Consider the following 288,358-nt stretch of genomic DNA (forward strand, 5'->3'; position numbering starts at 1 on the left):
TAAATCAGTATATTAGAATGATTTCTGAAGGATCATGTGAACCTGGAATAATGGCTAATAAAAATCAAGCTTTGCATCACAAAAAACAAGTGATATTTTAAAGTATATTAAAATAGAAAACCATTATTTTAAATTTTAAAAATATTTCACAATATTACAGTTTTTTTCTGTATTTTTGATCAAACAAATTACTTCTTTCAAAAACATGAAAAATAGTAATGTTTCCAAACTTTTGACCGGTACTATATATAAATGCTGTGCGGTAATCAGAAGAAGAAAAAATATGCATAGAAGTATCCAAAATATACAAATAACAACTGTGTGACTTTATTTTGATACTGTTAATAACTGTCATAACTTCACTCTTATTACTGAATGTCAGATACTTTTTTGAAGAATGGGGGGAAAAAATATGTCTATCAGTGTACAAAGTTGTTTTTTACATTAACATTTACACATCCAATCCTTTATAATATGAAACTAATGAGGAATTACATGTAATCTGCAATCTCAGTTTCCATTTCGTTGTCACTCCCATCAGAAGGCTTGTAATCTTCATCATCATCCTCATCATCCTCATCGTCATCTTCCTCTTCTCCGCTGTCAGCAGTTTTGGGTCTAGTTCGTTTAGGCTTTTGGGTGGATGATGCTACAGCAATAAAATATCCCAATATTAAAAATAAAGCCATTTCTATTAAATAAATATTATTTTGCTATTATTATATTTAATAATTAACAATGCATTGATTTTTGTTGTTGTTGTGTGTTTTACCTGGGCGGTTAACTTGGACGTGTTGCTGGATCATTCCAGAAATTATATTCCTGAGATCGTCGGCCGTATGGGGCACACACCAGCCATCTCTCTCATCACAAACTTCCTCTTTTCCATCATTCTTCTGGATGATATTCCTTATTCTTAAAAGGAAAAAAGTGCTGTAAAGGTCAGGAAGAGTGGAATGGTTGAATGATTGAAAAGAAAGACATCAAAATTCCAACCTAATTTAGGGTGACCAGCACTTATAAAAGTAATCCACATGGCTCCGGGGGGTTAATAAAGGCCTTCTTAAGTGAATCGTCATATTGGTAAATATAGAAAAGTTGCTCTGGCTACTTTGATGTGTGTATGGTGTGGGAGTAGCAGGTTAGTTGTTACAACGAGCGAAATGTTGACATGGTTGACATCTCCAACCTTCGGGGAATCATGCGTTTTAAAAAACGCTTAAAGGAAAACTCCACTTTTTTTGAAAATAGGCAAATTTTCCAACTCCCCTAGAGTTAAACAGCTGAGTTTTACCGTTTTCAAATCCATTCAGCCGATCTCCCGGTCTGGCAGTAGCACTTTTAGCATAGCTTAGCATAGATCATTGAATCGGATTAGACCGTTAGCATCTCGCTCAAAAATGACCAAAGAGTTTTGATATTTTTCCTATTTAAAGCTGGACTCTTCTGTAGTTACATCATGTATTAAGACAGACGGAAAATGAAAAGTTGTGATTTTCTAGACCGATATGGGTAGGAACTATATACTCTCATTCCTGCGTAATAATCAAGGAACTTTGCTGCCGTACCATGGGTGCAGCAGGCGCAATGATATTACGCGGCGCCTGAAAATAGACTAACTTCCGTCAACATAACCAACGTGACAACCTGCTTGCACAGGGAGCGTGCTGCCGTTCAGGTGCTGCGTAATATCACTGCGCCTGCTGCACCCATAAGTCATGACCAAATAAGTCTTTGGTCATTTTTGAGCGAGATGCTAACGGTCTAATCAGATTCAATGATCTATGCTAAGCTATGCTAAAAGTGCTACTGCCAGACCGGGAGATCGGCTGAATGGATTCGAAAACGGTAAAACTCAACTGTTTAACTCTAGGGGAGTTGGAAAATGAGCCTATTTCCCCCAAAAAAGTGGAGTGTTCCTTCAACAAAGGAGAGTCTGCTGGCAAAAAGAGAACGCGACAAGAGCTCGTAATAAAACGAGAATCAACATTGGCATGGCTTTTCAGAGATGGCGAGAACCAAGGGATTTGCAGAGACTGTGTTTTTATTACTCAGCAGGTGAGTAAGGTTTTTTATTGAACAGACAAATTGCTATATGTAGCTCTCTAACAGAGTTCATTGTAAAGCATTATCTATTGTGAAGAGTCATATTTATTTGCGTCATGCAGAGCCAAAGCACAACCAAAAAATACATGGTGTACCTTTTAATATATATTTTTTTAAATGTCCATATATATAGTTTTTATAATTATTTCAGTTTTAGTTATTTTAGTACATCAACTTAAACTAAATGACAATGCGAATGTTGGCAACTAGCTGAAATAAAATAAGTTTAAGGTAGTTAATAAGTTTACATTTAAATTTTTCAGTTAAAATGATTTTATTTCAAGTGACAAAGGTTTTAGTTTTAGTAAACTATAATAACCCTTTTTTATATTAATTCATATGATGCGAAGAGTACAAAAATGTAGATTATTAGAAAAAAGTAAGCATGAAGGTCCCTAAACATACCCATCCCTGGGGCGTTAGCAGATCGTACGAAAAGATATTTCCAAATGAGATTGTAAGAATTAATACGAATTAGCCACAAATTTGACAAAACATAAAATACTTAAAGGGTTACTTCACCGATTAGCATTAAGCTTTGCATCAGAAACCAGGTAGTATATTTGAATGACCGTGCTTCCCTCCCTCATGTCCCCCTGAGACGAGAGATTTCTTTATTTTTTGTCTGTAAAAAAACCTCAGATGACGCAAAAATCGTCATTTAGCGTCATCGGAGGCTATTTTGACCAGAGGCTAGAGACTACAGCCAGTAGAAGGAGCTTGATGCCATAGGGGGTGGGATCTCACTCACAGACTGTAAAATGAGCATGGCCGCCGCTCGGGCATTCATAACGGAGCGGTGCGGAGCAAAGCAAGTGTTTTCAATGAATTCCTTTAAAGTTAAGCTTCCATAGGCATGAACTGAAAACGCGCCAGACTGGACACACACCGTGAATGACTGTGCAGCCGTGAATGAATGACAATGTGGCCATGCTCATTTTAGTTGCTCAATTAGTGCCCATTCGGGGGCGGGTTGCTTGAATTGTGGGTTCATTAGCCTATTATTCTTAATGAAAAACACAACAAAACAGTACAGTGACAAACTCACTTAAATAGGCGCATTTCGCTTTGAAATGCTTCTTGTCTGTCAGCTTTTTGCTCTCATAATGAATGAAATCTGACTCCTGCTGCGTTTGTGCTGCGACTCTAGCTCGGCTCATGCTGTATTAGTCAGACACATTCAGTTTTTCATTGTAGTGTCTGTTCTCTAAATTATTTTATTACTATAAAAATGAAAACGACGGTGGGGCGGTGCTGCGGTGGGCAAATGATAGGTGTGGCTTGGGAGTGGCCTGGTAGGGCAGCGAAGCAAGTGCATTCTGGGAGTTGTTGTCTTTCATCCACATGAGCCAAAAATAAATTTTCTGGCTTTTCTCGGTCTAGAAGGCACCAACTTCTAAAATAATTTCACATTTCTACTACATAAATGCCCAGTTTAAATACACATTCATCTTCCCAGCGCTGAAGTGCCCCTTTAAGAATTGCAATGAGATTGTGTTTAAAGTTCTTACTTTTCTACATCCAGATCACACAGCTGGTAGAACATCTGCCGGTATGGAGGAAGCATTCCGTCCCGGAAGATGTAGATAGAGTCCTTGAGAGAAAATTCCACAAAACTGTTTTAAAGTGCTTCCTCGACATTAACTGCTGATCAAAGCGAAATCCACTGTGATATAACACTTAAATTAAAAATGAAATAACTGAAAATACCTTTAGTATGTACTTCGCAGTTGCAGGTTTGGGTCCTGAAGATGAAGGACTCTCCTGGGTAATGTCAGTCACGCTTGCAGCTTGAGGAACTAAAGAAGTGAACGAAACAAACAACCATACACGACCATGAAAAGCTTTGATCATTTACAGTCCAAAAGTTTACTACACTATACCATTCAAAGGTTTTGGGGTCAGTACATGCTTTTAAAAAAATAGAAATTAATACTTGTATTCAGCAAGGATACATTCAACTGATCAAATGTGACAGTAAAGATATTTATAATACAAAAGATTTCTATTTTAAATAAATGCTGTTCTGTTGAACTTTCTATTAATCAAATCATCCTGAAAAATGTCAAACTTTCCACAAAAATATTTAGACTGTTTTCAACATTGATAATAATAAGAAATGTTTCTTGAGCAGCAAATCAGCATATTAGAATGATTTCTGAAGGATCGTGTGACACTGAAGACTGGAGTAATGATGCTGAAAATTCAGCTTTGAATCACAGGAATAAATTATATTTTAAAACATTTTTAAACAGAAAACAGTTATTTTAAATTTCACAATATTTTCATCATTTTTTACTGTATTTTTGATCAAATAAATGCAGCCTTGGTGAGCTTAAGAGACTTCTTTACAAAACATAAAAAAATTACAGACCCCAAACTTTTGAATGAACATGAATCGCTTTAAGTTTTAGAACCAAAACCTATTGGATTCTAAAGGTCAGAGAGGGGGTAAAAAAATAGTTGTGAAAAACTAAATAATTATGTAATGAACACATTAAAGGAACATTGTGTACCTGCCCTGTTGATAGTGGTTGGGCGGCTGTAATGGTAAGCGCTTCTCTTGGATTTCACTGGCATGTCATTGACACCAAATCCTACAAAGACAGAAAATCACAGGATTTATGTGTGTATTGTTATTTATACTCACATCTGGTGTCAAAAAAGTTTCTGCACTCTTATGCACAGTTTTGTATAGCAGTCTGGGCATGTTTATGTCGAGCAATAAATCATGTTTGGGATTGTTATGAATGTGTTTTAGGTTGATCGCTCACCATGTTTCATTCCGTAGCGGATCCTGAAGTCTAGTACCTGGTAGATTTTTGCTTCAGGTGTTTTTCGAGGATCGTATCCAAACCTTACCCACAAACTCCTCCACGGCCCTGTTAACTACACATAAACAGTTTCATGTGAGGTTGTGAGATATATGGTGGGGCCCACATTGAAAATTTGGGAATCAAATGTAATTTAAGCCTAGAAATAAACGTTTTATGATTTTGACAAACTATTTTTCAAATAAGGGCTCATTATGTTTTGCACAAACTTAAGGATTTTATGCCAAACATGGAATTAATGTTTACTTTTGAATGGCTGTCAATGGAGTTGGAGTACTTTTTGGCAACATAAAGGTAGTTACAACATCTACCAAACCTTGAACTTTAGCTCAGATATTTCCGCCCCCAATCTCACACCATTGGTTGAACCAATGTTGCTATAACAGGACACACTAACAAACAGAAACGTTGATAGTGTCACTTAACAAGTGTTTGTGCACCACTAATTGCTTTCTGTGCAATAAGCTGGGTTTGGAGACCAACATTATATTTAAGTTTATTAAACATAGTTTTCTCTGTTAATCTACTCACCATGTAGTACGCCACATACGGGAGGAGGTGCTTCATTTTCTCAGGGTGAACGTTGACGTTGGCCTTGACGGCATTGCGAGACCATATGGGCCTTTTCTCGAAAAGCTGCGGAGGCGAATCAAATTAATCAGCATTTCCAAATTAAACAGCATTGGAGCACAGGTGGGATTATGATAAGATAAGGACTTTTTCCCATAATATTAAACCACAATTGTAGTCCAATAGTTGCTCACAGCTTTTTTTAAACAAAATGTATATTTTTACCCTTTCAGCTGGTTGTCAATCATCCACTCCTATGAAGCATTGAGAATTATGTAAACGAGTCTCCCTGCACTCTCAAACTACATATATACACCCCCGTTCAAAAGTTTGAGGTCAAAAAGACTTTTGAAAGTTAAGGCTGCGTTTATTTAATCATAAATACATTAAAAACAGATATTATTACAATTTAAGCTGTTTTTGTTTCAAATCAAATGCTGTGATTATCTTGATTTATTTAACGCATTGAAAACATGTAGAACCATTTTACCAACCTGTTTGAGTTGCTGCTCTACCTTTACATCACTAGGATGGACGCAGACCTTTTTCCAGCTGGCCACTGCAGCTTCTAGAGGTTCTGATGGAATGGTCTTGTCATCAAAGTTGACAAAAATGGCATTGTTTGGCCGGCGAGCCCGATTCGGGGCAATAAGATGATCTTTTAGGAGAACAGACTGCATTGCAGTCTCCCTGCTGTTTATTGGGAAGCCAAACGATGTAATCAACAAATCAAATCACCAAAAACAAGCATATATCTGAACTCAGCTGCAACCAGTCACTTCATTTGGGAACTAAGGCCTACTCCAGCTTACCTGTGCAATACATCCGGACGATAGTAATAATCCACCGCTGTGTCCAGGCGAGAGAAAATGGGAGGAGGAAGGAAAAGAGGCACAGGACTGTCGTAGAATTCCTTCTTCTCGGGTTTGCGCAAAATGACTTTGTCGTACAAAGACACCTGGTTGCCATCGGGTTCGTTGTGAGTCGCCAGGTACTGGAAGTCAGCCATTCCTGAAGAATTAAAGATAAGAATTTCTGGGTATTAAAGAGATAATCCAACCAAAAATTAAAACTTTGCCATCATTTACCCTGACACCCTCAGTAGTTTTGTTGTTTGTTCATAAAGTGTTGTTTGGACCACAACGTTTTTCGAAATAGCTTTTGTGTTCCTTTAGGGTGAGCAGTGTTGGGAAAAGTTACTTTTAAAAGGAATGCATTACAATTTTGCATTAATCCCTAAAAAAGTAACTAATTGCATTACTTAGTTACTTTTATGTAAAGTAATGCATTGTTACTTTTGTGTTAATTGTTACATTTATATAGCGCTTTTCTAGGCACTCAAAGCGCTTTACATAGAAGGGGAAATCTCCTCATCCACCACCAATGTGCAGCATCCACCAGGATGATGCGACGGCAGCCATATTGCACCAGAACGCCCACCACACACCAGCTGATTGGTGGAGAGGAGACAGAGTGATGAAGCCAATCGTATGTATATATATATATATATATATATATATATATATATATATATATATATATATATATATATATATATATATATATATATATATATATATATATATATGGGGATGATTAGGAGGCCATGATGGACAGGGGCCAATGGGCAAATTTGGCCAGGATGCCGGGGTTACACCCCTACTCTTTATCGAAGGACATCCTGGGATTTTTAATGACCACAGAGAGTCAGGACCTCAGTTTAACGTCTCATCCGAAGTACGGAAAGAAAGAACTAATACTGAATGTTTTTGTGCAAGTGAGATGAGTAAATGCATGCTCACATTTAGTGTAGAACTACAATCATCATGTTTACATGGCACACACAACGCCTCTGCACTTACTCATGATTTCTCTCAACATGAGGACAGGAGAGCTGTTAGTCAATAAATGGGAAAACAAATGTAACTTGCGTTACTTATTTGAAAAAGTAACTCAGACATTTTGTTGTCAATTTAAAAGTAATCGTTACTTTACTAGTTGAAAAAAGTAATCTTAATTATGTAACTCGCAATAATTGTAATGCGTTACTACCCTCAACACTGAGACGAGTGAGGACATGATAACAGAATTGTAATTTTTGGGTGAAGTTGGAATTGCAGCTGTTAAAAACTATATTCATGTAGCATATAATTTAAAATAAAAAAGATCAAGAATAATAATATATGTTTAAGTTGTGGTTAAAAATATTAACAAAATTATTAAAAAAATATTATTAGGTGAATGTAGACTTTTATACCTTGAAATTTATATGTGGTTCCTATAAGTCCCACTATCTCCATGCTGATTTGGGTCTCTGAACTGTTTCCTTTGCGGGTTCTGCGGCGCACTCTGAGCAGGAGGTTGGTGGAGGAGTAGCGATTCCCATAAGCAGGATGGCAGAAAGGATCTTTCGGCCGAAAGCGGAGTTCAAGTCTTTTAGAAGAATCTGCATATGTCTGTCCAAAAAAATCCCCAGATTAAAATACAATCTACTATTACACTCAGCATAAACACATAATACTAAAATAAAAATACACACATCATTTTAAGTTATCACCACTTTTCTTTGTTTATACATTACATTTTTACATGACATGGTGAAACAAGTAGGGAAAGAATTGGTAATTGACTAGTATAAATTGTTAAATTGTCATATAATACACAATAGTTTACTATGTTCAGAAGGACATATTGCTCTTAAAATCATGTAAAGGTACCACAGTTTGGGTAAGGAAGCACTCTGAGGTAAACTTGTCCCAGATGTCGCCATCTGACTTTTACTTAATGTATAAAATACATCTGCCTTTTTTTAATCATTATTTTATGTAGGGAAAAAAGTCTTTAAATTAAATCAAATATGGTTTAAAATCAGACGGAATAAAATACAATGACATATAAAAACAGTCAAAGAAATACATCTAAACGTATTCCTTAAATTACGTATTTTAAAACAAGGAAGGGACATCACAATTATTGTACTATATAATAACAAATAAAACTTAGGCAGGCAAAGCATTGCTGTCAGAGTCTTTTCTCCTCCGCTGTCTTTTTTTCAGCAGCCATTTAAGTCATGTAAAAGATGAATGTAAGTCACAAGGACTGATCTAGAAATCACATCTCTCTGCAGTAGAGCAGCAACAACTCAGATCCAGCCTAAATGAATATACCTAGTCTAAAAGCATGTGTCTTTCTCATTTTCACCTTGGAGACTCCCTCTTCGCCGCCAATGCTCTCCAGCATTCTGCCCACATTTTTGACGACTCCGGGGTATTCAACACACACTAGATTAGTGTCTGACAGGACAAGTGTTGCTGTATTTCCTGACACAACAGCTGTATCTTTGCTTTCTCCTTCTGTGCGTGGGGAAGCCGGACTGCTTGTAATCGTGGAATCCATTTTCACACGATTTTTGTTCGACGCTTATGCATAACTAAAACCCATATTTTAATGGTGAATGTACAACAGCATGTACATGAACGTGTCCGCTTGTAAAAACAGTCCGGGTGGAACTGCAGGTCTGAGGTCAGGAGAAGGAACGTTCGTTCCGGGTCTCAATGCGCATGCCCAGTAACAAACAGCAAGCATGGAGGACGTGAGCCGCTAAAGATTTTTTACAATAAAATCACCCTGGACCACCTTTAAAGTAAGATTTTGAAATTGTCACATATTTAAACTTATAGTGATGTTGTAAAACGCAATGTTGCTTTACTAAACCGACCAGCGTCTGGTAATGGACATTGTTGGACAGGACCCTCTCAGTAGCCAGTCAGGGGGAAATCAAAAAGATAAAGAAATTGTATAAAACCAAAGAGCCATTTGTTTCGAGTAGCTGGAAATCAATTTTTTTAATATGAAATGATAGTTGAAAATAAAGTAGTACGTAAAAGTTTTGGAAAGAATTACACTGATGCAATGCGAATAGAAATGTTGTAAACATCACTGTAAGTAACGTTAGTTGTCACATATAAGTTTATTGCTGTTTTTAATTATTATTCAATGAGACGTATAGGAGTGTATTATATTTAATTAGTACTCCATGACTACCCTCAACTGTCAAACTGGATGTAAGACCCTCAGAAAGGTTTTAGCTTACATGATAGTACTTCATTAATGTGTTATTGTAAATCATAACATAATAATATCAAATTGTATATTTTAAATTATCATAGAGAGAAAGATGATGCACAGATTGAGAATTAGCATACCATTATGTATGAATGCAAGTCCTGTCAAATTGATTAATCACGATAATCGGATCCAGGGTAGATTCTAGGATTTTCATTTTGGGGTGTATATATATATATACCTAGGGAGGGTATATAAAAAAAAATGGTAACACTTTAGTTTAGGGTCCAATCTCACTATTAACTAGTAGCTCAATCAAACCGTCTCCATTGACTTTGTATTGCATGAAGTGGCCTCCTTGTCATTTTTGACTTTTATCAAAAAACAGAACAATGTATAAAAGCTGATATGTGACAAAGTGTACAGCAAACAAGCTAAACAACCCAGAACGAAAAACCCAGAAGTTTTTATAAGCTGTTGACACAAAAAACGAGCGTTTAAGGACAAAAAAGTGGATACAGGCCATTGAGACAGAGCGCGACATGTTATATTACACTGAGAACTACACCCACTGGAGGGTAACGTAATCAGCGACAGGAAATATGATATATAAAACTGACATTTGGATATTTTACTTAACAGTGACATGTTTACTGCACACATGGGCATACTTAGGGCACACTGAGTGTCAGGATCCCAAAATTGACCTATTCTTCCTGCCGATGCTTCACGTTTTATTGCCTGTATCCACTTTTGTCTCCTTAAATTCTTGTTTTTTGGGGGGTCGACAGTTTATAAAAACTTATTTCTGTGTTATTTAGCTTGTTTGCTGTACACCTTGTCACACAGCAGCTTTTAGACATTGTTCTGTTTTTGTTATAAGTCAAAAATGACAAGGCTTCACGCAATACAAAGTCAATGGAGAGCGTTGGATTGTTTTCCCTCCCGGTGTGGGCGTGGCCTAAATATGCTCTGTCTCTATTCTGCATGACCATATTACATCCCTTAATCATACAATGTAGGCAGGTTTATAATCACTGAGATCCCAAATGTGAGGTTAGGGGGGTTTGGGGGGCAGAACATTTTGAACATTTTGATTTCTATGATCTACATATGTGCATTTTAAGATGTTCTGAACGCCAAAAAATTTGATAACAACAGCTTGAAAAGTTGAAAACCATGTCAGTGGGCTGATATGACTGATAAAGTTTTTCCATTTTTGTCAGTGAAGAAAGTAAACATATGTTTAACTGATATTTATATATTTTATTTGAGTCATTTTTATAGACATGTTAATTTACTCAAGGCTAACAGGAAAGCTAGGTAACTAAATTTATTTAATTAATTCACAATATGCACACATTCATTACTTATCTTATGCCCAATACAGGCTAAAAAAAGTTGAGCTTTTTTATTTACTGAGAGCTATACATGGAATTATTAATTTACAATATGCACACATTCATTACTATTAATCTTTTTCCTAATCTGAAGAACACGGCTTTGTTAATATTTCTATAATATATTTCTATAATATTATAAATGACATTACATAAGCCAATTTCAAATCAAAATGGCGAAATAAATAAAAAGTGTATTAAATTGTGTGAATATTTTTGTCATTTGTTTAACATTTTTGACTTAAAGAATCAGCTGTCAAATATGAAACGTTTAGTTTAGCTACATATCTTGACGTCGAGTCGCGCTGCTAAAATTCACGCTCAGCCTCAGCAGCTTCTGTGAGCATGATTGGTTTTCTCAAATATTTTGACATTGACGTCATTGGCTGAGGCCCCCCTAAAAAGGGCCTAGTGACGCCCATGATCGGATCTAACAAAAGTTTTAATATATATATTAGTGTGTGATGTATATGTTATTATATATATATATATATATATATAAAACATTTGCTCTCTTTCCTCTAAACAGAAAAAGATGATGCGCAGATCGAGAATTAGCGTCCGCCCCAATGTGAAGCCCACAGGCCGAGCTCTGACAGCTTCTCGAGATAATGTTCAGCCTCCACAGGGTCCTGCTGACTCTGCTCCATCTGAGGGGTCAGAGGTCATGACTGAGAAGTTGATGACTGACCCACCAATAGCATTGGAGCGGACTAATAAGGAAGCCTCTCAGAGCAGCAGCCCTAGTAACCAGTTGGAGGTCACTAGCCATGGAGAGTGAGTCTGAACCTTCAGTCTTATAAATATCTGATTACGTTTATTGAACAGTTTTTTCCACCAATTTTAATCACCTTTTTCCTTTTAAATTGTCTTTCAGTGTGGGAAATAATTTTTTTTAAGTTAAAATATTCCATCATGTTGTCAATTAATATTAGGTCATAAAAACTGCATGTTTTTTATGCATGTCTAATTAGAGATGAAAAATGTTAGTTGTAGTAATTATCATAGAACATTGCTAAAGCGGCTTTAAGAATTTAGATTTTCCTCAGAATTTTCTTCATGTTAGGTTACTACCATAGACTGTAAAAAAAAAATGGCCACCCGTCACCCGTAGGTTTCCGAAGAGCATTTTTGATGCCAAAAAGCCAGCCGTTGCCATCTTGGCAGCGCGTCACCGCGCATCACTACCAGATGACTGAAAATGGGCAAAGAGGCGGGACGTGGATGGAGCTGAGGTGCCTGGTTGCTGAAACCACGCCCCGCCTAGCTTGACCATAGTGGCAATCCACCTGTCACTCAAGTGGCCACACCCTTAATTATGCAGAACTTTAACGCTTAATATAATTTAAGTTATAAAAAAATTCACCTGTCATGAAGGGCAAAATTAGCTATATAGACCAAAACCACTTTTTGTACCAGGCTGTAAACATGTTTTTTTCTGCTGTAATTTGGGCATTTTTAATATGGCGGAGATACAGATTTGACTCCCTTTTGGAGCCTGTCTCTTGCGGCCAGTCAATGAATTGCAGTTTAAGTCACTTTCGTGTTAGCTTCAAGAGATTACTACTACTGTACACTGTAAAAAAAATTCAGGTCTCCAATTGAAAATTTTCTAGTGACGATCACATAAAAAATGTTCAGTTGGCCAAATTGAATTTCTGTGAATTGATGCAATTTAATTCAATTAAAATTCAAGAAATTCAATTTGGCCAACTAAAAAATTTAGATGTGATCGGTCACTAGAAAATTTTCAATTGGAGACCTGATTTTTTTTTACAGTGTAGGTTTTGTTAGGCTATTACTTTATGCAAGAGACATTGCCTGTTTTTCACTGATTCTTTGCCTCACAACAGGGATAAAGCATCTAAAAGTTCTGATGCCCATGATTCAACAAGCACCTCTGTGACTTCTGGCCCTCAGAGGAGGAAACGCTTCACAGCTCTGCCCAACTTAGCCAAACCTCGAGCTTCCCCAGCCTCCTCTAGGACTCCTAAATCTCCGTCCAAGTCTCCTGTAAAACCAGTAACTCCCACTGAGCCTGAAACATTAACCCCCACTGCAGAGACTTCCCATCAGATACCTGAGCCTGTCCACAACTCCAGGTCTCCTGGAAGACGGAGACCTTCTGGAGGGGGCAGGCAGGCCAAAGTACAGCCCATCCCTGCAGACCCACTGCAGAATGACCGAGATACAGCGACTCAAGAGGATGGAGGGTTGGAAGGCACTGCTGTACCGTTGACCATCCAGCAAGGGGAGTCCCATCATCCCCTTAGAACTTCCAAACCTGATACTGTTTTGGTTCCTCCTGCTGTGGAAGACATGGTCGTACAACAGGACGGTGTTTCTGAGCCACCTCCGGGGCAAAGCCAAACTGATGTGTTAAGAGAAAGGCTTAAAAAACTTCAGTCTCACTCTCCATTGAAAATTCTCAAATCGTTGAAAACTCTGAACGACCCGGCAGACATGGTCAAGTTAGCTCAGGCTCGAAGACTTCGGGAGCTTCTTAAAAAAGAAATGAGCAAAAACAAGGTTTGTATGTACTTTACGTTAATTTGTTTTGCTATTTTCTGCCTTTTGACGTCTTTAAATATATATAATATATAAGAGATTTGTTAATGTTTGTAAAAGAAGTCTCCAAGGCTGCATTTATTTAAACAAAAATACAGGAAAAATAGTAACATTGTGAAATATTATTACAATTGAAATGTTATTACAATTTTACAATATCAGTGCTTTCTATTTTAATATATTTTAAGATGTAATTTATTCCTGTGAATTTTCAGCATCATTACTCCAGTCTTCACTGTCACATGATCCCTCAGAAATCATTCTAATATACTAATTTGCTGCTCAACAAACATGTATTATTATCAGTTAAAAATGTATATACATTTTATATATATATTATGTTTTGTCCCAGGCTAAATAGGATTTTTATTGAATCACAATTTAATCAATACTGTAATCCTGGCACATGTTGGGACTGTCACTTTATGTGGAATTCCTCATGTAATTATTTCAATGCTTTTAATGTGCTACTCTGACCTCCCCATTGAAACTTGAATCTAGGAAGACAAGAAGAAACCCAAGATGGGAATCAATAAACGCAAGGCACCTAAAGATCACACCAAAATGACCATGAGGGAGCTGATCTATTACCTGCCTGTTTCCAACCCGATGAAGTACGTGCCATTCTTAATTCCTGTGTGTGTTTTGGAAATCCATGTGAATGGTAGTGTTGATATTAGATTTGCGATGCATGTTTTTTAGTTTTCAATGTCTTGGTTTTCTGTACAGGTCTTTCACAGAAGAAGAGCAGAAAGCATCAGAGACAGAATTAGATGACTCTCCTACACCAACGTAAGCCTAATCACCCTATCAATCTCCCAATAGCGCGCATATTCCAGGAAGATGTCTATTCAATGCGGGTGGTGTATTGCAGATGCAACATTTTAAAAATGCTTATAATTTAGATTGTTGTATTTTTTGCCCTTAAAAGCTTTGAATAGAGTGCCCATATTATGCTATTTTAAAGATTCCTAATTTTGTTTTGGAGGTCTCCTACAATAGATCCAAGGTCAAAAACACTTTAATTTTCCGAAGCTCCGGGGGCTTCCTCAGCACTTGGTAAACAGTGATACGAACAGTAACTATGGCGTCTGTTTTAATATATCAATTCAAGCCTGAATCCTCATCCTTTGGAAGTGCAATCAAAGTGGATGTGCTTTTGTTGACAGCATCTATCGACATGTCAACAACACAAACCAAACTCTTCCAGGCCTCAGCTACAACTACAGTGTTTAAGAGCGGGTCAAAGTATACGTTGTTCGCGAGCAGCCAATGAAGAACATAGGCTGGAATTATGCAAATTTGTTACAATCCTACGTAGGTTCCTTCAGGAAGTAAGACTGAAATTACTGACAACTCATTTCAGGCAGTCTCATTTTGGGAGACAATAACTCCATTCATTGTGCACTTTGATCTTTGAAACTTTGCAGACCTTTTACGTTCACAAACAGATATATTACACACTACATAAATGGTCAAATTCGGAAAGGCATAGTAGGGGCACTGTATTAATATTATTGTATTAAGTTTAAACCCCCATCAGAACTTCTTGTTTCTCTTTAGTTCTTCTAAGACTCCAGCTACTCCAGCTGCTCCATCAGTTCAGGAGACGGTGGCAGAAGATGCTGGTCATGAGGAAGACGAGGAGAGAGGGGAAGAAACTCAGCCAGAGGAGGAAGAACCTATGCTAGTGCCCAGGGTAAAGGTGGCGGAGGATGGCTCTCTGATTATAGACGAGGAGAGGTCAGTGACGTTCCTTTTTATCCTGAGCTGCTGCTCATAGAGAAGTGTAGTCCAGGAATTATTTTAGTAGAAGTGTGTAATATTCCCAGTGTTAAAATGCTTTTTTATTCTGTTGTGTGGGTGTGTGTAGTTTAACAGTCCAGGTGTTAAGGGCAAAAGGACCCAATCCAGCAGATGACAGAGATCCCATATTTGAACGTGGCTCTACCACCACTTACTCCAGCTTTAGGAAGGGCACCTACACCAAACCCTGGTCTAGTGGAGGTCAGAAGTCAATCATAGTGCACCTCTTAATTTAAAGTGTGCCGTACATTTCATTCATATAGGATTTTTTTTAATGACTTTTCCAGAGACTGAAATGTTTTACTTGGCCATCAGCATGGTGGGGACGGACTTCTCCATGATTGGTCAGCTGTTTCCACACAGAGGTCGATTGGAAATTAAGGTTATCTTTGTTTGATCTTTTTTATGCATATCACTAAAAAGTTGTATGCTTGATATAGTTGTTGATTTCATACTATCGTCCACAGGTTTGTGGTTCAGCTCATGAAGGCTGTATTTATTTGATCAATAATACAGCAAAAACATTAAGATTGTGAAATATTATTACAATTTAAAATAACTGTTTTCTATTTTACTATATATTTTTTTTTCATGAATTTTCAGCATCATTACTCCAGTCTTCAGTGTCACACGATCGTTCAGAAATCATTCTGATATACTGAATTGGTGCTAAAGAAACATTTCTTATTATCAATGTTGTGCTGCTTAATATTTTTGTGGAAGCTGTGATATGTTTTTTCAGGACTCTTTAATTAATAGGAGGCTTAAAAAAAACAGCATTTATTTAAAATAGAAATCTTTTGCAACATTATAAATGTATTTACTGTCTTTTGATTAATTTCTTTTGACCCAAAAAATGACCCCAAACTTTTCAATGGTAGTCTCTGTCACCTCAAGTGAACATGAATTACTTGTCGATTTTGGACAAAATGGATGTGTGCCATAATAATGCAAGCTCATCTTCAAGAGCCTCAATCACCATCTTCTTTGGTGTTCTCTTATTCCCGCAGAACAAGTTCAAGAAAGAGGAGAGAAATAACTCCTGGAGAATAGATAAAGCATTCAGTAAGTGACCATGAGCAGTTAACCTACCATATACCATATGTATATGACATTCTTCTTTCAGATGAATACAATCAGAGTTATATAAAAAAATGTCCTGGCTCTTCCAAGCATTATAATGGCAGTGATTGGAAGCCCAAAATAAATCCATTTTAAAAGTAATCCACACGGCTCCGTTTTTGTAAGAAAAATATCCATATTTGACACGTTATAAAGTAAAATATTTAGCTTCCAGCGGACCGCTTTCTATATTAAACTTACGAAAAAAAGCGTAACTGGTGAGACGATAATGTTGTGCTTAGCGTAAGTGCTTTTGAACTGCGAGAGGCGCTACACTTTGTTCGTAAGCTGAATACAGAAGGTGGTCCACCGGAAACTAGATATTTTACTTTATAAAGTTTTAAATATGGATATTTTTCTTACATAAACCCATACACCAACCCATAAACCCACCGGAGCCGTGTGGATTACTTTTATAATGGATGAATGCACTTTTTTGGGCTTCAATTTTTGGGCTGCCATTTACTGCCATTATAATGCTTGGAAGAGTCAGGACATTTTTTAATATAACTCTGTATATTCGTCTGAAAGAAAAATGTCATATACACCTAGAATGTCTTGAGGGTGAGTAAATTATGGGATAATTAAATTTTTTGGGTTTGTCGAGTCAAGTAAACTGAATTATATTTTCAGAGGAGAAGCGACGTCTGGATCTAGATTTCTTCAAAACATTAATGGAGCAGATCCTAAAAGACGAGGAAAAGAAGAAAAACAAAAACAAAGAGCTCACCAAGTTGGCTAAGGCACAGAATAGAGTCCAAAGGAAAGTGAGAGGTCAGTTGAGTTTAACTTTCAATCTGCCTCTCTAAGATTCACAGTTTATTCCAAATTCTAATGCGCACATACACTATTTTCTGATGCAGTGGCTAAAAGAAAAGAAATGGACACTTCAGAGGATTCGGACAGCGATGTGGTTGCAGGAGAAAAGGAGAATGAGGATCTCTCAAATGATGGAGGAAGTGAAACCACTTCAAAGAGACGCAGGGGAAGAGGGGCGAATACTCCACAGAGGAGAATCAAGAAGACAAATGGAGAGGGTATGGGAACAATATTTTTGTTCTTTAATAGTCCAGGGCCTGGTTTCACAGACAGGGCTTAGATTAAGCCAGGATTAGACTTTAGTTCAATTAGAACATTTAAGTAGCTTTTATAAATGTGCCTTAGAAAAAAAAGTGCATCTTGAGACAAAACAATGACACTGACATATTTTAAGATATCTCAGTGCAAGTTGCTTTCAGCTAAAACAGCTCAAACGTGCATTTTAGTCTGGGACTAGTTTAAGCCTTGTCTATGAAACCGGGGGCAGATGTCTCAAATTTCTGAAGAATATGTTAAATTGAAATCACTGCCTATGCATAGTGAAACCTACTGTCTGTTTTTTGTAAATAGTTTTTCATATTATTAGAATTTCATATTATTGATTAGTGATTTTTTTGTGTGTAAACATTTGATATATTTCATTGATGGTTTGTAGCTGCAATAGATGAACCTGAGGACTGTGAAAATGCCACTTCTGATGGACAGACACAAGATGACAGGTAAGAATTAACTAAAATATGTGATTGAATCCTTACAGATATCTCACATTATTACATTTAAAGATGCGTTTAGTCTTTTTTTTTTCAATTAAAGGTGTCGTGTACACTATCATGCAAATGTTTAGGGTGATTCTAATATTTTGATTTTGTGCACAAGAAACATTTGTCCATTTTGAAAACGTGAAAAGTTCTGTTGCTTAATATTTTTTGGAAACTGATCATAGAAATGTCAAAAGTACAGCATCTTCTGTAACATTAATAATGTATTTACTGTCACTGTGGATACGTTTAATGGATGCTTTCTTATTGACCCGTATTGATTTTTGAACAGTAGTGTAATTTGTAGTTTGCTCTAATAGTGCAGTTGTAATGTATTGTTATGAGACCATTTGGGGCTGAAAATGATTCTCTTTCTAGCAGGTTAAGGGAATCTGATTCATCAGAGAACATAAACAAGAGTCCTACTACTATTAAACCGGCTCAGCTCAAGGGTCGACCCCAGAGACCGGTCCCGAACCTCAGCCGCAGATGGGGGAACAGGCGCCCTGAGCCCAAAAGCAATATACGAGAGGGCGGGACCTCAGTCGGGGAGGACAGTAATACGGACAGGTCCACCAAGGTAGCATTTTTAACTGTTTTATGCGAGATCTTACACATGTATTACAAAGTAATAGAATGTAGTACAAAGGCATTTTTTTGTGACAGTCTTTTTTGTCTGACATAATTGTATAATTCACTCTTTTTTTAGGTGCCTTCAGATTTGATACAAGAGGAGAAGAAGAAGCAGTCTACAGTTCTCCTTGAATTGGAAGATTTAGAGGAAGAACCTGAGCTGAGTGCTGTACATGAACAGATATTCAATAAACCAACCAGGTAAGCCTGAGAATATTTAGAATATTTCAATAATAACACGGTTAGAGCTCTCATTGGAATTTTTTTTTTTAGGAATATTTATATACTAATATAGAATTTATTTCTATTTTGAATGAGCTTTTATTTTAATTTTATTTTAAAACAGCAGTCTTTTCAACATCACAATATCATTATTTCTGTGTTAGAATAATTCTAACTATCACAGAAGTACTGGGATAAAAGTTTATAGTTCTGATATAAACACTGATTTCTATGGTAGTGATCAAAATACAGTAAATCACCATTTGAAACAAACCTGATGCATCAAAGAAAAAAAGATTGTATCAATTACATGGCTACACCAGTAGATGGCGGCACGTGACTGTTGAAAAATGTATTTGTCATTGAATCATTCAGGAGATCCATTCAAAAACTGAGGAATGTCTTTATGAGCGAATCGTTAAGTAATTAATTCAAACTGATTAAAAAAGATGAATTATTACAATTAATGAAATATTTTTAAATAAACTAGTAAATTACATGTTGTTTTGTTGTCTATTTAGAATCGTAGGAGAATCTCTATTCTCTATTTTAAACAAAAAATCGTGATCCTCAATTTATCCAGAATCATGCAGCTCTAGATGGATTTATGCGTCAATTTATCATTAAAGATCATTCTTTTTTTTAGGCATTATTCTGTTGTCTTGTTTTCAGTTTTGCTAGTCACACTAATGATTATTTCTCTTTTATTTAGGTCAGGAAGGATCCCTAAGCTCTCTCAGTATGTGATGCAGGCAGCAGCAGAGGAAGAAGAAGATGAGGAAGAGCTCTTTGAACCTCCTGTGTCTTCCAAAATTTGTAATCAGGGCGTCAAGGCACCCGGCCGGAGGACTAAATTAAAACCAGGTCCCACATTGAAACAGGGCATGCACAGGAGGGGGAAATCTAGACTGGTGACCTTACTTGCCTCTGGAAATGAAGATGATGAGGAGGAGGACGACGACGAGAACGTAGAAGATTGTGTCCTGAGCCAGGTGGACTTTCCTTCATACCCTGAAGAGGAAAACCAGGCATTTGTGCCAATGAGTCTACGCCCTCTACTGCCCGTTAATTCAGAGGTGGTAGAAACCATGGAAGAGGTGTGTTTATGTATTTTCATACCATAAAGGACCTTAGTGGAACCCCCTTCATCACACATCATTGTGGCTTGCTCTGTTCATAAACTCTCCTGCTTGAGTCTGATGTTTTTCTTTTTTGCATAAGTTATGCTATGGTTAGTTTTCAAAGAATAAGGTCAGAAACATATTTTACGCCAGGGGTGTCTGGTGACCCCCAAGTATCCTTGGAAAAACGTAACATGTACAGAATTTTATATTACTAAAATTGGTATTTTGCTATCTAAACACTAACCCTAATTATTTTATTCCATTAACAGTTTGTGACAATGAAAACAAATCTGAATACGGTTTTGTTTTTTCTTGCTTAAAATATGTTTCTGAACTAAGTGATGTTCAGTTTTGTTTAACCATTGTGTTCATTTTCATTTCTGAATGTCATTTAAAAAAACTCACAACCTTCCTCCCTTTCATTGTCATTCCCTTTTTTTTGTCACTCATTCACATTGACTCCCAGCTCGACATTTCTGTGAATATGCCTGATATCCTGGGCTCATCCCAGAATGCTTTGTGCCCTGAGATGTCATGTGAGCAGGCGGCGTTGCCCGCTGGCCCTGTCTCTTATGAACACCAGTTGGACCTACTTGCTGTAAGTCTCCCCAGCATCCTCTATGTCCCTTGTCACATCTGTCAACTGTTGTGGTGTCCATCATAAACACCTTCATTTGTTGTCAGCTGAATTCTTTACTTTGAAATCGGAGTGATTTTGAATGATTTGATGACTTGGTACTAATTTGTGTCTGATTTGTTTTTAAGGATGTCATTGAGTTTCTTGACCCAGACCACATGGAAGGTAAGGTGAAACTCTTTCAAGCTTTCGTACCACCAGCAAAAATTGAGAAACAAATAATCTAACTGAATGAACTACCCCAGGAGTTGTTATGATCTATATTAACCATGCATTTACATCTAGTAATCATATGTAGTCAAAAAGGTCTCCAGTGTGCAATAAAATGTTATATTTCAGCATAAAATTATTTGGCCAATAGATGCACATATACAATAGTTTTAGATTTAAAAAAATGTGTTTAATTATGGTTATGGTTATGGTTATGCTTTGCATCGGGTAGTTCTTCGCCTATATGTTGTGCATTAAAATCCTTTAATGCATGGCTAGCCGTGTATTATCCCTTACTTATTTTTTCCAGTAGTTTTTTAATTGCTTATCCGTAACAATGTGTATATTGTGTCATCAACCAAACTTTTAAGAATATTGTATGATAAAAGTTGTACTTCATGCAATCTAAGCCTTTTACCCAAAATCTTTAATATTCTGATATTCATCATTTATACATCTTTCTTTCAGTATGTAAGGAGATCAACAATGAAGCTGCCCAGACTCTTCTGACCATCGGGAACTCAGCTCAGATGACCCAGATATCCGAAATAGCCTGTACTGGTAAGAATAGCTTCATAATGCAACCCTCTTATTTGAAATTTGAAATATTAATTAGAAGATTGATTGAATGTAATCTTTTTCAGATGAAAATTATATTGTTGGACAGTCAAGCATTGTACATGAAGAGGTGGTCCATGAAGAAGTTATCACAGAAACAGCCGTCATGTCCGGTCCTTCTGGAAGTTGCGAGTCAGAGTTGAACGCTTATGTTGAACTTTACAGCTGTGAAACTCATATTCCAGAACTTTCTGCTGAAGAAACCCCTACCACAATCGAGGAGCCAATCAAATCACAGACAACCGATGCTCATCCTGGTCCCATTCAACATGAGACACAGGATTTGGCTTGTTCCAACAGTGTTCCACCACCAAAAAGAGGCCGCTTCTCCAAACACAAACCCAATATCGGTCAAGGTCTGAGAACCAGACGAGCTCCACAGCAGCAAATCTGTCCGGAACTTGTTACCGATTCTGTGGAGATCTCTACGGGTCCGTCTGTCACAGAAAAGGATAAAAATGCAACGCAACCCATGCAAGAAGATTCAGTTCCTGTGGATCACCTGTCAGTCTCCTCTACTTACCCTGAGGTATTACAGCCAGAAAAATCATCTGAAAGAAGAGAAGACAGTCCCAATGTTGTTCCTGAAAGAGTGACTGAAGAAGATAATGGATCAATTTCATCTCTGAAGAGAAAGATTGATGATATAACCACAGAGGAAAAAGTAAAAGAACAAGAAGAGGCGAGAGAACCACAACTGACTCATAGGTATTAAAAGTGCATGTATATGGCCCATTTATTTATTTTATTCATTTATTTTCACTGATACTGTTAGTCAGTGATCTATTTTTTTGTGATTCAACATTTCACATTCATTTTTAATTATTTTTGTAAATAGCAGTAAAATGGTTCCTTGAATAGCTAATGCTTTATAACTAATGGCTAATCCCAAAATATGAAACTGATATTCATGTGTCTAAAAAATGTGTAGTCTCTAATATTGTCTATGTTATGTGTTTCAGTGTGAGTGAGTCTCAGAGCACAGCAGATGAGCCTGCTAAATCTGTCAGGAGGTCCCGCGGACCCAAACCTAAACCGAACCTGACTCAGACATCCAGACGCACACAAACACAACACAAAACGGGTATGACAATTCATACATATTTTGCATAGTTAAAAATATATGTATTTTAATAAAAACAAGCAGAGATTAAATATAAGTATTATATATTTTATTAAATAAGTATAATATATAAATGATTTGTTTAGTAAAATTGTATACCTGGGTGTCACCACTGTTGCAGCCTTTTAACATATTACCATCGTGTATAAATTGTTTTAACGTTTCAATAATATATAATTTTTCTTATTACAGCAGACTTTTTTTTTTTCTCATTAGTTTATTTTTTAAATGTACTTTATTAATGTAAAAATAATGACTGGTTCAGTTTTATTATGCAACAAATAAGTTAATAGTTTACTTATAAACTTATTTTTATGTATTTATATATTTTTTGTTTTGATTTTGCCGTGAACTATCACATTTATGCTCTTGAAAGGTTTCATGAGATTCACCTAAACAGAACAATTACAACAACAACAAAAAAAACATTTAAAAATAAAAGCACATATGAATTTTTGTTTGTATTTGTTTCCTTCTAGTAATAAATGAGAAGCTGCCTGCTGCCAATTCTTCCACGAGCACTTTCACTAAAAGTCCTGAAGAGAGTGCTGTAGTAACTACAGAATCTGAGGGTTCCCAAAGTGAAGTACAACAAGAGGTTGAGAGCATTGAATCAGCACAGGTAAAATATCCGTTAAATAGGATTTTTAGGTAGAATCATTACAGTAAGGACATCGACAGTAAGGTTACGTTTCTTTAATTCAGGTGGTCAAAGATGCCACACCACCAGTTGTTTCTGAAGACGAGTCCAGGCAGAAAACTGTGGTCATGTTGGATGAGAACAATAGAACCAGTCCAGGGAAAGTTTTTGAAGACAGCACTGTTAAACCTTCTGGATGTGAATCAGAAGAGGCATCTGCTGAACCCACTCCTGAGGAACCTGTGTTTATACTGTCTCTCACTGAAATCCCACCCACTTTAGATGAGGGGGTGGGCTTTAGGACAGAGCCCCTCCCACTGACAGCAGTGTCTGAGTCGCATTCTCATGGTCAAAGGTACAGTTAGCTTTCATCTGTTATCTAATGCTGTAAAACACACTGAGATCAATGCACCACCTCATAAATAAATGTTGTGGGATGTTGTGTCCGGGTTTTTCCTAGCTGACAATTTGTTAACCAAATTAATGCAGTGCATGCTTAAGGTTTTTTTTTCTGAGACTGGCTCTCGGTGTTCTCAAATGTCAGTGTCTAGATTTCATTTACATATTTGCAAATTGTACCATGTCCTTTTTCTTGTACTTATTACTTTTTCCCCACATTCTGCTTCATTTCAGTGCTAATGAAAGCAGGGAGGTATCTCACCTTCTGATCACAGATGCTTTAGTTCCTGTGTCAGAGAATGAGGAAAAGAAAAGTGGAGGGGGGGACGTGGACAAATCGAGGAAAGGCGAATTGAAACACAAGACACCAGCCTCAACATCTCAGGTGGTAAAACGTGCATCTTGACTTTCAGCACTATTGATGCTTGATAAATAGTCTAAAAAGTGACTAATAGAGAGGTTATTTCCTTCCTAGAGTACCGAAGGTGAGAGTCAGGCAGAACATCATGGTGAGAACATTTTCAGCAAATCTTTATAATTAAAAAATAAATACAAGGCCTCGTTCATCTTTTTAAGTGGGACAACTTACACTATTGGTGGCAGACTAAATACTTTTTGCCCCACGGTATATATGGTACCGATTGTCATCTGTCAGCATGTTGTAACATCTGTTCATGCATTGCACATTTTCTTTATGTCTTAGTAGTGGAATTATTGGAAAGGCCTGTGGAAGAAGGGACTAAAGATGAGGAGGAACATCTAGAGAAGAAGAGAAAACTACCTGAGAGAACCCGGAGAGGTAAGGGAGCAGAAGAGAAACAGTTGTGCTGCTTAAATATGTGGGAACCGTGATACACTTTTTTCAGTATTCTTTGATTAATAGAAATTCAGAAGAAAAGCAATTAGAAATAGAAATATTTTGGAACACTATAAATCTCTTTAATTTAAAGGTGCACTATGTAACATTTTTTCAGTAAAATACCCAAAAACCACAAGGCCAGTGTTATATATTTTGTTCAGTTGAGTACTTACAATATCCCAAATGTTTCCAACTATTTGTAAATCGTGAGAAACCAAGGAACTGTCAATTGTGTCATATCTGCGTTACCCCCGGTTTCTTGTTTTATTTTGCAGAAACGCTTTACTCTTACTGCAGTGTGCAACAAGTGTCATAGCAGCCGCCGAGCGAACGCACAGAGTAACGTCATAACATCATTATCAACACACTCAGATGTATCTAATATGATAAACAGAGCTGCGTTACCTCATACTCATGACCGGAAAAGCGGAAGTGGCTCCGGCGACTGTGGTATAATAAAAGTCCCGCCGGCGACTATGCCATAATAACAGTCCCGCTGCTCGCGAGGTGTGTGTTCCTCTCTTTTTATTAACAATCGCTCCAGCGGCCTTGATCAGCTCCACAACACTTGGTCCTGCTCTGCTTCATACTACAGAAATGTTAATAATTGCATGCATGAACACGATTTCTGCCCGAGTCCTATCCCGATTCTTTTCCAGCGGCTGTAAGGTGAAGACCACATGTCCAAAAAGTATGTGCTCAAACGTGGCGTCATCAAACTACGCCTTTGTTTTGAATAGGCGACCTCTAGGTAGGCGAGTTACATAGTGCAGCTTTAATGCATTGTTGCTTTAAAAAATCTTACCGACCCAAACTTTTAAATGTTAGTGTATAATAATTATTTGAAAAATAAATAAGAAAAATACAATAAGTTACTTAACATAAAAAAGTTACTATTACCAAATCTATTAGGATTGGTTATTGTTTAAAAAAACTTGCATGAAGGATTTGTTCACATTCATCGTATGAGACTACATTATGTTAAGATTACAACACATAAAACAATTGTTTTACCAATGGACTCTTTCTTCTGTGTTTAGCAAAGCTGCAGGTCAAACCCATCCCCATTTCAAAGAGAAATGCTCGAGGTGTTCATGCGAAAGAGGACACAGCAGCGCTCTCTTTAAAAGAAACTACCTCATTATCCATTTCAACAGACGAGACGAGATCAGTGCCCGAGCAAACTGTGCCTGCTGCCATTTCAACAACGGAAAACTCGACATCAACCACCATCTCAGACAGAGAAGCAAACACAGACCTTTCTGCGACCAGAGATAACTCTCGTTCACCTCAGCAAGAAAACGATGCTAAAGAATCTTTCCAGAAGGGTCCCTCCCAAGGCATCATAGGACAGGTGGACCTCCCAGGCAAAGAGGCAGTTGAGTTAGCTAGTGGATCAGACTCGCAAAGTGTCAGTCAGATCACGCCTGTTGCCACAAGTGGGCCACTTGCAAGGTGGGTGGCCATTTTACAAAGTTTTGATTTTGTTTTGGGGTCTACTAGAAAAGGTTTTCATGCTTAAATGTTTAAAAACACATTATTTTTCACATAGTTTACATGATTACCATAATAGACTACCATAATAGAGAATAACTTCCTTTGTGTGTGTCCAAGTGTCCTTTGTGTCCAAGTGTCTTTTATTATGTAAAATAGGCCTCTTTAAAAAATGTTTTGATATTTAATCCATTTGTTTTAATTTTGTTCTTCTATAGACCTGGCAGAAGACCCAAGGGGTTCCTGTCCTTCATTTCTTCTAAGAGTACACAAGGACCACCAGCAGCTCATCGAGGGGCCAAACCAGGCCCCCAAAAACTAGCAGTCAACACCGCACGTCCTGAGAGAAAACGAATAGCGGCTGGCCCTGTTACTATTGCAACAAACCCTGAAGTAAAGCGACCGTCACCAACCTCTGCTTTCACCACTGCATCTGTCATTGAGGTATCATACAGTCCGATATTCCAGTACCTTTTATCGCCACTTTTTATATTTGTATTAATAGAACTGTTCTCTCTCTGTTCTGCAGAACTCAGAAGAAGAACCCACCAGTGTCTCCAAGTACTTTTTCAGTGACATCTTTACTGAAGTCGAGGAACTAGAAGACGTGGATTGAGGTTGGAATAACGAGCCAGGAACAACCAACTAACCAGTGTATAGATGTGAATATGTGAAGCTTTTACCAGGACACTTTTACCAAAAAGAACCACAACTGAAGATATGCAGTGAAAATGTATCTGTTGAAATATTACCAATGTCTTTCATTTTATTATATTTTTTTGAGGATAAATAAGTACTAATTCACAAATATGTTTTTGTTACACTTTCAGTCTTTGTTATGTAAAGTTGAATTACGACTCATGCCTAACTGTGAATTCTCTAACATCATTTGGTAATATTTGTATTTTTTCTTTCTTTAGAAAATACTTGTTTTGGAAGTGACTTTTCTTTCTTTATAATTTATATATATATTTTTAAATAGCAGTTACGAAACAAACCTCCATTTTAAAAAAGCACTGTCCTTTTTTCAACTCCATGCTGTTTGTGTGTGTTTTAGCATTTTTCAACATGTTTTGTAGCATTTTTTTAATCTTCAGCTTTTAGTCACAAAGCCTAACCTCTGTTCAGTTTTATGCTGTTCATATTTGTATTCAAATGTTCTCAAGCAAATGTTTTACATTTAAATATTTGTAAATATGTTAATAAAAATGTACAATTTGTTGTAAAGTTTGAAAACTCAAGTATTTCAAGTCTGCTTATATGTACATTTTTAAACGTATAGAGTAATATATTTTATATTGTTTATGTAGTTGAATAGCAATGAAATTAAACTCAAATGAGCAGTTTTTCCTTCTTTGTCAGATAGAAAACGTCATTAGCACGTGGTACCTGTTGCTTTTCTCAGCGCAGGTCAGGATGGACCAATCACAGTCTGTATTTACTACGTGATCCTTTTTGTTTAAAAATGATTTTATGGAGATTGTTTGTGGGGATTTCGATTTGTAGATGTCAGCTATTAATACTCCGAATTAATACATTCAAATGATTATTCGTTTTAGCGTGCAGATGTTTCCAATTAACTAAAATATCATGAAATTCGAATGCGTCTTAAAGGAGAATTCATTTTTTGGAGCTGTTAAACGCCCCCTGGCGGCCATTGGATACCTTTTAGCCTCCCAATCACGACAATGGTGGCGCTGTTTCAGTAAACTAAGCGCCACCCATACCACGAACTAAAGAAAAACACACCCACTTATCCATAGTTGTCTCAACATGATGTCCAGCAGGATTTTAGACCAAATATACGAATGTCGCCTTTAAGATACATTTGGGACGGGATTTATCTTTATTTTAATACAGCAGTTTCACTTCGGTTGTTTGATTGAGTTGGATTTTCAACATAGAGCAATAATGTTCTGCAGAAACCAAACTTCCAGAGCCACTGTGGCCCGCGGATCCGCTATGGAGATGGAGGTGAAGAGAGGCCGATTCCGCCTGAGCGTGCTCGAGGATTCCGCACAGGTGAGCGAGCGCAGAGGAACCCCACCCGCGCAGGCGCAGATCGACTACAAATTCATTACAACACTACCGATAAAAAGTTGTATTGCTTAGATGTTGCTCATTCATTTCCCTGGAGCCTCAGGAGTTCGTTCTTGGGTATAGTTTGTATATACATTGGAATTCAATTTAGTTTCATTGGTAGGATCTGTTTCCAGTAGGCCTATGCATGATTTTGCTGTTGAATTGTGCTCTCAAGTTGGGATTTATTATCGTATTTTGTAATAATTGTATTACGTGAAGTCCCCTTGGAATCAGATGCATTACGTCATATTGTTTCAAAGGGACTGTTCACCCCAACATTTTAATTCTGTATTTCAAACCTGTATGAAGTTTTGTTGAACACGAGAAGATATTTTGAAGAATACAAAACAAATACAATGGAAGTCAATGGGGTCCATCAACCGTTTGTTTACCGACCTTTGTCAAAATATCTTCTTTTGTGTTCAGCATAAGCAAGAGATTCATACAGGTTTGGAACAACTTGAGGGCGAGTAAATAATGAAAATTTTTATTTTTGGGGTGAGTTATCCCTTAAATCATGTATTCACTGACATTGAAGCATTTTGCTATAATCTACTTCCATTTACAAAGCATATTGTTGTTTTTTTTTGTAAGATCAGCGTTTTTTTCTTGACTGATTTATATGGCATTACAATTATATATTTTATTTTATAGCTTTGTATGTTCAAGTCATGAACTTAATAGTTCCCCTCCTTGGCAGTAATCTCACACGTGTCTCTATTTTCAGAAAAGTAACATTTCAATATGCAACATTTCTCAGAGATCAAATTTATCTGAGCAATGCTAATCCACACTCATTTTATAGCAACACTCGTCTCTGTTTTTATTTCTCCAAACTAACTGTTGGCAAAAAGAAAAATGATACAATAACTGAGCACTCGGCGCAATAAAACTCTTCTGGCTTTGTATTCCACACTTTACATCTAATATGCTTACACAGACAGTTTAATTACTTCAGTTTTCCTGAGCAGGATGTTGGAGTTATAAAATTAGCCAATTTGCTGTCTTGATGTGGAAACAGACAAAAGCCTGTTTGAAAACGTTCTCAGACATAGATATGACCCTGAGGGAATTTCATGTCACAATACTTGGTTGTCAACAGACGGCCAGGCACTGAACAAGTGGCGGCAAGATTTAACATACTATTAGTTAGGGACAAACCGTTTAAGGGCGAATACACACGTCCTATTCTTTGGAAGTGTGCCAAATGCCAAGATCAATCTTCAGTAAGTGCTTTTGTGTAATTGAACACTTAAAGAGCTATTCATTTACTCGCCCTCATGTCACTCTAAACGTGTATGGCTTTCTTTCTTTCTTTCTTTCTTTCTTTCTTTCTTTCTTTCTTTCTTTCTTTCTTTCTTTCTTTCTTTCTTTCTTTCTTTCGAACACAAAAGGATCATTTCTAAATAATATTTTGAGCACTTTTGTCAGTATTATATTGAAAATCAATGAGGAGTGTGATGTGAAGGTCCAAATAAAAGCACCATAACAGTCATTTAGTAAATTATGCAAGACATTTCAACTTGAACTTGAAGCCAATAGCATGCAGTAGATGTGTAATATTTTCAATGCATGCATCACTTGCTTAAATGCATCAAATTATGACAATTTTCATCTATAAATGATGAACTATTCCTTTAACTGCAGAGTTAAAGCTACACTGTGTGATATTTTCCCCCATCTAGTGGTGAAAAGGTATATGACCATCCAGTGAATTTTAGTTTCTGTTCCTCTCAATTCCGATTTCGTGTCAACTCCTACGGTGGCCGATTTAGTCCAAGATTAACATGGCTTCCAGTTCGACCTCGTCCACATTCGACACGGTGCCTGTGGGATATTCTGTTCGCAATGGGATGGTTGGAACTCAACTGGCCTAATTATTCGGCTAGAAAGAACTGCAGCTAATCCAGAGTGAACTTTGATGATAGTAATGTTTATTCAGTCATCCAATTAATTGCAAGGCATAAACAGGTTTGCGTGGATATGTACATAAATGTGGTTTCTGTGAGAGAACAAATAAGGATGGTAAATATACATAAACAGTTAAGAACTGTATAACTATACTTATAAGTTACATTTGTATAATGTAACCGTAAACCAGAGCTTATTGTACCATATATAGGCGCTAAATGCAGCTGCATTAAAAGGAGCGGAGCTGCTGCTGCTAACAAGCGGTGTCCGGTTACAAAAGTGTGTGCGCCGCTTTAACGTTAGCACTGCAGTCAGTGCGCTCTGTATAACAATTGTTAATATGCCGATCAGACCTAATACATATTTCCATCAACATACATTACAAGCAAATCTTTTCTAAAAACGAATAAACATTGTTGATAACAAAATAACTGAATGATTATTCAAATAGGTGAGCATTACATCAACTGAATTACGCGATGACACACTCTGAAACACATCTACAATGACAATAACTATTATTACTTACGGAGTTATTAACGCACAGAAATACCACACAAGGAAAAACAGACTTTTGAGGAATAAACAAGCCAGGAAAACTCCGTATAACTGTTACTGGACGCTGCTGAGATGAAAACTCTCTGCACATGCACCAGACAAGTCTGAACAAGTTGACGCGCACGTGCGCGAGGCAGAGAATTTTGTACAGTGCCATCGAGTATCAAAACCGGTTAAAACGCGAAAGGCGAAGCTTGAATTTACGGGTATGTCCCTCTTTGGCTAATGTACTTTCAAGATGGATGGGCAACATGGCGACCACCGTTAGATCCCATTACCTCATGTATTTTCAATGGCATATTATAAACTTACGAGAATACTTTATTACTTGAAAGAAGTAAATATACATTAATGAGCACATATATTTTTGAAAGAACTAAGTGTTTTTAGCTAAGAATAGACTAAAAAAGTTACACAGTGTAGCTTTAAGAACTGGCTGATGTTCTGTCAAATGAGTGTCATTAAAATAATGCATCATAAATCACACTGACATTATCTTATAGTCCAGTAATTTCATATTCAAACATAAAAAATCCACTATACTCAGACTGCATGAAGTTTCCAGCTGTCTGAAATCATTCTCAGTCATCACACAACAAGAAACACAAACATTATTAGTTTACAGCCCATATAAAACCTTAAACTGTCCACATTATCTATTCTTTTTTTTTAGATCCTTTGACACATATTCAGTTGTGGTTTGAAGTCAGTGTAAATTGATAATTACATTGGTAAATTCCTTTCATTCGTTTGTTTTTTATGCGTAATTCATTTTATCTGATGGATAAACCCTCAGATTTCTTATTTATATTAACATCCATATATGCAGTTATTTGTGATAAAAGCACACACTTATATCACTCCCTTTCAGCTCTTACGTAACTGTGGCTTGTTACGTCACATTTGAGAGGATGTGAACAGATTAAAGAGGTATTTTACTGGCTCACTATATGCAGACCATAAACTCAGAATGAGTACAGAAATAGAAAACAGAGTGTTTTGTTTTAGCGCTGTTTAGCTCTTTGTGTCCAACTTTCTGTTTTTTTGCTGGCTCTTGATTGTGTTGTTATGAGGCTGTGTGGTTTTTCTGGCACATTAGGATGAATATCAAATGAAAAAAAAGAAAGAATTAGGACTATTAAGCAGTGTGTTTTTATATTTTCATTTTGGATATATATTTTTTTATATAAATGTCATTTTTAATAGGTTTTGTTGTTTTTACATATTTCTATTTAATTGAGCTCTTAATTTATGTTTTTTGCAGTTTTAGTAATTTTAGTACTTCAACTTCTTTTATTTCAATTAGTTGCCAAGGCAACATTTCTTATTTTGTTAACTTTTAAAGTTTAAAGGAACACTCCACTTTTTTTTAAAATAGGCTGATTTTCCAACTCCTCCAGAGTTAAACAGTGGAATTTTACAGTTTTCGAATCCATTTAGCCGATCTCCGGGTCTGGCGGTAGCACTTTTAGCATAGATCATTGAATCTGAGTAGACCGTTAGCATTTTGCTCAAAAAATGACCAAAGAATATCGCTATTTTTCCTATTTAAAACTTGACTCTTCTGTAGTTACATTGTGTAATAAGACCGACGGAAAATGAAAAGTTGAGATTTTCTAGGCCTATATGGCTAGGAACTATACTCTCATTACTGCGTAATAATCATAAGTATAGGTCTCTGCAGGCTAGTAATAGGAGTTAGCAGATCAGTGGCCGTGGCCATAAACAGAGGGCCGTTTTCCACTGTGTTACCTGATTTGCCCACGTCACAGTGTGGGTAGGGTTTAGGGGTTGGCGTCGGGTGAAGGGGATCATTTTCAGTTTGGAAACACCCACAAAATTTAGAAATGCCCACTTTTGTTCCGCAGAGAACTTTGCTGCCGTATCGTGGGTGCAGCAGGCGCAATGATATTTTACGCAGCACCTGAAAATAGTCCCCAGCAAGCAGATTTTCACGTTGGTTATGTTGACGGAAGTTAGCCTATTTTCATATATTAAGTTCAGATATATATATATCTATCAGGGTAAGTATCATTATCTAAAACTATTAAAAACTCAACTGTTAATTGAAGTAAAGCCGAAATAAAATATAAAAAGTAGTTGTAAAGCTTAAAATAGACGAAAATGTAAAATGTTGCCTTGCTGTTGTGGCGATTTGTCCTTAACTTAAGTCAAACGGCCACTGAGGCACCTAAAGATCGTATCTTACGCAGGACACACTAAATCCAATGTCCAGGCAATCATATCGTTCATGCGGTTTATTTCCATTTGAGCAAGCATACAAAAAAAAGGGTGTCTGCAGCCTTTCTTTCCCTGGTAAAAAACCAACAACCTTTCCCAGTGCCTGCTCGTCCTAAGTGTAATCACCAATATATACACACAAACAGGTGCTCAGTACTATCAAAATAAAAGTCCCCACAAAAATGGCTCAAATTAATGAAAATAATAACATTAACGTTCTGTATCTACATCAATAAAATAATCATGCAAATGAGTTAAAGTAAAACAAAAATAAAGTAATTTAATTATTAACTTAATTACAAAACAAAAAAATAGCTCCAACACTTGCCAATAAACTGAAATAAGTTTAAGTTGAAGCACTGAAATGATTGAAACCCTGAAAGGTATCAGCCAACTTCTGGTTTGTTTTAATTTGCACGGTCAGTGAATGGTTTCTGGGTGTACTGTCTAAGGTAATAACTACTCTTTCTCCATCAATCTGCAGGACTGTGAGGTTCAGAGACGGATCGAGAGGGAGGTGAGGATCAGAGAAGGGACCTGTAAGCTTTTAGCTGCATGTTCTCAGAGAGATCAGGCTCTGGAGGCCTCCAAGACTCTCCTCGCATCCAACAGCCGCATACTGGCCCTCATGACCCAGCTGCAGCGCATGAAGGAAGCCCAGGCTATGCAGAAAGCAGGACGAAGGTAAATCACTGGTCACTGGGCTGGGGTATTGATATAATGAGTTGGAGTGAATAGACAGACAGACTGACAGACAGATGATAGACAGACACACACATTCATCAATTCATACATAGATAGACAGACTGAATGAATGAATGAGTGTGTCTGTCTATCATCTGTCTGCCAGTCTGTCTGTCTTTCTATCTATCTATCTATCTATCTATCTATCTATCTATCTATCTATCTATCTATCTATCTATCTATCTATCTATCTATCTATCTATCTATCTATCTATCTATCTATCTATCTATCTATCTATCTATCTGTCTGTCTGTCTGTCTGTCTGTCTGTCTGTCTGTCTGTCTGTCTGTCTGTCTGTCTGTCTGTCTGTCTGTCTGTCTGTCTGTCTGTCTGTCTGTCTGTCTATATATGTATGTATGAATGTGTGTGTGTGTGTCTGTCTATCTATCTATCTATCTATCTATCTATCTATCTATCTATCTATCTATCTATCTATCTATCTATCTATCTATCTATCTATCTATCTATCTATCTATCTATCTATCTGTCTGTCTGTCTGTCTGTCTGTCTGTCTGTCTGTCTGTCTGTCTGTCTGTCTGTCTGTCTGTCTATGTATGAATGAATGTGTGTGTCTGTCTATCATCTGTCTGTCTGTCTGCTGTCTATCTATCTATCTATCTATGTATGTATGAATGAATGTGTGTGTCTGTCTATCTATCTATCTATCTATCTATCTATCTATCTATCTATATCTATCTATCTATCTATCTATCTATCTATCTATCTATCTATCTATCTATCTATCTATCTATCTATCTATCTATCTATCTATCTATCTATCTATCTATCTATCTATCTATCTATCTATCTATCTATCTATCTATCTATCTATCTATCTATCTGTCTGTCTGTCTGTCTGTCTGTCTGTCTGTCTGCCTGTCTGTGTATGAATGAATGTGTGTGTCTGTCTATCATCTGTCTGTCTGTCTGTCTGCTATCTATCTATCTATCTATCTATCTATCTATCTATCTATCTATCTATCTATCTATCTATCTATCTATCTATCTATCTATCTATCTATCTATCTATCTATCTATCTATCTATCTATCTATCTATCTATCTATCTATCTATCTATCTATCTATCTATCTATCTATCTATCTATCTATCTATCTATCTATCTATCTATCTATCTATCTATCTATCTATGTATGTATGAATGAATGTGTGTGTCTATCTATCTATCTATCTATCTATCTATCTATCTATCTATCTATCTATCTATCTATCTAATCTATCTATCTATCTATCTATCTATCTATCTGTCTGTCTGTCTGTCTGTCTGTCTGTCTGTCTGTCTGTCTGTCTGTCTGTCTGTCTGTCTGTCTGTCTGTCTGTCTGTCTGTCTGTCTGTCTGTCTGTCTGTCTGTCTGTCTGTCTGTCTGTCTGTCTGTCTGTCTGTCTGTCTGTCTGTCTGTCTGTCTGTGTATGAATGAATGTGTGTGTCTGTCTATCATCTGTCTGTCTGTCTGTCTATCGTCTGTCTATCTGTCTATCTATGTATGAATGAATGTGTGTGTCTGTCTATCATTTGTCTATCTATCTATCTATCTATCTATCTATCTATCTATCTATCTATCTATCTATCTATCTATCTATCTATCTATCTATCTATCTATCTATCTATCTATCTATCTATCTATCTATCTATCTATCTATCTATCTGGATGGATATCTATTCATGGATGGATGGATGGATAGATAAATAGATAGACTGACAGACAGATGATAGACAGACACACACATTCATTCATAGATAGATAGATAGACAGACAGATGATAGATAGATAGATATATAGATAGATAGATAGATAGATAGATAGATAGATAGATAGATAGATAGATAGATAGATAGATAGATAGATAGATAGATAGATAGATAGATAGATAGATAGATAGATAGATAGATAGATAGATAGACAGACAGACAGACAGACAGACACACACATACATAAATACATAGATAGATAGATAGATAGATAGATAGATAGATAGATAGATAGACAGACAGACAGACAGACAGACAGACAGACAGACAGACAGACAGACAGACAGACAGACAGACAGACAGACAGACACATTCATTCATTCATACATAGATAGACAGATACATAGACAGACAGACAGACGATAGACAGACAGACACACATTCATGGATGGATGGATGGATGGATGGATGGATAGAGAGACAGACAGACAGACAGACAGAGTGCATTTAAATGTTGCCTGTTTAAGCAGCTCACTATATCTGGGCACTATGTCTGGAACAGAGCCGTTGATCTGTTGATTGAATGTTGCAGGTCATCTGAAGGTGGGTCTGAGCGATTGCCTTGTACTGGAAAAGTAGCCATTTCAGGTGGGGTTACACACAGAGAAAAACGGAACAACTATATATATTTATATTTATTTACTTTGATTTGTCATAGTTTCTTTTTTCATTTAACTTTGCTTATCCTCAGATATTCGTATTCCTCTCATGTGGAAAGACTCAGAGTATTTCAAAAACAAAGGAGGTGAGTTTAACAAATATAAAAGTCCACAAAGTCATTTTTGTTGTTAATTTTTCACTCATTTTCTCTCTTTCCGTCCCTCTTTTCTCTATTCAGAGCTGCACCAGTGTGCCGTGTTCTGCCTGCTGCAGGTGGGCACAGAGATTCACGAGACGGATCTCGTAATAGTGGACCGGACGCTCACAGACATCTGTTTCAATGAACCAGTGATATTGTGAGATACTTTTCCTTTTACTTCCTATTATTTCTCAAATTAATGGATCACTTGTTGATTTTTTTTTTGCACTGATTTTGTCAAAAATGTCCTTTGAATTGTCTATATCATGTTATATTTATTAGTGATTCTTGATTAGTGTAGTCTTTAAATTCAGTTGTTTCTGGCCAAAATTAAAAAAAAAATTAAAAGTATTAAAAAATAATCTTATATATATTTAAAATAAAATAATAAAGATCTTTAAAGTCAAATATCCTCTCACAGTCATCATATATTGTGTTCATAGCACTGACGTGCCTCCAGGCTTTGACCTGCGGGTGGAGCTCTACAGCTGCTGCGTGGAGGAGGAAGTCAGTGCGGGCTTTTCCACTCGGAGACTGAGCCGGCTGGGAAGTGCCTCCAGTAAGAAGTTCATGGCATCTTTGGAGACAGCAGCTTCCCATAGTTCCCACATCAGTAGAACCATTTCAGTTGGAGGGAGTTCACCCGGAGGAGAATCACCGGTTCTGCTGCCTGCTCTGTCTGTACGGTGAGGGGGGCAGTATACATGTCATAACCAACAGAAATATATCATATACCGTATCTGTGCACATACAGATATATGACACTGGGAAAATGTTAAATGTTTAAATAGTCTCACACACGGGCTGCATCTGCCAAAAACAGTTTATAAACATAAACAGATGCATCCGTAATAACTGACAGTACAGACAGACACACCTTGACTCTTTATTTTCACAATATTTAGTCTGTCTGAGACGAGGGCCAAAAAAGCAAAGTGGAGAAAAAGAAAGAGATGGATGGTGAGAGATGTTGAAAGCAGAAAATATTTTTAGGGTGAATCTCGTTAAGCCTGTCAAGAACATGTCTGGGTCATTTTTCATATTACAAAACATCTTTTGTATTTCAAGATTTTTTTCGCCCACTGTTTTTAATGGATAAATTAAAGAATAAAGCCCCACTTAAAATAATTAATCTCTTTTTATTCTTATTATTTCATTATTTTAATTGTATTTATACATCATTATATTTATATTTATTTTACTGTCTTTTTTATTACTTTACAGAATCCTCATTGACCCTAATTAAAATTACAAGCAAATTAAAAAATTAAATATCTGGGGCCTTTAAGAATTTAGGTGGACAGCTGTGTTTAATTGTCATGAAAATATATATATATATATTTTTTTTTAATCTTAATGGCACAAAAATATAATAATATTTCTTTGTAAAATATATGCAAAATATATTATCTTTTATTTTTTCTTTGAATATATGACCTGGACATGTTTTCTCGAAATGCCCCCTATAAGGTTTCATTAAAAATACATCAGTGTTGTTGGATTCTTTTCAAATTAAGTTAATCTTTTCTGATTGTTATGTACGTCAACTCAAAAACTGTATTATTGTCAGTGTTTTCTGAATTTAGTTTAATCAGAACTGAATCTTTTGTTTGTCAAAACACTCTTTGGACATTGTAATTGTGCTCCCAGACCCTTAATACCTCCTCTTGTCCTCAGGGGCCCTAAATATCACCTCCTGGCCCATACATCTCTGACCCTGTGCCACGTACAGAACTCTTTCCGAACCCATGACCTGACTATATCAGGCACAGGTAAGAAAACCCTTGATTTTAATGTTCACAGAACCCATTGAATATGTGTTTTACATATAATGGGGTCCAAACGTCTGAGGGTGAATCCAAAATCGCCCCCTATACCCATTATTTGAGGGGACAGCCATTGTGTCCGAGACCATAGTGGACGTTATTGAGTATCCCACATTGCACCGCAATAACAATATATAGATGTATACCCAAAGGCTGTCCAAATTCGCTTTTCATTCACTCCTCCAAGGGAACTGTATAAGTGATTGTACAGTAGGGAATAGTGATTGAGGGTTTAGGGGGTGATTTCGGATTCAGCCTGAGAATACAATAAAAATAAGGGATCTGTTCTCGCTTTATTTAGTTTCATCGTTGAAATGGATAAAAATATATCTCCAACCAACCATCCATCCATACATACATACATACATACATACATGCATGCACCCATCTATCTATCTGTCTGTCCGTCCGTCCGTCCATCTGTTATTTTTAATCTGTTCTCATTTTATTTGTTTTCATCTGTATTTCAGAAGACTCTTCATTCTGGTTGCCGCTCTATGGTAATGTGTGCTGTCGGCTCGTGGCTCAGCCTCTCTGTATGACTCAAGATGTCATGTGTGGAAAAATCAGAATTCGGGTTTGTAAAAAAAAAAAAAATGTAATTACAAATAAATCAGCATTACTTTGCAATTTCCTATTCATTCAGCTTTCTTGTATTTCTGTACCCAAGTCCGACACCAATAATGAGGACTGGAGAGACGTCTACGGTGTCCTGAATGGATCTGATTTAAAGTGTTACCAGCAGCAAGACGATACAGAGATGCCAGCGTTCACGATTCCCATTAATAAGGTGAGAATGATCAATGCATCAATTGTAGTTGTATCTTTTAGTCAACAGAGGGCGGTGTTTATGTCCAAGTTGTCTTTGACTATATTTGTGTTATGTGAGTTTTTCCAGTAAGAGGCTGCGAAACATAAAGAAAATATCTTTAAATCCAGTGTTACTACAATGTAGTAAACAAAGTTGTTTACTACATTGACCCCATATGCTACTAATTATCAAATGCAGAATTTCTTGATATTTTGTATACTTGCTTTAGGAAACTCGTGTGCGTGCAACAGAGAGAGATCCGACTCTACATACTCAAAGTATCACCATAACCAACCAGTGTGGCGATAAGACCACATATACAATTCTCACGCACGCATCTGAAGACACACATAGCTGGATGGAAGCCTTCTGGCAGCATTTCTATGACATGAGTAAGTACCAGAGATTCCCAGAATGCACAAGATATTAAAGCAAATCTATCGGTCTGTCTGTCCCTCTGTCTAGCTCTAGCTATTATTCTGAAACGAATGAATATATATATATATATTATATATTCATTCGTTTCAGAATATATATTTATATTTATTTATTTTTTTGTTATTTGTTGTATGATTAATTGAAAGCTCTTTGATATTTAATGATGCGGAAAAACTTAAACAACATTCTTTTTCTGCCGTGCAACCGCCGGTATGTCCATAAGGAAATCCTGAAAAAAAAAATCACTTCGCAGATTTCCTTATTGTAGGGGCCAAGGAACAAAATTCCTCTTATGTCACATGTTATGCAAACAACACTGTCTCTGATGTACAGTGTTTGTTTGCTGCAAGCACAGATAATCTTACTCTTAAAGATGTAGGTCCAGTCTTTACAGGCCTAACTGTAAAACATGGATGGGATCCCAGGCTTGTTCTGTTCCCTTCCCAAAATGAGACCAGTTTGCTGATCTGCAACTTTCATGTTGCTTTAAATACAAATTCCTTACCATAATAAAATGAGTGAAAGACATTATGCCCTTTTGTTTCATTAGTCCTTTGAGTAAACACTTTATATCAGGGTTCCTCAAACTCGGTCCTGGAGGGCCGCTGTCCCGCAGAGTTTAGCTCCAACCCTGATCAAACTCACCTGAGCAAACTAATTAAGGTATTCAGGATCACTAGAAAATCACATGAAGGTGTGTTTGATCAGGGTTGGAGCTAAACTCTGTAGGACAGCGACCCTCCAGGACCGAGTTTGAGGAACCCTGCTTTATATATTGTCTTATGTGTTTGCATTGTTATCAGAGGTGTCAAAAGTATTCGCATTCATTACTCAGGTAGAAGTATAGATACTGGGGTTTAAAAAGACTTCTGTAGAAGTTGAAGTATCAACTCAAGCTTTTTACTCAAGTAAAAGTGTAAAAGTAACTGGTTTCAAAACTACTTAAAGTATAAAAGTAAAAGTAATGTAAGGGGAAAAAATGCCATTAAAGGGATACTTCACCCAAAAATGAAAATTCTGTCATAATTTACTCAAATTTTTCCAAACCTGTATGAGTTTCTTTGTTCTGAAGATTGAAGAATTTTTGTAACCAAGCAGATTATATGCAACCATTGACTGCCATAGCATTTTCCCCCTACTATGGCAGTCAATGGTTGCTATATCTGCTTGGTTACAAACATTCTTCAAAATATCTTCAGAACAAAAACTCATACAGGTTTGGAACAACTTGAGGGTGAGTAAATGATGACAGAATTTTCATTTTTGGGTGAAGTATCCCTTTAAGGACAAAAGATTAGGCCACGCCACAGTGCATACCCCACCTCCTCAAAAAACATTTTTCTGAAGGCCATAATGACTATAATGTTATATTAAAAAGTTAATGTTGAACATTTTTAGATGCACTTGGCTACGCGTTTCAGCCGCATATATTCCCATTGAAATGAACGCATTTTAGGACAATGCAAATACATTAAAGAACCATATTGTGTGCTACTGAGCATTAACGTGTTTCATGGAGTGGAAGATTTGATGACTAGTTGCCTATAAATATTGTAAAGGTGCAAAAAGTCAAAATTCAGAGGCATGTTATCAATAACCATTTTTTGAATGTGTGATCAGTGTGGCCAGATTGGGTCAACAATTTCCAGCCCAAAAACCTCACCAAATGTACATTTATATTTTTAATAGAAAATGGTTATTGATAACATGCCTGGTTATTGATTTTTATATTTTGATATTGATTATTGAATTTTGCACCTCTTACAATACTTATAGGCAACTAGTCACTCCAAGAAAAAAAACCCAAAACTTTAACTGCCAAAATAATTTGATATTATTTTATTGACATACCAATCAATGTTGATAAGTAAGTTACCATTTTATCTCCTTAAAGCATAACATTGATGATTAAAAAAAAAAAATCCCAGTAAAACGGTTCAAATATGACTATATGTCAGGTAGAAACTGTCAAAACAGCAATCCCTTAGAAAAACACAAGATTTTCAATGTCAACAGTAAGAAGCCAATTTACGTGCAAAAAGTGCCCAATATAGAGATTGGAAAAAGCTATGTAATTAACAGGCATTTCACACGTTAATGCACACCAATGTCAAAATGCGTAATTCATTTATACTGTACAATAATCCGTCAACAAATAAATAACAACAATGCGCTTACCTTTGTGTTGCACTTTGCTTTGACAAAACTACAGTATGTCTTTCGTGAAGTACATGGCACATGCACTTAGCAGTCAAAACATATTAATCGTTGATTTAAACCTCTTTCAGCAGCTATCGGGGTTGCTAGTTGCAGATGTTCTAAGTGTGTATATGATGATGGACAGGAGTCACGGTTATATTTAAAGAGTCTTCGTGTCACAGGTGTAATTCACGTTTGAGAGTTGAGTCACTCTCCCACTCTTTACTGTAGATACAACTTACTGTGTATTTATGCCACTGGCATAGCGATCACTGGAATATACAGCTACGAGTCATCGCGTTAAAAACCCGGCTAAAGTCATGAATGAGGCTGAGCACGTCTGCCTGCTGATTGCTGATTGGCTGAAAGTGCGTGCTCGTCGGCGAGAACCCGCCCTATCTGGCCAGATGGTGTGTGATTTGTGCAGGTGCAGGCGTGATTGATCGCGTACAACCCAATAGGGTGTCGGAATGGTTTATGTTTATCCTTCTCATCCAACCACAATCAAATTCACTCTGTCCGGATGGCGCGATTTATCTGGATAGTTTTTTTTTTTTTTATGACAAGCCGGAATGAAAACATGCCGAAATGGAATAGAAGTAACGAGGCTATTTTTAAAATGTAAGGAGTAGAAAGTACAGATAATTGCTTGAAAATGTAAGGAGTAGAAGTAAAAAGTAGGCTGAAAAATAATTACTCCAGTAAAGTATAGATACTCAAAATTTCTACTTAAGTAAGATAACGAAGTATTTGTACTTCGTTACTTGACACCTCTGATTGTTATGTTTTGGTAAGTTCGTTCAAAAATCAATTTGGAATGTTCAAATATAAAGTTTATAGTTTTTTTTTTTTTTAAGTTTAGCACATTAATCAAAAAATGTATCTTGTCCTTGTTTCCAGCACTATGCATTGATCTGGTTTATTTTGCTGGAAGGGCCACAGTATTTGACCAAAGAAACACAAATGAGAGGAAGTCTCATTCATTGATTGTATAAAAATCAGTGAAAGTTTAAAGGTATTGCACGTGCAATAAAATATTGCACGCGACCTTGAACTTTGCAAGGAATTCAGTCTTGTTGTTTTATAGTCTTCTTGAGCGACGCTTTGACGGCGTGTTTTTGAGACCAGTTAGGCCTGACTTTTCTATTGTGAAATCTGCATTTATTTCTGGGCAGGTGAAGACCAGAAAGACGGGACTTCTTTCTGCATAACCGCTTTTTTAAGTTTTAACTCAACACACCATTATTATTATACAGTAACTGTGAAATATGGTGTGGTTTCTTTTGCGAGATGTTTTTAGTTTTTAACAATTTGGCCTGAGAAAGTGATAATGAAATAAAGGTAGAACAGGGAAGGTTTTGATCATCTGTTTTATGGATTGCATAAATGTAAACGTGCATATTTGCACGAGTTTGCTTTCATATTTGCATGTGCATGGCCACTTCTTTTGGGGTATGAGGAACTGATGCACTTGAAGGACAAGTGTTATCATCACTGGCATAAAAAAAAAACCTACCGAACTGGATTTTTCTCTAATCATTCTTAAAGGCTGATGAACTGATGGAGGAGGACGTGAGATTTAAAGCACAGCAAACAAGTAGGGTCAACGAGTTCTGTCATGCACTCAAAAAAGTGCATTGACCTAATTAAACTGAGGAAACCAAATTAAAAATAAATTAAAAAGTTGAAGATACGCCATTATTTACTCACTCTGGGGGTTTTTTCCGAGCTTACATGACTTTTGTCTGTTACTTTTGATATTTTTAAGAATCTTCTTCAGTCTTATCCATGCAGCTAGTTCAGGATGTTTGGAGCTGCGATTACTGGAATAGCCGCGGTTACTTTGAACTGCCATTGTATGAAAAAGCGTCTTCTAAATTTGTCCTTGTTTTTCACAGAAAAAATAACAGACTTGAGGTATTATGAGGTAAATAATACCCAAATTTATTTTTGGCTGAACTATCCCTTCAATCATGTGTTTGAATTGATTTGTTCTAGTTTTGCTTTGCAAATGTTTGTGATGCCTACTTGATGCAATGCTAGTTGTTACAAAAGTTGTTTTTTTCGTGTGTGACATATACACTGTTAAAATCCTTTTGTTGGATGTCTGTTGTTAAGCCTCAGATTAAATTCAAGATATTTTCCCTTTGTCAAAGTAGTGTGAGGGTTGACATGGAATGTTACTGAACGTTGTAAATTTAAGTGTCCCAGTAGCTACTAAAATCAGGTGTCACTCAACTACAGGTATGTGGACATTGACAATCACCCAATTTCTTTTTCACATATTGTCTTCAAAGAATTTCAGCAATTCCTGATTTAAGAGCAGTATTGTCCCTGAAGGTGACTTCAGCCTGACAGAATGTTCCAGCTCATAGTTTAATTTTATGGGGTTTATCTCTCTTTCCCCCCTTCTCTTTGCTGTTTTCCCCAATAGTTTTAGTTGTGCATTTAAGTTGGTAACACTTTTTTTGATGGTCCACTTTAGACATTCTACTAATTTTAAGTAACTTTGCAACTACAGTGGGGCAAAAGAGTATTTAGTCAGCCACCAATTGTGCAAGTTCTCCCACTTAAAAAGATGAGAGAGGCCTGTAATTTTCATCATCACTTCAACTATGAGAGACAGAATGAGAAAAAAAATCCAGAAAATCACATTGTCTGATTTTTAAAGAATTTACTTGCAAATGAATGTGGAAAATAAGTATTAAATACTAGACTAAATACTTTTGCCCCACTGTACATTTCAAATAACTCTCATTAGAGTATTAGTTGACTGTCTGCTTAATATCTGTTTACACTTTTATTTTCAATGGTCCACTTTCTACTGACTATAAGTAAACATGCAACTACCTGTCAACTTATTGTTCTAACCCAAACCCTAACACCTAACCATAACCTACCAGTCAACTAATACTCTAATGAGAGTTGACATGTAGTTGCAAAGTAACTAAAGCCCCTTCCACACAGAAGCTGTGTCCCAATTCAAGGGCTGCATCCTTTGAAGGCCGTGTCCTTTGAAGTGCGCGGCCGACGCAGCCTTCAAAGGACGCTCCGAGACTCGTTTACAGTGGAAGGTATAGCGGATTACGTCACCGCGGCGCGACGAAGGCTGTCCCAATTCGTAGGTCCTTCGAAGGCTCCTTCAAAATACGGCCTGCAAATGCGTCCTTCTTTTCCCATGAAATGAAGGATACTCGGATGGATGCTTCGCAGCCTTGCCTACCCCAGAATTCCTTGCGCGCCGCGACGTCAGATTTTTGAAGAGAAATTGCCAGATTACACTTTTAAATGCAAGTATTGGGTTTCAATTTACTCCAGTAATCTAATGTATCTACTGATAAAAATAAAATGTTGACTAATATGTTACCAACATACGATTTTATATAGTTTATATTCTTTATTATGCACATAAATGGGCCGAGGTAAACATCTTTAGTTGTTTTGTTTTTAGGCAGTTGAATATAACTTTAAAGTCCAGTATAAATGTTCATTTCAGTTCTCTTCAATGGCAGCTGTCAACAGTTGCTAAATAGTACATATAATGTAACGAAATACATTTACTCTGTATTTGAGTATAATTGTGAAGTACCTCAGATTTTTATTCAACTTCATCTCAGAGGCAAATATTGTGGTTTTATGAAAAACTGACTTTTAACACATGGATATTACATTTTGATATTAGTTATCGTTTAAAAAAGAATCTAAAAATAAAATACACTAGAAATATGTCTTATAGAAAAGGGATAGGCACCGTTGGTCTTGGAGGACCACTGTCCTGCAGAGTTCAGCTCATAGAACAGTTATGCATCTTAAAATATTTTGTTGTGTGCTTTGAGGATGTGAGTTAATTTAATTTATTCTTCCCTCTTTCTGAAAACATCTTAGCGACATGGTAGCCGTCGAATAAGTCAGCACTGCAAACCTGTTGGTAGACAGTGGAAAATGCACTGATCCCAGATGATGTCCCGCTGACCCAGAAAGGCTTCACCAGGGTCAATAAAGCCCAGCTCAAAAGTCTACATAAAAACATTTTCTTCCATCTGTTTTATGTACTGTTAATTTTAAAATGTATTTAGTTTTTCTAATCTTAAACGTAACTTATGTAAATAGTTGTAAAAAGTACTGTAAATAAAAATGTATAGAACAATTTATTTTTTTATTTACAAATTAATTGACATGACAAAAATAAATGTACAGAATTATTTATTTTATTTACAAATTATTACTTGCATAACAAAAATAATGTGTAGAACAGTAATATTTCATTTACACATTTTAATTTACAAAACCAAAATTTTAGTTCTCAACAATCTCTCAAGAAGAGAAAACAATCAGTCCATTCTCTCCCTGCTCTCCTCTGTCTCTCGCTGAAACTTCCTGTCCTCCCTCAGTATCTCCATCAGCTCATCCTCTTGTCTCGTCTCCTCTTGGCTGGAGTTGCTCCTCATCTTGGTCATCCACTGCTGAACTTGGCCCTGGTGTGTCCTCAAGGATGGAGTGGGGTTGTCCCAACACCTCAATCATGAAGACAAACCATGGCCAAGTTCCCCACTCCCTCACCTGTCCCAGGACACTTTCAATCCTAAGGCAGAGAAAATAAACATGTCTGTCAACAACAAACACAACAGCACAATACATTTCAGTAAAGATGTGTCTATTAACTTGAATATTTTTTTATTTATTTTTTTAAGTTGTAATACGTTTTTTTTTTTTACCTGCAAGACAGGGGTGCAATCTTAAGAAAATTAAAAAATATGAAGCATCAGTAGCCTACAAACATACAAAATACTCCAGAAATCATCTTTATAGATACTCAAATTCTATATTCTCGATTTTTCCGGCCTGGTAAATAAATACTCATTTGCTGCCCTCATTTTAATAAAGCTGCTAAAAGTAACTTGATCCATAAAACAAAACGAAATATTAAATCAGATCACCTAACGAATAAAGCTGTGCCGTGGTAACACAGAAATAAAGACCACCGGCTTTTAAAACGTTTCGTTGGTTATTTTAGTAAATTAAAACACAATAGGCTACTTACATGTATAAGTGTTCCTCAGCCGCGGGATGGGCAGAGGAATACACTGCGAAGAATCCACTTGTTCTGGTTGGTTCTATCCTTCGCGGCCGGGGAGACGGACGGGTTGGGTTGCCAGGTCTCTGCAACAAAAGTAGTCCAAAACTCCCAATGCGATTTTCTCCATCGAGCGGCCGAATTCTCCACTGCAGTTGTACGTTTAGGGGTGTTGGAGCGGCGAAATCGTACTTATGGGGTAGAATCAAACCCGCGGAAATATTTTTCACCCGCGGCAACAACTTAAAAGTAGCCTAATTCGGCTGAAAAAACGGGGACTTGGCAACACGGACGGCAGGCTGCATTTGAAGGCCCCTTCGAATTGAGACAGCCTTCGTCGCGCTGCGGTGACGCAATCGCAAATGCGGCCTTTGAAGGATGCAGCCCCCGAATTGGGACACAGCTCGAGATTCTGGAAAATACACTGATAATGTGTCTAGGGATCGTTTGATTTTGGTATGAGACTCGTGGCATCAGGATGTGATGCGTGATATCATCACACCCAAACCCACATGACTAAAACAACCTATGAGAACATAGGTGTGTTCGGCATCGGCTGCGGCTGGATGCAACCGATCGGCGAGAGTAGCCGCGTGCAGGCGGGGAGGAGTGTGTTTGCATACTTTATCACAGCTGAAGTGAAACAATATTTGGCAATACACGGATGTGTCAGGGACATTATTGTCATGTAATACTTTATGCACTGCTTAATACAGCTTGTGTTTGTAGAATAAAGTTGAACATATAAGCCTACACTATCAATGAAGTGGAGTCTACGTTTTTTATCAGTTTTATTTTGATAAACATGACAATATAACATTGCGACTACATGAAAGGAGGTTTTACTCTTATAAAAAACGGATTTGTTTGCATTAGTGGAACTAAAGGTTCTAGAATAAACACGAAACACACGTGATCACTGTCATGCGGAGAATCTGGCCAATCGTGGAACAGCTGTGTCAGCATCAGAGTCTGTGCAGCCGCTCTCGAGAAACTGCACCGGCTGTATTAGCCGGCTGCTCTCGAATCGCTCTTGCGGTGGTACTTTGATGACATACGTCACTGTCACGTGGCGTCGGCGCTGTCTCAAGTCAGACAAAATGTCTGCTTCAAGTCAGCCGCCGATCGGTCTGCGCATCGCTGGGTGAAGACGAACAAGCCTCATAACACATGAGGACAAGGGAATCACATGTCAATGGAGCACATTGCAGGATCACATGACAAACAGGAACACATGACAAAACCCTGAACAGGAAAAGAAGCATAAATACAAAGACATGAACGCAAACAGAACCCAAAACCGTTACACCCCCCCAAACCAGTTGACCAGAAATTCCGCCCTGCAGCAAATTTCATTGGTTAAGGTTTACACTGAAAGGTAGGTTTAGGAATTAGTGTTTTGTGATTGTAAATAAAATTTGTAAGAAACGGCTGCAGGGCGGAGTTTCTGCTGAACATAAAGCATATGTGACATGTAATGTCCCCGCAGCGTCTTAGGCCGGCCACACACTTGTAGATTTTAAGCCAGATTTTGAGCCCGATTTGCACTCCTAAACCGAAACTTGGCAGCCACAAACTGAACACACAAATTTTTTTTTTTTAAAGTATTAAGAAAGAAGATCACCCATATTTTTTTTCCTCCATTGTTTAACAAAAATCACCAGGAATGCCATGTGTTTTTTTTTTCTCAAGTTACATTTGATCTTGCGAGTCTCTGTGAGATGCCACCTCGCTGTGGAAATCTTCGGCGAATCTTCTAGTGTGTGCATTCGAGGGATTCTAATGCTAAAAATCGGTTGAAACTGCCCTTATGTCTGTGGTCTCGCACAGTTTTAAAATTGGTTAAGATTTGAAAATCGTCTAGTGTGTCCAAGGCCTTTTCTTATGATCTGCGATTTTCTCTTTCAAGAAACCACACCAGACTTACAGCATTGATCCTGCCTTTTGTTCACACAGGGGCGTGTTCTGCGACTGATCCCAGCAATGTCACTAGGTCCCCATCCCGGGTGCAATCCCAGGACGTGTTTGCGTTTACACAGAATGCACTCTAGAAATTTTATGGCAATTTTCTGGGATCAACGCTCTGTTTGAAAGGGGCTTTATAGTTAGTAGATCGCCTAAAGTGGACCATGAAAAAAAAAAAGTGTAACCAAAACGTTTGGTCACTTTTTACCTCATGATCATGGACGGTAGTTCAGTAGTTCCTGTATAACTCTGCTTGTCCCCCTTCATATATTCATGCATGAAACTAATCATGTATTAGATTCATGCATTAGTTAGCAAGGCTTGGTTTTCGAATGTCAAGAATTGGCGACGAAGCATTAATCCATCCCATAATTTTGAACAGAATTAACTCTTTGGGTTCAATTTAATCAATTTATTCATTATTCGTTGGTAGTCAATTTGATTTATAGCGATTTTTGTGAATTTGATTCAGTAACTTTTTAAACTGCATTCATAAAAAATCTTCCCCAAAACTAGGCAAGACAAAGAACAATGACTTACTTGTTTAAGCACAGCACTGCCTACATTCCTGAACATATATGCCACTTGAGATACAACAAAGAGTGCAATACAAACAACAATGAGTGATCAAGAATTGGGAGTGTTACTTTCACAGTATATCACAAAAGTATTATGCGTATTATAATATAAGTGTTGTTAATCAATCAAACCAGGTCATAGCAATCCATTTTGCAATTAAGCCTGTCCATTATTTTCAAATATTGTCCATCACAATTATTTAATGTAATTTTTTATATAAAACTCTTTATTTTAAGATTGTTGCTGTTGTATCGGAAGTGAATCTCACACCCTTAGAGATTCACTTTTGAATTTTCCTTTTGATTCCAAATACCATTTCCCACAGTGATTTCAGTAATGCTGCACTTAGAAAGATACAAGCTATTGCCAGTTGGCCAACAATGTACAAACTATTGTTCACTCAACAGATTTGTCATCTTGTAAACCAAGTTACATTCTTGAACAAAAGAGAAAAACTGAAAGATGTGGGTGGACGTGTTAAAATGGGTGATCTACGGAGACAATTTATTATTAGATGTTGTAAAACAGGTTTTCATGGAACACCACTGGAATAACAAAATTGTACAAGGAAGTTTTGTGAAGGAAACAGTTTTCCCCCTTAAAAAAAGTGTTGGAATGAACCTTAAATTAAATATAACATTATGGCAAAACAATCAGCAGATCTGACTGTTTTTAAATGTTTTTAAGTTCCTTACTTTTCGAAATGCATCAATGTTATGCTTGGAGCCCGACGGCATCGCCCACGACGTCACACGGCACCTCCGATAAATATCTATATTATTTCATGAAACTTTTATCGATTTTCTTACCGTTTTTTCCAGCAGAAAGCTAACGAGCTAGCCATCACGGGGGTGTCTTTGTAGCCTTTACAGAAGGTTTTCTATTCAGCCTGGAACATGTGCATCTTTTTGGAGTTGTTCAGCAATAAATCAAAACGCTTACATCCAAGATATATCCACTTGATGTCCATAATTTATACATTTTCCGTCATTTTTGCCGCTAGCGCGATGCTAGCTGCCATTTTGGATGAGGGTTTGACCAATGACAGGCTGATCCGTCATCCACGTTGGTGTGCGTCATTACGCATGAACCACAGCTCTTTTATTGTGAAGAGAGAGAGACGCACGGCTAGTGTTGAGGAGAGAGAGAGACGCGCTGCAGTTTTTAGTAGTTTTGTGGAGAAAGTTTGAGGAAAAAGTTTGAGGAGAAGTTCCTGATAGGAACTGTTTTGAGGCTTGGCACCAGTAAATATCCAAAATCCAAAGAGGCCAAAAGCGCCTGGACTTTTTTTGGAAAAAATGTAAATAGTTTTGGTTCTGTATAAGTTATAATGTTTATTCCTGAGTTCCAGGACTCTAAAGACTTGAACAAACTGTTTTCCAGAGGAAATATGCTTAGCTTTTATTTATTTGTGTGTGTTTTCAATAAATATTTGAGTGATTCAATTTCCGTTTTGTGTTTTCATTTGTCTTTATGGTCCCATAACTTATTTTACATTCAGGTGACATCAATGCAACACAAATATACTGACAGAGCAACTTGTCTTGAAAAAAAAGAGGTGTGTCAATTGTCTGTGCACAACAGGGTTGATGTTTTACAAGCTTTTTTAGTAAATAACACCAGGCGGAAAATTAATTGTAAAAATACCCTTAGGTCTTAAAGGGTTAACAGTATGCTCGCACGTATGCTCACGTATGCACGTATGCTCGCACAGTACAAAATTCCTGTTAAAATTTCATTAAAGAAACTGCTAGCTGTGGTTGCTATGGATGTAAAAGGGTAATTGCGACTTTTTAAATCAGACTTTTTTTGCCCGCAGTTGCGAGTTTGTCATAATTATGAATTTATTTCTCACAATTGTGAGTTTATAACTCACAATTCTGAAAAAAAATTCTGAATTGAGAGTAAAAAAATTCAGAAATGAGATTTATTATTATTTTGTGGCGGAAACAAAAGTGTCTTTTAGCCCTAAAGGGGGTAGTTTGCTATTTTACATCCTTTTAATATTTTTCACTGTACATTATAAGATGACTTAATGCACTTAAAGCTACACTGTGTAACTTTTTTAGTCTATTCTTAGCTAAAAACACTTAGTTCTTTCAAAAATATATGTGCTCATTAATGTATATTTACTTCTTTCAAGTAATAAAGTATTCTCGTAAGTTTATAATATGCCATTGAAAATACATAAGGTAATGGGATCTAACGGTGGTCGCCATGTTGCCCCTCCATCTTGAAAGTACATTAGCCAAAGAGGGACATATCCGTAAATTCAAGCTTCGCCTTTCGCGTTGCGTCAACTTGTTCAGACTTGTCTGGTGCATGCGCAGAGAGTTTTCATCTCAGCAGCTCCAGTAACAGAATTATACGGAGTTTTCCTGGCTTGTTTATTCCTCAAAAGTCTGTTTTTCCTTGTGTGGTATTTCTGTGCGTTAATAATAATAACTCCGTAAGTAATAATAGTTATTGTCATTGTGGATGTGTTTCAGAGTGTGTCATCGCGTAATTCAGTTGATGTCACCTCAGAAGTATTTTTGTGTCATACAATAGCGTAATGCTCACCTATTTGAATAATCATTCAGTTATTAACAATGTTTATTCGTTTATAGAAAATATTTGCTTGTAATGTATATTGATGGAAATATGTATCAGGTCTGATCGGCATATTAACACTTGTTATACAGAGCTAAACCTGCGCACACACTTTTGTAATCCGACACCGCTTGTTAGCAGCGGCAGCTCCGCTCCTTTTAATGCAGCTGCATTTAGCGCCTATATGTGGTACAATAAGCTCTGGTTTACGGTTACATTATACAAATGTAACTTATAAGTATAGTTATACAGTTCTTAACTGTGTATATTCTGTCATGTCATTATCATGTATATTTACCATCCTAATTTGTTCTCTCACAGAAACCACATTTATGTACATATATCCATGCAAACCTGTTTATGTCTTGCAATTGGATGACTGAATAAACATTACTATCATCAAAGTTCACTCTGGATTAGCTGCAGTTCTTTCTAGCCGAATAATTAGGCCAGTTGAGTTCCAACCATCCCACTGCGCACAGAATATCCCACAGGCACCGTGTCGAATGTGGACGAGGTCGAACAGGAAGCCATATTAATCTTGGACTAAATCGGCCACCGTAGGAGTTAAAACGAAATCGGAATTGAGAGGAACAGAAACTAAAATTCACTGGATGGTCATATACATGTTCACCACTAGATGGGGGAAAATATCACACAGTGTAGCTTTAATGTGCCCGATACTGCGCTTGTGTACTCGTACTACTCATATCAGAGAAGGATGTCTATGAAGTAAATGTATCGAATAAATAGAATGTTAAACAAAATAAATATTCACGTTATAGCTGTTGTGTGCAAGCTGATAAGCGAGAGGATTGAGCGCGCATCCCTTTTTCACAGACATGGCTGGAAAGTTAGTTCGGTCGAATATGGCAATAGCAAAAAAAAAAATTCTTTGCCATAACTTTGTCGCCAAGGATTTTCCATAGATTTTCAATTGGGTTTAGATCAGGACTCTGGTCTATAGCCATTTAATTATTTCAATGTTCTCAGCTTTACCCGTTTTGCAGTGTGATGGGGCATTGTCTTGCATGAATTGCGGGCTGATTGTGAGATGTTTGCAGGGAAAGAACCGCATTTTGCCGAAAGAGGCTCTGATAAACGTTTGCATTAAGCCTGCCATGTAGCTGTATATTAGGCCCAACTCCAGCTGCAGAAAACATCATCCAAGCCATGCCGCTTCCTCTTCCACCTTTCACTGACTTCTTTACGCACTTTGGGTTAAATCTTTCCCCAGTTTGACGCCGAACATAGTGTTTCCCATCAGACCCAAGTAAATTAAACTTCCTTTCATCACTAGTGAACTTTGGACCTCCTCTGCCCACACAAAATGAGAGGTTTGGTCACTGCAGAGTGGGCTTTCAGTCCGAATTATCTTAAAGGCCGAGACAGATCCTTACCGTGTTCAGCTCTGAACTGGCAAGAAATTCCAGCTGCAGTGTTGAACCGAATCTCCAGTTGAAAGTCTCTGCATGGTCCTGTCCTCTCGTGCATTGGTCTTACGTGGCCTTTTTGGGGGACTTGAAGGAAGTATTGTCTTTGTAAACCTTCAATATTCTAGAAATTACAGATTTGGAACGACCAACTTCTCTTGCAATAGCTAAAAGGGTCATCTCTTTTGCCTTCATCTGGAACAACGTGGTGTCGTAGGGTTTCAGTCACCTTAGAGCGGCTTGCCATCTTGCAAAGTCAGTGAAAATTTGAACGTTTAATAGACTTAATAATGCCAGATAATTAAGGAAATTAGCACCAGGTGGCAGATTAACACCAGTTATTTTTCAATTGACTTGTTTAAGTTTTATATCAGAATCAGAAAGAGCTTTATTGCCAAGTGTAGTATAGTGTAGTTCAGAATATATTTAACTTATGAAATATGCTAAAAAAAAAACTGCCCTTCTGCTCCTGTTAACTTCAAATAGGACTAAGCAGTGACCTTGGAATTTAGGAAATTGTATGTTGTTCTCTATTCTAATTTTGATCTTTACTGTATGTTTACTGTATATGGTAAGGTTAAACAATTACCTTTTTTTTACTGTAGCATTTTTTTGCATTCATTTTGCATAATTTTTTTATTTTTTACTATTTGTTGTATATTATCTCAACTGCCATCACCTCAGTTTGGCCTGTATTTGAAAACTCAATCGATAAATAGATTTATCACCGAATCAGGTCACAGAGAACAACACTTTCTTTGTTCTGGTTTGACAGCAGTTGATAGAAAAGGGTGGGTTTGTTAACATACTTCAGTTCCATTAAACAACAGAAATGAAGATGAAAAGAATGGCCCATATGCCCACATTATAGATCTTCTAAATCTAAAGTATGATTAATTTTAAAAACATGGTGTTATTTGTATATATATATATATATATATATATATATATATATATAAAAGAGAGAGAAAGAGAGTCTAAAGTCACATCGCCTTACCTGTAGCACAAGCAGAAAAAAAGTTTTGCTCGTTAATTGTATTTTACAGACTATGTAACATTTGTAAATTTATTTGACGTGCACACCTAGTGAATAATAACTGCCTTTTCAATGTAAATCGTAAAATCCTGTGCTATTCATATTCAAAAGACTTGGATTCCTCTGCACTGAATCAAAACATTTGAATACAACTATGGTTTGTTTAATAAACTGGAAAGGGTACATTGCATGTTCTGCATAATACCTTTATCTCTGATTGAAAAATAGATGTTACGTAATTGCCATGTTTTGAGAAGATAAGGACATGTACGTTGAAGTGGTTAATCAGTCTGGTTTCTGTACAGTCGGCTTTGGTTTCTCCGTAATGATGTCAGGAGATTATTATTGTTTGTCAAAAGGAGTATTTACAGCATTCTTTTTTGCCCAGATTAATATCCTTGTCTAATGGCTTATGTGTCATCAGTTGGAAAGCATGCTGTCTGTTTGGTGTGAAGTCAGGAAATGAAACTGAGATGGGGTGTTTTCTTAGACGTTTAGCATGCAGTGTTTCTGAAGTTTTGAAATTCAATACATACTATATCTTACACAAATATGTAGACACAAGCACGCCGACTCTCTCAAAAATCATCCTTGCTAACTGCAGCATTTTTGCTTTTCGTGCAGGGTATTTATTATGTGGCGTGCAAGAATGATGTTTTATGGCCCATACATACTCTAAAAATTAACAACTAAGAACCTGTGCTTTTCAATGTAGGTCAGTGGAAACAGTGCTGTGATGCGCTCATGAAGATTGAGGAACCGTCTGCAAAGAAAACTGTGGCAGTGACATTAAAACAAGGATCCCTGTATCATGAAATGGGTAAGATCATTGTGGGAATGTGGGAAGTCAATAAGTGAGACACATTTGGGCACGTTTGTTTTTTAATTGTCTCTTATTTTAAGACATTGTTCATCCTATAGCCTACATTTTGAAAATAACCCTTTTTATAAAGTGCTTGAATACACTGATTTATATAAACAAACATAAAAAGTTAAGTAGTGTTAAAATTGGTATATAGTAGGTATATATATATATATATATGGCAGCCCAAAATTTGAAGCCCAAAAAAGTGCATCCATCCATTATAAGATATTTTTCTTTATAACATGTATATGGATTCTTACAAAAACTTTTATAATGGATGGATGCACTTTTTTGGGCTGCCATTCACTGCTTGGATAAGCCAGGACATTTTTTACTCTGATTGTATTCGTCTGAAAGAAGAATGTCATATACACCTAGGATGGCTTGAGGGTGAGTAAATCATGGGCTAATTTTCATTTTGGGTGAACTATCCCTTTAAGGTACTCTTTTAACTTGTATAGATGGTGTTTTTCTGAGGTGAAGTGCAAGAAATTTTAATGTACTAATAGTGTTTTGTTTTAAGGTGAGGTAGCAGTTTGTATTTAGTAACTTTATCCATCGATTAAACCGATTAAACAGTTGATCTAATAATAATATTTAATTCATTTTTAAGGTGCAGTGTGTGAATTTTAGCGGCATCTAGTGGTGAGACTGCACTCTAAAAAAAAAGGTTCTATATGGCATCAAAAATGGTTATTGGCTCGTAATCATAGGGGAACCTTTTTTAGTGCTATATAGCACCAATTTTGGTGCTTTAGTGGTTCTTCAGCGGTTCTTCAGAGGTGCTATATAGCACCTTAGTCAAAGAACCGGTGAAGAACCTCTGAAGAACCACTGAAGCACCAAAATTGGTGCTATATAGCACTAAAAAAGGTTCCCCTATTTTTGGTGCCATATAGAACCTTTTTTTTTTAGAGTGTGTGAATTGTATCACCCACCGCTCACCCCTCCCTTTCGGAGCACATAGAGAAGCTACAGGGGACACAGGACAAAAATATCGTCGTCGGAGAAATCTCTGTTGAGAAGTTTGTCCATTTAGGGCTACTGTAGATGCACGATAGCGCAAAATGGCGATTTCACTGTAAGGGGACCCACTGTGTATGTAGATAGAAATGGCTCATTGTAAAGTAATAAAAACATAACCGTATTGTAATACAGTTCTTTGTTCAGGGAAGAAGAAGGCAGGAACTGGCGAACATTCAAAAAGACTTTAATAAATAAATAAACTGAAAGTAAAAACAGCAGCATCCTCACGGACGACTGCCGCACACATAATAAAACATTAAAGACTATGTAACATAAAATCCAGGCCTGGTCCTCTCTCATCCTTCACAATCTTAGCTCCTCCTTTTATGTTTCCGTCGGTCCTCAGTGAGAGATCCGAGACTCATCATCAAATCACGCATCGGCCTCGCACCACTATCTCCCGGCTCTCGCTCGCCCTGTTTGTCACACGTACATTAAGTAAGGTCTTTATACTCCACTGAAAACATAGTTATGTATATCATATTGCATTTCTGTCAATAGATCCTCATAAATACTACGCACTGAACCTTTAAAGTCACCATGAAATCAAAATGGACAATTCTTATTTTTCATGGAATATTGGAATATTTCATGGAGAAAATCGATCCCTGCCCTACATGTTTTCTTGTCCAAGAAGCCGTTTCACAATAGGGAAGAAAAGACTTTCGCAAACTTCCGTTTCATGTGGACTTCAAATGAATATAAAATGAATAATCTCATATTTTTTGGTATTTAACACATTCTGAATGCATATATATGTGTTTGCTGACATAAGGTCTGTTTTGAAGAGAGTACTTTAAATAAAATTATTTGTAGCAGCATAGTTTTTTCAGTGTAATATAATTTTACATAGTTTGCAGACTAGATCCAATCAACTAGATACGAAAACAGTTTGAGTAAAAATTTGAGAAAAACCTCAACCAAACAGTAACCAAAATTAATTTAATGGTAAAAGCGCATCTTCAATTTTGCATTTATATTGTTAATATGCACAATCAAATGGATCATAATTTACATAATACAAACAAACTGTATACCAAAAATATGTATGACCATGCTAGCTAATAGCACATAGAATAGCATGTATTATTATTAATGTAAATGATTACCTTTGCAAAATAACAATGCAGTTGAACTGCCCATTGCAAAAATGTGTATTGTATACAGTTTGATATTGTTTTAATAAAGCCTTCATATATATATCTATATATAATATATTCTGAATGCTTAATGCTATAAATGCTTCATATAATTATTTTTTGTCACTGCTTAATTCCCTTTCTTCCATCAATGTAATTTATAAATAATTATACATAATTTTGAAGCTATTATTCACTCTAAAATGTTAATCCAAACTGCTACCTGATGTATGAATTATTATCGCTCCTCCTTTTATGCTTCCGTCGCTCCTCTGTGAGAGATCCGAGACCGGTGTGACAAGATGCCGCTGCATATTTTGATTGAATCTTCTGTTATACATTGCACACATCCTAAAAATACATATACTACCTTTGAATTTATCAGCCATATTATGCTGGTAATATAATAATGCATAGTGCACATTTGCCACAATGACCCCACCCTGTAGGGTGGAGATCCTTTTCAGAGGTGTAAGTTGACCGACAGCTGAACCAAGCGACAAAAGCCAGACGTGCCGTCAGGCTGTTCATTTCTTAATGCTTGTGAGACTTATACAGCCAGTGAAGCGAGATGCAATACATTGTATTTGTGCTGCATCTTAAGACTGCATTTCTGTGAAGATCATACCAGAACAGAAAGAGCAAAGAGAGACAAAGTAGAAAATAGGAGTGTGGATCAGGATGTGTTGACTGATTTAAAAAAGCCCAAATGCAGAAAAACTATAAAGAAAAAAGTGTGTTCACTATGTTAGGGCCCATATGACACCCATATGGCTTTATTTCTTCTGCAAAAAAACAAGATATTTTAAAAAAAATAGTTTTTGTCAAAATGGCTTTTTGACCCCATTGACATTCACTGTATGGGCAATTTTTTAAATGTTTTTTTCCACAAAAGTTGGCTTGGAACAACGTCAAGCGAGTACATGATGACAAAAAATGTTTGAGTGTACTATCCCTTTAATACAGTATGTTAAATATGCACACAATAAGTGTACAATACATTTGAAGGTATTTAAAGTCGGCATTAAATGGAAGTTGCGATCATCTCTTCTGCCCTATATTGTGACATACTATATCCGAGTCAAACGGCTCCTCGAACAAGATAAAATGTTGGATGGAATTTGATTTTGTCCAGTGGGAATCGATTGGATGGTTGGATAGTTGTGGTTTGCTGTTGATCGATCTCATGTGAGCAGTAAACACGTTGTCAGAGAAGAGAAGAGATTTGTTGTTTTGATTTAAATATGTGCAAAATTAAATTAAATGTGCATGGATAAATAATTTATAATAGACACTGCAATTTTCCAAAAATTGGCAATTAGGGCATAGTAAACCTAGTAATACTTAATGCCATTAGTTTTCTCCCCTTTTTTTTATATTTATTTTTTATTTTATTTTATTTTATGTATTGTAATTTATGTATTTTTAAAATAAATTTTTAAATGTTTTAATGTAAAAATATATATTATTTGCTTATTTATGTATTTATTTTTTTTAATAAATATTTAGCAAAAGTAAAATTTGTACATTATTATTTTTATGAACAATTTTCATAATATCTCTCCAGTTAACAGAATTTTAAATGTCTATTAAAACTGTGATGAAAAAAAAAAAAAAACCTTAGTGACATATTTGCAAAGTTTCTAGCTGCGTGGTTTCTTAAAAGTGTTCTTTGTCTACTTTTTTAAAAACAGTTACGCCATCATCCACCCAGACCAGAAACCATCTGCTACCTCCGAACAGACCGGTTTCTTCTGAGATCCAAAGCCTGCTGTCTACCTATTATAATGACAGGTGATACAGATTCAGACAACTGGCACTTAAACACGTAAATACACACACACACACACACACACACACACACACACACACACACACACACACCACACACACACACACACAGAAAAAATGCATGTCTAATGCCCTCTTGCACTCTGTTGGCATGTGTGTTGTAGAACAACAACATCATCATACTAGAACATGTACTAATACCCTTAAATCAGATGAAGCATTCTTGTGATGGTACACAATGTACCCGTGACACCTGAATAAGTTCCTGGCATCCATGTTAATTTTAATGCCCTGGAGGGAGTGGCTTCCCTAGCTGGGAAATCATCTGATATGGTTCACCTTTTCATTTAAAAACTTTTTCATTATCATTTTATTGAAAGCGATGTATCAATCTTGTTCACACATGCTATAATAGTGTAGGTGTGGTGTCACTGTCACACATGCCAAACTGTGGCACACAACTCTGATTCTTTTTTTATAGACATAGTGATGAGAGATGTTTTATGGGTCTAAATATCCTCATACTTGATGGGACAGCTGAGAACAAACAAGTCTGTCTTAGACTACATACATGACATATTAACAAGTGAACTTTGTTGGTATGTGTGTTGTACTAAAGCACATATATGCTGGGAATATTAAGGCAGGGCCAGCGCGCCGACATGTAGCGCAGTTGCGCTTCGAGCATTCCGAGTCCCGGCTTGTGGACCTTTCCCAATCCTGTCCCTCTCTCTCTCTCTCTCTCTTTCTCTCTCTTTCCAACTTTGCTTCCTGTCAACTAACTGTCCTGTCATAATAAAGGCAAAAACGGCAAAAATATATATAAAATAAATATAATTATTTTATTAGTTTTTGTTACTGGAGAATGCAAGCATAAAATGAATAAGTATATCATAGATATTTTTGGAAACATTTATTTTATTTTAAAGCCTTTTTGTATAATATGGGTGTGGTGGATTGTTAAATGTAGGCCTTTTTCAAATTACATTATTAACCGAAGCAGAAACAAGTATTTAATAAATACAATACAATATGAAATCCTTCGCCCAGTGTTCTACACCCAGATTACTTCGTGGGAAATAATTTATGATTCATTCATGTTCTTATGTGACATTAGATTTAAACAGGCAATTAAATTATATATATATATATATATATATATTATATACATATATATATTATATTGCTGGTCATATAATTAGAATATCATCAAAAAGTTTTTTTCACTAATTCCATTCAAAAAGTGAAACTTGTATATTATATTAATTCATTACACACAGACTGATATATTTCAAATGTTTCTTCCTTTTAATTTTGATGATTATCACTCACAACTAAGGAAAATCCCAAATTCAGTATCTCAGAAAATTTGAATATTACTTAAGACCAATACAAAGAAAGGATTTTTAGAAATCTTGGCCAACTGAAAAGTATGAACATGAAAAGTATGAGCATGTACAGCAATACTTAGTTGGGGCTCCTTTTGCCTGAATTACTGCAGTAATGCGGCGTGGCATGGAGTCGATCAGTCTGTGGCACTGCTCAGGTGTTATGAGAGCCCAGGTTGCTCTGATAGTGGCCTTCAGCTATTCTGCATTGTTGGGTCTGGCATATCGCATCTTCCTCTTCACAATACCCCATAGATTTTCAATGGGGTTAAAGGGTTAGTTCACCCAAAAATGAAAATTCTGTCATTAATTACTCACCCTCATGTCGTTCGACACCCGTCAGACCTCCGTTCATATTCGGAACACAAATTAAGATATTTTTGTTGAAAGCTGACGGCTGAGAAAGGCTTCAGATAGGCCTCCATTGGCATTCAGTACATTTACACTCCCAAGACCCATAAAAGGCACTTAAAACGTCGTTACAAAGTCCATCTCACCACAGTGACTCTACAATAATTTAACGATGCGACGACAATAGTTTTTGTGCGCAAAAAAAAATCAAAATAACACCTTTATCCAACTTGTTCTTGTCTTCCGTGTGTGCCTCCACGACGCATGCGCGAGAATATGACGCAGATCCGGCGTTTGGACACATGACCCAGAAGCGATTTGTTTACAAGCAGAGGAAGACGCGCGTATCTAAGCTGTTGAATTCTACATTGATCGTGCTTTAGGTCTCGGCATAGTGCTCAAAATGGGGTTCAAGTGTGCATTTCATGGATTCCCGAACCCCGGCGCTACGTCATATTCTCGCGCATGCATCGTGGAGGCACACACGGAAGACAAGAACAAGTTGGATAAAGGTGTTATTTAGATTTTTTTTTTGCGCACAAAAACTATTGTCGTCGCATCGTAAAATTATTGTAGAGTCACTGTGGTGAGATGGACTTTGTAACGACGTTTTAAGTAGGGGTGCTCAGATCGATCGGCAACCGATCTCGATCGGTCGATAATCGCTTTGGGATGATTGATCGGCGGTCTCCAAAAAGGCCGATCTCATGAACCGATCGCATGCTGACGACACATAAAACACACATGCCTTGAGAGCTAGGGCATGATATGCAGCGACACCGTCTCATTCTCTTTCCAGCGCGCGTAAAATAATTATAATGCTGAAGGTGAGGTACAATTCATATTTCTATATTAAATAACTTACGCAGTCATTTGAAAACGTTCTGTGGGACGTAAGTTCACAAATAGCGCGCGTGAATCACCACGTGCGCGCGCTCTCTCTCTCCCTTTCAAAATGCTCAAATGGCTTCACATCAGCGCATCGCATCTGCACTAAAATCGAGCTGCACAGTTGACACAGGATTTGCCACTTTGCACAATCGAGACAGTGTCGCATCATCACTAAAGTTTATCATTTGCATTTATTTTTAAGTCTTGCCAGTGTTCAAACCGCACTCGCGCGCACGGTCTGGAGAGACACACACACACACACACACACACACAGGCCATCTCACAAAAAGCTTGCGAGTACAAATTGCGCTGAAATGGTCAGATACACACAAATGTACACTCACCTAAAGGATTATTAGGAACACCATACTAATACTGTGTTTGACCCCCTTTCGCCTTCAGAACTGCCTTAATTCTACGTGGCATTGATTCAACAAAGTGCTGAAAGCATTCTTTAGAAATTTTGGCCCATATTGATAGGATAGCATCTTGCAGTTGATGGAGATTTGTGGGATGCACATCCAGGGCACGAAGCTCCCGTTCCACCACATCCCAAAGATGCTCTATTGGGTTGAGATCTGGTGACTGTGGGGGTCATTTTAGTACAGTGAACTAATTGTCATGTTCAAGAAACCATTTTGAAATGATTTGAGCTTTGTGACATGGTGCATTATCCTGCTGGAAGTAGCCATCAGAGGATGGGTACATGGTGGTCATAAAGGGATGGACATGGTCAGAAACAATGCTCAGGTAGGCCGTGGCATTTATACGATGCCTAATTGGCACTAAGGGGCCTAAAGTGTGCCAAGAAAACATCCCCCACACCATTACACCACCACCACCAGCCTGCACAGTGGTAACAAGGCATGATGGATCCATGTTCTCATTCTGTTTACGGCAAATTCTGACTCTACCATCTGAATGTCTCAACAGAAATCGAGACTCATCAGACCAGGCAACATTTTTCCAGTCTTCAACTGTCCAATTTTGGTGAGCTCGTGCAAATTGTAGCCTGTTTTTCCTATTTGTAGTGGAGATGAGTGGTACCCGGTGGGGTCTTCTGCTGCTGTAGCCCATCCGCCTCAAGGTTGTGCGTGTTGTGGCTTCACAAATGCTTTGCTGCATACCTCGGTTGTAACGAGTGGTTATTTCAGTCAAAGTTGCTCTTCTATCAGCTTGAATCAGTCGGCCCATTCTCCTCTGACCTCTAGCATCAACAAGGCATTTTCGCCCACAGGACTGCCGCATACTGGATGTTTTTCCCTTTTCACACCATTCTTTGTAAACCCTAGAAATGGTTGTGTGTGAAAATCCAAGTAACTGAGCAGATTGTGAAATACTCAGACCGGCCCGTCTGGCACCAACAACCATGCCACGCTCAAAATTGCTTAAATCCCCTTTCTTTCCCATTCTGACATTCAGTTTGGAGTTCAGGAGATTGTCTTGACCAGGACCACGCCCATAAATGCATTGAAGCAACTGCCATGTGATTGGTTGATTAGATAATTGCATTAATGAGAAATTGAACAGGTGTTCCTAATAATCCTTTAGATGAGTGTATGTACTAAATGACCGTCTTGACGAGTATGCACGTAAACCCCGTTGTGACTCGCGAGTGAAGGTTTGTGCAACTGCATGTAACCGTATCCGTGTTCGCTCTTAAAGTGACAGCTGTCGAATAAACTGCTGCTGTCTCTGAGTTTCTCTTTGTCTTGTGTTGTTTGATGAACCTTTATGACACTCACTGCTCTTGAATGACTAACTTTTGCAACCTTAAGTGTAAGGATTAATCTAATTGAATTTATTCAGGGAAGACCAATATTAATTTACATTTGATTTCTTATTAAATGTCTTTAGTATTTCTTACCTCAATACTAATGTTAGACCTACCTGAAAATTTGTTTTTAAAAACAAAAATGCACTGCATGATCAAATATTTAGGTGAGATAATTATATACATTTATTATATACATTTATTTGGGAAAGATGGCCTACAGTAGCCTTAAGTTATCTCATTTTCTAAAATAAACACTTGGTGGTTCTTCAAGATCTTGACTCAGTTAATTTAGAGTTAGTTTCATTTCTACAAATGGTGCAAACTCTGCAAGATTATGGATAAAAGATTGCCATTCCCCTGCCATTCTGTGATCGGCAGTGATCGGCAATCGGCAGATCATAATCTTGGTGATCGGCCCCAAAAATGCTGATCGGAGCATCTCTAGTTTTAAGTGCCTTTTATGGGTCTTGGGAGTGAGTGTAAATGTACTGAATGCCAATGGAGGCCTATCTGAAGCCTTTCTCAGCCATCAGCTTTCAACAAAAATGTCTTCATTTGTGTTCCGAATATGAACGGAGGTCTTACGGGTGTCGAACGACATGAGGGTGAGTAATTAATGACAGAATTTTCATTTTTGGGTGAACTAACCCTTTAAGGTCAGGCGAGTTTGCTGGCCAATTAAGAACAGGGATACCATGGTCCTTAAACCAGGTACTGGTTGCTTTGGCACTGTGTGCAGGTTCCAAGTCCTGTTGGAAAATGAAATCTAAATCTCCATAAAGTTGGTCAGCAGCAGGAAGCATGAAGTGCTCTAAAACTTCCTGGTATACGACTGCATTGACCTTGGACCTCAGAAAACACAGTGGACCAACACCAGCAGATGACATGGCACCCCAAACCATCACTGACTGTGGAAATTTTACACTGGACCTCAAGCAACGCCTCTCCTCTCTTCCTCCAGACTCTGGGACCCAAAATTTACTTTCATCAGAGAACATAACTTTGGACCACTCAGCAGCAGTCCCATGATTGTGTAGCCTACAGAACTAGACTGAGAGACCATATAAAGGCCTTTGCAGGTGTTTTGAGTTAATTAGCTGATTAGAGTGAGTGTGGCACCAGGTGTCTTCAATATTGAACCTTACACAATATTCAAATTTTCTGAGATACTGAATCTGGGATTTTCCTCAGTTGGCAGTTATAATCATAACAATTAAAAGAAATAAACATTTGAAATATATCAGTCTGTGTGTGATGAATGAATATAATATACAAGTTTCACTTTTTGAATGGAATTGTGAAATAAATCAACGTTTTGATTGTAATTATATGACCAGCACCTGTATATATATTATTATTATTATTTTTTAATAGTAATTTTATAAATATGTTTATTTATTTTGAGAAAAGTTGTTTGACAATGTTTTCTTTTCTTTTTCATAGTAGTTTGAAGCAGTTATTTATTTATTTTTAAATAGTTTTATTAATATTATGAATTAGCTTTTATTTTTATATTTCCATGTTAATTGTTGTTTAATGTTTAGTAATTATTTTTATTCTTTTTATTTATTTAGTTGGTTTTAGTTTTTATTAGGGCTGTCAAGTGATTTAAATTAATCCAAAACTTAACGGAAATCAAATTTGGCTGAGAAATTACCCCCAAAAGAACATTTAAAGTCATTATTGTGTTGAATGAGAAAAGCATCAAAAAAGTAGCTTTAGAAAGAAAAATTTTATTTGATTCAAATCAAAATCTTTTTTTTAGAACCTGCATCTGAATTGGTATTTAGATATATTTACAGACTGTTTATTATGGAAGCTTGTTTCCACCACTGAATAAAACAAAAAAACTTTTTATCTCACAATTCTGACTTTTTCCTCAGAATTGATTATAAACTCACAATTGCGAATTATAAAGTCAGAATTGCAAAATATAAACTCACAATTATGAGTAATAAAGTCAGAATTTTGTGATATAAAGTCGCAATTGCGTGTTGTTTTTTCCTCAATTTATATCACACAATTCTGACTTTATGACATGCAGTTGCTAGTTGTGAGATATAAACTTGTAATTCTGAGAAAAGAAGTCAGAATTGTGCAGAGGTGGACAGTAGTGAAGTATTTTTACTTTCTACTAAAGTTTATTTTTCAAGTAGGCCTACAGTATATGTACTTTATCGGTGTTGTTCTTTGGAAAACTTTTACTTTGTAACATTCCAAAGCATAATATTGTACTTTTTACCGCACTACATTTCATCATTTAATATTTAATTACATTAAAATGTAAATGTACTCAAGTAAAAGTAATTAAAAGTTTTACTTGAGTACTTAGAAAGTATTAAAGGTAAAAAGTACAACATTATGCTTTGGAATGTTGCAAACTAAAAGTTTTCCAAAGAACAACACTGATAAAGTACACATACTTAAAAATGTACTTGAGTAGAAAGTAAAAATACTTCACTACTGTCCTCCGCTGGAATTGTGAGATAAAAAGTCACAATTATGTTTATAACTGCTTTTATTCCGTGGTGGAAACAAGCTTGCACCACGGAATCATTTATTGTAGTTTATTGCAGCTCAGAGGTTGGCATGAATGCATTTACACTGTAATTACAATTAAATAATGCCATAAGATTAATGGGTTTTAAATGGGTAATAAAGTGTTAGAAATAAATGTTTTCACCAAAAAATTCTGTCATCATGTCATTTCAAACCTGTATGGCTTTCTTCTGTGGAAGATAAAAAAGATAATTAGAGATTTTTTTTTTTTCATTCAATGGAAGTCAAAGTCAAAAGAGTTTGTTTACTAGCATTCTTCACAATATCTTCTTTTATGTTCCGGAAAAGAAAGAAAGCCATAAATAAGTTGACGTGTCACGCCTTTTCACTTCTGTCTGACAACCATTCATTCTTGAGGTTTAGCAGAGAAGACGGAGTTTAATTAGGATATGTGAAATCTCATGCAAGTACAGCTGCATCTGTATTGAATAAATGTTCCAGTGCAGATGGGTGACATTCCAGTGGCCTACACCTGCTCTACTCTCTTAATTACTATGTGCAACGTGTGGGTGTTTGTGGTTGTGTTTGGGCTGGTTCTACACGTCTACACACCCCTCTTAATTCATTCCAGAAAACTGGAGATGGGGATTTTCTTATACTCTAGCATGAGGAAGTTGTGGATAAATGAAACCTGACCCTGGTTTTTGTCCTTCCTCTTGTTCAACATTTCTGATACGAGGAAAGAATTGTTATGAATGTCAGTTTGTGTTTTTATTTCTGTTTTTACAGATTTCAAGATGAAAGTGACAGTAAAGACATTTGGTATAAAATATTTCTATTTTCGAATAAAAGCAGTTCTTTCAAACTTTCTATTCATCAAAGAGTTCTGAAAATGAAGCATCACGATTACCACTAAAATACAATATTAAATAATACATTATTATATTATAAAAATATATTAATAATAATATTAGGAAATGTTTCTTGAGCACCAAATCAGCATATTGGAATGACTTCTGAAGGATCGTGTGAGGAATTAATTAAATTCACAGCAATCACAGGAATAAAATACCCATTAAAATATATTAAAAAAACAAAACACAGGGTTCCTACGCTTTTTGGAAAAGTATGGAATTTGATTTGAGTAATTTCCAGATTTGGAAAAGTATGGGAAAAAAGAAAGAAGAATATGGAAAAATGTTTGCATTTCCAGGCTACTGCCCCTTTCTACTTTTCTATAATAGAAAACTAAGAATTGATTGAAAATAAATGTATCATACGAGAAGTATGTTTTCCTGGCAGCTGTTTAGTGATTCTTTAGTGATTGTCAAACAATCATTGCACTTTTTCATTATGCAAAAATGCAGGTTATAAGAAGAATGGGTTTCTTCTCATGATATTCTTAGCATCATATTACAGAGCCTCTAAAAGAACCTTTGCAAAAATAAAAAATATACAGGTGCACTTTAGGACGTGTCCAAATCCGCTTTTGCTAGTTTAATGACAGAAAAAACAGTCAGCAGTCGGTCCAAAAGGGTTGTACCTATTCTCTTAATGAGTCACGGGTGTGTTTTGGGCATAAGCCAGAGAGTCTGGTATTTTGAAATGGAAAATGTGTTTTAAATTGTAATCATATTTAACAATATTATAGTTTTTACTGTATTTTGATCGAATAAATGGATCCTTGGATGTACTTTGGAGGGACGTCTTTCAAAAACATAAAACAAAAAAACATACTCATCCCAAGCTTTTGAATTTAGTAATAACAAGCAGATAAAAAAAAACCTTGCCATAAATAAAGAATGGTTTCAAAACCACCATGTCAAGGGGCAATTTGGTGACACCTTGCTGGAGCACCATGTCACAAGACAAGAGTGATAATGACTTTATCTGGAGTTCGGTTATGAAAGATTTTTAAGTAGATGTTGTTATTATTAGAGCACACTTAAAAAAATTATGTTGAGTTGATATATTGGGGATTAAATGTATGCATAGTTTTGACGGTACAAACATGCACGTGGAGCCATAGCCTTGTGGGCAGCATTCCAACACATAACGCAACACCGTTCCAGGCAACCCTAGTTTGAGTCCCGACTCGTGGCCCTATCCCTATCCTGTGCCCCTCTCTTCTCCCCTAACCCTTCCTCTTTCCCCTTAACTGTCCAATCTAATAAAAAAGAAATATGTACATACACATGTAGAAGCCATAAATTACATGTTTTTTATTTATTTTTTCACACAGAGTGACTTTTCCTGTTTAGCTTTAACCAGAATGCAACACGTAAATGGGTGCCAAACCACAAGGAAATTTAGAATTTTATTTTTGTAATTATAATTTTTTGTTGACACCTCTGCCTCTGCTTCTTTGTTTCAGTTACTGAAAGGATGAAGACTAAAGAAAGAGAACCTGTTTTGTGCACAGCTTAACACACCCCAATACAGCACAGCCCGTACAAATCTTTGCAAAACAAATCCATTTTTTATTTTGCTGAGATGTTATAGGCCTGTTTATTTGTCAAATTCAAAATGCACGCACAAGTTCTTCATTACCAAATACCTTATTGGCTTAAAACTGTTTGATCACAGAATTAAACTATTAGATGACTGTGCTTTATCCCACTAGTTATGTCGTGACTTACTTAATTAGTTAATTAACTTTTAATGTTTGATTTGCGTGTTACAACAGAAAATAAACTTCCACTGCTACATAGGAAATTTGATGCGAAGATTATAGATTGAATGAAGCATTATATTTTTGCGTCATTATGCAAAAATAAGAAAGTTGCTGTTGGCCAATTAGAAGCAAGCATTCTAAAGAGCTGTGTAACCATTTAAAATATGGTAATGTTATAAAAGCTTTTTAAATGTTTTCTTCTAATTTAGTTATTTCTCAGTTTACAGTTGTTAAGGTCTGAAAAACATATGATAAATGTACTACATCATATTTTTTAGTGCAAATTTCTTAAAGAGCCAGACCATTGGCCGTTTAACTTCCATTGCATGTATTTCTGGATTCAAATCACTCGCCTTCCTGTAACAATTTTACTTGCTACAAGCTATGGAAATCCTGCATGACAAGAGTTTGACAGATTTTTTTGGCTAGTAAATAATTATTGAACCACCCAAGGCTGTTATAGATGATTAAGCAACCGAATCTCGTGTCAAACTTTTGTTTAATTTAAAACGGGTAGCAAATTCAAAAGATCTGTATTAGGAGCACAACTTTTACTTCCATTCTGTCAAATCAACCATCAACCAATCCATTTTGAATGTAACCCCAACACTAAACCTTATTGGATTTAGATTTTTGGATTCATCTAGATTTTTTTCATCTAGAACCATTTTCTCACAACTATAAATTCAATCATAAAACTACACACCAAACTTTGGCCTCAGATGACACACAAAACCCTACAAAGACCCAGTCTACTCCACTGCCTATAGAGAACACTAGTGAGATCAATATAAGACACTGTTACAAAACCCTCTATTCGGCAATCAGGAATCATTTTAAAGTTTAAAGTCTATTACAGTATACAACATAAACCGAGGGGTGCAGATAAAGTGAAATTCAACAGTAAGCTTTAAGAAAAGCTTATTTTCATTGCACTACTTTAAAGAGATCTTGCAGTAGATGAAAAGCGCTTAAAGTTCAAATACCAAAGAATTGAAAATGAACTTTATTACAGTACAGAAAAATCTCAAATCCTCTGCCAAATTGCATTACAGTACTGGTAATGATTATGTTTGCCATACTAGAGCAGTTTCTTAGTCTTCTGCCAAAAAGAGACTTTCTCTCCTTGCCTCTCAGTTCTGCAAAAATACCAAATGACTTGGCTACAAATCAATTTGACAGTTATGAGTTTGAGGGTGTACAGCATGTGCTGTTACACATTGAACAGTAAAAAGTTCTCTCATTTAAAGTACTGCTGTTGTGTACTGTAATTATAAGTAGTATAAAGACCATGTTGATCAGCCTGTAGACCAACTTCTCTTATGGTTGGTCATTCCATCCACAAGAACATGGTCATCTAAAGTGCTTTGTATTTAATCAGGAACAAATGTCATTTGACCCCGTCCCCTTGAATGAATCCACTAGGATTCATTTTCCAAAGCACATAATCACCTGTGACCCTAATTATATTATCCTAAGATTCTGATTGGTGTGTCATCAGTTTTGCTACTTAATGTTTACACATGGATAAATGTGTGCTACTCTGTATACCCCAATAAAAAAAAAAAATTAAAAAAAGAGGCAATCAGTTGCCTCAAATTTTTTAAAGCTGCAGTCCGTAGTTTTTCCTCTTTGTTTCCATCTCTGTTCGAAATCTGCAATTGCAGCTATTTGTGGAATTATCAACTTTACGTGAATTGTGCCTCGGCACGGCACAGCGTGGAGGAATTCAATGTTTTGAGGAGAATGTACGGCTGTCAGTCACCGCGCCGGTGTGGATACTGTCATTCAGAATAACAGATTATACTTTTTGAAAGTATGGCCAACAACAGAATTTTTGCTGTGAGAAAAGGCTATAAATCTCCACCTCCAACATCCTCACACGCAATATAGCCTACTAGCGGGACATCTTCTTTATGTGTACAGATGTGATGTAATGACGCAAAGACATGCTTGAATTTCCAGCGGAAATCCACCAGTACCACTGGAATTAAAAACATTATTACAAGCTTACCGTTGTAAATCGAACTAAGGTAAGCAGATAGTATCGAACACTGGCTGGTTATGTACTTGCTCAAAAATTTATTTGGGATCATTTTTAACCCCAAAAAGTTACGGACTCTAGCTTTAAGTTAAGAAATAAAAAATTTAAGTAAGCAGAACTTGCATATTTGTATTTGGTAATCATACATTTTAATTGCTCTGAACTTAAAATATTTGAGTAAGCTAATTCATACATTTAACTTAGAAATATCATGTAATTTGAAATTTGTAGTAGTGGAAACTTGACTAGCTTTAACTAGCTAATTCAATAATGCCACCTTGCTAATTGGTTATACAATGCTTTGGTAGCATTAGCATAGCACCTGCTGAATGAGGACAGCAATATAATACATTTAACATATATCTGTTCTCAAACTAAGCTCATGCTCCTCTCGTCACCAATATGGTAACCATCCCCAAAAAAAAAAAACATAACATAACAGAAACTCTTCTAAGCTATCATAACAAACTACTACTTAACTACTAAACATTAATATTGCACAAAAAACATAATGATAATAATAATATAACACTTAATTTTGGCATTTACTGTCCATTTTGAGTGTCATGGCAAAGAATGCTGGGAAATAGAAATCCTAACCCAGTTTTGGTTAAATTTAAGTTAGTCTAAATTAAAAGAAACAAGTTCATAAAACTCAAAACAATGAAGCAATTCAGATTATTACTTAAAATGTGTCAGTTTTGAGAACTCAAAAGAAAAAGAAAGTTCTAAATACTCATAAAAGTTAATTTGTTGGTAAAGGAGATGGCTCTACTCAAACAAATTAATTATTTTGAGCGTTAGATTTTACAGTGTATTTGAGCTCACAGTGTGACACTTGAGTTAATTATATTATGTGTTTGTGTTTTCTAAACATGGTTAAACCTGTGCCAAAGTAGGGCATTTTGTGTAGAGTTTTGCAGAAAACATTGAGAAAATTGGAACGTGTGGAACAGGTGACAACTTTTAAACGTTTTGAGAAACATGTCTTTGGTTCGGCCAACTGAATCAGTTATAGTGTGTAAGCAATCAAGAAAAACTGTAATAAGTTGTCAGTGATAGCTGGAAAGGTAGGCTGTTTTGACAATAGGTATGAATCAGTTGTTATGACAATTATGTTTGCAAATTGTGTTGATAGTGCCATAATAAAATGAATGTTTGGAAATCCCCACTGCTTATTTGTGATTGTGTGCTTGCTGTATATTTGATTTTGCTTATGTGTGAAGGGGAATATGCATGTATCGAGAGCTGAGTGTATCCTAGTAGGTTCTTGTGCAACCAGTAAAACAACTTGTGTACGTGATACCTAACATTATTCTTAGAAATTCAATTGTATCTCAAGAGTTTCAGTACAAAAGGAAGCAAAGTAATGGAGACAATCATAACATTTAATCTAAAAGGTTTAGTCATTCTATGTTTGCTTCTTGGAAATCATTTGAATATCTCAACTGTAACATTTTATTATATTATATTATAGTGATATAATTCTCTGTTATTTATTTGGGAACAAATAGTATGTGTGATATTGCACTATAAAAAAAACTAGTAGAATTATTATAAAAACTTTTATTTAAACTGTCATTAAAGAAATAGGAAGAATTGTAAAATAGTATCACAAAAAATGAACAAGGTGATGTATATGTTTTCAAAATAAAATATACAAAATAATTTCAAATAAGTTATATGCTTTGCTGCCAAAGTATCAGTGCTTCTTCATAAAGACAGTTAACAAAAATCAAGGGTATTTACAGACTAAACATAAAAACAACCTTTTTTTCCCCTGAGCTGATCCTTTTCATGTTTATATACATTTTATACAAAAGACTTAATTGCTGAAACACAGTCCATCCTCAACATTTCTCTTTCCAGTTCATCTGTTCAGAAATCCTTGAGTGATGCATCGCAAGAGTCTGATTTGGCAAGATTGGGACATTGGCTAAGGTGAAAAACTTGAAATTCTTAAAATGTCTGCCCCCTTTCCCGTCTATAGGGCAGGTTTGCCAGAAGGAATTTGAGGTGGTCCGATGTCACCTGCATCAAAGTTGGAGAAGCCGAGATTTCCTTTGCTGCAATGTTAGATGTTGCCATCACTTTCTCTGACTTTCTTTCAGGTTTAATGGTCAAAGAGAGCGAAGTGGCTTCATCGTAACTGGGGGGTCCGGGGTTCATGCTTTCATGGTTGTATGTCATAGGAACTTGTGCCTGTTTAGGTTGAGAGGGCTTGGGTATATCCCTGTCCAAAGAGTGCTTGAGAGAGTTGTTTACATGAAACGCATTGAACATCTGGAGCTTTGATTCTGCGGAGATGCCATCGCCACCAAGGAGTCTGTGCTTCTTTATACGTTTATCTTGAGGGATAGTATCAGAAAGGTTTCTGAAAGGACTCTTCAGACTCAAATTGGTTGGCTCCTCGTATGTGGTGGAACTCTCGGATGTTTCTGAGTGCGATCGGATGGGTAACTTGTGCTCAGGTTGTGCTTCAGCTCTGGTTGGGGTTTGAGAAACAGGCCTGTTTCCCGTAAATCCCTGGTTGGAAACCAGTCCTCTCCTAATGAGCTCCTGCAGAAGCTTTAGAGGAATCTGAATCTCCATTTTGCCGTTGGTATCCAGGGGTGGGTGTCCAAGGGCACTGCTTTGGTTGGAGATCCCTTCTAACTTAGGTTTAGGGGCACTGGAAGACTCTTCCTTCAACCAGTCCTTGTATAGGTCTCGTTCCCGTGCTTTCGTCAAGAACGCCTCATTATAGTTCATTTTACGATTGAATAGATTCACTGAAGGAGGACTTGGTCTACGTGGAACTGGATTGGCACTGGTAGAGGACGTGAGATCAATGACATCAGCCATCATTGGGCTTGGTCCTGCTCGGACAGTCCCTACCCCTCCATCTGCTGAGGAAGTTTCATCCACTGTTTCCCCTTGTTCTGCTCCTTCTTCGGTCGTCAAACCCCTTGGAGGGTAAAGAGGTGAGGCTTCGTTGAGGAACTTGGGCTTTTTAGAGGAAGGTGGGCCGAAAGATGATGGCGTGTCACTCAACGTCACAAGACTGTTTTCTTTCCGACTGAGGTTGAGAGGTTCCTCCAAACCGGTTGATGACTTGTACTCATTAGCCAGGTGGCGTAGCCTATCTAGTGGATGTTTGCAGCTCTGAACCTCCACAGATGACGTGCCCAAGTATGAGACAGGCCTTCGCGGAAGGTCTTGAGAAGGGTTGAGGCTTAGGTGGGGCAGTGTAGTTTCTCGAAGAGCGATATAATTGGGTAGAGATGTACTGCCGTGTGGGAAGTATGGAGCGATGTTTAAAGGCATGTTAAAAATCTGTCTCTGATGCTCCGTAAACATGTTTGGAGAGTTCTTGAGAGGAAGAATAAACATAAGTGGCAATTGATTAATTCAATACTGTCATAAAATTGACTTGTTGTTTCCATTTCTAGAATGCTGTTGTGAGAAAAATGCTGTTTTTAAGATGTCATACCTGAGGGAATGCCTGAAGGTGTCGGAAATCTGTCCGTTTGCCATTCCCGGGGTATTCATGCTCAAAGTCGTTGAAACTGCCTGGGTGGAAGCGCTTTTGTGATCGAGGCGTCCTGAAGACAATTTCGTCCCTATATCCACTTTGGTGACACTCGTAAGGAAGAAGTAGCCTGGTTGGACAAAGAGAGGTTTGTGACTAAAATGTTTTTAAATGTATAATACATTTTTTACTATATAAAAATGGAAGCAGTTGCTGTTTAAAGGCCAATTCACACTTCGCCGACAGTTTAAGATTACGGCACGCCACTTCTCAGCATGTTCAAACCTGACAAATTGTCTGCAGCGCAAATTGGCCTTAAGGTTATATGCACTTACTTTTCATAGTGTCTGCGAGTGCAGGTGGCTGCACTGGTGCTTCGCGGGTTTCCTCCAAGTATGTTGTAGACTTTCTTCCACAACTGCTGCGTAGTAACCTGGAGATCACACACACACACACGGGACGTTTATATTTCTTGCTGGCACATGAAAGTCAACAAAACATTTTCTTGGCTGAAATCTGAAGTTATTCATCTTAAGGCCATTCAAAGTATGCAATCACATAAAGGAAGATGCTGACAGGAAGCAAAAAATAATTAAAAAGCCATTGTGGTTTCTGCAGAGAAAAAAAAGTAATGTAACGACATTTATGAAATTCTTATGAAACTCCAAGGTGGAGTCATTTGTTTTTGAAATTGCCTTAAATAGAAATATCTTTTTACCTGTTGATAGCCTCCTAGCTCCTTTACTGTCTTGTACATTAGGAACATATCGACTGAAAAGGAAAAGAAAACGCAGATTTTAATACTCTGAAATAAGCTTGTTTTAGACACACAGTACGTTCGCTTGTCTCTTTTACTCACTCTGTTTGAAGCCTAGATGAGGTATTCTCTCAATTGGTGTGTCTCTCTGTTTCATAAAGAGGTAGAGGTCTTTGAGGAACCTCTCCTCTGTCATATCCTCTCCCCGTTCTGAGCTCCTCTCCTGTGGGCCGTCCCGTTCCATCATTCTGACCTGGAAATACAGTATCAGCATGTTCAACACTGCATAGTGATAACAATATCATAAGAACATTTTGTGATCCAAAAGGTAAAATCTTATCCAGTTTGCACACACCTTTTCTTTATTATTATCCACAATTTATAATAATAGTAAAGTCACCAAAGCTTTGAAATCACACAAGTATGGCAATTATGTTCTAATACTAACTTAATTAGTTCACATGTATTCTGGCCGATTTTCCTTCACTCTCTGCTTCAAATAATCCAATTAAACAAATGTATAATATTCCAAATAAAACATACACTCAAAATTAAATATTTAATATTTAATAAATATTTTAATTGAATAATTGAACAGTCCTTAATCAATTATTCAATTAAAACATGTAAGGATTATTCAATCCAATTTCATGGAATTTTACTATTAATTTAAATGTGTAAATCTTAAAAAAGGCTTAAAATTAGTTTGTGTAGTTTTGCAAAGAGATTCTTAAGTAGACATTCTTAAGATTTGATGTATTCGAAGCTAGTTTTGAACATTTAAACTTAAATTTTAAGATTAAGAGATTTGTAATTTAATGAGAAGCATATTCAGTGTGTCCAAACTTTAGTGTATATTTAGAGTTTTTTTTTTTTATTCGACTTATATTTGACTATATTTTATTAAAATATATTATATATTTAGTTTATTTTGAATGCCTTTAATTTTGATATTGTAATAGGCCTATTTATTAAAATTTGTCTTAAACTTGATGCACCCCTTATTCATTACCTTATTGTCATTAAATGAACACAGAATATTAATGAAGTGTTTATCCCATCGTAAACCATTAAAAAATAAATAATCATATCATCAGGTTCATATTCTAGGCTCATCTACTCGCCTGTATATATAGTATGCATTATCAAAAAGGTGTAAACTGAATTTAATCTTTTATTGTCACTATTAGAGTACATTAAGGCACTTAATAAGGATTCTTTAGCCTGGCGTCGGTTCATCCCGATCAGTCTTTCTGCGATAATCTGTGTTTAAAATTTAGTGGTGCAACAAAACTCAATTTAAAATAAAACCCATATCAGTTTAATCCTTATTGGTGCAACTTAACATGAAAAACACTTAGTGTTTTAAAAACGTCCCGCTAGCGATTTAAATACTGCTGCAGGTGCTGTACATGGATCGCAAGTGCCCAACATCTTGTTTACATATTTTTTTCAAATTGACAGGCTTGTGCTGCAGTTCTATGGCTGTTTTGCCCTCCAGGGCTCCATGACAGTCACTTGACTGAAAACTATACTAAGATATAATCAATCGAATGTTTTTATTTTATCATTATATCAAACCTGCCACTGGCCTAAGATTTGTGTGCCCATCTCAAGTGGACAGATTCATATCTTAATCAAGACAAAGCAAGAACATCTCAAGCACTCTGTGTACCATGACATTTTACAGACAGTATCTAATCTAAACATGTCTGACGCACATGATGCTTATCTGCGCAAGAGGTGGCTTGACAGCAATATTAAATCTCTTTTTGTTCTCATATTTCCTTCCTCTTTGACTGTTTTGTCCTTATTTCTTGAGTCATGTTTGGAAAGCTTGGGAAGTTTACTTGCGCCATGCACCAAAATCTTGCGCCACCAGAATACAGCCTTATTTTTTGCTTTTAATCTCATGTTTAAAAAAAACCTCACAACCAGTGATGGATTTAGTAAAATTGTGATTTATGTTTGTTTCTGATAACTCCAGTGTGATTCATACGATCCAAACATTGTCAAGCCTTTAATCGATGTGCATAAAAGAAAGCTGTGGAAGTAATTACTTGATTCAAGAAATTTGTTCACTAATGTAAACTCACTAATCCGACACTGACAGTGATTGACTGATAATTATTCACTCCAAGCACTTTCTTACATACTATTCATCTGTAATCATGATGTAAACAGTTTAACACAAACATGTGGGATTGTGTATAGTATTACAAATATATATCTTCTGAGATTTAAAAAGAACCAGAACTTGCATTGATTGACTTTTGTCCTTACAATGAAAGTCAATGGGATCCGAAACACCATTTGGACCCCACTGACTAAACTTGCCCTTTAGCTAAGTGACCATTAAGCTTGACCCCCAAATTAGCATCATCTGCTTCGTCTTACCTGTGTCTCTTCAGATTTATGTCAGCGTGATGATGGTTTGCTGGATAGCTCCTAAGCGGAGATGAATGTAATCCAGAGAAAGCGTAGCCAAGTATTGGGCCCTTCGCAAACTACACGGGTGGTCTGTTTCACACAAGCGCTTTGTGATGCCTACATGCCGTTTGTCGACGCCTGAATGAAATCATGGCCTCTTAGCGCTGAGATGTCTATTCAACCGTCTTCCTGTTTGGAATGTTAAGTTGGACAGGTTCTTCCTGTTCTGAAGACAGATGCCAACTTGAGTATAAATATCACTGATAATTACTTTGAGATTATTACCTCAGTATATTCGTCATCAAGATTTGTTCTTCCCAGGGGAACCATGTCATTATTTTTCTCACTAATTACTTCTCACTAACTATCTTTTTAACCCCACATTAAATTATGTCCCCACCTCGATGTTTGAATAACAATGCATTCCACAGTAATGTGCAGTTTTATATCAATAAAATGAGCATTCATTCTTAGTCAGTTTTGTATACTTTAGTCAACCTTAAATTACCTTTAAAAATGTTCGAGAAAAGGCTTTTCATATGACCATTGATCAGTTTTATACATCACGCTGGTCTCTCTCAGATGTTGCTTTTTCATATATATATATGTTAAAATGATAAAAATAGACACCGTAAGTGTATTAGGCAACATTCATTTGGAATGCATACTGAGCTCATAATTTCAAAATGGAATTTGCTTTGTTATATTTTGGTATCTCTTAACTATAGCAGACTTTGGTATCACAGCAAGTCTGAGCATAGTTTGAGACATTATTGAAGAGATGAAATGAAAATTCTGAAGATTGAAACTGAAATAATAAGTCAATGGGGGTCCAATGTGGTTTAGACCCCATTGATCTTCAAAATGTTGTATGTGTGTGTGTTTGCAGTGACATTAGGTTGAGTAAATGAGGAAGTTAATTTTTTGGGGGGTGAACTACCCCTTTAAAAAATGTATAAAGGCGTGAGACTTCAGCAAGTGTCTCCTTTTGATCTCCATTTAATCTCATTGTAGTCTGAAAGAAACAATTGTTCTTATGTAATGTGTTATTGCTAGACAATGCCGTTTTGTGGTTTATGGCAGACTTAAAATTAGTCACTGGACATTGTCTAGTCCTTCATCTTCGATTGGCACTTTATTGCTTTTCTCATTTGCAAAACAGTAAGAAAAAAACACCACATATAGAACCTGTTCTCGTCTTTCCCTCTGAGCAGAAAATGTCACTATACAAATAAAAACAGAGACAGCTTGGAATGATAAGTCTTGACTAACGTCTCTTAGGAGACATCGTTGTCAACTAGCTCTAGAAATGTTATGTTCAAATGAGTCCATCAATCACGTTTAAAAGCATTCATTTGTAGTGATGCTTGTCAGACTGTTAAGACCTGAAGTGCGACGGTGTTGACACGTTTATTTACCTGTGTTTTGTCAGTAGGACAGACTACTTGTGTTGTCTGTCTTTTTCTTTGTGTTTTTTCACACTTATACTACCATATACTTAAGGGCATGCGCTAGGCTTCAATAATAACACAATTTTCTTGTCTTGAAAAACCTGTATTGTTTTGTTATTAAAACACTGGCTGCTGGAAACTAAGTAGGGGAGAGCGGGGCATAACATAACACGGGGTTAGTTGTAACACACATGGTTTAAAACTTTCCACACATGCCAGGATGACGAAACTTAGTGTATTTACTAGTTGCCATATCAACATTATTTAGAGAAAAAATTGTATAAAGAATCTTTGTAAGATATCACTGAACATTTATTTAACCATATAGCAAAAGTAAATTTCTTACTTGCGTTTATTTTTCATCTCTGTTTTTTGTGTTGATTTAAAATAAGACAAATCTGATATGATTTTAATCTTACATCTGTTATTTAACAGATTAATGCTGATCTAACCAGCAGAAGACACGGGCTGGTTGTTTAAATCCCAGTTGTGCAGGTGGGGTGCGTTGTAAGGCTGCGTTACAATGTGCCCCGATTACACTATTATATTCTATACTTTTATGAATTCTTTTGAAAAACCATGATAAAAATGACTGAGAGTCAATGTTCAGAATGTTATGCTGTATAGCTATATGTAACTCAAAAATTATTTTATTTTTAATGATTAAAAAATGCCATTATTTTATTTAAAAAAGTTAATAGTTGTATTTTATTGACAAAATGTTGTAGTTTGTCTTGGATATGTTTTTGATTATATCAGATAACATTTTAAGCTCTTATTTGGTCATGTTACAATGTGCCGCTCACATGGTACAATGTTCCCCAACTACGGGGCATGTTGTCAGATTTCACTTCCATTCTTTCGGGGTAAATCAAGAAAAAAGTACACACTGTATTAATTAAACGAAACCACATAATTGTACTAGACGTGTGAAATGAATGTGGGAAAAAATAAATACTCTGAACCCCAAGTGGATTTACACAAACTGAGAAAGTCAAAAAGTGTTACATACAGTGGCTCTGGGAAGTATTTGGCTCCTAATGCACTTATATGATATGAATATGAGATGTATAGCACAAGCGCACTTTTTAAGCAAAACGTCACAGATATAAGCTTATGTTTTAAATTATACAAAATAGATATTTTGTTCAAAATGAAATAAAAAACGAGTACATTCACTGAAATCACCCTGAGAGCAGCTGGTTAAAAAAATGGGCATTAGGTAAAAGCTCAAATTAGTTAGAAGAATTTAAAAAAAAAAATTGATCGGTAACACTTTACTTAAAGGTGATGTAATTATACATTACTACATGTACTTACTATAGTAATAACAGTTATAAATTATGCATAATTACAAGTAACTATAAGTAACTTAAATTCCGGCTGATTGCAATGCGGCAAAAATATTTACGTTAAGGAACATAAATGTATATTGCGAGAAACTTCACTTGAAAAAAAGAAAATATGCAGCATAATTTCCTCATTTCTTTCTTAGATCCTGATTAGCATCTATGTGTGACAATGAAAGGACTGGCAGTAAAACTTTAACCTGCTTCCTGGCAGCATTTTTTCCAAAACACGTTTACAACAGCTTCCACATTTTTCTTGTCCATTTCACAACTTTTTTTTTGGGCAACTCACATTGATCATGTATGTACATGCTCAAAAAAAAAAAATACGTGGCGTGCATCCTTGCATAGGGGTATTCATGCTTTTAGCACTTTTTGTGATGACTAATTTTGAAATAGCTCGCGCAGAGAGCTTCATGGAATGGGTTTCCAATGGCCGAGCCGCTGCACACCACCACTGGACTCTAGAGCAGTGGAGACGTTATCTGGAGTGACTAGTCATGCTTCTCTGTCGGGAAATCCGATGGACGAGTCTAAGTTTGACGGTTGACAGGAGAACGGTACTTGCCTGACTGCATTGTGCCAAGTGTAAAGTTTGGTGAAGGGGGGGTTGTGGTGTGGAGTTGTTTTTCAGGGTTTGGACTTGTCCCCTTGTGTGTGTGTGTGTGTGTGTGTGTGTGTGTGTGTGTGTGTGTGTGTGTGTGTGTGTGTGTGTGTGTGTGTGTGTGTGTGTGTGTGTGTGTGTGTGTGTGTGTGTGTGTGTGTGTGTGTGTGTGTGTGTGTGTGTACACGTATATAGCCTATATACCTCCTCTCTGGCTGATAGGATTGATCATTTGAACATGTTACTCCCAAACTTTGTTAATAAAACATATGTCAGTTTTTACTCGTTAATGATTTGTTGCATCACAAACTATTTTCAAAACCGTGAAGATCATATTATATTATTTACATAATCAGATTAATATTCATGAGACAAGCATGTGCCATGCACCTTACCCTCCTTGAACAAGTCACATGCAAGATTCAAATAATTGTCTGATAGTTTTAGTAAATGTCGTAGGTGTCCAAAGCATTTCAAATATGCTATAGACAGTTTCTCATGTTTGCCATTATCAGATGAACAGAATTGTAACAAGATCTGTTTTCAAAGCACAAATACCAATCCATTTTAGAATGCCAGTGGTGCATTTATACCTGCATCAACATTATAGTATTTGTGGTGAAAGTTTTCTTGGATTCTATTATTCTTTAAAGCAATATTTACTTATAAAATATAATATCTAGGTGAACTTTATAATGTTTGCACTGTGTAAACTGTTTGTTAATCGGTGTGATTCAATTCTTATATAAGTCATATGAACAGCTGACACAATGACTCAGAAAACAGATTCATTTCACATATTCTTTTGAGAAGAGATAAGAGAGATGAAATCAAAAATTCTAAACATATAGTCAGATCAATCATTAATTGCCTGACACACCATATTTAGACCCCTTGTTCTGAGACACATTTGCCTGCTAGTTGCAGAGAAGTCTTTATTGGAAAGTAAAATTCAAGAACAATTATGCAGTAACAGAATTTCTAGTTCATTAAGAGGGAAAAAATCATAATAAATACAAATAAATGCTTTGTAACTATACACAATCTACAGTGGGGTCCAAAAGTCCTTTTTTTAGTTAATATTATATTAGCAATATAACAATTTGAGTGAAAAGCTGAATAGAAAACATGCGTGTATGATGACTTAGTAGGCTATTTGGTGTGTCCTTTTGCTTCAGTTGAGTTCAATAGCTAGTATTTTAAGTATTTTTAACATTAATTTTACCCGTAGGGATTAAAAAATAAACAAAACTTTCTGTTAAAGCATTATAAGCCATGAATCAAAACAAACAGCCACGAGGTGAATCATAACTCTACAAACTTTGATTTGAATTAAAGCAAAAAAGTATTTGAAAATCAGACAAAAATACAAAAGGTTGCACTACTCAATAAACCGGTCTCCGGCGTGATGACTCCGATCGTTCGAAAATTACAATTTAATAATTGTTAAATCGATATGTCATCCTCAATAAACCCGTCTCCGGCCTGACGACTCCGATCTTTCGAATATTGCAATTTAATAATTGTTAAATCGATATGTCATACTCAATAAACCCGTCTCCAGCCTGACGGCTCCGATCTTTCATATATTGCAATTTAATAATTGTTTAATCAATACGTCATCCTCAATAAACCCGTCTCCGGCATGTTGCCTCCGATCGTTCGAATATTCTGATCTAATATGACCCCTGACCTGTAAAGTTGCCAGAATAATAATCATACGCTGTTTGTTAATTGGCCAGAGGAGAACTGGCACCCCGACTGAGCCTGGTTTCTCCCAAGGTTTATTTTTCTCCATTAGGCCACCTGATGGGGTTTTGGTTTCCTTGCCACTGTTGCCTCTGGCTTGGCGTGCTCAGTTGGGGACACTAAATTTTCAACTAAATATCCAAATAAATCTAATTAGTAAACTAAATTAACCATTTAAACAAAATCACTGATCTACTTACTAATCTAATGCCCACATTGTCACTGTATGATAATTGAAATGAGCTGATGACATCACCGTTTTCTCCGGAGTGGCTGTACGGCCGAATAAAATTCTGTTGCATTATTTTCCTGTTTAACGCTGTGAAGCTGCTTTGAAACAATCTGCATTGTAAAAAAAGCGCTATATAGATAAAGTTGACTTTACTTAACAGCTTTAGTGATGAAAGAACTACAATCCCATGAAGCATGGCGAACAGCATAATCGTATAAAAACAATAAAGAAATATAAAACAGCTTATTTACAAAGGTTGATTAGATATATAAATAAAACAATATATTTTAAGTTTATTGCAAAATATGCATATACACATAGTGTGTGTGTAGGCCTATATATATATATATATATATATTTAGGCTGTATATACAAATATTTAAGTATTTTGAGAGCGCAGGCAGATCGAATCGATTACATCATTAGCAGTGCTTCATGGGAGTGGGTGGAGCGAAAGAGCTCTTTTGGCGCATTTTACTTTTTCCGATATAATTGGTAGAATTTTCTGTACCGTAAATGTAGTATGTAAATGTAAATGTAGTTTTTCACTTTGAATTCTGCTGTTAAACAATTTTTTTAACAATAAGATTAAATAATGTGGGTGTCAGGTATGGCTGCTAACAGGAAGTGCCCGACGAGGGAGAATTCAGGAATAATAATAGTCTTTCATAAATCTATACAGGACAAACGTAGGAACACAGGCAAAAGCATCCACATAACAGATGACACTAGACAAAGAACACGGGAAACACTGGGCTTCAATAACAAGGAGAACTAATGAGAACAGAACAGGTGAAAGTAATCGATAATCAGACACACTGGGAAACTGAGTCAAAGGGAAAAAACACAATGAAACATAGGAACAGTACGCCTCCCTCTGGAAAGGCACATCCTCACGCCTTACAAGGTTCAACTGAGGAGATAGGGAGGGGGACGAGGAACAAAAGGAAAACAAGAACGGTTCAGGGCAAACAATTCAGTCCATGGGGAAGTGGACAGTGTGAGGAGGCAGGGGGAGCCAGATGGTGGTCCAGAGACCAGCCAAGACGAGGCCCCAGGGGGCGGAGTTGAGGGAGGGAGAAGCTATGGTGGAGATTTGGCTGACGGCACCTTGAGGACGACCAATGGAGACGCAGCTACAGGAGATGTAGACCAAGGTGTAGCAGACGACACGAAGAGCCCACGCTGGCACTGGAAACCGAGGATGAGCCACGGCGACAGGCATCCGAGGTGAAGTATGGAAACCAGAGGACAGAGGCGAAGCCGGTGGGTCCAAGGGAGCCTGGTGGAGTCATAAGTCTGATGGTTTCTGGCAGAGCCGAGGGGGGAGGAGGCAAGGTGGAGCCGACAGGCTATGGTGGAGTGATGGGTTTAGAGGCTGGAGGAGTCAGATCCTCTAGTGGTGTTGGAGATGCAGAAGGGCTGAATGGAACCAGCGGAGGTGGGGCTGAGGAACTGGCTGTTAGAGGAGGCAGGAGAGAAAGCTGGGATGGTTCACAGGAGATTCAGGGCTAGGTGGAACCAGTGGGGACACAAGAGATTCAGGGCTGGGCTGAACCAGCGGGGACAGGAGAAACAGGGTAAATACCTCCTCAAAAAAGTCCATAAAATCCTTTAAATATTTTCCTCCCAGCCCCCAAACTTTTCAAATACTCCCTCGGTGAAGCACAGTGTTGCGGGCTCACGCACCTGATCATACACACCTAGTGGTTCAGGCTCCGAAGCGATATCTCTCTCCATCCTCATAATAGGCTTGGGCTCGTCCATCGCGGCAGGCTGAAGTCCACAGTCTGCGGCGGGCTCTTGTATCTCCATCGTGCTGGTTGTCTGTGGCGGATGGCTGGTCTCTGGATGTGGAGTGGGGCTGATGTGGTCTTCTGCCAGGCCAATGGTGAATGGGTATTTGTTGTTCACCAGCACTCACTCCACAAATGTGGCAAAGTTTTCCCTGGGGCCGTCCGCTGGAATGCGTGCCTAGGACCACTGGATCAGGCTGACGTTGAAAAATGAACAAAGCGATTGGTCAGAGTAGTTCTTAAGGCACTCCAGATGGAGGAAGTCCTGTGTGTGGTCTTCCAGCAGATGCTCTCCCTGCTCCAGGCAGAGAAGTTGGATGGCTGGAAGGTCCATGGGAAAGGGAAAATCAACAAAAGAAAAACACCACAAATATTAACAGTTTGGTCTGGTGTTCTGTCAGGCGTGGCTGCTAACAGGAAGTGCACAATGAGAGATAATTCAGTGAAACATATAGGAACCCGTTGAGCGGGCTGACAGCTTCAACAGAATACAATATCGATCAACAACAACCTCATAGCTCACAGTAAGGCTGTCTTTAAAGGTTAATTAATGATAACATGTTTACCTCATGTATGTTTACCTTGTGTAAATAAGAGGCTGTATTAATTTATTTCCGCTCATTTCCATGTAGAATAAAATGACCCTTTATTTTGAGGTAAAATACAAGACAGTTCCCACAGGTGCGCAGGATCACAGAACTCGCTCCTCCACCGTGAATAAATCACCATCCGAATGCATGAGTTTTATCACCGAGGTCTTCCACGTGAGAAACAATTACCGTCCGATTAGGGCTTATAACAGCAGCACTAAAGCTGACATGAACAAACCCTGATGATCACATTCTCTAGAATAATTTGAGAAATATGTCTTTTTTTAGGTAAAACTTTATTTCGATGGTCCACTTTAGACATACTAGCTATAAGTAATTTTGCAACTACATGTCAACTTAGAGTATTAGTAGACAGTCTGCTTAATATCTGCTAACACTGCTGGTGAGTAAATGATGAGAGAATTGTTATTTTTGGGTGAACTATCCCTTTAAAACTGGTGTGAGACTTTTGGACCCATTGTAAATCAAGTGCATTTCTGAACATATGCTACTTACATACAGTATATTGCAGTATTGTGCACAATATGATTATAATTGTGAGTAAATCACTGAAAGGCCTCCAGTGATTGGCTGAGAGATTTATTGGTCATCTTTCTCTAAACAGTCTTCTCTATGATTGGTACACAGTTCCCATGGTATCTGCTGCATGAAAGAGATGGATTACATTACACAATGGATTACATTACAACACAAGCTAAATAATAAGAAACAAGACATGTCAAGTAAAAGACTATATATGGAAAAGTGGAAATACAATACATGTATATGTCATGTATATGTGCTTTATGAAATGACATGATCAACAGAACAAGCTCATAAACTTGCTTGTCAAGTACATTTCCCATATGTCAGAGGGCTCATTGCTCCAGGAAGACACACACACACACACACACACACACACACACATATATATATATATATATATATATATATATATATATATATATATATATATATATATATATATATATATATATATATATATATATATATATATATATATTTTTTTTTTTTTTTTTTTTTTTTTTCATATGGTTTATTTAACAGAAAATAGTTTAATAGTAATTTATGTAAGTCTTTGTATAAAATGTGTCCACCTGAGTTGTTTTTAACCACTTTTTTGGTATATTTTAATTAATATGCACTATAGTTGAAAAGTTTGGGGTTGGTAAGGTATTTGAATGTTTTTTTTAATCCCTTATGCTCACCAAGGCTGCATTTTTTAAATCAAAATTAAATAAGTAATATTGTGAAGTATATTTACAATTTAAAATAGTTCATTTCTGAAATGTACTTTATTTCTGTGATGCAAAGCTGAATTTGAAGCATCATTACTCCAGTCTTCACTATCACATGATCCTTCAGAAACCATGCTGATATGCTGCTCAAGAAACATGTATTATTATTATTATCAATTCTGAAAACATTTCTGCTTAATCTTTTTGTGGAAAATGTGAAAGTTTAAAACAAGAGCATTTAATAAAAAAATTTGCAACAATATAAATATCTTTACCATCACTTTTGCTCAATTGAATGCGTTCTTGCTAAATAAAATAATTAATTTCAAACATATGTTTTTTATGACAGTGATTTTTTTCAATGATATTGTGCATAGCATGTTCCCTACTATGGTAGTCAATGGTTGCTCTATCTGCTTTGTTACAAACATTCTTCAAAATATCTTCTTTTGTGTTCAGCAGAGCAAAGAAACTCATACAGGTTTGGAACAACTTGAGGGTGAGTAAATTATGACAGAATTTTCATTTTTGGGTGAACTATCCCTTTAAGTAATGTCTTATTAGAGCAATTGGCATCAAATGTTACAATGTTTTACCACAGCTGCTTGATTTCTTGACAGCATTAATTTATTAATAATAATAATAATTTATTATTAAAGGGTTAGTTCACCCAAAAATGAAAATTCTGTCATTAATTACTCACCCTCATGTCGTTGGACATCCGTAAGACCTCCGTTCATATTCGGAACACAAATGAAGATATTTTAGTTGAAATCTGATGGCTGAGAAAGGCTTCAGACAGGCCTCCATTGGCATTCAGTACATTGACACTTCCAAGATCCATGAAAGGCACTTAAAACGTCGTTACAAAGTCTATCTCACCACAGTGACTCTACAATAATCTTACAATGCGACGACAATAGTTTTTGCGCAAAAAAAAAATCAAAATAACACCTTTTTCCAACTTGTTCTTGTCTTCCGTGTGTGCCTCCACGACGCATGCGCGAGAATATGACGTAGCGCCGGTGTTCGGGAATCCATGAAATACACACTTAAGCCCCATTTTGAGCACTACGCCGAGACCTAAAGCGCGATCAATGTAGAATCCAACAGCTTAGACACGCGCGTCTTCCTCTGCTCGTAAAGAAATCGCTTCTGGGTCATATGTCCGAACGCCGGATCTGCGTCATATTCTCGCGCATGCGTCGTGGAGGCACACACGGAAGACAAGAACAAGTTGGATAAAGGTGTTATTTTGATTTTTTTTTGCGCACAAAAACTATTGTCGTCGCATCGTAAGATTATTGTAGAGCCACTGTGGTGAGATGGACTTTGTAACGACGTTTTAAGTGCCTTTCATGGATCTTGGAAGTGTCAATGTACTGAATGCCAATGGAGGCCAATCTGAAGCCTTTCTCAGCCATCAGCTTTCAACTAAAATATCTTCATTTGTGTTCTGAAGATGAACGGAGGTCTTACGGGTGTCCAACGACATGAGGGTAAGCAATGTATATGTGCTTTATGAAATGACATGATCAACAGAACAAGCTCATAAACTTGCTTGTCAAGTACATTTCCCATATGTCAGAGGGCTCATTGCTCCAGGAAGAGACACACACACACACACACACACACACACACACACACACACACACACACACACACACACACACACACACACACACACACACACACACACACACACACACACACACACACACACACATATATATATAATTTTTTTTTTTTAATCATATGGTTTATTTAACAGAAAATAGTTTCATAGTAATTTATGAAAGTCTTTGTATAAAATGTGTCCACCTGAGTTGTTTTTAACCACTTTTTTGGTATATTTTAATTAATATGCACTATAGTTGAAAAGTTTGGGGTTGGTAAGGTATTTGAATGTTTTTTTTAATCCCTTATGCTCACCAAGGCTGCATTTTTTAAATCAAAATTAAATAAGTAATATTGTGAAGTATATTTACAATTTAAAATAGTTCATTTCTGAAATGTACTTTATTTCTGTGATGCAAAGCTGAATTTGAAGCATCATTACTCCAGTCTTCACTATCACATGATCCTTCAGAAACCATGCTGATATGCTGCTCAAGAAACATGTATTATTATTATTATCAATTCTGAAAACATTTCTGCTTAATCTTTTTGTGGAAAATGTGAAAGTTTAAAACAAGAGCATTTAATAAAAAAATTTGCAACAATATAAATATCTTTACCATCACTTTTGCTCAATTGAATGCGTTCTTGCTAAATAAAATAATTAATTTCAAACATATGTTTTTTATGACAGTGATTTTTTTCAATGATATTGTGCATAGCATGTTCCCTACTATGGTAGTCAATGGTTGCTCTATCTGCTTTGTTACAAACATTCTTCAAAATATCTTCTTTTGTGTTCAGCAGAGCAAAGAAACTCATACAGGTTTGGAACAACTTGAGGGTGAGTAAATTATGACAGAATTTTCATTTTTGGGTGAACTATCCCTTTAAGTAATGTCTTATTAGAGCAATTGGCATCAAATGTTACAATGTTTTACCACAGCTGCTTGATTTCTTGACAGCATTAATTTATTAATAATAATAATAATTTATTATTAAAGGGTTAGTTCACCCAAAAATGAAAATTCTGTCATTAATTACTCACCCTCATGTCGTTGGACATCCGTAAGACCTCCGTTCATATTCGGAACACAAATGAAGATATTTTAGTTGAAATCTGATGGCTGAGAAAGGCTTCAGACAGGCCTCCATTGGCATTCAGTACATTGACACTTCCAAGATCCATGAAAGGCACTTAAAACGTCGTTACAAAGTCTATCTCACCACAGTGACTCTACAATAATCTTACAATGCGACGACAATAGTTTTTGCGCAAAAAAAAAATCAAAATAACACCTTTTTCCAACTTGTTCTTGTCTTCCGTGTGTGCCTCCACGACGCATGCGCGAGAATATGACGTAGCGCCGGTGTTCGGGAATCCATGAAATACACACTTAAGCCCCATTTTGAGCACTACGCCGAGACCTAAAGCGCGATCAATGTAGAATCCAACAGCTTAGACACGCGCGTCTTCCTCTGCTCGTAAAGAAATCGCTTCTGGGTCATATGTCCGAACGCCGGATCTGCGTCATATTCTCGCGCATGCGTCGTGGAGGCACACACGGAAGACAAGAACAAGTTGGATAAAGGTGTTATTTTGATTTTTTTTTGCGCACAAAAACTATTGTCGTCGCATCGTAAGATTATTGTAGAGCCACTGTGGTGAGATGGACTTTGTAACGACGTTTTAAGTGCCTTTCATGGATCTTGGAAGTGTCAATGTACTGAATGCCAATGGAGGCCAATCTGAAGCCTTTCTCAGCCATCAGCTTTCAACTAAAATATCTTCATTTGTGTTCTGAAGATGAACGGAGGTCTTACGGGTGTCCAACGACATGAGGGTAAGCAATGTATATGTGCTTTATGAAATGACATGATCAACAGAACAAGCTCATAAACTTGCTTGTCAAGTACATTTCCCATATGTCAGAGGGCTCATTGCTCCAGGAAGAGACACACACACACACACACACACACACACACACACACACACACACACACACACACACACACACACACACACACACACACACACACACACACACACACACACACACACACATATATATATAATTTTTTTTTTTTAATCATATGGTTTATTTAACAGAAAATAGTTTAATAGTAATTTATGTAAGTCTTTGTATAAAATGTGTCCACCTGAGTTGTTTTTAACCACTTTTTTGGTATATTTTAATTAATATGCACTATAGTTGAAAAGTTTGGGGTTGGTAAGGTATTTGAATGTTTTTTTTAATCCCTTATGCTCACCAAGGCTGCATTTTTTAAATCAAAATTAAATAAGTAATATTGTGAAGTATATTTACAATTTAAAATAGTTCATTTCTGAAATGTACTTTATTTCTGTGATGCAAAGCTGAATTTGAAGCATCATTACTCCAGTCTTCACTATCACATGATCCTTCAGAAACCATGCTGATATGCTGCTCAAGAAACATGTATTATTATTATTATCAATTCTGAAAACATTTCTGCTTAATCTTTTTGTGGAAAATGTGAAAGTTTAAAACAAGAGCATTTAATAAAAAAATTTGCAACAATATAAATATCTTTACCATCACTTTTGCTCAATTGAATGCGTTCTTGCTAAATAAAATAATTAATTTCAAACATATGTTTTTTATGACAGTGATTTTTTTCAATGATATTGTGCATAGCATGTTCCCTACTATGGTAGTCAATGGTTGCTCTATCTGCTTTGTTACAAACATTCTTCAAAATATCTTCTTTTGTGTTCAGCAGAGCAAAGAAACTCATACAGGTTTGGAACAACTTGAGGGTGAGTAAATTATGACAGAATTTTCATTTTTGGGTGAACTATCCCTTTAAGTAATGTCTTATTAGAGCAATTGGCATCAAATGTTACAATGTTTTACCACAGCTGCTTGATTTCTTGACAGCATTAATTTATTAATAATAATAATAATTTATTATTAAAGGGTTAGTTCACCCAAAAATGAAAATTCTGTCATTAATTACTCACCCTCATGTCGTTGGACATCCGTAAGACCTCCGTTCATATTCGGAACACAAATGAAGATATTTTAGTTGAAATCTGATGGCTGAGAAAGGCTTCAGACAGGCCTCCATTGGCATTCAGTACATTGACACTTCCAAGATCCATGAAAGGCACTTAAAACGTCGTTACAAAGTCTATCTCACCACAGTGACTCTACAATAATCTTACAATGCGACGACAATAGTTTTTGCGCAAAAAAAAAATCAAAATAACACCTTTTTCCAACTTGTTCTTGTCTTCCGTGTGTGCCTCCACGACGCATGCGCGAGAATATGACGTAGCGCCGGTGTTCGGGAATCCATGAAATACACACTTAAGCCCCATTTTGAGCACTACGCCGAGACCTAAAGCGCGATCAATGTAGAATCCAACAGCTTAGACACGCGCGTCTTCCTCTGCTCGTAAAGAAATCGCTTCTGGGTCATATGTCCGAACGCCGGATCTGCGTCATATTCTCGCGCATGCGTCGTGGAGGCACACACGGAAGACAAGAACAAGTTGGATAAAGGTGTTATTTTGATTTTTTTTTGCGCACAAAAACTATTGTCGTCGCATCGTAAGATTATTGTAGAGCCACTGTGGTGAGATGGACTTTGTAACGACGTTTTAAGTGCCTTTCATGGATCTTGGAAGTGTCAATGTACTGAATGCCAATGGAGGCCAATCTGAAGCCTTTCTCAGCCATCAGCTTTCAACTAAAATATCTTCATTTGTGTTCTGAAGATGAACGGAGGTCTTACGGGTGTCCAACGACATGAGGGTAAGCAATGTATATGTGCTTTATGAAATGACATGATCAACAGAACAAGCTCATAAACTTGCTTGTCAAGTACATTTCCCATATGTCAGAGGGCTCATTGCTCCAGGAAGAGACACACACACACACACACACACACACACACACACACACACACACACACACACACACACACACACACACACACACACACACACACACACACACACATATATATATAATTTTTTTTTTTTAATCATATGGTTTATTTAACAGAAAATAGTTTCATAGTAATTTATGAAAGTCTTTGTATAAAATGTGTCCACCTGAGTTGTTTTTAACCACTTTTTTGGTATATTTTAATTAATATGCACTATAGTTGAAAAGTTTGGGGTTGGTAAGGTATTTGAATGTTTTTTTTAATCCCTTATGCTCACCAAGGCTGCATTTTTTAAATCAAAATTAAATAAGTAATATTGTGAAGTATATTTACAATTTAAAATAGTTCATTTCTGAAATGTACTTTATTTCTGTGATGCAAAGCTGAATTTGAAGCATCATTACTCCAGTCTTCACTATCACATGATCCTTCAGAAACCATGCTGATATGCTGCTCAAGAAACATGTATTATTATTATTATCAATTCTGAAAACATTTCTGCTTAATCTTTTTGTGGAAAATGTGAAAGTTTAAAACAAGAGCATTTAATAAAAAAATTTGCAACAATATAAATATCTTTACCATCACTTTTGCTCAATTGAATGCGTTCTTGCTAAATAAAATAATTAATTTCAAACATATGTTTTTTATGACAGTGATTTTTTTCAATGATATTGTGCATAGCATGTTCCCTACTATGGTAGTCAATGGTTGCTCTATCTGCTTTGTTACAAACATTCTTCAAAATATCTTCTTTTGTGTTCAGCAGAGCAAAGAAACTCATACAGGTTTGGAACAACTTGAGGGTGAGTAAATTATAACAGAATTTTCATTTTTGGGTGAACTATCCCTTTAAGTAATGTCTTATTAGAGCAATTGGCATCAAATGTTACAATGTTTTACCACAGCTGCTTGATTTCTTGACAGCATTAATTTATTAATAATAATAATAATTTATTATTAAAGGGTTAGTTCACCCAAAAATGAAAATTCTGTCATTAATTACTCACCCTCATGTCGTTGGACATCCGTAAGACCTCCGTTCATATTCGGAACACAAATGAAGATATTTTAGTTGAAATCTGATGGCTGAGAAAGGCTTCAGACAGGCCTCCATTGGCATTCAGTACATTGACACTTCCAAGATCCATGAAAGGCACTTAAAACGTCGTTACAAAGTCTATCTCACCACAGTGACTCTACAATAATCTTACAATGCGACGACAATAGTTTTTGCGCAAAAAAAAAATCAAAATAACACCTTTTTCCAACTTGTTCTTGTCTTCCGTGTGTGCCTCCACGACGCATGCGCGAGAATATGACGTAGCGCCGGTGTTCGGGAATCCATGAAATACACACTTAAGCCCCATTTTGAGCACTACGCCGAGACCTAAAGCGCGATCAATGTAGAATCCAACAGCTTAGACACGCGCGTCTTCCTCTGCTCGTAAAGAAATCGCTTCTGGGTCATATGTCCGAACGCCGGATCTGCGTCATATTCTCGCGCATGCGTCGTGGAGGCACACACAGAAGACAAGAACAAGTTGGATAAAGGTGTTATTTTGATTTTTTTTTGCGCACAAAAACTATTGTCGTCGCATCGTAAGATTATTGTAGAGCCACTGTGGTGAGATGGACTTTGTAACGACGTTTTAAGTGCCTTTCATGGATCTTGGAAGTGTCAATGTACTGAATGCCAATGGAGGCCAATCTGAAGCCTTTCTCAGCCATCAGCTTTCAACTAAAATATCTTCATTTGTGTTCTGAAGATGAACGGAGGTCTTACGGGTGTCCAACGACATGAGGGTAAGCAATGTATATGTGCTTTATGAAATGACATGATCAACAGAACAAGCTCATAAACTTGCTTGTCAAGTACATTTCCCATATGTCAGAGGGCTCATTGCTCCAGGAAGAGACACACACACACACACACACACACACACACACACACACACACACACACACACACACACACACACACACACACACACACACACACACATATATATATAATTTTTTTTTTTTAATCATATGGTTTATTTAACAGAAAATAGTTTCATAGTAATTTATGAAAGTCTTTGTATAAAATGTGTCCACCTGAGTTGTTTTTAACCACTTTTTTGGTATATTTTAATTAATATGCACTATAGTTGAAAAGTTTGGGGTTGGTAAGGTATTTGAATGTTTTTTTTAATCCCTTATGCTCACCAAGGCTGCATTTTTTAAATCAAAATTAAATAAGTAATATTGTGAAGTATATTTACAATTTAAAATAGTTCATTTCTGAAATGTACTTTATTTCTGTGATGCAAAGCTGAATTTGAAGCATCATTACTCCAGTCTTCACTATCACATGATCCTTCAGAAACCATGCTGATATGCTGCTCAAGAAACATGTATTATTATTATTATCAATTCTGAAAACATTTCTGCTTAATCTTTTTGTGGAAAATGTGAAAGTTTAAAACAAGAGCATTTAATAAAAAAATTTGCAACAATATAAATATCTTTACCATCACTTTTGCTCAATTGAATGCGTTCTTGCTAAATAAAATAATTAATTTCAAACATATGTTTTTTATGACAGTGATTTTTTTCAATGATATTGTGCATAGCATGTTCCCTACTATGGTAGTCAATGGTTGCTCTATCTGCTTTGTTACAAACATTCTTCAAAATATCTTCTTTTGTGTTCAGCAGAGCAAAGAAACTCATACAGGTTTGGAACAACTTGAGGGTGAGTAAATTATGACAGAATTTTCATTTTTGGGTGAACTATCCCTTTAAGTAATGTCTTATTAGAGCAATTGGCATCAAATGTTACAATGTTTTACCACAGCTGCTTGATTTCTTGACAGCATTAATTTATTAATAATAATAATAATTTATTATTAAAGGGTTAGTTCACCCAAAAATGAAAATTCTGTCATTAATTACTCACCCTCATGTCGTTGGACATCCGTAAGACCTCCGTTCATATTCGGAACACAAATGAAGATATTTTAGTTGAAATCTGATGGCTGAGAAAGGCTTCAGACAGGCCTCCATTGGCATTCAGTACATTGACACTTCCAAGATCCATGAAAGGCACTTAAAACGTCGTTACAAAGTCTATCTCACCACAGTGACTCTACAATAATCTTACAATGCGACGACAATAGTTTTTGCGCAAAAAAAAAATCAAAATAACACCTTTTTCCAACTTGTTCTTGTCTTCCGTGTGTGCCTCCACGACGCATGCGCGAGAATATGACGTAGCGCCGGTGTTCGGGAATCCATGAAATACACACTTAAGCCCCATTTTGAGCACTACGCCGAGACCTAAAGCGCGATCAATGTAGAATCCAACAGCTTAGACACGCGCGTCTTCCTCTGCTCGTAAAGAAATCGCTTCTGGGTCATATGTCCGAACGCCGGATCTGCGTCATATTCTCGCGCATGCGTCGTGGAGGCACACACGGAAGACAAGAACAAGTTGGATAAAGGTGTTATTTTGATTTTTTTTGGCGCACAAAAACTATTGTCGTCGCATCGTAAGATTATTGTAGAGCCACTGTGGTGAGATGGACTTTGTAACGACGTTTTAAGTGCCTTTCATGGATCTTGGAAGTGTCAATGTACTGAATGCCAATGGAGGCCAATCTGAAGCCTTTCTCAGCCATCAGCTTTCAACTAAAATATCTTCATTTGTGTTCTGAAGATGAACGGAGGTCTTACGGGTGTCCAACGACATGAGGGTAAGCAATGTATATGTGCTTTATGAAATGACATGATCAACAGAACAAGCTCATAAACTTGCTTGTCAAGTACATTTCCCATATGTCAGAGGGCTCATTGCTCCAGGAAGAGACACACACACACACACACACACACACACACACACACACACACACACACACACACACACACACACACACATATATATATAATTTTTTTTTTTTAATCATATGGTTTATTTAACAGAAAATAGTTTCATAGTAATTTATGAAAGTCTTTGTATAAAATGTGTCCACCTGAGTTGTTTTTAACCACTTTTTTGGTATATTTTAATTAATATGCACTATAGTTGAAAAGTTTGGGGTTGGTAAGGTATTTGAATGTTTTTTTTAATCCCTTATGCTCACCAAGGCTGCATTTTTTAAATCAAAATTAAATAAGTAATATTGTGAAGTATATTTACAATTTAAAATAGTTCATTTCTGAAATGTACTTTATTTCTGTGATGCAAAGCTGAATTTGAAGCATCATTACTCCAGTCTTCACTATCACATGATCCTTCAGAAACCATGCTGATATGCTGCTCAAGAAACATGTATTATTATTATTATCAATTCTGAAAACATTTCTGCTTAATATTTTTGTGGAAAATGTGAAAGTTTAAAACAAGAGCATTTAATAAAAAAATTTGCAACAATATAAATATCTTTACCATCACTTTTGCTCAATTGAATGCGTTCTTGCTAAATAAAATAATTAATTTCAAACATATGTTTTTTATGACAGTGATTTTTTTCAATGATATTGTGCATAGCATGTTCCCTACTATGGTAGTCAATGGTTGCTCTATCTGCTTTGTTACAAACATTCTTCAAAATATCTTCTTTTGTGTTCAGCAGAGCAAAGAAACTCATACAGGTTTGGAACAACTTGAGGGTGAGTAAATTATGACAGAATTTTCATTTTTGGGTGAACTATCCCTTTAAGTAATGTCTTATTAGAGCAATTGGCATCAAATGTTAAAATGTTTTACCACAGCTGCTTGATTTCTTGACAGCATTAATTTATTAATAATAATAATAATTTATTATTAAAGGGTTAGTTCACCCAAAAATGAAAATTCTGTCATTAATTACTCACCCTCATGTCGTTGGACACCCGTAAGACCTCCGTTCATATTCGGAACACAAATGAAGATATTTTAGTTGAAAGCTGATGGCTAAGAAAGGCTTCAGATAGGCCTCCATTGGCATTCAGTACATTGACACTTCCAAGATCCATGAAAGGCACTTAAAACGTTGTTACAAAGTCTATCTCACCACAGTGACTCTACAATAATCTTACAATGCGACGACAATAGTTTTTGCGCAAAAAAAAAATCAAAATAACACCTTTTTCCAACTTGTTCTTGTCTTCCGTGTGTGCCTCCACGACGCATGCGCGAGAATATGACGTAGCGCCGGTGTTCGGGAATCCATGAAATACACACTTAAGCCTCATTTTGAGCACTACGCCGAGACCTAAAGCGCGATCAATGTAGAATCCAACAGCTTAGACACGCGCGTCTTCCTCTGCTCGTAAAGAAATCGCTTCTGGGTCATATGTCCGAACGCCGGATCTGCGTCATATTCTCGCGCATGCGTCGTGGAGGCACACACGGAAGACAAGAACAAGTTGGATAAAGGTGTTATTTTGATTTTTTTTTGCGCACAAAAACTATTGTCGTCGCATCGTAAGATTATTGTAGAGCCACTGTGGTGAGATGGACTTTGTAACGACGTTTTAAGTGCCTTTCATGGATCTTGGAAGTGTCAATGTACTGAATGCCAATGGAGGCCAATCTGAAGCCTTTCTCAGCCATCAGCTTTCAACTAAAATATCTTCATTTGTGTTCTGAAGATGAACGGAGGTCTTACGGGTGTCCAACGACATGAGGGTAAGCAATTAATGACAGAATTTTCATTTTTGGGTGAACTAACCCTTTAATAACCATCCAGATGATCTGTTTTATAAATATGGTTAAAAGAGAAAACATTTTACATACTGTATTTGCAAAATTTTTTGGTATTAACACAAAAGACTGGCTGTCATAAGAAAATTTCATTTATGCATCTGACAATGTCTTTCCTGTCACTGGCATTTTAGAAATGTTGCAATTCAAGTTTAGGGCTATAGTTAGAAGAGAACATTCACATTAAGAATATTAGTTTCGGGAAATGTTTAATGTATGGCAGAAACTCCCATAAAGCTTTCATCTTTAGCAAGAGCTGACACTAAACATAAAATTGTCACGGTCCAGTGTTTGGGTTTTGTTTCATGTTCATGTTTTCTGTTTGAGTTTATCAGTCATGTTTCCTGGTTTTGTCATGTGATCCTGCCATGTGATTCCCTAGTCTCTTGTGTCATGTTAGGTGTGTTCGACATCGGCTGCGGCTGGAATCAACTGATCGGCGAGAGTAGCCGCGTGAAGGCGGGGAGGAGCTGCAAACACAGACGTGAAGTCGGACACTTTCTGCTTCCCGCGGTGACGCTCGCGCTGTGTTTGCACACTTTAACAGCTGAAGTGAAATAAATGCAATATTTGGCAATACACAGATGTTTCAGAAACATTATTGTCATGTAATACTTTATGCACTGCTTAATACAGCGTGTGTTTTTACAAGAATAAAGTTCAACATATAAGCCTACACTATCAATGAAGTGGGGTCTATGTTTTTAATCAGTTATATTTTGATAAACATGACAATATAACATCGCGACTACATGAAAGGAGGTTTTACTGTTATAAAAAACAGATTTGTGCGCATTAGTGGAGCTGAAGGTTTTAGAATAAACACGAAACACACGTGATCGCTGTCATGCGGTGAATCTGGCCAATCGTGGAACGGCTGTGTCGTCATCAGAGTCCGTGCAGCCTCGAGCAGCTGCTTTGGAGAAACTGCACCGGCTGTAATCGCCGGCTGCTCTCGAATCGCTCTCGCGGCACTTTGTTGACATACGTCACTGTCACGTGGCGTCGGCGCTGCCTCAAGTCGGACAAAATTTCTAACCGGCATGCACTGCTTCAAGTCAGCCGCCGATCGGTCTGCGCATCGCTGGGTGAAGTCGAACAAGCCTAACGTCATTGGTTGATTTAGTCATGTGTTCTCAGTTCAGTTCTGTTATTGGTTCATTGTCTTGATTGTTCACAGGTGTGTCTTGTTAATTCATTAGTCTTTGTGTATTTAAGCCCTCATTTTTGCCATGTGTCCTAATCGAGTATTGTTCCCTGTATTACAGTGTCTGTCATGGTTCAAGTCTGTTCTCGACAAGTCTTTGTTTGTTTGTTATTTATTCACTCTGTAAATAAACTGCACTTGGGTTCAGCACTACAACTTGCCTCCAGTGGACTCCGTAACAAAAATACACAACTAACCAAATTTGTGATGCAAGCAAAATTTTTTTACCTGAATATTTTAAGAAAATTCTTTATATTATTTGTAATTGCAATCGATGACAATGATCTTGAATTCACTCTTGCTCAAACACAAAAGCAATGATTGACCTGTGAACTTGAATTTAACATACATACTGTATACATAGAATGTACACCGATTAGGCATAACATTATGACATTCCTAATATTGTGTTGGTCTTCCTCTATCTGCCAAAACAGCCCTGACCCATCAGGGTATGGACTCCACTAGACCCCTGAAGGTGTGCTGTGGTATCTGGCATCTAAGTTGCGAGGTGGGGCCTCCATGGATCGGACTTGTTTGTTCAGCACATCCCACAGATGCTCGAATGGCATGAGATCTGGGGAATTTGGAGGCCAAGTCAACACCTCAAACTCGTGCTCCTCAAACCATTCCTGAACCATTTTTGCTTTGTTGCAGGGCGCATTATCCTGCTGAAAGAGGCAAACAGCCACCAGGTAATACCGTTTTCATGAAAGGGTGTACATGGTCTGCGACAATGCTTAGGTAGGTGGTACGTGTCAAAGGTATGTGTCTTTTAATAGATACTGACCACTGCAGACCGGGAACACCCCACAAGAGCTGCAGTTTTGGAGATCCTCTAACCATCACAATTTGGCCCTTGTCAAACTCACTCAAATCTTTCCGCTTGCCCATGTTTCCTGCTTCAAATCAACTTTGAGGACAAAATGTTCACTTGCTGCCTAATGTATCCCACCCACTAGGTGCTGTGATGAGGAGATAATCAGTGTTATTCATTTCACCTGATCGGTGTATATTCAGAAATATGGTGCTCAAGAAACAATTCTATTCCTAGTTTAATAAAGTCCCAAAACTTGTATTAGTTTTTTTGTTTCTTTTGCTTTTTTCAGTTAATGTTAAATGTCAAATAATTATAATTATTTTTTTGTATAGTTTTTAGTTTCGGTTAATGATAATAACCATGGTTTGCACTGTAGCTTTAACAACCGTTTCACTTTGCTACAACAATATAACGTTTCATTCACTGCTAACCGATACTAGTCAACTAATATTTCATTTCCTCAACAAATCTATAGTGTCACAAGGACATCAGTCTGTCTTAAATCTTCATGTCAAGCAGCCACAGGGTTACATTGGCTTTTTATTATTTGTTTGCACTAAACATTCTTGTCTGCTTACAAAACGGAAAATTTGTCCTTAAGGATGGGAACGTTCTTATTGTTATATTCATTTTGAATGCAGCAATGATTTGAATGCAGACATGGATCTTGCCCCGCCAGGTCTCATCAAACATAGCAGCCAGAGGTGTGGCCAACTCCACATGCCACAATGGTAACGTGTTTCTCTAGTCTGTGATTGTTAGTCAGAATGTTTGTCACAATTTTAATTGGGGCATGTTGTTACGTTTTAAAAATGTATAGAATTGATGCAAACTTGGTTGGCCAAAACAATTGTAAAAAGTAAAAAGTGTGACAACTTGCTCCAGTTCTCTTATATCTAAAGCACTGTATTGCATGCCAAGGGATTTAGACTGGCTCCATAACAAGAATTAGAGCATTATAGGTAAAATGTCTTATTAAAGGGTTAGTTCGGCCAAAAATAACATTTATACTCACCCTCATGTTGTTCCACACCTGTAAGACCTTTGTTCATCTTCGGAACGCAAATTAAGATATTTTTGACGAAATCCAAGAGCTTTCTGAGCCAAAAGATTTTATTTTTTTTGCACACATAAAGTATTCTCGTTGCTTCATTAAATAAAGAACCACTGTAGTGACATGGACTATTTTAATGATGTCTTTACTACCTTACTGGGCCTTGAAAGTGGTAATGATGTTGCATATGGAGGGGTCCGAAAGCTCTCGGATTTCATCAAAAATATCATAATTTATGTTACGAAAATGAATGAAGGTCTTAAAGGTTTGGAATGACATGAGGATGAGTAATCAATGACAGAAATGTCATGTTTGGGGGAACTAACCCTTTAAAACACACAAAGATGTTTAATTTAGTAAACGGACTTTACATGCAACATAAAAGGCTGTTTGCTACCTTTAAGACTTATGATTGGCATATCATTGTATTCTGAGGTAAGCAGAGTGGTTGAAAACTAAATTGACATTAATATTTAAACGTGGAAGGTCATATGTTAATGTGCTCATTGTTGAAACCTCAGTACCATGAACATTTCTGATTGGTTGGTGTCGATAAATGATCTGGGTGAACTTTGAGTATTGAACATTAAGTCTAACCAGCTATATTATATTCTCAGAACTTTGGCTAATGTTCTTGCAAGGTTCTCCCAACATTAGACAAATTATGTTATGGACAAATGATCCTCAAGTAACGTTAATAGAATGTTCTAAGTTATGTGATCTTTAATAATGTTCTCAAAACATTAGCACAAAAAAATTATTTAAATATCATTCGTGGAAGGTTTCATCTAACATTTAAAAATAAAAAAAGTACTACTTGTTTCAGAACGTAACTTTTCCATAATTTTTGCACACTGACTCGACAGGGTTCGCCGATTTGGGGAACTCGACTGGAGCAATACGCGCACGTATCCGTTCTGTGGGGAAGGGAGTGGCGCAGCAAGCCGACACTAGAACGGGCACTTCAGGGTTACTGACTATGGGAAGTGAGCACACAGGAAGATACCGGCTCTACACGGAGGCTATAGAATCTAGCGAACGTGTTAGGTATTGCCCAGCCTGCAGCTCTACAAATATCTGTCAGCGAGGCGCCACGAGCCAGCGCCCAGGAAGAAGCTACACCTCTAGTGGAGTGGCTCTTAACCTGAGCGGGCAGGGCACATCTAGCGTTTCATATGCTCTGAGGTTCCGAAGCTTTGCGTTCTGTCCACGTATGTCCGCAGGGCGTGGACGGGGCAGAGAAAAGCTAGGGCTGGGTCTGCCTCCTCCGAGGCAATGCTTGCAGGCTCACCACCTGGTCCCGGAAGGGAGTGGTGGGAACCTTGGGCACATATCCAGGCCGGGGTCTCCGGATTACATGAGAGTTACCAGGCCCGAACTCCAGGCAAGATTCGTCGACCGAAAATATCTGCAGGTCCCCTACCCTCTTGATAGAGGCCAATGTAGTCAGGAGTACTGTCTTTAGAGACAGGATTTTCAGCTCCGCTGACTGCAAAGGCTCAAAGGGGGCTCTCTGTAGTGCGGTTAGCACCAGAGTTAAGTCCCAAGAGGGTATAGAGGGAGGGCGAGGCAGATTTAGTCTCCTCGCCCCCCTCAGGAACCTGATGATCAGATCGTGCTTCCCAACAGACTTACCATCTACCATGTCATGGCTTGCGGCGATAGCGGCAACATAAACTTTGAGGGTGGAGGGAGACAGCCTTCGCTCCAGCCCATCTTGTAGGAAGGAAAGCACTGAACCGATCGAGCATCTCCGGGGGTCTTCTCGGTGAGAAGAACACCAATCGACGAACAGGTTCCACTTCAACGCATAGAGGCGCCTCGTAGAGGGAGCTCTAGCGGAAGTAATGGTGTCTACCACATTCTGTGGTAGGCCACCAAGAACCTCCGCGTCCCGTCCAGGGACCAGACATGGAGTTTCCAGAGGTCTGGACATGGGTGCCAAAGGGTGCCACGTCTCTGAGTCATGAGGTCCTTCCTCAGAGGAATGGGCCAAGGAGGTGCTGTCACGAGGAGCACTAGTTCCGGGAACCAAGTCCTGTTGGGCCAATACGGAGCGACCAACAGGACTTGCTCCTCGTCCTCCCTGACTTTGCACAGTGTCTGTCAGGGCGACCGAATCCAGCTTCATCCCGAGAAAAGAGATCCTCTGCGTGGGGCAGAGTTTGCTCTTCTCCCAGTTGACCCGAAGCCCCAACTGACTGAGGTGCCGGAGCACCATGTCCCTGTGTTCACACAACTGCTCTCATGACTGGGCAAGGATCAGCCAGTCGTCGAGATAGTTGAGGATACGAACACCACGCTCTCTCATGGGAGCAATGGCTGCCTCCACCACTTTCGTGAAGACACGGGGCGACAGGGACAGCCCCACGACGTACCCGGAGCGGGGCAGCGTAGCGGCATGCAGAGACCCGACTCGGACTGCGTGGGAGCGGCCCGAAGTGGGGTCTGAGTGTGCTGTTCCCTCCTCCGGGGGAAGGAGTGGAGCTGCAGCCATCTCCTGGAGAGCAGTTTTACTCCATCTCTGGGCGGCCCGTCTCAGGGTCGCTTGCGACGGCACTTGCCACCTGGCTTGGCTGGAGCGCAGGCGGCAGCGGCGGCAGGCGGACGTCTTCGGCGACGAGCAGCTGGAGGAACCGATGTTTATCGGTCTCCCTCATGTCGGTCAGGTTGAGCAAGAGATGCCGTTCCTGGAGTGTGGACATCTTATGACCAAGGGAACGGGCGGTGACTTTCGTCGCCCATAGGGCGAGGTCCGTCGCCGTCCGTCGCTCCTGGAGGAGCTCTGGGTCAGGCCTACACTAGTGCATGTCCATGAGTGCTTGGGCTTGGTGCACCTGAAGCAGTGACATGGCATGCAAGGCAGACGCGGCCTGTCCACAAGACCTGTAAGCCTTCACGGTCAGACCGGAAGAGACCTTACAGGCCTTGGACGGGAGACGCAGGTCACCACGCCAGTTGGAAGCAGTCGCCGGACACAGCTGCATCGCAACAGCCCGCTCAACTGGTGGGATCCCCATGTAACCCTTGGCCTGCCTGCCGTCGAGGGTAGTGAGTAAGGAGGAGCCACCAGGTCGGTTCCGAGCACTGAACGCCGTCGACCACGACCTGGTAAGATCCTCATGCACCTCTGGGAAGAAAGGCATCGGGGAGGGACACTGAGAACCAGCGCGACCCACCCTGAGAAACCAATCATCCAGCCTAGAAGGCTCGGGACGTGGTTCCACTCAAGCCCGACCTTTTCGGCGGCCCGGGAAAGCATAGCCGTCAACTCCGGATCCGACTCAACCGTTGCCACTCTCCCAGAGGGAGGCAGTACAGTCGGATCTTCATTCCCAGAGGACTGGAACTCCCCCTCCGATGCAGCGATCGACATCTGATCATCCGCCTGAGCCCCGAAAGTCACCGCTGGGCGCCCATGGCCAACGGTTTCCTCCGGAAGCTCTACCGGTTGCGGCGCTTGTGAGGGATCAGGGGCCCACGGAGGCTGGCTCGGCGGGTTTGCCATGAACGTAATCCTCAGGTCACCCCAGCCATCCGTCGAAGTAGGTCTATTCTGCAGGGCAGGAATAGCACTAGATCGAGGTATGGGGAGGGGGACTCCGCCTTCCCGAAGGTAGGTGGGTCTCGAACGAAGCGCCGAGATAGTCATGTTCCCGCTTCTGGATGCCCAGACACGTGATGCAGCGATTGTGACCGTCAGCAGGCGACAGGGAACGACCGCATCCAGAAATGCACGGGTGGAATGACATCTTGAAAAAGACGCAGTGTCACACCCGTGTACTCTTTTGTGAGGAAACGCTCTTCAGTGCTGAAGCACCCAGGGACAACCGCGGCAGAACACAGGGAAAAAGTGCAGCCTATGTCTGCACTCACTGGTGGAACGCCCTCACCGAACCAACAATAGAAATTTTTGGTGCTGTGAGAACAGCAGTTTTTGTCTCATGCAGCGGTGAGCACGCGGTGTCGCTGATCCACGTGCCGTCTCGCCAACACAAGAAGTTTACGATTTTTTTTTCCTTGCTCTTCTTGCAAACGCCTATTCGGCTCCTAATTGAATGACAACAGTGCGCTGCTCTCGCTTTCGGTTTATACCCGCGGTGCGGGGTGGAGCGCGAGATGCAAATCTCGCACTCCAATGGCCTATTGGCCTGTTCTCTATATCTCAAAGCTGATAGGGGCTCTCTGAAGTGATACCAATTCGTCGGTGACATACGGCGAACGTGACTGACTGAAAGGGAACAAATAGCTGAATTTATTCAAATTACCCTGTTCAAAAGTGTATGAACCATTGATTCTTAATAGTGTTTGTCGTACCTTGGATGATCCACGGCTGTTTTGTTGTTTTGTGATGGTTGCTCTTGAGTCCCTTGTTTGTCCTGAGCAGTTAAACTGCCCCACGTTCTTCAGAAAAATCCCCCAGGTCCAGCTAATTCTTCAGGTTTCCAGCATCTTTTGCATATTTGAACCCTCTCCAGGAGTGACTGTATGATTTTGAGATCCATCTTTTCACACTGAGGACGATTTAGGGACTCAAACACAACTATTAAAAAAAAGTTCAAACATTCACTGATGTTCCAGAAGGAAATATGGCGCATTAAGAGCCGGGGGTGAAAACTTTTGACCAGGATGAAGATCCTGTCCAAATTTGTCTTATTTTCTTCAAATATAAATGTTTAATTTAGTACTGCCCTTCAGAAGCAACAGAAGATACTTACATGTTTCCCAGAAGACAAATTAAGTACAATTTACCTTGATCTTCAAATTCAAGTTTTCACCCCCCAGCTCTTAACGCATCATGTTTCCTTCTGGAGCATCAGTGAATGTTTCAACCTTTTTTAGTAGTTGTGTTTGAGTCCCTCAATCGTCCTCAGTGTGAAAAGATGGATCTCAAAATCATATAGTCACTGCTGGAGAAGGTTCAAATATGCAAAATACGCTGGAAAAACTGAAGAGTTTGCAGGACCTGGAGGATTTTTCTGGAGAACATTGGACAGTGCTCAGGAAACAAGGGACTCAAGAACAACCAATACAAAAAAAACAAAACAGCCATGGATCATCCAGGGAACGACACACAGTATTAAGAATCAATGGAAGCTCCTGCTTCCTGCTTCGCTACTGTTCGGACGCTCTTGCTTACTGCTCCGCGCTTTGCTCTATCGCTTCTATATTTTATCTCATAATTTCGACTTCAGCAAATCAGCACAGCGCTCAAACGACAAAGCTTGACTCCAATGATAAAATTAGAAACTCTGGTGACTGAATTACTAAACAAAAAGCGGAATATTTCAACCGACCAGCCTCTCACTGCCTTCAACTTACATTCCGGAGAAGGAAAAAAACAGCTGCCTACATTCAAAGGAATAAGAAAATGCCTCTTCTAGAATCTACTTGCTGCACAAACTGCCACAGACTTTTACAAAGGATTGCAATTCTTGAAACAAAGTTATTTGCGGAACCATCCAACCAGACGAATCACACAGCAGCCATTCATCATGAACGCCCTCTGCACACTGCCGGTGAGTCCCATAAATGTAGTGCTACTCAACATGTAGAGAAACAAGTAACTGATCAACACACTAATCGATGGAACAAACAGGGAGCAAGACCAAAAGGCACTCGAGACATCAGATTGTCACGAGCATCACATATTGCCGCAGTAGCATGCTCTACCCCAGACACAAAGATTGCAAACACTAGTTTCCTACCACCAAATTTACATCTTGAAAACAGATTTGAAGTGCTAATGAATGTGGGTGAGGAATCCCCAAATGTGATGAATGTGACCGAACACAGATTGAATCAGCCCGCAGCTAACACTAATGCTAACAGGCGCTCAAGGTCAAGCAGACAGCGGCCCTCAGCTCAGAGCGCAGCCGAGCCCAGGACTCTGATAGTGGGGGACTCCACAATCAGAAACATTAGCAGCAGGGATACAACTACATGCTGCCTTCCACAAGCAACAGTCTCTGATGTAAACAGGGAACTTAAGAACATTCTGATGAAACATAAGACTGCAAATCGTCTTATCATTCATGTGGGAAAAAACGATATTCAGAGACAGGAGTCAGAACTCCTTAAGAGGGATTTCAATGAACTTTTTGAAACACTTAGAAAACTGAAAGTTCAGCCGTTCATCAGTGGACCACTTCCAGCAAAAGGAACAAATAGGTTTTCACGGCTACTTGGGCTTAATACATGGCTGCAAAAAACCTGCAACATGAAGGGAGTGAACTTTATCGACAACTTTAATCTCTTCTGGAGTCAGAGACAACTGTTTACATCAAATGGCCTCCACCCAAACAAACTCGGTGCAAGAGTGCTAAAGGACAATATTTATTTTTCCCTTCATCATCCTTCAGCTGTGTGTGCTAACCCACTCAACCTGGATGGCACACACACACCAGTACAGAGTATGGACGATCACAGGACTTCATTTGAATGGACATGCGGTTGATAAACCCCACAAGGACAATGATAACACCACACAGCCACAACAACCACTTCTCATGGACACACTCCCAGCTGAGCCCCGCCCTCAGAGCTCACCACAGACACACTGTGACGGATTAGAACAGCTCGAAGTGACACAGATCGAGGCACTAAACAGTAACATCTCAGCCCGGACTGTGGAGTCTGTGGATGCAAAAAATCTGGTAAAAATGGGGACCATCGGGGGTGAGACTGAGACTGATGAACTCTTACAACTTATATGTGGTATAAACAATAGGCTGGATGAAATGTCTAAGTCACTCCTTGAACAGGACGATAACATATTGCAGCTTCCGGTAACACCAGAGAAACAGCCCCCCTCACCAGACATGTTATTCCTCTCTACAGCATCCCCACTTCTGAGCTTCACAGAGAAAATGGATTTTGTTTATACTGGAATCAGACAATCACACTCGATCGCTGCGAGCCCACAGATATCATCCAAAGAACGTCGAGCCCCACAACCACCAAAGACTGTGGGCCCAGCTCGCTCTGCCCCTCCTCCTGTGAAATTTCTTCGGTCACAACGCCAGGGCACACACCCTCCTCCATCTGCACCAAAAACAACTGATACCAGCTCTCAGTGACGTGTTCTGGGTCCTCGCAACGTCAACAGCAATCTTATCAAATGTTTACAAAACATGCGTGAGCCCAGTGTGTCTCTATCTTTCTCTATTTCTGTTCTATTACGTGATAGAAAGTCTAAGGCCTTTTCAGGCCGTATGGCAAACCCATCTAATCTGCTGCCTGTTACTTGTCAAACTAAGATTACTGTGGGGGAAAAAATTAAAATCAATACTGTTAAGTTAGCACTTTTAAACATCCGTTCACTTAAAAACAAATCATTTCTAGTCAACGACTTAATATCCACAAACAACCTAGATTTTTTGCTTCTAAATGAAACGTGGCTAGAAGACAGCTGCAGTGCAACAGTCCTCAATGAAACAGCCCCTCCTAACTTTACTTTTATGAGTGTCTGCAGACCAGTCAGAAGGGGTGGAGGGGTCGCAGCTCTATTTAAAGATGTTTATCAATGTAAGCAAGTATCATTTGGTGACTATTTGTCTCTAGAATATCTGGGCATTGTGCTAAAAGGTGCACCACGCATCCTGCTTATCATTATTTATAGGCCTCCGAAATATTCTCCGGCCTTTATTGATGAATTTACAGAGCTGTTATCAGCAATCTCATCTGAGTATGACTGTTTTGCTATTGCTGGGGATTTTAACATTCACATTGACAATGCTGAATCCAGTACAACAAAAGATTTCATGACTGTTCTTAACACTTTTGATTTGACACAACATGTACACGGACCCACACATGATCGTGGACACACTCTAGATTTACTCATCAGTAAGGGTCTAAACGTTTCACCGATAGTTATTAAGGATGTGGCACTGTCTGATCATTTCTGTATTTTCTTTGATATATCAATCTCTCCTGCCATTGAAACTAGATCTGTCTCTGTCAAAAAGAGATGCTTAAATGAGAACACTAGTGTGCTGTTTATGAAGGCTATATCTCTAACACCAAGCATATCTGCAAACTCTGTTGATCTTCTCATTGACTCTTTTAACTCAAAAGTTAAGAGTGTAATTGATGATATTGCTCCTGTGAAAGTCAGAAAAAAGAGTGGCAAACAAAAAGCACCTTGGAGAAACTCAACAGCAGTGCAATTAATGAAAAGACAATGCAGGAAATCTGAACGCATGTGGCGAAAGACAAAACTTGTAGTCCATTACAACATCTATAAAAACAGTCTTCGTGCTTTCAATGTGGAACTAGGCAAAGCTAGACAGACCTTCTATTCAAATATTATAAACAGAAACATAAATAACACACGCACTCTTTTTGCTACTGTTGAGAGACTAACAAACCCCCCGAGTCACATTCCCAGTGAAATGCTCTCAGACAGCAAATGCAGTGAGTTTGCTTCCTTCTTCTCCGAGAAAATCATTAATATCAGAAATGCGATCAGCACATCGTTAAGTTGCTCTGAGGTGAGTCAGATCAGACCACAACCTCAGAAAATTATTATGACTGATTTTGAAGCAATTGATGGTAAAATTTTAGAAGAAACGGTACAGCACCTTAAAACATCAACCTGCGCCCTTGACACACTCCCCACTTCTTTTTTCAAAAGTGTGTTTAACTGTTTAGAAGCAGATCTCCTAGAAGTGGTAAACGCCTCACTTCTTTCTGGGACTTTTCCAAACTCCCTTAAAACTGCAGTAGTAAAGCCTCTCCTTAAAAAGAGAAATCTGGATAACTCCATATTGAGCAACTACAGACCAATCTCAAATCTCCCCTTCATAGGCAAGATCATTGAAAAAGTTGTTTTCAGTCAGCTGAACAAATTCTTGAACTCAAACGGATACTTTGACAATTTTCAATCTGGTTTCCGACCGCATCACAGCACAGAGACAGCGCTCATAAAGATAATAAATGATATTCGCCTCAATACAGATACAGGCAAAACATCGATTCTGGTACTACTGGACCTCTGTGCTGCATTCGACACTGTTGACCACAACATACTTCTTGACAGGCTAGAAAATTGGGTTGAGCTTTCTGGAATGGTCCTCAAATGGTTCAGGTCATACTTAGAAGGGAGAGGTTATTATGTGAGTATAGGTGACCATAAGTCTGAGTGGACATCCATGACATGCGGAGTCCCACAAGGGTCAATTCTTGCACCACTCCTATTCAACCTGTACATGCTGCCACTGAGCCAAATAATGAAAAATAACAAAATGGCTTACCACAGCTATGCTGACGACACCCAGATCTACTTAGCCCTATCACCAAATGGCTACAGCCCCATTGACTCTCTATGTAAATGCATTGATGAGGTTAACAGTTGGATGTGTCAAAACTTTCTTCAGTTAAACAAAGACAAAACTGAAATCACTACATTAGGAAACAAAGATGAAATTCTCAAGGTGAACGCATATCTTGAGGCTAAAGGTCTAAAATCAAAAAATCAAGTCAGGAATCTTGGTGTGATTTTGGAGTCTGACCTGAGTTTCAGTAGTCATGTCAAAGCAATAACTAAATCAGCTTACTATCATCTGAAAAATATTGCAAGAATTAGAAGCTTTATTTCCAGGCAAGACTTAGAGAAACTCGTTCATGCTTTTATCACCAGCAGGGTGGATTATTGTAATGGTCTTCTCACTGGCCTTCCCAAAAAGACCATTAGAAAGCTGCAGCTCATACAGAACGCTGCTGCCAGGATCCTGACCAGAACCAGAAAATATGACCATATCACACCAGTCCTCAGGTCTTTACACTGGCTTCCAGTTATTACTTGTATATAAATCACTAAATGACCTAGGACCTCAATACATTGCAGATATGCTGATTAAATACAAACCCAAAAGATCACTCAGATCATCAGGATCAAGTCAATTAGAAATACCAAGGGTTCACTCAAAGCAAGGAGAGTCTGCTTTTAGCTATTATGCCAGCCGTAGCTGGAACCAGCTTCCTGAACAGATCAGATGTGCTCCAACAGTAGCCACTTTCAAATCCAGACTCAAAACACATCTGTTCAGCTGTGCATTTACTGAATGAGCTGTGCCACTGTACGTCCGACTGATTGCACCTTATCTTATGCATTTACTCAATGAGCTCTGTGCTTTGTCCGAACTGCTTGCACTTTAATTATGTGTTTCATTTTAACCCTGTTTTATTTTTAGTTTTTAATTATACTTTTATTTTTAATTATTTTTTATTTTGTTAAGGCTGTCTGGGTGGAAGAGGTTGAGAGACGGGGGAGCGATAAATCGAAATCCCTCCGCGCGAGGACGATCCGTTTAGATCTGCTCTGACGGATAGATCTGTATAGCCTTGGTGGTAAGAGGAAGGACCGTGTAGATCCGCTCTGACGGTCGAACAAAGTAGAGATAGCCCTGGTGTTCCTGTCCTGGAAGATTTGTCTGTAAGGGTAATGTTTAAATGCACAGTTACCTGACAAATATTTTTTTGAGTACTCCCTCCGGTGCGAGGAAGACCCGTTTAGATCTGCTCTGGCGGGTAAAACATCTATAGAGAACGCCCTCAAGTTAGGCCAAGAAGATTTGTCTGTAAGGGTACTGTCTAAATGCACAGTTACCTGACAAAGATTTTAAAAGTAAACCTGACTCTCCATTTTCTTCCACCCCAGATAGGGGATTTCATCTTTATTTTTATTTCCTTTTAATTTCCTTTTAATTCATATTATAACTATTATACTATATATATATATTTATTTTATTCACTTATAACTATTTTAACTTCATTTCTGTGTAAAGCACTTTGAATTGCCACTGTGTATGAAATGTGCTATACAAATAAACTTGCCTTGCCTTGGTTCATAAACTTTTTTCATTGGGTTTCGTTTGAATAAATGCAGCATTTTTATTTTGTCTTGTGGACTATATGTAAAAACATATTGTCTTGTGGACTATATGTAAAAAACATTTTATGTAAAATATCTTATTCAGGACAGTACTAAATAAAAAATAACGCATTTTGTATGACCCTCTTATTTAGTTAAAATTATTCACATTTTCACAGATTCTGCAAGTGGTTCATACTTTTTCTTGCAACTGTATATTACATCAAACTTATTTTAGAGTTGTGGATTTTATGTGTGTTAGCTTTTAGGTTATCTATAATGCTACTTCTAAATGGTGACAAACGTACTTTAAGCCGATGCATGCATTTAGAATGTATGGTAACAGTTTACAATACACTCTTAAAAAAAAGGTTCTATATGGCACCAAAAATGGTTCTTGGCTCGTAATCATATGGGAACCTTTTTTAGTGCTATATAGCACCAATTTTGGTGCTTTAGTGGTTCTTCAGCGGTTCTTCAGAGGTGCTATATAGCACCTTAGTCAAAGAACCGCTGAAGAACCTCTGAAGAACCGCTGAAGAACCACTGAAGCACCAAAATTGGTGCTATATAGCACTAAAAAAGCTTCCCCTATGATTACGAGCCAAGAACCATTTTTGGTGCCATATAGAACCTTTTTTTTTTTTGAGTGTAAGGTCTCATTTGTTGACAGTGGTTAATGCATTAACTAACATTTTTTTTGAGTGTAAGGTCTCATTTGTTGACATTGGTTAATGCATTAACTAACAATGAGCAATATATTTTTACAGCAGTTAGTACAACTTTTGATCTTATAAATGTATTGTATTGTGATCTGCTTTTTGAGAAAAGTATTTAGTTCATGTTAACCAATGTAGTTAACTAATATAAACAAATTAAACCTTATTGTAACGTGTTACTGAATTTACAATCTGTCTCTAACAGAAACATATTCATAATGACTCTTCTTGCAACTAAACAGATTCATTTTTTGCATATTTATTATGTCCAATCAAATGCTCATTAGAATACGAATGTTATAAATAACTGGATAAATGTAATCCGATCCTTAAAGTAACTTTTTAATAGTTCTTTATCCATAACTAAATAAACTATCAATGTAAAATAAACTAAATGACAACAGCAGAAAAACAGGTATGTTGTTGCACACCGTATGCTGGCAGGCGAATGTACTGTGTTGTGAAGATACTGATGTTACAGTTAAAGCATTTGCACTTGGTGTACCTGATAAACATTCCTACTCTCTGTCTGTTTCTGATTAATCTATCCCATAATCCTTTGCTGTGCATGGGTCACTGTCAAAGTTGACTTTTTCTGTTCTTTTGATAAGAGATTTAAGGTGTTTATACGAAGTTGACTTTGGCAGAAAATGATAGTGTAATATTTCCTTTCAGCAAGAGCACTTTTGAGATTTACTAACATACTGTAATTATCATGATGAGGTTTTTACTAAATCTCTAAATTGGGGGAATTATGTATAGCGGTTATATCGCTTTCTACGATTTCACCATCTAAGACTTGAGAAAAATACAACCTACCTGAGGTGAAATGACGACAACTCTGCAATTACCCCTAAATTACCCTTCCACTCCTTGAGGTTTAATAATTGCTGCCAATCAAAACCAGAAACATCGCATTCTTCAATAGAATGATCTGTTCTGAGATAAGAGTTCACACCTACCAATTATCTCCAAATGTTCCCGTCTTATCATTCCTCATGTCACTGGGTGTTTCCGTGATGGTTCTGCAGACATTTGTCTTCATTCTCTTGATGAGGATCAGAATCGCATTTTAATTTCTGCTCCACATCTGTGTCTCTGACAATGAGTGATATAGCCTCTGATTCTCCCTCTTCAACATCACTTATGTCATTGGTCGAATCCAGCTGATGAGTAATTAGGTCCATTTCAGTATCTGCAAAGTTAGAAAAAAAGGTTACACTTCATTTCGATGGTCCACTTTAGACATTCTACCAACTATAAGTAACTCTGCAACTACATGTCAACTAACTCTCATTAGAGTATTAGTAGACTTAGGGTTAGGTGTTAGGGTTCAAGTTAGTAGAGTAAGTTGACATGTAGTTGCAAAGTTACTTATAGTCAGTAGGGAGAGCATTAAAATAAGGAGTTAGCAGATATTAAGCAGACAGTACTCTAATGAGAGTTAGTTGACATGTAGTTGCAAAGTTACTTATAGTTAGTAGAATGAATGTCTAAAGTGGACCATCGAAATAAAGTGTTACCAAAAAAATTATAATTTTATCACTCGGCAGCAATAAGGTATGAAAGGACTAAACTGTGAATACAGACATGGCTAAAAATTAATTGAGGAAATGTATAGGCTATAAATATAATCTGTTTCGTTTTGTTTTTTGCGTCATTGTGTCTCATGTAGCATCATAAGAGAGGATGAGCTTGTCTAAAATAATACCTGTCACAAAACATCCTCATATCTCTCATATTTGGGAGAAAACTGTAGGTGTCCTAGTGAAAAATAACAGGTTTTGTTTAAAATAAAGTAAAAACGAAAGTCTGAGTCTAAAATCAGGGGGGATTTTATTCATTTTTTCCTTTCTTTTCAAAACGACGATCATTAAATATCAATATTGGCTGTCAAAAACAAATGCTACTATATTTGAGAAAATTGTGTGTTTATATAAGTTAATAAGTGAATAAATCTTTTCACGGAATTAAAGGGGTCATGAAATTGAGAAATCAACTTTTCATTCAGCCTTTGATATATAAAAGTTCATAGTGATATAAGAATATCCTGTAAGTTACTGACCATATTTTGATTACCGAAAACCAGGACACTCGGCCCGGCAATGAGATACTCAAATGATACTCGAAGTTTACTCAAAGATTCCTTATTCATTTCATTACATGTAAAGTATGCCCCCTCTGTATGGATAGAAAATTGTTGTATTAGGGCCAGGACAGGACTTGAAAACAGGACATGTCCTGGGAAAAACAGGACGTTTGGTCACCCTACTGTAAGTTTGGGAGCTGAAAACTTCCTTGTTAGTCAAAGAAAAGCTGTTATTGACACCAGACTCAGCAAACGCTCGATCTCAGAATGTGCCAAGCTGTGACGTCAGAGAGCAGTGAAACACTGCCTTAACCGAAGAAGAAGTACCCCTGATTTGGTAGCCCCGCCCACCGATTATAGGCCTACGTGGAGCTAAACCGGATCAAACTTCCAAGCAATAAACATGCTGCATAAGCTTCATTCGGATTCCAATATTATGAATGCATGGATGGACTTTATTTTTTAATGAATATCCAGCTCACGTGGGTAAGACATTACACGTTTGTTACTTCATTTCACCACAGATTCGTTTGTAAACAAGAGTCTGGATTTGCAGACAGGATGAGATTACATGAATGAATGAAGCAACACACTTATGTGAGTAAAAAAAATTTTTTTTTTTCAGTCAATGTGTCACATGTAGCATCATAAGAGAGGATGAGCTCCTCTAAAATAATACCTGTCGAAAAACATCCTCATATCTCTCATATTTGGACGAAAACTGTAGGTGTAGTGAAAAATAACACTTTGGGCCCTATCTTGCACCCAGCGCAATTGACTTTGTACACCGACGCATGTGTCATTCCTATTTTGCACCCGCGCAAAGCGCGCTTTTCCCTCCACAGAAGCACGTCGCTAAACTAGTGAATGAACTTGCGCTCCCTGGGCGGTTCAGCGCAAAAAAGGAGGCGTGTTCCGGCGCAAACAATCCCTGGTGCTATTTTGCTGTTACATTAAACAATTGCGCCACTGACCAGAAAAAACCTAGTCTAAAGTCTAAAGCGTTGCGCGTTGTTCATTATGCTATTTTAAGGGCGCATGCTTGACCATAATGTATAGCGTGCACAACGCGCATACACTTTGCTCATGTAATCTACACAGATGCAACAGTTATTTTTGCAAATCATGAATTGTTACACTAAAAAAATATTAACACATGAGATGACGGAAATCATTGTGGTGTGCCACGAAGATGTGAAAAATAGGCATAAATCTAGCTTACAAATGATTCAGGCTAATTGTAATAATTAAGGATAAGACCTGTTTGCCCAATAGTGGCAAGACATATATGTAGCCTATATAAGGACATCTGACAAATTGGTTTGTCCGTCAAGAACCAGGAAAAAAAATCGACTGAAAAACTGAAAGACTGAAAAAAAAAAGACTGTGAAATCACCTTTACCATAATGTACAACATTACAACTTCACTTCTCTGTCTTTCACTGCTCTTACAAGAACATCAGTCTCCTCAGCTGTGAACCGCTCCTGGCGTGCGCCTGGTAAATACGCCATAATAATAGCAATCCATAATGGAACTTGCGCACCTGCTTTTAAAGGGAATGTTGGATGACGCTCGGATTGGTTTATTCACGTTACGCCCAAACCACACCTATGAATAATGAAGCTACTTCAGACCAACCCATTTTAGATTTGCGCCGGGCGCAAGAGCCATTTATCCCGCCGGGAAAATAGCAACAGCGCCGAGACCCGCCCACAAAGTTACTTGCGCTTCGCGCTTTGACACTTGCGTTTCAGATCGTTAAAATATGGCCCTTTGACCGAGAAACACATTTTGAGTTAAAGTAAAAACGAAAGTCTAAGTCTAAAAGTCTAAAATAATTTTTTTTTAATCTTTCTTTTCAAAACGACGATCATTTATATCAATATTGGCTGTCAAAAACAAATGCTTTTGAGAAAATTTGCAGACAGGATGAGATTATGAATGAAAGAAGCAACACACTTATGCGAGTAAAAATTTGTTTTTACAAAAGTTGTTTTTTTAATGTGACAGTATTACATTGTTACAGATCGTTTGATATCTATTGATTATGTGTCTAACTGAACATAACTTAGCACGCTGTCACAGGCTGGAGAATCCTTTATTTGAGGTGTTGTTGGTTCATAGTGCTGTGATTCGTGATCAGAATCAGACATATGGGCCAGGGGTCGCAAAGCCCAACGTCCCGGGGCTATGTGTTTTCCAGACAGGCTATCAAAACTTATCACCGGCCTGCCCGACGGGTTATCTTAAATAGTGAAATAACATTCCTCTTTTGGTGTGCGTTGTTCACTTTGAAGGAAAAATACAATCGCAGAAGTTTTGATCATGCTTTGATTTGTCTGACTCTGCAGTGAGGCTTGTGCGCGCTCGCGTGTGTGTGTGTGTTTGATGCACGGTTTGCGGTTATATCCACAGATCGGGTAATAAAAAAGTAATAAAAAATAACATTCCAATTAATTGCGGGTGGATGAGAGATGAATCATTGTGTTTGTTTGATAAAGACATTTTGCGAGCCCTGTGGGCGATTCATTCCGGTTGCAGTTTTCCCACATGCTTTCAAAACAATTACTCACGGGGGAGCAGAAGCTCATTATAATTTGCGAAACGTATCCAATCCTAGCCGTGGGCGTTTACTTCCAAGTCTTCAGTGCGGCACGCCCATAAAAACAGAGCGTTCCATGAGAGAGGCTCAAAACCAGGGTAGAAAATAGCCTATTACTTATTCATTATGATATTTTTGAATGTAAAAACCACGCAAACATCATAAGTTGACCTCAGACAACAGTATAACATTTTTTAAAAAGTTTTTTTAAAGTACAAACATGCAAAGTTTGGGATCGGTAAGATTTTTTTGTGTTTTTTAAAAGAAGTCTCTTATGGTCACAAAGGCTGCATTTGTTTGATCAAATAAAAATAAATATTGTGGAATTTTAATACAATTTAAAATAACTTTTTATTTTAATATATTTAAAATATGTTAAATATATTATAAATTAATATTTGTAATATTAATGAATATAAATATTATTGTTTTTATGATAAAAATTATAATTTTGATAATATATTTAATATAAAATATATTTATCATTTATTTCTGTGATGGCAAAGCTGAACTTTCAGCATCATTCCTCCAGTCTTCAGCGTCACATGATCCTTCAGATATAATATGCTGATTTGCTGCTCAAGAAACATTTCTCATTGTGATGTTTTATTAACAAATTTCGGGAGGTGCACGTTCAGATAATTAAACCTAATTAAACACGAGTGAAGCACATTAAGCTAATCAACTTAATCAACAATATACAGCAGATTTACCTCCTTTCGTTCACCGTTTCTTAGCATCCCTTCACCACCCCATCTCCTCCTTTTGATTTAATAAACTCTAATTAGACGTCAACAAAATCCATAAATATTTTTTTTCATGTTTCTACCAAAATAGTGACATGTTTAACTAATCGTAATACGTATGGTCAAGCTCTGGCTGTGAAGGTGTTCCACCCTGTTAGGGACATATACATTGTTATCACAAAATGTTAATAATGTAAATGTTAAACAATAACGTGCTTTTCTTGGATAGTATATGTCCCTTATGCCATCATAGTAATTTTTTTTATGTTTGAAACAATAACAACAATTACAACAAGGGGGGGGGTTAACCCATTTTTGCCAACAGGATGGTAAATAATAAAAAATTGCTGAAAAACATATACTGTATATGCTGTTAATGCTCCTCACCTCCCAAAATAAGCCATAAGTATACAAAACATTTTACGTTGCTGTCAAATTATTAATTTAAAATGACTTGTCTAACAGGGTGGAACGGAGCTTAACAGGGTGGAACACGAATGTGGGTTCTAACAGTAGGTCATTGTCCTGCATTTCCATCAGTAATGTGTGGAACTGCACCTATATAATTTAGTTTTTTATATACACTATATATATATATATATATATATATATATATATATATATATATATATATATATATATATATATATATATATATATATATATGTATACACACTCTAAAAAATGCTGGGTTTTAAAACAACCCAAGTTGGGTTGAAAATGGACAAATCCAGCAATTGGGTTGTTTTAACCCAGCGATTGGGTTGTTTTAAGCAAACATTTAACCCAACCGCTGGGTTAAAACAACCCAATTGCTGGGTTAATCCATTTTCAACCCAACTTGGGTTGTTTTTAGCCCTGCATTTTTTAGAGTGTATATAGAATTTGCAATATACACTAAATAAAATGTATTCTATTAGAATTTCTACCCTGTTAGGTTTATAGAAAAATATATATATATTAGGGGTGTAACGGTACACAAAACTGACGGTTCGGTACGTACCTCGGTTTTGAAGTCACGGTTCGGTATGGATTCGGTACAGCAGTTTTACAAAATTGCTTTTTATTTATTTTATTAAACAGTGGTTTACTGAAAAAAATGTGTCTGTCCTTAAATGAATTAAATTATAACTAAAATTTTATTGGAGATATTGCTGTAAACTATATAGGGAGCCCTTACTTGCTCATTAATATTAAAGGTTATCAACAGAGCCCAAACTATTAGCCTAAATTCAGTTGCTATTTAATTTTAGGTATAATAATCAACACTCAAATAACGTAGTACGCAAACATGTAAACTTAACATAAGGCAGTTTTTGCAATAACTTCTAAGTCTATGTCAGTTATTACAGTTTTTAATTTTTTTTTTACCTGACAAACATTCTCCATAACAGCATAACAGGGTGGAACAAGTGTGACAAGCAGGATAACATTTCTAAAACTAAAATAAAAAGGTAGGGGTGTGAGTTGAAGCTTAGCCAACTTTAGTTTGTACAGTTGAATTCCAGCGGGAAAAATAAATGATGTAATTTCCTGAAAAATGGTCTCAATGGAATTGTGGTCGAGAAAGTCGAGAAAGTACATACTAACAGGGTGGAAGATGACTTCAGGGACACGGTAAATGAAGAAAATTAAAAAAAATAAAATAAAATAAAAAATTACTATAGTTATTAGTTTCACATTATTTGTGAATGATTAGAGGCAGTTTAGCCATAACATAATTTTAAAAATATTTTGAGGTTTTTATCATTTCATGGTTTATAGTTCTTATGGAAGTTGATTACTTTGACATGATCAAATTGAATACATATATCAATAAAAAGGTGTGTAAAATACAAAATAGTATTTTTAATGTCTATTATATCCGTTTAAGTGATAAAAAGACCTAAATATATTATGTAAGCCATTTCTTATAAATATGTGACTCATTTTATAGAAAATATGATTGAGTAAATCATAGAAACATGAAAGTCACTGTATAACAGGATCGACCTGAAAACGGTTGCTTAATAATTTTCTGGAAGCATTTTGTAAATGTCTTTACTGTGACGTTTGATCAACTTAATGTGTCCTTACATAAAAGTATTTAAAACGTTCAACTTTTCAACAGTAATGTACTTTACATAAGACATCAAAAATAATGTAATAATAATCACTGTGTTCAGTTTGTGCATAGTTTGACGATTTTTGTTCAAACTTGGTTTGGACCTATTTTCTTTGTCTGAAATGTAAATTGATAGTAAAGAATGATCTATCCAGTCCACCATTATCATTACCTTGGTCTTGGAGGAAATGACTGACAGGTACAAGCCCCTCCCTCTCATCCGACTGTCCGATCCTGGCTTGATTCTCAGATATAGGTGATGTCTTGCACTCAGCATGGATCCCTTCAGTCAAATCATTGCTGCGGTCCACAATTGTAACCTCTTTAAGCATTTCTGCCTCAGTCTGTTCATCCTTCACTGTAACATGTGTTTCTGTGTTAGGACCCTTTTCGGCAGACGTGGCGTCTGGGCTGTTTTTGGAGGAGGCTTGTGAGCCAACAGATTCAGATGTCTCCTCTTTCATGTCTTCTGAATCTCTTTGAGTGCTCAGATCTGACTCAACCTGAATAGTTGGTACGTTTATTTGGTGTGAGGAGCTCATCTGTGGCTCATCTTGAGGGGTTGAAATACTTTCGGGAATAGATGCGTCATTGTGTTGAGATGGCTCAGTGGCATGGGATTCTAGGAAGTGTGGTGGTGAATGCTGGGAGAAAAGCGTACCCGCGTTGGATTCTTCTGCCTGGATTAAAAGCGTGTTCATCTCTTCCTTCTTATTTCCATTATCACTCTCCACCTGCTCAACACCTTCTTCTGTAGCCTCATCCCTCTTTATAATCTCCGTGTATGCTTCATCCTTCCTGAGCATTGTCACATTCACTGTTCTGTCTGCATACACTCGTGACATTCGTTCGTTGTCTTGGATCTGTCGGTTTTCCATCATCCCATCTTGTCCTTTTTCACTTTCATGGTCCTCCATGATGTTACCACATTGTACTTTTTTACTCTCTTCTTCTGTCATTTTCCAATCCTGTTCTTTTTCACTCTTGTGTTCTTCCAGACTTTTTCTATCTTCATGCCTTTCCGCAATTTCACACTCTTGCTCTCTTTCTCTCTTATATTCTAACATCATTTTTGCATTTTCACTCTGAAGCTCTTCCATAATTTCCCAATCCTGTTCTTCCAACCTTCTACCATCTTGTTCCTCACCGTCATGCGATTGCATCATTTTCATATCTTGTACTTTTTCGCCCTCACATTTTTCTACAGTTTTTCTATTGTGCTCATTTTCTTGTCCACGCTCTTCCATAATTTCCACATTTTGCATTTTTTCTGTTTCAAATACTTTCCCAATTTCTTCTTCTTTGCCACTTTCGTGTTCTTCTATGTCTCCATCTTGTATTTTTTCACTCTCACAGTCTTCGATCATTTTCAAATCCTGCTTTTTTTCACTCTCGTGTTCTTCTGGACTTTTCCCATCTTCACGTTTTACTACTATTTTCCCATCTTGTTCTTTTTCATTGACATGTACGTCCTCACATTTTTCTACAGTTTTCCTATCTTGCCCACATTCTTCCGTCCTTTTCACGTATTGTATTTGTTCGGTCTCAAATACTTCCATGTTTTTCCCGTCTTGCTCTTTTTCACTGTCAAATGCCAAATGCCCATCTTGCTCTTTTTCTCTCATATGTTCTAATATTATTTTAGCATTTTGTATTTTTTCACTGTCAAACTCTTCAATAATTTTCCAATCTTGTTCTTTATCAATTTCCTGTTCTACCATTATACTCCCATCTTGTATTTTGTCAACCTCAAGCTCATCCGTAATTTCCCCACCATCTTGCTCATTTTCATCGTCAATTACATCCACAATATTTCCATCTTGTTCATGTTCTTCCATCATTTTTTCATTCTTGCGTTCTTTCCCATCTTCCTCACATTTTTCAGTAATTTCCCTATCTTGCTCTTTTTCTAATGCACATTCTAACATCATTTTTGCATCTTGTATTTTTTCACTCTCTTCTTCCTCCATAATGTTCCCTTCTTTTTCTTTTCCACTTTCACATTCTTCCAACATTTTCCCATCTTTTTCTTTTCCACTCTCATGTTCTTCCAACATTTTCCCGTCTTTTTCTTTTTCACTCCCACGTTCTTCCAACATTTTCCCATCTTTTTCTTTTCCACTCTCATGTTCTTCCAACATTTTCCCATCTTGTTCTCTTCTACACTCATGTTCTTCCAACATTTTCCCATCTTTTTCTTTTCCACTCTCATGTTCTTCCAACATTTTCCCATCTTTTTCTTTTCCATTCCCACGTTCTTCCAACATTTTTCCATCTTGTTCTTTTCCACACTCATGTTCTTCCAACATTTTCCCATCTTGTTCTTTTCCACACTCATGTTCTTCCAGCATTTTCCCATCTTGTTCTTTTCCACTCTCATGTTTTTCCAACATTTTCCCATCTTGTTCTTTTCCACTCCCATGTTCTTCCAACCTTTTCCCATCTTGTTTTTTTCCACTCTCATTTTCTTTCAACATTTTCTCGTCTTGTTCTCTTCCACTCCCACAACCTTCCAACATTTTCTCATCTTCTTCTCTTCCACTCCCACAACCTTCCAGAATTTTCCCATCTTGTTCTTTTCCACACTCATGTTCTTCCAACATTTTCCCATCTTGTTCTTTTCTATTCTCACATTCTTCAAACATTTTCCCATTAGATTCTTTTTCACTTTCATGTTTTTCCATAATCATGCCATCATGTTCCTCCTCCTCTTTTTGACCTCCCTTCCCTACTTCCTCTCCCCTTCTCTCTCCATCCCTCCCTGGCACATCTTTCCCCTCATCTTTAATCTCCCTTTCCTCATTCTCTTCCTCCTCAACCGTAGATATAACCAATGCCCGAGCAGTAGAATTTGTCCCCGGTTCCAGGTCTTTCAGCATTTGTGGAGCAACAGGCAGTGCAGGAAGCAGTCTGGCGGGGGGCTCAGGTACCAAAAGACATGATGGAGGAAGAGATGGCATAAGGGTGTCTAAGGGGTCGACAAGTGTCTCAGGCTGGTTTGCGGCCAGTTCCGATGAATTCTCAAAACCAGAGGGGGGTGGCGGAAACTCATCCACCATCTCTGATTCATCGGTCTTAAGCTGCTCAGCAGCAAATGGTGGTGGATAAAAGACCAGACTATCTAGTATATTACCAATGAGAGATTCTGTTTCAGTTGCACTTGCATTAGTTAAAGGTGATTGAGTTTGGAGCCCTGGCGTAGGGCCAGCGGCAGTTACGGCAAATGGCTCCATTATCTTAGATGAAGACCGGTGGATAGATACCGTCGCACCATTCTGCAATGAGGAAGCTGCAGTGTTAGTGAAAAGAGTTGGGCTCTGGGATGTGGAAATCGACTGAAGAGATACCAATGATGATCTGTACGGGGATGCAGGTGTATAAGAAGGTGATTCCTTGAAACTGAAGATACTGTCCGTCTGACTGCGATGCAGTTGTCTACAGGGACTCCCTACTGCAAAAAATTAGAGAGATTTCAAAACAAATGGCACTAAAATATGAAAAGTACAGTTACAAAACAAAACTAGATCATAGTCATTATTATCAACAAATCAGTCATCACATCAAGCGGCACATCAATGTAATGTGACGCACATTCAGTTACCAAACACCATGTTTCTATTTTTATCGTGCTGAATATCTGTAAACAGCCACTTCTGATATGAAAACATTTTATTTACAACTCAAATGTGTGAATTGATTACTATGCATTCACTATATATTTAACTGGTAACACATCACATTAAGTTTTTGTTTGTTAGTTAATGCATTAATCATTAACTAATATAAATGTTTGAAAGAATATGTTCACCAAGTCTGCATTTATTTGACCAAAATACAATAAAAACTGTAATATTTTGAAATTTTATTAAAATTTAAAATAACAATTTTCAATTCAATGTTCAATTTTAATAGATTTTAAAATGGAAATTATTCCTGTGAACTTTCAGCATCATTACTCCAGTCTTCAGTCACATGCTCCTTCAGAAATCATTCAGAAAGGAAAACCCTTATACAATATTTTAGGATTCTTTGTTGTATAGAAAGTTTAACAGAAGAGCATTTATTTGAAATAGTAATTTTGTAATAATTAAGAATTCTTCCCTGTCACTTGACCAGTTCAATGCATCATTGATGAATAAAAGTATTAATTTCTTTAAAAAAATATACGGACTACAAACTTTTAAACAGAAGTGTTGAAATACTGTATGTAGAAACATGCGGCGAATGTATTGTTCCGTGTCATTTCATAAAAACTATAAGCTCTCAAATGTAAGACATAATTTGTTTGTGGGCAGTTATGCAGTAGTGAAGTCATTCTCGATGTTCAGGTCAATCGAAACACATACCGGTTCTCGAGGTTCAAATCAATCGAAAAACACATACCAGTTCTCTTTACACATACCTAGAAATGGTGAGCTGGGACTGGAGGCTGTGTGGACACTTGTGGAAGACAGTTGTCTGAAAAACTCTCTGGGGTTTGCAACACGCTGAGACACCAGAGCTGCTGCCTCCTGCTGGCAATAAACAGTATTGATCACATATTTAAGGGAGGGGGTTTAGTGCAGGTTTAAGTTTGATAGACAGAACTCACCGCAGATTTTTCCTCTGAATCAGAGCGGAAATGTCTAGCTCTCATTTCCTCTTCTTCACGCTCCTTTTTCTGGTGCTCCTGTCATATAATATAGATAGGCTATATATAACATAAGTTAACATTGAACATATGCATGTAAACACACACAGAAACACATTCATCATACCCATTTCAATTTATGTTGTTTGTGGGCCTCTACCTCCATTTGGGCCTGTATTCTCCTATTTAAAAAAAAAAAAAAAAAAAAAAAAAACCCTGTAAACTTCACCTTTGGCCCTTGGGAATTTTGAGCATGAATGCATGAAAATATTTGACAGACCTCTGCTCCTTTATTTTCTGTTCCTTTTCATTCAACCTCCTCTCTCTCTCCATCGCCTCTCTCTTTTCCTGGAGAATTCGTTCTCTCTCTCTCTGCCTCCTGTCCTCTGCTGCCCTCCGCTGTTCCTCTTTTTTCCTTTCCTCCTCTTCTCTCTGTAAACAAATACTGTAGAGTAAGAAATTGACCTCTGTCTTATTGTATTGTGTACAACATTTTTTTACCCTTTGGAGAGAAAGGTTGGGTAAACCTTGGACTTGCTAACACAAGTTAATTTTATTAATATTCGGAACACAAATTAAGATCTTTTTAATAAAATCTGAGAGCTTTCTATCCCTCCATTGACAGTCACCGCAACTACCATTTTCCAGCCCCAGAAAAGTAGTAAAGACATCATTAACGTATTTGACGACATCATTAAAGTAGACTCCAGTGGTTTTACCTCAATTTTGAGTACCCATAATTTACCACTTTTACAAAATATTAATCTACAACACACAACGCCTGCTCGCGCATCAACACAACACGCATGTGTTGTGGTGATCTCATAAATATTTTGTAAATAAAGTGGTAGCCTTAAATAAAAAAAATTTTGGGGGGTTTTTTTTGCACAAACAAGGGATGTCGCTTCATAAAATTGGGGTTAAACTTGAGCCCTCAGATTTCATCAAAAAGATCAAAAAGAACAAAAGTCTTATGGGTTTGGAATGTCGTGTACATAATGACAGAATTTTTATTTTTGGGTGAACTAACCCTTTAAAATGAAATAAACATTTATAGTAAAAATAAATGTATATGTTCTGAATTAAAATTCTAAAATTATGTGCCATGGGTAATATATACACACAATCAGGCATAACATTATGGTTTTGTCCTCATGGTTTTGTCCTCATAGTTGATGTGTTAGAAGCAGGAAAAATGGGCAAGCGTAAGGATTTGAGCACATTTGACAATGGCCAAATTGTCTGGGTCAGAGCATATCCGAAAACTGCAGCTCTTGTGGGGTGTTCCCGGTCTGCAGTGATCAGTATCTATCAAAAGTGCTCCAAAGAAGGAACAGTGGCAACAGGGTCATGCACTGTAAAAAAAAATATTGTTAGTTTAACTTAAAAAAGGAAGTAACCTGGTTGCCTTAATTTTGATTGTAATTAAAAATTTGAGTTAATACAATGAAGGAAATTGGTTTAATGAATAGAAACTCAAAATATTATTGTATCTGAACCACATAAATAAATACAAAAATGTTTTGATAAATCATTCAAATTGGCATGTTTCACTGCATTATTACAAATAAAACACACAACTACGCAATTTAATAATATTTGAATAAAGGGTGATGTCGATTCTCAAATGTTCGTTGTAGTATTAACTCCTATTTTTAATTTCAATGAACTCAAAATTTTAAGGCAACCAGGTAACTTACTTTTTAAATATTTTTTTTTACAGTGTGGGCGATGCACGTGGGGAGTGAAAGCTGGCCTGTGTAGTCCGATCAAACAGACGAGCTACTGTCAGAAGTTAATGCTGGTTCTGATAGAAAGGTGTCAGAATACACAGTGCATCGCAATTTGTTGCATATGGGGATGCATAGCCGCAGACCAGTCAGGGTGCCCATGCTGACCCCTGTTATTTACTTTTGAGGTGTACATTCATAATTGATATCAATAAAGAATATTAGGACAACAATGAAAGAGAAACGTAAAAACTCACTCCATACCTCTGCTTGTGCCCAGAAAGAATCTCTCTGGATTCTCTGGATCTCTGCGGCTGCGATTGTTCGCTTGTAATTAGTGCCCTGGAAATGGTGAGGAGTCAGTTTCAATTTGTTTACCATTTTCCTGATTTTAATAGAGTTTAATTGCCTCGCCTGACTGGCTATACTTTTCAAAACAACGTCATCATTCAAGATTTGTAAAGCCTTCCCCCTTGTGGTAAGGAATTGGTGTCATGGATGGAGTCATACCACAATCGCCTGTCTGTCTTCCATCCGGCGGACGGGTCTCCCTCTCGGCCCCTTCGTGACCACTGCAGCATTATAGGCCAGTGTACAGATCCTCTCTTCTGTGATTTCATCCAAAGTGTGGGCAGGAAGAAAGATGTGGACTTCCTAAAGCATCAGAAAGATAAAGATAGCCGATGTTTTTGAATTTTAATGTCTTTATCTTTTTATATAACCCGTCCTGACAAGACATGCAGTCTAACAAGACTTCTAAAAGAAAAAATGTAATTGTAAGAAATCTAATTTAAGATCTCTGCATGCTCACATGATCACAAAACAAGATTATGTTGCCTAAATCGAATTACCTCTATATAAGAATAAAGCAAAAGAAAATGTTACCTTTAATGGGTATAACAGCTTTTCATTGAGGAAGTGCCCTTAAAAGGACAACGTTGTACCTTATCTACCCTTAAAAGGTGCATTTTAGTAATAAAGAAGCAACCTTAAAGTACTACTATGAATGTTTATGGCTAAATAAGGTATAAAGATGTCCCTTTAAAGGGATAGTTCACCCAAAAATGAAAATTCTGTCATCATTTACCCACAAGTTGTTACAAACCTGTATGAATTTCTTTCTTCCGCTGAACAGAAAAGAAGATATTTTGAAGAATATTGGTAACCAAACAGTTGATGGACCCCATTGGCTGTTTGGTTACCCATATTCTTCACAATATATTCTTTCATTCAGGTTTGGAACAACTTCAAAGAATGACAGATATTGTCCCATAATCCCTCCCCTCTTTTACCTTAAAGAATGCCCTGATCGCTGGTAAATGACTCGCACACTCAGCTCTTCGGTACTCGTCTACTTCATTTCCTACCTGAGAGCCCACAAACACTGGTTAAGGGGGAATAATCAGAGTGTTTTACATTAAACAGTGAACTGTGCAGAGGACGAACTAACCCATAATATCATAGCGATGCAGGGTTGAGCTGTGCCCACTCTGCACATCCCGTAAAGTGGCCGTCTAGGGTGTAGTTTAGCCGACAACTCTTTCAATCCACCTACTATAAAAGAAATACCGTAAAAACAAGCCCCGAAACATAAAACACTATTTAAAAGGCTTTCTGTGTTCTTACCTCCAGAATCAGCCAGTTTGAGCCTGTTCATTATTCCATCATAGGCAAATAAAGCCCTGTACACAGAGAATAAAACAGCCACAGGGAATATTCAAGGTTTGTGTTATTTCATTAGGATGGATAACTCAATTTAGAAACTTGAGTTAAAATGTTTGAACTGTAATGTGTATTTCAGGCACAAACGGCACCATTTCCTTTGAATGACGCCCATATACAAAACCCTTCTTGGATCCCCAGGGTCTTCTGTGAGCTGCTCACACCCAAAATCAAAAGGGCAGTTTTCCCACATTCAAATGTCAATAATGTCACAACATACAAACCTGAGCAATGCATTTAGAAATAAAAAATTTTAGACACTGGACTGGAGCCATTCTTTTTTTGTCTTTCTTGGAAATCAATCACTAGGCTAAGTCACACAGAAATTCTCGAGCCTTGGGATAATCACATAGACTGTTAATCCGAACATTTTTCAACTGAATAGTTTGAGCTATATTAAAGAAAACGACTTATGCAAATGTCTTGAGCTGAGCTCCTTGACCGCATATAGACTCTGTCATGCATGTTATATCTAACTTACATAAGACATGCGTTTAAACTGTTTGGGTGCTGTTATGTTATGTTGCTATTATGCAGTGATGAATGGGACGTTTATGTAAGTTTTCTCATTAAGGCAAGAAACTACAGGTAATATCAGTGGGTTTTTGAGATTTTGGGCTATTTTGCTTCCATAACTTGTCTACTTTCAGTGTAGTGGAAAGAAAACATCCAAAATACACATTTAAATGTTTTATTTTATAAAATTTTGTCTATTTTCTTCTCTAGATCTCAATTACAATACAGATCGTTAAAAGCACTTCAGGTGCATACATTAAATTATTGTTATCTTTATTTTTAAGGTTTTTATACAGAGGGATACATAAACATAATATATCGACATGGAGAAGTTTTTTGTCTATTGACAGTATTTTCTGATTTAAAGATAAAAAGACATTCCCTCTGTGAAATTTGTTTTGTTATATGTCAACACAATGAAAAGGACTTTATCCAATGTTCAGATTTCTGTTCTTGAAATTATGCAAAGTATATACTGCCTCATTTGACTATTTCAACAAGAGTTGACAGAAAACAAAAAAATTTGTTTTAATGTACTGTAATAATCTGATATGTATTAGTTTGAAGTTATTAGTTACCCTATTCATCTGTAGTGTCTTACCTTAAATTTAATATGGATGTGAACAATACATTATGCTCTATTATGTGAATTCTATAAAATAAAAAAAGGAGGAAATGGAAGAGACAGGAAGGTTATGAAGATGCATGTCCTGCTTTTTTAGACTTCCGTGTTTAGACTAGAACCTTGATATAAGCCATCTGGAACTTTCTACCTCCATTTTTGTGCTTGAAACACATAAATATTTATTAATATTACATTTGAATATCTGATAAGTAGATATAGCTACATGATGTAATACAGATCAGAACTATGTGATCAAACTAGGACATGGTTTGAATGAGGCCTAGTTTAGAGTTTAAAATCAAATCAAATCTGGCTGTCAGGTAAAAAAAAATCAAAAGGTGTCTCTTATCAGGAACAGAATAAATGAATAAAGTTCCATCATAAAAGAACCAAATTAGACACAGACTTTTTTTTTAGATCTCAAACAACCAACATTCTTTCTTTTGAAAAGTTCTTCCAGTGGCGGCATTCTCCCTTTTAAAACATTTCCTGTGACAGCATTAGCAAGAACAACAGGAAATGCTCTGCTCTGTGAATATGTCTGCATTTTAGCCCCCATCTTGGTCAAAAACAATCTCTCACACACTCATGTCTGAAGTAGGCTCAACAGATGCTTGACCCACACACACCTCCTTGCTTCATGTCAGATTGTAGGATAGTTTGTCATGGGTGCTTTTGCAGATAAACATACTAATTAAGATAAGCAGGGGTATTTACAGAGGAAATAAGTCTGGGAGGGGTTTTTTTGGTCATTAAGATAAGAAAGACATTCTGAAATATAATATCATCAGATCTTTGTACTGGACTAGTTTGGGAGCCAGACATAGGCTCAAATAGTTTTGATCAAATCACCCGAAAATAAATAAAAAAATAAATACAACTAAGGCATGGGACACAAAAGTGTAGGCTACTTTTTTGTGGAATGTGTTCTAATTCTTTTAAAAATGAAATTAGGAGTTTGTGTTCTAGTTATTTAAACGGGTCGGTACACAAAACACGCACATACACACACATTAGCAGAGCCATCTGTGTAATTTAATAGTTCCTCATTAGCCTATGTATTTTCATTCCAAGGAATTTCAGCATGAGCATTGTGCTTTATGTTGTTGTCAGCGTTTATGAATAATTAATGCATTTAAGCAGCAAAAATGGAAGAACGGAAAATTATCTTTTGTTCAAGAGCCGAGAGAGTGCACTGAAATACCGTCTAGCAGAGTGGCGCAGCGGAAGCGTGCTGGGCCCATAACCCAGAGGTCGATGGATCGAAACCATCCTCTGCTAAGAATTTTTCGCTTTTACAATTTTGGATATTATGCTAATTTATATCGTTATATAATGCATTATATATTCATTATAATTAGTGTTAAATGCAAGTCAGGGTTATTATAGTTAAAACTAAACCCATAACAAATATGTTCGCTACTTAAAATAAATAAAAAAAACCGTTTTATTTTATTTCACCTAGTTGTCAAAGCAACATTCCTCATTTTTATTTAGATTAACTTGATGTGCTAAAATAACTATATATATATATATATATATATACAATAACTAATAAATATGACAAAAAAAACTTTGAACTAAAATTAAAATAAAAAAGGTAAATACAAAATAATTTAAAATATTGTAAAACACTCAGTGATACTAAAATAACACTTTATTTAGAATTGTGAAATGTTTTAAATTTCAGTCAACTTCACATGCCACATGAATGGATTTCAAAAATAATCAAATAATATAAAATCGTCATACCAGTTTGTTGACGATCGTGGATTCAGGATATCTTCTTTTGCCGTTAGTAGAGACAAACTGTATGTTTCCAGATTGACTTCCCTCATTGATTTCATGATGATGCTAGTTTATAAAGTATTTCCAATCTCTAAATGCAGAACAAATGTGACTACAATAGCTACTCATACAGCAGATCTCGATATGGCAGCAGCTATCCTCCTGAAAGATTAAAATAGCCAGCATTTGTCAATTGTATGCAAACTCTTAGGAAGCCTAGAAAAAAAAAACATAAGCCACTCCTGCTCGAAATAGCGGTTTGCATTGTTTCAAAGGTTAACGACAGACAAATCCCACCCATTCAATTTAAATTAATAAGACAATACTGAATTAATGCTTTATTTTACATTAACAATTAAAAATATATATTTTACATTTTCTAAATTTATTTAAGCATTTTACGATCATTTAATCAATCTATGCGAGTTCTGTATTATATCACGTGTTTATGCTTACAAACATGCTTTATGCTTAACGAATGAAAATGTAACAGATTATTTTGAGCTAGGGAAGTATGGAACATATTTAGAAATGCTAATTTATTCTTGCTGTATTTTGTCAATGCAAACACAAATAAAATCTAATAAATAACTAAAAAACAGAATCCATAAACTGCCACAACTCTCAACCAATAGCAGCGCTCCTCGTGTGTGACATCAATTCCATGCGCCGCGGATCCACACACGACACCGGCTTCGTGTGAATTTTCTGTCGAGTGGAAATATGTCAACTGTCGAAGAAATTTATGAATTAGCTCGTTTATCAGTTGCATTATAGCCTCGTGTTTATTATATTTTATGTGTTATTAGGTTATCGCTGTTATAGCTTTTATTTTGTGATCCACGTGGGCACATTGATGACATTTAGTGTGTGCTGTAGTTAATGACAGTGGTTTTCAAGGCATAGCATTTACAGTTTGTGTAAGATCTCCACAGAAGTCCGAGCAGGATGAAGTGTCACTATGAGGTGCTGGGCGTTAAAAGAGACGCGACAGATGACGACCTGAAAAAGGCTTATAGGAAATTAGCCTTGAAATGGCACCCAGGTATTTTATTTCATTTTTTTGTTTGATTATCCATCGAGATTATTGTCCCATATTAATATGTGACTATTGGCATCTCCTCATAATTGCGCCTGTTCTCCAACAATTCCTCAGCGATGATCTGCCAAGTGCTGCTTATAGGACTTACGTCATTTTAATCATGACATTTATGTAATAATGTATCATATTTATTCTAGACAAGAACTTGGATAACGCAGATGAGGCTGCAGAGCAGTTCAAACTGATCCAGGCTGCATATGATGTTCTGAGTGATCCACAGGAGAGAGCCTGGTAAGACCTACTGTACAACAAAACGGTGGGGAAAAAACAACACTATGCCTGGTTTCACAGACAGGGTTTAGATTAAGCAAGGATTAGGCTTTAGTTCAACTGGACATTTAAGTAGCTTGTATAAACGTGCCTTATAAAATACATTACTGGTGTGCATCTTGAGACTAAACATTGACAGTGACATATTTTTAAGATAGGCCTATGTCAGTGCAAGTTGCTTTCAGTTAAAACAGCTCAAACATGCATTATAGTCTGGGACTAAGTTTAAAGAGATAGTTCACCCAAAAATGAAAATTAGCCCATGATTTGCTCACCCTCAAGTCATCCTAGGTGTATATGACATTCTTCTTTCAGATGAACACAATCAGAGTTATATTAAAAAAGTCTTGGCTAATCCAAGCTTTATAATGGCAGTAATAGTTGCTCTGTTTTTGAAGTCCATAAAAAAATGCATCTGTCCGTCGAATAACGTGCTCCACGCGGCTCTGGGGGGTTAATAAAGGCCTTCTGAAGCGAATCGATGCGTTTGTGTAAGAAAAATAACCATATTTAAAACTTTATAAAGTAAAGTTTCAGCCGATCACCTTCCTTATTCAATTTATGGAAAAAGTGTTGAAAGTGCCTCTGCCGATCAAAGGCTTACGTTACCAGCATAGACTGTAAAAAATATGGACGTAGTGTCCGTGATGTCACCCATAGGATTCTGAAGAGCCGTTTTGAAGTGCAAAGTATGGACGAGCTGGCCATTGCCATCTTGGCAGCGCGTCATCGCTCGTCACTCCCGGATAACAGAAAATGGGCAAAAAGGCGGGACGTGGGCGGAGCTTATGTGACACGATGACTAACAGACAGCAGATAAATGGCTATCCACCTGTCACTCGAAGTGGCCACGCCCTTAATTATGCAGAACTTTAATGCTTTATATAATGTAAACGAATGAGTTATACAAAAATTCACCCCTCTCCCAGTTGTCATGAAGGGCAAAATTAGCCGTATAGACTAAAACCACAATTTGTACCAGGCTGTAAACATGTGTTTTTCTGCTGTAAAGTTGGGCATTTTAACATGGGGCTCATTGAGAATCTGCTCCCTTCTGGAGCCTGTCTCTAGCGGCCAGTCGATGAATTGCAGTTTAAATCACTTCCGTATTGGCTTCAAGAGAAACTGCGGGAGGTTGCCGTTTGGTTACCAGGTACGCTCGTCAGACGTCACGTACGCATCTTGAATTGCAAGAAGGCACTTAAAACACTTTTCCACGGAAGGCGATCGGGCGACCGTGTGGAGCACGTTATTCGACGGACAGATGCATTTTTTTATGGACTTCAAAAACAGAGCAACTATTATTGCCATTATAAAGCTTGGATTAGCCAGGACTTTTTAAATATAACTCTGATTTTATTCGTCTGAAAGAAGAATGTCATATACACCTAGGATGACTTGAGGGTGAGTAAATCATGGGAAATTTTCATTTTTGGGTGAACTATCACTTTAAAGCTACACTGTGTAACTTTTTTAGTCTATTCTTAGCTAAAAACACTTAGTTCTTTCAAAAATATATGTGCTCATTAATGTATATTTACTTCTTTCAAGTAATAAAGTATTCTCGTAAGTTTATAATATGCCATTGAAAATACATAAGGTAATGGGATCTAACGGTGGTCGCCATGTTGCCCCTCCATCTTGAAAGTACATTAGCCAAAGAGGGACATACCCGTAAATTCAAGCTTCGCTTTTCGCGTTTTAACCGGTTTTAATACTCGATGGCACTATACAAAATTCTCTGCCTCGCGCATGTGCGCGTCAACTTGTTCAGACTTGTCTGGTGCATGTGCAGAGTGTTTTCATCTCAGCAGCGTCCAGTAACAGAGTTATACGGAGTTTTCCTGGCTTGTTTATTCCTCAAAAGTCTGTTTTTCCTTGTGTGGTATTTCTGTGCGTTAATAACTCCGTAAGTAATAATAGTTATTATCATTGTAGATGTGTTTCAGAGTGTGTCATTAGAGTGTGTCGCGTAATTCAGTTGATGTCACCTCAGAAGTATTTTTGTGTCAACATACAATAGCGTAATGCTCACCTATTTGAATAATCATTCAGTTATTTTGTTATCAACAATGTTTATTCGTTTATAGAAAATATTTGCTTGTAATGTATGTTGATGGAAATATGTATCAGGTCTGATCGGCATATTAACAATTGTTATACAGAGCGCACTGACTGCAGTGCTAACGTTAAAGCGCCGCACACACTTTTGTAACCGGACACCGCTTGTTAGCAGCGGCAGCTCCGCTCCTTTTAATGCAGCTGCATTTAGCGCCTATATATGGTACAATAAGCTCTGGTTTACGGTTACATTATACAAATGTAACTTATAAGTATAGTTATACAGTTCTTAACTGTGTATGTATATTTACCATCCTTATTTGTTCTCTCACAGAAACCACATTTATGTACATATCCACGCAAACCTGTTTATGCCTTGCAATTGGATGACTGAATAAACATTACTATCATCAAAGTTCACTCTGGATTAGCTGCAGTTCTTTCTAGCCGAATAATTAGGCCAGTTGAGTTCCAAATATCCCACAGGCACCGTGTCGAATGTGGACGAGGTCGAACTGGAAGCCATGTTAATCTTGGACTAAATCGGCCACCGTAGGAGTTGAAACGAAATCGGAATTGAGAGGAACAGAAACTAAAATTCACTGGATGGTCATATACCTTTTCACCACTAGATGGGGGAAAATATCACACAGTGTAGCTTTAAGCCTTGTCTGTGAAACCAGGGGTGTGTTCACCAAATAGGGCTCCGTTTTATTTTTTGAATTCCATTTTTTTCTTAATTCTAACTTTTCTGGACTCCGATTTAGTGGTTTAATTAAATGTTATTAATCAAAAAGCATGTCTAATAAATTGAAATCGTGAAACTCATACAATTAAATGCTTAACAAAAAAATGTAAGGCCCTATGAAAAAAAAAACTTAACCCCAAAATTAACATTTTGTCATTCTTTTCCCACCCTCATGTTGTTTTTTTCCATTGAACACAAAAAGGTGAATTTTGAAATGGCTATATTCCATATGTTGGTATGGATGGACTTTTGTGGTGCTTCTGTCAAAAGTGACAGAAGTGGCTGCTGCAGTTGTATACAAAAGAGCTTCTTAAAAATTCTCCTTTTGTGTTCTGTGGAAAAAATAACAGCATATGGGCTAGGAATGGCTGAGAGAAATATTGAATGTTATTGTTGCAAATTCTGCTTATTTACATGGTGTAGCTGCCTAACAAAAACAAGGATTTTGTCCAACTGTGAACTTGTATGAGTATTGGATGCATCCGGAATGGGTTGAAGATTGCAAATAAATCAGTAATATAATATGAAAAATATAATTCTATTAATATAAATTTTAAAAAAGTTTATACTTGCAGCGTATGCCATTGCTTTCCAGTTTAAATGAATTTATATTTTATAACCAACATTTCTATATAAATTCCAGCTTTTATTGCAAATGTATTGCAAATATATTCCAACAGTAACTCATTACATAATTATTTGTTATAACTTGCATTAATAAAAAGTACTGTTGTTTTCTGACTCATTAGCTCTATAATATATTGGACTAAATACCAGTAATACTAATCAGTTTTTGGCCATTAGTGTACTAAAACAGCTAGTTCAGATGTTCGTTACGGTCTTCATTATACATCCATTAATATTTAAATGTTAATATGGCTGTTATTTTGTTTTAAGGTATGATAATCACAGAGATGCACTGCTGAAAGGGGGAGTCAGCGGAGAGTACCAGGACGACAGCATTGATCTCGTGCAGTTCTTCACCGTCACCTGTTACTCTGGTTATGGAGATGACGAACAGGTGAATATTAAAATGTATTTTTATTTGGTCAATAGCCGCATACCTAGGTGTCCGTTCATCATTTTATTCATTGAATATTTTGTATTGTCCATTTATCTGTTTATAACGTAAGCGTATAGCTCATATGTATGGAAGCTTGTTTCCGCCACTGAACGAAAAATAAAAAAAGTTAGTGACTTTTTCACTCACAATTGACTTTTTTCCTTGTGATTGCGAGTCTATTTCTTGCAATTCAGACTTTTTCCAGAACTCTGAACTATAAACTGGCAATGCAAGTTAAAATGTCTGAATTGTGAGATATAGACTCACAATTCTGAGGGAAAAAGTTCACAGTTTTTTAATTCTGTGGAGGAAACAAGGTTCCATACATATGTCTGTCATTGATATTAAAGACAAAAACTCTAAAACAGTTAATTTGTTCAGTGGAGGCCATCATGTACCACTGGAGGGCAGTAGAAGTTCATGTAGAAAATGCACTGCAATCTTGCTTTCTGCTTGGATAGATTCAGACTATTAATTGTATAAATTGATGTATTATGTGTTTCAATGTGTATTTTTTGTCTCTGTAGGGCTTTTACACTGTATACAGGAACCTGTTTGAGTCTATTGTAAAGGAGGAGATGGAGCACAGTAAAGATGAGGAAGACGAGGAGGATGAGTTTCCCTCATTTGGAGAGTCGCAGAGTGACTATGACACTGTATGTAGACGCTAGCACACATTATTACAGCTTTTACACATTTTTTGTCATCATGTCCTGACAAATTTTGGGTGGGAGGCATGAGATTGTTATGGTTTGAGCAAGTTGCTGGTCAGAAAGTGGTATGGTAAAGAGGACCGCTGGTTATCCACCCCATGATTCATTACAGAATGAGTAGAAACTTCTGCAGACCTTAAGCAGAAAGCAATCTTGTCATCTATGGTCAAAGCTGGCCTTTAAATGGTTTGCTTCCAGCAATGAGCTTTTCATTGTTTCAGATGAGTGGGGTTTTTTTTTTTATTGTCTTTGAAAAATATACTAGAAACTGTTCTAGTTTCCATTCGGTTCTTAAGCATCAGCAGTGCAGATGGAACAGCATACTCAAATACTTGATAGTGTTTCCTGCACTCTAATAATCTACAGATACAAAGCAGGTTGTTTTTGGATATTGGATCTTGCATTCTGAATTAAATGACGATTATATTTCATGAAAAACTTGCCGGTTGCACATCAAAAACACAGCGTGACCACCAGTGTAGTGTGATTTGCAAATTAAATGACATATACTACTGTTCAAAAGACATTTGTAATGTTGCAAAAGATTTCTATTGCAGTTAAATGGTGTTCTTTTTTAACTTTTTTTCATCAAAGAATCCTGAAAAAAACTTTCATGGTTTACACAAAAATATTTTCTACATTTATAATAAGCAAATCAGCATATTAGAATGATTTCTGAAGCATAATGTCATACTGATGGCTGGGGTAATGATGCTTTGCATCACAGTAATAAATCACATTTAAATCACATAAAATGTATTAAAATAGAAAACATTTATTTCATATTGTAACAATATTTCACAATGTAAATGTTTTACTGTATTGTTTATCAGAGGAGAAATCCAACCCCAAACTTTTATGATTCTGACTCTTTTGAGCTGGCTCTTTTCAGTGAATCAGTCCAAAAATAAATAAATAAATAACTGTTATCAGTTTGAATCAGTCCAAAGACACAAACTTCAAGTACTCGTAAAATTGTTAATGGAATCTTTCATACTGAAGTGCCTTGAAACTGCAATATTCAATGTGTTGACGTAATTTCCACTGAAACAGGAAGACAGGGCAGGACACATCAAACAGCCCCTCCCCTTTTTAAAATAGCCAATAGCGTTTAGTTTATATCACAGCTTGGCCAGAGCCGTTGAGCTTGGTAAAGGCGCAGTTTCCTCCTAATCTCTTATCTGTTTCTCCTTATAATCTCCTCCATATTGCTTTAAAATACAGCATGCAGTGTAGAATTCAAATGGTTCCGATACATTTTCCGGTATGTGCCGACTCGCGTATATGATCTGCTCTGTGCTATCGTGTAAAACCGGAGCAGACTTTGTGTGTGTGTACGGTGTGTGTGGTTTACATGACACTAACGTGAAACCAGACTTCATTCGCTCCAATGGAAAGCATATTTACACCTATATAGTGCACTGTGCCATTTCACCATGTAGAAAATAGTAAATGTGTGAACAAGTGACAGATTTTAGCTTCAGTGTCTATTTATAATGTAGGGGGCGGGACACTAAGTGCTGAGTGATGTCATCAAAATCATTTATCCATATGGGTGAAAGTGAGAGACTTTGAATGCTTATATCTTCTAAATGCGAATTATTAATGTTATTGTTTTGGAGCACGCTAGCTTATAGATAACAGTAAGGTTAACATATTCATACTAGAGCAAAAATCAATTTAGATTTCATGGGGACTTTAAAAGAATTGGAATCGATTGAAAATTGAACAGATAAAGTAATGTATGGACTGTGTTTGTTAAATGAGACTTTTTTTATTTTTATGAATTGTTTAAAAAACATGGTTTTGAGATGGCAGGAGAGTAGGCATTGTTTATTCGGGAGATATGTATAGATTGTACCATGAAAACACTTGATTGCTCAAACATGTCATCAGAGTTCTTCAGGGGTTCTTTAGTGCATTTTAGACCTTTCAGCCAAATGGATAATTAACTTGGATAAATGGAAAAGCATTCCCATCTATAAATACTTGTCCAAATAAGCTAGTACAGGTAACAGTAGAACGGGAGTATTTTGTATCTGAAAATATATTTCAGATTGTTTGGGGAACCTTGACCGAAGACTGAAGACCCATCTGAGACTATTTTCTCCAGGGTCTGAACAATGAAGTTCAGCCACTCCAGTTAGACCTGAAGGCTCTTAAGTGATCTAAACCATTTCCCTTTCCGGTGTGGCCCGTACCTGCACTTCACCTAATGGAGGTTTGGGAGTCATTTGCCATTAGTGGAGGCCTGCAAGATGCAGATGAACTAAGGATGACTGTACAAGCCTCTTCATATTTTTGTTAAAAGGATGAAGCATTCACGATGTTTATCCAGAAAATCTTGTTATATAGCATTATAGGTTCTCTCGCATTTGGCTCTGGTATTTCTCTCAATAATTATCTTTATTTGTCTCCCTGGTGCACTCAGGTGGTGCATTTATTCTACGGCTACTGGCAGAGCTTCTGTACGCGCAAAAACTTTGCATGGAAGGAGGAATACGACACGCGACAGGCCTCCAACCGTTGGGAGAAGAGAGCCATGGAGAAGGAGAACAAGAAAACCAGAGACAAGGCCAGGAAAGAGCACAGCGAGCTGGTGCGGCAACTGGTGGCCTTTGTCCGAAAACGTGACAAGCGCGTTCAGGCCCATAAGAAACTGGTGGAAGAGCAGAATGCGGAGAAGGCCAAGAAAGTTGAAGAACTGAGGAGAAAACAGAAGCTCAACCAGGCCAAGTGAGTGAGATTAGCCTGTTTTATGGGGCTGGGTAATATGACGGCACATTTTGTCCATACAATGGTAAGAATGTGTCAACTGGGAGAGATATTTAGCTATGTGTAGATAGCTAAATAGATGTAGTCCCCACAGTCATTAAAACATTGAAATATCAGGGAGCTTTTACATTTAAAGGTGCAGTGTGTACATTTTAGCGGCATCTAGGGATGGGCGATATCTTATCGTTTGCGATATACCGGTAAAAATTCTCCCCGCGATAATAACGATAAAGCCTAGTTGATGGCGCGACCCATCCGCACAGTGCCGCCGCTGGCCGTTATTACTTTATGATGGCCGCAGTGGCTGCATCTGTCACTTTGTATAGCTGAACGGGGGTTGGAGAGAGAATTTTCTTGTGGTGTCCCCGGCAGCACTTGGTGCCCTAAGCGCCGCGCAATGGGAGCGGCGGCACTGAATCCGCTTCTCACGTGCAGAGCGAAAACAACCATGGCGGAACCTGCGGAAGAGTTCATAGCTAATCGAGGGGCTACCTGAGGGCGATCTGAACCTGTACATACAGATGTATTTTCACTCGCTGAGCACTTGGACTGAGCGCTTAAGATATTCGCTCTGTCTCAATCGATCGGTAAAGCACACTATTTCAGTTCAACTCAATGAATGCGCAGTGTATTTGACGCACATTAAACACTAGTGTGAGGCGCGCGACTGAGAGCGCTCAGTGTTTCACACACACTCAAAGAGAGAGCGAGAGCGTCTTCTACCACACAGAATTGATGTGCTACATATAAACAATATCCTTTGTTGTATTTTCCTGTAAAATAATGCCGTTTATTTGGAATTATTCAGCCTTTCATGAACAGGAAGAAACGAATGCACAAACAGAAATCTCATTGGCTGGCGTGCACCTATTACTGTGTTTTGATTTCAGCAAATCAGTTTGAATGAGCGCTGACAACGTTATTAATATTCATGAACCCAGAAGCTTTTTATTCCTTAGTCCAGTTTATTTTTATTAGTAGAAGAATTTGTGGTATTATTAACTCAAATTACTGAAGTTCTATCATTAAATCATTATTTTCAACTTTTTTGTAATCTTAAGACATTTTTGGATATTTACTTTTGCTGTTTCTGCTATTTTTACCACTGTTTGCACCATGAGTGTATGAATAAATACAGAATCGGTTTACATTTAAAACTTGTCATTGATTTTAATTATTATTGTTTGCATTGTGTGATGTTTTTCAGCACAGTTGCACTATTTAAACATTACCTGCAGTTTTACAGAAGACAATTATATCGGCAACTTTTCCATTTCTGAAAAGGAATTTTACATAAAAAAAAAAAAATAATAATAATATATATATATATATATATTATATTATATTATATTATATTATATTATATTATATTATATTATATTATATTATATTATATTATATATTGTGTATTATAGGAGCCTATTTGATGACAGGCACATTTTACTAGATCATTGTTTGTTTTTCTGAGTCTCTCAAGAATGCATGCAGCTCTCACTTGTATCCAAAATCATGGGGAATGATACTACATTTATCGTCATTGATATCGTTATCGCAATAAATACTAGAAAATATCGCAATAAATTTCAAGTCCATATCGCCCATCCCTAGCGGCATCTAGCAGTGAGGTTGTGAATTGCAATTGCCCACCGCTCACCCCTCCCTTTCGAAGCACATAGAGAAGCTGCGGTCGCCGGACACAGGACAAAAATGTCGTCGTCGGAGAGCTCTGTAGAGAAGTTTGTCCGTTTAGGGCTTCTGTAGAAACATGACGGTGCAAAATGCCGATTTCACTGTATGAAGATTTGAAATGACTCATTCTTAGGTTATAAAAATATAACGGTACATTATGTAAGGTCTTTATACACCACTGAAAACAAAGTTATGTATATTATATTGCATTTCTGTCAATAGATCCTCATAAATACTACACACTGCACCTTTAAAAAAATCTCTCATGTTTACCAAAGGTGCATTTCTGATCATTTATTTGAGCAGCCGTTACTCCGGTCTTCAGGGTCACATTTTCATTCTGCGCATCTCCAGTTTTTGTTCAGACCAATGCGAGGATCGACCCATATTTTCATACAGTGTTGGAAATGTTAACGGGTGGATTGATAAGGAGCTAATGTGCTTTCAAAAAAATTTAGAATAAAAAGGTATCTAGAATACGATATAGAACCCTATTTTAAATGTATATGTATAATGATTTATAATTTTGTCTCCATTTTCTTTAAAGGCCTACATTTAGTTTTTTTACAAAGTATTTTTTTATATATATATTTTTATAAAAAATACTTTGTCAGAACTTGCATTATTTGAACTTGTTGAAATTGTTTTACAGTCATTTTGTGGTTTAGGGTGTTACCATAAACTCTAATCTTTGGACAGGTGTTAAAAAAGGTCTTAAAAGCCTTAACATTTATTTAAAAACCCTGTAGATATCCTGTACAGGTGGTACAAATAATTTTGTACCTTTAAATAACCTTATCCATATTATTTAATTTAATTACACATTTTATATATAACATTTTTAATCAAGTAATGGTTCAGTGGAGAACTAAAACCAGTGTGAAATAAATATTAAAAACTGGAATCTCTGTTTCAAGCTCAATCTCTCTCTCGTACACTGTACCAGCCCTCTCTCCTCATTGGATTTTATTACTGTAGTAATTATAGACACAGGTACAGTAGATCTTTAATACTGTCCAGATTGGCAGTAACAAACCCAGCCAATTTATTTCCCTGTATTGTGCTTAATACAAAATAAAAGATGCTGAAAGTCCTTGATTCTGGTGTTAATGAAAGAGTTGGAATCCTGTATAGTTTATATTTTATATAAATAAATAATGTATATTTTTAGATTAACTTTTGTACCTTAATTTAACAATAAAAAAACGTACACAGATTACATTTGCGGTAATTATATATATTTTTTACATTGTTTTAACCGCTAAAAATATTTAACACGGTATCTGTTTTTTTCTCTCATGTCACCCTTTGGCTGCGTTACAGAATGTGATCCAGCTATCATTCATTAAAGTGCTATTAAATCATTCAACCGTGATAAGAACTCAAATCTGGTCTGGCAGGAAGCGGCTTTCGGTGAACAAACACCTGAAACGTGCACACAGAATGCTGCATTGAGTTCTCTTTCGTGCTTGAACGAACAAAAACTCACAAAATTTTAGAGAATCCACAAAGCACAGTCTTAAATGAGTTAAAAAGTGTTGTAAATGCATAAAGAGTTGTGAGAAAATAGGATGAGTGTCAGATCCGCGTCATGTGCGTCAGGTCATTAATGTTAATCAAAGAACAAAAGACAAAGAGAAACTCACTCACTGCTCTTGACTGAATCACTTTTGTAGCTTTAATAAGGATTAATCTATATTTATAATTTGTGCAGCGAAGACTGCAGTGTGATTCAATTTCTGTATATTTACCTGTTAGTGCACGGTTTATCTATCAATCAGAGAGAGGTGTGTAAAAGTTGTGTTCGTTTCTACCGTAACACTAGGAATAAATTAGCAGTAATTTATTCATGTGATGGCAAAGCTGATTTTTCAGCATCATTACTCCAGTCTTCAGTGTCACATGACCTTCAGAAATCATTCTAATGTGCTGATATATGTGCCATTAGGCTGGCAGAAGACTATCAGGAACAGAGTTGGGCCGCCATGTCGGAGCTGGAGAAAGAATTGCAGCAGATGGAAGCTGAGTACGGTCTAGAGTTTGGTGACGTATCTGAGAGTGAAGAGGACGAGGAGGAGATGGAAAACGGGCAGGAGAGGGCAAACACAGACGGGGGAGGTGAGTTCTGATGACGTATTCCTATACTTGAGTGGATTCTGGGTACGGGAGGTCACAGGTTCAGGGACCAGTCAAAGGTTCAATGCACATTATATAATTTTAAAGACATGTCACGACATGTTGTTTTGGTATTTTAAATCTGTGCAGTGACATTCAAATGTTTTTAAGTGTGACATCAGTGTCCAAATACTTGTAGAGGTCACTATATAAATAGACGGGACAAGTCAGAGCAGTCATCTGTGATTCATACATAATGCAATAATACACAGAGCGTCACCAAGTCATGAAATATACCTCAATCATACTGTAAAACATGTGTGAGTAATGGACATATCTAACAGCTGCTTGACCTTTGTCAGATGCGGTGCAGGCAGATGGTGCCGCGGAAATGGACGACTATTATGATGACCTGTATTGCCCTGCCTGTGACAAATCTTTCAAATCCGATAAAGCGTGAGTGAACAGAGCTCCCACACACACTGCTCTGTGAAACTTTCCTCGCACACGCCCTTCATCACCTCACTGATCAAAATGTTGATTTCAATTTTTAGGTCTCACATTTTTAGGTCAGTCGCTTCACAAATTAATAATAATTTACACTACCATTCTACCAATTTTTTTTTACAGTTTTTCTTTATCTCTTTTGCTGACTAAAGCCCTATTCGGACGGTAATTGTTTCTCGTGGGGTTGTAAGGTAGTTTCAACATTTACAGGGGCTAGTCAGTGATTTTATTGCTGTCCGAATCCAGAATGTCAAGTGTTTTTCTCCCACCACCGCGTATTACCTACTGTTTTTTGACAAACACCAAGGTTGTGTGGTAATTTAATTGCCGTCCGAATCCACATCTCTGAGTTTTCAAGAATTTATCACTTTCAATCAAAATTCACTGTTTATATCATTTTTGACCACTGCAGAGCATCGTACGGTTGCACTTCACTGTAATTTGGATTCATTTTAAAGATCTAACTTTAGACTTTTATTACTGAAATGCTGGCAAGTATTTACAAGAGCAATATATTTCATCACCGCTCAAAAAACATTTGAAATGTTATTACGGCAGCAATTATAGCCTATATGTTAAAATAACCAAGCAGCATTATGTTTACCTCATGTAAATAAGAGGCTGTATTAACTTATTTCCGCTCATTTACATGTGAAATAAAATTACATCCTTTATTTTGAGATATAATACAAGACAGAAAACCATTTTAACCATAATGTGCATCTATACATCTTCCTATGTTTAAACCGATTTAAAGCTGCTGTAACTTTTTTTGTGTTCAAGATTTACAAAAATTATATAATGAGAATGTACAACATGAATCCATTTTCCAAACCGTGTTTATGTCTTACTCTGAATCATTATGGTACACTAGCCTAATATTAAGTGTTTATATTGGGACTATTTCAGCCCGGTCTGGTAGGAACCGCTGCGGAGGAGCACAGTCCCTGCGTGACTCGCCATAGACATAAACAGAGAGAAGTAGCTCCGGCTGCAATGTTCTTCTGCAAGACGCAGTTCTGTTTATTAACCACTAGAGCGGAAAAAGTAAATAATTAAATAATATTTTGGATATTATTTTCCTATTATTAAGTTAAATATGCATTTATTCTTATTATACCAAGCATATGACATTTTATTTACAGTGTACAATCATGTTATTGACTACGTGAGCAGTGCGTTCCCACAGGTGCGCAGGATCACAGAACTCGCTCCTCCACCGTGAATAAATCACCATCCGAATGCACAATTTTTATTACCGAGTTGGCATGCAAATATTTTTACGGACTTCCACGTGAGAAACAATTACCGTCCGAATAGGGCTTTAGGCTGCATTTATTAGAACAAAATTCCATTAAAAACAGCAATGTTGTGAAATATTATTAGAATTTAAAATAACTATTTTCTATTTTAATATATTTTAAAATGATATTTATTCCTGTGATGTCAAAGCTGAATTTTCAGCATTATTATGGTCTTCATTGTCACATGATCCTTCAGAAATCATTCTAATATGCTGATTTGGTGCTCAGGTAATTTCTTCTTCTTTATTATTATTATTATTATTACCAATGTTGAAAATAGTTGCTTTAATATTTTTCTGAAAACCATGATACATTTTTTTCAGTTTTCTTTGATAAATAGAAAATTCAACTGAACAGCATTTCTTAAAATAGAAATATTTTGTAGCATTCTAAATGTCTTTACTGTAACTTGTGATCAATAAAAAATATATACATTTATTTTTTAAAAATTCAAACCATTGAATGGTAGTGTAAATGAACAACACTAACATTGATAAGTTAAAAAATATATATTCTTCTTACGTGTGTTGTTTTTCAACTTTAGCCTATATGTTTTTATTCATTAATTTAATAATCACAAACAAACAGCACGTTTTGAACTAATTTGCATTACATGCATATAATGCAGCCGTATAATCTGTTTCTCTCACACCAGCATGAAAAACCATGAGAAATCCAAAAAACACAGAGAGATGGTGGCATTGCTACGGCAACAGCTGGAGGAGGAAGACAAGTCGCTGAGTCAGAACTCTGCGGAGAGAGAGGAGGAAGAGGATGATGATGATGATAGTGATGAACTTGATGGCACACCGAGACCAAAGTAAACCATAGCACTTGAGATGTGCTCTTCAAATATAATTTGTTTGCTTTGCTATTATTTCACAATAGATGCCTGATTTTTAAAAGTAATGTGAACATCAATGAAATGCTAATGTATATAAAAATGATTAATAATTATTATTAATGTTAAAATCTATAGGATAGAGCATGCACTGCTGACATAATAATGCCATTGCTGTAATGAATATATAATAGAGTTTTTCATATTGAAATTGGAATACATAAAGGAGTTTGTAGAACATCTATAAGTTTGTTTACTTAAACGAGGCATCTGGTGGCATTATTGGCTGTTTCTGTCCGCTGATTGGTTTGTTTGATTTACAGATTATCTAAAAGGCAGAAGAAAAAGAAACGCCAGCAGAAAACCGTAAATGTAAGTCACTGAAATCTAACCTCAGAACCCCTGAAGTATTTGAATTAACAGACTTGATCCAGTAAAATATAATTTTTCTAATACGGTACTTCTGTAGAATCTCCCAGAAGAGCCAAAGACGGACAGTCCAGTCCAACAGTCCACAGAAGAGCATCCCGCACCTGCACCTGAATCGGGGAATAACAAGGACGCCCCGGTCCCCTCTGAGGACCCAGATGAGAATCTAAAACCAGAGGGATGTGAACCCACAAACCAAAAAAGGTTTCTCTCATATGCCTGTTTAACAATCCACCGGTTTAAAATGTTATGTTGTTATAAAGTGCATTCTGAGTGAACTCCTCTGTATATTGATATGAACTGAGATTAACTCTTTATGTCATCTCATACTCAGCTCCGCAAAGACAAAAGGGAAGAAAGGGGGAAAAGACTCTAAAAAGAGCAGCAAACCACATGGCGGTGTAGAAGGTGCACAAGAGGTGTGTACTGTACTAACGTTAGCATGTGTGTGTGTGTGTGTGTGTGTGTGTGTGTGTGTGTGTGTGTGTGTGTGTGTGTGTGTGTGTGTGTGTGTGTGTGTGTGTGTGTGTGTGTGTGTGTGTGTGTGTGTGTGTGTGTGTGTGTGTGTGTGTGTGTGTGTGTGTGTGTGTGTGTGTGTGTGTGTGTGTGTGTGTGTGTGTGTGTGTGTGTGTGTGTGTGTGTGTGTGTGTGTGTGTGTGTGTGTGTGTGTGTGTGTGTGTGTGTGTGTGTGTGTGTGTGTGTGTGTGTACATGTGAGCAAGCAGCCACTCCTCTATGACCTTACAGCTGTTTTATAATCATCTTTCGCTTTGGATATAATATTATTTAATAATGTGACTCTCTATAACAACAGCAACCTTCTGCGTAAAGGGAGATTGTCCCTGTAATAAGGGCACTCACTGTAAGTCGCTTTGGATATAATATTATTTAATAATGTGACTCTCTATAACAACTGTAATAGACTTGGTCGGCATTACTGGGAACGCCCATAAAATGTCAAAACTGCCATATGCCGTGGGGGAAAACAAGCCATTAGAATGAATGCAGGCAGACCTTGTTAGATGCTTTATCTTTACTCTTTGTAATGATTACGATTTATTTTTCCTTGGTGCAGTCCCGAAAAGTTGCCATGTGGCGTTCTGCACCTCTAGAACGTAAAAAACCCTGATCTGAAGTTTTATACTGCCAAATAAACAGACGGAGCCGTTCGTCAATTCAGAAAGCCTGCAATACGTCCACTACAATTAAACATTTGCACTACATGATGCTGGTATTATTGTGAAGATTAAAAAAAGAGATTTCATTAATTGTAATGGAAAAAGTTTGTTGAACAAAACGCCAATAAACTCATTCTTGTCACGGGACTCGAACTGCGTCAGAAATGCAGTCAATTTATCATTAAAGCAGTTTTTCACGACGAGCGATCACATAGCCACATAATGCGGGAGGGTATTAATGTACAAAACATTCAAAAGTCTTCTTTAATTCATGATGGGAAGGGCTGGGCTCATGCTTGAGCTTCAAGCTGATAGTCAGCTGATATATGTACGACATTTGTATATTTTCTCGTCAAAATGCAGCTGCTCCCACAAATATTACACGATTTAATAGCTAGGCTACTTCATAAATCACCCAGTCTTTTGATGAAGACGGTTGCTATAAAAAAACTTCGCTATTGTCAGTAATTCTAATATTGTGACACTGACATGTCAACTCCAAATATCAATTTCATAACACAAGACGCGTTTTATGATCATTTTTAAACGTTAAATGTATGTAATGCATACTTTTAATCCATTCAATTCAGGAACACTGAATCAACGTCTTAATCGATAGACTGGGTGATTTATGAAGTTGGCGTGTCATACCTATATGGGGGTCGGTGGAGCAGCATATATTTTGATGAGAAAATGACACCTCTGGGCCTGGCCATTGATTCCATTGGGTCGTTTATATCTCACAGATACTGTACGGACAATCTGACCTAATATGGCTCAGTTTTTCTATTTATCTTGCTCTGTCGAGCGGCAAAAGTGATTTTACACAGGCTAAACTAGGTTAACCCCATGCATTTACATTGTGGGGGAATGGACTGTTTTCCCCCACGTCGACTCCACCCCCACGCCATGCCCCCAGCTATGACACAACTCGACCAAGTTTATTGAATAAAATGTGCGCATACAACAGCTTTGTTTATTATGATTGGTGTAATGTAGTTGTTCTAAGCATTATATGTTGAAAGAAATAAAATGTAGTATAAATGAAATTATTATTCTTCCCATGCTTGAGAAGTGCTTCTCAATCAAAAAATGGCACCCTGCAGTTTTCCATCAAAATAAAAGTTGATGGTTTAATGAAGAAATTAAGACACCCATAAATATTAGTATTATAATTTTACATTTGTAATGTAAAATAATTTAAGTATTATATTCATTTTCTTAAATACTCAATTTTACAGTGAAATATAGAAGTATTTCTTGTGTTTTATATTTTTATTTAGTAATAAACAGCACCAGTCAAAAGTTTGGAAACATTACTATTTTTAATGTTTTTGAAATGCGCTCATCAGGGCTGCATTTATTTGATCAAAAATACAGAAAAAAATGTAATATTGTGAAATATTATTACCATTTAAAATAATTGTTTTCTATTTTAATATACTTTAAAATATAATTTATTTCTGTGATGCAAAGCAGAATTTTCAGCATCATTACTCCAGTCTTCAGTGTCACATGATCATTCAGGAATCATTCTGATATGCTGATTTGATACTCTGTGATTTATAAATGCTGTTAAATAAACCGTTGTGCTGCTTAATATTTTTTTTATATGAATCAATATGGCTATAAAATACGACTACTACTACTAATATATTATTATTATTATTATTATTTAGCCATATTAATATATAATCACAAAATATTGGCTAAATTGTTCAGCCCTAAAAAAAAAAGTACAGCAGAATTGTTTTAATCACATTTTAAACTGCAATCACAATTTTTATCAGAACTTATTTTTATAAAACATTTTATAAAATGCCCCCCAAATGGTGCAGCCCTATCTTGGAGTGAACTAATGCTCTCCGAAATGTCTGTCAACAATTTGTGATAGAAAAGCTTAATGTTAACTTTTTTTTCTTTCTTTCTTCTGCTCCTTATAGAAGGAACTCAACCTGCGCTGTGTGACCTGTCAGTATGAATTTTCCACCAGGAACAAACTTTTCGATCACCTGAAGACCACAGGCCACGCCACTGCCCTCTCCTCTAGTAACACTGCCCAAACGTGCAAGAAAAAGAAGGAAACCAGGAAGAACAGATAACTGAGAGGCTCAAGGCCCTCTGACAGTACATCTGTCCATGAAAATCTTGTTTGATGACACGCAGTTGTGCATCCATCAGGGAGTGCGTTTATGGGCCTGCGTGTCTTTTTGTCCCTATGAGAATGAATTTGTGCCCCGTGGGCTGACATTTCTTTTGTAACACACCATATGCCAAAAGATTTCCCTAGAACTGTCATTTTTTCCTACCATAATTGATGCATAATCAGGTGCCTCAGAGCGCTTCTGTAGGCGAAAGAGACTTATATTGCATAGGCCGTGCATATGTCGTTGTTTTTAGGAAGTTGAGAATTACTGTCTTGCTGCTAAGATGGCACGTTTTATGTCACATTTAGTTGCATTTTCATAGTGACCATTCCAAACTGGTAAACTGTAAAAGGCAACGAGAGGAATAAAACTCCACTGGATGTTTTCAACATGGATGTTTTTGACAATATTCCACAGAGCTTGCATTTTATTGGAAATGTTTTGGAAGGTGGAACTTCTGTTTGGAGAAATGCGCTATGAACCGTGAAATCTTAACAATGCTGTTATTATTATTATTACTAATAATATAATAAGACCATTGGGTTCAAGATCGTGAAGAAGGAAAACACTAAACATTCAAATATTGTTTATGTATCACGCGTGTAACGGGTCAGCTGCAATATAAAAAGGCTTAGTGTTATGCAAAACAATACCAATGGATTTCCAGGAAAGGATCTCAAAAAGAACGAGAAAACAAAACAATGGATGCTTGCTTAATAAACAGTTGCTTTCTTTGCAGGACCAAAAATCCTTCTCTTCACATTTTAAGAGACAACAGATTTATTTATGACCTTGCTTGCCTTAATGGTATAGGCAATGAATGTCAGGTTTGAATTGAATCCCCTCAAAACTCTCTTATTTATTTATAACAGTCGTTTTAGACATGACCCTGAAGTTGATGAATATGTAAAAAGCTAAGGACATTTGTAGAAATCTCTAAATCTTATTTAAGTCTACAAATGTGCTTTAGGGCCCTATTTTAACGATCTGAGCGCATGGTCTGAAGCACAGGTGCACTTAGGATGTGTCCGTGCTAGTTTAACGACGTTCGGCGTGCCAGGCGCATGGTCAAAAAGGGTTGTACCTAGACTCTTAATGAGTCATGGGTGTGTTTTGGGCGTAACGTGCAATAAACCAATCAGAGTCTCATCTCCCATTCCCTTTAAAAGCCAGTTGCGCCTGCACCATGGCGGATTCACTATTTACATGGAGGAATTTGCGAGTGGAAAGACTGAACGCTTCTCCAGAGAGGAATCCGTTTATTTTTAATATTTAAAAATGTTTGTGTGCTGCTGTGCGTGTGTGTAATAGCACAAAAACACAAAAAATACTGCGCTATTGACTTTAGACCAGGTTTTTGTTGGTCAATGGCACAGTTTTTTTTAGTTGCCTCAAAATAGCAACGCGCCAACAATGCGCCTGAACACACCTCGTTTTCAGACCAGCACGCCCATGGGCGAACAGATGGCCGTGAGTGCATTTGCTATTTAAACAACGTGGCGCTGGACGTGAAAATGATAAACTAGCAAAAAACACTTGCCTGACATCACATTGCACCAGGTGTATGAGAGGGCCCAGCCATGAAAACGTTTACCTAATTGAAAAGGGTAGTTTGAACCAGATGATAAGTTTGTTTGTTGCCTAAGGGAATCTGTCAAGTTCTATTTTGACTATAACATCTATTGAAAGTCTGGCAAGATGTAGCTGTACCTGTAAAACAACACAAACCTGTTATACCAAGTATATCATAGTGTATTGTTAGAAGATACTGTTGAGATGACAATAGTGTCAAATAAAAAATACAATGAAATCATTTTAATGTACCAACCAGCTAATTCTGTTAAATTACTTGGATACTTTATTAAATGAAGATAAGGTGACTAGAATTATTCATGTTTTTCCTTAAAGCTTTCAGAGTAGAACTGGTCCCAGTTTCTGAAGGATCTGGTCTTAGACGGTCAGTCAGGCCACAGACAGAATAAGTGCTTTAGAAGTACCTTGTGAAAGTGCTATGTTATAGTGTATAGTGTACTCAAATCGGTTACTGAAGAGCTGTTCTTGACGCATACATTAAGGAAAGTGTGAAAAATGTGTTGCCTTTTGGTGGTTTTTAGATCAACTGCCCAGGCCTGTTATGTAATGTGAAATTCTCCAGATAAAAATATGAGCCAATGTGTCTTCATCACGTTCTGCATGTCTTATCTTCTCTCCATGTAGTTGAGCACTGCCTGGTTAAATACAGCGAGGAAGAAGTCTGCGTCGTCTTTAGTTATGCACATAGGAGGCTTGATCCTGAATGTCTGGAAAAAGAACAGGTGAGGGGAGGGGTGACTTTTGAGAAGAAGTAGCTAGCATGTGCAAGACTAAGATTTGAATGTGAGCTTTGAATATATAAAATAAAGCATACATAAATGTTGTCAGATTTAGCCATAAAAGTGCATACTTTTCCCAGATTAACCTAAACGAGTATCTAGTGAAATTTTGAAGTCTCAAATTTTTGTATATAACGTTTGGGGAAAGTAATTACTTTTATTCAGCAAGAAAACATTAAATTGATCAAATGAGACAGTAAAGACATTTCATGTTACAAAAGATTTCAAATAAATGCTTTTCTGTTGAACTTTCTTATCAAAGAATCCTGAAAAAATGTATCACTGTTTCCACAAAAATATGAAGTAGCACAACTGTTTTCAACATTGATAATAATAAGAAATGTTTCTTGTGCCGCAAATCAGCTATTCTGATTCATGATTCTGAAGGATCATGTGACACTGAAGCCTGGAGTCATGATGCTGAAAATTTTCCATTACAAAAATAAATACATTTTAAAATATATAAAAAGATATTTTAAAATATTACAGTTTTTACTGCAGTATTTTGTATAAAATATAATGTAAATAAAAAATATAATAATCTATTATACATTTTTCTTCTATATACATTTAATATTTTATTTTATGAATAAAATGTGTGTGTATATACAGTGGGGAGAACAAGTATTTTATACACTGCCGATTTTGCAGGTTTTCCTACTTACGAAGATTCAAGATTCAAGAGTTTTATTTGTCACATACACAGTTATATACACAATATACAACTGGCAGTGAAATGTAAACAGGTCCGCTCCATGGACAGTGCAAATAACAGTTACAAGAAATTAAAATAGAAATAGAATAAAATTAGAATAAAAAGTATTAACATAAGTAGAATTATAAATAAATCAAGTAAAGATAAAAATAGGAAATAAGATAAAATAAAAATATAAAAAATATGTGGATATGATAAGTGAGAAACTGTAGACTTAAAAATAAGTGGTTAACATAAAATATATATATATGTATATATAAAGAAGTATAATGTGCAAGGTTTATTACAGGTTGTTACGCAGTAACAATAGGAAAGTAAAGTGCAGTGCAATTGCAGTATGTGGATGTTAATGTTAAAAAACCGTATGTTTATGCGTGTGCGGGGTGAAGTGAAGTCACGTGACTGAGTTCAGGAGTCTGATGGCCTGGGGGAAGAAACTCCTCCTGAGTCTTTCAGTCTTTGCCATCAGGCTACGGAAGCGTTTACCAGATGGCAGCAGGGTGAAGTGAGAGTTTGCAGGGTGATTAATGTCTCTGATGATTTTAGTAGCTCTACCTCTGCAGCGTTTGGTGTAGATGTCCTGCAGAGACGGGAGAGCTGAGCCTGAGATGCGCTCGGATAAGCGCACCACTCTTTGCAGGGCTTTGCCATCGTGACTGGTGCTGTTCCCGTACCACGCTGTGATGCACTGAGTCAGGACACTTTCTATCGCCCCTCGATAGAAAGTTTTCAGGATGGCTGGTGAAACCCTGAATTTCCTCAGCTGGCGCAGGTGGTACAGTCTTTGCCTGGCTTTTTTCACCTGTGTCTGGATGTGTGTAGTCCAGGTCAGATCCTCGGAGATGTTCACACCCAGGTATTTGAAGCTGCTCACTCTCTCTACCGGTGTCCCGCTGATCATGAGAGGGGAGTATGACCGATGCTGTCTCTTCCTGAAGTCCACAATCAGTTCTTTGGTCTTGTTAACATTCAGACAGAGACAGTTGTCCTGGCACCATGATGTCAGTTGCTCCACTTCGTCCAAGTATGCCGTCTCATTGTTGTTGGAGATGAGACCCAGGACAACAGTATCATCAGCAAACTTGATGATAGAGGTGGAGCTGTGTGTGGACAAACAGTCATGGGTGTAGAGAGAGTAGAGCAGGGGACTCAGTACACAGCCCTGTGGAGCTCCAACACTCAGGGTGATGGAGGTGGAGGTGAACTGGCCTACTCTCACCGCCTGGGGTCTGCCAGTGAGGAAATCTTCAATCCAGAGGCAGAGAGAAGAATTCAGGCCTAGATCCAGGAGTTTGTGTGTTAGCTTAATGGGAACTATGGTGTTAAAGGCTGAGCTATAGTCAATAAATAGCAGCCTGACATAGTTCCCACTTTTGCTGTCGATGTGAGTGAGGCAGGAGTGAAGGACGTGAGAAATGGCATCTTCAGTCGATCTATTGGGACGATAGGCAAACTGAAGAGGGTCCAAAGTGTCAGGAATGGAGGAGCAAATGTTGTTTTTAATGAGTCTCTCAAAGACCTTCATGACTAAAGATGTGAGAGCCACTGGACGATAGTCATTTAGGCAAGAGGGTTTACTGATCTTAGGTACAGGGATGATGGAGGATCGTTTGAAGGAGGTGGGGACAACAGATGTAGCAAGGGACTCGTTAAATATGGATGTAAAGAGCCCTGCGAGCTGATCAGCACAGGACCGCAGAACACGACCTGAAATACCATCCGGCCCAGCAGCTTTCCTGACATCCACACGTTTGAGTGCCCTCCGAACCTCGTCCTCCGAGACAGAGATCACGTGACCGTTGCTGCTCTGAGGGACTCTCTCTGACGCGTCACTCGCCGGAGTCGCGCTGCCGCGATTACCATCAAAGCGAGCGTAGAAAGAGTTTAACTCGTTCACCAGTAACGGATCAGCTCTCACCTCTGCAGAGGATTTAGTTCCAAAAGCACAGATGGTCCTCAGTCCCTGCCACATCCGCCGGGAGTCGTTGAGTTGGAAATGAGATTCCACTCGGTCTTTATAGCGGAGTTTTGCAGCTTTAACGGCGCGCCGGAGGGCGTAACATGAAGCTTTGTACTCCCTCATATCCCCCGTTAGGAGACCGGCATTGTAAGCGGTGGTGCGCGAGTTTACTGCAGTGCGAATTGAACTGTCCACCCACGGTTTCTGATTAGGGAAGGACGTTATAGTTAATGTTTGTGTGGCTTGCTCTGTCAGTGTGTTAATAAAGCAGAGCGCCACTTCTGTGAACTCGCTGACGTCTTCAGAACTCGCGCGGAACATGTCCCAGTCGACGTCATCGAGAGCTGCCTGTAGCGTGATCTCTGAATGGGATGACCAGCGTTTGACTTCCCTCCTCACCGGGGGCTCTTGAACGAGCCTTTGTTTATATTCCGGTGTGAGGAAAATGGCGGCATGGTCCGATTTGCCAAAAGCTGGCTGTGAACGAGCTTTGTAGGCGTTCTTAAACGGAGAGTAGCAATGATCCAGTGTGTTTGCTCCTCGTGTGGGACAGGAGACATGCTGGTGAAAGTTTGGCAATACTTTCTTTAGGTTAGCTTTGTGCGCCATCTTGTGAGTTCCGAAGCATGTAGAGGTCTGTAATTTTTATCATAGGTACACTTCAACTGTGAGAGACGGAATCTTAAATCCAGAAAATCACATTGTATGATTTTTAAATAATTAATTAGCATTTTATTGCATGACATAAGTATTTGATCACCTACCAACCAGTAAGAATTCCGGCTCTCACAGACCTGTTAGTTTTTCTTTAAGAAGCCCTCCTGTTCTCCACTCATTACCTGTATTAACTGCACCTGTTTGAACTCGTTACCTGTATAAAAGACACCTGTCCACACATAAACAGACTCCAACCTCTCCACAATGGCCAAGACCAGAGAGCTGTGTAAGGACATCAGGGATAAAACTGTAGACCTGCACAAGGCTGGGATGGGCTACAGGACAATAGGCAAGGAGCTTCGTGAGAAGGCAACAACTCTTGGAGCAATTATTAGAAAATGGAAGAAGTTCAAGATGACGGTCAATCTCCCTCGGTCTGGGGCACCATGTAAGATCTCACCTCGTGAGGTATTAATGATCACAAGGAAGGTGAGGGATCAGCCCAGAACTACACGGTAGGTCCTGGTCTATGACCTGAAGAGAGCTGGGACCACAGTCTCAAAGAAAACAATCAGTAACACACTACGCCGTCATGGATTAAAATCCTGCAGCGTACGCAAGGTCCCCCTGCTCAAGCCAGCGCATGTCCAGACCCGTCTGAAGTTTGCCAATGACCATCTGGATGATCCAGAGGAGGAATGGGAGAAGGTCATGTGGTCTGATGAGACAAAAATAGAGCTTTTTGGTCTAAACTCCACTCGCCGTGTTTGGAGGAAGAAGAAGGATGAGTACAACCCCAAGAACACCATCCCAACCGTGAAGCATGGAGGTGGAAACATCACTCTTTGGGGATGCTTTTCTGCAAAGGGGACAGGACGACAGCACCATATTGAGGGGAGGATGGATGGGGCCATGTATCGCGAGATCTTGGCCAACAACCTCCTTCCCTCAGTAAGAGCATTGAAGATGGGTCGTGGCTGGGTCATCCAGCATGACAACGACCCGAAACACAGCCAGGGCATATAAGGAGTGGCTCCGTAAGAAGCATCTCAAGGTCCTGGAGTGGCCTAGCCAGTCTCCAGACCTGAACCCAATAGAAAATCTTTGGAGGGAGCTGAAAGTCCGTATTGCCCAGCGACAGCCCCGAAACCTGAAGGATCTGGAGAAGGTCTGTATGGAGGAGTGGGCCAAAATCCCTGCTGCAGTGTGTGCAAACCTGGTCAAGAACTACAGGAAACATATGATCTCTGTAATTGCAAACAAAGGTTTCTGTGCCAAATATTACGTTCTGCTTTTCTGCAAATACTTATGTCATGCAATAAAATGCAAATTAATTACTTAAAAATCATACAATGTGATTTTCTGGATTTTTGTTTCAGATTCCGTCTCTCACAGTTGAAGTGTACCTATGATAAAAAAATTACAGACCTCTACATGCTTTGTAAGTAGGAAAACATGCAAAATCAGCAGTGTATAAAATACTTGTTCTTCACACTGTGTATGTTTTTACTGTAGTTTTTTAACATATGCGGTTTAAAAAATATCCAAATGCTTACTGTGACTAATTCTATAAGTTCAGACAAGCAGGATTCCTGAGGCATTGAGCAACCATGCCACTACAGGACCGAAGTTAATCCCTGGAATACCTTTCCCATTGCACAACACCCCCCCCACACACACCTCATGCATTCATGTTCCACCTCCGCAAGAATACCTTTACATATAGACCTTGTCACTTGGCCTACCTGTCCGTACAGTCCCCCTTTTCCGATCAGCACGCCCATGTCTTTAGTGTCCTCAAATATCTCAGCCATGGCCTCTCGAGGGAGCGGGTCTCTGGTGGCCTAGACATGTGTTTGAGAGAGATGTCAAAGTGGGTTTAAAGAGCGTGATTTCAGGTATACTTTTTTTTGGTTAGAAAATGTAATGGAATAGTTTTCACAAAAATGAAACTTCGGTCACTTACTCACCCTCATGTCATTCCAAACATAAATTAATATCTTTTTTTGCACTTAAATGAGATGTTCTCCTTTATAATTAATGTTTTTTTTTTACATATACACACACAAAATATGCTGTATAAAGTATACACTGCCCGGCCACAAAAAAAAAGTTCCTGTTTGGATTTTAATAGGCAAATGCTTAAGAGTCAATGATTTGATCATCATTGCAGTTATGTTTCTAGCATGTTCCTTGTTCTTCCTACCCTAATTGATGGAGTGTGTGGCTTTTCATTTCTTAAACAACCATGTAGGAACACACATCATGGCCATATTCCAGGATGACAATGTAAAGATTCATCAGGCTCAGATTGTGAAAGAATGGTTGGGAGGGAGCATGAAGAATCATTTTCACACGTGAATCGGCACCTTAAATTCATTGAAAGTCTTTGGGATGTGCTGGAGGAGACTTTACAGAGTACTGGACTCTAGCATTGTCCAAAAATTGATGTGTCTCTTGATGGAAATAAATGTTATGATGTTATTTCCACCAAGAGGTGCATACATTTTTGGTCAAGATCTTGTTGGTCGAAACTTTGCAATAAATTGGAGCAGTTATATCAGTGCGGACATCACATTTGTTTTTTGCTTCTTATTATTATATTCCCATAATATGCATGCTTCTAAGCAACTAGTTCATAGTGAGAATTGGACCCAAAAGTCTCCATTCACTTTCATTAAATGGAAAACAGCAGCTTTGACTTTCATCTCCTTTCATGTTTAATGAAAGAAAGTCATGAAAAACATGAAAGTGAGTAAATAATGTTCTTTTTTTAAAAGTACTTGTTCCACTCTGTGAACACTGAAATCTGATCATATGTCACTAAAGTGTCCTTTGTGTGTATTATCTTTCTAGACGCATCCTCAAACAGTTTCCAGTAAATAACAGTAGGTAAGTGAGGTTCACTGGGTGTTTTTAACTCGCGGAGTGCATTTCTGGGAACGTTCAAACGCGCTGTCTCATTGCTATCTGCTCTAGTTAATGACTAACAAGCTTTGTAGCTCATTCCCCGTGAGGAAAATTACTTGCACTCACAACAAACACTCTGAATCATTAACTCTTCCATCTGGAGCTAAAGTAACTCCTACATTTGACTCTTCTCATACCTCAAGGTCAAGAAACCATGATTGCTCTGCAAATAAAGTTTAATGAAGTGCATGCACAATCACGAAGCTTAAGGATTTTCACATTGATTTCTGAAGCGAGCAAAAGCCTGAGGTGTCATTGGGATTAATATTCACACAACAATAGGGTTTAAGACATTTAAAGCTGAAGTGCATCTTTCTTTTTTTTCCCATGTATTTTATTTTTATGCTGAGGCTATTGCAGCTGCATTTGTTTCTGCATGGATTTTATTCTGAGCTCTTTTTAGAAAAAAAGATGCAGTAGTTTGTGCTTAATGCACTCATACCTGAGAGGTAAAAGTGAGGTTACAGCATCAGATGAGAGGCAGTTTCCATCATTAAAGCTGTACACAGTGGGACATGTGCACTGACAGATGTCTTTGTGTATTCAAGGCATTAGTTCAGGTGGAACGAAATGTCGTTACTCAGAGATACAAGATCCTTCAGCTGACAAATATGTACACCATGTTATTTTTGTCAGCTGGAGAGTTTTTACTTGCGTATACTTGCCGACATTGGGCAGAAATGTAAGCTAGTTTATACAGCAAATACATGTTTAGACTCACTTCATTGAATGCTTTTTAAGATGGGGTAAGATATGACATCGTATCTAGATATTAATACATAATTTGTATTCTATCCCAATCATTTACAGCAGGTCATCATACATAACATTGTAGATCATGACTATTGATCCTATACTGTGAAGCAGACATTAAATGCATGTAACTTTCATTCATTCACCTTGTCTTTGACCATCTCCACCCCGATTAGAAGACCTTTTCCCCTCACGTCACCGATGATCTCGTACGTGTCCCGGAATTTGGCCAGTTCGGTCAGTAGGTATGTCCCCACGTCAGCACTGTTCTCCTGCATCTTGTCGTCTTTTATTGTCTGAGAGCAATATACAGCATTCAATTTCAAGTATTTATTAGCTAGTATGAATCATTTGATGTCTATTTATCTCACTCACAATGACATTTTACAGGATGTATTCACTATTGCTGATATCAGATATTTTATGTATATTATTGCAGTAGTTTATCATCAGTGCTAGATTACTTTACAAATTGTTGTCTGTTACTGATTACAAATTACATGACACAAACTGTAGGTAGTCACGTAATTATTCGATTACACATTTTAGGTAATGTATTCTGACTACTTTTTTTCATTACTTTTAGATTGCTTTGACCTAACTCATTTATCACATTATATTGCCAAAAGTATTGGGACACCCCCCCCACATCACTGAATTCAGGTGTTCCAATCACTTCCATGGCCACATGTGTATAAAATCAAGCACCTAGGCATGCAGACGCTTCTACAAACATTTGTGAAAGAATGGGTCGCTCTCAGGAGCTCAGTGAATTCAATAATTCAATAAGTCCATTCGTGAAATTTCCTCACTACTAAATATTCCACGCTCAACTGTTAGTGGTATTATAACAAAGTGGAAGCAATTGGGAACAACAGCAACTCAGCCACGAAGTGGTAGGCCACGTAAAATCACAGAGCAGGGTCAGCGCATGCTGAGGCGCACAGTGCGCAGAACTTTGTTGCAGAGTCAATAGCTACAGACCTTCAAACTTCGTGTGGCCTTCAGATTAGCTCAAGAACAGTGAGTAGAGAGCTTCATGGAATGGGTTTCCATCCATGGCCGAGCTGCTGTATCCAAGCCTTACATCACCAAGTGCAATGCAAAGCGTGGGATGCAGTGGTGTAAAGCACACCACCACTGGACTCTAGAGCAGCGGAGACGTGTTCTCTGGAGTGACGAAACACGCTTCTCTGTCTGGCAATCCGATGAACGAGTCTGGGTTTGGCATACATTTTGTGGAGGGGGGATTATGGTGTGGGGTTGTTTTTCAGAGGTTGGGCTTGGCCCCTTAATGCTTCAGCATACCAAGACATTTTGGACAATTTCATGCTCCCAACTTTGTGGGAACAGTTTGGGGATGGCCTTCCCAGAAGATTTGAAGCTCTTATAGCTGCAAAGGGTGGGCCAACTCCTTAATAAAGCCTGGGGATTAAGAATGGAATGTCATTACAGTTCATGTGCATGTATAGGCAGGCGTCCCAAAACTTTTGGCAATATAGTGTAGATAGAAATGTAGAGCTTCACCGAGTTTATACTGTAACGTTTTACATCGCAAGCTTTGTCTCCTTCAAAGTGAAATGTTTTCTGTCAATCCAGTGTTAACCTAAATAGTGGCCAGTGTATGCAATTCCAAAACTGGAAGAGTGTCTCTATCTATAAACTTTAAGTATGCGGTAGGCTTTTTTAAAGCAGCACTAGGTAGGTTTTGCTCTCGGGTCCCCCTACAGTTGTGAAACAGTATTGTCCTCTACTACTGTCGTAAACTCTTGTCATCCTACATCAGGGGATGCGCACGTGCATTTGTTGACATGACAACCATGATAGCCCTGAACACTGCAGGAGGAGTTCACATGCAGGTGTTCTGCTTGCGTCGCGTGTGAAATGTCTTCATCCCAGGTACAGTGGCATATGTTTCAGCATGTCATATGAATATAATTTCATGGGTTTTATTTTTTTCAAACGCCAAATGATCGCGATGCTCACGTTTACAAGTCAGCGTCATTATAGTAGCCTAGTCTATTGGTTACCGTTTTACAGAATATATATGATACTTCAATTCAATGTTTGAGTGGTAGGTAATAACCATATATCGTCAATATTATAATATCAAGCTACCATCCATAGATGAATCTGCAAATTTGAAAAATCGATTTGCATTATAGCTTGAGGCAAGACAAATAAACAAATATCACAGACATGTTAGGTATCCTAAAATGTGATTTTGTACGTCTTATGTATTTACTTGCAAGAATGTAGCCCCTCCTCCTTCAGCTCACGCCAACGAGCAAACGCTGGCCCAATGTTGATCCTCGTCCTGCCTTTAATACGATCACTTTCTCGTTTCCTCTTTTTGCTTTCCTCCGACAAAACCTTTGCTTTCTTATTTTTCTGTGCTGCTTCGGCCATGGCTATAACATCCGGCAAACAAACGATAGTTGGGCTCGCACGTCCAAAATTTAAGGAAGCGGGGGTGGTGGTGGAAGTGACGTATATGCCGTAAAGCAGTCGAATTTTGTAGTTCTTTTTGTTCTCGGGTTACTACCCGAAACCCGAAGTTTAAAAGTACGATTAAAAACGATACAGACCCCGTCAGGCTATGGCAGACGTGTCATTCAACCTATTGTAAGTCGATGTATCATCACAAGAGTCTTGAAAATATATTATGAAGGTTGAAAAGTTACCTAGTGCTGCTTTAAAGAAATAAAAAATGGTAACACTTTAGTGTGGGAAACATTCACTATTAAATATGACTTTTACCCTGAATAAAATCCAAATTTACTGCTTATTAATAGTTAATAAGGTAGTTTTTGTAGCGTTTAAATTTAGGTATTTGGTAGGATGTAGAATAAGGTCATGCAGAATAAGGCATTAATCAATAAATTTGTCTGATTGATATGTAATTGTAATCAATAAAAACGATAACTAATCTCATTATGAGCATTTTAAAATATAATATATAAACTAATTGCAAGTACTTCATTTTTGGAACCTGACTATGTAATCCAGATTACATATAATCAGTTACTACCCAGCACTGTTTAGTATTATCTCACTCACAACTATGTACTGTGTATACCATAAAACCTTTTTGTAGGCTACTAGTTTATCATTTATCACACTCAAAATGACATTTTATGTATTTACTATTGCTGATACCAGTATATAACTTCACACCACTGAAAAGTCAAATGATCTGTACTCACGTCTAGCACTGATGAGGCGACTGCACAAGCTAATGGGTTTCCTCCGAATGTGTTGAAATGAACTCCCTTCGCAAATGACCTGGCAATTTCTGCAAAATACACAAATCACATGACATCAATGCTGAAAACAACAACCGATGCGTAACACTCACAACAAGATGCTTTTAGTTGAGGTTTTATTATTTTATTGGCAGAAATTTAGGCATATGCGCTCAGACTTTTCAGGCTGGATGTGACTTAACACACTTTTCATTTCTCTCTCTCTCTCGCTCAGCTTCTCACATGATGAAGAGTGAACAATGAGAGCCAGAGGACCAATTAGAGTGAGTGAAAAAATAGGAAAGTGAGTAGTGGCACTCCAGCGGCTTTCAAAGTTCAAGTATGTGGGACTAATGGGGAATTTGAACTTATTATTTGATCCACATGTGTGAATGTGGCCCTGTGCTACAACATTAGGAGCGCTATCTCAGACTCAGACCTAATTAACAGTTACTATGTGACAGCGTTCTCATTTAAACAAACTCAAAACTTCAAGAAGAGTCTTGAAGGGACAGTCTTCCCACAAATTAAAATTCTGTCATCATTTACATTCTAAAACCTCTATGACTTTCTTTCGTCTGTGGAACACAAAAGAAGATTTTTGGACCATACAATGGAAATCAATTGGAACCGAAGCTGTTTGCTGATCAACATTCCTCAAATTACAATTTTAGTCATTTTAGTCACATCAACTTCTAAGGTGCTTTGCAATGGCAAAATGATGATATTGCAAGGATAACCCTTTGCCAGGTTTAAAATTATAGAATTTCAGTTAACAACTAAATCCTTAAAGGAATGTAATGGGTTAAATACAAATGGTGCTCTATCCACAGCATCTGGAAGAATTGCACACTATTAAAAAGTTTAAAATAATTTAATAATAATTTATTTCTGTTTTATTTTTATTCATTTTAGTACATCAACTTATTTTCAGTTAGATGCCAAGGCAACATTTTTTTAAAGTATGTTTTTGTCTGATATGTATATTTTATTTAATTACAGCTTTATTTCAATTAACATATTTTTAGTGGTTTTATGCCATGAAGGTACCAAATGGAACATCAACAGGGTTTGATTGAAGTTTGTGTATGAGGACATAGGTCAAACACTGAGTTTAAGAACTACTGTGTAAAACCTTTGTCAAACTTTCCAGCTGCATTTGACCGCAGAGCTTTTCGATATGAAATACTCAACCAGAGCTTTTCAAAGTCACAAAGCTTTGAGGTGAACACAGTGTTAAGCCTATTCATGCAATATTTAATATATCATTTGTGGTTCATTTTGGTGTAAGAATATTTTAATTAACTTCCAGGCTGGAACTCGGATTCAAGCTCTCCACTGGATTCATAGCCCTGCTTCCTGTTTGAGTTCTCTTCCTGCATAGTCCATCATTAAACTTGGAAGAATAAGACTCCGTGTGTGCGCCCCATTTACAACACCTCCACGTCCAAATGCAGTTAATTTAGTCAACGAACACAAGCTTCCTAAAACGGAGTACGTTTTACAAAGCATGACAGCTTGAATTAGAAAATCACACCAGTTCATCAGAATTGAATAGTAGTAGGCACTAGCCTAACCTGCTGTGGTGACTACAGCCCCCATCGGAAAGCCGTTTGCAATGCCCTTTGCCATGGTAACCATGTCAGGAATTACATTATGTCCTTGAAAACCCCAAAAGTGGCTCCCTGTGCGGCCAAAACCAGTCTGGACCTAAAAGAACCAAAAGTATTAATAAATAAGAACTTGTATCACACTGTAAAAAGATCTACAAAGTACAGCGATTATTGGAGTATGTTTTACAAGAAAATACTTAAATTTAATTTTTAATTCAATGTGTTACTTGCCATTTCTTTGTAATTATCTGTGAAATTTACTAGCAATTTACAGTGAAAATTGTTTCAAAGTAAATCCAATTTTTTTTAAGTGCAGCAATCAAGCAATTATTTACATATTACTGAAGTAAAACAACGAAAAAACGAATTACATTTTGGAAAAAAATTTTTTTTAAATAAATAATTAATCCTTAATTAATTACCTCCGTTTTTTTGCATTGGACATACAGTTCTTCTGTTGAAATGGAGTGTTTGGTAATTGCATAGTGACAAAAATTAGCATAGTGCTTATTATGTGTGAATACCTGGACAACTTTTGTCCAATTGTGCGATATACAACAAAGTGCTATGATTCCTGTTTCGTGTTCCCCTGTTTTGTGTCTTAGGACTCTTATTTTGATATGTAGTTCCTGTTCCCATGGTTTCTGTGTTTTACTGCGTGTTTGCCTTGTTTCCTAGTCAGCTAGATGTAAGCAAATGGTGTACTGTACAGGGCTTATGCTCATTTATAATAATTTCTATCACCAAATGTGCTTACTCCTTGCTTATTTGAGGAAAACGGAGGAGGAAAACGACGCATACGGCAAGAGAAGCTGTTATACCTTTTATTTTATGTTATTTGTATATTTGTTTCATAAATACCGCATCCGTAGGGGCTGCCATTGTTGTTTCGCGGGCTATGTGACGTCAGAGCTCGTAACTGGGAGTACATCGATCTAGTACGAGTTCACGGGTGGGAAGTCACGGGTTTGACTGCCGTTCCAGTGCACTTTCACGTGTAGAAGGTTGGAAAAACACGGGTTGCCTGGACCGCAGCATTACTCTCATTAATCTCCATAACTATTAATTACTTTCACCTGTTCCTTGTCCCTGCCCTTGTGTGTATTTATGCTGCCTTCACGTGCTATCGGAAATTTCCTATACTACTCTACACTTCTGAAGTCATGATTACGAGCTTATCGCATTCAAGTGCTTTGTTGTTGGAAAGAACAGGAACCATGAACACCAGGTTTATTCTTGCCTATTAATTGGGAAAATCGTATTACAGCCAAAATTATATTTAGCGTCATAACCAGGGCTTAAAAACGGAAAAAAATATCAATCGGTTCACTCCGAGCAGAATCGATATAGCGTTTCCGTTTTTGCATTCCTCAATAAACATTACTGTTCCGATAACGGTTTGATATGAAAAAATACCGGTTAATAACTTGATCCGTCAACGTCACATGCTGTTCATGATTGGTCACTGCCAAATTAAAATATTAAAGAGAACGATAAAATAACGTTATTAACCGGTTAATTGTCATTTCAAATTAACGTTTCTGTTCAGAACGATTCAAATTGATTTTGATTTCGTTTCAGTTTTTGTTCCTCTTAAAATTTTGTTCATTTCCGGTTTTCGTTTTCGTTCCTTGAACCGGTTCAGAGCCCTGGTCATAACACAATCTGAGTTATATAAAAAAAATGTCCTGTCTCTTCCAAGCTTTATAATGACAGTGAATGGTAGTTTCTGTCTGTGTCTGTTTTGGAAGTCCATAAAAGCTGTCCGTCATAAAAGAAATCCACACGGCCATTCACTGCCATTATAAAGCTTGGATTAGCCAGGACTTTTTTAATATAACTCCGATTGTATTCGTCTGAAAGAAGAATGTCATATACACCTCGGACGACTTGAGGGTGAGTAAATCATGGGCTAATGTTCATTTTTGGGTGAACTATCCCTTTAAACATTCACCACGCTATATACAGTTAGCTTGCTGACAATTATTTTGCTGTGTATAGTATAATACATACAATACACTTATTTATATATGTAAATATGCACTGCTTTAACAACAAGACAAGGCAATGTAGCAGTTGCGGAAAAATTAGTAAAGATCCCAGTCACAGCAGCAATTGGTGCTCTCCTACGCCATGTTTAAAGTTTGTGGCCTGCTCATCTCAGGAACTTTTTTTTTTTTTAACTAGGTTGCTCGATTTACGATAATTCCGATAGCATGTGAAGGCCCCAGTGTTTCCAATGTTCTTCGCCTGGTGTTGTCCAGGAACTACACATCAAAATATAAAACCTAAGACACAAAACAGGGAAAGGGGTATTGTAACAAAGCCTGCATACTGCGTACTGTCAACAACAGTTTCTAGTCTTTGCAAAATAATCCAATTTATTTCTGCGATGACAACTGGACAACACTCGCGCATAATTAGGTTATGTACTGTCTGAAATGTTTTTAAATGTATTGGTTGCTGTCATACTATTTCATTTACTATTGCAGCACATTTTGCATTTTAATTCAGTGAGAAACGTCCAATTATTGTCTAAAAAGTTATTTTGAATTTCATTTTGTATAAAAAAAATAAATAAAAAAAAACAGTCTGGGGTCATTGGTTCATTTACCTGCAATTGAGGGGCGGAGTTAAAGGGATAGTTCACCCAAAAACGAAAATTTGATGTTTTTCTGCTTACTCCCAAGGCATCCAAGATGTAGGTGTCTTTGTTTCTTCAGTAGAACACAAATGAAGATTTTTAACTCCAACCGTTGCCGTTTGTCAGTCGTATAATGCATGTGAATGGGGTCCAATTCTATTAGAGTAAAAAAAACATGCACAGACAACTTCAAATTAAACCCTGCGGCTCGTGGCGACACATTGATGTCTTAAGACACGAAACGATCGGTTTCTGCGAGAAACCGAGCAGTATTTATGCTATTATTTCACCTATTATCAGACGAATGTCATCAGCTCTCCAGACCTCCATAACTTCCTGCGAATAAGGTCAAAATACCGGCGCGGTCATATATATATATATATATATATATATATATATATATATATATATATATATATATATATATATATATATATATATTATATATATATATATATACACACACACACACACACACATACATGGATGCCTCATTAGTACCTGCGCGGATCGGCCGAATGAGGAATCTATGTATACATTTCTCACAGAAACTGATCGTTTCATGTCTTAAGACATCAATGTGTAGTCACGAGCCGCAGGGTTTAATTTGAAGTTGCATGTGTATAATAGAATTGGACCCCATTCACATGCATTATACGACTGACAGACAGCAACGGTTGGAATTAAAAATCTTAATTTGTGTTCTCCTGAAGAAACAAAGACACCCACATCTTACACCTACACCTACATCTTGGTTGTAAAAAGACATACACCTTTTCTGCTTACCCTGGGGGTAAGCAGAAAAACGTCAAATTTTCGTTTTTGCCTAATCTTTTATGATTACTGTGAATTCAGACATACTTCTATTGTCACATGCTGTTTTTGGCCTACTATATAGTAGGGAAGTATGTGATTTCGAATGCAGCCTAGGGTTTGTTTCTGAAAAATATGGGAAATGTGAGTGATAATTCTGAGCCATCTAAAATATCTGAAGCACCAACCATGTGCTTTTGGCTTCCCTGATGTATAGAATTAGACTCGTTTATCACGCCTCTTGTGCAGTAGAAAATACCTAGCAGACTCCCCTGACCAATGTTTAATCTTAAATTGAGCTTGGTCTGGTGATAGCCAGACAAGTATAGAATGGGATTTACTAGCAAATTCTATAGACCTCATCCGCTATAAAGATTCCTCCTTTCTCCCGAACAAGCTGGCATGTGTCTTTCAGGTAGTTTTTCGGAAACTGAACAGCCCCACCGACGCCCTGCAGAAAGATACAAATCATAATCATGATATAACTTGTCACATGTTAATATTTGACAAACTATGCAATATATGCAATAAAATATAAAAATGCAGACTGAACGTAAAGTATCGCCAGACTTCCATGGATGCTGCTGGCCTGTTTTTTTAATTACACTTCAATGAAAATGAAAGCAATTACTGATCAGAATCATTTTATATCATTGTAAACATAGAATGCAATTTCCCATTAACTGGACTGTGCTACAGTAAACCATATAGCGCAAAATACTCACATCCTGCTTTGAAAATGCATGTTATTTTCACGGATGTAGTGTGTACTAACTTATTACATCTATTAGCAAAGTGCTGGGTAATGGATGTGGTCTTATTTGTCAGCGTTTGTTTCTATGACAACTAAAATGCCGCTATTATCATGGTGAAAAGACGCCGATTACTCAACACTTGCAACTGGACAAGAACTGTGTTTGTTGAAGTATAGTATATGAACTACAGCAGACGCAGTCCTGATCTTTTTTTCATAGCATGTATGTGTATATAATGACATTTACACAAACAAAGATTCGGTGTAAGGTATGGTGTAATAAAACCTGGATGGGTTCCGCAATGAAGGCAGCAATACGATTGGGAACAGTTGTAGCAAGCATCTCTTTGAGCTGACTGATGTACATATCATTGGCCTGACAGTGACCTGAGAACAGACAGAAACAGAGGTTAACATCGATGATGCTTGAAATTTGTGCTAACAATTGACTAAGAACTAGATTTTAAGAAAATGAGAGTGGTGCAAAACTTGCTGCCACAGTGCTAGGGCCTTGTGGGTGGTTGCCAGGGTGTTGCAAATATGAGTGGTTTTAAGCACATTGCTTCAAGAGTTAACAAGCTCTGCTCATATGTTGTTGTTTTATTTTTAAACACAAAGCTGCTGGTTGGGAAATTTCCTAAATGATTGCTTTTAATGTTTGACCTGATGAGACAATCATACCTTGTGCTTTAAACACATCTTTCTTAGCTATTTAACAGAAAATCGCTAAGTAATTTTATATAAAATTTTGAAGATGTTTTTTTCTTCTTAAGGTGTGCGTGTGTATATTATGTGTATATATATATAGCTTAAAAAAATTAAAGACTTTGGGTTATAGTTAGGCTATAGAATTTATAATATTGTATTAGCTTTATATAAAAACAGAACAGTAGAATGATATCAATGATATATCCCATTATGCCTATGTTTGTGTGTGTGTTTATACCTGGGGAGCAGCTGCATTCTCGGATGGTTTGAACTGGAGAGTCTCTGCAGTGGCTTCCTCCCCAGAGGCCCCTGAACACATCCGGACACATGGTCTACAATGAACACAACCCACATAGGAATAAAACTCTCAAAAAATGTATCTTTTTAAAATATGTCATTGCAAGTTGCTTTCATTTAAAACGGCTCAAACGTGCATTATAGTCTGGCGCTAGACTTAACACTTCTTTGTAAAACCAGGGAAACATTTTCGAATCAAAATGCACTATATTCTCAGTATTTTGGGTTGTTTTCCATTTACTTGAGAATCAGACTTATTCTATTTTTCCGGTTTAAATTAAATCATAAACCTCACTAAATGTTATGCTTAAACCAAAAAAAGTAAGAAAAATAAACTTAATTCAAGAAAAAAATTATATTAATTTATCTTGCACAGGTTTGCTTCAAGAAAGTAGATTTGTAGATATTTTGAATCTTTTTATTTTTAATACTGACTAAAAAATGTTGGGGATTATTTTCTTTGTTTTTGTTTTTGTTTTTTTTGCAATGGCACTTAAATCATTAAATAAAAGTCTGAAATAAAATTTTGTGTGATTTCAGATATTTATGGAAGTTTGTTTTTCTGCCAAAGAATAAAAAATACAAAAGTTAACTGCAACTTTTTATATCACAATTCTGACTTTTTTCATGCAATTGAAATTGAACATCTAGCAATTCTGACTTTTCTTTTTCAGAACTGTGATATAAACGCGCAAAAGTCAGAATTGTGAGATAAAAAGTGGCAGTAACCTTTTGTATTTTTTAGTCCATGACGGAAACAAGCATCCACAGATATCATCTTGCGTACATCATCTTAGTTGTTATTCAAACCTCATGAGGTCTGACAGTAATTCTGTTACTTTTGCATTAAACTCCAGCACCAACATAACTTCTTATGATGTTTCCTCTTATAATGTGGTTTGTGGACTTGACACTGAGGAACATCACATTATAAATCAGGTTTCTGACAGAAGGAGAGCTGTGTGGGTGTGAGATGTACATTGTGGCAGCTCAGAGAAGAGGGGATGGGATATTTGTAATCTGCGTTGGACGTCAGACCCATCGCTTGTGGACTGCCACCATGATAAGAACCCCTGTGCACACAAACACAAATGATGCAATGATTGCTGTATCTTTGGCTGTACAGGGCTGCTTGAGCTGTCACCCCAATTGTTCAGATATATTGGAAATAATTACTGGCTTGACATTAACTTTTTTTGCTCACCAGCCACTGTAGCTAGTAGTTTTCCAAAGTAAAATTTTCACTGGCCAAAATGTTCTCGTTGGGAAATTTGTTGTTGACCACTGTACACACCCAAATCAAGTCTACATGAAATCTATAATATGACAGGTCATCAAATAGGCATATTTAGCTCTGATAGGGTTGTGTGTATCTCCCTTAATCTAGACAGAAAAACACTAATAGTTGCTTGTCTGAAAAAAAAGTGTAAATATAGTTTATTCTCAGCTATGACATTTAAATCTAGCATATTTTGTGTATGAGCCCATACAGTACCTAGTGAAATACATTTTTGCATGTGATTTGACAGTTTATTTTATATCAAACATCTAAGGTGTACATCATACCTGATACCTAGATGCACACTTTACAGTTGGTTTTATGACTGTCATTCTCTTCAAATGCTATTAAAGTTAGAAACATGTATACCAATGTCATATGTAACTTTAGAGACGGCCCCTAAATTTGCGAATATCAAACATCCATCGTCAAGCCAACTTTATGCCAGTCACATCAGATGTGCTATGGTTCTGCTGTGATCTTTGTTTGAAACAATTTTTTCTCTATGATTAATGAATCAGCTACGTAAATCGCACGTACATCCCTGCTTTATTGTTCAGATGAGAGTGCAGATTTCAGTGAGTGAGAGCGCGCCCTGGACAAAACTCCAGCGGTGCCTAATCTGAACGCCTCTGATTATAAGACATTGCGTTCATGAGCTCAACAGAATCATGTGTGATTGGTTAAAATGCGCAACGCGATTATAGCAGATGCCTTTGAGAAGACTACAATAAACTTCAACCTGCCAAAGTGGCTAGTGGGAGTGACTTTTACACGCCACAGCTGAAATCCACCCGCAAATGGCGGGTTGGCGGGTGTTAATGTCAAACCCTGTTGGCAAATAAGGTCAATCACCTGAGAGTGATGACATCAAAATTTCCTGTGTGAAGCCGGGCCATTAGCACTGCAAGGTCATTAGCCTCCGAGCCACTGTTGGTAAAATACACAACCTAGAAAAGAAGACCATCACAATATTACAGAAGGATATATGTACAGTATACTAATTTTCTGTATGCGTACATTTACCATTCAAAAGTTTGGTGTCACTATTGAATAGGGTTACACTTTATTTTAAGGTGTCATTGTTACAGTGTAATTATATATTTAAGTACTAAGTAATATTAATTAACTACATGTACTTATTATTGGGTTATGGTAGGATTAGGCTTTGGTTGAGGGTTAGTTGCATGTAATTATGCATGATTTACTGTTATTACTATGGTAAGTACATGTAACAAGGACACTGTAAAATAAAGTGTTGCCTTGAGTAGTTTTGAAAGAAGTCTCTTCTGCTCACCAAGGCTGCATTTATTTAATCTAAAATACAGTAAAACTAATATTGCGAAATTTCATTGAAAATTATTACAATTTAAAATAAATGTTTTAAAATGTAATTTATTCCACAAAGCTGAGTCTACAGTGTCAATGATCCTTCATAAATCATTCTAATAATTCTAATATGCTGATTTCTTATTATTATCAATGTTGTGCTACTTAATATTTTTGTGGAAACCGCGATACATTTTTTCAGGATTCTTTGATTAATAAAACGATGAACAACATTTATTTGAAATATAAATCTTTTGTAACATTATGAATGTATTTAATATCCCTTTGGATCAATTTAACGCATCCTAGCTGAATAATATAATTTTTTTTCTTTTTTTAAAAGCCCATTTCCTATAGTATAAAGACCCACTTTATCCACCTTATTTTTAACGTAAGAACAGACGCAGCCATTTGTAACTTGGCCGTTTAAAACAGCCTTTTTACCATATTATATAAATGTATTATTATGATTGTAAAAACACTGGTTTGTAGCACAAACAGTTTTACCGTTTAATGAATCATAGCGGCTAATGAATCAGAAGTCTCAGAAAATAGCTTACTTTCATGTTGCAAAATAAGGTGGATACTGTGAAAAATAAAAATGTATATAAAAGGATTTCAATGTTCCCAATTATTATTATTTATTTTTTTTAAATCTTCAAAAAATGTGTTTATAAATTAATCTCATGATTTCCAACATTAGAAAGCACAATGAAATGTAATAACATCAAATTCTGTATATTTATAATTTCGTTGTTAGAATTATGATGAGATCTTTTGTTTTATTTTTATTTATTGATTAATAATTTAATTTTGCTTATTGTTTTATTTTTTATACATTAGTAATTTAATTCATTTCATTAAAGTAATTAAATGTATTATTTAAATTGTATATTTATTTACATATAAAATATATAACGTAAAACATTTATATTTCAATATATACATTTTATATATTTTTAATACTTTTCCTAAGACAAAACAGCCCCGACCTGTTTGAATACACTACACATAATACTATATACCACAATGCAATGCAATGAAAACATACCTTCAGTGGGTCTGGCAAAAGGGAGGCAAGTTTCTCTGCATAGTCCTGCATTTGTGGGTACACGTAGATGGGTGTTGTGTGCCATAGACGTTTTAGCTGTTTCTCGGCTGCCTGTGTCACTTTCCTGCAATCATATTCAAACTTCTGATTCGATTTTAGAAAGAAAAAAAAAACATTTGGTAAACAAAAACAGAGCCCATGTAAAAGCTCAGGGCAATAACATGCTGAAACAAGTCCACAAACATTAATCTAATTGCGGTCATTTATTTAATTTCAACTGTAATGCACAATCATGACATAAACAAATGAAGATGTTAATTGAACCTTACGGGTTACAGTGTCCTACACTGACAGTGGCCACCCCCGCAAACAAGTCCAGATAGCGTCTTCCATCCACATCCCACAACCACTGCATGTAACCCTGGTTTATGAAGACTGGCTTCTTGTAATATGTTACCTTCATGGTCATGGGGTTGCAGTTGTGTTTCCTAATCTCTAGTAAACGGTCTTTAGACATGCCCTATAGGAGAATATTCATGCTTAAAAATATATTCTCTGTGTATTTGAAGATTTGATTTCCTCATGTGTATTAAGAATGTCCCCAGACATAAACCTCTTACCTGATATGGCTCAGGTTTATAGTTGTATGGGGGAATCTGGGGCAGCACAGGCGGTGGGTGTTTCACTGCTGATTTTTGGCATAGCACACCTGAGCAGAGGTAAAAAAAATTGTGCTTAGAAATGCATAGGGACAGTTCTATCTATCTATCTATCTATCTATCTATCTATCTATCTATCTATCTATCTATCTATCTATCTATCTATCTATCTATCTATCTATCTATCTATCTATCTATCTATCTGTCTGTCTATCTATCTACCTACACTAAGCAGTACGTTTATTTTTTATTTTTGAGTATATTTAGTCTCTCTCCGTTTCTATGAATCTCTCTCTAGTTTTATTATGTATAAATGATAGATAGATAGATAGATAGATAGATAGATAGATAGATAGACAGACAGACAGACAGACAGACAGACAGACAGACAGACAGACAGACAGACAGACAGACAGACAGACAGACCCCCTTCTGTTTATGGCCTTGCCCACTGATCTGGTAACTCCTATTACTATCCTTTAGAGACCTATAGTTGCTTGAAAGGCAGAAACTTCAAATGGCTTAAATGGGAGTGCACACAGCATGGATTTTTTTGTGATTTATTCAACAAAAGTAACATTACAAGTAGCCTACTAATCTACTTATTTAAGTTTCCCAACATTAATATTGTATGATGAAAAGATTCATTATTCTGATGCATTTCATGATTGAAGGAGCGCGCAAGCATTTATATTTTCTGTGTAATAGCAACATGTGCAGAATCTGAACACCTTTGTATTAAAGAAATTAAAGAACGCATGTCACATTAAAGATCATTCAAACTAAACGGGTATGGCTATACGACAACAAAGTAAAGATGATACAAATTAAACAATGCCCCATTGCTTTCTTAGTCTACTTTACGTTCCGATGCAATCTCCAGTCTTAGATCAATTTAAGTCTAAATTAAGGAATACTTCCATACAAAAATAACTGGGTTGATCATATTAAAAAAAGTCACATCATCCAGGTTTAAGGTTATACAGTGTGCATGTGCAATGACTATATTGACAGTAATGGGAAATTAAAAATATTGCTGAAACAATAAAAACATAGGTAGGCTACATTTAAAAAAAAAAAAATGCAAAGTGTATTCCGATTATTCCTCTGGCAAAGCAGCGTGAGTACATAGACCGTAAAAAAATATGGACGTCGCGACTTCATTGGCTTCCGCTGAAGTAACTGAAGCCAGGTCCGAATATGGCGCTGACATCTTGTGCAGATTTGGGGACCGATCTCGGGACCGGAATCTGCGCTTTAGAGAGCAGGAAGTCGAGGTGCGACATCAAAAGCCCGCCCACACTCTCACAGATGCAGAACAATTCATTATGTTGGTGTGAAATAAACAGTTATGGAAATTTAGAAATTAAAGTTAAAGCTACAATCTCCTCCCAAAAATCCCGAAAGAAGTCTGTTAGTGCCTCAGTGACAATTTCACTCAGAGAAGCCTTCAATCTCAGCTGTCAATCATGACGTCATGTTTTTATAACATCAAATAACGAACTAAAACTAAGCGTATTTAAAAAACAAACACTTGAAATGTAATCATCGTGATAAAAAACTGCCTACAATGACAAAAACCAACTTTTGGAAAAAATTATTTGAAGTGTAATTTGATTGTTTAGTTTGTTTCGCGTCCATTATAAAACACTGAGGGGCGGGGGTTAGGACCTATCCTAACCCCAGCCACCTGGGGGCGATCAGTTTCGGAGAGGAGTGCTATTGAGAATGAGGAGATACGTCATGGTCGTGGGCGGAGTCTGGCCCGTACACCATTCCGGGATCCGACGCTATCGGTTGCCAGGGGTAACATTGTAAGAGCGAAACAGAGATCAGAGCAGGAAAGACGGCTCGAGGAATTATCATCGCGGCGTTTAAGCGGAGAAATTACGAGAAAACTTGAAATGGAGAAGAAGAGGTCTCGTACAGGGAGAAACTTACTACCAGCGCCAAGCTGAGGTATTTAGAGAAGCTGATATCAAAAACGTTGACCCATACGAGCTGCCACGGCAGAACTCTTTACCACCTTGCACTGAAATGTTTCTATAAATATATTTCCTGTGCATTCTGAATAATAAATATATCTCCCCACTATCCTGCAGCAGTCCAGTGCTCGTCATCCTTAGCAGTGTTTTTCTCTTACTGATCATATTTTGTACCTGTTGAGTTTATATTTTTAAATTAATTTGACTAAAAATTTAAATGATCGTTTGTGTGCGCTGGTGCTATTGTAAATATTGAATTAATCTTAAACAGTGATGCACAGTAGAGGAAAATGACAGTCAACTAGGCCTACCTTGAATATTAATTAAGCGTTTTGGGCATAAACATGTTTATAGCATACAGTAAAATGACCGACAATGAAAAATGACAGAATAGTGATCAACATGTTTAATACAAATAAATAAAGGTTCGTATTGATCAAGTGTCTCACACTTCAGCATCGCGCTCACTAGTTAAGACCATGACTGACACCCTGTGGTGAAATAATGGCGTACGTTTACCAGCCGCTGCTTTCTCAGATCGGCTTGGGTGGATTAAAACTTAATGTTCAGTTGAGTTTGGAAAACTATGTACATAGTAATCATCAGAATATCTCTTCTCCAGTCTCTGTCCGAATTCATTACCTGGCGGGCAGACCCCCAAAATGGCGGAAGGGGGGCGGGGCGCTGTGTCGTGACGACATCTCCTCATTCTCAATACAGGTACAGGTGATCGCTTCAGATGTTGCGCAAGAATTAAAATGAAAAATTACACACATGGTAGGCCAATGCAAGTCTAAATAAACTGTTTTAAAGATTGAGGTTTATTGTAAAGTTCAGATAAGTTTTAATCTCTTATCAAAACTGCGTTTACCACACGGAGAGACTGGGCAGGGATTTATATGAGGTCGCCCTCTGAATAATAATAATAATTTGTTACATATATAGCGCTTTTCTAGGCTCTCAAAGCGCTTTACATATAGAAGGGGGGAATCTCCTCAACCACCACCAATGAATGTAGATACGATGGCTGGATTGCGTTTACATTAGATCACAATGCGCCCTTGACTACCTCTAGACCAGGACGATAACATTCCGATCAGAAACGCGTTTACACTTGTCTTTTCAATGTGTTTGTGGATAACATCCGGATACAGGTCGCATGTTAATGCCAAGTGTAAACACAATTATGCAAACCTTCACACAAATGTTCCTGTCACTTTAAATGTGGGGACAAAACCCCTGCATTCTTACCGCCTTCTTTGTGGAATTTCACACAAACGCCCGCGTTTGATTTCCACGAATCCGTTTTCCCCAGCAGAGACGGGCTGTGCAGCCGGGAACAAAGTTTAAGCATTATTACTGATGTTTTTCGGAACAATTCTTCTGCAGAGAATCTAAAAATTAACTGCTAAGAGCTGTGAATTCTCCCCCAAAGAGTGCTCGGGGAGGGTCGAGCTCAACCAATGAAATGTGGGGATAAAGTCTGTCTCGAGGCCTTGCGTCGTCCGTCCCTTCACAGAGAAGGGCTGTTCGTCTGGATTTTACATTATGTAACATTTAATTAACATATGGCTAAACGTAGGCCTATATCAAATCTAGTTTGTTCAGATGTATCAGGTTGTATCCACGAAATGCTAAATTAATGAATGTAAATGTCCAGAATATAAAATAATATACCCTAGATATTGTTATTTTGTAACAATGTTGTTATTTTTTCTCTTTTTTTCTCTTTTGGAAACATTATGCCATTGTTATGTTGTTTTTTTCTAGTTTTAAAATTATTTTATAGGCCTATACTTTTTATTGTTTACCGTTGTTTCAGACCCAGATTTTTTTTCTTAAAATATGAAAATCCATTATAAAAACATGAATTAGATTTTATTAACTATGATAAAATGTATCAATAATAATAATAGGAGGTTATATAAGCTGTAGAAGAAACGCACTGTGATTATTTTAAGCCCAGTGTATTATTTTCTAAGCAATATTTTGAAGTATTTTTAAGTATCATCAACTTGGATGTTTAAGTCATTTCAACTTAAACACATTTAACTGACTTTAAAATTAATTGAATCTTGTATTAATTATTTTTTAAAAGTTGAAAATTGCTTCTTAGCTGCTGTCCGTAACTTTTTTTGTGTTCAAGATTTACAAAAATTATATAATGAGACTGTACAACATGAATAGATTTTCCAAACCGTGTTTTTGTCTTACTCTGAATCATTATGGTACACTAGCCTAATAATACGTGTTTATATTGGGACTATTTCAGCCCGGTCTGGTAGGAACCGCTGCGGAGGAGCACAGTCCCTGCGTGACTCGCCATAGACATAAACAGAGAGAAGTATAGCTCCGGCTGCAATGTTCTTATGCAAGACGCAGTTCTGTTTATTAACTGCTAGAGCGCAAAAAGTAACGGACTGCAGCTTTAACTTTTGATGAGTTAAAAAGCAATGTAAAAACATATGTTGTCATTACTTATTGATCATATAATTTTTTACAGTGCAATGTGTATGCGTTGGCTGTAGGGCTGCCACTAACGACTATTTTTATATTGATTAATCTATCGACTAATTTATCGATTAATCAATTCATCTATCGACTAATTTATCACAATAATTTTTGACAATTTTACTTTAAAACATTTTATTTAACTTGCAACGTTGGCCTTCAGTAGTGTAGCTTACTATAAAAAAAAGTATAAATGTAAACAAGCCCTTGACAAAATGTAAAACTAAAAGAGTAAAAATGTACAAAATTTAAAAAAACAAAAAAAGAGAATATCAGCAAATACTTTTTATATAGAATAGTGTTGTCACGACAACAAAATTATGACTTTGATACGATACCACACTGAAGTACCTCAATAATGATACTGAATCAATACCATGGCAAAAAACTGTAAAAGTAATTGAATAATATGACAGAACTTACTATTCATTGTTTTATCATTGTTTTAGGGTTAAAAAAAAACCTAAAAACTCACTTGGCCGGCATGTTCCTGCTCTGCTTCACACAGAATATTAGGTCCGGCCCTTTAAGAGCTGCACGGACCAAATTCTTTGTAACACCCGATTTCTCATTCAATTCTGTATACGTTCACTTAAGACATATCCGTAGACTGCGTTTACCCGAATACTCGCCAGGACGTGCATTTTTAAAGATTTTTTACCATTCAAACCCAATAATCCGCGAAACTGGCGTCACGATCTGTCTGAGTGAAAGGCGTCTGCGCGCGCTTTAGGTCTGAGTCCGGCCGCGCCACACTTTTCCGCTGTGTTCTTTTTCCTGAGCTGCGCGTATATATTTGACTGTTCTGCTTCCATTGTTTAGTCCACACACGTCCTCACTCCTGCTGTCACACATGGACGCAAATTAAGAGTGCTGTCATTTTTAAAGTACCGGTACTACAACTTCAGATCGTACCCAACTTACCCAGTCGACTAAAATTTTGACGTCGACACTGCAGTCGATTGTATCGACTAATCGCGACAGGCCTAGTTGGCTGATTTGGTTAAATGTGTTTCAGGGCAAAATAAAAAGCCATTCTCAGAATAACCACTCCAACACACCTGAAACAGTCTGAGCAGGTGTTTTAATGGTTTTGCTATGCGATTTCACAAATAATGTTTCTCATGGAAAAGCAGAACACAATAAGGATGTATTACAGAAGATGTAGCCTATGATAGTCAGCTTACATAGGTTATCATCAGTTTAATTTCAGCACCTCCAGTTGTTTGAATTCACTAAAAAAGACAGTAAAGAAAATAGCAACATCATTTCAACAAGACATATCCTTAGTGCATAACAAACTAATGTTTTTGAATTTAAACCATTTTAATTCAGCAAAACGTTGATTAAATTGAAGTGGTTTGGGTTTGGTATATTGAAATCAAAAACTGATTTCAGTAACAAAGCTTAAAATGAATATATAATCATCCTGGAGATTTATCCACATGCCTTTTCTTTGATAAGCTTACTTGTCCTGAGTATTCACATTAAATGACATGCTGTTTTAAACACACGTTTTGCAGATTTGCCATTGCCTGAGATCGAAATCAATTTAATCTATTAAAAGAACTGAAGCATTACTTTGTCCATGCAGATTTATTATGAAACTCGGACCGTTGAACAACAAAGACATAAAAATATGTTATGCTACTCACAAATCAACAAAGTTAGATTATAGGTGATTTATGTGCTGTATGGCTTAGGCAAACCCAACAAAACAAATTATTAGTATTATCTGTAGGTTACATATAAATGCATTTCTACATAATATATATAACAATTGTATTTATTGTATATTTACATGTACACTTTAGACATAAACACGTTTAGTAAATAACTCTTTCCAACAAAATACACACCAGTCTTCTCTCAAGAGATTTCTGCATAAAATAAGGCAACGTGGAGTTTGACTCTTGCACTGGCATAGGGCTATTTTCGTTAACTCGTCTCCATGTAACTGGTTTTATGGTAAGTGATCTGTGCATGCACAAGATAATAACTATCTGGTTATTTTGGAATGAATTAATTTTATAAAATATTTTAAAATTTTCTTTTTTATATCAAACATAAAAAATAGGCTATGCAATGCTGAATTAATGGCTACCTAGAATTTGGAAAAATAGATTCTCACAGGGTTAACATTCAAAGAAACAGCGAATAACTCACTTTAAGCATTTGGAAAAACGCTGGCAGTTTACTTGTTTTTTTTTTTTTTTTTTTCATTTTACACCAGTTGTGTTCAAAATCAGTGCCAATAACATTTATAATACATACATTCGGCAGAAGTGTTCAAGTGAGTTTACCTCCACCTGAGAGTTGTGTATCAAAGGCAAATTCTCTAAAATTATAACAGTTTACAATCAGTTCAAATCCCTTTTCATGTATTTACTTTTGCATTAGTGCACCATAAGACATTTTGAATTGTACGGCTGAGATTACACTATGCTTCCAGAATGAACACCATAATATGCACGTAAATACCATTATATTTCAAATTCATCTAAATGTGAACACTTTAAATACCCAGATGATGCACTTAATTAAGTGTGGAATGTTGGACACTTTAATTTTGTAACAGAGGGGGAGGGGCTAACAAACACTGATGCTGAATGACAAAATAACCTAAAATTCATACACTACACTTCACGGTTGAGTGCATAGTGCGTCATTTGGGACACAGCTTTTGCCTAAATAGCTATTTCGCTATTGGCTAACATATAACCAAAAGGAAAAGTTGTACCACAGATGGAGAATTTTGCAAAACTAATCATATATAAAGTAAATAGGATCAAATTTGATTTCCTGGTAACTTTTAAATACTTTAAAACAGTTTGTTTAAGTGTAAAAATATTTTTTTTGGTGTTTTATAAGCGTTTCCTCATTAAAGTACACAATCTGTCAAAGAAACCTCTTTGACTTCAGTCTCTTTACAACGCTTTACACATAAAGTCCACAGACCCTTTTCAGAACTCGGCTCCTCATGCTTGCATCTAAGTAAAAGTATCATTTGTATAAATATAAATCCTCTTTAATAAATCAATGTAGCAAGATATGAGAAGGAGAAAAGCGCTTCTTTTAGGGCTTGGCATGAGCTGTTGACAGTCTAGTGTTTAGGATAGTTTTTGCTGCATTGGAGGCAGATCACATCCCTGCCTTCATGCACTGGACCACTATGTGCTAGTAGGATGGCATCAAGACTGTTGAATCCACATAACCGTTTCCCATCACCCTCATGCTTTCCTGTGGCATGGGACTGTACGATTGGTGGACGGCAGGTTTGCGGGGGTGAGGTGATTGCTGGCTTGTGTATTGATCAGCCTGGCTGTCCAAGTCCTGGCTGTAATTGTCCACACACTGATGGGATGTGTCCCTTTGCAGAAAGAGAATATTGTTTGATGTCACGTCTTTGACCTTGCTGTAGTCCTCCCCGGCGCAATCTGACCCTTCAGGCTCACGGTTAGGGTCTGAAAGCGGCCTAAGCAGTAGCATATTTTCCGGGTTGACCATCTCCACCTCTACATATTCCAAGGAACGTGACGGAGGCACGCCGTGAGCAGGAGTGTCGGAGCCGTCCAGATTGAACTGGTTGTAGCTTTGGGAATGTGGGCAGACCGGCTTGCTGAAGTGGCCCTCCTCCTGATGGTGAAGCTGGTAGTAGTTGCTTGCCATTGCATGTGGTGACAAATGGCTGAGGATCTCTGGGACGCTGTGGTAGGCCGGTTTCGCAGCTCCTACTTGGTAGTGGTGGTGAGGTTGGGGAGATGAAAACACAATTGGCCAGGTCTTGACGCGACCATCAGTGGACTCCGGAGAACTGGGTTCAGGGCCTTGGCTTTCACTGCTTTCAGTTGAAGCCCAGCTCGTTTCTCCATGCTGGCTGTACTGATGTTGATCGCTTCCGCTTCCTTCCCGTCTATCCATGCACTTCTCCAAAAGCAGGGTGCGACTGTCGCAGCTGCCCCGGCCGGAGTCGCAGTCCGATGGGCTTTTGGACTTCATGCAGTCCTCTGATAGATCTTTACCATCCAGTACCAGCTCTTGCTCCTCGTTGTCGTATACCTCAAGGTACTCCACCAGTAAGTCATCATAATCGGTGGTTGGAGGGAAAACTTGGATCACCAGGGAGTTGAAAATTTCCTCCGATTTCCCGCTCTGCAAAGAAAGCAAGGCAATTAAAATAACTGCCTAAAAATGCAATTCAAATAATGTCAAAGATTTATCAAAACTTTTATATCCTCAGCGCATGCCTACCAATTAATGAACTTGTGAGACATTTTAAGGGGTATAAAGATTATGCATTATGGATCTTTGGAAAAAAAATTTTTTTTTCTTAAATTTGGCTTGCTCAGTCTGGGTTTAAAAGACAATTAATATTCAGTGATATTATCGATTCAACTGCACTGACACTCAAAATTTGAACTGAACTCAATCAACATTGAACCGAATAATGACACTATTCATAGTTTTCAGTCACGTGACTGTTGCGGAGCATTGGAGGGCAAAACCGCCATAGAACTCCATAGAACTGCAGCACAAGCCTGTCAAATTTCCATCTTAAAACAAAAATATGTGAACAAGATGCACGTTTTGGGCACTTATGATCCATATACAGCACCTGCTGCAGTATTTCAATCACTGAAAACAACGGGACGTTTTTAAAACGCTTAACGTGAAAAACACTATAGGGTGAGTTGCACCAATAAGGATTAAATTAAGCAAAGTTTAAAGGATTTGTTGATATGGGTTTTATTTTAAATCGAGTTGTTGCATCACTTCATTTTAAACACAGATTAATTACGCAGTAAAACATTATAGAGCTGATCAAGCAGTAGACGGAGGGTGAACTGACGACAGGCTAAAGAATCCTTAGTGCAACCCTCCCTTAAAGTGCCGTAATGTATTAAAACAGTGATATTAAAAGATCAAATTCAGTTTACACCTTTTTGATGATGCATACTATATACAGGCAAGTAGATGAGGCAAGAATATGAACGCAACGCGTTTTCTTTATAATGGGTTTAGATGGGGAAAACACCTAACGAGAAACCTTGTGTTGCACTAATATTCTGTGTTCATCTGCTTTCCTGTACAAAGTATGCAACATCAATAAGGTGTATATTGAATTTGGTATTTTAATATCACTGTCTTACCGCATTAATACTGACTACAAACCTGGTAAAAATGACTAGCGGGCAATGGAGGAGAGCCTTGTTTTGCCCTCCAGGTGGGCGTTCCTATAAGCATGTGACGACACGTGAAAACTATGAATTGCCGTCTGTACACTCTAAAAAATGCTGGGTTAAAAACAAACCAAGTTGGGTTAAAACAACCCAATTGCTGGGTTAGTCCATTTTCAACCCAACTTGGTTTGTTTTTAACCCAGCATTTTTTAGAGTGTAAAGCTGCTTATAACTAAATTGGACTCCTTTCATAATTGATGAACTTTGCAACATTGACTGTTATTGAGCTTAATGAATCAACGCTGAAATCAAAAGCCACTATTGACATCAGTAGAGCTGTTATACAGCTGAAATCAAATTAGTTTCATTGATGAATTCTGCAACATTAAAAAGCCCCAATTATGTTTTTTTCATGTAATATAGCTATCTGTAAAAATAAACATCTGCAAAGTTGTAAAGTCAAAAGTGCACGATAAATAAAGTTATTGTTTCCCAAAAGAAAAATCAACTCTGAACGGCCTATATGAGTCGTTTGTACTTTGAATCCAAATCAGTGACGGCTACACGTCACTAGCAAACACATTTGCATAATGTCCGCCTATGTTCTCCGTTGTCCGCTCGCAAACAACTTGACCCGCACTTCAACGCGGGATTTGCAAAATGCTTGCTCTTGAAAGATGGGTCATTACCCAGTTTATTTGGACCAGCTTACTCAGCAGAATCACAACCTGTAAGTAATAAGTAGTAAATAATTATTAATGTATATAGTTTCTACCGGGTGTTCAAAATACGTCGTTTTGTGTTTTATATTGTGTAGGTCTCCAGCTAATCGGCTAACTCACGTTATTACTGTCCTACTGAAATAGTTCATGCTAATCAGCTGTGTGCCACTATTACCTAAAACTGTGTCTGTTAATGCAGATTGTCTGTCGTTCTTACTACTTTGAGTAAAGATAAAGGATGAAGCAAGATTTGCTTTACAAACTTAATGTTACATCAGTCATTCACGTTAGTGCTCGGCTAATGTACATGTGCACCGCAATAAATTAGAAATATACACATGGGTTTGTTGATGCTGATGGTGAGGAATTACAGTTGCAACATCTCATAAGGTACCTCAAAATGATTAGCGTAACACTGAGAAACGTGTAAAGTTCTTCCAGTGTTTCATCATCGGACTCGCGCTCGGATTGATATAGTAAAATCAATGACATCGTTACTGTCTTTACAGTGGGTACAATCGCTGAGCTTTAGGAAGCCTCCAGGCAGGGGCGCCGCTAGCAATTTTGAGCCCTATGAAAGAATTTTATGTTGGGCCCTCTACCACACCAACCTAGCTATCCAAAATCTTTGTCTGAAATTTAATAATACTGACCAATTAAGCTCCGCTCGCTTAAAATTAAGATACAATTTATACAAAACAAAACTTAATGAAGTGGTCACAATCATGTCTCATCAACTCCATTCATCTTATGATGTGTCCTATCTCATGCTGTTCACTTTTCATAATCGATATAGATTAACAGATTGACAACATAGACATAAAAAACAACATTATAATATTTAAACATAAATATAAAAATAAATACCTTAATGGCTGCAACAATAGCACAGAGAAATTTCATGTCGGAGTGGGATATGAATGAACGTAGTTTTTACCGGTGAGCGTGAGCAGTTCATGAGTGAAGCGTTTTGCTGGATTTTGCCGGAAATGCGCCATCTTTTTTTTATATTTGTAACTCTTTGGTAGATTATACATTTATAATACATTACTACTAGTACTGTTACTACTAATAAAACCGATCTCTGGGGGCCCCAAAAGTGTTTGGGCCCTTAGAATCGTCCTAACTTTCCCCCCCTTAGCTGCGCCCCTGCCTCCAGGGGTGTGTTTCCCGAAACGTCGTTAGCCAACTATGGTTGCAAGTTCCGTCGTTATCAGCATAGTTCAACGAGTCGGTGTTTCCCGAAACCAGAGTTTCAACGAACGTTCGCAAACAACATCGCAAAGTTGCGTGGTTGGAACGACATCTCTCGACCTGTGGTTAGAAGTATAGTTTCTTGTTTGCATAACATGTGGACTTAATAAATCCTTATCTTGAGCAAAATACGCAAGCTGACATTCAGTAAAACCTATATCTTTTATTTAGAATACATACAAATGTAATTTACGTCTTTTAGTTTGTCAAGAGATTTAAAGCACTGTTTTTGAAGAGTGCGCATGTGCGTACATGCTCTAGTACATTAGGACGAGCCAATGATTGAATCTGGAAATAAAGCAAAATAAGTGAGAACAATTAGAATTAGTCCTCAGATGCCATGTTCATAATTTATAGCAAAAATTCTAGCATTAATTCAACCTTAAACGGATTCATTAAAATAAGTTATTACCTGCGTGACATCATTAACCAATGTGGTTGAACGACAAATTTGCGACAATACGGTTTCGGGAAACAGTCGTCAGTAGGTAGTTGATTTCTTCAACGATGCATCGTACTATGGTAGTTAAGCAGTGAGTTGCGTCATTGCACGGGAAACGCACAACCCTAAGCTGAAGTTCAGTTATGGTAATGAGCGTTTCACTTTATGCGGTAGGCCAAACTGGGCCGTCTGGCCAATCAGAGTCGAATAGGCTCTCGGAAAAGAGAGATGTAGAGAGACTGAATCATCGGATGAGTCGTTTGAGAATCATTGAACATTGTGGGGATGTGCAATGCATGTTATGAGAAAATTAAACTGTTTTTTTTTTTTACTTTAAAGCTACACTGTGTGATATTTTCTCCCATCTAGCGGTGAAAAGGTATATGACCATCCAGTGAATATTAGTTTCTGTTCCTCTCAATTCCGATTTCGTTTGAACTCCTACGGTGGCCGATTTAGTCCAAGATTAAACATGGCTTCCAGTTCGACCTCGTCCACATTCGACACGGTGCCATCCAGTGTTAAAACGCGAAAGGCGAAGCTTGAATTTACGGGTATGTCCCTCTTTGGCTAATGTGCTTTCAAGATGGACGGGCAACATGGCGACCGGCATTCGAACGCCTTTCCCGTATGTATTTTCAATGGCATATTATAAACTTATGAGAATACTTTATTACTTGAAAGAAGTAAATATACATTAATGAGCACATATATTTTTGAAAGAACTAAGTGTTTTTAGCTAAGAATAAACTAAAAAAGTTACACAGTGTAGCTTTAATGCATGTAAACCTGTTGTAGGAGACCTACAGAACAAAATCAGAAACATTTAAAATAGCGTAGTAGGGGCATTTTAACATGTTATTTTCCTGTTTATCACTGCGAAGCTGCGAAGACACAATTCGCATTGTATAAAGAGCTTTATAAATAAATGTGACTTGACTTGAATTAACTTTCAATGGTTGCATAACACAATAATTAAAATTGAATCATAAGTGACATCAATCTTTGCTGTATGCCGTTACAACAAACACATTCGGTCCATCTTAAAGAGTCTAACTTGAACATTTTCAAAGATGGAAACAAACTCTTCTAAAGGTACACGAGTGACATTTTCATTACCTTGAGCAACTGTTTGTCGAATCCTTTGATTTTCGGTCCAGGAACAGGAGGCAGCAAACAAAGCTTCACACTGAAAACAAATTTATTTGGGGAAAAAAAATATTGAATTCAGAACTGTTCTTCAAAGATTAAATAAACTTTTAGTAGATAAAATGTACTCATTTGGATGATTTATTTAGATGAAATATAATATTTTCCTTAGGTGTTTGATAGTTAATTTGTCTTCATTTCTTTGTTAATTCATGGCTAAGAACAATGTCTATCAACAAATGTTTTCTAAGCATGATCATAATATAAGCACTATGGATACTGAAAAGGATTTATCTGCGATACGGAGCAAAATCTTCCACGTGTCCCGACAGGATTAAGAGATTAATTTTGGATCCCGTTTGTCCTTGTACTATTGAGAATGCCTCACATTATTTGACCACATAATTAGTCTATCTTTGTCTATTTTAAATCTATGCTGAGAGAAACTGGCCTAGAAACTACATTTGAGAGTGAAGTGAGGTACTGCAAAATCTGGATCAATCCTCTAATGGCAGTTTAATCCTACATAATAAGTATTTGTCAGCAAGAACAATGAGGTGTATAAGTAGTCCGAGCAAATTTGATTTCAATCACACTTATAGGTATGAATGAAATAATAGGTATTTGCCACAGAGAATAAAATGCTAAACTAAATAGATGAGATGTCAACCAGCGAAATATATCTGTAAACAAAAACATTACATTAATACGTGGTAAAAATATGAGACAGGAGGAACATTTATTTGGCAATGCTTTTGCGTTCACTCTCAAAACTTTGGTCTTCTTTGCGAGTGAACGCAAAGTTTCTCAGGGGAATGAAAAACCAAAATATTTCCAAATATTTTTTCATATTTCATCTTATATTTTTTCCCCCACCATGTCCCTTTAGGGGCTCCGTGCATTTAAAATAACGTAAAATACATTTAATATGAAATAAATAAATACAAATAAAATACATTTAGGGCTGAGAAGTGGAAATGTTTCAGGTACAAAAACGCACCTGTTTCTATTCATGTTTAGCGCCCAGGTGAGGATGAGGACGATGAAGACAGAGAAAATTGTGATCATGATCCACAGCGATTGCTCTCTGGGTCTATCTACATAGAACAAACATAAAAACAGGAAACGGTGATGAATAGAGTACATCTCCACTGCAATTTGTTTTCTACTTATGACAATAGTTTGCGGTGAAACATACAGTACTAACAAAAATGAAAAGGAACAGGATAAACACTGGGTAAAAATTGGGTCACTGCATTTAAAAAATAACCAAAAATACAATGAAAAAAAACCCTTTTCTAAATAAACTAATTGGAACAGTGTGGTGTTTGAAAATGCTGTGAGCTGGAAACAGGCTGATCTCGGACTCATTTTGCTCTATTTCATGCTTGACGTCGTCAGGTGCGACTCCCACCGGGCCTGACTTTCCATGGAAGCTCCAGGGCAACTGAGGCCCAACAGGAGCTGCAGCTCAAAAACATGCGTGGCTGAGGTTGTGCTAGCCGGGTGAAGATGAGGTTATAATTCCCTGGAGAAACTGAAGCCTGTTGGTATTCCCTCTAGAATGGTCTGCTCTGTTAGATACATATGCATAGAACAGATTTGTTCTCAGGCTCAGCGGGAGACCATAGAAACATAGACAGTGTTCCTGAAACGGCTCCCTGGCGGTGCTGAATGATCATTTAATAGGCTTCAAGATTACCTCAATCTACCGAACCAGACTTTTTTTTTATTTCTCTTACATGTGTCTGAAAAAGGGCAGATCTTTTTTAGATGTTACCATTTTTCGTATTATTACTGGGGCACATTTTTCTTTTTATGTTTAGCAGCTGGCAAGTTCAAATGTTAGAGAATTGAAAATGTGGGATTACAAATGTAAATTAAACTAGAAAATAATGTAACTTTCAACTCAAATTGTTATGCTGATAATATGATTTGTAATAGTTTTACTATATCAGAAAAAAATCAGAAAATACATTTTGTATGGAATACAAAAAGTTTGGAATAATTCAGATTTTTAAAGTCTCCAATGCTCACCAAGGCTGCCATTTTATGGTAATTTTGCACAATATTATTATTATTAAAATGTGATTTAATTCTGTGATAGCAAAGCTGAATTTTCATTGATTCAGTCTTCAGTGTCACATGATCCTTCAGCAATCTATTAATATACTGATTTAATGCTCAATTATTATCAGGGATCATGTGCTACAAACTTACGTATTCTGTAAAACACGTTGCATTGCTTCCGCTTCAGATCTTTTCTATGTACTTTGTTATATATAGAGCCGTTTTACTCAATATGCCTTCAAAAGAGCAAAAAAAGATGAGCATAACCGATGTCCATCATATATGTAGATTGATATACATAAGGTTTTTTTATTTTTCTTCTCACAAACATTTAGATATTTAAATAAAATAAAATGCCAGCAATAAAAATAACAGCTTTTGGAACACATTATACATTCATTTGCATCAATTTAATGTGTCAATTTAATTTTAATTAATTATATATATATATATATATATATATATATATATATATATATATATATATATATATATATATATATATATATATATATATATATATATATATATATATATATATATATATATATATATATATATATATATATATATATATTAAAAAAAAAAGATCTTAATTACCCAGGCCCAAACTTTTAATTGGCAGTGTATTGGCAGTAAAATTTTAAGCAGCACAGCTGTTTTAATATTGATAATAATAAGAAATGTTTCTTGAGCAGCAAATCAGCATATTAGAGTGATTTCTGAAATGACCATGTGACACTGAAGATTGGAGTAATGATGCTGAAAATTCAGCTTTGATCACAGGAATAAATTACTTAATTCCAATTTTAATTATAATAATAATGTGAGAAAATGTTGAATGTAGAAAATGGTAAATTTAGGTTTGTATATATATATATATATATATATATATTAATCTACAGCAGTTTTTTGGTACAAATCTTTAAAATATTATTCAACAAATGTAAATCACAAAAAAAATCTCCCTAAAATTGTACAAACTTTACTTTAAATAATGAGGGGGAAAAAAAAAAACTTACAGTCGGGAATTTTGATGTAGGTGGTTTGGGTCCACTCACTCCAGAACCCATGATCGGGTTTACATCGCACCTGCACCATGTATTCTTTACAAGGGTGAAGACTGAACACGTTATAGTTCTTCTGCTTGCCAGCATCATACTCCTACACACACATAAAGAGAACATTTAAGATCACTTATAATTCATTACTATTGGTCACCCTTTAATTTGTCTGTGGGTTTTGCAAATGAAAAGTATTAAAAAGAACTTGTGACTAACCCTAGTGACACCATTGGATCCTCAAACTGTCGGTCAAACCTCATAACTCCTATTATGAATGCAGTGCTGCGCACAATTTGGAACGTCTCTGCTTGTTTGCAATGCAAGGGAACATAACGGACTGGTTCTTTGAATAAGTAAAGCGTTTCCTACTCTCAAGAAACACTATATACTCTGCCCTGCCGCTTTAAATAGGGCCATGCTTAAGAGTCTATGATTGGATCATTATTGCATGTTATTATGTTTCTAGCATGTGTTTGACAACAGTTCAATACCGGTCAATACCAGATGTTGACCAAAAATGTATGCACTTGTTGTGATGTTATTTCCATCAAGAGGCACATACATTTTTGGTCAAGATCTTGTATTGAGAATGCAAGAGTCAATTGCATTGATGGTTGCACTATTGCTCTCAGGTTACTCTGTCACTAGGCAAGGCGATCATTATTGGTCATGCCTCTGTGTTACTGAAGCACAGCCTTTGGTGTAAGAAAAAAAAAATCTGGTTCGATCTAGTCCCTGTTGTTCTGCATATCTAGCCTCCCTCTGAGGACTAATGAAGACATAAACCCAGACTGGGACAGTCAATGATTAAGCTGCTTTGTGAAAAAGCTGATTTAACGTGGGCCACTTGCTGTCCTCCTGCGTTCCATTCATTTAAGATCTTGGATAAAGTCACAAACAAACAACTGCTACTGTTAACTATTTTCTAGTCCGTTTGGTAATATTTAAAAATCTCACATTCAACAAGTTAGTTTGTAATACTAGTCCATCATATTAAGAAAACAAGTACTGTATGTTGTAAAGATTGGCCAACTGTATTCTAGTTGTTTCCTCTAGGTGGCGCTAATCTAAATAGTCCAGTGCAAACAAGGTAACAAATCTAGATTGAAATGTTAGCCATAATCAAACACTTTATAAAAAAGATGTACAGGTAATTTTTTTTTTCAACCTACCTCCCATTCTTCATCTTTTTCTTGTTTAACTCGTAGCTGGTAAAGTAGCGTGATCCACCCTGAGCGGGTGTCTGCGGTTCGTGGTTTCTCCCAGGACACTCTCAGAAAAGGATACGGGTCTTCATGGATTACTTTGACTGTGACGTTCTCTGGAGTGTTTGGTTGAACTGTGGGTGAAATAGAGAGGACAGGATAGGATAAGCAAAATATACAAGAGTTGAGGGCAGTTGCGGCCTAATGGTTAGAGAACCAGACTGGTTACCCGAAGGTTGCAGGTTTGATTCTCAATACCGGCATAAGCAAGGCACCTATCCCCCAATCGCTCTCGGGCGCCACAGCAAAAATGACTGCCTACTGCTACGGGTGTGTGTGTGTGTGTGTGTGTGTGTTCATTACTCAAAAGAGGACAAATTCTGCAATTTCAGAATTGTTTTCATTTTAAAAATAATTGCTGTTCTACTAAACGTTCAGTACTAGACTTTTATGATGTTACAAAATATTTTTGTCACTTCTGATCAATTGAATGCGTCCTTGCTGAATAAAAGTATTAATTTGACTCCAAACTTTTGAATGGTAGTGTAGATCACGCCATTTTGAATGTTGGGAATGAAGGAATACTTACTCAAAAATGAAAATTCTGTCATCATTTAATCACCCTCATGTTAAACACAAAATATAATATACATATAAATAATACAAATTAGATTAAAAAAATACTAATAATAATATGCTGAATGTCAATATATAAGGGCGAAAAAGCAACATATAAGTGTTCCATATGACTTTTAAAGCCATACGACCACTTTGTATGAGGAACAGGCTGAATTTTGCATCATTTACAGAAAATCTTGCCCTCCACTGCGTTCAAATCTCAGTTTTGCCATTTGTAATAGTTACTTAATGCTTTGATTAAACAGATAAGAGTAGCTCTGATATGTTTGTGTTACAAAAATGTCATGCAGGTTTTTGAACGACATGAGGGTGAGTAAACGATGACATAATGTTCATTCTTGTGTGAACTATTGATTTAAAATTCTGTACGTTCAGCAATAACACAGAAAACTAGTTTCTTCCAGTTTGAGGGTAAAAAGCTAGTTGACTTGACACCTAATAAGGTCAACCTAAGGGACCTTTGCACACAAACTTCAAAACTTGCTGAAGAAGGAAGAAAGAAAGAACAGAAAAGTGTCCTTAGATATTGTGAATGAGTGTTTCGCCCCTTCAGCGTAAGTAAAAAACATGAGTTAAAGTTTAGTCTCAGTTATAGTTGTACACAACGAGTTAATGATAAGACGGAATAGGACTGCACAAATTCAGGACAAAGGAATGTGACATGACAAACTGTGCAGGAACTACTAAAAATAAACGGATAAAATGAATTAAATTGGTAAAAATGACCCTTTTGGCTTAATGCAGGAGCAAACATGTGACTGACGGAAACTGTGTGTAATATTTTATGACTCAAACAGAATAATGTTCTTTCGCAACAGTGATTCCAGACGGGCAGCAATAACATTCCTCACATTGATGACCCCACCGCAATAAAATCTGCAACAGCGGTCTGTAACATCCAGTTGGTACTAATAAATGAAATTACAAACAAATGACACATTATGCAGGAAAGAACATTAGGTGAGAGGGGCAGATGAAGGGAAATGAATGGGGGCAATAAACGAAGAGAGGGGGGTGGTACAGTACAGGTCACACCTACAGAAAAGCTTATGATGACAACATATAAGCGTACCTATGTAGACCACATCCACCTCCACGGGGTCTGAAACATTCTTTCCCAGGGCGTTAGTGGCCACCACGGTGATGTTATAGTTGACCCAAATCGATGTTTCATTTTTGTTGAAGAAACATGAGTTCTTGCCCGCAGTTCTGTAATCCGGGCACTCGAAGACCGTCTCTGAGCTGAATATGAGAGATACCAAAAGACAGGTTTACACTTGCTAACTGAAATATATTTTTGTATATTTATGCATTTGGCAGACGCTTTTATCCAAAGAGACTTACAGTGCCCTTATTGCAGGGATGATACAGACACCAGTATAAAAACATTTCTACAGCTAGTTTGTGTCGGAACCCTGTGACAATCCATGGCAAAAACATGCACTTCGAAAACTAAAAAACTATATTTTGATGATAAACGTGCCAACCATAATGTGTACTTTTCATTTACTATTTGGGCCAAAAAGAAAATGAGGTTTTTTTTTTGTGTTTAGTCCATGTCTTTAAGCTTTGTATCTACACTACAATTAAAAAGTCTGATATCAATAATATGTATATTCTGAAATAAATTAATTTTAAAATTGATCAAAAGTGACAAAGACATTATTACAAAAAATATATATTTCAAATATATGCTGTACTTGTGAATTCATTATTCATCAAAAAATCCTAAAAAAAACAAATAACGATCATAATTTCTTGAGCTGCAAATCATCATATTAGAATGATTTCTTAAGGATCATGTGACACTGAAGACTGGAGTAATGATGCTGAAAATTCAGCTTTGCCATCACAGGAATAAATTACATTTGAAAATAAAATAGAAAACAGTTATTTTAAATTGTAATAATATTTCACAATATTTCACTTTTGATCAAATAAATGCAGGTCTTTCGAATAGTAGTGTAGTGTACTCATCAAAGTTGACAAAATAAACCTTTTATTGCAGTAAATGTACAGTCTTTTCTGGGAAAATGGACCAAAAATATTGATGATTCCCTGCAGGGGTGTATGTAAAAAAAAAAAAAAGTGTATCCCCACAACATTACAAGCTCATTTCATACTGCATCTCATAATTTTACCCTTGAAATATCAAAATTCAGCACATTCTTCACATGCAAACTATACGAACATGAATTCTACGAACTCCACTTATTACATGGTATTAGGTTTGATCTGTTTGTTTACAGTGCTTGCAGAATCTCAAAGCCATAATGTTGGCATAACACTTCATGGATCTGCTCTGGTGAAAATCGGGGTAATTTATATTTAACAGGCACATGTAAGTTGGCTGAAGGCAAGTCAAGTATATCTTTCTAATTATTTCACATATGAGCTCAGAAACAGAGAAATAAACACATGGCAGAGAAAATCTAGTCAAAACCACTCATTACTGGAGAGCAAAGGGCAAGACACAATGAGACCTTTGATATCTCATCGGGAGGCAAAAAAAAGATGCTCATTAAACACTGAGTCTACTCTCAAGATTGAAAGGAAATGCTTTCTTGGCTCTAGAAAGGGAAGAAGTAAGAGAAACTGACTGTTCTAGATGGTAGTAGAGGGCGTAGGTGGTTGGCAGACCCCCGTCATCTCCAGGCTCCCACCAGCAGGTGAAGGTCTCCTTCTCTGGAGAGCGACAGCTTGTGAGTATGGGTTTGCCTGGGGGACTGACACCTGCGGATATATTGCGCCCAGTTAGAGTGCATCGAGTGGTGCAGGTATGACTTCAGAACCCGGAAGTCTAATTCTCCGCTGGTTCCTTAGAGATTTTCCTATGGGGTTTTATAATGGGCCTTTTCAGTTTACTGTTTACCACAGGCTTTATTTTACTCATAAATTGAAAAAGCCCATTATAAAACCCCATAGGAAAATCTCGATGGAACCATCGGGCGAATTTGACTTACGGGTTCTGATGTCAACTTTTGAAAGGTAGTGTATGTGTGAAGATGAAGTTAGTAACGTTGTACTGCTTAGGTTCATAAGCAATAACACTGCTCACCTGCTGCTTGTGATACTAAATTGGCAATAAAGGTCAAAATCAGCACGGCCCCAGAGTTCCTCATTGTCCCTGATGGCTTCTAAACCCTTTAGATCTGTCAATGAGAGATAAGAGAGAAAGCAAGATATGAGATATATATGATAAAAGGCATAAAGACAGGCAAAAAGGCATAAAGAGCCCAAACAGTTATTTAACCCTTGTGCATCCTTATGGACATTTTTGGCTTTTTCATTTTTTTTTTTTTTTTTCATAACTTTGCCTGTGGTAAATTAAAAAAAAATTTACCAGATGCTGCCATTTTTTTCAGGTTTGGCGTATAAAACAAATACTCACTTTATTCCTGTTTTCTGTTTATACATATTATAAAGCCAATTTGATTAATTATGCAGCTGTAATTGTGTGGGTGTGTTAGTATGGATGTCAGAGTGTGGTGTGTATGTATGTAATAAAACATTTGTGTGTGCGTGTGTGTGCTTTTACTATTTGAGAGAGAAAAACTCAACTGCAAATAACAAATCCAACCGCTGTGTGTATCAGTGGAGTTTTGCTGGCATCTCCAATGGGGAAAAAGTTGGCACTGCGCCCAAACAAAATTTTACTGAGAGCTAATTTTTTGAGATATCAACCTCAGATTTGGAACGCATCTTTTTTAGATTTAAGGCTTTGATTTTCTAGCAGTTTTTAAAAAAAATTTTTTTTATAAAATATTATTCATAAATCAAAAACCTCTACTAAAACTTTTTTGTTTTGTTTGACTTTTTAAACTGTTTTCACTTCAACAATAATCTGCCAAGGGTCTTGTTTAAAATGAGACCAAACTTAAGTCTGTGCTCCCAAGATTCCTTTTTTATGACAGTTTTTCAACATGGACATTTTTGTCAACATGTGTAACTTTTTTAAATTGATGTACAAGGATTAATAGATGGGGCAAATATTGTGAAAGGTGTTTATACAAAATACAGCCAAACAAATAAAAATGTGCATTAGTAAATTAAAAATGACAGACAGACTTAATTTGGTAATGTTGTCCTATGCTAAAATACTGGTTGTTGAGGAGAGCAGATACAGTAACTGTATTGATTCAGGTGTTCATGAACCTTCTGTGTTGACAGTATAAACATAAGATCATATTCATGTGGGACCATTACAATGAAACAGACGCTGGACAAAACAAAGACATAATCATTTGGAAAACATTCTTTGTCACCTGAAAATAACTACTCTTTACAAACCAGAGAAATCAAATATGCCACTTCTGATATTTTGAATATGATCCAGTAAAAAAAAAAATGCATTTCTTGTTCACATGAAATAAAATAACATAAAAAATGAATAATTTTTCTCCATTAGCATCTGCTCTTGTTTGTTTGTTCAGATCAGATTTCATTATTTTTGTTTAGATATTTTTCCTGGAATTTTTTTAAAATCTGTAAATCAAACTGAAAACATGTTTTATAATTGAACCCATCACATGAGGTTGTTTTACAATAATCAAATATGTCCTTGTTTCTCACTGGACATAAACATAAACAATACCAATCCATCATATTTACGGAGCCCCTAAAGGGACATGGTGATGGAATAAATATGAGATGGGAGGAAAAAAAATATATATAACATATTGCACCCCAAACCTTACATCACTTGCAAAACGTCACTAGCAAAACTTTTGCATTCCACTGAGAAACTTTGTGTTCCCCAGAGAAACATTACGTTTGCTCGCAAAACGTTTGAATTCACCTGAGAAACTTTGCGTTCACTCACAAAACCTTTGCGTTCCCTCGAGAATAGCCAGAGAAACTTTACTTTCACTCACAAAACCTTTGCGTTCCCTCGAGAATACCCAGAGAAACTGAACGTTCACTCACAAAACGCTTGCGTTCCCCCGAGAAACTTTGCGTTCACTCACAAAACGTTTGCGTTCCCCCGAGAAACTTTGCGTTCAGTCATAAATCGTGTATTCCCCCGAGAAACTTTGTGTTCACTCACAAAACTTTTGCATTGCCCTGAGAAACTTTGCGTTCACTCACAAAATGTTTGCGTTCCCCCGAGAAACATTACGTTTGCTCGCAAAACTTTTTAATTGCCCTGAGAAACTTTGCATTCGTTCACAAAACGTTTGCGTTCCCCTGAAAAACTTTGCGTTGCCCTGAGAAACTTTGCGTTCAGACATAAATAGTCTGCATTCCCCCGAGAAACTTTGTGTTCGCTCACAAAACTTTTGCGTTGTCCTGAGAAACACTTGGGGTTACTTGACTGTAACCCTGTTCCCTGATAAAGCGGAACGAGATGCTGCATAAGCTTATGCAAATGGGGATGTCTTTGACATAACCAGCTGTGAAAATAGTGTGAAAACACGTCAATGAAATTGACCCGGGAGGTATTTATAGCCTCGGCTGGTGACGTCATAGGCGCACCTGCTGCACGAGGCTATAAATAGATGAGCTTCAGCTGGAGCAAACCAGATCTTCTTTGTTTGAAGACCAGTCCTGAAGCATCATCAGCACGGCCTAGCAAAGCAGCATCTCGTTCCGCTTTATCAGGGAACAGGGTTACAGTCAAGTAACCCCAAGTGTTCCCTTTCAAAAGCTACACTCAATGCTGCATAAGCTTATGCAAATGGGAACGAGAATACCCACGCCGCCGTGCTTGATGGTGCCTGGACCCCTTACGGTTGTGTAGGTGTGCACAAGAACGCAAGAAGCCTCAGGCATTAGCCTGTGATGTCGACTCAAGGACATGAGAGCCCAGAGTGGCATGAGCATCCAAGCTATAAAGTCTTAAGAATGTGTGCGGAGAGGACCAACCTGCCGCATCACAAACACTTTGTAAGGGAGCACCCCTTGCTAACGCAGTAGAAGAGGCGACTCCCCTGGTGGAGTGAGCCCTTAATCCTATAGGTGAAGCTTGACCGCGCGCCTCATAGGCAAGAGCAGTAGCATCCCTGACCCAATGTGACATTGTTTGATGGTGGTAGAACCTCTGTTACGGCCCCCATGGCAAACAAACAGTTGCTCTGACTTACGCCACTGGCTAGTGCGGTGGACGTAAGCCTGAAGAGCATGGACTGGACACAGTCTATGAAGTTTCTCCTGATCCGGCGTTGTGAACGGCAGAGGGCAGAAGGTTTCAAGAGTGACAGGATGTACAGTCGACAAAGGAACCTTAGGCAGGTAGTCAGGGTGGGGATGCAAAATCACTTTCACCAAACCTGGGGCAAAGTCTAAGCAGGATGGCGATATTGACAGAGCCTGCATGTCCCCAATTCTTTTCAGAGAAGTTATAGCCATAAGAAAAACCATCTTTAGAGTCAGAAGTTCGTCAGACGCTGATTCTAGAGGTTCAAAGGGGGTCTCAACCAGACCCTCGAGGGCTAAAACTAAGTCCCATGAAGGGATCTTGGCTCTTAATGGAGGCCACAACTGCCTGGCACAACAAAGTGAGCAGGCAGAAGATGCCTCCCAAGCGGCACCCCATCCACCAGGGCGTGGCAAGCCAAAAGAGCGGCCACATAAACCCTGAGAGTGGAGGGGAAAGCTAATGTTTCAAAGGGGGACTCAACCAGACCCTCGAGGACTTAAGCTAAGTCCCATGAAGGGATCTTGGTTCTAACAGGTGGCCTCAACCGCCTACCCCACGAATGAAGCGAGCGAGTAGAGGATGTCTCCCGAGCGGCACCCCATCCACCAAGGCGTGGCAAGCCGAAAGAGCGGCCACATGAACCCTGAGAGTGGAGGGGCAGGTGCCTGATGACAACTTTTCTTGCAGAAAATCCAGAACTGAAGTTACCTGGCAGTTGACTGAATCTACATTGTGTCGTACACCACCTTTCAAAGACACCACATTTATTAGCATAAACTTTCCGAGTGGAGGAAGCTCTAGCACTTAGGATGGTCTCAATAACTGCAGGCGAAAGCCCCGTGTCCCTCAGTTGGTGCCCTTCAGGGGCCAAACATGAAGGTTTCACAGGTCGGGCCTGGAATGGAATATCGTGCCCTCTGCCTGAGACAGAAGGTCCCTCCTCGCCGGAATCGCCCAAGGCGAGCCGTTGAGGAGAGACACTATCTCCGAGAACCAAACCCTGTTCGACCAACGCAGCGCTATTGATAAGAAGCAAGACCCTTGTTGGGGAACCCCGGCTAGAACTCCCAGGAGCAGAGCGACTGGAAGGAGGGCATAAAGACGCATTTTGGGCCATGTATGAACCATCACATCCAGACCCAGCGGGGCTGGGTGACAGAGAGAAGCAGGGACATTGCGCTGTCTGAGAAGAGGCGAAGAGGTCCACTCCCTGTGGTCAGCTCTGTAAAATCTGATCCAGATCTGCTTGACTACTTCTGGGTGGAGTTTCCACCCCCCCATCTGTAACTCTGTCTGGACAGTAAATCTGCTCCCACATTCAACCGCCCTTGAATGTACACTGCTCGAGTGACAGGAACTTGTTCTGAGCCCAGAGAAAAATCTGTCTCGCTATTCTGATAGCGTGAGCACAGACCCCCCTGGTGATTATATATGAGATATTTAGCTGTACTGTCCACCTGCACTAGGACATGACAGCCCCTCAATTGGGGGAGAAAGTATTTCAGGGCCAGAAATACAGCCGTCAACTCGAGGCAGTTGATGTGCCAACTGAGTTGATGACCCTCCCATTCCCGTTGGGCTGGACGACCACTTAAGGCCGCACCCCAGCCCGTCAGGGAAGCGTCCGTCGTTAGCAACTTGCGACGACAAGGTACGCCTAGAGTGGGACCCAAGGCAAAAACCGGGGTCTGAACCACATAGTTAGTGTACGAAGCCACATGGCGCGCCACTTTATTTGCCTGAGGATTGGCCCTAAGTCCTCTGGCTTTGAGCCACAACTGAAACGGTCTTATGTGCAACAACCCCAAAGGGAAACCCGTGGATGCTGATGCCATTAGACCTAACACTCTGGTGCTGATGATCAGTAAGATCTTGGTCTAGCCTGACTTTGCTCAGGGAATACTGAATGGTCTTGATTCAAGCCACCTTGGTGACCAAAAACCGAACAAACCCTAGATAAGTCGTTCTCTGGGCAGGAGAAAGAACACTTTTCTTGGTGTTGAGTCTCAACCCTAGAGAAACTAGATGAGCTAACACACTGTGTTGAAGCACCATCTCATGTGATTGTGCTAATTTTAGCAATCGCCTCTGTAATTAAAAATTTGAATAACCCGGAATCCCAATGGAGCCGGTAATACATCCATACATTTCGTATACGTGCGGTTACAAGGCTAGCCGAATGGAAGACCCGAAATTGGTAAGCTTTTGCCCCCAAGAGCGAAACTCAGGAACTTCCTGTGTTGTGGCAGTCTTTATATGCGAATACATGCGTCCTTCGGATCAATCGTGCCGAATCCAATCACAATGTTGAATATGCGACACGACCGCCTTCACTGTAACATCTTAACCTTGAGTACTTTAACTGCTTCACGGTTTAAGACTCGAAGATCTAAGATTGGACACCCCCCCACCCTACTGGGGACCAGGAAGTAACTGCTGTCACTTGTGACAGTACGAACGCCAACTCCGCCTTCACGGAAGTGGAGACCACGCCGTTCAAACACGGAGGACGACAAATAAATTAGTTTACTAATTTTTACTGTGCTTAACACCCATGCAGAAACGCCTGGCAGAAGTTCACACGCTGCCTGAGACTCTGAGAGTGACAATTTTAACACTTCCTGTTGAGGGGATGTTAGACGTTCTATGTCCTGGATGATAGCAGGATTTAAACACTGAACGTCTAACATTTCACTGGAAACCACTGCCCCCCCGAATCACCAGAGGCGGCGGGGATGGAGTGGTTTTGAGGATAACGGGGTGGGGCAAGCAAATGTTTGACATGCCCTGTCCCGTGGGGGCAGACTGGGCACCTGACCACCGGACTTCTTATATTGATGACAGTCCCGAGGTCTGCCCTGAGAGGTTGTTGAGGATGACGAGCTGGTCCCCAGTCTTTACGAGGGAGAGCACGACTTGCCACACTCTGCTTATTACCCCCCTGAATCTTGAAGGACCGAAGAGAGGTTATGTGGCTGACAGCCCCTCCCCTTGAGTGCATTGAGGAAGAAACTGAGTGAACACTTCCTCATGTTTCTTCCACTCCTTTAAATCTGGCCACTACAGAGTTAACTGAGTCATCAAATGAACCACTCAAATCCTTCAGAAGGTCAGACTGATATGCCTGCAAGACAGCCATTGTGTGCAGCACAGCACCAGCCTGTCCCCTTATATTTATAATTCTTATATAAATCATATACAATATATATTATATATATATTCCATATAAAATAATATACAATATATAATTCATACATATATAAGCTTTGCCCACGACAGCCGACGTTTATTTTCTACATGGCTTCGTGGGGAGGTATGTCTCTTTAATGAAAATGCAGACCCAGGCGAGAGATCTGGGGGAGAGATCTCCCACCTGGGGTATTCTCACATATCAACGCGATTTCGCACCCATGATAGTCGAAAATGTCGACATCAAGGGTACAAAAACACGTGAAGTAAATGTTTTTTCTAGAAAGAAACCTCAAGCTCACTGCGTTCGGGGATCTCTCATTCACGGTACCAGACAAACTGCCCTGGCCACCGCGCGAACAACCACCTCGATAAATTCCTCGTCTATCATGTGAGGAACGATCGCAGGCAGCTGCTCGAGGTCCGCGGACCCAGAGATTCATCATCATTCCCCGCGCGAGCCGAAGAAACGCCGGAGCGCGCTTCGGGATCACGCGGGGAAACATGCATTTGTTGAGCGAGCAAGCGAAAGGGACGGACCCGTCTCTTGCTCGTCAACAAACCCATTCGAGAGCTCCGAAAACTGGTGCGGACTGAAAGTAGCCCAGACGAGCATAAAGCATTCTAACTGCAAAGGCTTGCAATGCTCGCACTCGTCTGACTCAATGCAGCAACCGCATGCTCTTCCCCAAACACACACAGCAATAAACGTGTGCATCCAGTTCTGTTATTTGAAAGAGAACATGGATATACAGCGTTTTACTCTGCTGACTCGTTTCCAACTGATCAGATTTAACTAGAACTCTTTCCACTAATGTTTCTTTGTAACAGAGATGAGAAAGAGAGAGAAATCTGCACACTGCCATGTTGAAAACGAACTCCTAACAAAGATCTCGAGTTGAGTCTTGAAAGAGAGAGAGAATTTTTTTTTTTTTTCAGAGACTTTGTAACACACCATAACACAGAGTTGGTCTGAAAACAAAAAGACCTGGTTTGCTCCAGCTGAAGCTCATCTATTTATAGCCTCGTGCAGCAGGTGCGCCTATGACGTCACCAGCCGAGGCTATAAATACCTCCCGGGTCAATTTCATTGACGTGTTTTCACACTATTTTCACAGCTGGTTATGTCAAAGACATCCCCATTTGCATAAGCTTATGCAGCATTGAGTGTAGCTTTTGAAAGGGAACTTTGCGTTCACTCACAAAACTTTTGCGTTCCCCCAAGAAACATTACGTTTGCTCGCAAAATTCCTCTGAGAAATTTTGCTTTAGCTCACAAAACGTTTGCATTCCCCCGAGAAACTTTGCGTTCGTTTGCAAAACTTTTTGCGTTCCCCTGAGAAACTTTGCGTTCATTTGCAAAACTTTTGTGTTCCCCTGAGAAACTTTGCGTTCAGTCACAAATTGTTTGCGTTCCCCCCGAGAAACTTTGTGTTCACTCACAAAACTTTTACGTTGCCCTGAGAAACTTTGCGTTCCCCTGAGAAACTTCCCAAGAAACTTTGTGTTCGCCAGAGGTGGACAGTAACGAAGTACATTTACTTGAGTGCTGTACTTAAGTACACTTTTTGAGTATCTGTACTTTACTGAAGTATTATTTTTTAGGGAAACTTTTACTTTTACTTCACTACATTTGAAAGACAAATATCGTACTTTTTACTCCACTACATTTCTATCAAGGCCCTCGAAGTCAAAAGTCGCTTCGGTAGCAGCTTTGCAAGTCAGTGGATGATTTTTTTTCTTCTTTAAAAGTTTTTTTTTTTCTTTTTTGCTAAATGTAAATGTCTGGGAGAAAGAGAAGCATAGACATTTGGATGAATCTGAAAAAGCATGATGAAAGAGCTCAGTTCAGTCTGTTTTTATGTGCCTCTGAGATGCACGAGTACTGAATAGAGCTTCTTTTGTGTGTGTTTCACACTTAAACAGATCAATACACACAATGTGAATTTTCATTTTGGGAAGTATTCACGCAAACAAAGTTGATTATGTCTTAAGTAAACGTAAACAGTTGGGGGGATATCGGATGTGTATCAGTGTGTTGGATTTGTGCATTCTGCCTTAAAGTGACAGCAGCTTTGTAAAAAGCTTTGTAACTTTTAAGCATTTAAATTAGTTCAAGGTGGTCGTATAGAGCATCACTGACTGGCTTAAACCACCATGGGATAGCGTGCATTTATACAACAATGCAACAATAATAAAATAATGCATTGACATAAAAAAGGAAATTTACTTTTGATACTTAAGTACTTTTAAAAGCAAGTACTTCTGTACTTTTACTTAAGTAAAAATAGTTTTTAACAACTTTGACTTGTAACGGAGTAATATTTGACTAGTAGTACTTTTACTTTCACTCAAGTAATGGAGTTGTGTACTTTGTCCACCTCTGGTGTTCGCTCTCAAAACTTTTGCGTTGCCCCGAGAAACTTTGCGTTGCTCGCAAAACCTTTGCGTTCCCTCGAGAATCCCCAGAGAAACTTTCCGTTCACTTACAAAACGTTTGCTTTCCCCAAAGAAACTTTGCGTTTGCTCACAAAACGTTTGCGTTCCCCGATAAACTTTGCGTTTGCTCGCAAAACTTTTGCGTCCCCCCCGAGAAACTTGACATTTGTCATTGGCATATTTTTTTCCCATGGGAAACTCCTTACTTCCTTCAGTACTTCTTATCAAAGGACAATATGAATCATGATCTATTTAACTTTAAAGAATAGGAGCAATTAGGCTCAGTTCAACTCATAGTTACTGATAGCTACTGTAAAAAGGTACCACCTATATTTCATGAGGTTTTGCAACCAACTGCCTACCAATTAAAAATATAGTGGTCATCAAACTGCCACTTTCTACATTTTACATGGCCAAAGCACCATGTAAAAGAGCAGTATATCCTAGAGTTGGAATTTTCCTGCTAGTTTTATAGGTAATTTCTGTATGTTTACAACATGACATAGACCTTGAGGCAAAGCTTTTAAACTTGCTTTTCAACCAAGTTTCTGCCAATGGAAGAATAGACTGAAATTTGCATATGTGAAACTTCCAGAAAGAATTGCTCAACCCATAAAACAAGCAGACAGATCCATACCACCAATCAAAGGTTTAAAGTTCTACAGAAACAATTTTCAACTTGAATTTTCAGCACTTTTATTTATTATTTATCCATCTTTTATGGAGTTTGGGATTATTATAACCCCATTATCATTTTTTTTCTTTTAAAGAAATGTATACAGTACTTTTATTCAGTAAGGATGCATTAAATTGATCAAAAGTGACAGTATAACTATTTTATAAAAAAAATATGTATATATTTTAAATAAATGTTGTTCTTGTGAACTTTCTATTCATTAATGAATCCTGAAAAAAGTATAGCAGTTTCCACAAAAATATTAAGCAGCACAACTGTGTGTGTGTATTCTTTGTTCAGTTGTGGTCATAATTTCACTTTCTTTCCTTTTATTGGTAGAAACTATGAAATTGAATGGAAACAAGAATGGAATAAACAAGAGCATCAGGACAAAAAAGGAAAGGTCAGAGCACAAAAGGTGAACCTCTCTAATGAATATTCATGAGCAATCTGAGCAGCCATGGCAGCTAAGTCTAGCATTTTTAGTAAATCACTGATTTTTTTTGCACTAATTTTATTTTGTGCCAAGTTTTTACAGAGCCAAATGAACACAATAGTATGTTAGAGGGATGAAGGATCTAAAGTCTTTAAATGCACACCAAACATGGGTGGTTGCCTACTTAGAATCACTAAAACACATACACTGATCAGGCATAACATTATGACAGGTGAAGTGAATAACACTGATTATTTCTTCCTTACGGCACCTGTTAGTGGGTGGGATATATTACACAGCAAGTGAACATTTTATCCTCAAAGTTGATTTGTTAGAAGCAGGAAAAATGGGCAAGGGTAAAGATTTGAGTGAGTTTGACAAGGGCCAAGCTCTTGTGGGGTGTTCCCGGTCTGCAGTGGTCAGTAGCTATCAAAAGTGGTCCAAGGAACAGTGGTGAACTGGAGACAGGGTCATGGGCGGCCAATGCTCATTGATGTATGTAGGGAGCAAAGGCTGGCACATGTGGTCCGATCAAACAGACGAGCTACTGTAGCTCACATTGTTCAAGAAGTTAATGCTGGTTCTGATAGAAAGGTGTCAGAATACTGTGTATGGGGCTGCATAGCCGCAGACCAGTCAGCGTGCCCATGCTGACCCCTGTCCACCACCGAAAGCACCAACAGTGGGCACATGAGCATCAGAAATGGACCATGGAGCAATGGAAGAAGGTGGCCTGGTCTGATGAATCATGTTTTCTTTTACATCACGTGGATGGCCGGGTGCGTGTGTGTGGCTCACCTTTTCTGCTGGGAAACCTTGGGTCCTGCCATTCATGTATTCCCTGGTGGCTGTGGGCTCTTTCAGCAGGATAATGAGCCCTGCCACAAATTAAAAATGGTTCAGGGAGGGTTTGAGGAGCACCACAACGAGTTTGAGGTGTTGACTTGACCTCCATATTCCCCAGATCTCAATCCAATCAAGGATCTGTGGGATGTGCTGAACAAACAAGTCCGATCCATGGAGGCCCCCCCTCACAACTTACAGGACTTAAAGGATCTGCTGCTAACATATCGGTGCCAAATACCACAGCACACCTTCAGGGGTCTAGTGGAGTCCATGCCTCGAAGGGTCAGGGCTGTTTTGCCAGCAAAAAAGGGGACCAACACAATATTATTAATGTTATGCCTGATCGTTGTATGTCTAATCATTCTTGTCTGTAGCTCCAGTGTGCACATATGGGCCAAGATTTCAGGATAAATATATGAGCAATAATGATGCGAAAAGTTTAGTAAATTGCTAAATGTAAACTAATTTATCTACAATATGTTTGTGGGATCAGATAATCATCAGAACACTCACATTAGCTGTGCAATTTAAATTGTGGAGAAAAAACATTCAGAACTTCTAAAGTATGTTACCTACGGCTTTGAATCAACTTCCTAAACCTCAAAGTTTGCCTGTGCATCTGTAAAGTCCAAATCTTTTGCTCATCTTTCCAATGAATGCCCATACTTATAAATCTTATATACTGTAGATCATAGTCATATATGGATGTTGTCACAACATATGCACCTCTGATCTAACCTCATTTGTATAATTCATAGAAACTTGAACTGTCAGAAGACAAGTCCTGACTCATAAACAAACATGACTTAAGACAGTTCTCTGGAAACTAAAAGGGCATGAATACATTACCAGCAATTTGTTTTCATAAGCATTTAGCCGTTAGCTTGACACAACTGTAACATGGGAACACACGCTAATCAATAAGTTTGTACTTTCTGCTTTGGCATGCAGGCTCTTTCGTATCAGTTTCTGTCAGCTTTACGATATTAAGTGCTACCGGTGTAAGCATGGAAATAATATGCAAATACATTTGCCATCTGACTCCTCCAGAATCGGCTTAATCTCCAACCTACCATTAATCTGATGACAAAAATAAGCACTAAGCACATGGAAAGCATAATATTAAGACTGCAGATTGAGACGGACATAAACATGACAGATATCAAATGAGAGAGAGCGAGAGAGAGAGAGAGAGAGAGAGAGAGAGAGAGAGAGAGAGAGCGAGAGAGAGAGAGAGAGAGAGAGAGAGAGAGAGAGAGAGAGAGAGAGAGAGAGAGAGAGAGAGAGAGAGAGAGAGAGAGAGAGAGAGAACTTTTATTTCCCCTTGTGAACAGGGTGGCATCACAGATTAAAAGAAGAAAAAAAAAAACCTCCAGCTGGCATTTTCTCCATATCTGATTACGTAAAAGATTATATCATCATAACAGAAAGACCTGGTCCAACTGTGTTGGGCTTCATTCCCTCTCGATGCAAAGTGGAATAGTTCATGACACTGCCCTGACACAAGCTGGCAACCAACCAGCGCCTCAATAAGTTCAACAAGCAAGAGGATTGAAGGAGGTCAATACACCTGTATGCCCCATGGTTCAATACACCTTCAATGCATTGCTGAAAAATTGCGTCTGGCTTGCTAAAGGCTAATTGTATCAATTGACCTATCAGTAAGCCCCTCCCCTCGAACGCAGATGAGCCAATAGCAGTTGAGTATCAGTTGCGCTGGGACCGGAACTCGGACATCTTTAGGTGTCAGCGCCATAGAGAAACATTGGAAAATCCAAAGCTCTCATCGGTTTGATGGTGTTTATGCTACAAAAATGCTATAATGTCGTGCCTGAGGTACTGTAACACTGATTCCAGGGATCCTGAGAGGATTTTCTGTTTGTCATACTGTCGTTAAGTTACGATTAAAGTCCCTGCTAACATACAAACCGAAATAACTAACTGTTCTCACGTCATGTAACACTGTAAGTTAGGTCAAAAACACAAAGGTCTACATTTCAGTGCCTCTCCATATTAAACTGGTTATATGTAAATTAATTTAATTTTAGATATGTTTAAGGTCTACATTATCTGTCCTACAGGACTCCTATTTTGATGGGTATTATAGTCTCCAGGTAACGAAAGGAAGAGCTTGCATGCAGTTTATCGGAGTTGTTTTGCAGATAAGTTACAAAGTTTACCAGTTATTAACTGCACCCTCGAAAAGGCATACGGTCTGTATATGTTTGTTTACTGTTAGTTGTATGAGTGTTTGTGTAATTTGCTGTGTATGTTAATGGTAATGCAACAGAGAGAGATAGTTTGGGAATGAGACGTTAATGCGCACTTCTTATGCTTTGTTTGTTCAGCTCTTACGATGACATTTTGGAGTGAAAAAGGACATCATAAACTTGATAAACCATCAGTAAAGTTTGGCCATCATTCGGACGGGATATACGCTACATTCTGTGTCCAAAAACATCTTGGGATAAGGTTTTCAGCTGTCATTGCAAGATATAGCAACTCCGTTTGTTTGTCCGAGTTAGCAATTACATTATGGTCAATTACATTATGTGTCCAACGATGTACCATTCTGATACATTGACTTGTAGACGACTCTAACATCTCAAACATATGTGGCTGAATTAAACCAATATTTCCACTTGCCATTGTGTAGCGTTTACTACAGTTACTACGTTTACTATTCATGGTTCCGTGTATACTAAATGCATGAAGGCATTTTGATGATCAAAGATGAGTTTTAACCAATGAAATAATTACTAAATTCAGAATGTATAAAATACTAAAACTATTAATAAACTGTCTCTAAACTGTCATCTAATTGGTCTGTTGAGCACTAACCTTAATTGGCAATCAGTCAGTAAAGCTATAAAGGTGTGTGGATTGCTGCTGACCCTTTAATCTTCAAAACAGAGTTTAATCCAGTAATGAGGCATCACATGGACATGTCTGACTGTGATGTGTATATACTGTCATTTATTATGCAATCAAAAAGAAAATTATTGCTGGTCTTCAATCGGTGCACATTATTGCATTTCTGCCAAGAAATAAACATCAAAATAGTGATAGTGACCTCAAAGAAGACTTTTCCCAGACACATTGATCTCGCATTGATTTATTGACTTATAAATGTACTGAATGCTTGTCCATTGGCAAACAAATGGTGCACTCTGAACTGTTGCAGAAAAGGAACTGACAATCACTGGCTTGTTACTTAGTGGTGTGGTGACAGCAAGCACAACAAGAATATCATCTACTTCTAACAGTAACTTCCTGCCATTCATTTGTCGTCTATGCTCCTGATGGCATTATCCACTGTCTAACGCTTTGATTTTAAGAATGTTCCATTTGATCTGATAATTGGTATTAGAAGATTGCCTTCCTACTGTTTACAGCTATCTTACATAACTTCCAAGTGGGAGTAAGCCGCTAAGCAGGGCGAACAGTAGCAAGCATGGGCTTGCCGACAAGTCAGCACGCATCTAAAGATTATCTAGCAACCCGCGCTCTCACCCACCCGCGACTCTTGTATTCCATTCCTGTCCCCATATAATTCCATAGATAGGCCTCTGAGAGGTCTTGCTGGCATTAGGAATTAATGTTCTCAATCTCAGGTTAAAGCTATGAAAAGATCTAGGACTACCTGACCTAATTTTGCCTCATTTTATGTACAGAAGGTTTTACATTTGCACTTTGCATTGCGAGGAATTCAACTATATTATGCTTTTTTACAGTTTCAACTTTCTTTAGTGTGTAATGTTGCTGTTTGAGCATGAAAAATTTCTGCAAAGTTACAAAGTACAAAGTCACTCCAAAGGGAGTTATTCTCTATATCAGTTTCGATTGTGCTCCTTTTTTTTCCAGGAATACACACTTCACAATATCCCTCATTTAAATAATTCCCAACCAAGGAATATGCAAAATAAAGGGGGCAAGGCCTGGTTGAGTGGCGTTATAGTGTGTTGTGGTATGTTATGGTATGGTATGGTATGTTATAGATGTTATGGTAAAGGACATGCTGTTACCGAAACAAGCTCAAAGCGGTGGACTAATCACAACAGGCTGATCCAGCTGACCAATCAGAGCACATTGTGCTTTTCAGAAGGAGGGGCTTCATAGAGACCGGAACTAAACAGAGGCTGAATTGCCCCCTATACCCTCAAATAGGGTATTATTTAAGGGGCACAGCCATTTGTAGTGGTGTCCAAAAACATAGTGGACGTTATTGAGTGCACTCATTCAATCTCACATTGGGAACAAGTGCACAGCCGATATACACACAACGGCTGTCCAACTTAACGCACTTGTTTTCACTCACTCATTCAAGTGAACTATATTAGTGGACTAACGTAGGGAATAGTGAATGAGGGAATAGGGGGCGATTTCTGATTCAGCCAGAGTGTTACTGACAGACTGGAAAGAGAGGTGCTGCAATCATGTAAACTATGTGAAAAACAATGTGTTTTTTGAACATTCAAGCATGAAAACCTAATCTAGAAGACCCTAAAAACAAAATCAAGACTTTTTAAAAGGCATAATATGCCCTCTTTAAATTACTGTATTAAACTACACTTGGGCTAATGCATATTAACTATATAGTTCATCAGAAACTATGTGCATAAATATAGAATATGCGAATATAGAATGATGTCAGAACGATAGTATCTGTTTTTACTAACTACACATCAATTAGATTTCTTGCATGAATGCAAACGAATGGATGCATGTCTGTCATAGTTTGAGTATTGCTACAGAGCAATGAGGTTATATGGGTTGTATCAGCACATATCAGTATATGGCTTAGGAAGTACAATTTTCCATTTAGTATGACCATTTATCAGTGAAGATGGTAAAACAGCAGTTCAGTCGAATAGATGACATGGTGCTTGTAGTCATGGTAACAAAATAAAATGAAATCATTTTTTTTGCTTCTACCTTGTTCCTCTTGGTAGAAAAAAAGGCCAAGGTGGTGAATCATAGTAGGAGTGCATTAGAGAGTAGTAACCATAACTGCAAACATATGCAGTATCTTTTACTAAATGTAAAATGTTTCACATTTTTGGGATCTATAAACTGCATGTTGTCACATGCCAAACGTCTGCCAAAGGAACACAATTACAGATTTCCTAGAATGGGGCCGTCTGTTTAGATATCATCTAGAATTTAGCGGAAAACCATATAGCAGGAAGCAATTCTTAAAGAGTTTCTCAAACAGAAACTGATAACTTTCACGGTCGTTGAACAATTGTTTTCTGACAGTTTACAGTGTTCAGACATTTGTCAGTCTACAATGTGTTGTTCTTTCGAATGCTTTTTTCTCCAGCCCCCGCAGTGAAACTCTGCACCAGCTGCAGAATACATAACCATCCAACCCAAGCTAGATCCAACCCACCTCCTCTTCAGAGGTGTGAGCGGCGGTGTAGTGTTGCACTAATGGGTGACATAGACCTGAAAGGTGATCGGTCGTGAGCCAAATCCAGACTAATGTTAGGGATTAGGATCATTATATTGTTGACGGGTGGACCTGTGTCTTTGGGGACATATCTAGTCATCCAGGTGGGTGGCGATGACTGCGTAAGACTAATTAACAGCAAATCTTTAAAGTAGCCTGTCGTCATTCCGGTATAATCAGATCACATGAAGGGTGTGAACTCATGATAAATTACTAATGGCACATGGCCTGACAGATATCGTAAAAGCTAGCTACTTGTTTTAGCTAGAAAATAACAGGCTTGCCTTTTTCTTAAAGGGATAGTTCACTCAAAAAAATTCAATTCAATATTAAATTACAATAATTAAACAATTTTTATTGCACAAGTGCATTGATTAATTTAACCGTGATTTAATCACATTGTAGGGATGCACAATATATCAGCCACAAAATCGGTATATATCGGCCGACATATGTTCATTTTCAAGGTTATCGGTTATATTAAAGCCGATAAATAATGGATTATTTCCTTCAGATGCGCACTGTTCGCCTTGATGGTTTTGAATCACTTGAAATATGATTGAAATCACTTCAAAAAGGAAAACAGTTAAAGTAGCTCACTTTAAAAATGAAAATTAGCCCATGATTTACTCACCCTCAAGCCATTCTAGGTCTATATGACTTTCTTCTTTCTGATGAACTCACTGATCCCGTCACTTCCATTATAAAGCTTGGACGTGTCAGGATATTTATTAAAATAACTGTTTTCTGTTTTCATCAGAAAGAAGAAAGTCATATATGGCTTGAAGGTGAGTAAATCATGGGGCAATTTTCATTTGAAAGTGAACTACTCCTTTAAGTGCAACATGAGCAGCGCAAGTCTTTCATATAGGCTACATAAAACTATGAGAACATTATATTTGTGTGTTTGGGACATGGCTTTTATTGGTGAGACTTTTGTTTTGTAATCAGGCTCTCAAAAATTATATAAAAATTTGGATTTAGATTTATCAGCCAATATATAGGTTATCTGCTTTCAAATATAAAGAATTATCGGTTATCTGTATCAGCCAAAATCTTCATATCGTTGCATCCCTTTCACATTGTGTATCTTTTACCGTTCTGTCATCATTTACACACCCTCATGCTGATCCAAACTTTTCTTTTTTCTGCAGAACGCATAAGAAGATATTGCTTTCCTATACAATGAAAGTCAATGGGGTCCAAAACAACACTGAGAAAAAATAACATTTCAAAACTTGCTGAAATTTTGTGATTCAAAGAATACAATAGTCATACAGATTTAGAACAGCATGAGGGTAAGTAAATGACAAAACTTAAATTTTTGGGTGAACTATCCCTTTAAGAGAAAAGATTCACTTCAATGCTATCAGTTTCCACAAATTGTTTGATTTGAATTATCAAATCAATAATAATACATTATATTATATGCATTATATTATATTAATGAAGAGGTGCTTTTGGCCCTGAGAGATACTGTAATGTAAGTGAATCAGTCTGGTGTGAATGCATCTGAATTTGATATAAAATAAAAAGAGATACAAAATGCAAAGAAAAGAAGTATCACGTGTAGATACTGCACAGAGCCCAAAATACACTTCGTTAATATAGATATACATCAAAAATTGTTATTGTTGATGGAATAACACGCCTTAGATAAACAACAGTGAAACTGTGAACAGTTAAACGGTAAAACCAGTCAGACTAGCTCTAAGACATCTTCCCCGGTAGACAAATATCAGCACTTGTGTTTGTGAACTCACTCAACTTCTGCAAGACCAAAACAGATTCAAATTTCTAATTTCAGCATTAATCCGCCCATGTTTTAAGGAACTTCTAATTTCAGGGTGGCTTTGACAGCTTGGTGAGCGTTTTTCTCAGTCGCTTTGGTACATTTCTCGAATCATCCTCGACATTTGCAAAACAGTAAGTCCATTTCTCAAAACAATTCGTACAAATAGCAAAACACCATGGATTACCTGCAAAAGCCAGTCTCTTGCTCAAAATCCTTAGTTCATCTCTCAAAAGTCAATATCTGTGTCAATGAACATGTCAGTGCCATCAGAATGACAAGTCCTTGTGTCATTGTGTACGGATAAGACGGTCAAATTGCTTAGTCATATTGTCAATATAACCGTGTACACTGGAGGGATGTTCTGATGTAAATATGGCTAAAATTTTGATGACAATTATTGTAAATTGTAGGTTACACCTTAGTGTATGTGGGAGTTTGAATGCAAGAGACTGCTTTTACTGTTTGTACTGTAATTTGTTGACAGACCATGTCATTGCGATACAGAAAGGAAAAGACAGCACTGCATAGCACAAAGAAACCCCCCCCCCCCCCCTGAACGTCTAACGGAAATGTATAGAAATATGCTTGACATTTTATGACAACTTGTTCAACCATTTTGCATGTAAAGACTTACGCTATGAACTAATGCCTAAATGTTGTGGGGGCGAGACTATTCAACAGAGACCCATTATAATACATTTTGATCAACATGACATAAGCAACTGATAATGTAGGAAACAGCAGAGAATTGTACATAATCATTTGCATGGATGCACACAAGCATTTGCAACTTGTTCAAAGAAATGAAAAACTGCTTTTTTGATGTGCACAAGTGACTCGATGATGTGAAGATTGAACAGGTAGCTTTGAGAATTTCAATTCTGATCTGAGAAATGTACCAGAGCGACTGAGAAAAACTGTAAATGCCGTGCATTCAACAAATTGCAGCGAATTACCTGCCAGACTGACATTCCATTTTTTTAAGGAAAAAACTCTTTTCCATACAATTTTATATGTCTGTCGAGATCCAAAAAGGACAAAAAAAAAAAAACTATAACAGTCCACTAAATGACTATAAAAGTAGTCCATATATGCACTGTATCAAGTCTTCTGATACCATGCAATGGATTTTTAGAGGGAACAGGATAGAATTTTAATAATTCAATTAAAATCTTTCTAACCACCGAAGCTCTAATCTCATTCAAATGATTAGAACATTCAAACTGCTGTTACAGCTTGTAAAGATTCCTCAAAAATTATCACTTAGTGCTCCACTGAAAACATTTGGAGGTTTAGGTTAGGAACAATATGAAGGGAAGTAAATAACGTTTTGGGTGAACTACTGTATCGTTTTAAGTTAAACTGCTATACAAAAAGAAATTGAGTAAACCTCCAAAAATGATTCATTCGGAAGTGCAAACAGTGACTCATAAACATATATAGCTCTGACATGAGATCCGTTCCTAACATAGACCTGATGCTACAAAGCAATAAAAGCATATGCAGAGGTCAATGAGTTTATCGAGTGAACAGGAAATAGGTCAGTGCTGAACAGAAGCTGGCTTAAGGGGGATATTTGTACGAATTCGCTTGCTTTTTTATTGCCAAATGTGTAAACAGCTTGTGACAAAACTTTCCGACTTCCCATTGACTATGAAAGCCTGTAGACATATTTGTATGTGAAGGACTCGGAAAATCAAAAGGATGTGATGTTTACGAGCACTCCTGTGATTTTATTCCATTCAATTAATGATAATGCCAAAAGAGCTATTCTGTACTGTTATTTCATTGTGTCATGCAAAGAAAAATGATTCATTAAAAAAGTCTCACATATCCAGATTTGTATAGTCTATAGCAGGGGTGTCCAATCCTGCTCCTGGAGGGCCACTGTCCTGCAGAGTTTAGCTCCAACCACAATTAAACACACCTGAACCCGCGAATCAAGGTCTTATTAGGTATACTAGTTCAGTATGGAGTACCACAAGGCTCAGTGCTAGGACCGCTACTCTTCACCCTGTACATGCTACCACTGGGAGATATCATTAGGAAGCATGGCGTTAGTTTTCATTGTTATGCTGACGATACTCAGCTCTATATTTCTTCACGTCCTGAAGAAACTTACAAATTCACAAGATTAACGGAATGCATAGCTGATATAAAACATTGGATGACCGGTAATTTCCTGCAACTCAATTCAGAAAAAACTGAATTTTTAATTATTGGACAAAAAAGCTCCACAAGTAGTAACCTAGAATACTGTCTAACACTTGATGGCTGTTCTGTCAAGTCCTCGTCGTCAGTGAGGAACCTGGGTGCGCTCTTTGATACCAATCTTTCGTTTGAAAGCCACGTTTCTAGAATCTGTAAAACTGCTTTCTACCATCTTAAAAATATATCTAAACTACGGCACATGCTCTCAATGCAAAATGCTGAACAGTTAGTTCATGCGTTCATGACCTCAAGGCTAGATTATTGTAATGCTCTACTGGGTGGTTGCCCTGCTCGCTTAAAAATTAAACTCCAGCTGGTCCAAAACGCAGCAGCTCGAGTTCTTACTAGAACCAGGAAGTATGACCATATTAGCCCAGTTCTGTCAACACTGCACTGGCTGCCTATTAAACATCACATAAATTTTAAAATCTTACTTATTACTTACAAAGCACTAAATGGTTTAGCTCCCCAATACTTGAGCGAGCTCTTAACATATTATACTCCATCACGTCTACTGCGGTCTCTAAATTCTGGCCAGTTGATAATACCGAGAATATCCAAATCAACTGCAGGCGGTTGATCCTTTTCCTATTTAGCTCCGAAACTCTGGAACAGTCTTCCTAACATTGTTCGGGAAGCAGACACACTCTGTCAGTTTAAATCTAGACTAAAAACACATCTCTTTCCTGTGGCATACACATAAAACACTTTTTCAATGAAATGATTGTTAGGCTGCATTAACTAGGTCAGCCGGAACCGGGAACACTTCCCATAACACCTGATGTACTCGTTACATCATCAGAAGAATGGCATCTACGCTAATGATAGTCTCTCTGTTTTATACCGAGGTTTACTGCAGTCAGCCGGATCCGGGCCGTATCCAGTTCAGATGGTGGACCTGCGCCCAGAGAAGACCAACACAGGACCCCGAAGTGTCTGCAGAGACCGTGATTAGACTCCCCCTGCAACTGCCTCATCGACACGGCATCCTCAATAAACCCGTCTCCGGCGTTTTGACTCAGATTGTTTGAATATTACAATTAAATAATACTTAAATCGATATGTCATCCTCAATAAACCCGTCTCCAGCGTGTTGCCTCCGATCATTCGAATATTGCACTTTAATAATTATTTAATCAACATCATCCTCAATAAACCCGTCTCCAGCATGTTGCCCCCGGTCCCTCGAATATTCTGATCTATTATGACCTCTGAGCTGTAAAGCTGCCAGAATAATAATAATAATACGCTGTTTGTTAATTGGCCAGAGGAGAACTGGCACCTCGACTGAGCCTGGTTTCTCCCAAGGTTTATTTTTCTCCATTAGGTCACCTAATGGGGTTTTGGTTTCCTTGCCACTGTTGCCTCTGGCTTGGCGTGCTCAGTTGGGGACACAAAATTTTTCAACTAAACATCGAAATAAATCTAATTAATAAACTAAATTGACCATTTAAACTAAATTACTGATCGAATTATTGATCTAAAGCCCACACTGTCACTGTATGATAATTGAAATGAACTGATGACATCAGCGTTTTTCCAGAATGGCTATACAGCTGAATAAAATTATGCTGCATTATTTTCCTGTTTAACACTGTAAAGCTGCTTTGAAACAATCTACATTGTTAAAAGTGCTATATAAATAAAGTTGACTTGACTTGACTTGACTAGAAACTTCCATGCAGGTGTGTTGAGGCAAGTTGGAGCTAAACTCTGCAGGACAGTGGCCCTCCAGGACCGACTTTGGACACCTCTGGTCTATAGTCTCAAATATACTCTGATCAAGCTATCATAAGTGTAATTTGAATTACCTCATCTGTCAACATAATGCAGGTGAATTACAGAGTTTGTGCAAACATATCGCTATGATCCGATGCTTTCTTAAATGCTGCTTTCTCACCGCTGTCATTTTTGTTGTGTTTTTATTATATTGAGAGGAAATCACACATCACATATTTATGCATTCATCTAAACGTCACTTTTTAACAGCATGGCATCAAGATGTTCGCTAACACTAGAAGGGAGATGTATATAAAGTGTACCGGTCAAAAGTTTGGAAACATTATTATTTTTAATGTTTTGTATCTTATGCTCATCAAGCCTGCATTTCTTTGTTAAAAAATACAGAAAAAAACAGTGATGTTGTGAAATATTATTACAATTTAAAATAATGGTTTTCTATTTTAGTATACTTAAAAAATAAAAAATAAATTTAAAAAAATTATATATATATATATATATATATATATATATATATATTAGGGCTGGGCAAATTAACGCGTTAACGCGGGCGATTAATTTTTTCAGCTTAACGCAATTAAAATATTTAACGCAAATAACGCAGCGTCCGTTTTTATATCCATTTTTGCTTAGCGTTACATGATCATCACGCTCTTATTCATGTAAATGCTTCCAAGCGTGACAAGACACAAGCGAACGCGCTGTATGCCAATGTCCTGTGTGTGTGTGTGTGTGTGTGTGTGTGTGTGTGTGTGTGTGTGTGTGTGTGTGTGTGTGTGTCAGTGTCCTGTTTGTGTGGATGCGTCTCATGTCAGCTAATCAAGGGACACACACACACACACACACTCGACGCATAGATAGACTCGCGTCAGTTTCCTGCTCACATCGAGTTCTCATTTGCTCTTGAACAAACAATAACACAGAGGATTTTGAGTATTCTCATATTAGGAGTCTATTAGTTAAATAACATCTTAAATGAACTTAAAGAGTTGTGAGGAAATGAGATGCGCGGGACAGCGCGTGAGATCCGCGGCTGTTCTTAAAGAGACAGGAGCACTGATGATGCCTGTCATTAATGTTCATCAAAGAACAACGGGAACAGAGAAAATTTTAGCTTTAATGATGATTCATCTATATTTAATTTATTATTTATGCAGTTAAGAAAGATAACTATTACATTTCTGTATATGTATAACAGGGAAGGCCATGAGTAAATATAACATTTATTATTTTGGGTTTATGTAAAGATTGTTTTAAGTTCACTTAAATTAAAAGTTGTTTTTTTAAAGCCTAATAAATGTTGAAATTGGGAGCTTTCAGTTATACTGTAATGTAACGTCATTAATGTTTCATAGACACTTTAGTATCAGTGATACTGGCCTTCATTCATAAAAATATGACAATACAACACATATTTAAAATATGCTGTCTTTAAATTGTTTATACATTAATTTGGAGAGTAACTGAAATTATTACAATATCAAAATATTAAAAACGTAAAATATTAAAAACTTGCGATTAATCGCGATTAATTACAGAAAAAAGTGCGATTAATTTGTTAATTTTTTTAATCGATGCCCAGCACTAATATATATATATTATATATATATATATATATATACATTTTTTTTTAAGTGATAGTAAAGATTTATATTGTTAGAAAAGATTTCTGTTTTGAATAAATGCTGTTCTTTTCAAGTTTTTATACATCATGGAATCCTGAAAAAAGTTCAAAAAAATATATTAAGAAGCAGAACTGTTTCCAACATTGATGATAAATCAGCATTAGAATGATTTCTGAAGGATCATGTGACACTGAAGACTGGAGTAATGATGCTGAAAATTCAGCTTTGCATCACAGGAATAAATTATATTTTAAAGTATATTCAAATTGAAAACCATTATTTTAAATTGTAATAATATTTCACAATATTACAGATTTTTCTGTATTTTTTATCAAATAAATGCAGGCTTGATGAGCAAAAATATAAAAAATAGTAATGTTTCCAAACTTTTGACCAGTACTATATATATCCAACACCTCATGACCGTTCAATCCAAACTGTTAGCCACATTTACCAGATAAACTCCGCATACCACGTTTGATTCATATTGCCGCTATATGATCCAGGGCCTTGAGAAGGCTCTAAACAACAAAAGATAGATTTCATGATAGCGGGAGTTTTATTTGCCAGCTCAATAAACAACCAGAGTGACATGCAAGTGTGTTGAACATTGATACAGCTGAATGGCCGCTTAGGAAGTGGCAGGTCTCACTTTAATCAGATACAGAAGCTATCGTCAGATCAGTACACATCACATACAAAGCACTGGGTTAAATACATATGAATATCAAGTTAATATGAAATACATTAAAAGATAAATAGAAAAAGCTGATTTCTGCTCATACCTTACACTTTGTCTGACCTCAGTTTATTGAGCATATCAAGATGAACAATTAAGATTATTTTTATTGTATGACCACAAAAGAAACCAGAATATTTTAAGTTTCAGTTACAGTATTCAACTATAATTAATATGATAAAGGCAAACAATACAACCAAAAAAGACATTTCATTCATTTTCTGTGTTTAAAGGAGTAGTTCACTTTAAAATGAAAATGGCCGCATGATTTACTCACCCTCAAGTCATCCTATAGGTGTGTATGATTTTCTTAATTCTGATGAACATAATCTAAGTTATATTAATAAATATCCTGATGTTTCCAACCTTTATAACAGCAGTGAACGAGGCTCACGAGTCAAAAGGCTCAAAAAAGTGCATCCATCCATCATAAACATAATCCACATGGCTCCGGGGGGTTAATAAAGGCCTTCTGAAGAGAAACGATGCATTTGTGTAAGAAAAAAATCCATATTTAAAACTTTATAAAGTAAAATATATAGCTTCTGCCAGACCGCCTTCCGTATTCAACTTATGCAGAAAGTGTAACGCTTTCGCAGTTCAAAACGCTTACGCAGCGTCCAACGTCGCGTCAGTTACACTTTTTCATAAGTTGAATATATCGAAGGTGGTCTGGCAGAAGTTAGATATTTTACTTCATAATGTGTTAAATAAGGATATTTTTCTTCCAAAACCCCATCGATTCGCTTTCAGAAGGCCTTTATTAACCCCCCGGAGCCGTGTGGAGTATTTTTATGATGAATGGATGCACTTTTTTGAGGTTCGAACTCGTCGGCCCCGTTCACTGCCATTATGAAGCTTGGAAACATCAGGATATTTATTAATATAATTCCAATATAAATTAATTCATCAGAAAGAAGAAAGTCATATACACCTAGGATGTCTTGAGGGTGAGTTAATCATGGGGTAATGTTCATTTTCACATTTAGTGAACTACTCCTTTAAGACATCTTAACCAGTTAACCAGTGGTCAATACTGAAAAAGTATATTCTGTTTGAATTGCATTACAGCTGACAAGAGGATCAAATATAAACAACACAACATTTAACTTGGAAGCATAACAAGTCACCCATTATTAAACTGTTCACACGCATTGCCGAAATGGAACACTGAGGACTTCGCAGTCATTCTGTCCTCTTATGCCCAGGATTAGACCGATGCAAAGCTCATTACATAATGAACGCCTATATCAGCACTTTCCACTCACTGATATAATTAGACTCTAAAGCCCTGCTCTGATTCTGGGCCAGTGTGAGAATGCTTGATGATCATGTCAAAATCAAAAATATTTAAGTCACACTTTACATTACAGTGCCTCTTAAATGTATAATAATGAATCATAATGGTTGCATACATATCACATTGCACGCAGCAAGTAAGACGTGTTTCTGAATCAAACAAAATTCCTGTCTGAAAATTTAGTCCTAACCATATCCTGCCCCTAAACCTAACCCTACCCATAACTAAAATCAGGGGAAATGATACAGTAGGTGAATAGCACCTAACCCTGGTTGTAAGCCTAAACTTGACATAAACTCTAAACTTGCCCCCTCAAATCTGATTGGTTGATTGGAACGTTGTTCCAGGTTTAACAAAGATGATTCATAATTGATTGATGAGACATTGATTCATAATATTCAATCATATTATTTAATAAAACAATAAATACACTGCATATATAAACTCTTTAATGTAAAGAATATTTCACAGTTTGTTTTAAAGGCAAAAACACACAACTTGAGCGCCATTTCAGAAATACACTTGTCCTGCATGGAATTTAGTATGAAAAATGAAGTTAATTTAAAGTAGTTAAAAATGAAACTTATAAATAAAACATTATATAAACCATTATACCATAATATACCATTTAGTGTATGTGATTTGAGTTCATACATTTAAAAAAATGAAAATAAGTTTACATTTATGAATATGAATCACATAAACTAAATGTACCATTTACTTGTTACATTAAGATTTTTACAAAATGCTTTATTAAGCTCACTTAAAATTCTTCATTCATAATATGAATAATATGTTAGGATTATACCTTAATTTGATAGAATTTTACTATATAAATAAAAAAGGGCTTAGCCTATGTGTGTGTATCTATCTATCTATCTATCTATCTATCTATCTATCTATCTATCTATCTATCTATCTATCTTTGAATTAAAACTGTAAACATATGAAGCACACTTTATGCTAACTATCTGATAACTAACTATATCAACAATAGTAAAGTTGATTAAATGAAATATTTAAAATAAGTAGATTAAATAGTATAATTAATAGGCATATTCTAGAATCAAATATTGCAGTTCAGTGAAATCATTGATTCATCAGAACATTTTTACCATATAAATATAGCCTACACTCTTGCATTATAACCCTTGTTGGGTACTTACGCTAGAAGGCAAGAATCTTTTTTTTTTCTTTTTTTTCGAATGTTAATTCTATTCACTCAGGAGCTTTCTCGCCGCATTCAGTCAGGAGAATTCGATATAAGGTCTTCGAGATCTCAAACAGCAGAAAAGGAGCAGCTCTGCGCTTACCTGCTGTTCATAGAGCTCCTATAATCCCTCTTTAATGATCGTGCTATCAGGATGGCCACATTGAACTGGCTGATTTCTGCTCTTCTTGCTTATGTAACAGCCCACGCGTAAAGCTTAGTTGTCTTGAGTAGAGGTGCGTTCCTACAGCACTCAGGTAAGTCAAATGCCTCAGGGTGATGGGGCATCTCCTCCTGTCTATCCGGTCTGTCTGTCAGTGGGCGTGGCGTTGATTGCTCAGCTCCTCCCACACCAACTCCTCCCACTTTGCGCTCTGTACCGAGCGTTCAGTGCTGATGCTGTGACTCGGCTGTAGTGTTTGTTTACAACACTTGAATGAATAAGAATGGATTAAACATAGCTGGGTCCCAAATCCAAAGTAAACATTTATTGGTCACTGGGAAAATAAATATCTCACCAATAAATAAATAAAATGTTTTAAAGTGCTCAAAATACCATAAGAATCATATTTTTTTATTGTTAATGTTGCATAATTAAAAATATTAAGTGACTCGTATGACTTCATAATCTTGAGTGTTTATTTTCCTTTTAGATGTTCTTCTACTTTACAGTTTTTCTCAATCTATTTGGTACATTTCTTGAAACATCCTTAAGATTGGCCGTAAGTGATTTTCTCAATACAGTTTGTACAAACAGCACCACACAATGGATTACCAGCAAATTTGCTCAAAATCCTTAGGGTCATCTCACTGAAAAAAATAAACAATAAGTAAGATTTACTAACCCTAACATATTTTTAAAGTAAATTTCACATATGTAATTAAGTAAACTCTACTTAACTAAGTTAAGTAAAATGAACAAAGGAAAAAAGTAATTTTAACATGGCCAGTAAAAGGTTGAGTAATTTCTATTAGAAGTTTCCTTTGCAATACATTTTACTCAAAAAATATAACATTGAACTACACCACACTTTTAAAGTGTATGCGTTACTTAGAAATATCTAAGTAAAATAGAAGAAAAATCTAATTGAAACCCTAGTGCATGATGGGAACACAGTACCAGAAAAGTTGAGTAGTTTTATGATGCTGATATTTTATGCTTTAATTTCTACAAGCTTGAATTGAGTACTAATATAGAATTTTCTTTTTTAAATTCTTGCCTGAACTAACTTTTTCATGTAGAAATTACTTAATTTTTTGTCTGTAGTATTTACTTGACCACAAAATCATTTTTATCATGTCAATGAACATATCAGTGCCATCAGAATGTCCTTGTGATATATAGATATAGACAGACGGATAGACAGATGTTCTATGAATGTTGGGTTAAAAACAACCCAAGTTGGGTTGAAAGGACACACCCAGCAATTGGGTTGTTTTAACCCAGTGATTGGGTTGTTATAACCCAGCGGTTGGGTTAAATGTTTGCTTAAAACAACCCAATTGCTTTTTTAAAACAACCCAATTGCTGAGTTAAAACAACCCAATCACTGGGTTAAAACAACCCAATTGCTGGGTTTGTCCATTTTCAACCCAACTTGGGTTGTTTTTAAACCAGCATTTTTTAGAGTGTATACTGACAGACAGACGGACAGATAGATATCATAGATGGACAGATGGACAGACGAACAGACGGACAGACAGATATATAGATAGATAGACGGACAGATAGATATAATAGATGGACAGACGGACAGACAGATATATAGATATATAGATAGATAGACAGACAGACAGACAGATATCATAGACGGACGGACAGACGAACGGACGGACAGACGAACAAACAGACAGATGGACGGACAGATAGATAGATAGACAGACAGACATAATAGACGTACGTACGGACAGACAGACAGACGGACAGATAGACAGACAGACAGACAGACAGATATAATAGACGTACGGACAAACAGACAGACGGACAGATAGATAGATAGATGGATAGATAGATAGACAGACAGACAGATATCATAGACGGACGGACAGACGGACGGACGGACAGACGAACAAACAGACAGATGGATGGCCAGATAGATAGATAGACAGACAGATAGATGGATAGACAGATAGATAGATGATAGACAGACAGACAGACAGACAGACAGACAGACAGACGTACGGACAGACAGACAGGCGGACAGATAGACAGACAGACAGACAGATATAATAGACGTACGGACAAACAGACAGACGGACAGCTAGATAGATAGATAGATAGATAGATAGATAGACAGACAGACAGACAGACAGACAGACAGACAGACAGACAGACAGACAGACAGACAGACAGACAGACAGACAGACAGACAGATGGATAGACGGATAGATAGATGATAGATAGACAGAGAGACATAATAGATGTACGGACAGACAGACGGGCAGATAGACAGATAGACAGACAGACAGATAGATAGATAGATAGACAGACAGACAGACAGACAGACAGACAGACAGACAGACAGATGGATAGACGGATAGATAGATGATAGATTAGATTGATTGATAGATAGATGATAGATTGATTGATAGATAGATGATAGATTAGACAGACAGACAGACAGACAGACAGACAGACAGACAGACGGACGGACGGACGGACGGACGGACGGACGGACGGACGGACGGACGGACAGACAGACAGACAGATAGATAGATGTATGATATACAGCTGGCAATTATTTATGATCATCCGGTATGCCTCTAAACTGCTTGCACTTGCTGTTCACACACACGACTGTACAGGTTCTGCTCTTGCTCAAACACTGTAAAACCTGTTGAGATAACGGCCACATCATTCTCTTGAGTACTTTGTTTGCCGCTCAGTGCGTCTCATTGAGATTGTAATAAATTGAAAGATTACTAGGATACAATGGAACTTCCCCTATTTAGTGATATTGCAGTGTTTCATTGGCCGTGGAAAAACATAGCATCAGGATGGTATCATGACCAATAAAACATTCAGTATCAAAGGATGCATTTGTTATAAATCTTCTGATCTGGGCCAATCTGTAAAAGCAAGGATGACTAAGACACTTTTAATTGCTAATTACAGTTTCTAATTTTTGCAACAAGGATCTAGATTAGACTGTTCTGAATATACTAACTTCAGCTAAAAATGGACAGCTAAAGTCAATTTCTTGAAAGAGAGAAATGTTTAAAGTGTTTAAGTAAGAAAATAAACAAGGTAAATCCTGACAAAACAAATGAATCCTGAGAGGGGAAAGCAATGACACACTTTATGGTTGGAGACATAGATATGCAGGAACCTCACAGATCCAGTTTACACATGTCCTGATCACCCTGGGGCTAATTCCATAAAAATGAATCCATAATCCATACAGTATAATAATAAAGGGAGTTTATGCTTAACTGCACATAAACAAATACTCAATAACCACATATCATATAATAGGCTATGCCAAACAGTAGGTCACAGCACTCTGGAATTAAGTGAATTAATGAAGACATTTTAACCTTGAGCTTTAACACTTACATCAAATCAGAGATTATTGGGACAATGATAATGACAGGTAAGGCCACCAAATGTGATTTTAAAATCCCAATGCTTGAGAACTCACTGTCCTCACATCATTCTCACAGTATTTTGCAGGTTTTATTTCTGTCACCAATGACCTACAGCCATAAGTAAAGATTTTAATGGCATTTAAGTACAGACTGAGGTTATTGCAGACTGTTATGCCATAAAGAAAGCAATTAAATCAAATGAGGTTATAGGTGACGTATGGACAAATAAGTCTTAAATATGACATGCTTTATATGCACCTGCCACTAGAGACAAAATGCAGTTTTCTAAGGTTTTACAACATTCCAACTAGACTTTCTAACAATTTCCAAATTTAAAATTAAACCACATAAAATAAAAAATCTATAAAAAATCAGCTGACAACAAACCAAATTGCATATGCAAACAAATACTGTAGACATGTGCTATACCTTTTTTTTTGTAGAACAAATGCAGTGATTTTTTTAGTTCAGAAAACTCAGCTATTAAACAATATTTATATAAATATTAAATATTTGATGTATTAATATTTGCAAGTATTTGTAAATCAATTTAAAGCAAAAGGTTTGCTTATCTTTAAAATAAATAACCCACTTGTTTTGATATTTTGATAGATTCCTGGCATCAAATGGCTCCTTAAAAATAATAATAATAGTATTATTAAACAAACAAACAAACAAATAAATACATAAATAAATGTCACTTCATGAGTACATTTTAGTAGTATTACTGAATCATAAATAAATAAATAAAGGTCCGTTACATCTTCATGTACATTTTCATTACATCCTACCACCGCCATGTTGTTATACCCAGTGAACCTAAAAACTTTGGGCTGGGAAGTCATGTGATCATGTGGCTGCTTACTAGAAATGGGAAAACATAGACGAAATAGGAATGAAATATGACCTTGTCCATGTCGATTTCAATGCATTATAAAAGACTGTTTGTTAATGCACGTATAACACAATTATGTATGTGATTGCTAAAATTCAATTTCCCAAAAGTAATCCGATTAAGACATTTGCCAATGTGTCATCTCTTGAATAAAGTGAATAAAAGCATTTTTGTAATTATTATAAATTATGAAATTGTTTCCGCTAGGACAAGATAATAGCATAATTCTGATGATCTCCAATTATTTTTTTATCCTGAGTCACAGAGGTCCACCGTTTAGTGCATTTGTAGTGGTATATAAGTGGATGAGAAAACAAGTAATAATTATAATAATAATTTGTTGCATTTATATAGTGCTTTTCTGGGCACTCAAAGCGCTTTACATAGAAGGGGGGAATCTCCTCGAAGTAGATTTAATTAAACAAGCAGTAAAATCAGCAGTGATAAAAGGCTTTTGTCTAGAAATATTAAAAATAATACACAAACTCACCAGGAGTGAATATGTCCTGATGTATAAAATAATTGTCTTCAACATTAATTCAAAAAAATTTGCCCAGTTTTTAGATAAATCAATTTAATCATGTCAAAAATCTTTGATATGAATTTTTCTGATTTTCAGCCTTGTTGATGCCAGAGGTCAGCTCCATCTCTTCCATCTCAGATAGGGGTATTCTCTTTACAACTTCTATTTATAATTATCCTTGTTTCTACTTTTAATTCTTATACATGGTATTTTTATTTCTTATGCTATGTTATCACTATTTTAATTCATTTTCTATGTAAAGCACTTTGAATTTAGCCTGGCTCTGCCCTCCTACGTACTTCCGCTCAATTTTCATTTTCCTTCAGTACTCTGCCTGGGATTGCGCTATATTCTTAGGTTTTCTCCGATCAAATTTTAACCGGTCCAATCAGCGAACAGAGGGAGTGGCTGAGAACGGTGACATTGATGTCGTGCGCTAGTTTGAGTTGTAGTTCAGTAATGGCGGTGGAGAAAGATGCAAGCGAAGCCATTCATTCCGTTGTGGCAACACTGCCGAATATCCAGAAGTTAAAACCGGAGCAAGAACAATCTTTGCTGAGTTTTGGTGGTGGCCATGATGTTGTGGCCCTCCTCCCCACAGGTTTCGGGAAAAGTTTGATTTTCCAGCTCGCTCCGTTAGTGGTGAAGGCATTGGCTGAAGCCCTATTCGGACGGTGATTGTTTCTCGTGGGGTCGGAAGGTATTCTCATCATTTACAGGGGCTAGTCAGTGATTTTATTGCCGTCCGTCTCCCCCCACCCGCGTAAAAATCCCCGGCCGAATGACCTACTGTTTTAGACAAACACCAAGGTCATGTGGTCATTTCATTGCTGTCCGAATCCACATCTCTGAGCTTTCAAGAATATATCACTTCAAAATTCACTGTTTAAATCCTTTTTGACCCCTGCAGAGCACCGTACGGGTGCGCTTCGCTGTAATTTGGATGCATTTCTAGACTTGTATTTCTTTAAATGCTGGCAAGTATTTTCAAGAGCAATATATTTCATCACCGCTCAAAAAATAAAAAGAAGAAAAGCACGTAAACGTTTGAATTGGGCCGTTATTTAAGGCAGCATTTATTCTTATCATACCAGAAGCATATGACATTTTATTTACAGCATACAATAATGTTACAGACCACGTGAGCAGCGCGTTCCTGATCACAAAACTCTCACCTCCACCGTGAATAAATCACAATCCGAATGCACAAGTTTTAGGTTTTATCACTGAGGTGGCGTTATTTTTACGGACTTCCATGTGAGAAACAGAGTCGAACGGCGCTTGACATACGTCACGACCAAACGTTAGCAATTGGTTATGGCAGATCCAGAGTGGCTCTGGGCAGATCCAATAGTTTTAAACTTCAACAGAGTACCCGCCTTCAAGGAAGTAAACGCTTGTCAATGGAGAGTGGCCAGACTCTCTGTACAAATTAAATGTACGAGAGCCTGGTAAGACCAGGCTACTTTGAATTACCATTGTGTATGAAATGTGCTATATAAATAAACTTGCCTTGCCTTGCCTTACCTTGCCTCATGAAGGAACAATTTTAAAAATGCATTATGGGGTGTCAAGGGCTAAGGAAAAAGGCTACCTTGGTTGTAAATGCTGTAACTGTTGATTACTTTATGCTATCACCACAAAATATGTTCAGATGCAGCTCACATGTAGTTTAATTTCAACAAGATTAGGCACGGAATAATGAATGTGTGTGTACATTTTGTGAATTAATTTCTTAAACGTATTTACCTAGCGATCATATCCTTCAGTGAATGAACTTGTCTAAGTAAATGCTTAGTAAAATATAGGCTAAATATTAGTTAATCCAATGTTTACTTTCTTCACTGACACAGACGAAAATGAGAAGACTATAGGCCAGAGCTCAGCTTGAGGAGGGGAAGAGACAGGGCAAGAGAAGGAGACTGAGAGAAAAAGAAAGAGTGATGAAATGAGGAGGGAATAGGTATGACAAGATAATCTACTGCCCACTAACATGGTTTTGAAAGCTATTTATTATAATTGTTTAGCCTTCAAACATCTTAAAATTCACACCGATCAGAGAAATCAAATTTGTCCCCCCTAAATAGCTCAAATTTGGGACCTCACTGGTTTTAAAACTCCTTAAGGCAGTTGCATGCTCAAAAGTTGTTGCTGTTCAGGAAACCTGTTTGCTTTGACCTCATATCTGGAGTTAATGCATTTATGTTGTTAATGTGTTGCAGCCTGGAATATTTATATAGGCCTACTTAATATTAAAATAGAATATTCAGATAGTATATACTCATTGTATCTCTGTGCTTTGACGATTTAGTAAAAAATTCAAATAATTTCTGTGGTAGAAAACGTTGTGACACCGTGATCGGCTACTATGGCCCTTAGGTTTGTAATAGCCCCAGGGCCCTACATGTTCTTAATCCGGGCCTGGTTGCAGTGGATGTGTAAAAGGACAAATCAAGTCACAGTACCAGTCAATATGGGAGCTATTTTGACTGGATGTGAGAATAGCCACAATATTTGAACCATCATACATTGTTGTTTTGTTGTTGTTTCTTATGTTTTATGATACAGCAAAACTTTTGATTCTGCATTTTGACATTGAGACTGCAGGTCTATCTACTGTAGGTTGTGATTTATTTCTGTTGTAGTTGTCTTCAGCCATTTTGGTGTGTTAAGTTGTAATAATTTTTATACTTCCCATTTTTATGTTTGAAAAACAAGGTTGTGTCCCATATTATTTTAACATAGTATCATCATTATATCAGTGTAGATGTAGATTAACCATTAAAATATCAAGTGTATATAAGTATTGTGATACTTGGTGCCACAGTGACACTCTTATCCCAAAAAGTATTGCTATACCACGATATTCAATATGTTGTCCCACGGTGAGTCAATTTTCCCTGTTGCACCTACACAAAATTTGAGGGTTCCCCCACCTGCCAAATCCCACTTTAACCACTGCATGTAAGGGAACTTCACCAAAAAAGAAAAAATTCCTCCTACCTTTATCTTATTTCCTTATTGAGTTATTGCATGTTAAATAAGAAAGATGTGTAAAACATAATAAAAATGATTGTAGAAGAGCTTCTCTTGAACCTTGAAGCCGATGGGCTACAGCAGCAGAAGATCACATCGGGTGTCACTCCTGTCAGCTAAGAACAGGAAACAGAGTCTACAATTCACATGGGCTCACCAAAATTGGACAATAGAAGAATGGAAAAAAAGTTGCCTGGTCTAACGAATCTCGATTTCTGCTGCGGCATTCAGATGGTAGGGTCAGAATTTGCCCCTTTGAGCATTGTTTAAACACCACAGAGTATTGTTGCTGACCATGTCCACCCCTTTATGACCACGTCTTCTGATTTCAGCAGGATAACACGCCAAGCTCAAATCTCCTCTAACTGATTTCTTGAACATGGTAATGAGTCACCAGATCTCAATCCAATGTGGCAGAACAGGAGATTTGCATCATGGATGTGTAGCTGACAAATCTGCACTGAAATCTGCCGCAACTGCGTAATGCTATCATGTCAGTATGGACCAAAATCTCTGATGAATGTTTCCAGCACCCAAAGTGGCCGGTGGTGAGTGTATATGAATGTGAAAATAAAGTGATAACACTTTTTAAGCATAATAAAAGTTATAAAGTAAACACTGTCATATTGTTAATGTCTGTTCAAAATACTTTTTTATATATAGATCGTGTTCTCTTTTGCTAAAGCCAGACCTGTTATGAGAAGAACCCCAACCGTGAGCATATACTGTTGCGTAAGACTGTGCCGAGGTCACCCTGCTCCAAACAATAAAAGTACAATTATAAAGAGCTAGAGAGTCTGAGTAAGTGAGACGCTGAGAGAAACATGTCGTGCAAAGAGACGGTCACCGTGATTTTACCAAGCAACATATGCTGGGTCGACATATTTTGTTGATCCTGGAACAACGTTCTTGTCTGAAAATGTAGTCCTTCCCCTTTCTTTACCCCTAACCCTACCCATAAATTATCCCTAAAATCAGAGGGGAAGGATAGGTGAATAACACTGATGCAGAAGCACCTAACCCTGCAGTTGTAAACCTAAACTTGACATAAACTGTCATCAAATCTGATTGTTAATTGGAATGTTGTTCCAGGATCAACAAAGATGTTGATCCAGGAACATGTCGTTCACTGCAAAGAAACGTTGTGGACAGGTAGGATTTAAATGCAATGTAATCAGAACAAAACTCTTTTGCACAACCAAGGGAGTAAATGGGATATTTATAATGAATATGTCACTGATTAAAAGGATAATTCTGATTAAAATGAAAATTCTGTCATCATTTAGTCACAAACCAACCAAGCAGATCTCGGCAGCCATTGACTACCATAATGGGGGGGAAAATACTATGGTAGTTAATGGCTGCCGAGATCTGCTTGGTTACAAACATTCTTCCAAATATCTTTCTTTCTGTTCGGAAGAAGAAAGAAATTCATACAGGTTTGGAACAACTTGAGGGTGAGTAAATGACAGAAATTTCATTTTTGGGTGAACTGTCCCTTTAATTGTCAAATTGTTACAAAAGAACTATGCTATAGTTCACCCATTAAAATATTATTGAATCGCCCTCATGTTGTTCAAACCTTTTTTTTTTAACCACACAAATTGATCATTTTCATGGATCATCAATTCTTCTCATTTTTGAAGAACATACAGGTCATTTTTAATGCAGTTACAATAAACAAACTTCAAAAAGGACTCCATAAAACTATCATATGACAAAACTATGTTTAGAACAACATGAGGGAGAACAAATCTTTTTCGGGTGAACTATTCCTTTAAGGTCAAATTCAAGTCAATGATGAACTAATATTGCTATATTTAAATGCAACAGGATCAAAGCACTAAACCCAAGCACCTGTTATAAAACTAAAACTTGATTTTTTTTTTTTCAAATTACCTTTTGAATTTTTCCATGGCACATGGTCAAGTGGCATGACATGACTCAAGCCCATGTGCCTAAACATTTCACCTCAGCAGCAGACAGAAGGAAATCATGGCTCATAGATCAAACAAGCTCAAAAATGACCTCTGCCAATGAATGTTTCTGTGGTCAGCTGAGAGACTGTGCAGTTAATGGGTAGATAGAAGGGGCTCTGAAAACACTCAGAAGTCATAAACTAAAGTCATAAAGTGAAGTCATAAGTGAAGTTTCCTTTTTGATGGTGTAAAGGTCAGTAGTTTGTTCATTTGGTAATGTAAACTTGCATGAATGTTTTTAAGGCATTCTCTGGCCTGCAAGAGAAAAAGGAGACAGCTGGTTTTTAATTACATGCTATAATACACACAGACACAAATATGCATGCATGCATGCACGTGCACACACCAAAAGGACATGCACATGAAAACACACACACAGTGGTATAGCCAAATGTTAAAGAATTTGGACTGGCAACAAAGCTTCACAGATTTAATCTTAATGTTACAGTAGATGTCCCGTGCACCCTGTGCGGTTATTGAGTTCACTTGTGGCCTTGGGTAAAGCACTTGAAGGTCACCTCAGGGGAGTGTGCCTTAGCCTACTTTAAGTATGCATAGATAAAAAGTGAATCCCAAATGATGAGAGAGAGGGGGGTATGAAAAACTGTTTATGAAGGGGCTTCAAGCTGAGAGAAACCCAGAAACAAGCTACTACCGCAGTACATATACAATTAAGAGATTAATAAATTTTTTATTTGTTTCATGGCACAATCTTTTAACCATATATAATTGCAAATGCATTTCTTTAATTTGTGTCTTGCAATAGAAACTAGTTTTTTTATTTAGGCTTACATTTTGTTTGTTATTTTCAATTCTATTTGTTTTAAATAAGTTTTAAGTTTTTAATTAAAATAATTAACTTGAACTAGTCCATTTTCTTTTGCTTTATTTATGTAGTTAATAATTTTTATTCAACTGTAAAGCAAATGTATTCACTGAATAGCCTATCCAGTTATATTACACTATTACTACCATTTTTTTAATTTATTTTTTTTAGATTTATACTACTATTATAATGTCAGTAAAAAATTTTTTTAATACTTATTCAGCAAGGACGCGTTAAATTGATCAAAGTGACAGTAAAGACATTTATAATGTTTTTACAAAATTCTATTTCAAACAATTGCTGTTCTTTTGAACTTTCTATTCATCAAAGAATCCTGAAAAAAAAATGTATCACTTTTTCCACAAAAATATTAAGCAGCACAACTGTTTTCAACATTGATAATGCAACCATATCACCCAGTAGCCCAAGACTGGGTTCCCACTTAAGCTAAGCAGGGCTGAGCCTGCTCAGTACCTGGATGGGAGATCTCCTGGGAAAACTAGGTTGATGCTGGAAGAGGTGTTAGTGAGGCCAGCAGGGGGCGCTCACCCTGTGGTCTGTGTGGGTCCTAACGCACCCCCAGTATAGTGATGGGGACACTATACTGTAACAAGCACCGTCCTTCGGATGAGACGTTAAACCGAGGTCCTTACTCTCTGTGGTCATTAAAAATCCCAGGATGTCCTTCGATAAAGAGTAGAGGTGTAGCCCCGGCATCCTGGCCAAATTTGCCCATTGGCCTCTGTCCATCATGACCTCCTAATCATCCCCATACATATATATGATTGGCTTCATCACTCTGTCTCCTCTCCACCAATCAGCTGGTGTGTGGTGGGCGTTCTGGTGCAATATGGCTGCCGTCGCATCATCCAGGTGGATGCTGGACATTGGTGGTGGTTGGTGAGATTCCCCCATTCCATGTAAAGCGCTTTGAGTGCCTTGAAAAGCGCTATATAAATGTAACCAATTATTATTATAATTATTAATTAATTATAATAAGAAGAAATGTTTCTTGAGCAGCAAATCAGCATATTAGAATGATTTCTGAAGGATAATGTGACACTGAAGACTGGAGTAATGATGATGAAAATTCAGCTTTGACATCACAGGAATAAATGAAATTTTAAAATCAAACAGTAGAGCATGGCGCTAGCAGCGCCAAGGTCGTGGGTTCGATTCCCAGGGAAAGCAAAAATTGACAAAATGTAAAATGTGTACCTTGAATGCAATGTAAGTCGCTTTGGATAAAAGCGTCTGCCAAATGCATAAAATGTAAAATGTAAAATATATTAAAATAGAAAATAGTTATTTTAAATAGTAATAATATTTCATAATTTTACTGTATTTTTGATTTTTTTTTAAATGCAGCATTGGTGAGCATAAGACTTCTTTCAAAAACATTTTAAAATCTTACAGACTCCAAACTTCTGTATCCATGCACCTGACTTCTGAATTAATATGCACACAGGCTCAGTTCTCCCTCCCTCTATTTTTTACATCATCTCCTTTAATCTGTGAGATTGAGCCGTCATCGTGGCCAGAGAGGGTCAGCTGCATGTCAGGCTCACGCCAGCTGTCCAACGCTGAACGAGTGCACTGCCATGTGCTTTCTTCTGCTGTCAGTCATCTGTCCTATTACCAAATCCTCTGTACTGTAGATCCATACCTCTTACTCATTCCATGCTCACCAAAAGGTTAGTCTTGCTCCCAGTTTTTGTAGTATCCTGCTGTCAGTTCTGGTGCCTTGGATACCTGTAAAACATTTGAATAATTACAATTGACATATTTTACAAATGCTTTTGAAAAGGATAGTTTGACAATTCAAATGAAAGAATATCTCAATACAAAGTTCTGTCATGAAACTCTAGATGGCGGAGGCTGATAGGTCCTTAATGCAATCTGCCTGCAATCACATCATTCTCCATGGGCACAGCTGATTTGTTCTGTATCAGTAGCCAATGAGCTCACTGCTCAACCTTCGAACACTAGATCAGAATTTGCTGTAGTAGTTGCAGCGCGCTTTCAGAAACCCTCCACCTTCCCCAGCTCCACCTGTATCGATCTGCTACTTGTAATTGTATGCTATATTGTACAGCAGTAGCGTCTTACTTGCTCACAGCAGCATGTTGTGTATGTATTGGCTCTGTACTCTGCAGCAGCAGCAATAACCAACAGCAGCAGCAGCAGCAGCAGCAGTGTAGCAGATCTATTCGGCCAAGACCAAACATATCAGGCATAACATTATGACCACTACAGGTGAAGTGAATAACACTGATTATCTCTTCATCACGGCACCTGTTAGTGGGTGGAATATATTAGGCAGCAAGTGAACATTTAAGCATGAAAAATGGGCAAGCATAAGGATTTGAGCGAGTTTGATGAGGGCCAAATTGTCAGAGCATATCCAAAACTGCAGCTCTTGTGGGGTGTTCCCAGAGGTGGACAGTAACTAAGTACATTTACTTGAGTACTGTACTTAAGTACACTTTTTGAGTATCTGTACTTTACTTGAGTATTATTTTTTCGGGAAAATTTGACTTTAAACGTCCCTACACTTGAAAGACAAATATCGTACTTTTTACTCCACTATTTCTATCAAGGTCCTCAAAGTCGAAATATGTTTCTGTAGCAGCTTTGAAAGTTTTTTTTTTTTTTTTTTTTTTTTTTCATCAGTAATCACTCTTGTAGGGTCATGTGAAGTTTCCCAAAAAATTTTGAACACTGATCAGTTTATACCAAAATAGAAGACGGTTCCTCTGTGCAGTGTGTGCACCCATGGCCATATTTAGAGAGTATGTTTCAGTTTTCTGCAAAGATTAAAGATTAGTTTAGTTGGCATAAACTTGATGCATGTCTCATAAAATGTTCAAAAATGTAAACGTCTGGGAGAAAGAAAAGAGTAAACAGTTGGTAGAATATCAGATGTGTATCAGTGTATAGGGTCCGTGCATTCGACCTTAAAGTGACTTGTAAAGAGCTTAACTATTGAAATGAGTTTAAGGTAGTCGTATGCGAGCATGTCGGATGGAGCATCACTGACTGGCTTAAACCATGATGGCAAAGCGTGCATTTATACAACAATAATAAAATAATGCATTGATATAAAAAGGAAATTTACTTTTGATACTTAAGTACATTTAAAAACAAATACTTCTGTAGTTTTACTTAAGTTAAAATCTGTTTTAACAGAGTAAAATTTGACCGGTAGTACTTTTACTTTTACTCAAGTAATGGAGTTGTGTACTTTGTCCGCCTCCGGTCTGCAGTGGTCGGTATCTATCAAAAGTGGTGAAAGGACAGGTCATGGGTCATGACAGAAATATCTTTATATATCTGAATAGTTTCTCCAAGATTAAATGTAGACCTTTTCTGCTTCTCAGACTTTTTCCTCACCTGGACAGATGTGCTCAGATTTGCCAAGTCACAAAGTCTGCAATCAAAAATCTGAGCTCTCAGATAGAACTCAAAATTTCTCATTAAATTTTCAAAAGATCTATGCTATGCTATCCACATTCATTTAAAAGTCTAAACTCTTATTGTCCAATTCCAATATGTCAGTAGCTAATTGTCACATTATTTGTCTGCTTTTTTATTATCCTAAGGAATTTTAGGAGAAAAATCTGAACTAGTTTTTTTTTTAAATTCACATCTACAAGTTGATCCATGCAAGAGCAACTTCTAAACAATAAACTTTTAATTTGTCTGCTTTTTCTTATCAATGCATGTCTGTGGCATCAATGAAACTGTACAGAATAAAAGCCTAGCACATAAAAGTCCTTCCTCTTACCCATACTGTAAATTACAGCTTTTATCTTCTCTTACATCATGCAATAAATCCAGGATTTTACAATTACCTAAAAATGTGGCTATCCAAATATAAAAACACACCACTACTGAATCTGTCAACATGCTGCATTAACATCATGATGGCCCTGCCAATGAACTCTGACCCATTCTGCATTAAGAGTGATTGAAGTCATTAACGGTGTCATGTGTGGTGGAGGAGATTAAACAGTTGTGCGTGTAAAAAAAAAGAAGATTAAACGCTGGTCCCAAATTCTGTGCTCTTCTTTCTAGTACTTTCCACACCTGCACCAGTGAGATTTCCATCAACCACATCCGAAAACCCTCCAGCAATAACTGTTTCCCAACCAAGGAACGAATTTCCGCTCATGGGTGGGTGAGGGAGTGGGGCAAAGGAGATTCAAAAAAAAAAAAAAAAAAAAAATCCTCCTCTGCTCAACTCAACATGTTTTGATGTTACGTAATTCTACCATCTGGAACTAGAGTTGATTTAAAATGTGTACATTGTGTTATGGATTTCATGGCAAAATCATGGCGTGTTTGAACTTGAACTATATTGACATAGGCCTAATGCCTATTGGCATAGGTGACCCATTATATTTATCCAAGCGCAGTGGTTTAACAGGAAATTACTCACAATTTTATAATGTTGTCTGACAGTCATGAGTCAGTAAAACCATTTTAAGAGCTTTATTGAATTCAGTACTACTTTCTCAAAGTAATATAATAAACCAGGCTTCAATTATCTAGTAAATTAACAATATATTTGGCAAATGTTTTTATTGATATTTAACAGTCATATGAACCTATTTCTGAGCTGACAACTTAAGTCCTATTTAATGCAATGCACCACAGTGTACCACAGCTCCAAGAGCCTATACTGTATGTAGCCTATACCTCTCATCCAGGACAAATGGTGTTTTTAGTGGCAATATGAGGACATCTACTGGTACATAGCTGAACTTGGGTAGTTCTCAAATAACATGTACAGTTATATGAACCTTTTTTCAACATCAAGATTTATGCACTGACAAGGGAAAATACATTTTTTATGTGTTGACCAGTGTTGGGAAGGTTACTTTGGAAATGTAATCGGTAACAGATTACAAGTTACCTTATTTAAAATGTAATAAGTAGTGTACAATCTTAAAAATAAAGGTTATTTGGCGAGGTGTGTGGTTCCACGAAGAACCGTAAATATCCAAAGAACCCTTCCATTGCACAAAAGCTTCTTTATAGCGTAGAAAGGGGTGTTCTTCAGGGGTGTCCAAACTTGGTCCTGGAGGGCCACTGTCCTGCAGAGTTTATCTCCAACTTGCCTCAACACACCTGCCTTGAAGTTTCTAGTATGCATGTAAGATTTTAATTAGCTTGTTCACATGTGTTTGATTAGGGTTGGGGCTAAACTTTGCAGGACAATGGCCCTCCAGGAGCAGGATTGGACACCCCTGTTCGATGGCATCGCCATGAAAACCCCTTTTTGGTCCTTCCTGGCATCTTTATTTTTAAGAGTGTAACTACACTCACCTAAAGGATTATTAGGAACACCTATTAAATTTCTCATTAATGCAATTATCTAATCAACCAATCACATGGCAGTTGCTTCAATGCCTTTAGGGGTGTGGTCCTGGTCAAGACAATCTCCTGAACTCCAAACTGAATGTCAGAATGGGAAAGAAAGGTGTTTTAAGCAATTTTGAGCGTGGCATGGTTGTTGGTGCCAGACGGGCCGGTCTGAGTATTTTACAATCTGCTCAGTTACTGGGATTTTCACGCACAACCATTTCTAGGGTTTACAAAGAATGGTGTGAAAAGGGAAAAACATCCAGTATGCGGCAGTCCTGTGGGCGAAAATGCCTTGTTGATGCTAGAGGTCAGAGGAGAATGGGCCGACTGATTCAAGCTGATAGAAGAGCAACTTTGACTGAAATAACCACTCGTTACAACCGAGGTATGCAGCAAAGCATTTGTGAAGCCACAACACGCACAACCTTGAGGCGGATGGGCTACAACAGCAGAAGACCCCACCAGGTACCACTCATCTCCACTACAAATAGGAAAAAGAGGCTACAATTTGCACAAGCTCACCAAAATTGGACAGTTGAAGACTGGAAAAAAGTTGCCTGGTCTGATCAGTATGGATTTCTGTTGAGACATTCAGATGGTAGAGTCAGAATTTGGCGTAAACAGAATGAGAACATGGATCCATCATGCCTTGTTACCACTGTGCAGGCTGGTGGTGGTGGTGTAATGGTGTGGGGGATGTTTTCTTTGCACACTTTAGGCCCCTTAGTGCCAATTGGGCATCGTTTAAATGCCACAGCCTACCTGAGCATTGTTTCTGACCATGTCCATCCCTTTATGACCACCATGTACCCATCCTCTGATGGCTACTTCCAGCAGGATAATGCACCATGTCACAAAGCTCGAATCATTTCAAATTGGTTTCTTGAACATGACAATGAGTTCACTGTACTAAAATGGCCCCCACAGTCACCAGATCTCAACCCAATAGAGCATCTTTGGGATGTGGTGGAACGGGAGCTTCGAGCCCTGGATGTGCATCCCACAAATCTCCATCAACTGCAAGATGCTATCCTATCAATATGGGCCAACATTTCTAAAGAATGCTTTCAGCACCTTGTTGAATCAATGCCACGTAGAATTAAGGCAGTTCTGAAGGCGAAAGGGGGTCAAACACAGTATTAGTATGGTGTTCCTAATAATCCTTTAGGTGAGTGTATTTCAATTACTTTATTAAAGTAATGTAACTGATTACATCTGATTACATTTTGATTACTTTTCTAAATTTCTAACGAATGTTTTCAACTGTTAATCATTTTCAAACAGGTAGGGTTAACCTGGGCTGCGTTCAGCCCCGACAAAACGGAAACGGTGCTGCGTTGAACACTATAGTTGAACAAGCCATAGTGTTTTGCGTCTTGCGTTCTGATGACGCAAGAGTTGCAACTATAGCTGAGAAGGCCATTCTTTGGCTGTGTCCGAAAACCTAGGCAGCTGACTCGTTGCCTCACTGCCTTATCAGACGATGGCTTGTAAGGCAGCGTTTAAGCATGAAGGCACCTCACAAAACAAATTTCGGACAGACTTCTTAGGCAGGGTAACAGTTGAATGATCTACAGAAAAATAGAGAGAGCTTTAGTGAGAACTAAACACATATTTAATTAATACATTAGTAATTTCTCGCTAGAAATGACATCAGAAGTGGAAAATGTTGGTAAAAACGTACATTTACACACAAACTGACCAGCAAACGCAACTTTCGGACACCATCTTTCTTTCCAGCTCAACTGTCACAGAATGGAAAGCACGGGATTGTGGGATAGCAAAGGCAGCGAAGGATACAAATATGCTGCCTTCAAAAATTGATCAGATGAAGGTATCTCTGGAGACAGGAAGTGAAGCTAACATTAGATTCGGACGTGCCTTGGTGCCTTCCTGCCTTGAAATGTGTCCTCCAAAGGCAGCATTTTCCAGGTTTCGGACCCAGCTTTTGTGTTCTTTATGAAGAATTTTCAGAGCCTGATGAAATCGATAGCCTACGTGTTTAATACTGCAAAATATGCTCGATGTTACTGTCACTGATACAGCAAAATGGGAACAAAAATATAAAATTAACAAATAAAAACACACGTACATGATCCCACGTGAAAAAAACAGAAACTTTTATATCTAAACATATTGTGCTGCTACGTAAGACAAAGAGGTAATTTCTTTTTTATATTGCCATGCTTTGATATGAAAATTCTTCAGCTCTTTCGGATGGTGAAGTCATGAAAGTGTATTTTCAAAATATATATTTAACTTTCTGTCTTATAGAAATAGATGGTTCATATCCAATTTCTGAATACAGTTTTCTCTAAGCCATTTCTCCCCGTTGTATTTTATATCACAAATGCACCTTACAGTAATTTGAACGCATGTACTACTCTCGTCACATATTATTTTTCACCTACTATATAGTGGGGAAGTATGTGATTGTGGATAACAGCCACTGGCTGCGTCCGAAATCACAAACTCTCTTGAGTAGGAACTTATTTTGGATAAGTAATTCACGACTGCTAGTATGAATTTAATCTGGACGCACTACATTCGCCATGTTGTCATTATCATGTGACTGACCAATCATTAGTTATGTTGCTTCACTGCCCTTCATAAATCCTCTACTGTGGCCTCGTGGGATAGTGAAGTGTCCATCGTGTGCACACTTCAGAATCTCACCAGAAGAAGGCACTTTTTACCTGTTTTATGAGTAGGCCTGTGAAATCGAACGTATGTACTACTCTCGTCACATACTATTTTTCGCCTACCATATAGTGGGAAAGCCATTAACAAATCCTCTCCCATGGCCTCATGGGATATAGTGTCCATTGAATGCACACTTCAGATTTTCGCCGGAAGAAGTAGGCCATCCGAGTACTTTTTGCCTACTCTTTTATGAGTAGCCTACAGTATAGCTACTGTGAATTGTATACTGTTTTTCGCCTACTATATAGTAGTATGCTATTTAGGATGTAGCCACCATGTGCACTTTTGAACAGCCTCTTCCAGTGAACTTTGACCTTGGAAGCACCTGTTCACACCTAACTCTGGTTACATAAAAAAAGGACAAATATTATTACATTTTTTATATTATTCATTTTAATGAATTTATTTACTGTACATTTATTGTAATACAGTTTGCTTTTAATGCACACTTGTTAAACCGTGTCCTGAAAAGTGAAGCCCATAGTAGGATTTTTTGTATGACTCTTAATGAACCTTGTTAACCTTCATTTTCAGATGTTTCCTTTATAATTTCACAAACCTGATTTTTCCCCCCTCTAAAATATCCCTGTATCTTTTTAATTTTTCAGTCTGTTAAACATCACTTCAGTGTACAAACGCCAAGAGCAATAAAATACCAGTATAAACCAGCAGAAAACATCTTTTAGTTCCGTTCCTCTTGGCTATTTTACATGTACAATGAATCATGATGCATAATAGTTGGACTTTGCCCAATGTTGGGTGTTAATCATAAATTGGCGCATGTTGGATGTACCGCTCTTCTAACTCTAGAGGGTGTTAGAGCACCGCTTTTGAAGACCTGTTACCAGCTTCAAGATTCAAGAAGATTATTACTGGCTTTTGTAAAGAGCCTAAGTATGAATAAACATGATATATACATACAGACCCACTGATATGTATGCAATACATACAAACGTCAAGTTCTTGTGGATCCTATATTGTGATTTAACTACCCATCCCTGATTACTCTACAAAAGTGCAACAACATTGCCCCGCCCTCAATCGACACCGATTGGCTAGTCTGTTCTCTCTGAGTTTCGGAAAACCCTGTGATTGGCGCGATACGTTGTCACTCAATTCAGCGGGGAGTGTTTCGGATCCTGAGAGGAAGTGAATGATTCGCGTTTGCACTTGACGAGGGGAAATCATATTGTGTGGTGAAATTAAGCGTGTATCCACCGAATTTCAGCCGTTAAATTAGATTAAACCGGCGGACGTACATCTTCTGTCACGATATGGTTTAAAAGGATAATCGTTTTTGCACTCAGACTTCGTTGCTTTGGATCAACTTGCATTCACAGGAGGTTGAGGAGGACACACTTTGCTATTGTTCCAGCTTTCACACGAGTGTGTGTGTGTTTATTCGTGTATGTGTGTATTAAACTGCCCTTTGGCTTTATGGCTACGAATTTTGAACCCATTTATGGACTCTCAGAGGATGAAGTAAGTACTGTTTTTCCCCCACCTAAACCACACCATCTTTAAGACACAATTCATGCCTCCACCATATTTATACTGTATGTTTATCATTTTTTATAACCTGATTTCAGTTTTTATGGGGTTTCCAGTGTGACAAATGATCAATTTCATTAAGCCTTATAGAATTGTTTTATTGTTACAAATATGAACAATTATATAGCCTATACTTGCCATCAGCTTGTGCTTCCCATTTAGATTAAATGGGATATCTAGTGGCACACTGTCATCAAATCGTAATATCTTCCTATAACTACCAAAATACAATTCTAGATTTAAGTGATGTAATGCATAATTTGTTGTTTTTTATGATTGACAACTCACCTGTCAAATGTTTTTGGGTGTTGTTATTATTGACATTGACGCTATATTTGGCTGAATGAGGGATGTTTTTATTTCTCTATTAGTAGGAAGTAGTTATTTCTAGCAGCACATTTATTGTTTTCCTTGATATTTGCTTGAAGAAAACATGTGGGCCAAAGATGAATGCATCATAATCAAGATTTAGCTCTAGTTACTTGGTGAAACCAGTATTGCAGAGTTTCTAATAATGTTACAGCAGATTTTGCAACCACAACACCATGTTGTTTGTCATAACAGGGCCCCGGTGTGACCCCTGAAAATTCAGGTCAACTGTCTTGAGAGTCTGAGGGCCGCCTTAGGAAGCAGGTGTTCGTTCATTTGGATCTGAGTTAATGCTTTTTTGTTTTAGTCATTGCTGCTTCTCAACTGGCATACTGGATCGGCCTTTTAGTTACAATTCAAGGCCACACATTGGTCATAGGTAATATCAGTGAAGTTTTCCAGAGTCCAAAGGAGAGACCTGAGGCTACTATACAAGTTGGCAGCTAAATATTTAAGTCCGTATTACATCAAATTTGCCAGTCAGAAATTTCTGAAAAAGATATGTGACCTAGCACATACCTAGCATACAATTTTTTTTTAATGTGGAAAAGTACTGAAGAACTGTTAGTCCAAACCCTGAAACTGTAACTTATGATTAGGCAAAGTTAATTAATAATTCCTGCACAATGTTTTTACTAGGGTCTCGATGTGTTTTATGTAAACAAAGAGAGGAATGTTACTAGCTTGATGTTCATCTGCAGGTTAAACGGTGGATGATCAAAGTCAAGCATTTGTTCAATGTTTGTGTTTGGCTGTTAAACAGCATGATAAAGACTCAACATCCCCTTCTCAGGAAGTTCTTATAGAAAATGAGATCTGCCCAAAAATGTAAACTTGACTTGATTGAAGTCGGAATTAAAGGAAAATTCTCCCTATCATGTTATTGATCTTATTGTGAATGATTCATTCATGCATTGAAAAAAAAGTCAGACTTCTCTCTGGTGATCAAAGCAGCTAGGCATGCAGACGCTTCTACAAACATTTGTGAAAGAATGGATCGCTCTCAGGAGCTCAGTGAATTCAAGCATGGTACCGTGAGGTTGCCACCTGTGAAATAAGTCAATTCGTGAAATTTCCTCACTACTAAATATTCCACGGTCAACTGTTAGTGGTATTATAACAAAGTGTAAGCAATTGGGAACAAAAGCAACTCAGCCACGAAGTAGTAGGCCACCTAAAATCAGAGAGCGGGGTCAGCGCATGCTGAGGCACACAGTGCGCAGAAGTCGCCGACCTCCAATCTTTCTGTGGCCTTCAGATTAGCTCAAGAACAGTGCGTAGAGAGCTTCATGGGAGGGGTTTCCATGGCCGAGCAGCTGCAAAGCGTGGATGCAGTGGTGTAAAGCACGCCGCCACTGGACTCTTGAGCAGTGGAGATGTGTTCTCTGGAGTGACGAATCACGCTTCCCTGTCTGTCAAATCCGATGGACAAGTCTAGGTTTGGCAGTTCAGTGTTTCCCCTAGAATTTTTTCCAGCAGCGGTGCTGTTACGTGCCGGTGGTTGTTACCAAGCCGTGCGTCGGGGGGTCCGGGGACATGCACCTCCGGAATAAATTTAAAGAAAAAAAAAAAAACCTTAAACCATGATTTCTGGCAAGTTTTGTGGATAGAAATAGACATTTTGAACATTAAAATCCAAATTAAGCTTTTTATTAGTTTAAAAGGTGACTAGCTTATAGCCTATTTTACTTCAATAACCTGCAGGGACGTGCAAAAAGTTCCTAAGGGGCAAGGGCTCAAATGTAAGAAAGGGGCAATATGTAAAAATAAAAATAAAAAAAAGTGTTTGGATACTATTTTATATATTTGCACAAAGTCTCATGCTTATCAAGCCTGCATTTATTTAATCAAAAATACCGAAAAAAAACCATATTGTGAAATATTATTACTTGATGTTTTTTTTAACCTTTTTATTAATCAAATAAAAAAAAAAATTAAGAGCATCACAAATCATAAAAGAGCTGCAAGTAATTTTCTTTGCCTTTTGTTATTTGATTCACATTATTGGCTCAATCGTCACCAGGTTTATTAGATGCTGCCCCTTTAATACGCAGATCTAATATCATTCTCCCATTAATTTCTCCCAACTATTTATGCCCATTTAAGCTACTGTGTTTAAGTGAATACTCTCCAAGCCTGTCATTTTGAGATACACAACAAAATAGCCTATTTGATGGTTTAGTCGCGCAAACGAAGCATATGTGCAAGTCGTCCGTTTTGCCGTTTTTTGTTTAGTTTTTTACTCTCTCGTGAATGTGATATTACTGATCATGTGAAGATTTTGCAGTGGCGCTGAAAATCTGCTGTGAATACATTGTAGGGGAAACACTGCAGTTGCCAGGAAAACGGTACTTGTCTGACTGCATTGTGCCAAGTGTACAGTTTGGTGGAGGGGGATTATGGCGTTGAGTTGTTTTTCAGGGGTTGGGCTTGGCCCCTTAGTTCCAGTTAAAGGAACTCTTTATGCTTCAGCATACCAAGACATTTTGGACAATTTCATGGTCCCAACTTTGTGGGTACAGTTTAGGGATGGCCCCTTCCTGTAACAACATGACACCAGCACACAAAACAAGGTCCATAAAGACATAGATGAGCACGTTTGGTGTGGAAGAACTTGACTGGCCTGCACAGATTCCTGACCTCAACCCGAAATAACACCTTTGGGATGAATTAGAGCAGAGACTGCGAGCCAGGCCTTCTCTTCCAACATAAGTTCCTGACCTCACAAATGCGCTTTTAGAAGAATAGTCAAATAAACACACTCCTAAACCTTGTGGAAAGCCTTCCCAGAAGAGTTGAAGCTGTTATAGCTGCAAAGGGTGGGCCAATTCCATATTAAACCCTATTAATTAAAAATGGGATGTCATTAAAGTTCATGTGCATGTAAAGGCAGACGTCCCAAAACTTTTGGCAATATAGTGTATATCACCATTCAGCCTAAAAACACCAATATTTGTTCATATTGCCCAGCCCTAGATTGAGGTGTTTTAGGGTTTTCTGTCCGTGATCCATCAATCCCAATATAAACTGATTTATTGGGTGCACAGAAGTGGTACTTCATATAAGTGTTTGTTTAGCAATTTTCATCATCATTGGAAAGATATTGCAATACTATAATACACAGAATTATACTAGCAATCTCAGTATCAGTCATTGGTTGATCATCAATCAACCCAAGTATTTTCCCTCCAGTAACCCATCATGTTGACATGGCATCCCAGATTATTGCGAAATACAAAGATGCACACCACACGCAGATGACATGCATCGCTTCATGAATATGCGACAAGCATCTATCAAGTTGGCTTGCAGTCAGCCTTGTCAGCGGGTCTTGTTTACCACACAACATTTTCTCAGTCCTGTGGGATCCCGTCACTTGCTCCCAGAGTTCCTGCTGGGCAGGATCATGCCTTTCAACTCCTATAGACCTCAGTTCCCAAGACACTGTCTGTACACAGGAATGACAAATTCTCCCTTAGGAACAGTCTGGCAATTCCTTTAGGCCTTTTATTGACACAACTCTTGTGGTATTTTAGACCCCATTTGTTTAACTCCCATTGAGTAATACAGATTTATTAGAGAACCATGTGTAAATTGGGCATGCACAATGAATTGGTGACGAATATTTACCCTACCATTTAAAAGTTTGGGGCCGGTAAGATTTTTAACCCTCTGGATAAGTCAACCAAATATATAAGATTGTTCTAGTGGTTGTTTGGATATTTTAATCCAAAAATCTTACATATTGTGCCTTTAATCAAAATATAGTAAAACAAGTAATATTGTAATATATTATTACAAATTAAAATATCTGTTTTCTCTTTTTATATTTTTAAAAATGTAATTTATTTCTGTGATAGGAAACCGGATTTTTCAGCATCATTACTCCAGTCTTCAGTGTCACATGATCCTTCAGAAATCATTCTGATATGCTGATTTGGCGGTCACATTTATCATTGTTGTCAATGTTGAAAACAGTTGTCCTGCTTAATATTTTTGTGGAAACGGTGCTATTTTTAAGTTAAAAGTCAAAATAAAGCAAACATGTTGCATTTGTTTTCGGAATTTTCAATTTTTGCTCTTATGTTGGTTCTATTCCATTGCACTAGATGTTTTTGAACTCAAAAATGTGTATTGTATATAAAATTAAGATATGTTAAATGTGTAATGCATACATTGCTTGATAATCATCTGGGAGTGCCCAGTTGAAGAATATTCATGGACAATGTTAATGTACCTTTTGGTTAGCTCACAGTCAATAAGTTGGGTTTGCTCAGTGACTCTCACATAACTTAATTATTATTCATGTGTAAGCCTTCACCTTAGCTAGGATGTACATCTAATTATAGCATACAAACAGCAGAGTAGGTTGTCAAAGAAAAACATTCTTGCAACCATTAAATAACAACAGTAATCTGATAATTTGGCTTTGTGGGTGTCTGTTTTACACACAGGGAGGACACGCAAATGTTTACTCGATTACGCATTCACATGCTCAGTATCATGAGCGTGGAATGTGATACAGCGACATGCTGTTACATCATCTTCATTAAAAATACATGAGCTATAGTTGCAGCCGAATCATGTTTTCTTGATCCGTGTGACATGCCTCTGTGCAGACGGCTCCAAGATGGAACTAGAAAACCAGAGAAACATCATACCCCACGGCCAGACTCCACAAAACCTACCATTGCTACTATTATATAAATAGATATGAATCTAGTTCCCCTTTTGATAGATGTATTACTTTATTTATGCCTAAGGGCAAGTGTACACCCATATAGTGCATTTCAACTGTAATTTCTATTTCGATGGCAGCCTGGTATCAGAAATTAGGAATTATTTTTAGTTGTGTTATTTAAATGGAATGACGCTGCAGAAAATATTGTTTGCTGAGGGTTGCGGCGCTCCTCCTTTTAAATGCTGTTTTATTTTATTGTCAGTTATCTCTCTTTCTTGGCCAATGTCAGCATTTTGCATTTTTATTTTCAAAGATATGAGTGTACATCAATTTCTGTCCATTAATTCTTAGTGTGAATGAAAGAAGCATGTGAATAGAAAAGCGTATTCTGGAATGTGTTCTCCATTTAATGGTGTGTTTTAGAATTTGGAATTGAGGGGATGGGATGAGTTGGATTTAGAAATGTTGTGCAATTCAGAGAGTAACTGAGTTGCCAAGTAGGACGAAACAATAGGCAGCAATTAAGCATTCCACACATAGCAGCCGCATGCCTACTGAAGGTCTGGGGCGCCACGGGTCAGATAATTTGGCCGTTACACCTCTCTGCCCATCGCTGTGTTTCCCATAGAGCAACCTGTGATAAAGTATATTGTTTAATGGCACTAATCTTTCACTTGAACTTGCAACCTTGTTATCAAACCATATTCTTAAAGATTGGACTACTGCCCATTTCTTTTAAGCTCTGAATGAACCCTGTTTCTCAGTCTCCAAATAAATAATTGTATGTAGATGTTTTTTACTAGTGTTGTTGTCGAACTCGTTGACTTTGCTAGGGTGTTTCGCTGTGTGGTTTTCACGGGACTGTTATGTGATTGCTGCTAGGGTGTTCTTGGCGATTGCTAGGTGTTTGCTCACTGGTCCAAGTCCCAACAAGAACTGACTAGTTTTTCTGCAATATACACTGTTCAAATGGTTTGGGGTCAGCAAGACTTAGTCAGTACTACTTTATTCAGAAAGGATGCATTAAGTTATTTTTTTATATTGTTATAAAATATTATATATTGCTAGAAATCTAGACGCACCCTAGCGGCAGAAAATAAATTTTGCCGTGAGTGTAGTCTAGAAAATCTCGGTAGACCTGAGAGCTGGAAAAACCAAACTCTAGTCAGGCCAATCACAGCGTGTGTAGAGGCGGTGGGCGGGCTTAACATAATGACGGCAAGTCACGGAAGAGTTGCAGAGGTTCTGCGTGCTACTTGTAAACAAAGAAGCTGACGAACAGCGAATCGGCTTTGGCGCGACTCTGGAAGACTTGGAGTTAAGCTTTTCTTTGAGAAAAGAACGGCACTGAAGTCATTCTTAAGAAAAGAAGATATGTTCGAAGTTTTGCCTACCGGATACGGCGAAAGTCTATCAACTAACTTGAGCTCGGCTTCACCTTCTTCTTTGCTCTGGTTGGTTGTGGCGCTCATGGCGCTATCCAATTGCGTGCAGAGGGAATTTGAAAGACAACCGTTTATCCCGCCCCTCGGATTGAGCCTTGTCAATGGTGAGTTTCCAGACTCAACATCTTGATGTGGGTCTGGCTTGTCAGGCTAGTGACACTGAAGATGCTGAAAATTCAGCTTTGCCATCACATGAATAAATTACATTTTAAAATATATTTAGAGAAATCAGTCATTTTAAATTGCAATAATGTTTCACAGTAATGACATTTTTACTGAATTTCTGATCAAATAAATGCAGCCTTGGTGAGCAGTAGGGCTGTAATCAACCAAAGAAAATCTTGGTCGACTGAAGTCCTGAAATTTTCGACTAAAAATCGACTAAAAATGACGTTAGGAAAAAAAACGTTAAATTAATTAGCTGCGCACTGTGCGCAGTACTTGGTAGCCTTGTTGTCTGCATAAATGAATTATAAATAAACATAAAAAACTAGTAGGCTATTTGCAGTATATTAAATAGTTTTTGAGCTGATTATTTTGCGCTGAAATGAGTCTGACACGCGAGTCTGTCGGCTCTGACAGCGTTGCATCACGTGCACCTGCGCAATATCATAGCCTATGATTTCCCAAAATATAGTACTATTGTCAACTAGATATCATCACAAGAACTTTTGAGGAATATGCAACATAATTTAGACAATTGTTTTTGTCATATGTATTATAATAACTGACAGACAGTAAAATTGCAGCCGCTCTGTGCAGCTCGAACAGGAGCTGAGCTCAGCTTCACGGCTGAGACACGAATAGACTATTAACTTAAAGCTTTTACTCTTAAACACAAAAGGCACGTCCACTTTAATAAAAAATGAATATTTATTAAACAAGCCAGATCAAGAGCAGAAAAAACGCTCTCACAATTAAATAAATAATATAAGTTACAGAAAACTAGCCTTCTTCTATCTGTCTCTCTTCTCCAGTGGGTTGGGCTAATCCAAAAGTGAAAACAATGGGGGTGTTTTGAAGACAGTCTGTTACCTGTGAAACAGGGGTGCTCTGAAAACACCCCCATTAGCAATTAGTGCTTTCCACCTGATGAAATGAACGCGGCGCGGCAAAACTGATGAAATGAACGCGGCAAAACTGATGAAATGAACGCGGCAAAACGGACAGTACAGATCCACTTTTGCGGCACGACTGAAGCGTGGTGTTGTGAGGCTTCCCCTCATGTGTATGTTGATGGGCGTTCCTCAAGTTTACCGCTATGGGCGTGCGTTTGAGCCAGCGGGGAATGAAAAACAAAGGACGGGCGAGAGACTTCTCTTCGCCAGTTGGTTGGGCTAATCCAAAAGAAGTGAAAACAATGGGGGTGTTCTGAAGGCAGACTGATACCTGTGAAACAGGGATGCTCTGAAAAAAACCCCATTAGCAATTAGTGCTTTCCACCTGATTAAATGAACGCGGCGCAGCAAAACTGATTAAATGAACGCGGCAAAAACTAATGAAATGAACGCTGCAAAAAAATCGACCAATCAAAATTTTGGTCGAGCCAGAACGTATCGACCAATAATCGACTAATCGACTGGGAGATTACAGCCCTAGTGAGCAGAAGAGACATATCAAAAACGTTGGCCCAAAACTTCTGAACGGTTGTGTGTATTTTACAGCTGGCTTTACTTTAGGGTTGCCTCTCAGTTAGGGTTGCAAAGTTTCCAGAAACTTTCCAGAATTTTTGGAAACTTTCTGAAAATGTTCTGAAACTAATGGAAAGTTTCTGGAAATGTTCAGCCCCTTTGCAACCCTAGTCTCAATCAGCTCCCTAGTTCAGTAGTCAGGGCACTGATCAGGGAGTTGGCCATTTTAAGGGTGGTTTCAATCGCAAAGTCCTACCAGTGCACTGAATCGTTCGTTCCCTAAAAAGTCCCACAATGCACCGTGAGAACCAGGGAGCTTCAATGCTCTCTATGTTCCCTTAACGGACATTCTGAAACATGAAATGAAACATCACATGAGCCAACTCACTACATATAATGACATGCAATAAATGTTTTTTAAAATACGAATCATTATTATATTTTAGCATAAACATACATTGCGAGAGAGGTAATATAATCTATATAATATAATATAGCTAGCATTTATAATTTATTTACTGCTGAAATGTTGCATGTATATGTAACAAGCAAAGTATTTATCATAATGTACTTTAGATAACATTACAAATTATGTCAGAAAGATATCAGTTCTGTTGCTCATATGCATCATAGTGATGTTGTCGCCGGAAATTGAGTCTTCACAGGATTTCCTTAAGATGGTTTATGCATCCCACCAACTACTTTGAAAATTTTATGGGTAGTTTTGCACATCACTACCCCTTAGATATTCTATTGACCATAGATTGCCTAGATTGCCCTTGACTTCCTCCACCAACAAAAATCTAAGAGATTTTTATGGTGGTTTCATTTTCTGCCAGATGAAAATTATAGAAAAATAATAGCCCATATTTGCGTAAGTCAGAACCACCAATGAAATTGTATCATTTTTCATAAAAGATAATATTATTGTTAATGGCCTGCAGAACATGCAGGCGTCTCAGTTCTTGTTGTTTGTGGTGTAATCTGACTAATCTTTAAGGCCACTAAAAAAAACGTATTGCAAAATGAGCATGATGACATGCTTGGAAGCACTTGCAGTAAACCTTTCAATAAGGCAGGCTTGGTTCTGATGAAACCAGGTGCCATAACATTATGAACTGCATTGATATGGAAATGCATCCACTGATCCCAGCAGTCTTGATTATGTAACTGCTGATGAAAACATCTATATAAATTGTTTGCAAATCTGTGTTTAGTCAGGTTAAAAACAGAAGCCCTTTGATAATAACTGTGCAGTGAGAAGGGTTGGGTATCATTTGAATTTCAATTATTCCGATTCTGCGTATCGATTCTGATTGTTATCGATTCCAGCCCTAGCCTGGTCCTACCAGACTCGTACATTTCATTTGTACAGAGTATGGCCACTCCATTGACAAGCGTTTACTTCCTTGAAGGCGGGTACTCTGTTGAAATTTAAAACTATCGGATCTGCCCAGAGCCACTCTGGATCTGCCATTAGCAATCGCTAACGTTTGGCCGTGACGTATGTCATCTCAAACTAGCGCACGACATCAACGTCATCGTTCTCAGCCACTCCCTCTGTTTCTCTGATTGGACTGGTTAAAATTTGACCGGAGAAAACCAGAGAACACAGACGGAGTACTGAAGGAAAATTAAAATTGAGCGGAAGTACGTAGGAAGGCGGAGCCAGGCTATTCCAGCCCGAGCGCCACGATGAAAAGTTAATAACGGAGAAAAAAGAGAAGATTTATTGTGTTTGTGCAATAATTAGAAATGTTTCTTGAGCATTAAATCAGCATATTAGAATGATTTCTCAAGGATCATATGACCCTGAATAACTGTTAACAAATTCAGCTTTGCCATCACAGGAATAAATAACATTTTTACAATTTACAAGATTACTGTATTTCTTGATCAAATAAATACAGCCTTGGTGAGCATAAGAGACTTCTTACAAAAACATAAAACATTAACTCGTGAACCAGATGAGTAGATTCCTTACCTTTTAGATTCTGTTTTATTAGTTCTGATTCAGAAACCCAAATCTTCCCAGTATTGGTGTACAAAGTCTGGCTTTTTCTGCCTTGCATGGAAAGGATTTGATAGTTCACCCAAAAATGAAAATTCTGTCATCATTTAGTCAGGCTGAAGTTGTCCCAAACTAGGGATGGCTCGATACCACAATTTTGCCTTCGTTACGGTACCACAATCTAATACCGAAGTACCGATATTAAATCGATACCATACAGGGTCGGAATTTTGGCGCGGGGATTGCGGATAATGTTACTCACTCGTGCAAGTTTAGGGTATATGAAGCAGGAAATTACCGCAAATATTTATTATTAAATTAATCAACAAAGATTATCACATCAAATCAGGCATTTGGAAATGTTCTTGTGAGAAGTAGAAGTAGTTTCCCTTCTCTAGCTCTCAAAATGAGCAAATTGCTTTGGCTTCAAAACACATCGCACCTGCACTATACAAGCAATCTGCGCATTCCGATTCAACACTTTCGCTGTCGTTTCGAGAGAGCTGACGGAAATCACTTGCCCACGTCTTTTTAAACCTTGCCAATTTGAACATGCAAGCGGTTTTATAGCATTTCGTAATACATGGGATGGGAGCTCTTTGAGAGAGTTTTCTTTGCGCTCATACCAACAACACACAGGCCTAAAGAGCTTGCGCATTCCAAATTCAGTTGTTTTTCCTTAGTCAAATACACACAAAATTATGTAAAAGATGTCCATCTTTAGTGAGTAGTCACATAAACACAGTTGGTTATGTAAATAGTGCAATAGTATGCATGCAAATATTATGAGATCCAGTGGCGGGCCTTGCATTTCACACCTAGGCCTTCAGTGGTACCCTACCTGAATTAATTAACCTCTTAATAAAATCATCAAGACGCCACGGCTATAGAAACCATTAACATTATACAGAAACACAGTATAACAGGGCGTTGCGTCTCTCATGGAGCGAGAATGAATGATTAGCAAATTGTGCGTTTTTTTTGTGCATATTTTATATGAAAGAAAACGTAACAGCATAAATGGTTCTTGAAAAATCTTACCAACAGTATGACAAATTTATTTCAGGTGAGGTTCAAAGATAATACAAAGTTTTTTACATTTAAACCCCACAAAACTATATTTTAATAGTATGAAAATGTTGTAAATAATATATTAATAACGAAAATAATAATAATTTAAAAAATCGATCATAAATTTACAAGAAAAAATAAATCACATTCATCACAGAAAAAACGGGGCACTGATTAACCAGCCCAGGGTTGACTGTAGGATATAAAAAATGTAAATAAAATGCATTATAGCTTAACTTACTCACCAAAATAGGCTATGATTATTACACAAAACATGCCAATGTGTGCAGTAAATTTACTGCTATTACCCATCCTCTCAAATAAATCAAGATCCGCTGTACTTCAAAATCAGTGATGGTATACATTACAGTACGTTCATTTTTAGCCATGAATGATCGAATAGCGTTCCGTGACTGTGCGATAAGCTGGAGAAGGCAGTATGCGGGAATTTTGAAAATGGCTTTGTAAGTATGTTAATTAATACATTAATTTCTTCTCTTCTGTCAGCCATTTGGGTTTGAAAAAATGCTATTAAAACTACAGATGTTTTATCTTGTGCGGTTTGCTGGTTATTCGGACTAGGCTACTAGTACGCTCTCTGATCATCCAATCAAAGGACGTGAAAATGCCGACGTTATTGTACGCCTGCTAGATGGCCCCGCTGTCGCCAACTCAAAATCTGATTGGCTGATTAAATCGGAGTGATTATCTGATTGGTTAAAGCGCACAGTTTCATTGCCATTCATTTTAAACTAGCGGCGCACGCAATATTGATTCGGAAGGCCTCAAGGCAGATTTCTTTGACCTGGCAACACATGATGACTGAAATATGATTGGATAAAAGCTCTAACATAAACAAACACTACTGGAAGCAGCGCAACCAAGAGAAAAGCGATGAAGTTAATAAAATAGACTATTGGAATAATTAAAAAAAAGTAAAAATATATAAAAATTTAAGTCTGTGATTCTGATAGTGATTAGGCCAGCAGAGAAGGCCTTGCTGGCCCTGACGGCCCACCACTGATGAGATCTAAACGTCACTGGTTGAAACGAACGCTGGAGATTTCAACGATACGATCTTATGTATGTGCGGTGATCAGTGTTAAAAGAAAATAAATGTCTAAATTAGATCGTTTGATTTATGCACTCACCTGTCGATCTCTTAATGTCTTGTACAAATCAGGATGGGCAAGTGACAGATGCTTGGCAAGGTTTGTTGGTTCTTCATTAGTTTTATTAGCTAAGTAATTCCAAATTTCACGTCTACTCTCTTTAATTTGTTTTGGGCGTGTTGAGTGAGATTCAACTGCTGTATTCATTTTGTTCTATGTTGCCACATTTGCCGGTTTCACGTCAATTTGGCTAGCGGTGAACTTCGGAACAGCAGCATATACCGAAATGAGCAAAAACATGATATCGTACCGTTTGAAATAAAATATATGCCGGTATTTTCCCAGTACCGATATACCGCGCATCCCTATTCCAAACCTGTATACATTTCTTTCTTCTGCTGAACACTAAGGAAGATATTTGGAAGAATGTTTGCAACCAAGCAGATCTCGGCAGCCGTTGACTACCATAGTGCTTTGGTTGCAAACATTCTTCCAAATATCTTCCTTAGTGTTCAGCAGAAGAAAGAAATTCATACAGGTTTGGAACAACTTGAGGGTGAGAAAATGATGACAGAATTTCCATTTTTGGGTGAACTATCCCTTTAATATTCAAATACATAAGCTATCAATCAGGCTGACTCGTAACTTTGTTCTATGACTTGGCCTGTGCTTAGAAAGATGTATCAATTTAAAGACAGCGATTTTGACTGTGAAACATCAGCATTTTATGGTTTCCTCTTGGGAACTGCTAATGTTTTGTTGTTTCTAAGTGGCATTTAAGACAATATTGGATTGCAGTTCTACCATTAGAATGACCCCAGCAGACCAAGGTTTTACCCGTTGAGACCCAATGATATATGGCTCGGAGCTGCCAAACCTGTCATTGAACTAATCGCTGGGTGTGCACAGGAAACAAGTCAGAGCTTCAGCTCTCTAAGAGGCTCGTGGAATCTTAATCCTAATTATCCAGCTTGACAGCCACAGCCTGAGTAATACTTTCCTGCCATCTTACGTCGATGTGAAATAATCAGCTGCAGCCCTGTGACTTTATTATTATTATATCAGTCAAGCATGTAAAATCCGGTTGTGGTAAAGCCATTTGTCCTTATTTATAGACTTGACATATTGAGCCGGTAAAGCTCTGTTGACGCAGTAAACAAACCACTTTATTTTGATCGCAAGCGTCCTCCTTTGCAAATGTGTTTCCAGTCAACACATCGTTGGAGTTTGTTGTGGCTGACGTAATGTGACAGTGAAACACCTGAGCTGGTAACAAAAGATTGAAGCCTGAAATCCTAATCCATCAACCATCGTTATTCCAGGTGGACTCATGTTGCTTTGGATAAAATTGTCGTCTTAATGACTTAATAGTAATTAGTGGTCTTGCTAATACAAATTTGAATGCTAAGTGCTTGCTAACCTGGTTAATGTTGTCACATTTGGATCAAATGGAAGTGAAGCATGATTTCAGCAAGGTGCATTGCATTTATCAAAAGTGACGATAAAGACTTTTGTAATGTTACAGATTCGATTTTTTTGACACAATAGCAGCATTGAAGAGTATCAGCCCTTTTCAGTAGATATTCCTACAATCATCGCATCCTCTTCTGGTCCTGGCCTTCATCAGCCGTACTGATGAGTTGTCATTTCCACTAGTGCATGTATTTCTATTAGACAAAATGTCAAAAATTACATCAATCAAATTACCTCATGTTTTGCGGTCAACTTACGGAAAAAACGTAACTGTCGCGATGTATGACTAGGACGTAGCATAAGCGTTTGAACTGCAAGAGGCGTTACACTTTTCTTTTCTTGAGTGTGAGTAAATCATGGGGTAATTTAAATTTTTGGGTGAACTATCCCTTTAATAGCATGAAGAACAAATAGCCTATAGAGATCGATTAAGACCTCATAAGGGTCCGGAATGACATCATCAAGTATATACTTTAAATTTTAAATGTCTGTGGAGGAGCTCTGACCTCATGTGGTACCATTTGAAAGCTTAGAATGTTTACTTTCTGGAGACATGCATCACTTTGGCATTTGTTTCACACTACGTAACTTATTTACACTAAATTACGCTGGGACCATTTCCTCCTGGATTTGGGTACCCAAATTGAAAAGCTTCCCATACTTACGTACAGTGGTCTTTTTAGGTTTGACACAATTTAGGTTTGATTTAACAGGAAACCTTTTTGAAGTTAAATAAAACACTGCTAAAAGTGATAAACATTGAAGTATATGTTGTCTGAGCTGTAATGTAATTGTCTGACCCCCCCCCCCCCCCCCCCCCCCAAAAAAAAGATGCGCTTTTTGTTTCTTTGGTTATAAATACATTTTTGAAAGTGTATAACCCAGACCCTGTGTGCTCTAGCACCCTGCAGACAGTTTGGCTGTTTCCACTAGATTGTGGAAATTATATAAAAAGGTAATATTTCAGATCCCTTCAGATCCATTTGAATAAATCTTGCACACAACATGATACAGACAAAATTATTTCTTCTAGTATTTTCTGGAATCTGCTGGGTGCTAGAGCAGGGCTTTTCAAACTGGGGTCCGGGGACCCCCAGGGGTCCTCCAGAAGGTTCTAAGGGGTCCCCAAAATATTTCAGAGAATAAAAAGACAAAGCAAAAATGGGTAAAGTCTACCGAACATTACAGCTCAGACAATGTTTATCACTTTTAGCAGTGGTTTATGTAACTTCAAAGGATTTCTGGCCCCACTTTAGAGCCCTAACTACTATGTACTTGCATCAAAAAATACATTGCAAAACACTTTTGCTGATATTGAGGTGGGATACGGGTAAAGTTAGGGACAGGGGTGGTGGTATGGGTAAGTTTAAGGGTAGGGTTAGGTGTAAGGGAAGTGTCAACAGTGTAATCAAAAATGTAACTACAGAAATGAATTACAGATGTAATTACATGCCGCTAATTTTAAAAATGTAAGTACAATGTAAAAGCATGTATGTACACAATAAGTGCATTGTATCAAATGATTAATTAAAATGTTAGTTAGGTTGCCGATCAATCGGAGCACCCCTATCTCGATCGGTCGATAATCGTTTTGGGATGATTGATCAACGGTCTCCAAAAGGCCAATCTCATGAACCGATCATGCTAACGACACATAAAACCCGCACCTGCCGTGAGAGCTAGGGCATGATATGCAGCGACACCGTCTCATTCTCTTTCCAGCGCGGGTAAAATAATTATAATGCTGAAGGTGAGGTACAATTCATATTTCTATATTAAATAACTTACGCAGTCATTTGAAAACTTTCTGTGGGAAGTAAGTTCACAAACGTGAATCACCGTGTGCGCGCGCTCTCTCTCTCCTTTTCAAAATGCTCAAATGGCTTCACATCATCGCATGTGCACTAAAATCGAGCTGCACAGTTGACACAGGATTTGCCACTTTGCACAATCGAGGCAGTGTCGCATCATCACTAAAGTTTATCTTTTGTATGTATTTTGCCAGTGTTCAAACCGCTCAGCACTCGCGCGCACGGTCTGGAGAGACACACACACACACACAGGCCATCTCACAAAAAGCTTGCGAGTACAAATTGCGCTGAAATAGTCAGATATACACAAATGTATGTACTAAATGACCGTCTTGACGAGTATGCTCGTAAACCCCGTCGTGACTCGCGAGTGAAGGTTTGTGCAACTGCATGTAACCGTATCCGTGTTCGCTCTTAAAGTGACAGCAGTCGAATAAACTGCTGCTGTCTCTGAGTTTTTCTTTGTCTTGTGTTGTTTGATGAACCTTTATGACACTCACTGCTCTTAAATGGCTAACTTTTGCAACCTTAAGTGTAAGGATTAATCTAATTTAATTTATTCAGGGAAGACCAATATTAATTTACATTTGATTTCTTATTAAACGTCTTTAGTATTTCTTACCTCAATACTAATGTTAGACCTACCTGAAAATTTGTTTTTAAAAACAAAAATGCACTGCATGATCAAATATTTAGGTGAGATAATTATATACATTTATTATATACATTTATTTGGGAAAGATGGCCTACAGTAGCCTTAAGTTATCTCATTTTCTAAAATAAACACTTGGTGGTTCTTCAAGATCTTGACTAGGTTAATTTAGAGTTAGTTTCATTTCTACAAATGGTGCAAACTCTGCAAGATTATAGATAAAAGATTTCCATTCCCCTGCCATTCTGTGATCTTGGTGATCGGCAATCGGCAGATCATGATCTTGGTGATCGGTAATCGGTGATCGGCCCCAAAAATGCTGATCGGAGCATCTCTAATGTTAGTACATAGTAGTTAAGGCCACCTAATATAAAGTGGGTCCAGATTTCCTGTAAAATAACACCAAAATTGTGTATTTAGACCACTGTATGTGGGTATGGGAAGCTCAGACAGACCGATCGCAACATCTGTTTCGCGATAAAATAAAATAAAATATCTATATTGTAATTATAAAATTACATTTAAAAAAATATTAAATTACTCGTATCATGAAATAAGATTTCAGTCATCCCAACCTGTTCAGAATAGTGGTTAACATGAATGATTATAATAATGTGATTGTTGCAAACATCTCGAAGTCATAATTTTGGTATTGTGACAACAGTATATAAAAAGTATTTGCTAATATTCTCTTTTTTTGTTATGTTGGTTTACAAATTTGTACCTTTTTACATTTTTACTCTTTTAGTTTTACATTTGGTCAAGGGCTTGTTTACATTTTATATATTTTTTTATAGTACACTACTGAATGCCAAAGTTGCCAGTTAAATTAAATGTTTTTAAGTAAAATTATTGTAATAAATTAGTGAATAGATGAATCGATTAATAGATAAATTAGTTGATCGATTATTCTATATAAAAATAGTCGTTAGTGGCAGCCCTAGATTCAATGATTCAATGACCCATTATAAAAAACTATATAACTATAAAAAAGTTGCCAGTCACCGCCAGCATTTTTGATCATTTTCACAAAAATTTCATGGACCCCAGAATATTTTGTTGTATGAATATCTGAACATGCAATATATCAAAAGAAAAATCAGACCCTTTGCTTTTAAACCAAAATTGTATTCTAGCTTCATGCTATTTTTTTTAATCAACACTTGAATATGGGTAAGTTTCATTAAAAAAAGCAACATTTTGAGCAAAATGCTGAGAAAATCACGTTTTGTCAAAAACTGCGTATTAAATACAGCCACTTGCTTCGTTGCTGATGAATGAATGACTCGATGGCTCACTCATTAAGAGATGGCGATTTTAGTTTAATATTTGAAAAAAACACTTAGTTTTTACCATCATTGGCTATTTCTCTGTTGAACCTTTTTTATTAAAAAAATTATTTATTTCAAGGTATTTGTAAAGGTAAAAAAACTATCCACTGGATATTAAGTTTAACCCTTAATGGAAAAGGTACACTCCACTCTAAAACGTTTGGGCTAGACCCTGCCCTATCATTTCATCTCCTCAAATTTTTTGAGTGTATAGGTGATTGAATGGATCAGGTAAGAATGGAAGGCCTGATTGTAACTCCGGGTCTCTCTTGGTGTTCTGTATCTTCTGATTTTTTAACCTCTATGAGAGGATGAAGGGACAGGCATGGAAATAATCATAATTGCGAGCAGAGGATGAGTGTTCCGACTCTGACCTGCCGCAATGAATTTTATCTGAGAGCTTTAGAGTTTGAGTGGAGTCTCGAAGGACAAGGTTTTTGGTCCATTATGATTCATTACAATTGTCAAAAGAGGCAACACTCTGAAAATGTATTTGTGAATGCATGCAAAAGGAAAACACACATTTGCAATGCTTGCTAAACGCTTTCTTCTCAAAATAACCTGCAAGAAAGAATTTGAATTATTGGTAACAGTATAGTTTAGGGTCCAATTCTCACTATTAACTAGTTGCTTATTTGCATGCACATTACTAGGATATTGGCTGTTTATTAGTACTTACTTATAAAACGATTGCTTTGAAATGTAAAATATAAAATTGATTACTTGTCTTTCAAACTGTTTACTTGTCCAAAAGCTTAGGTCATCCAATGTGATTCCTGTGTAACTATATTTGTTGATTGGAATTTGGAAAAGCTTGTTTGACATTTCTGTTGTACAGATTTGTTGATCTCAACTGTTATGGTTATTTCATAAAAGTGATCTGAGTTGAAGGCTAGTGTTTTTCTTGGCAAGTTTATTTTACAAAGGTGTGTCGTTGAGTCTGTATTATAATGCAACAAGTTCTTGTGGTGTGATTAGGGTGAGGATTGATGAGAGTACAATATGGACCTGGATAAGGGAGTGTCCGTGTGGAATAAAGGAAGAGCTTTTTTTGCCTTCATATGCAACTGGTCACTGGTTTCTCTTTTAATGTCCTGGAAATGGCAACATCATCTTTTGAGATCTAATACTTGTTGCAAAATGAGATGAACAAGCCAAGGCGTTTATTGTAAAAACTGGTTTGTATGATTACTTATGCAAACCAAAATATTTGGTTAAGTTCCTGTTCCTAATGATTGCTTTTACATGCATCTTCTTAACCTGATTATCCTTAGAAAGCAGACAATGCATGACCATGTAGAACACATTAACCTGTTTTCCTTTATCGGCGTAAGGTCATAAACGGCTTAAGCATAAACCGATAAACCGATCGTCACAGCTAGATTTTTGCCCCTTACGCCGAATATATCACAAACTCAGACTCTTTCTTGGAGTGCTCTCATCTTGTGCAGCGCATGAGAGAGTATAATAAGTTTACCGCTGACATGTTGCAATACTCTTCTATGGTTTTTAATGCTTTATTTTACAGCACAACCAACATAACAATTGAATAAATACTTGGACTTTATATACGCAAATTATTACGCTTTGACGCCACTACCGGGAAGTAACCTGATATATTAATAAAGTTTTGTAAATGCGGTTTACTTGTGTTGTCGGGTTACTGGTTTGTGTGTAAACCCGGATAACAGGTTATTTCAATAAGCTGGTTTTTGTGAGTTATCAGCATACTGGTGTGCATGTAAACATGCTCATTGTGAACGATGATCAGTACATGTCATTGCAATATAAACTGATCGTAGTTGATCCGTGATCCGTACGGACCAGTCGCCACGGTTCGGCATGCATTGTTATTGGTGGATTAATTACAAGTTTAACCGCCATAGAGTGAAAGATTATCATTTGCACTTGTTTTGTCTTGCTAGTTTACAGATTCTATAGATTTTAAACCATTCCAGCACTATAAGAGGCAAAAGATAATTTAATTGAGTACTGTCCACACCCGAAGGCATCAAACGCTCTGTTATCACACACACCTGAAGAGCGCACACACAGAGAGAGGCGCGTTTGAGATAGTGCTCAAACTCTGAATTTTATCCTCTTTCACGTCTCTATGCACTTGGATGGACACATACACTCAAAACTATGTCAAAATACCCGTATCGGCAAGTACCGTATTTTCGTCGGTCCTTGCGACTTATAGTCAGGTGCAACTTGTATATCAAAATGAATTCATACTGACTGACAAGAATAAACATTTAGCTACGTCTGTAGCCCCGAGAGGGTGCTCTATGCTGCTCCTGTAGCCTACTCCTGAAAAAATTAACTGAAAACAACTGAAAACTGAAAAACTGTTAACTGAAATATTAACTTAAAGACAACTGAGAGACTGAACACAAACAAATTGCCCCCAAAAAGAAAATCCTATTCTGCACTCGAGCAGCAGAAAGAAAGTTAGGAGTGAGTGAGAAACTTGCGAGGGACTGGCGAAAAGCAGAGATTACTTTAACTGTAATGAAGAAAACAAAGAAAGCTAATCGCGGACTGAAAGCAAGATGGCCAGAGCTGGAGGACCGAGTCCACAGATGGGTGCTTGAACAACGCTCTGCCGGGAGAGGCAGGCCGGCTACACACTGCAAGCGTGGCGTGAGCATCTCAGCTGCGTGGCGTGTCCATTTTTATTTCGGCTCCCGTGTTAACAGATTAGAGCTTGCGCACTTTCACGCGACACGCAATCGTGTTGGATGCCTTTCCAGGCAAAATAGAATAGGAAAATATGTTTGTCATTTTGACACGAATACACATTAATAAATGACATTTTGATGTTTGAAAGTCTCTAGGTTTTGACATAAATGCAGATATAATTGTAATTCGTAAAAAAAATTATAATATTGATTTTCAATTATTGCACCTGTCAATACAGAACGAAATATTCTGTTGCCTATTTTGCCATAAATATTGCTGACCTTGTCTTTGCTGTATCAGTAGGCTATATATTTATGTTTAACATGAAGTATAGTGTACTTGAGTGTGAATGCACAGCGGGTGCGCGCGGCTCCCACTCTCCATATGCAGTGCTTTGCCCTGCCAGCGCACTGCTTGCGGTGTGAAGCTGGCGTTAAAGTCCAGTATAATGCGACTTATAGTCCAGTGCGACTTCTATATGTTTTTTCCCTCTTCATGATGCATTTTTTGACTGATGCGACTTATACTCGGAGCGACTTAGAGATGCTCCGATCAGCATTTTTGGGGCCGATCACCGATTACCGATCACCAAGATCATGATCTGCCGATTGCCGATTGCCGATCACAGAATGGCAGGGGAATGGCAATCTTTTATCTACAATCTTGCAGAGTTTGCACCATTTGTAGAAATGAAACTAACTCTAAATTAACTGAGTCAAGATCTTGAAGAACCACCAAGTGTTTATTTTAGAAAATGAGATAACTTAAGGCTACTGTAGGCCATCTTTCCCAAATAAATGTATATAATAAATGTATATAATTATCTCACCTAAATATTTGATCATGCAGTGCATTTTTGTTTTTACAAAACAAATTTTCAGGTAGGTCTAACATTAGTATTGAGGTAAGAAATACTAAAGACATTTAATAAGAAATCAAATGTAAATTAATATTGGTCTTCCCTGAATAAATTAAATTAGATTAATCCTTACACTTAAGGTTGCAAAAGTTAGTCAGTCAAGAGCAGTGAGTGTCATAAAGGTTCATCAAACAACACAAGACAAAGAGAAACTCAGAGACAGCAGCAGTTTATTCGACTGCTGTCACTTTAAGAGCGAACACGGATACGGTTGCAGTAGCAGAAATGTTAACTCGCGAGTCACGACGGGGTTTACGTGCATACTCGTCAAGACGGTCATTTAGTACATACATTTGTGTATATCTGACCATTTCAAAGCAATTTGTACTCGCAAGCTTTTTGTGAGATGACCTGTGTGTGTGTGTGTGTGTGTGTGTCTCTCCAGACCGTGCGCGCGAGTGCGGTTTGAACACTGGCAAGACTTAAAAATAAATGCAAATGATAAACTTTAGTGACGATGCGACACTGCCTCGATTGTGCAAAGTGGCAAATCCTGTGTCAACTGTGCAGCTCGATTTTAGTGCACATGCAATGCGCTGATGTGAAACCATTTGAGCATTTTGAAAGGGAGAGAGAGAGCACGCGCACGCGGTGATCCACGCGCGCTGTTTGTGAACTTAAGTTACGTCCCACAGAACGTTTTCAAATGACTGCGTAAGTTATTTAATATAGAAATATTATTACAGCATTATAATTTTACCCGCGCTGGAAAGAGAATGAGATGGTGTCGCTGCGTATCATGCCCTAGCTCTCACGGCAGGTGCGGGTTTTATGTGTCGTCAGCATGCGATCGGTTCATGAGATCGGCCTTTTTGGAGACCGGCGATCAATCATCCCAAAGCGATTATCGACCGATCGAGATCGGTTGCCGATCGATCGGAGCACCCCTAGAGCGACTTATAGTCTGGAAAATACGTTATTCTCGTAAACAGTCGGTTGTGTGTTATGTGAACGTGGAGAGTTTAGAAGAAATCGTAGTATCATTATATTGGATCCATGCATTCTGTCTTTTTTTTAACGAGGGCCCTATTTTAACGTTCTGAGCACATGGTCTGAAGCGCATGGTGCCAGTGCACTTAGGGCGTATCCGAATCCACTTTTGCTAGTTTAACGACAGGAAAAACAATGGGCGGCGCATGGTCCAAAAGTCTTGTACTTAATCTCTTAATGAGACATGGGTGTGTTTTGGGCGTAAAGTGCAATAATCCAATCAGAGTCTCATCTCCCATTCCCTTTAAAAGCCAGTTGCGCTTGTGCCATGGCGGATTCACTATTTACATGGCGGAATTCGCAAGCGGAAAGACTGAACGCTTCTCCAGAGAGGAATTATTTTATTCTTAATATTTAAATGTTTGTGTGCTGCTGCACATCCCTGTGTGTGTGTAATAAGCAGAGTGTACACGCGTTGTGCAGCCGCCTATAGGTGCATATTACTAATGTGCCCTTTAAATAACACAAAAAAACTGCGCTATTGAATTTAGACCAGGTTTTTGTTGGTCAATGGCGCAGTTGTTTTCAGTTGCCAACGTGCCAACAATGCTTCTGAACACACCTTGTTTTCAGACCAGCATGCCCATGGGCGAACAGATGGATGCAAGTGCATTTGCTATTTAAAAAACGTGAAAATGATAACTGCATCGGGCTGAATCTAGCAAAAAACACTTGCATCTCGCCTGGCATCACATTGCGCCGGTATATTATAGGTCCCTTGTACACTATCATTGAAAATGTTGGAGTTGTTTTTTTGAATGAAGACTTTATGCTTACCAAAGCTGTATTCATTTGATCAAAAATACAGTAAAAACACTAATATTGTGAAAATTATTACTATTTAAAATAACTGTTTTCTATTTGGATATATTGTAAAATGTAATTTATTCCTGTGATGGCAAAGCTGAATTGCCTCTTCAGCATTATTATGGTCTTCAGTGTCACATGATCCTTCAGAAATTACTCTAATATGCTGATTTGGTGCTCAAGAAACATTTCTTATTGTTATCAGTGTTGGTAACACTTGTGCTGCTTTTAATATTTTTGTGGAAACTGTAAACTGATAGTTCAAAAGAATATAATTGATTGGAAATACTGTTTTTTTTTTTGTGGTAACAATGTAAAAGTCTTAATTTAATGCATCCTTACCGAATAAAATAATTAATTTCTTTCACTTTCGAACAGCATTGTATCTTGTTATTGTTTTAATTATTTGATTATATTTGCCATGGATATAGCCTTTGATGCTGATACGGCTTTAAAAGAAAATAAGCTACAGGATGTTGTTCTGTTCTAAAAACCTTCAGAAATAGTTTATGAATGGTTCATTTTTCTTGATACCAAATAGTGGTTCTCCACAGAGAAATCTAGTCTTTATTTGCGTTTGATATTAAAAGCACAGCTGCATCAGTCTGGGCCACCCTGTGGGATGACTGTAACACCCTGTACCTGTCAGAATAGAACAGCTTCTTCAATCTCATCCAAACTGTATTTGTTCGTTAATAATAAGGTCATATGAGGCAGCAGAATAAATACAAACCGTCACACTGGTTGTTTGCCTCAGCTGCACGAATGATGCATGACTTGTGATAATGCAGATCGTCAGACATAAATAGAAAGAGAATTTCAGTCGTGTAAAGAGCAGAAGTGGGTAAGAAGAAGAGGACCTTTCATACCCTCTGCAGTATGTCATTTCTGGGCTGGTGAGCTTCAAAAGCGTGAGGGCGAATAAGATGCTCGTTGTGTAATTGTGAGCAGCATGAATAGCTATTGAATGCTGGCCGAGGTGATGTTGGAGGCGGGACGCACTTATGCAGAGTGGCAGTCGTGAAATGGTGGTCGTACTGCTGGAGAGCTTTTGAAGGCCAAGCTGAGAAGTTTAGACCCCCTTATTCAGCCATAAAACAATACAACGTCTTGTTATTTCTCACGGGCGCTGTACAATTAAAACTGTTTCGTTTCCGTGTCTATCAATAAACACAAAAGCTTTTTTGGCTGCACCTTCCTGCTAATTTCTTTAAGATGCTCCTTTTTCACCCTCTACTGGATGAGAAGAGAGGTGAAATTAGGACACTTTCATGACTTAAACCCGTCTTAATTTTAGGCCATGGGGCCATTTTTTTTCTTCTTTCAGACTCCTATGAGAAGTAGTGATTTATTCATGATGGTCTTTTTCTGTGTGTGTCATGTTTTGCAGAATGAATCTCGTATTCTTCGTGTCAAGGTTATTGCCGGCATTGATCTGGCGAAGAAGGACATCATTGGTGCCAGGTAAGGAAGAACTAAAGGAGGTGTCTGGAGAGACGGTGCACCTGTTCAGTCTTGTTCACGCATTCATTAGCAAATGCAAATGTTGGAAACCTTCTGTGTGTGTGTGTGTTTGCGCGCGCATGAATGTGTTTGTGTATTTTCTCCTTTATTCATGTGGCAGACCAACTGAGCTGCACTCTGTGAGGCTTTCTCTTGAATTAGACAATAGACTTATCCAAACAAATGATCTGTCTGCCAGGAAAGGAGCACAAAGGGAAAATGCTTGGCTGATCTCATCTGTGCAATGTTGCAAGTTCTATTTATTTGACTTGAAAGTTCTGAGGTCCGAAAGTCAGAGGTCAGAGAGTGCATTAATACTGACAATGTGATTTCTGAACTCATCAGTTAACTTTTTGAATCTTGTATGCACTGTGTTTGATGTCAGATGGACATTAGAATAGATAGAAATATAGTTGACATGTTTTCATTCCATTCATTTGGCAGCATTTCCTGCTAACTTTACACTAGGGTTTATAACTTTACTGAAATTGTACCAGTCAAAACCAATAGCAAATAGCATTTCATGAATTCTATGAAGTGTTTCATGAATCCCTTCATGATATTAACATATCAATTTCCATACCATAGCAATAGTTCATTTAAAATGATGCAAACTTTATTTAAAAAGTTAATTATTAATATAAATGTTAACAATTCAATTAAAACAATTACAAGAAATTGAAAGAGAAACGGTAAACAAAGATACAAATTAAAGCTGCAGCCCGTAACTTTTTATGGTTAAAAATGATCCAAAATAATTTTTTGAGTTGGTACATAACCAGCCAGAGTTCAAAACAATCCTTACCTCAGCCCGATTCACAACGGTAAGATTGTAATAATGTGTTCTAATTTGAGTGGTACTGGTGGATTTCCGTGGGGAAATTCGAGCATGCCGCTGTTCGTCTTTGCGTCATTACGTTACGTCTGTATACATAAAGGAGCCCCGCTAGTAGGCTATATCGCATGCGAGGATGCTGCAAGTGGCGGATCATTTATAGCCTTTTCTCATAGCAGCTGGATTAATTAAACTTATCATTTTGATGGCGGATTGCAATCCAGAAAAGTCCAAACGACAATCATCAATGACAACTGGAGATTCACCCGTGCAGAAATCGGAATCTACAAGTAACGCTAATACACACTAAATACATGTAGTTACGCAATGCTGATGTTGTTAACATAAAAAAATTGAGAACAAAGTACAAAAATAATAATAATTTGCATGGTTTGATGTGATATGAGCTAAGCGATCATTAGATTTAATCACCGTTGGTAGCACGATTTGTTGTAATGCTTTTTTTCTTAGTTTGTCATAACAAAAGTGGCAGACATATTACTTACTTGTTCAGATGACATTTACTGGTGAAAATTCTTATTTTGGTCATACTTCCAAGACGTAGAATCTGTGATTCCAAAGTACAGATTTCACACCGGTGCAGTGCCTGACAGCCACACATAGGCCTACTCCTCAAAACAATAGATTCATCAGCACTGAGGAGCCGTGCCAATGCACAACCCACGTAAAGATATTTCTGCAAATGAATGCAATTGCAAGTTTCAAACAGAGATGGCGACAAAGAGGCAAAACTTACGGACTGCAGCTTTTTTTTAGTGGCATCTAGTGGAGAGGTTATGAATTGCACCCTCTCTCCCTTTCGGAGAACATAGAGAAGCTACAGTGGCCGACACAGGACAAAAATTCCGTCGTCGGAGACATAGGCCCTGTCCCAAATGGCACACTTCATGTGCACTTTCGGTCTTGTGGACTTGTGGTCGCTGTGTGCACGTATCCGTTAAGTCTACGAGACCGCAGTGGGGCTAATTTGTCATTTTAGGTCTCAGAAGGGTGCTCGCAAGCGCCCCCTTTGAGGTCGATATGCGCCCTCGATGCGCACTTCTGCCGACTTCTTACCGGCAGTCAAAGCGGCATTAAGTGCGGACGCAGAGGAAGACCGTGAGGGTTTAGGGTGCCATTTGGGATAGGGCCATAGACAGTAAAAGAAATGGACAAAGCGACCCCATAGGCTTCGACGGGAAAAAGTGAAGTAAATTAGAAGCTCTCACTTCCTGATGGCTGAGCATACTGCGCAGTCTCAGACTGAGCTTGACGACGTAGATGTGACGTGAGCAACCAGTCTGACAGTTGTAAGTCTTCTAGTAGTTGTGCAAAGTGAAATCTGAATCGCGTTGTAGAAATATTTTGTCCCGTTCCTTTTGGCTATCTATGGGCTTCACCCCATGCTTCTCCCTTGACTTTATTGGATTTTATGCCTCCACGTCCCCCAGATTGCCTTATAGACAGCAAAAGATTGCCTGTGAGCTTCTCCTCCTGTCTATACGCTAATTTCTCTACTATGTGACAGTCGCGTGGTTATGATGCAATCATTATCCTAGTTTTTACAAAAACGGCTACAAGGTAATGGAGCCTTTTCTACATTGTCGTGTTTCTTTAGAAATAAACAATGGTCAAATGGAGTCTTTAAACACCTCAGATGTAAAGTTATTCGCTGTCAAAGTGACGCCAAAATGAATGGGAGTCAATGGGATGCTAACAGCAGGTGATGGCTTGGTTAGCAATGGCTGCCCCTATGGAAGGTACGCTTTCCGGGTGCTGCATTACCCCCTTGGTCGGAGACCGCAGAGAGTAGCTAGCGCTCTGTAGAGAAGTTTGTCCGTTTAGGGCTACTGTAGAAAAATGACGGCGCAAAATGTCGATTTCAGGGGACCCGCGGTGTATGTAGATAGAAATTACTCATTCTAAGGTAATCAAAACATAACGGTACATTTATGTAAGGTCTTTATAGTCCACTGAATATTACATGTATATTATATTGCATTTCTGTCAATAGATCCTCATAAATACTACACACTGAAACTTTAAGTAAATGGTGATTGATGTACTTCAGGTATCTAAAAGAAGAGATTCTTTTTTTTAAATGTTACAAAATATGAAACGAAACTGCCAAAATGTATTACAATAAGTACTAGACCTTTTGTAATACAACAAAAAACATAGGACATTTTTATGCATTTATTAGGCCATCATCACCTACAACCATTTACAGTTATGGCCCCTGAAATTCCTGCAATGTAATTTGTCCATGACTGTTGTTTTATCAGACTCTGTTAGTTAGCTAATAAATAACGTAAGGTTAGTGCAGAAAATGATAACACTTGCATTTATGGCTTGCAGCCTGCAAGACCTGTACAAACGGAAAGCATTGACATTTATTTTACTATTATTATTTAATTTTACTGCTGACTTAGTATAATTATGGTCATTTTGACATCCCTATTTTGGACATTTATTAAGTTATGGTTACATCATATGTACTATACAGTTTTAATACATTTGCAGAGCCTAATACATTTTGTTTAAAAAAAAAAAGAAATTTGCTTTAAAGACTTAAAAGTCAAGTCAAGTCAAGTCAAGTCAAGTCAAGTCAATGCAGATTGTTTCAAAGCAGCTTTACAGTGTTAAACAGCAAAATAATGCAGCATAATTTTATTCAGCCGTCTAGCCATTCTGGAGAAAAAATGTCATCAGTTCATTTCATTATCATACAGTGACAGTGTGGGCTTTAGATCAGTAATTAGAGCAGTAATTTAGTTTATATGGTTCATTTAGTTTAATAATTAGATTTATTTCGATATTTAGTTTAAAAATTTGGAAAAATTTAGTGTCCTAAATTTTTAGTGTCCTAAAAAAAGAGTGTTAAAATGTCTAGGTAAATTGGGCTTTGTTTTGTTTATTTTACGTCACTTGTCCTGTAAAAGGTTCAGGGCCGGTTTAACCTTTGATACCAAGCCATTTCAATTCTTAGAAGGCTTAAAAATTGACACCTAGTCACAAATCTCTAAGAGTTGAACTTCAACTTCAAAGTGGGGGTGTCTGGTGCTTAGCTCTCTGTAATAATAATAATAATAATAATAATAATAATAATAATGCTTAACAAACCAACGTATTTCCTTCCTTTTTTCCCCTCGCAGTCACTTCATCTATTTTAAGACAAAGTGCCAAAATATTGTATTAGGTTTTTATTTTTGAGGAACAGTTTACTAATTCTCACTCTCATGTCAGTGTTGCAAAAAATAAAAATTATTTCCAAGATATAATGGGCGTTTACTGTCCCAGAGGATGCGAAAGAGAGGGCTCTTACAAATGTTAAAGGTGCAGTATGTAATATTGTCAGCTAGTGGTTGAAATGGGTACTGTAGTCCAAATTCAAAATATTGGAGAGAGTTGTTTCCCTCGCCCCCTCCTCCTCAGACGCTCTGGCTGGTTGCCAGATTGAGGACATGCAACAGGAACGCGCACAATTGACAATGGAAGACGACAATCCTTACACTGTAAGTTGATGAGGTAAAATATATGCGTTTTAATATGCCTCTGCTCTTAGAGCTTATTAGATGGATTCCGATGCTTTCTAGTTCGGATAGAATCTGTGATCACTGACCCAATTCGTTTGCTGGCTTCCATGGCTGCAATGCGCTGGGGAAACCTGGCAACCTGAGGTGTCGAAATACTATTGGGTAGATAAATCGGCAGTGGGCGGGATAAAACAGACCAAAACAAAAACAGACATTCTGACAGGGAACACATGTCAAAGTAGAATAACTGGCTGTAGCATCGTTTTTCAGAGAAAGAAGCATGTTAACTTAGTGCGTTTCCGAAATATCTGCAAACATTATGGTATTTCATGCTTTAGGAGTCAAAAACTGCATACGGCAATGTTATGGCAGTGTTTTTCAAAAATGCTTTTTGTTATACTGGTTGAAAATCTCTTCACATCCTAATAGTAATTAATAATAGTGGTTCAAATATAAAAAAAAGTGTTTATATATATATTCTGTGGAAGTCTCAGAACCGAAAAATATGCGTCCATGTGTTTTGAGGGAGGCATGGCTTTGAAGATCGCTCTGAAGGGAGGGTGGGATATTATGCTTTCAAAGCTAGCTTGCTATTGCTAGCCTCTATGAAATTGCACTAAATAGCTTTAAACGTGGCTAATTGTCATCCAAATGTATACTATAATAAAACAGTGGTAACTGTATATTAGCATATTCTCTTTAAGAATCGGATCATTCAGTTGCCATCTTGGTACCATCACCAGGCAGCTATTTTGTAATTATGAATATATGGTAATCGTCATGCTGTGAAAATCCTTGCGAGTACCCATTTGCCGCTGCTGTTATAGGGTTGGGTTGAATCTTAGGTTAGTAAATGTGATTATACTGTACCATGGTCTGTCCGAATACTCATTTCTGATTGGCTGGAAGGTGTGCAAAAAAACGTTTAATGCACAGGTAACTCCAAGTCAGCTTAATCACCGTTCTATATTAATGTGCTATTTTTCATTCACACACGCGTATGCTCTCTCTCTCTCTCTCTCTCTCTCTCTCTCTCTCTCTCTCGCTCTCTCGCTCTCTCGCGCTCTCTCTCTCTCTCTCTCTCGCTCTCTCGCTCTCTCGCTCTCTCTCTCTCTCTCTCTCTCTCTCTCTCTCATTAATTCAAATAAACACTATCATTTATTTATTCATTCAAATAAATAAGTAATCTTACACACTATCTCTGTTTGATCCAAAGCAGGCAGAATGCTAGATTTAACAAGCCATAACTGATGGAAATAACCATCATTTTAGTTTAATGCACAGCTAGCTGTGGATTATACGTATTCATTTTACATTACATAAAACAGGCCATACTTCTATCAAAAAGGCGACAAGTTCTTTTAACTGAAAGAAGTAACTTCCTTTGGCATTGAGCATTAAGATTTTCTATGAGAAACCTCATATTAGCCTCTCTTATCATCAAAAAAGGACTTAAATGTTGAAACGATTCTGAAAGCTTCAGACACACTTTATTACATTATAAAGATTTAACAGTAAAATTGTATTTAATATAATACTATAATAAACAGCCGTTTTTGGTTTGAATGAGGGAAGACATTGATGTGTAGAATGGCTTGTATCTGGCTTTCTCCTTCCGCTCTCCCAGTTTTCTCTTTCTTTCTGTATCTCATTTGCTCCTGTGGTGAAGACGTCACAGCTCCTTATGTTCTAACTGTGCTGATCTGCTGTAGACTCCATCAGACCTGTCTGCTCCAATCAGAGAGTCTTAGAGTCTGTGTTTGTCTGTGTGCATGTGAGTGTTTATGTATCCCAGCATCCTACTGCCGTAGATGTACATTCTAATACCCATTATCGGTATCTCCTCTATGGACCGACGGCATGAGTCTGGCGTGTTTGGTTCATGAGGATGATGCCACATCTGTGCTAATTAAAGCAAAAGATGTACAGCTGGGCAAATAGATGCCACAAGGCACTATCACAGATGTCGGAATGGAAATAGTGAGGAGGGTAAAATCTGACTCCACACAGAACGTCTCCCTCATTTTATACCTCTTTTGACTGTAGACGAACATAATATACTGAATAGCGAAATTAATTTAAATCCATACCTAACATCTGCACTTAATTTCTGGAAGTCTTTGACTATGCTGGCACTGGCCGCTCAGAGGCTACATTCAGACTTTCAGTCCAAATCTGATTTTTTCTTCCTATCAGATTTTGCAAGTGTGAACGGCACAATAATCACATGAAATGCCATTTTTACATGTCCGTTTCAAGCTACATACATATGTGGTTTGAAATCTGGAAATCTGTTTCAGTCTGACTGCTCTGATCGTATTTTGTGTGGTTTATAGGGGTGGGAGAAAAGGGTGATGCATCGCGATTCGTTATCCAACGATTCAGAATCGATTCTCAAAAATTCTGAATCGATTCTGTGTTCAATTCAAACGGCCACTTCACCACTGTGCGCGTGTGTGCGCGCGCGCGGTCACCGGCCAAACAGAAAAACCCGTTGATAGGCGAATGTTCGTATGCTGGGGAATTGGCTTCGTTTAAGATAAAATGGACAAACTACGACCTGCTCAGGGGCGTCGCACCCGTGGGGACACTTTTCCTGGTGAGAGGGTTCAACACCCGCACGTTTTATGCAGTTTTTCCACGGTTTTGCACAAACGCCTTTCAGCAGTCGCTCCTCCGTTTCTCTGGCCGCTCTGTGTCTGCGCTCGCTGCGGCTGCCTCCCCATTTCAAAAATGTATTTTGCTTATTAAATGCAAAGTTTTTAATTTCAAAAGCACTTCTAAATTAAGTTAATATTTCCAACAAACGAAATTCTGAGCCAAAATAACGAAGTGGTGCTCAAGTAGGCTAAAAGGCGCTTTCCTTGCCATTAATGCTTAATAACACTCCTATGTCTCCGATGCGGTGGCCGGGACATAAACCTACCAACATCCGTGGCATAATTTTTGGAATGACTTCAAATATCAAATATTGCTGAACTAATGCTCAATGTTTCAAACGAATGGAGAATTCTGAACAAAGACTTCGTTTTGGTGAGTGATTCGTTAAATGTCTCTAATACCCCTTTTCCACCAAGGCAGTGCTAGAGCTAATTCAGAGCCAGAGCTAGTCCCAGTTCATAGTTGGTTCGACTGAGGAGCCTTCTAAGAACCGGTTTGCTTTTCCACGGGCTGAGAGCCACAACAGAGCCATGTATAACGTCACTGTATACGTCTCATCTTTCTCAGCAACGCTAGCGAGGCAGCGGCAATGTTGCCAAGTATGTGGTTTAGCCGCGGGCTGTTTTTTCATGTCCGTGGGATGAAGCGACCCCAATTATGTGATATTTAGCCCCGGGAATGCGAATTTTAGTGCCAAAAAACACATATTTTACCCCCAAATGTGATTTTTACTGGGGAATCCCCCCCTGGAACGCGATTGGGCTTGTTTTGAGTAGCAATTGGGCGGGTTTGTTGTGAAAACCTGGCAACCCTGGGCAGCGGGAAACACAAACACACCAGGCTTGTTCGAGATGCATCGTCACTGCGCAGACCGATCCACGTATGATATAAAAAAACGCATGAGTGAATCAAAAGCATAAGGAGTCGTGTGCTCTCGCTGGACTCGTTATCATACGGCGATCGGTCTCTGCACAGCACCGCTGCGAACAAGCCATCCATCAACAATGCAAACGCTGCGTTACTATTCATTCACATGGCTTAACGATCCTACATCGGCATCAAAACACAACACAAACACAGCGAATCCAACGCATTCATGTAGTTCGCCGTAATTTGTATAGACGGAGATTACAAACGAGCAGCAGCTGTTAGCTCCATTAGCTGCTATTTCAAAAATGGTGGATCTAAAGTTTGTGTTCGTCTTGTTGACGTAATCGGTTCTTACTTCTAGCCCTGTTCTAGCCCAGCAATGTTTTGGTGCTACTTAAGAACCACTTTTCCTGGCTCGGAGCTGGGGCTTTGTGTGTGGAAACACAAAGAACCGATTTGAAACTAGGCTCTGGCTCCGATCTAGCTCTGGCTCTGCTTTGGTGGAAAAGGGGTATAACATGACTGTTGCAGCTCGGCAAGTTTTCTCATGTGAGATGTTATGCGTGAGCACTAAAGTTGTTTTTCTTCTGCATTAGCCTATGTTTTAAAGATTTTTTTTGTGGCTCTAACCAAAGTAAACTTTTTTTGCTTTAAAGAAATTTTTTTGTTCAAATGTTCTGAAGAAACTGAAAAATGGTCACACTTAGTTGTAAATTGAGAACTGTTTATTCTTAATGATTGTTCTTTGCAATTGTATGGCTTACTATGTTTCATTAGAGCGTGTTAATCTTGAATATAACTTTGTTAATAAAATAAAAGTATTGAAAGAAATCTTCATCATCATTTTTAATATGGCAATACTGTCAAACAGATATTCTAATTAAAAACAAAACGCATATTAGCACCAATTTTGGTTAATGTAAAGTTCATGTATTTGCACAGCAGGATAATTAGTTACCAAAAATGTATGTTAAGAATCGTTTTGGGAATCGGATCGTTACTCCCAGAATCGGAATCGGATCGAATCGTTAAGTGCCTTAAGATTCCCACCCCTAGTGGTTTGTGTGACTTTCTCACAACTGTCTCATTCCCAGGACATGAATTCTTGATATCAACAATTGAATGTGCACTAGTGACAATGTTGAATGACTGTGAATGAATAAAAGTCCATACGGCTTGTCATAAACATCTGTATTGCAAACGCTTTGCGGTTGTTTTTTTTGCCTTTTTTTTGGAAAACGAAAGAGCGGTATGGGACACACAAATTGGATCTGAACAGTTGCGATACACAATGTGTGGACAGCCAATCATTTTAGATCCGATTCCTATCGGATAAACAAATAATTGGATTTGGACTGACAGTCTGAACACCGCAAGAGAGCTCACATACTTGGCGAAAGCCGACCTCTTATTATAGAAAAAAAGAAAAGGATGGAGTGAGACATCCGGTCTCTTTCAGATTTGAACTTTTTATATAGCATGTTGCTTAAATTTGTATTGGCTGAAAGATCTTCAGAAAAGTCAGTTTCCTGTTTTGAACAGTTCAGATTTTGTGATGGCAAACACGCAACATAGTGTGTTTTTGGTTTGGGATTCTTTATCGATATATTTGTTTCAGTAATTTGAGTTTTTCATTTTTCTCTTATCTTTGTTGCTATCCAAGTGCCAACAAGCCATTTTTACATTGAGCTGCATAGGTCTTAAACCTTGTGTTGTCATTTGACAGCAGATTTCTATCAACCTTGAAAGTCATTGAAAATGTCAATGACGCTGCAGTTTTTTGCACACGCGGTCATTAATCCTGTTTACCTTTAGTTTACTTTACTTGAGTCTGTTGAGATCAGTCATATTGAGTATCCTCTGTCTCGGAGTCCCTCTTTTGTTTTGTATTTCCCTTGGTTCCCCTCTCATTTCTGCTTTTTGCACACAGTCAAGTAGGCCTACCGAACCAAGTCTCCCGTGACAAAGTCGCTCATCTCTATGGTAACGGTGTGCACTGTTACTGTTCTTATGACACCTGAGCGGCTCCGTGGCCTTTAACGCGGGAAAATGGGACAGTGATTTGGGCATCTGAGGTTTCTCTAGTGCTGGCCAAGAGAATCAAAGATCCAAGAAATTCCATAGCAGATTTTTCCGACTCAGTCTTCAGGCTATTCTCAAAATGATTTAGGCATTTTTGTCAGTTGTTAAACACGTTTTTATATTTATACACTTTCCTTTTATATATAGCCGGAGAACATCCATCTTTTTTCAAGATGCGTAATGTGTTTACGTAGTCCAGTCTCAAAAGTGGTATATTGTTTTATCCTAATCAAGAAAGCCAAATCCTTGTATAAACATTCAATTAGAGGCGACGGGGAATCCAGACACTGCAATTAAAAACCAGAGAAGACTTTTTCAGCTGCACAACAGTCTAAAAGAAAAGGAAAATAAGCTAAATAACTCTTCCAGGAGCCAGTGAATGAAAATGCTGAGCTTGTAGCGGTGACTTTCAGGCTGATATCCAATTTACATAGCCTACTTATACTAATTACTGAAAGTAATACTGATACTGTGCTGGAGATTTTGAAGTACATCGTTTTAAGAATTAAATAAGCTAACATGTCAGTATTGGGATGCTATGACATCATAAGATTGTTTCCAAATGATGTAATATAATTGATAATGGCAGTTCAGGAAAGAAATTGGGATTAGACCATAGTACTTAAAGGTGCTGTATGTAAGTTTTTGACTGTACTAAAGTTATTTTACTTTAAAATGTGCGTTCGGTGTCGGAATGTCTGTTTTTGTTTTGGTCTGTGTGAAATCTCATGTTGCCAGTTTACCCAATAGTATTTCGACATGCCAGGTTGCCAGTTGGCTGAAAACACAGCGTATTTCTGCCATGGAAGCCAGCAAACAAGCCTCGGAATCCATCCGGAAAAATCTCTATAAACAGAAGCACATTAAAATGCGGATAAATCACCTCATTAACTTATAGTTTGTAAGTCTTCTTGCCTTTCATTATCAGTTGCGCTCGTTCCTTTTGCGTGTCCTTAAACCGACAACAGGAGTGAGTGCCGAGCCTGAGGAGGAGGGGCGGGGCAAACTATTGTAGACTGCAGTACCCATTTCAACCACTTGCTGTCACTCTTACATGCAGCACATTTAAAAACAGGTTGTGTTTTTTTTCCTAGCACATGCATAAATGCATAGATTTTGTTATTTTTTTAAATGTGAGACTACTATCCTATAGTCGATGTGGGGGAAAGGCATGGCCGTTGGAACCATTGTATGTGGGTGGGACAAGACCCACCCACTTTTTAAGACCAATGATATTGGACCCACTCACTTTTACCGTCTCTAATTCGGCGCATGTCTGTTCACCTACCCCAAACCAATAAACACTTTATTATTAAACACACGTTAGACGCTTTATTTCCACTTTTTGAATATTTTATTGATTTTTATTGAAAATAAATGCCTTTCCGATATGTGATTGGAAAAAGGAGTAGAGTGAGTTCGGCGGATTCGAATCTGGGGTCGATTTGCGTCAAAACCTTCTGCCATGTGCTTTACCTCTATTGCCACTGTATATAATTTGGTGTCTTCCGTAATTTTGTCTGGCCAGACGTTTAGTTATCAAGGCAGGCTATTTACACTTAATGTAAATATCATCTACTCCAGTAAAAATGTTCTGGGGGAGGACCCACCCACATTTTTTTTTTTTGCTTCTGATGCCCATGGGGAAAGGTGTCTGTTGTGTTATAAACCAGCATGAAAACTCACACTAGACCCTTACGGAGAGAGTAAGCCACCTGGAATTCAGTCAAATCAGCAGTTTCTTGTCACACGGCCTGCTGTTTTTCTACAACACTTTCTGTTTTTGGTTTTCTATTTTAAGTGTTTTGTTTTCAGTAAATTCAGTAAAAATCCGTTGAGTTCTTAAAAAGACGACTTTGATGACATTTTCCCTTGAACTTTGTGTTTGTTGTCATGTGACAGTCTTCACGTCTCCTTGTTGTATGTAAACACTCTAAAAAAACTTTTACTATGATTTACTACATTTTTTTGGTGAAACATTTTTGCACTAAAATTTTTTTATTACATTTACAAGCAGTGAAATCAATTACATACACCATATGAAAGGAGTAAAGGAAGTACAAAATTAAGTAGATCTGAGTAACTGCACCCGATACAATTTTATGGCAACGCATCTTCGGATGCGGAGCCACGCGGAAAGTTACATAATTCGCCGTGCACACCCGCACACCACGCCGCCAAGTGCAAAGGGGTCTCGCGCTCTTAAAGCGCACGACTGCCATAGTATGGCTTAATTTTTGCCCCGAGCGCTAGTGCGGACGCGGCGAGTATAAACCAAGCTTAACTGCTCGTGAGGCAGATACCTCTCGGTAGTGAGTGCTGAAACTGAAAGACTGTTTAGTAGGGATGTGCGCAATGACTAGCCTAACCTCGGTAGCCCGGTAACCAAAGGTAAGCCTAAGCAAGCTTAATTGTTATACTAGTTTGACATGACATGGAAGAAAATGGAAAAGTTTTTTGTAAGCTTTCAAAATCCCTCCCTCACCCGAGTGGAGTTTATCTGAAGCCTCTGCGAACGCCAGAGAAAACCAACGCATGCAAAACCTGAGGTAAAATTAAATTATTTTGTTTTGCTGCAGATATACACTTTTCAAAATGATATATTAATTTCAAGATATAACATTAACACGACAGTAATTTAAACATAACCTTTATAAAAATATATATATTTAAAGCAAAACCTTAGATGTGCCAAAAAGTAAACGACTTTTCCAAGTCGTCTAGCAGCAGCACTAACGTTTAATCGACTAGTCTCGCACGTCTCTAGCTCAGTGTCACATATTGTAGATGAAAACAGAAACAGGCTCATAGCTGATAATGGAGAGAATTTTCTTTTCATCAAAAAGAAACAGCCTCTCACTTTTCTGAAAAGGGCTGTGATAACTTATAATAATTTAATTCAGTTGTTCTGCTACTATGCTGTGTGGTACGGGAATCCACTGAATGTTACAGGGTACATTTATGTGAAATGGGCAGCAGTGCCATGTTTGTTTAGGAAAACACCAAGTTGAATGTTAAAATGTCAGCAGTATTATTAAGTATTCGTATCAGTACTCGGTATCAGCAAGTACCCAAATGTAAGTACTTGTACTTGGTCTGAAAAAAAGTGGTATCGGTGCATCCCTAGTTGGATTTTTTGGATCAAGTAAATGATATTCAGAGATTTTATTAAGTTAATGAAGTTAATTATTACTGTGATATTTACTAAGCCACTGAATGTCATGCTATACCTCTCACGGCAGGCGTGCGTCTTTGAGACGTCAGTGTGAGATCGGCCTTTATAGAGACCGCCAAGCAATCATCCCAAAGCGATTATTGGCCGATAGCGATCTGTAGCCGATCTATCGAATCACCCCTAGGTCCTACTGTTTTGTGCCAAAACAGCGCCGACTTGCAGAGGCATGAACTCTACAAGACCTTGATCAGTTGGATTGACATCTGGGAAATTTGGAGGCCAGGTCAACACCTTGATTTCTTCATCATGTTCCTCAAACCATTCCTGAACAATGTGTGCTGTGTGGCCACTTCCACCAGGGAACATTATTGTAATGAAGGGCTGTACCTGGTCTGCAACAATGTTGAGATTGGTGGCATGTGTCAAATTTATCTCCATGTGAATGTCCATGTGAATCCAGGTGACCTTCTTCCACTGCTCCAAGATCCTGTTCCAACCCTTGCATGCCCATTGTAGGCGCTTTTGATGGTGGACAGGGCTCATCATAGGAACTCTGATTGGTCCGCAGCTACGTAGCCCCATTCACAGCAGAGTGCAAAGCACTGTGTGTTCTGACACATTCCTCCCATCATAACTTGTGGCACAGTAGACCTTACGTTGGCTCAGACCAGACCGGATAGCCTTCAATGCCCTCGTGCATTGATGAGCCTTGGGCGTCCAAGACTCTGTAGCCGGTCTGTAGTTTGTCCCTCCTCTGTCCACTGTTGGTAAACTCTCAGCACTGCTGACCGATAGCAACCCACAAGCCTTGCCATTTCAGAGCTACTCTGACCCAGTCGCATTGCCATATCAGTTGGGCCCTTGCCAAAGTCTCTCAGGTCTTTACTCTTGCCCATTTCTGCTAGATCCAACACATTGACTACAAGAACTGATTGTTCACTGATCATCTACTTAGAACTTGACATGTGACCTTGTTAGGAAATTATAAACGTCTTTCACGTTTCGTGGTCCTAATGTTTTAACTGATTAGTACAACGGATCTTTACAACGGAACTGAATCAACAATGAAGTGACTTCAGCTGAACAACAGCCGAAATGCATCATTTTCCTGTTATCCCTGTAAAGCTGCATTGAAACAATCTGTATTGTATAAAGCGTTATATAAATAAAGTTGACTTGTCTACTATGTAATGATTAAAAGCACAATTGTCCCTTACATATTTTTTTTCTCCCAAATGCTTTATGATATTTTCACAGTCCTGTATTTACCTTAAGTTTCATACTATGAAATGAACCACTTTTACAGTATAGAACTTTAAAGTTTGAGGTTTATTGCAAAATATGTTCAAATGTAGTACTGTCAATCATATCCACCTTGTAAAGTTCTTATACAACTTTTCCATATGGGATACGGGCTCAATGTGCATCTGACCTATTGTTCGATTTAGTCATTGTGTGTTTAATTGTTCCTGTTTGGTAAGCTAATGAGTTTTGCTGTGCTAATCCTTCATTTTTTAATGGCTTCCTTTCTTTGTCTCCCTCCGGTTTCCTGACCACTTTTCCAACTTTACCTCACCCAGATCTATTGCTCAATGCTCATAGTGTTAGTTGAGTTGGAAAATGCAGATGCTATTGTCAAAAATATGCAAAATCAGTGCAAATGACAATTTTTTTTGCATATGTAGTCTGATTATTGTTCCATTTTTAATGTTTGTACAAAAATACAGTATACAATGTTGTAAAAAACAAAAATACAATAAAAAAAAAATACTTTTATTTTCCCAATGCCATTTATTACTTCATTATTTAATTGCCTCACCAGTCAAAGGTAAGTTTTATAGTACAAGATGAGGAAAAAAGTGATCAGTCTGTAAAAATATGAATCCACTGTTTAATAAATGTGCTGTTTTTTTTTTTATCTTTCCTATTTTTGATAGTATAAACTTAATTTTCATTTTCAAAATTGTTGTGGGATGGTCTTATGTGTTTTTCTCTTTTTTCCCCCTATTAGCGATCCATATGTCAAACTCTCCCTGTATGTCGCTGATGAAAACCGAGAGCTTGCCTTAGTACAAACGAAAACCATCAAAAAGGTGAGCTATATTCGCACTCAGCAGCTGTGACATTCAAGGTTTTAGTTGAATGTTTCTGAGAGATTTTAGGAAAGCACAGAAAGTAAGGAAGTAATGAGATGATAAACAGGTGATTGTTCAAGATGTGAAAGCCACTGCCACTAGGAGGAGTACTTCCGTAGACAGGTGTCAGTACTGCTTGGGCATTCATATTTTTATCAGGCCTTGAAAAATATACAACAGTATCATTTTAAGAATTCAGGACCATGTGAATGTTTGCAAACTTCTCAAAATGATTTTTTTTTATTAATATAATTTAATAATCATTATAATAACATTTTATTTGCATTATTACACTGTGAACTGGGGAAGAACATATGCTTAACTGTCTTGGAAATAATTATAGTTTTAAAATAAGCTTCATTTTCTTTATGTAAAACATAGTCATCTTATATCTCTCTTTTGATTGTTAGGTAAATTATTACCCAGTTATGTTATTACAGGTTTCATGACATGACGTGCTTGTTGAGGGAGGGTCAGAGATAGTGGAGGGAGGAAATTTGTCTATGTACAGTGACGGTAATGGAGTACTAATTTATACTTCCTTCTTTATACTTCTGTTTGTCCTTGGAATGCACACACAAGGAAATAAACAACGATGCCCAGAGAAGTCACTTACGATAACGTCACCAGAAATTAGCAATTGAAATGAGCCTTGGTGTAACATTCACAGACCTGTTTTAAGCAAAGTGCATGCTTTGTTTTGATGCAAATGTTTTTAGGCTGTGCAGTGCATTTGGTTGACTAACAGTAATGCTTAAATCGTTTTTAAAGGCAGAATAAGATCGTTTTGATGAATATTTTGTTCTTTACAAAATTATTGGAGAGATTCTGACATGGTGAATCGAATGAAAAAAAAAATCCAGATTACCTTTCAACACAAAATCCAAAGAAATAAATATGATTTTGTTTAAAGACAACATTAAATCAAATGTCTGTTATTTAGTGATGCTTATTACTTTAATACAATTATGCAGCTTAAACACTTCACAGAAAAATTTGTTAACATTAGTTAACATGAAAAATGAGTTATCAAAATAACCCCTCAAGCCATCCTAGGTGTATATGACATTCTTCTTTCAGACAAATACAATCGGATATTATCAAATGTCCTGACTCATCCATTCTTTATAATGATAGTGAATGGCAGCCCAAAAGTTGAAGCCCAAAAAAGTGTATCCATCTATTATAAAAGTAATCCACACGGCTCCAGGGGGTTAATAAAGGCCTTCTGAAGCGAATCGATGCATTTGATGCGAATACAGGCTTTTATTAAACCCCCCGGAGCAGTGTGGATTAATTTTATAATGGATGGATGCACTTTTTTTGGGCTTCAAATTTTGGGCTGCCATTATAAAGCTTGGATTAGCCAGGACATTTTTTAAATAACTCAGATTGTATTCGTCTTAAAGAAGAATGTCATATACACCTAGGAATGCTTGAGAACTATCCCTTTAAGGCATTCATTAATGTTAATTAATAGGACCTTATTGTTAAGTGTTACCAATATGATGATGATATGATAATTGGGAGGGGGGAAAAATTAAGTAATTGTCAAAAAATGTGACTAAAATAATGTCACAATTAAAAAAATAGGCTTAATTTTCTTTAAGCAAAATCTAATTTACAGTATTTCTTTAGATTTTTTGGGTGCAATTTCTCCCAGACATATTCTTGACAGGTTTCTTTAAGACCACTGGATGAAAACTAAGAGTTTGGTCTCAGACAGGCGTTAAATCGACCTGGCAAGTCAGTCAGCATTTGGGTCCATTAAGTCAGTAATCAGAAAGTCCTTACTCTGGAGTCTCCTGTGCTAGGACTGCAGAATTTTCAGGTTATTAATAGCTGACAATGCACCGTTGTGTGGAACATAAGCCTCCTCGTTCCTCAGGTGTCAGTGTTGACGGATGCTTTAGGCATCCTGCTTTGATAGACAAGTCTGGGAACTCAATGGCCTATGGCACGTCGCAGCAGAGCATCTCGTCTCATCGAAACAAAGACTTATGTTTGTGACCAGATTTAATTTAAAAGTGTAAATATGCCCATTATGAGAAATATCTACATGTATACATATATCTTTACTGTAGGCCTATATAAAACATTTAGTCTTAATTTTTCATTAATGCACTTTGTACTTATTACAATTAAAAGTGTCAAGAAGGCTATTGCACTCATTCATTTTTATGGAAATCTAATAAAAATAAAGCATGAAAAAAGTAGTTCTTTGACACTAAATATACTGTATGTAAATAGAGGTTTAGGAAGCTTTCTCATTATTGAAGACATTTTTTCCTTATATTCTTTGAGTTTACATATGCATAGCTGGTGTGATGCCAGTTTAAACTGTTGCAATTGCCTATTGAAAACTTGTAGACAAAGATAGATTAGACTGAATTTGAGTTGCAGGCTATGACAAGGTTAATCTGTTTAGTGAGGAGTTACAACTACAACTGCATAGCCTTCAACAGACGTGGAGATGGATTGACTAAAGGCTGTTTGGCCAAGAGTAAGAGGAAGTCAGCCTTCTTGTCTAGGTTAAGCTTAAGGTGATGATTGGTTATCTATTCTGGAACGTGAGAGATGCAGACTATGAAGAAAGTGGAAATGGAGGGAGATTATAGGATCTAGAACGGAGTGTTGTTGGCATAACACTGCTAAGAGAAACCATGTGGTTTGATAACAGAGCCACAGATAATGTCATCAGCCTCAATACAGAGCCCTGTGGGACTAGTAGTTGTGGGAACAGTAGTTGAGTATTTGATGTGTAGAAAATTAAGTTGACTTGATTTGGTTGTATTGCCAAGTAGGATAAAAACCAGGCAAGCAGTTGACTTTCAGACACAGTGGGCATGTCAGGAAGAATCAAATGGGTGGGGAGAGAGAATGCCCGGGCCGCCATAAGCGATTTAGTCACTGCAACTAAGGAGAGAGGATTTCAGTTCACCAGCATGACTTGCTGACTTTTACAATAAAAGAGATGAGCAAAGATAATGAATCAGAGTTGGCGGGTTTATTTTGCTGACAAGGAGATTGTGAATCAGTTCAAACTGTTTGTTTCAGTGAATCGATTCCAAATTCTAATTCAATGATTTGTTCAATCATCACTCAAATATCCTTGGATGTCTCCTTGTGACGAAATACATGTAGGTAAATATTAGTGTTTACTGTGTACTGTTATATTGATGAATATTAATAAAAAAGTGAGTAAGAGAGAAACATTTAAACATGTAAGAGCAGTTATATGTTGTCAAATGTATCGGCCAGAGCTTCATTTTTTTCCCCCCTTCCTGTATAATTTACACCTGGGTTTATTTCTACGCTTTAATAACCCAAAGTATTTTCACAAGCTTTGACACATAGTTCACAGACCAATAAAACAGACGTATTTACAGCATCCTGCATGTTTGTGTGTGTGAATCATATGAGTTTACACACATATGTATTTTTATGACCCGCCAATCATTCAGTTCTTGTGCGAATGTCATTTTTATTAGTGTCTTATTTTAAGTTTGAGACCACATTGAAAATCTGAGATTCGACATCTAAATTGGATTAGAATTGTTAAAAACTGAACACTGTAAAATTAATTTGAAATGGAAGCATTCAGTTGTCGCTATATATGTTTGTTTCTATATTTATGTTAAATCAGTTTAGGTACTCCTCTGAGAACATTTAAATTAAATTGTCAATCAATCTGCCATGTTGACATAATGATGAAGTCCTTCTTCCACTTAAAAGGATCAATACCAGTCAAGGGCCAGTGCACTCTCTCTGTCTGAATGTCATGACCCATCTCGCTCTCCCTCTCTCCCTCTCTCCCTCTCCCCCTCCTTCTATTTATCTTTCTCTGTAAGCGACCATAAAATATTTTATTCAAGTATAGTAAATATTAGCCAAGGTCTCCTGTTCTAAATTTCCTTTGTGTTGTAAATCTCAGCAAGATAAATACTCGTGACTGCTGTTAAAATAACTGGATGAGATGATCCACTTGTCATTTTCCAACATAATCAGGATTTTTTGTTAGGTACTAACTATCTCACTTAAATTTCTTACCAAGCTGGTATGACAATTCAGAATTGAACTGAGAATGCCTTTTAAATATCAGTTCATTTGAATTGAATTTGAAAGTTGTAAACAAAAATTATATATATATATATATATATATATATAATACACAAAGTATCAATGCTTTATTTCCTATATATTACCTGGTTTTTCATTTTGAGAATTTGAAGAACCGCAAGTTGGTAATTGTGGAAAACATGTTATAGTTAATAAAATTACCTGTTGAATTAATTGTTCATTAGTGTTTCAAAAGGTTACAGAAACAAATCAGAATCACATAAACTGTTGAAACGCATAAATTAACATGTTTGGTTCTTTTTCAGACTCTCAATCCCAAATGGAACGAGGAATTCCATTTCAGAGTAAGTAGCTTTTTTCAATTTTTTTATGTCTTTATTTATGTATTTATATCTTGGTTATCCCGCACAAGCCAAACCTGGCTCATCTAATTCATAAATTCACCTGCTGTGAAAACTAGAAAAGCTTTTGTACAGGAAGGCACCCTGCTAAACATTTTATCTGCATTTTTGTTCTTTATTGAATCTCGATTCTGCCCAGTGCTATCAAGAAATAAGCACTTTGTAATCTCGGAATGCACATCTGTTATTATACCTCACCTTTCAGCACCTCTGCAATTGTAATAATCTATTATTAGAAGCAACACATAATTTTGTGTGACGTTGATGGCCGGCAATGTTGCTCGTATGTAAAACAATCTAGTGAAAGATTGTGTTCCGGCGCCGCAGAGCTGCTTCATTTAGGAGTCCATTCACACGGACGTGATTTATAGGTGCTATTCTAAGCTCACGATAATGAGCCCCCCCCCCCCCCCCCACACACACACACACACACACACACACACAGTCATTACAGTACTTTTCTCACATTCACACCAGAATCAGGGTTGGCACCCCTGAATCTCAGAAAGCCGCCCGGCCAATAAAATGGTTTTATATCTCCATAGCAAATGCCTGTGTAGGTAGCTTGCATGTGACTGAGAAGTGTATTTTTCTTATTAGCCATTCTATTTTTGTTTTTTTAATTGTATTTCTTCGACAGTGTTACTCAAAAACATTGTATAACTTTGCGTTCTCTCTTCTGTCATGTCTGCAGGTTTGCCCACAAAACCACAGGCTTCTTTTTGAGGTGTTTGATGAAAACCGCCTGGTAAGAACCACCTCCACCTGACAGTACATGTCAGTCAGAATTGTTGCAGGCATATGATATTACTGTTTCATTGAATAGATTACTAATGACATGATGATCACTCGTTCTCTTAAATGTGTGACATATTGTGACCTATTGGTGTTATTCAGTTATTTGTGACCACACTCTAGCACTGCTCCAAAATCTAGTGAATTTGTTAATTTCCACATTCCTGACTGCACAGATGGCAATTCTTGATAATTGAACTACAGCCTTGCCACAATGAATACATGCAAATTCAAAGCTCAGTTAGGTGTAGTAATGTCTAGCAATGTGATTTCGGGACTAAATTCACCAAAAACTCAGATTTTGAAATGCTTATGACAGATGTCATTGCCTTCACTTCACTGTGATTGGCTGCCGAATGGCTTTTTTAAAATAAAGTTTTTAAAGATGAGCATTTCACAACTTTTTGACAACTCTCACTGCTTGCTCCTCTATGCTTTCAATCCCACAATCCCCCACGCAAGTTTTTGAGAATAGAAAACACTTACTTATCTTGCCAGTGTACATACGCTAAAATTGTCATAGAACATCGAAAATTACTTATTTGGCACACTTTTAATGGGCAGCAACTCGCACAAATAGCGCAGAAGACTCCCAATAGATTCCAATAAAGTTTGATGATAGAATATTGCTAAGCTAACTAAACAGTACTTTAGAATTACATGACACTCACAAATAGTTCAAATAGAAAATTAAATTGAGCTCATTTTATCATTTTTTTCATATTCAATGTAATAAAACGATTTATAATCAACTTTTCTTTTGACTTTTCAATGAATGATACAGTAATGTCTAGCAATGTGATTTCAGGACTAAATTCACCAGAAACTCTGATTTTGAAATGCTTATGACAGATGTCATTGCCTTCACTTCACTGTGATTGGCTGCCGAATGGCTTTTTTAAAATGAAGTTTTTAAAGTTGAGCATTTCATAACTTTTTGACAACTCTCACTGCTTGCACCTCTATGCTTTCAATCCCACACTCCCCCACGCAAGTTTTGAGAATAGAAAACACTTGCTTATCTCACCAGTGTACATGTAGTCTAGCATAGCCAGACCTTCAGACTGACGGAAGAAAGTCTGGACTCTATCGCAACTTTTATTGGCCAAGGAGTGCCCAAGAGGACATTTGAATGATATGTAACGCAACCAATCGTAATTCGTTTTGTTCCGCATCATGTTTAAGGGGGGTAAACAATTAAAGTCGACGTCTCTGCAATAACAGACTATAAATTATTCAGTCAAGAACGTTGTTCAGGTTTACTGCAACAACGGAGCCGCGAACTTCGCATACTTTC

At 37.6% G+C, this 288,358-nt stretch overlaps 9 protein-coding genes across 17 annotated transcripts in view; 4 read left to right on the plus strand and 5 right to left on the minus strand.

Moving 5' to 3' along the window:
* Positions 1-305: 305 nt before the first annotated feature.
* gtf3c5 (general transcription factor IIIC, polypeptide 5) lies at positions 306-9,015 on the minus strand. Of its 2 annotated transcripts, none has more exons than XM_079835120.1 (11): positions 8,712-9,015; positions 7,768-7,966; positions 6,323-6,521; positions 6,005-6,203; positions 5,472-5,576; positions 4,881-4,995; positions 4,623-4,703; positions 3,817-3,905; positions 3,618-3,700; positions 773-915; positions 306-649 (listed from the first exon to the last, which is right to left on the minus strand). In XM_079835120.1, the coding sequence occupies exons 1-11, from the start codon at positions 8,904-8,906 to the stop codon at positions 492-494; spliced, it is 1,566 nt and encodes a 521-aa protein (XP_079691246.1). In that variant the 5' UTR covers positions 8,907-9,015; the 3' UTR covers positions 306-491. The 2 variants fall into 2 exon arrangements, with proteins under 2 accessions (XP_079691246.1, XP_079691245.1); XM_079835119.1 differs by having other exon boundaries at positions 773-933.
* Positions 9,016-9,057: 42 nt separating this feature from the next.
* LOC307137281 (uncharacterized protein) lies at positions 9,058-27,355 on the plus strand. 3 transcript variants are annotated; one of them, XM_079834853.1, is made up of 28 exons: positions 9,058-9,153; positions 11,505-11,752; positions 12,829-13,504; positions 14,045-14,157; positions 14,273-14,335; positions 15,107-15,286; positions 15,417-15,550; positions 15,637-15,731; positions 16,360-16,414; positions 17,105-17,245; positions 17,335-17,508; positions 17,946-18,009; positions 18,427-18,628; positions 18,758-18,882; positions 19,616-20,000; positions 20,494-20,625; positions 20,793-20,829; positions 21,343-21,435; positions 21,519-22,200; positions 22,455-22,576; positions 23,095-23,237; positions 23,321-23,610; positions 23,889-24,039; positions 24,130-24,163; positions 24,358-24,453; positions 25,554-25,968; positions 26,226-26,451; positions 26,537-27,355. In XM_079834853.1, the coding sequence occupies exons 2-28, from the start codon at positions 11,511-11,513 to the stop codon at positions 26,621-26,623; spliced, it is 5,157 nt and encodes a 1,718-aa protein (XP_079690979.1). In that variant the 5' UTR covers positions 9,058-9,153; positions 11,505-11,510; the 3' UTR covers positions 26,624-27,355. The 3 variants fall into 3 exon arrangements, with proteins under 3 accessions (XP_079690979.1, XP_079690980.1, XP_079690981.1); XM_079834854.1 differs by having other exon boundaries at positions 18,430-18,628; XM_079834855.1 differs by having other exon boundaries at positions 24,361-24,453; positions 26,537-27,349.
* Positions 27,356-27,752: 397 nt separating this feature from the next.
* rtknb (rhotekin b) lies at positions 27,753-70,927 on the plus strand. Its single transcript, XM_079834949.1, has 13 exons — positions 27,753-28,029; positions 33,284-33,483; positions 35,846-35,901; positions 36,005-36,058; positions 36,152-36,269; positions 36,556-36,798; positions 37,790-37,884; positions 38,409-38,515; positions 38,609-38,728; positions 38,979-39,141; positions 54,781-54,885; positions 58,790-58,889; positions 68,167-70,927. The coding sequence occupies exons 1-13, from the start codon at positions 27,919-27,921 to the stop codon at positions 68,171-68,173; spliced, it is 1,479 nt and encodes a 492-aa protein (XP_079691075.1). The 5' UTR covers positions 27,753-27,918; the 3' UTR covers positions 68,174-70,927.
* Positions 70,928-71,881: 954 nt separating this feature from the next.
* arid6 (AT-rich interaction domain 6) lies at positions 71,882-77,358 on the minus strand. Its single transcript, XM_079834913.1, has 6 exons — positions 77,176-77,358; positions 74,881-75,031; positions 74,740-74,792; positions 74,357-74,454; positions 73,983-74,151; positions 71,882-73,861 (listed from the first exon to the last, which is right to left on the minus strand). The coding sequence occupies exons 2-6, from the start codon at positions 75,023-75,025 to the stop codon at positions 72,470-72,472; spliced, it is 1,857 nt and encodes a 618-aa protein (XP_079691039.1). The 5' UTR covers positions 75,026-75,031; positions 77,176-77,358; the 3' UTR covers positions 71,882-72,469.
* A 35,802-nt stretch (positions 77,359-113,160) lies between these two features.
* On the minus strand, positions 113,161-130,932 carry LOC307137315 (uncharacterized protein). The gene is made up of 12 exons (XM_079834914.1): positions 130,716-130,932; positions 127,727-127,782; positions 127,551-127,654; positions 127,393-127,467; positions 126,611-126,754; positions 126,365-126,442; positions 124,651-124,802; positions 124,498-124,552; positions 124,332-124,409; positions 124,143-124,251; positions 119,913-123,191; positions 113,161-113,393 (listed from the first exon to the last, which is right to left on the minus strand). The coding sequence occupies exons 1-12, from the start codon at positions 130,808-130,810 to the stop codon at positions 113,200-113,202; spliced, it is 4,419 nt and encodes a 1,472-aa protein (XP_079691040.1). The 5' UTR covers positions 130,811-130,932; the 3' UTR covers positions 113,161-113,199.
* A 483-nt stretch (positions 130,933-131,415) lies between these two features.
* On the plus strand, positions 131,416-152,322 carry dnajc21 (DnaJ heat shock protein family (Hsp40) member C21). The gene is made up of 12 exons (XM_079835712.1): positions 131,416-131,796; positions 131,991-132,084; positions 135,830-135,953; positions 136,523-136,651; positions 139,140-139,444; positions 143,121-143,290; positions 143,650-143,743; positions 145,754-145,918; positions 146,263-146,311; positions 146,409-146,572; positions 146,703-146,787; positions 149,489-152,322. The coding sequence occupies exons 1-12, from the start codon at positions 131,700-131,702 to the stop codon at positions 149,645-149,647; spliced, it is 1,635 nt and encodes a 544-aa protein (XP_079691838.1). The 5' UTR covers positions 131,416-131,699; the 3' UTR covers positions 149,648-152,322.
* On the minus strand, positions 150,096-177,017 carry agxt2 (alanine--glyoxylate aminotransferase 2). The gene is made up of 14 exons (XM_079835713.1): positions 176,748-177,017; positions 173,473-173,561; positions 173,182-173,372; positions 172,853-172,976; positions 171,328-171,422; positions 170,173-170,266; positions 169,135-169,228; positions 168,475-168,575; positions 167,793-167,885; positions 163,942-164,074; positions 162,326-162,414; positions 159,266-159,415; positions 157,142-157,240; positions 150,096-151,992 (listed from the first exon to the last, which is right to left on the minus strand). The coding sequence occupies exons 1-14, from the start codon at positions 176,848-176,850 to the stop codon at positions 151,891-151,893; spliced, it is 1,557 nt and encodes a 518-aa protein (XP_079691839.1). The 5' UTR covers positions 176,851-177,017; the 3' UTR covers positions 150,096-151,890.
* A 2,055-nt stretch (positions 177,018-179,072) lies between these two features.
* Positions 179,073-221,844, minus strand: prlra (prolactin receptor a). Its single transcript, XM_079835714.1, has 9 exons — positions 221,633-221,844; positions 194,791-194,884; positions 194,333-194,465; positions 192,805-192,974; positions 191,061-191,227; positions 189,847-189,988; positions 187,755-187,851; positions 186,725-186,794; positions 179,073-182,159 (listed from the first exon to the last, which is right to left on the minus strand). The coding sequence occupies exons 2-9, from the start codon at positions 194,852-194,854 to the stop codon at positions 181,185-181,187; spliced, it is 1,818 nt and encodes a 605-aa protein (XP_079691840.1). The 5' UTR covers positions 194,855-194,884; positions 221,633-221,844; the 3' UTR covers positions 179,073-181,184.
* A 19,724-nt stretch (positions 221,845-241,568) lies between these two features.
* Positions 241,569-288,358, plus strand: part of nedd4l (NEDD4 like E3 ubiquitin protein ligase) — a 127,369-nt gene continuing 80,579 nt past the window's right edge. For 5 of the 6 annotated variants that reach the window (XM_079834279.1, XM_079834280.1, XM_079834283.1 and 2 more), the window contains exons 1-5: positions 241,574-241,931; positions 266,379-266,452; positions 281,662-281,743; positions 286,171-286,209; positions 286,961-287,014. In XM_079834279.1, the coding sequence (XP_079690405.1) occupies positions 241,887-241,931; positions 266,379-266,452; positions 281,662-281,743; positions 286,171-286,209; positions 286,961-287,014 (294 nt within the window). In that variant the 5' untranslated portion in view covers positions 241,574-241,886. Of the gene's footprint in view, positions 241,932-266,378; positions 266,453-281,661; positions 281,744-286,170; positions 286,210-286,960; positions 287,015-288,358 lie in introns of all 6 variants that reach the window. The other variant, XM_079834284.1, reaches the window with a different exon arrangement.

This window comes from Gobio gobio (genome assembly GCF_949357685.1).
Source record: "Gobio gobio genome assembly, chromosome: 14".
In the NCBI taxonomy this organism is placed as follows: Eukaryota; Metazoa; Chordata; class Actinopteri; order Cypriniformes; family Gobionidae; genus Gobio; species Gobio gobio.

What these genes read in the sequence shown, in the direction of transcription:
- gtf3c5 (XM_079835119.1), bottom strand. Translation starts at nt 8,906, where the DNA reads ATGGATTCCACGATTACAAGCAGTCCGGCTTCCCCACGCACAGAAGGA. An exon ending in GCGAAGAGGGAGTCTCCAAG is followed by an intron (nt 7,967 to 8,711) that starts GTGAAAATGAGA and finishes TTTTTTGGACAG; the next exon opens with ACATATGCAGATTCTTCTAA. An exon ending in CGTCCAAGTTAACCGCCCAG is followed by an intron (nt 650 to 772) that starts GTAAAACACACA and finishes TTATTGCTGTAG; the next exon opens with CATCATCCACCCAAAAGCCT.
- LOC307137281 (XM_079834853.1), top strand. Translation starts at nt 11,511, where the DNA reads ATGATGCGCAGATCGAGAATTAGCGTCCGCCCCAATGTGAAGCCCACA. An exon ending in GATGACTCTCCTACACCAAC is followed by an intron (nt 14,336 to 15,106) that starts GTAAGCCTAATC and finishes GTTTCTCTTTAG; the next exon opens with TTCTTCTAAGACTCCAGCTA. An exon ending in ATACGGACAGGTCCACCAAG is followed by an intron (nt 18,629 to 18,757) that starts GTAGCATTTTTA and finishes CTCTTTTTTTAG; the next exon opens with GTGCCTTCAGATTTGATACA.
- rtknb (XM_079834949.1), top strand. Translation starts at nt 27,919, where the DNA reads ATGTTCTGCAGAAACCAAACTTCCAGAGCCACTGTGGCCCGCGGATCC. An exon ending in GTGGAAAAATCAGAATTCGG is followed by an intron (nt 38,516 to 38,608) that starts GTTTGTAAAAAA and finishes TCTGTACCCAAG; the next exon opens with TCCGACACCAATAATGAGGA. An exon ending in GCAGCATTTCTATGACATGA is followed by an intron (nt 39,142 to 54,780) that starts GTAAGTACCAGA and finishes TTTTCAATGTAG; the next exon opens with GTCAGTGGAAACAGTGCTGT.
- arid6 (XM_079834913.1), bottom strand. Translation starts at nt 75,025, where the DNA reads ATGATGGAACGGGACGGCCCACAGGAGAGGAGCTCAGAACGGGGAGAG. An exon ending in TCATCTAGGCTTCAAACAGA is followed by an intron (nt 74,793 to 74,880) that starts GTGAGTAAAAGA and finishes TTTCCTTTTCAG; the next exon opens with TCGATATGTTCCTAATGTAC. An exon ending in ACTCGCAGACACTATGAAAA is followed by an intron (nt 74,152 to 74,356) that starts GTAAGTGCATAT and finishes TTGTCCAACCAG; the next exon opens with GCTACTTCTTCCTTACGAGT.
- LOC307137315 (XM_079834914.1), bottom strand. Translation starts at nt 130,810, where the DNA reads ATGAAATCAATGAGGGAAGTCAATCTGGAAACATACAGTTTGTCTCTA. An exon ending in CAAACTGGCTGATTCTGGAG is followed by an intron (nt 127,655 to 127,726) that starts GTAAGAACACAG and finishes TTTCTTTTATAG; the next exon opens with TAGGTGGATTGAAAGAGTTG. An exon ending in TCCCAGCTCACCATTTCTAG is followed by an intron (nt 123,192 to 124,142) that starts GTATGTGTAAAG and finishes AATTTTTTGCAG; the next exon opens with TAGGGAGTCCCTGTAGACAA.
- dnajc21 (XM_079835712.1), top strand. Translation starts at nt 131,700, where the DNA reads ATGAAGTGTCACTATGAGGTGCTGGGCGTTAAAAGAGACGCGACAGAT. An exon ending in CAGAAGCTCAACCAGGCCAA is followed by an intron (nt 139,445 to 143,120) that starts GTGAGTGAGATT and finishes ATGTGCCATTAG; the next exon opens with GCTGGCAGAAGACTATCAGG. An exon ending in GCCAGCAGAAAACCGTAAAT is followed by an intron (nt 146,312 to 146,408) that starts GTAAGTCACTGA and finishes GTACTTCTGTAG; the next exon opens with AATCTCCCAGAAGAGCCAAA.
- agxt2 (XM_079835713.1), bottom strand. Translation starts at nt 176,850, where the DNA reads ATGCTTAAACTTTGTTCCCGGCTGCACAGCCCGTCTCTGCTGGGGAAA. An exon ending in TTTGATGTCATCACTCTCAG is followed by an intron (nt 170,267 to 171,327) that starts GTGATTGACCTT and finishes TTGTGTGCACAG; the next exon opens with GGGTTCTTATCATGGTGGCA. An exon ending in TCATTGCGGAACCCATCCAG is followed by an intron (nt 167,886 to 168,474) that starts GTTTTATTACAC and finishes ATCTTTCTGCAG; the next exon opens with GGCGTCGGTGGGGCTGTTCA.
- prlra (XM_079835714.1), bottom strand. Translation starts at nt 194,854, where the DNA reads ATGAGGAACTCTGGGGCCGTGCTGATTTTGACCTTTATTGCCAATTTA. An exon ending in CTCTACTACCATCTAGAACA is followed by an intron (nt 192,975 to 194,332) that starts GTCAGTTTCTCT and finishes TCTCATATTCAG; the next exon opens with CTCAGAGACGGTCTTCGAGT. An exon ending in GGTGGATGTGGTCTACATAG is followed by an intron (nt 191,228 to 192,804) that starts GTACGCTTATAT and finishes TTTCACCCACAG; the next exon opens with TTCAACCAAACACTCCAGAG.